This window comes from Phyllobates terribilis, unplaced genomic scaffold (genome assembly GCF_046119375.1).
Source record: "Phyllobates terribilis strain yellow unplaced genomic scaffold, ASM4611937v1 Scaffold_83__1_contigs__length_6671269, whole genome shotgun sequence".
Lineage (NCBI taxonomy): Eukaryota > Metazoa > Chordata > Amphibia > Anura > Dendrobatidae > Phyllobates > Phyllobates terribilis.
In genome coordinates, this window is record NW_027362843.1 from 5,772,698 (window position 1) to 6,061,055 (window position 288,358).

A 288,358-nucleotide genomic window follows, 5' to 3' on the forward strand; every position below is an offset into this window, starting at 1 on the left:
GTACTATCCAGTTTTGGGCCTTTGGTATCTAAAAAAAAAGCAGTTTGAGTGTGTCGCTCACTCTTCAGCCGCAAATATCTCTATTTAAAAAAGTGTGGTATACCCCAGTAAACAATAACTGTGGTTTTGCCATCCCACGGTAAAAAATCTCTATTATTCAGGTTTTGGTAGTGGTTTCCGTAAAGAAAAACATTAGTGTCTCCTGACTGTTGTGACACAAAAATATATCTGTTGAAAATAGTGTTGTGTAGGCCCGACACCCCAGTGTGGTTTCGCAGTTCCACGGGTCAAATCGCTGTACTATCCAGTTTTGGGCCTTTGGTATCTAAAAAAAAAGCAGTTTGAGTGTGTTGCTCACTGTTCAGCCGCAAACATCTCTATTTAAAAAAGTGTTGTATACCCCAGAAAACAATACCTGTGGTTTTGCCATCCCACGGTAAAAAATCTCTATTATTCAGGTTTTAGTAGTTTTTTCCGTAAAGAAAAACAGTAGTGTCTCCTGACTGTTGTGACACAAAAATATATCTGTTGAAAATAGTCTTGTGTAGGCCCGACATCCCAGTGTGGTTTCGCAGTTCCACGGGTCAAATCGATGTACTATCCAGTATTGGGCCTTTGGTATCTAAAAAAAAAAGCAGTTTGAGTGTGTCGCTCACTGTTCAGGCGCAAATATCTCTATTTAAAAAAGTGTGGTATACCCCAGTAAACAATAACTGTGGTTTTGCCATCCCATGGTAAAAAATCTCTATTATTCAGGTTTTGGTAGTTGTTTCCGTAAAGAAAAACAGTAGTGTCTCCTGACTGTTGTGACACAAAAATATATCTGTTGAAAATAGTCTTGTGTAGGCCCGACATCCCAGTGTGGTTTCGCAGTTCCACGGGTCAAATCGCTGTACTGTCCAGTTTTGGGCCTTTGGTATCTGAAAAAAAAGCAGTTTAAGTGTGTCGCTCACTGTTCAGCCGCAAATATCTCTACTTAAAAACTGTGGTATACCCCAGTAAACAATAACTGTGGTTTTGCCATCCCACGGTAAAAAATCTCTATTATTCAGGTTTTGGTAGTTTTTTCCGTAAAGAAAAACAGTAGTGTCTCCTGACTGTTGTGACACAAAAATATATCTGTTGAAAATAGTCTTGTGTAGGCCCGACATCCCAGTGTGGTTTCGCAGTTCCATGGGTCAAATCGCTGTACTAACCAGTTTTGGGCCTTTGGTATCTAAAAAAAAAGCAGTTTGAGAGTGTCGCTCACTGTTCAGCCGCAAATATCTCTATTTAAAAAAGTGTGGTATACCCCAGTAAACAATAACTGTGGTTTTGCCATGACACGGTAAAAAATCTCTATTATTCAGGTTTTGGTAGTTTTTTCCGTAAAGAAAAACAGTAGTGTCTCCTGACTGTTGTGACACAAAAATATATCTGTTGAAAATAGTCTTGTGTAGGCCCGACATCCCAGTGTGGTTTCGCAGTTCCACAGGTCAAATCGCTGTACTATCCAGTTTTGGGCCTTTGGTATCTAAAAAAAAAGCAGTTTGAGTGTGTCGCTCACTGCTCAGCCGCAAATATCTCTATTTAAAAAAGTGTGGTATACCCGAGTAAACAATAACTTTGGTTTTGCCATTCCACGGTAAAAAATCTCGATTATTCAGGTTTTGGTAGTTTTTTCCGTAAAGAAAAACAGTAGTGTCTCCTGACTGTTGTGACACAAAAATATATCTGTTGAAAATAGTCTTGTGTAGGCCCGACATCCCAGTGTGGTTTCGCAGTTCCACGGGTCAAATCGCTGTACTATCCAGTTTTGGGCCTTTGGTATCTAAAAAAAAAGCAGTTTAAGTGTGTCGCTCACTGTTCAGCCGCAAATATCTCTATTTAAAAAAGTATGGTATACCCCAGTAAACAATAACTGTGGTTTTGCCATCCCACGGTAAAAAATCTCTATTATTCAGGTTTTGGTAGTTTTTTCCGTAAAGATAAAAAGTAGTGTCTCCTGACTGTTGTGACACAGAAATATATCTGTTGAAAATAGTCTTGTGTAGGCCCGACATCCCAGTGTGGTTTCGCAGTTCCACGGGTCAAATCACTGTACTATCCAGTTTTGGGCCTTTGGTATCTAAAAAAAAAGCAGTTTGAGTGTGTCGCTCACTGTTCAGCCGCAAATATCTCTATTTAAAAAAGTGTGGTATAACCCAGTAAACAATAAATGTGCTTTTGCTATCCCACGGTAAAAAATCTCTATTATTCAGGTTTTGGTAGTTTTTTCCGTAAAGAAAAACAGTAGTGTCTCCTGACTGTTGTGACACAATAATATATCTGTTGAAAATAGTCTTGTGTAGGCCCGACATCCCAGTGTGGTTTCGCAGTTCCACGGGTCAAATCGCTGTACTATCCAGTTTTGGGCCTTTGGTATCTAAAAAAAAAGCAGTTTAAGTGTGTCGCTCACTGTTCAGCCGCAAATATCTCTATTTAAAAAAGTGTGGTATACCCCAGTAAACAATAACTGTGGTTTTTCCATCCCACGGTAAAAAATCTCTATTATTCAGCTTTTGGTAGTTTTTTCCGTAAAGAAAAACAGTAGTGTCTCCTGACTGTTGTGACAGAAAAATATATCTGTTGAAAATAGTCTTGTGTAGGCCCGACATCCCAGTGTGGTTTCGCAGTTCCACGGGTCAAATCGCTGTACTATCAAGTTATGGGCCTTTGGTATAAAAAAAAAAGCAGTTTGAGTGTGTCGCTCACTGTTCAGCCGCAAATATCTCTATTTAAAAAAGTGTGGTATACCCCAGTAAAAAATAACTGTGTTTTTGCCATTTCACGGTAAAAAAATCTCTATTATTCAGGTTTTGGTAGTTTTTTCCGTAAAGAAAAACAGTAATGTCTCCTGACTGTTGTGACACAAAAATATATCTGTTGAAAATAGTCTTGTGTAGGCCCGACATCCCAGTGTGGTTTCGCAGGTCCACGGGTCAAATCGCTGTACTACCCAGTTTTGGGCCTTTGGTATCTAAAAGAAAAGCAGTTTGAGTGTGTCGCTCACTGTTCAGCCGCAAATATCTCTATTTAAAAAAGTGTGGCATACCCCAGTAAACAATAACTGTGGTTTTGCCATCCCACGGTAAAAAATCTCTATTATTCAGGTTTTGGTAGTTTTTTCCGTAAAGAAAAACAGTAGTGTCTCCTGACTGTTGTCACACAAAAATATATCTGTTGAAAATAGTCTAGTGTAGGCCCGACATCCCAGTGTGGTTTCGCAGTTCCACGGGTCAAATCGCTGTACTATCCAGTTTTGGGCCTTTGGTATCAAAAAAAAAAGCAGTTTAAGTGTGTCGCTCACTGTTCAGCCGCAAATATCTCTATTTAAAAAAGTGTGGTATACCCCAGTAAACAATTATTGTGGTTTTGCCATCCCACGTTAAAAAATCTCTATTATTCAGGTTTTGGTAGTTTTTTCCGTAAAGAAAAACAGTAGTGTCTCCTGACTGTTGTGACACAAAAATATATCTGTTGAAAATAGTCTTGTGTAGGCCCGACATCCCAGTGTGGTTTCGCAGTTCCACGGGTCAAATCACTGTACTATCCAGTTTTGGGCCTTTGGTATCTAAAAAAAAAGCAGTTTGAGTGTGTCGCTCACTGTTCAGCCGCAAATATCTCTATTTAAAAAAGTGTGGTATACCCCAGTAAACAATAACTGTGGTTTTGCCATCCCACGGTAAAAAATCTCTATTATTCAGGTTTTGGTAGTTTTTTCCGTAAAGAAAAACAGTAGTGTCTCCTGACTGTTGTCACACAAAAATATATCTTTTGAAAATAATATTGTGTAGGCCCGACATCCCAGTGTGGTTTCGCAGTTCCACGGGTCAAATCGATGTACTATCCAGTTTTGGGCCTTTGGTATCTAAAAAAAAAGCAGTTTGAGTGTGTCGCTCACTCTTCAGCCGCAAATATCTCTATTTAAAAAAGTGTGGTATACCCCAGTAAACAATAACTGTGGTTTTGCAATCCCACGGTAAAAAATCTCTATTATTCAGGTTTTGGTAGTGGTTTCCGTAAAGAAAAACATTAGTGTCTCCTGACTGTTGTGACACAAAAATATATCTGTTGAAAATAGTGTTGTGTAGGCCCGACACCCCAGTGTGGTTTCGCAGTTCCACGGGTCAAATCGCTGTACTATCCAGTTTTGGGCCTTTGGTATCTAAAAAAAAAGCAGTTTGAGTGTGTCGCTCACTGTTCAGCCGCAAATATCTCTATTTAAAAAAGTGTTGTATACCCCAGAAAACAATACCTGTGGTTTTGCCATCCCACGGTAAAAAATCTCTATTATTCAGGTTTTAGTAGTTTTTTCCGTAAAGAAAAACAGTAGTGTCTCCTGACTGTTGTGACACAAAAATATATCTGTTGAAAATAGTCTTGTGTAGGCCCGACATCCCAGTGTGGTTTCGCAGTTCCACGGGTCAAATCGCTGTACTGTCCAGTTTTGGGCCTTTGGTATCTGAAAAAAAAGCAGTTTAAGTGTGTCGCTCACTGTTCAGCCGCAAATATCTCTACTTAAAAACTGTGGTATACCCCAGTAAACAATAACTGTGGTTTTGCCATCCCACGGTAAAAAATCTCTATTATTCAGGTTTTGGTAGTTTTTTCCGTAAAGAAAAACAGTAGTGTCTCCTGACTGTTGTGACACAAAAATATATCTGTTGAAAATAGTCTTGTGTAGGCCCGACATCCCAGTGTGGTTTCGCAGTTCCATGGGTCAAATCGCTGTACTAACCAGTTTTCGGCCTTTGGTATCTAAAAAAAAAGCAGTTTGAGAGTGTCGCTCACTGTTCAGCCGCAAATATCTCTATTTAAAAAAGTGTGGTATACCCCAGTAAACAATAACTGTGGTTTTGCCATGACACGGTAAAAAATCTCTATTATTCAGGTTTTGGTAGTTTTTTCCGTAAAGAAAAACAGTAGTGTCTCCTGACTGTTGTGACACAAAAATATATCTGTTGAAAATAGTCTTGTGTAGGCCCGACATCCCAGTGTGGTTTCGCAGTTCCACAGGTCAAATCGCTGTACTATCCAGTTTTGGGCCTTTGGTATCTAAAAAAAAAGCAGTTTAAGTGTGTCGCTCACTGTTCAGCCGCAAATATCTCTATTTAAAAAAGTATGGTATACCCCAGTAAACAATAACTGTGGTTTTGCCATCCCACGGTAAAAAATCTCTATTATTCAGGTTTTGGTAGTTTTTTCCGTAAAGATAAAAAGTAGTGTCTCCTGACTGTTGTGACACAGAAATATATCTGTTGAAAATAGTCTTGTGTAGGCCCGACATCCCAGTGTGGTTTCGCAGTTCCACGGGTCAAATCACTGTACTATCCAGTTTTGGGCCTTTGGTATCTAAAAAAAAAGCAGTTTGAGTGTGTCGCTCACTGTTCAGCCGCAAATATCTCTATTTAAATAAGTGTGGTATAACCCAGTAAACAATAAATGTGCTTTTGCTATCCCACGGTAAAAAATCTCTATTATTCAGGTTTTGGTAGTTTTTTCCGTAAAGAAAAACAGTAGTGTCTCCTGACTGTTGTGACACAAAAATATATCTGTTGAAAATAGTCTAGTGTAGGCCCGACATCCCAGTGTGGTTTCGCAGTTCCACGGGTCAAATCGCTGTACTATCCAGTTTTGGGCCTTTGGTATCTAAAAAAAAAGCAGTTTAAGTGTGTCGCTCACTGTTCAGCCGCAAATATCTCTATTTAAAAAAGTGTGGTATACCCCAGTAAACAATAACTGTGGTTTTTCCATCCCACGGTAAAAAATCTCTATTATTCAGCTTTTGGTAGTTTTTTCCGTAAAGAAAAACAGTAGTGTCTCCTGACTGTTGTGACAGAAAAATATATCTGTTGAAAATAGTCTTGTGTAGGCCCGACATCCCAGTGTGGTTTCGCAGTTCCACGGGTCAAATCGCTGTACTATCAAGTTTTGGGCCTTTGGTATAAAAAAAAAAGCAGTTTGAGTGTGTCGCTCACTGTTCAGCCGCAAATATCTCTATTTAAAAAAGTGTGGTATACCCCAGTAAAAAATAACTGTGTTTTTGCCATTTCACGGTAAAAAAATCTCTATTATTCAGGTTTTGGTAGTTTTTTCCGTAAAGAAAAACAGTAATGTCTCCTGACTGTTGTGACACAAAAATATATCTGTTGAAAATAGTCTTGTGTAGGCCCGACATCCCAGTGTGGTTTCGCAGGTCCACGGGTCAAATCGCTGTACTACCCAGTTTTGGGCCTTTGGTATCTAAAAGAAAAGCAGTTTGAGTGTGTCGCTCACTGTTCAGCCGCAAATATCTCTATTTAAAAAAGTGTGGCATACCCCAGTAAACAATAACTGTGGTTTTGCCATCCCACGGTAAAAAATCTCTATTATTCAGGTTTTGGTAGTTGTTTCCGTAAAGAAAAACAGTAGTGTCTCCTGACTGTTGTCACACAAAAATATATCTGTTGAAAATAGTCTAGTGTAGGCCCGACATCCCAGTGTGGTTTCGCAGTTCCACGGGTCAAATCGCTGTACTATCCAGTTTTGGGCCTTTGGTATAAAAAAAAAAAGCAGTTTAAGTGTGTCGCTCACTGTTCAGCCGCAAATATCTCTATTTAAAAAAGTGTGGTATACCCCAGTAAACAATTACTGTGGTTTTGCCATCCCACGTTAAAAAATCTCTATTATTCAGGTTTTGGTAGTTTTTTCCGTAAAGAAAAACAGTAGTGTCTCCTGACTGTTGTGACACAAAAATATATCTGTTGAAAATAGTCTTGTGTAGGCCCGACATCCCAGTGTGGTTTCGCAGTTCCACGGGTCAAATCACTGTACTATCCTGTTTAGGGGCTTTGGTATCTAAAAAAAAAGCAGTTTAAGTGTGTCGCTCACTGTTCAGCCGCAAATATCTCTATTTAAAAAAGTGTGGTATACCCCAGTAAACAATAACTGTGGTTTTGCCATCCCACGGTAAAAAATCTCTATTATTCAGGTTTTGGTAGTTTTTTCCGTAAAGAAAAACAGTAGTGTCTCCTGACTGTTGTGACACAAAAATATATCTGTTGAAAATAGTCTTGTGTAGGCCCGACATCCCAGTGTGGTTTCGCAGTTCCACGGGTCAAATCGCTGTACTATCCAGTTTTGGGCCTTTGGTATCTAAAAAAAAAGCTGTTTGAGTGTGTCGCTCACTGTTCAGCCGCAAATATCTCTATTTAAAAAAGTGTGGTATAACCCAGTAAACAATAAATGTGCTTTTGCTATCCCACGGTAAAAAATCTCTATTATTCAGGTTTTGGTAGTTTTTTCCGTAAAGAAAAACAGTAGTGTCTCCTGACTGTTGTGACACAAAAATATATCTGTTGAAAATAGTCTTGTGTAGGCCCGACATCCCAGTGTGGTTTCGCAGTTCCACAGGTCAAATCGCTGTACTATCCAGTTTTGGGCCTTTGGTATCTAAAAAAAAAGCAGTTTGAGTGTGTCGCTCACTGTTCAGCCGCAAATATCTCTATTTAAAAAAGTGTGGTATACCCGAGTAAACAATAACTGTGGTTTTGCCATCCCACGGTAAAAAATCTCTATTATTCAGGTTTTGGTAGTTTTTTCCGTAAAGAAAAACAGTAGTGTCTCCTGACTGTTGTGACACAAAAATATATCTGTTGAAAATAGTCTTGTGTAGGCCCGACATCCCAGTGTGGTTTCGCAGTTCCACGGGTCAAATCGCTGTACTATCAAGTTTTGGGCCTTTGGTATAAAAAAAAAAGCAGTTTGAGTGTGTCGCTCACTGTTCAGCCGCAAATATCTCTATTTAAAAAAGTGTGGTATACCCCAGTAAAAAATAACTGTGTTTTTGCCATTTCACGGTAAAAAAATCTCTATTATTCAGGTTTTGGTAGTTTTTTCCGTAAAGAAAAACAGTAATGTCTCCTGACTGTTGTGACACAAAAATATATCTGTTGAAAATAGTCTTGTGTAGGCCCGACATCCCAGTGTGGTTTCGCAGGTCCACGGGTCAAATCGCTGTACTACCCAGTTTTGGGCCTTTGGTATCTAAAAGAAAAGCAGTTTGAGTGTGTCGCTCACTGTTCAGCCGCAAATATCTCTATTTAAAAAAGTGTGGCATACCCCAGTAAACAATAACTGTGGTTTTGCCATCCCACGGTAAAAAATCTCTATTATTCAGGTTTTGGTAGTTGTTTCCGTAAAGAAAAACAGTAGTGTCTCCTGACTGTTGTCACACAAAAATATATCTGTTGAAAATAGTCTAGTGTAGGCCCGACATCCCAGTGTGGTTTCGCAGTTCCACGGGTCAAATCGCTGTACTATCCAGTTTTGGGCCTTTGGTATAAAAAAAAAAAGCAGTTTAAGTGTGTCGCTCACTGTTCAGCCGCAAATATCTCTATTTAAAAAAGTGTGGTATACCCCAGTAAACAATTACTGTGGTTTTGCCATCCCACGTTAAAAAATCTCTATTATTCAGGTTTTGGTAGTTTTTTCCGTAAAGAAAAACAGTAGTGTCTCCTGACTGTTGTGACACAAAAATATATCTGTTGAAAATAGTCTTGTGTAGGCCCGACATCCCAGTGTGGTTTCGCAGTTCCACGGGTCAAATCACTGTACTATCCTGTTTAGGGGCTTTGGTATCTAAAAAAAAAGCAGTTTAAGTGTGTCGCTCACTGTTCAGCCGCAAATATCTCTATTTAAAAAAGTGTGGTATACCCCAGTAAACAATAACTGTGGTTTTGCCATCCCACGGTAAAAAATCTCTATTATTCAGGTTTTGGTAGTTTTTTCCGTAAAGAAAAACAGTAGTGTCTCCTGACTGTTGTGACACAAAAATATATCTGTTGAAAATAGTCTTGTGTAGGCCCGACATCCCAGTGTGGTTTCGCAGTTCCACGGGTCAAATCGCTGTACTATCCAGTTTTGGGCCTTTGGTATCTAAAAAAAAAGCAGTTTAAGTGTGTCGCTCACTGTTCAGCCGCAAATATCTCTATTTAAAAAAGTATGGTATACCCCAGTAAACAATAACTGTGGTTTTGCCATCCCACGGTAAAAAATCTCTATTATTCAGGTTTTGGTAGTTTTTTCCGTAAAGATAAAAAGTAGTGTCTCCTGACTGTTGTGACACAGAAATATATCTGTTGAAAATAGTCTTGTGTAGGCCCGACATCCCAGTGTGGTTTTGCAGTTCCACGGGTCAAATCACTGTACTATCCAGTTTTGGGCCTTTGGTATCTAAAAAAAAAGCAGTTTGAGTGTGTCGCTCACTGTTCAGCCGCAAATATCTCTATTTAAAAAAGTGTGGTATAACCCAGTAAACAATAAATGTGCTTTTGCTATCCCACGGTAAAAAATCTCTATTATTCAGGTTTTGGTAGTTTTTTCCGTAAAGAAAAACAGTAGTGTCTCCTGACTGTTGTGACACAAAAATATATCTGTTGAAAATAGTCTTGTGTAGGCCCGACATCCCAGTGTGGTTTCGCAGTTCCACGGGTCAAATCGCTGTACTATCCAGTTTTGGGCCTTTGGTATCTAAAAAAAAAGCAGTTTAAGTGTGTCGCTCACTGTTCAGCCGCAAATATCTCTATTTAAAAAAGTGTGGTATACCCCAGTAAACAATAACTGTGGTTTTTCCATCCCACGGTAAAAAATCTCTATTATTCAGCTTTTGGTAGTTTTTTCCGTAAAGAAAAACAGTAGTGTCTCCTGACTGTTGTGACAGAAAAATATATCTGTTGAAAATAGTCTTGTGTAGGCCCGACATCCCAGTGTGGTTTCGCAGTTCCACGGGTCAAATCGCTGTACTATCAAGTTTTGGGCCTTTGGTATAAAAAAAAAAGCAGTTTGAGTGTGTCGCTCACTGTTCAGCCGCAAATATCTCTATTTAAAAAAGTGTGGTATACCCCAGTAAAAAATAACTGTGTTTTTGCCATTTCACGGTAAAAAAATCTCTATTATTCAGGTTTTGGTAGTTTTTTCCGTAAAGAAAAACAGTAATGTCTCCTGACTGTTGTGACACAAAAATATATCTGTTGAAAATAGTCTAGTGTAGGCCCGACATCCCAGTGTGGTTTCGCAGTTCCACGGGTCAAATCGCTGTACTATCCAGTTTTGGGCCTTTGGTATAAAAAAAAAAAGCAGTTTAAGTGTGTCGCTCACTGTTCAGCCACAAATATCTCTATTTAAAAAAGTGTGGTATACCCCAGTAAACAATTACTGTGGTTTTGCCATCCCACGTTAAAAAATCTCTATTATTCAGGTTTTGGTAGTTTTTTCCGTAAAGAAAAACAGTAGTGTCTCCTGACTGTTGTGACACAAAAATATATCTGTTGAAAATAGTCTTGTGTAGGCCCGACATCCCAGTGTGGTTTCGCAGTTCCACGGGTCAAATCACTGTACTATCCTGTTTAGGGGCTTTGGTATCTAAAAAAAAAGCAGTTTAAGTGTGTCGCTCACTGTTCAGCCGCAAATATCTCTATTTAAAAAAGTGTGGTATACCCCAGTAAACAATAACTGTGGTTTTGCCATCCCACGGTAAAAAATCTCTATTATTCAGGTTTTGGTAGTTTTTTCCGTAAAGAAAAACAGTAGTGTCTCCTGACTGTTGTGACACAAAAATATATCTGTTGAAAATAGTCTTGTGTAGGCCCGACATCCCAGTGTGGTTTCGCAGTTCCACGGGTCAAATCGCTGTACTATCCAGTTTTGGGCCTTTGGTATCTAAAAAAAAAGCTGTTTGAGTGTGTCGCTCACTGTTCAGCCGCAAATATCTCTATTTAAAAAAGTGTGGTATAACCCAGTAAACAATAAATGTGCTTTTGCTATCCCACGGTAAAAAATCTCTATTATTCAGGTTTTGGTAGTTTTTTCCGTAAAGAAAAACAGTAGTGTCTCCTGACTGTTGTGACACAAAAATATATCTGTTGAAAATAGTCTTGTGTAGGCCCGACATCCCAGTGTGGTTTCGCAGTTCCACGGGTCAAATCGCTGTACTATCCAGTTTTGGGCCTTTGGTATCTAAAAAAAAAGCAGTTTAAGTGTGTCGCTCACTGTTCAGCCGCAAATATCTCTATTTAAAAAAGTGTGGTATACCCCAGTAAACAATAACTGTGGTTTTTCCATCAAACGGTAAAAAATCTCTATTATTCAGCTTTTGGTAGTTTTTTCCGTAAAGAAAAACAGTAGTGTCTCCTGACTGTTGTGACAGAAAAATATATCTGTTGAAAATAGTCTTGTGTAGGCCCGACATCCCAGTGTGGTTTCGCAGTTCCACAGGTCAAATCGCTGTACTATCAAGTTTTGGGCCTTTGGTATAAAAAAAAAAGCAGTTTGAGTGTGTCGCTCACTGTTCAGCCGCAAATATCTCTATTTAAAAAAGTGTGGTATAGCCCAGTAAAAAATAACTGTGTTTTTGCCATTTCACGGTAAAAAAATCTCTATTATTCAGGTTTTGGTAGTTTTTTCCGTAAAGAAAAACAGTAATGTCTCCTGACTGTTGTGACACAAAAATATATCTGTTGAAAATAGTCTAGTGTAGGCCCGACATCCCAGTGTGGTTTCGCAGGTCCACGGGTCAAATCGCTGTACTACCCAGTTTTGGGCCTTTGGTATCTAAAAGAAAAGCAGTTTGAGTGTGTCGCTCACTGTTCAGCCGCAAATATCTCTATTTAAAAAAGTGTGGCATACCCCAATAAACAATAACTGTGTTTTGCCATCCCACGGTAAAAAATCTCTATTATTCAGATTTTGGTAGTTGTTTCCGTAAAGAAAAACAGTAGTGTCTCCTGACTGTTGTCACACAAAAATATATCTGTTGAAAATAGTCTAGTGTAGGCCCGACATCCCAGTGTGGTTTCGCAGTTCCACGTGTCAAATCGCTGTACTATCCAGTTTTGGGCCTTTGGTATCAAAAAAAAAAGCAGTTTAAGTGTGTCGCTCACTGTTCAGCCGCAAATATCTCTATTTAAAAAAGTGTGGTATACCCCAGTAAACAATTACTGTGGTTTTGCCATCCCACGTTAAAAAATCTCTATTATTCAGGTTTTGGTAGTTTTTTCCGTAAAGAAAAACAGTAGTGTCTCCTGACTGTTGTGACACAAAAATATATCTGTTGAAAATAGTCTTGTGTAGGCCGGACATCCCAGTGTGGTTTCACAGTTCCACGGGTCAAATCACTGTACTATCCAGTTTAGGGGCTTTGGTATCTAAAAAAAAAGCAGTTTAATTGTGTCGCTCACTGTTCAGCCGCAAATATCTCTATTTAAAAAAGTGTGGTATACCCCAGTAAACAATAACTGTGGTTTTGCCATCCCACGGTAAAAAATCTCTATTATTCAGGTTTTGGTAGTTTTTTCCGTAAAGAAAAACAGTAGTGTCTCCTGACTGTTGTGACACAAAAATATATCTGTTGAAAATAGTCTTGTGTAGGCCCGACATCCCAGTGTGGTTTCGCAGTTCCACGGGTCAAATCGCTGTACTATCCAGTTTTTGGCCTTTGGTATCTAAAAAAAAAGCAGTTTGAGTGTGTCGCTTACTGTTCAGCCGCAAATATCTCTATTTAAAAAAGTGTGGTATACCCCAGAAAACAATAACTGTGATTTTGCCATACCACGGTAAAAATTCTCTATTATTCAGCTTTTGGTAGTTTTTTCCGTAAAGAAAAACAGTAGTGTCTCCTGACTGTTGTGACAGAAAAATATATCTGTTGAAAATAGTCTTGTGTAGGCCCGACATCCCAGTGTGGTTTCGCAGTTCCACGGGTCAAATCGCTGTACTATCCAGTTTTGGGCCTTTGGTATCTAAAAAAAAAGCAGTTTAAGTGTGTCGCTCACTGTTCAGCCGCAAATTTCTCTATTTAAAAAAGTGTGGTATACCCCAGTAAACAATAACTGTGGTTTTTCCATCCCACGGTAAAAAATCTCTATTATTCAGCTTTTGGTAGTTTTTTCCGTAAAGAAAAACAGTAGTGTCTCCTGACTGTTGTGACAGAAAAATATATCTGTTGAAAATAGTCTTGTGTAGGCCCGACATCCCAGTGTGGTTTCGCAGTTCCACGGGTCAAATCGCTGTACTATCAAGTTTTGGGCCTTTGGTATAAAAAAAAAAGCAGTTTGAGTGTGTCGCTCACTGTTCAGCCGCAAATATCTCTATTTAAAAAAGTGTGGTATAACCCAGTAAAAAATAACTGTGTTTTTGCCATTTCACGGTAAAAAAATCTCTATTATTCAGGTTTTGGTAGTTTTTTCCGTAAAGAAAAACAGTAATGTCTCCTGACTGTTGTGACACAAAAATATATCTGTTGAAAATAGTCTTGTGTAGGCCCGACATCCCAGTGTGGTTTCGCAGGTCCACGGGTCAAATCGCTGTACTACCCAGTTTTGGGCCTTTGGTATCTAAAAGAAAAGCAGTTTGAGTGTGTCGCTCACTGTTCAGCCGCAAATATCTCTATTTAAAAAAGTGTGGCATACCCCAATAAACAATAACTGTGTTTTGCCATCCCACGGTAAAAAATCTCTATTATTCAGGTTTTGGTAGTTTTTTCCGTAAAGAAAAACAGTAGTGTCTCCTGACTGTTGTGACACAAAAATATATCTGTTGAAAATAGTCTTGTGTAGGCCCGACATCCCAGTGTGGTTTCGCAGTTCCACAGGTCAAATCGCTGTACTATCCAGTTTTGGGCCTTTGGTATCTAAAAAAAAAGCAGTTTGAGTGTGTCGCTCACTGTTCAGCCGCAAATATCTCTATTTAAAAAAGTGTGGTATACCCGAGTAAACAATAACTGTGGTTTTGCCATCCCACGGTAAAAAATCTCTATTATTCAGGTTTTGGTAGTTTTTTCCGTAAAGAAAAACAGTAGTGTCTCCTGACTGTTGTGACACAAAAATATATCTGTTGAGAATAGTCTTGTGTAGGCCCGACATCCCAGTGTGGTTTCGCAGTTCCACGGGTCAAATCGCTGTACTATCAAGTTTTGGGCCTTTGGTATAAAAAAAAAAGCAGTTTGAGTGTGTCGCTCACTGTTCAGCCGCAAATATCTCTATTTAAAAAAGTGTGGTATACCCCAGTAAAAAATAACTGTGTTTTTGCCATTTCACGGTAAAAAAATCTCTATTATTCAGGTTTTGGTAGTTTTTTCCGTAAAGAAAAACAGTAATGTCTCCTGACTGTTGTGACACAAAAATATATCTGTTGAAAATAGTCTTGTGTAGGCCCGACATCCCAGTGTGGTTTCGCAGGTCCACGGGTCAAATCGCTGTACTACCCAGTTTTGGGCCTTTGGTATCTAAAAGAAAAGCAGTTTGAGTGTGTCGCTCACTGTTCAGCCGCAAATATCTCTATTTAAAAAAGTGTGGCATACCCCAGTAAACAATAACTGTGGTTTTGCCATCCCACGGTAAAAAATCTCTATTATTCAGGTTTTGGTAGTTGTTTCCGTAAAGAAAAACAGTAGTGTCTCCTGACTGTTGTCACACAAAAATATATCTGTTGAAAATAGTCTAGTGTAGGCCCGACATCCCAGTGTGGTTTCGCAGTTCCACGGGTCAAATCGCTGTACTATCCAGTTTTGGGCCTTTGGTATAAAAAAAAAAAGCAGTTTAAGTGTGTCGCTCACTGTTCAGCCGCAAATATCTCTATTTAAAAAAGTGTGGTATACCCCAGTAAACAATTACTGTGGTTTTGCCATCCCACGTTAAAAAATCTCTATTATTCAGGTTTTGGTAGTTTTTTCCGTAAAGAAAAACAGTAGTGTCTCCTGACTGTTGTGACACAAAAATATATCTGTTGAAAATAGTCTTGTGTAGGCCCGACATCCCAGTGTGGTTTCGCAGTTCCACGGGTCAAATCACTGTACTATCCTGTTTAGGGGCTTTGGTATCTAAAAAAAAAGCAGTTTAAGTGTGTCGCTCACTGTTCAGCCGCAAATATCTCTATTTAAAAAAGTGTGGTATACCCCAGTAAACAATAACTGTGGTTTTGCCATCCCACGGTAAAAAATCTCTATTATTCAGGTTTTGGTAGTTTTTTCCGTAAAGAAAAACAGTAGTGTCTCCTGACTGTTGTGACACAAAAATATATCTGTTGAAAATAGTCTTGTGTAGGCCCGACATCCCAGTGTGGTTTCGCAGTTCCACGGGTCAAATCGCTGTACTATCCAGTTTTGGGCCTTTGGTATCTAAAAAAAAAGCAGTTTAAGTGTGTCGCTCACTGTTCAGCCGCAAATATCTCTATTTAAAAAAGTATGGTATACCCCAGTAAACAATAACTGTGGTTTTGCCATCCCACGGTAAAAAATCTCTATTATTCAGGTTTTGGTAGTTTTTTCCGTAAAGATAAAAAGTAGTGTCTCCTGACTGTTGTGACACAGAAATATATCTGTTGAAAATAGTCTTGTGTAGGCCCGACATCCCAGTGTGGTTTTGCAGTTCCACGGGTCAAATCATTGTACTATCCAGTTTTGGGCCTTTGGTATCTAAAAAAAAAGCAGTTTGAGTGTGTCGCTCACTGTTCAGCCGCAAATATCTCTATTTAAAAAAGTGTGGTATAACCCAGTAAACAATAAATGTGCTTTTGCTATCCCACGGTAAAAAATCTCTATTATTCAGGTTTTGGTAGTTTTTTCCGTAAAGAAAAACAGTAGTGTCTCCTGACTGTTGTGACACAAAAATATATCTGTTGAAAATAGTCTTGTGTAGGCCCGACATCCCAGTGTGGTTTCGCAGTTCCACGGGTCAAATCGCTGTACTATCCAGTTTTGGGCCTTTGGTATCTAAAAAAAAAGCAGTTTAAGTGTGTCGCTCACTGTTCAGCCGCAAATATCTCTATTTAAAAAAGTGTGGTATACCCCAGTAAACAATAACTGTGGTTTTTCCATCCCACGGTAAAAAATCTCTATTATTCAGCTTTTGGTAGTTTTTTCCGTAAAGAAAAACAGTAGTGTCTCCTGACTGTTGTGACAGAAAAATATATCTGTTGAAAATAGTCTTGTGTAGGCCCGACATCCCAGTGTGGTTTCGCAGTTCCACGGGTCAAATCGCTGTACTATCAAGTTTTGGGCCTTTGGTATAAAAAAAAAAGCAGTTTGAGTGTGTCGCTCACTGTTCAGCCGCAAATATCTCTATTTAAAAAAGTGTGGTATACCCCAGTAAAAAATAACTGTGTTTTTGCCATTTCACGGTAAAAAAATCTCTATTATTCAGGTTTTGGTAGTTTTTTCCGTAAAGAAAAACAGTAATGTCTCCTGACTGTTGTGACACAAAAATATATCTGTTGAAAATAGTCTAGTGTAGGCCCGACATCCCAGTGTGGTTTCGCAGTTCCACGGGTCAAATCGCTGTACTATCCAGTTTTGGGCCTTTGGTATAAAAAAAAAAAGCAGTTTAAGTGTGTCGCTCACTGTTCAGCCACAAATATCTCTATTTAAAAAAGTGTGGTATACCCCAGTAAACAATTACTGTGGTTTTGCCATCCCACGTTAAAAAATCTCTATTATTCAGGTTTTGGTAGTTTTTTCCGTAAAGAAAAACAGTAGTGTCTCCTGACTGTTGTGACACAAAAATATATCTGTTGAAAATAGTCTTGTGTAGGCCCGACATCCCAGTGTGGTTTCGCAGTTCCACGGGTCAAATCACTGTACTATCCTGTTTAGGGGCTTTGGTATCTAAAAAAAAAGCAGTTTAAGTGTGTCGCTCACTGTTCAGCCGCAAATATCTCTATTTAAAAAAGTGTGGTATACCCCAGTAAACAATAACTGTGGTTTTGCCATCCCACGGTAAAAAATCTCTATTATTCAGGTTTTGGTAGTTTTTTCCGTAAAGAAAAACAGTAGTGTCTCCTGACTGTTGTGACACAAAAATATATCTGTTGAAAATAGTCTTGTGTAGGCCCGACATCCCAGTGTGGTTTCGCAGTTCCACGGGTCAAATCGCTGTACTATCCAGTTTTGGGCCTTTGGTATCTAAAAAAAAAGCTGTTTGAGTGTGTCGCTCACTGTTCAGCCGCAAATATCTCTATTTAAAAAAGTGTGGTATAACCCAGTAAACAATAAATGTGCTTTTGCTATCCCACGGTAAAAAATCTCTATTATTCAGGTTTTGGTAGTTTTTTCCGTAAAGAAAAACAGTAGTGTCTCCTGACTGTTGTGACACAAAAATATATCTGTTGAAAATAGTCTTGTGTAGGCCCGACATCCCAGTGTGGTTTCGCAGTTCCACGGGTCAAATCGCTGTACTATCCAGTTTTGGGCCTTTGGTATCTAAAAAAAAAGCAGTTTAAGTGTGTCGCTCACTGTTCAGCCGCAAATATCTCTATTTAAAAAAGTGTGGTATACCCCAGTAAACAATAACTGTGGTTTTTCCATCAAACGGTAAAAAATCTCTATTATTCAGCTTTTGGTAGTTTTTTCCGTAAAGAAAAACAGTAGTGTCTCCTGACTGTTGTGACAGAAAAATATATCTGTTGAAAATAGTCTTGTGTAGGCCCGACATCCCAGTGTGGTTTCGCAGTTCCACAGGTCAAATCGCTGTACTATCAAGTTTTGGGCCTTTGGTATAAAAAAAAAAGCAGTTTGAGTGTGTCGCTCACTGTTCAGCCGCAAATATCTCTATTTAAAAAAGTGTGGTATAGCCCAGTAAAAAATAACTGTGTTTTTGCCATTTCACGGTAAAAAAATCTCTATTATTCAGGTTTTGGTAGTTTTTTCCGTAAAGAAAAACAGTAATGTCTCCTGACTGTTGTGACACAAAAATATATCTGTTGAAAATAGTCTTGTGTAGGCCCGACATCCCAGTGTGGTTTCGCAGGTCCACGGGTCAAATCGCTGTACTACCCAGTTTTGGGCCTTTGGTATCTAAAAGAAAAGCAGTTTGAGTGTGTCGCTCACTGTTCAGCCGCAAATATCTCTATTTAAAAAAGTGTGGCATACCCCAATAAACAATAACTGTGTTTTGCCATCCCACGGTAAAAAATCTCTATTATTCAGGTTTTGGTAGTTGTTTCCGTAAAGAAAAACAGTAGTGTCTCCTGACTGTTGTCACACAAAAATATATCTGTTGAAAATAGTCTAGTGTAGGCCCGACATCCCAGTGTGGTTTCGCAGTTCCACGTGTCAAATCGCTGTACTATCCAGTTTTGGGCCTTTGGTATCAAAAAAAAAAGCAGTTTAAGTGTGTCGCTCACTGTTCAGCCGCAAATATCTCTATTTAAAAAAGTGTGGCATACCCCAGTAAACAATTACTGTGGTTTTGCCATCCCACGTTAAAAAATCTCTATTATTCAGGTTTTGGTAGTTTTTTCCGTAAAGAAAAACAGTAGTGTCTCCTGACTGTTGTGACACAAAAATATATCTGTTGAAAATAGTCTTGTGTAGGCCGGACATCCCAGTGTGGTTTCACAGTTCCACGGGTCAAATCACTGTACTATCCAGTTTAGGGGCTTTGGTATCTAAAAAAAAAGCAGTTTAATTGTGTCGCTCACTGTTCAGCCGCAAATATCTCTATTTAAAAAAGTGTGGTATACCCCAGTAAACAATAACTGTGGTTTTGCCATCCCACGGTAAAAAATCTCTATTATTCAGGTTTTGGTAGTTTTTTCCGTAAAGAAAAACAGTAGTGTCTCCTGACTGTTGTGACACAAAAATATATCTGTTGAAAATAGTCTTGTGTAGGCCCGACATCCCAGTGTGGTTTCGCAGTTCCACGGGTCAAATCGCTGTACTATCCAGTTTTTGGCCTTTGGTATCTAAAAAAAAAGCAGTTTGAGTGTGTCGCTTACTGTTCAGCCGCAAATATCTCTATTTAAAAAAGTGTGGTATACCCCAGAAAACAATAACTGTGATTTTGCCATACCACGGTAAAAATTCTCTATTATTCAGCTTTTGGTAGTTTTTTCCGTAAAGAAAAACAGTAGTGTCTCCTGACTGTTGTGACAGAAAAATATATCTGTTGAAAATAGTCTTGTGTAGGCCCGACATCCCAGTGTGGTTTCGCAGTTCCACGGGTCAAATCGCTGTACTATCCAGTTTTGGGCCTTTGGTATCTAAAAAAAAAGCAGTTTAAGTGTGTCGCTCACTGTTCAGCCGCAAATTTCTCTATTTAAAAAAGTGTGGTATACCCCAGTAAACAATAACTGTGGTTTTTCCATCCCACGGTAAAAAATCTCTATTATTCAGCTTTTGGTAGTTTTTTCCGTAAAGAAAAACAGTAGTGTCTCCTGACTGTTGTGACAGAAAAATATATCTGTTGAAAATAGTCTTGTGTAGGCCCGACATCCCAGTGTGGTTTCGCAGTTCCACGGGTCAAATCGCTGTACTATCAAGTTTTGGGCCTTTGGTATAAAAAAAAAAGCAGTTTGAGTGTGTCGCTCACTGTTCAGCCGCAAATATCTCTATTTAAAAAAGTGTGGTATAACCCAGTAAAAAATAACTGTGTTTTTGCCATTTCACGGTAAAAAAATCTCTATTATTCAGGTTTTGGTAGTTTTTTCCGTAAAGAAAAACAGTAATGTCTCCTGACTGTTGTGACACAAAAATATATCTGTTGAAAATAGTCTTGTGTAGGCCCGACATCCCAGTGTGGTTTCGCAGGTCCACGGGTCAAATCGCTGTACTACCCAGTTTTGGGCCTTTGGTATCTAAAAGAAAAGCAGTTTGAGTGTGTCGCTCACTGTTCAGCCGCAAATATCTCTATTTAAAAAAGTGTGGCATACCCCAATAAACAATAACTGTGTTTTGCCATCCCACGGTAAAAAATCTCTATTATTCAGGTTTTGGTAGTTGTTTACGTAAAGAAAAACAGTAGTGTCTCCTGACTGTTGTCACACAAAAATATATCTGTTGAAAATAGTCTAGTGTAGGCCCGACATCCCAGTGTGGTTTCGCAGTTCCACGGGTCAAATCGCTGTACTATCCAGTTTTGGGCCTTTGGTATCAAAAAAAAAAGCAGTTTAAGTGTGTCGTTCACTGTTCAGCCGCAAATATCTCTATTTAAAAAAGTGTGGTATACCCCAGTAAACAATTACTGTGGTTTTGCCATCCCACGTTAAAAAATCTCTATTATTCAGGTTTTGGTAGTTTTTTCCGTAAAGAAAAACAGTAGTGTCTCCTGACTGTTGTGACACAAAAATATATCTGTTGAAAATAGTCTTGTGTAGGCCCGACATCCCAGTGTGGTTTCGCAGTTCCACGGGTCAAATCACTGTACTATCCAGTTTAGGGGCTTTGGTATCTAAAAAAAAAGCAGTTTAAGTGTGTCGCTCACTGTTCAGCCGCAAATATCTCTATTTAAAAAAGTGTGGTATACCCCAGTAAACAATAACTGTGGTTTTGCCATCCCACGGTAAAAAATCTCTATTATTCAGGTTTTGGTAGTTTTTTCCGTAAAGAAAAACAGTAGTGTCTCCTGACTGTTGTGACACAAAAATATATCTGTTGAAAATAGTCTTGTGTAGGCCCGACATCCCAGTGTGGTTTCGCAGTTCCACGGGTCAAATCGCTGTACTATCCAGTTTTTGGCCTTTGGTATCTAAAAAAAAAGCAGTTTGAGTGTGTCGCTTACTGTTCAGCCGCAAATATCTCTATTTAAAAAAGTGTGGTATACCCCAGAAAACAATAACTGTGATTTTGCCATACCACGGTAAAAATTCTCTATTATTCAGCTTTTGGTAGTTTTTTCCGTAAAGAAAAACAGTAGTGTCTCCTGACTGTTGTGACAGAAAAATATATCTGTTGAAAATAGTCTTGTGTAGGCCCGACATCCCAGTGTGGTTTCGCAGTTCCACGGGTCAAATCGCTGTACTATCAAGTTTTGGGCCTTTGGTATAAAAAAAAAAGCAGTTTGAGTGTGTCGCTCACTGTTCACCCTCAAATATCTCTATTTAAAAAAGTGTGGTATACCCCAGTAAAAAATAACTGTGTTTTTGCCATTTCACGGTAAAAAAATCTCTATTATTCAGGTTTTGGTAGTTTTTTCCGTAAAGAAAAACAGTAATGTCTCCTGACTGTTGTGACACAAAAATATATCTGTTGAAAATAGTCTTGTGTAGGCCCGACATCCCAGTGTGGTTTCGCAGGTCCACGGGTCAAATCGCTGTACTACCCAGTTTTGGGCCTTTGGTATCTAAAAGAAAAGCAGTTTGAGTGTGTCGCTCACTGTTCAGCCGCAAATATCTCTATTTAAAAAAGTGTGGCATACCCCAGTAAACAATAACTGTGGTTTTGCCATCCCACGGTAAAAAATCTCTATTATTCAGGTTTTGGTAGTTGTTTCCGTAAAGAAAAACAGTAGTGTCTCCTGACTGTTGTCACACAAAAATATATCTGTTGAAAATAGTCTAGTGTAGGCCCGACATCCCAGTGTGGTTTCGCAGTTCCACGGGTCAAATCACTGTACTATCCAGTTTAGGGGCTTTGGTATCTAAAAAAAAAGCAGTTTAAGTGTGTCGCTCACTGTTCAGCCGCAAATATCTCTATTTAAAAAAGTGTGGTATACCCCAGTAAACAATAACTGTGGTTTTGCCATCCCACGGTAAAAAATCTCTATTATTCAGGTTTTGGTAGTTTTTTCCGTAAAGAAAAACAGTAGTGTCTCCTGACTGTTGTGACACAAAAATATATCTGTTGAAAATAGTCTTGTGTAGGCCCGACATCCCAGTGTGGTTTCGCAGTTCCACGGGTCAAATCGCTGTACTATCCAGTTTTTGGCCTTTGGTATCTAAAAAAAAAGCAGTTTGAGTGTGTCGCTTACTGTTCAGCCGCAAATATCTCTATTTAAAAAAGTGTGGTATACCCCAGAAAACAATAACTGTGATTTTGCCATACCACGGTAAAAATTCTCTATTATTCAGCTTTTGGTAGTTTTTTCCGTAAAGAAAAACAGTAGTGTCTCCTGACTGTTGTGACACAAAAATATATCTGTTGAAAATAGTCTTGTGTATGCCCGACATCCCAGTGTGGTTTCGCAGTTCCACGGGTCAAATCACTGTACTATCCAGTTTTGGGCCTTTGGTATCTAAAAAAAAAGCAGTTTGAGTGTGTCGCTCACTGTTCAGCCGCAAATATCTTTATTTAAAAAAGTGTGGTATACCCCAGTAAACAATAACTGTGGTTTTGCCATCCCATGGTAAAAAATCTCTATTATTCAGGTTTTGGTAGTTTTTTCCGTAAAGAAAAACAGTAGTGTCTCCTGACTGTTGTCACACAAAAATATATCTTTTGAAAATAATATTGTGTAGGCCCGACATCCCAGTGTGGTTTCGCAGTTCCACGGGTCAAATCGATGTACTATCCAGTTTTGGGCCTTTGGTATCTAAAAAAAAAGCAGTTTGAGTGTGTCGCTCACTCTTCAGCCGCAAATATCTCTATTTAAAAAAGTGTGGTATACCCCAGTAAACAATAACTGTGGTTTTGCCATCCCACGGTAAAAAATCTCTATTATTCAGGTTTTGGTAGTGGTTTCCGTAAAGAAAAACATTATTGTCTCCTGACTGTTGTGACACAAAAATATATCTGTTGAAAATAGTGTTGTGTAGGCCCGACACCCCAGTGTGGTTTCGCAGTTCCACGGGTCAAATCGCTGTACTATCCAGTTTTGGGCCTTTGGTATCTAAAAAAAAAGCAGTTTAAGTGTGTCGCTCACTGTTCAGCCGCAAATATCTCTATTTAAAAAAGTGTGGTATACCCCAGTAAACAATAACTGTGGTTTTGCCATCCCACGGTAAAAAATCTCTATTATTCAGGTTTTGGTAGTTTTTTCCGTAAAGATAAAAAGTAGTGTCTCCTGACTGTTGTGACACAGAAATATATCTGTTGAAAATAGTCTTGTGTAGGCCCGACATCCCAGTGTGGTTTCGCAGTTCCACGGGTCAAATCGCTGTACTATCCAGTTTTGGGCCTTTGGTATCTAAAAAAAAAGCAGTTTGAGTGTGTCGCTCACTGTTCAGCCGCAAATATCTCTATTTAAAAAAGTGTGGTATACCCGAGTAAACAATAACTGTGGTTTTGCCATCCCACGGTAAAAAATCTCTATTATTCAGGTTTTGGTAGTTTTTTCCGTAAAGAAAAACAGTAGTGTCTCCTGACTGTTGTGACACAAAAATATATCTGTTGAAAATAGTCTTGTGTAGGCCCGACATCCCAGTGTGGTTTCGCAGTTCCACGGGTCAAATCGCTGTACTATCCAGTTTTGGGCCTTTGGTATCTAAAAAAAAAGCAGTTTAAGTGTGTCGCTCACTGTTCAGCCGCAAATATCTCTATTTAAAAAAGTGTGGTATACCCCAGTAAACAATAACTGTGGTTTTGCCATCCCACGGTAAAAAATCTCTATTATTCAGGTTTTGGTAGTTTTTTCCGTAAAGATAAAAAGTAGTGTCTCCTGACTGTTGTGACACAGAAATATATCTGTTGAAAATAGTCTTGTGTAGGCCCGACATCCCAGTGTGGTTTCGCAGTTCCACGGGTCAAATCACTGTACTATCCAGTTTTGGGCCTTTGGTATCTAAAAAAAAAGCAGTTTGAGTGTGTCGCTCACTGTTCAGCCGCAAATATCTCTATTTAAATAAGTGTGGTATACCCCAGTAAACAATAACTGTGGTTTTGCCATCCCACGGTAAAAAATCTCTATTATTCAGGTTTTGGTAGTTTTTTCCGTAAAGAAAAACAGTAGTGTCTCCTGACTGTTGTCACACAAAAATATATCTTTTGAAAATAATATTGTGTAGGCCCGACATCCCAGTGTGGTTTCGCAGTTCCACGTGTCAAATCGATGTACTATCCAGTTTTGGGCCTTTGGTATCTAAAAAAAAAGCAGTTTGAGTGTGTCGCTCACTCTTCAGCCGCAAATATCTCTATTTAAAAAAGTGTGGTATACCCCAGTAAACAATAACTGTGGTTTTGCCATCCCACGGTAAAAAATCTCTATTATTCAGGTTTTGGTAGTGGTTTCCGTAAAGAAAAACATTAGTGTCTCCTGACTGTTGTGGCACAAAAATATATCTGTTGAAAATAGTCTTGTGTAGGCCCGACACCCCAGTGTGGTTTCGCAGTTCCACGGGTCAAATCGCTGTACTATCCAGTTTTGGGCCTTTGGTATCTAAAAAAAAAGCAGTTTGAGTGTGTCGCTCACTGTTCAGCTGCAAATATCTCTATTTAAAAAAGTGTGGTATACCCCAGTAAAAAATAACTGTGGTTTTGCCATCCCACGGTAAAAAATCTCTATTATTCAGGTTTTGGTAGTTTTTTCCGTAAAGAAAAACAGTAGTGTCTCCTGACTGTTGTGACACAAAAATATATCTGTTTAAAATAGTCTTGTGTAGGCCCGACATCCCAGTGTGGTTTCGCAGTTCCACGGGTCAAATCGCTGTACTAACCAGTTTTGGGCCTTTGGTATCTAAAAAAAAAGCAGTTTTGAGAGTGTCGCTCACTGTTCAGCCGCAAATATCTCTATTTAAAAAAGTGTGGTATAGCCCAGTAAACAATAACTGTGGTTTTGCCATGACACGGTAAAAAATCTCTATTATTCAGGTTTTGGTAGTTTTTTCCGTAAAGAAAAACAGTAGTGTCTCCTGACTGTTGTGACACAAAAATATATCTGTTGAAAATAGTCTTGTGTAGGCCCGACATCCCAGTGTGGTTTCGCAGTTCCACGGGTCAAATCGCTCTACTATCCAGTTTTGGGCCTTTGGTATCTAAAAAAAAAGCAGTTTGAGTGTGTCGCTCACTGTTCAGCCGCAAATATCTCTATTTAAAAAAGTGTGGTATACCCGAGTAAACAATAACTGTGGTTTTGCCATCCCACGGTAAAAAATCTCTATTATTCAGGTTTTGGTAGTTTTTTCCGTAAAGAAAAACAGTAGTGTCTTCTGACTGTTGTGACACAAAAATATATCTGTTGAAAATAGTCTTGTGTAGGCCCGACATCCCAGTGTGGTTTCGCAGTTCCACGGGTCAAATCGCTGTACTATCCAGTTTTGGGCCTTTGGTATCTAAAAAAAAAGCAGTTTAAGTGTGTCGCTCACTGTTCAGCCGCAAATATCTCTATTTAAAAAAGTGTGGTATACCCCAGTAAACAATAACTGTGGTTTTGCCATCCCACGGTAAAAAATCTCTATTATTCAGGTTTTGGTAGTTTTTTCCGTAAAGATAAAAAGTAGTGTCTCCTGACTGTTGTGACACAAAAATATATCTGTTGAAAATAGTCTTGTGTAGGCCCGACATCCCAGTGTGGTTTCGCAGTTCCACGGGTCAAATCACTGTACTATCCAGTTTTGGGCCTTTGGTATCTAAAAAAAAAGCAGTTTGAGTGTGTCGCTCACTGTTCAGCCGCAAATATCTCTATTTAAAAAAGTGTGCTATACCCCAGTAAACAATAACTGTGGTTTTGCCATCCCACGGTAAAAAATCTCTATTATTCAGGTTTTGGTAGTTTTTTCCATAAAGAAAAACAGTAGTGTCTCCTGACTGTTGTCACACAAAAATATATCTTTTGAAAATAATATTGTGTAGGCCCGACATCCCAGTGTGGTTTCGCAGTTCCACGGGTCAAATCGATGTACTATCCAGTTTTGGGCCTTTGGTATCTAAAAAAAAAGCAGTTTGAGTGTGTCGCTCACTCTTCAGCCGCAAATATCTCTATTTAAAAAAGTGTGGTATACCCCAGTAAACAATAACTGTGGTTTTGCCATCCCACGGTAAAAAATCTCTATTATTCAGGTTTTGGTAGTGGTTTCCGTAAAGAAAAACATTAGTGTCTCCTGACTGTTGTGACACAAAAATATATCTGTTGAAAATAGTCTTGTGTAGGCCCGACACCCCAGTGTGGTTTCGCAGTTCCACGGGTCAAATCGCTGTACTATCCAGTTTTGGGCCTTTGGTATCTAAAAAAAAAGCAGTTTGAGTGTGTCGCTCACTGTTCAGCTGCAAATATCTCTATTTAAAAAAGTGTGGCATACCCCAGTAAAAAATAACTGTGGTTTTGCCATCCCACGGTAAAAAATCTCTATTATTCAGGTTTTGGTAGTTTTTTCCGTAAAGAAAAACAGTAGTGTCTCCTGACTGTTGTGACACAAAAATATATCTGTTTAAAATAGTCTTGTGTAGGCCCGACATCCCAGTGTGGTTTCGCAGTTCCACGGGTCAAATCGCTGTACTAACCAGTTTTGGGCCTTTGGTATCTAAAAAAAAAGCAGTTTTGAGAGTGTCGCTCACTGTTCAGCCGCAAATATCTCTATTTAAAAAAGTGTGGTATACCCCAGTAAACAATAACTGTGGTTTTGCCATGACACGGTAAAAAATCTCTATTATTCAGGTTTTGGTAGTTTTTTCCGTAAAGAAAAACAGTAGTGTCTCCTGACTGTTGTGACACAAAAATATATCTGTTGAAAATAGTCTTGTGTAGGCCCGACATCCCAGTGTGGTTTCGCAGTTCCACGGGTCAAATCGCTGTACTATCCAGTTTTGGGCCTTTGGTATCTAAAAAAAAAGCAGTTTAAGTGTGTCGCTCACTGTTCAGCCGCAAATATCTCTATTTAAAAAAGTGTGGTATACCCCAGTAAACAATAACTGTGGTTTTGCCATCCCACGGTAAAAAATCTCTATTATTCAGGTTTTGGTAGTTTTTTCCGTAAAGAAAAACATTAGTGTCTCCTGACTGTTGTGACACAAAAATATATCTGTTGAAAATAGTCTTGTGTAGGCCCGACATCCCAGTGTGGTTTCGCAGTTCCACGGGTCAAATCGCTGTACTATCCAGTTTTGGGCCTTTGGTATCTAAGAAAAAAGCAGTTTGAGTGTGTCGCTCACTGTTCAGCTGCAAATATCTCTATTTAAAAAAGTGTGGTATACCCCAGTAAAAAATAACTGTAGTTTTGCCATCCCACGGTAAAAAATCTCTATTATTCAGGTTTTGGTAGTTTTTTCCGTAAAGAAAAACAGTAGTGTCTCCTGACTGTTGTGACACAAAAATATATCTGTTGAAAATAGTCTTGTGTAGGCCCGACATCCCAGTGTGGTTTCGCAGTTCCACGGGTCAAATCGCTGTACTAACCAGTTTTGGGCCTTTGGTATCTAAAAAAAAAGCAGTTTGAGAGTGTCGCTCACTGTTCAGCCGCAAATATCTCTATTTAAAAAAGTGTGGTATACCCCAGTAAATAATAACTGTGGTTTTGCCATGACACGGTAAAAAATCTCTATTATTCAGGTTTTGGTAGTTTTTTCCGTAAAGAAAAACAGTAGTGTCTCCTGACTGTTGTCACACAAAAATATATCTGTTGAAAATAGTCTTGTGTAGGCCCGACATCCCAGTGTGGTTTCGCAGTTCCACGGGTCAAATCGCTGTACTATCCAGTTTTGGGCCTTTGTTATCTAAAAAAAAAGCAGTTTGAGTGTGTCGCTCACTGTTCAGCCGCAAATATCTCTATTTAAAAAAGTGTGGTATACCCGAGTAAACAATAACTGTGGTTTTGCCATCCCACGGTAAAAAATCTCTATTATTCAGGTTTTGGTAGTTTTTTCCGTAAAGAAAAACAGTAGTGTCTCCTGACTGTTGTGACACAAAAATATATCTGTTGAAAATAGTCTTGTGTAGGCCCGACATCCCAGTGTGGTTTCGCAGTTCCACGGGTCAAATCGCTGTACTATTCAGTTTTTGGCCTTTGGTATCTAAAAAAAAAGCAGTTTAAGTGTGTCGCTCACTGTTCAGCCGCAAATATCTCTATTTAAAAAAGTGTGGTATACCCCAGTAAACAATAACTGTGGTTTTGCCATCCCACGGTAAAAAATCTCTATTATTCAGGTTTTGGTAGTTTTTTCCGTAAAGAAAAACAGTAGTGTCTCCTGACTGTTGTGACAGAAAAATATATCTTTTGAAAATAGTCTTGTGTAGGCCCGACATCCCAGTGTGGTTTCGCAGTTCCACGGGTCAAATCGATGTACTATCCAGTTTTGGGCCTTTGGTATCTAAAATAATAGCAGTTTGAGTGTGTCGCTCACTGTTCAGCCGCAAATATCTCTATTTAAAAAAGTGTGGTATACCCCAGTAAACAATAACTGTGGTTTTGCCATCCCACGGTAAAAAATCTCTATTATTCAGGTTTTGGTAGTGGTTTCCGTAAAGAAAAACATTAGTGTCTCCTGACTGTTGTGACACAAAAATATATCTGTTGAAAATAGTCTTGTGTAGGCCCGACACCCCAGTGTGGTTTCGCAGTTCCACGGGTCAAATCGCTGTACTATCCAGTTTTGGGCCTTTGGTATCTAAAAAAAAAGCAGTTTGAGTGTGTCGCTCACTGTTCAGCTGCAAATATCTCTATTTAAAAAAGTGTGGTATACCCCAGTAAAAAATAACTGTGGTTTTGCCATCCCACGGTAAAAAATCTCTATTATTCAGGTTTTGGTAGTTTTTTCCGTAAAGAAAAACAGTAGTGTCTCCTGACTGTTGTGACACAAAAATATATCTGTTGAAAATAGTCTTGTGTAGGCCCGACATCCCAGTGTGGTTTCGCAGTTCCACGGGTCAAATCGCTGTACTAACCAGTTTTGGGCCTTTGGTATCTAAAAAAAAAGCAGTTTGAGAGTGTCGCTCACTGTTCAGCCGCAAATATCTCTATTTAAAAAAGTGTGGTATACCCCAGTAAATAATAACTGTGGTTTTGCCATGACACGGTAAAAAATCTCTATTATTCAGGTTTTGGTAGTTTTTTCCGTAAAGAAAAACAGTAGTGTCTCCTGACTGTTGTGACACAAAAATATATCTGTTGAAAATAGTCTTGTGTAGGCCCGACATCCCAGTGTGGTTTCGCAGTTCCACGGGTCAAATCGCTGTACTATCCAGTTTTGGGCCTTTGGTATCTAAAAAAAAAGCAGTTTGAGTGTGTCGCTCACTGTTCAGCCGCAAATATCTCTATTTAAAAAAGTGTGGTATACCCGAGTAAACAATAACTGTGGTTTTGCCATCCCACGGTAAAAAATCTCTATTATTCAGGTTTTGGTAGTTTTTTCCGTAAAGAAAAACAGTAGTGTCTCCTGACTGTTGTGACACAAAAATATATCTGTTGAAAATAGTCTTGTGTAGGCCCGACATCCCAGTGTGGTTTCGCAGTTCCACGGGTCAAATCGCTGTACTATTCAGTTTTGGGCCTTTGGTATCTAAAAAAAAAGCAGTTTAAGTGTGTCGCTCACTGTTCAGCCGCAAATATCTCTATTTAAAAAAGTGTGGTATACCCCAGTAAACAATAACTGTGGTTTTGCTATCCCACGGTAAAAAATCTCTATTATTCAGGTTTTGGTAGTTTTTTCCGTAAAGATAAAAAGTAGTGTCTCCTGACTGTTGTGACACAAAAATATATCTGTTGAAAATAGTCTTGTGTAGGCCCGACATCCCAGTGTGGTTTCGCAGTTCCACGGGTCAAATCACTGTACTATCCAGTTTTGGGCCTTTGGTATCTAAAAAAAAAGCAGTTTGAGTGTGTCGCTCACTGTTCAGCCGCAAATATCTCTATTTAAATAAGTGTGGTATACCCCAGTAAACAATAACTGTGGTTTTGCCATCCCACGGTAAAAAATCTCTATTATTCAGGTTTTGGTAGTTTTTTCCGTAAAGAAAAACAGTAGTGTCTCCTGACTGTTGTCACACAAAAATATATCTTTTGAAAATAATATTGTGTAGGCCCGACATCCCAGTGTGGTTTCGCAGTTCCACGGGTCAAATCGATGTACTATCCAGTTTTGGGCCTTTGGTATCTAAAAAAAAAGCAGTTTGAGTGTGTCGCTCACTGTTCAGCCGCAAATATCTCTATTTAAAAAAGTGTGGTATACCCCAGTAAACAATAACTGTGGTTTTGCCATCCCACGGTAAAAAATCTCTATTATTCAGGTTTTGGTAGTGGTTTCCGTAAAGAAAAACATTAGTGTCTCCTGACTGTTGTGACACAAAAATATATCTGTTGAAAATAGTCTTGTGTAGGCCCGACACCCCAGTGTGGTTTCGCAGTTCCACGGGTCAAATCGCTGTACTATCCAGTTTTGGGCCTTTGGTATCTAAAAAAAAAGCAGTTTGAGTGTGTCGCTCACTGTTCAGCCGCAAATATCTCTATTTAAAAAAGTGTGGTATACCCCAGAAAACAATACCTGTGGTTTTGCCATCCCACGGTAAAAAATCTCTATTATTCAGGTTTTAGTAGTTTTTTCCGTAAAGAAAAACAGTAGTGTCTCCTGACTGTTGTGACACAAAAATATATCTGTTGAAAATAGTCTTGTGTAGGCCCGACATCCCAGTGTGGTTTCGCAGTTCCACGGGTCAAATCGCTGTACTATCCAGTATTGGGCCTTTGGTATCTAAAAAAAAAGCAGTTTGAGTGTGTCGCTCACTGTTCAGGCGCAAATATCTCTATTTAAAAAAGTGTGGTATATCCCAGTAAACAATAACTGTGGTTTTGCCTTCCCACGGTAAAAAATCTCTATTATTCAGGTGTTGGTAGTTGTTTCCGTAAAGAAAAACAGTAGTGTCTCCTGACTGTTGTGACACAAAAATATATCTGTTGAAAATAGTCTTGTGTAGGCCCGACATCCCAGTGTGGTTTCGCAGTTCCACGGGTCAAATCGCTGTACTATCCAGTTTTGGGCCTTTGGTATCTAAAAAAAAAGCAGTTTGAGTGTGTCGCTCTCTGTTCAGCTGCAAATATCTCTATTTAAAAAAGTGTGGTATACCCCAGTAAAAAATAACTGTGGTTTTGCCATCCCACGGTAAAAAATCTCTATTATTCAGGTTTTGGTAGTTTTTTCCGTAAAGAAAAACAGTAGTGTCTCCTGACTGTTGTGACACAAAAATATATCTGTTTAAAATAGTCTTGTGTAGGCCCGACATCCCAGTGTGGTTTCGCAGTTCCACGGGTCAAATCGCTGTACTAACCAGTTTTGGGCCTTTGGTATCTAAAAAAAAAGCAGTTTGAGAGTGTCGCTCACTGTTCAGCCGCAAATATCTCTATTTAAAAAAGTGTGGTATACCCCAGTAAATAATAACTGTGGTTTTGCCATGACACGGTAAAAAATCTCTATTATTCAGGTTTTGGTAGTTTTTTCCGTAAAGAAAAACAGTAGTGTCTCCTGACTGTTGTGACACAAAAATATATCTGTTGAAAATAGTCTTGTGTAGGCCCGACATCCCAGTGTGGTTTCGCAGTTCCACGGGTCAAATCGCTGTACTATCCAGTTTTGGGCCTTTGGTATCTAAAAAAAAAGCAGTTTGAGTGTGTCGCTCACTGTTCAGCCGCAAATATCTCTATTTAAAAAAGTGTGGTATACCCGAGTAAACAATAACTGTGGTTTTGCCATCCCACGGTAAAAAATCTCTATTATTCAGGTTTTGGTAGTTTTTTCCGTAAAGAAAAACAGTAGTGTCTCCTGACTGTTGTGACACAAAAATATATCTGTTGAAAATAGTCTTGTGTAGGCCCGACATCCCAGTGTGGTTTCGCAGTTCCACGGGTCAAATCGCTGTACTATCCAGTTTTGGGCCTTTGGTATCTAAAAAAAAAGCAGTTTAAGTGTGTCGCTCACTGTTCAGCCGCAAATATCTCTATTTAAAAAAGTGTGGTATATCCCAGTAAACAATAACTGTGGTTTTGCCTTCCCACGGTAAAAAATCTCTATTATTCAGGTGTTGGTAGTTGTTTCCGTAAAGAAAAACAGTAGTGTCTCCTGACTGTTGTGACACAAAAATATATCTGTTGAAAATAGTCTTGTGTAGGCCCGACATCCCAGTGTGGTTTCGCAGTTCCACGGGTCAAATCGCTGTACTATCCAGTTTTGGGCCTTTGGTATCTAAAAAAAAAGCAGTTTGAGTGTGTCGCTCTCTGTTCAGCTGCAAATATCTCTATTTTAAAAAAGTGTGGTATACCCCAGTAAAAAATAACTGTGGTTTTGCCATCCCACGGTAAAAAATCTCTATTATTCAGGTTTTGGTAGTTTTTTCCGTAAAGAAAAACAGTAGTGTCTCCTGACTGTTGTGACACAAAAATATATCTGTTTAAAATAGTCTTGTGTAGGCCCGACATCCCAGTGTGGTTTCGCAGTTCCACGGGTCAAATCGCTGTACTAACCAGTTTTGGGCCTTTGGTATCTAAAAAAAAAGCAGTTTGAGAGTGTCGCTCACTGTTCAGCCGCAAATATCTCTATTTAAAAAAGTGTGGTATACCCCAGTAAATAATAACTGTGGTTTTGCCATGACACGGTAAAAAATCTCTATTATTCAGGTTTTGGTAGTTTTTTCCGTAAAGAAAAACAGTAGTGTCTCCTGACTGTTGTGACACAAAAATATATCTGTTGAAAATAGTCTTGTGTAGGCCCGACATCCCAGTGTGGTTTCGCAGTTCCACGGGTCAAATCGCTGTACTATCCAGTTTTGGGCCTTTGGTATCTAAAAAAAAAGCAGTTTGAGTGTGTCGCTCACTGTTCAGCCGCAAATATCTCTATTTAAAAAAGTGTGGTATACCCGAGTAAACAATAACTGTGGTTTTGCCATCCCACGGTAAAAAATCTCTATTATTCAGGTTTTGGTAGTTTTTTCCGTAAAGAAAAACAGTAGTGTCTCCTGACTGTTGTGACACAAAAATATATCTGTTGAAAATAGTCTTGTGTAGGCCCGACATCCCAGTGTGGTTTCGCAGTTCCACGGGTCAAATCGCTGTACTATCCAGTTTTGGGCCTTTGGTATCTAAAAAAAAAGCAGTTTAAGTGTGTCGCTCAATGTTCAGCCGCAAATATCTCTATTTAAAAAAGTGTGGTATACCCCAGTAAACAATAACTGTGGTTTTGCCATCCCACGGTAAAAAATCTCTATTATTCAGGTTTTGGTAGTTTTTTCCGTAAAGATAAAAAGTAGTGTCTCCTGACTGTTGTGACACAAAAATATATCTGTTGAAAATAGTCTTGTGTAGGCCCGACATCCCAGTGTGGTTTCGCAGTTCCACGGGTCAAATCGCTGTACTATCCAGTTTTGGGCCTTTGGTATCTAAAAAAAAAGCAGTTTGAGTGTGTCGCTCACTGTTCAGCCGCAAATATCTCTATTTAAATAAGTGTGGTATACCCCAGTAAACAATAACTGTGGTTTTGCCATCCCACGGTAAAAAATCTCTATTATTCAGGTTTTGGTAGTTTTTTCCGTAAAGAAAAACAGTAGTGTCTCCTGACTGTTGTCACACAAAAATATATCTTTTGAAAATAATATTGTGTAGGCCCGACATCCCAGTGTGGTTTCGCAGTTCCACGGGTCAAATCGATGTACTATCCAGTTTTGGGCCTTTGGTATCTAAAAAAAAGCAGTTTGAGTGTGTCGCTCACTCTTCAGCCGCAAATATCTCTATTTAAAAAAGTGTGGTATACCCCAGTAAACAATAACTGTGGTTTTGCCATCCCACGGTAAAAAATCTCTATTATTCAGGTTTTGGTAGTGGTTTCCGTAAAGAAAAACAGTAGTGTCTCCTGACTGTTGTGACACAAAAATATATCTGTTGAAAATAGTCTTGTGTAGGCCCGACACCCCAGTGTGGTTTCGCAGTTCCACGGGTCAAATCGCTGTACTATCCAGTTTTGGGCCTTTGGTATCTAAAAAAAAAGCAGTTTGAGTGTGTCGCTCACTGTTCAGCCGCAAATATCTCTATTTAAAAAAGTGTGGTATACCCCAGTAAAAAATAACTGTGGTTTTGCCATCCCACGGTAAAAAATCTCTATTATTCAGGTTTTGGTAGTTTTTTCGGTAAAGAAAAACAGTGGTGTCTCCTGACTGTTGTGACACAAAAATATATCTGTTTAAAATAGTCTTGTGTAGGCCCGACATCCCAGTGTGGTTTCGCAGTTCCACGGGTCAAATCGCTGTACTAACCAGTTTTGGGCCTTTGGTATCTAAAAAAAAAGCAGTTTGAGAGTGTCGCTCACTGTTCAGCCGCAAATATCTCTATTTAAAAAAGTGTGGTATACCCCAGTAAACAATAACTGTGGTTTTGCCATGACACGGTAAAAAATCTCTATTATTCAGGTTTTGGTAGATTTTTCCGTAAAGAAAAACAGTAGTGTCTCCTGACTGTTGTGACACAAAAATATATCTGTTGAAAATAGTCTTGTGTAGGCCCGACATCCCAGTGTGGTTTCGCAGTTCCACGGGTCAAATCGCTGTACTATCCAGTTTTGGGCCTTTGGTATCTAAAAAAAAAGCAGTTTGAGTGTGTCGCTCACTGTTCAGCCGCAAATATCTCTATTTAAAAAAGTGTGGTATACCCCAGTAAACAATAACTGTGGTTTTGCCATCCCACGGTAAAAAATCTCTATTATTCAGGTTTTGGTAGTTTTTTCCGTAAAGAAAAACAGTAGTGTCTCCTGACTGTTGTGACACAAAAATATATCTGTTGAAAATAGTCTTGTGTAGGCCCGACATCCCAGTGTGGTTTCGCAGTTCCATGGGTCAAATCGCTGTACTATCCAGTTTTGGGCCTTTGGTATCTAAAAAAAAAGCAGTTTGAGTGTGTCGATCACTGTTCAGCCGCAAATATCTCTATTTAAAAAAGTGTGGTATACCCCAGTAAACAATAACTGTGGTTTTGCCATCCCACGAGAAAAAATCTCTATTATTCAGGTTTTGGTAGTTGTTTCCGTAAAGAAAAACAGTAGTGTCTCCTGACTGTTGTCACACAAAAATATATCTTTTGAAAATAGTCTTGTGTAGGCCCGACATCCCAGTGTGGTTTCGCAGTTCCACGGGTCAAATCGCTGTACTATCTAGTTTTGGGCCTTTGGTATCTAAAAAAAAAGCAGTTTGAGTGTGTCGCTCACTGTTCAGCCGCAAATATCTCTATTTAAAAAAGTGTGGTATACCCCAGTAAACAATACCTGTGGTTTTGCTATCCCACGTTAAAAAATCTCTATTATTCAGGTTTTGGTAGTTTTTTCCGTAAAGAAAAACAGTAGTGTCTCCTGACTGTTGTGACACAAAAATATATCTGTTGAAAATAGTCTTGTGTAGGCCCGACATCCCAGTGTGGTTTCGCAGTTCCACGGGTCAAATCGCTGTACTACCCAGTTTTGGGCCTTTGGTATCTAAAAAAAAAGCAGTTTGAGTGTGTCGCTCACTGTTCAGCCGCAAATATCTCTATTTAAAAAAGTGTGGTATACCCCAGTAAACAATAACTGTGGTTTTGCCATCCCACGGTAAAAAATCTCTATTATTCAGGTTTTGGTAGTTGTTTCCGTAAAGAAAAACAGTAGTGTCTCCTGACTGTTGTGACACAAAAATATATCTGTTGAAAATAGTCTAGTGTAGGCCCGACATCCCAGTGTGGTTTCGCAGTTCCACGGGTCAAATCGTTGTACTATCCAGTTTTGGGCCTTCGGTATCTAAAAAAAAAGCAGTTTGAGTGTGTCGCTCACTGTTCAGCCGCAAATATCTCTATTTAAAAAAGTGTGGTATACCCCAATAAACAATAACTGTGGTTTGCCATCCCACGGTAAAAAATCTCTATTATTCAGGTTTTGGTAGTTGTTTCCGTAAAGAAAAACAGTAGTGTCTCCTGACTGTTGTGACACAAAAATATATCTGTTGAAAATAGTCTTGTGTAGGCCCGACATCCCAGTGTGGTTTCGCAGTTCCACGGGTCAAATCGCTGTACTATCCAGTTTTGGGCCTTTGGTATCTAAAAAAAAAGCAGTTTGAGTGTGTCGCTCACTGTTCAGCCGCAAATATCTCTATTTAAAAAAGTGTGGTATACCCCAGTAAAAAATAACTGTGGTTTTGCCATCCCACGGTAAAAAATCTCTATTATTCAGGTTTTGGTAGTTTTTTCGGTAAAGAAAAACAGTGGTGTCTCCTGACTGTTGTGACACAAAAATATATCTGTTTAAAATAGTCTTGTGTAGGCCCGACATCCCAGTGTGGTTTCGCAGTTCCACGGGTCAAATCGCTGTACTAACCAGTTTTGGGCCTTTGGTATCTAAAAAAAAAGCAGTTTGAGAGTGTCGCTCACTGTTCAGCCGCAAATATCTCTATTTAAAAAAGTGTGGTATACCCCAGTAAACAATAACTGTGGTTTTGCCATGACACGGTAAAAAATCTCTATTATTCAGGTTTTGGTAGATTTTTCCGAAAAGAAAAACAGTAGTGTCTCCTGACTGTTGTGACACAAAAATATATCTGTTGAAAATAGTCTTGTGTAGGCCCGACATCCCAGTGTGGTTTCGCAGTTCCACGGGTCAAATCGCTGTACTATCCAGTTTTGGGCCTTTGGTATCTAAAAAAAAAGCAGTTTGAGTGTGTCGCTCACTGTTCAGCCGCAAATATCTCTATTTAAAAAAGTGTGGTATACCCCAGTAAACAATAACTGTGGTTTTGCCATCCCACGGTAAAAAATCTCTATTATTCAGGTTTTGGTAGTTTTTTCCGTAAAGAAAAACAGTAGTGTCTCCTGACTGTTGTGACACAAAAATATATCTGTTGAAAATAGTCTTGTGTAGGCCCGACATCCCAGTGTGGTTTCGCAGTTCCATGGGTCAAATCGCTGTACTATCCAGTTTTGGGCCTTTGGTATCTAAAAAAAAAGCAGTTTGAGTGTGTCGATCACTGTTCAGCCGCAAATATCTCTATTTAAAAAAGTGTGGTATACCCCAGTAAACAATAACTGTGGTTTTGCCATCCCACGAGAAAAAATCTCTATTATTCAGGTTTTGGTAGTTGTTTCCGTAAAGAAAAACAGTAGTGTCTCCTGACTGTTGTCACACAAAAATATATCTTTTGAAAATAGTCTTGTGTAGGCCCGACATCCCAGTGTGGTTTCGCAGTTCCACGGGTCAAATCGCTGTACTATCTAGTTTTGGGCCTTTGGTATCTAAAAAAAAAGCAGTTTGAGTGTGTCGCTCACTGTTCAGCCGCAAATATCTCTATTTAAAAAAGTGTGGTATACCCCAGTAAACAATACCTGTGGTTTTGCTATCCCACGTTAAAAAATCTCTATTATTCAGGTTTTGGTAGTTTTTTCCGTAAAGAAAAACAGTAGTGTCTCCTGACTGTTGTGACACAAAAATATATCTGTTGAAAATAGTCTTGTGTAGGCCCGACATCCCAGTGTGGTTTCGCAGTTCCACGGGTCAAATCGCTGTACTACCCAGTTTTGGGCCTTTGGTATCTAAAAAAAAAGCAGTTTGAGTGTGTCGCTCACTGTTCAGCCGCAAATATCTCTATTTAAAAAAGTGTGGTATACCCCAGTAAACAATAACTGTGGTTTTGCCATCCCACGGTAAAAAATCTCTATTATTCAGGTTTTGGTAGTTGTTTCCGTAAAGAAAAACAGTAGTGTCTCCTGACTGTTGTGACACAAAAATATATCTGTTGAAAATAGTCTAGTGTAGGCCCGACATCCCAGTGTGGTTTCGCAGTTCCACGGGTCAAATCGTTGTACTATCCAGTTTTGGGCCTTCGGTATCTAAAAAAAAAGCAGTTTGAGTGTGTCGCTCACTGTTCAGCCGCAAATATCTCTATTTAAAAAAGTGTGGTATACCCCAATAAACAATAACTGTGGTTTGCCATCCCACGGTAAAAAATCTCTATTATTCAGGTTTTGGTAGTTGTTTCCGTAAAGAAAAACAGTAGTGTCTCCTGACTGTTGTGACACAAAAATATATCTGTTGAAAATAGTCTTGTGTAGGCCCGACATCCCAGTGTGGTTTCGCAGTTCCACGGGTCAAATCGCTGTACTATCCAGTTTTGGGCCTTTGGTATCTAAAAAAAAAGCAGTTTAAGTGTGTCGCTCACTGTTCAGCCGCAAATATCTCTATTTAAAAAAGTGTGGTATATCCCAGTAAACAATAACTGTGGTTTTGCCTTCCCACGGTAAAAAATCTCTATTATTCAGGTGTTGGTAGTTGTTTCCGTAAAGAAAAACAGTAGTGTCTCCTGACTGTTGTGACACAAAAATATATCTGTTGAAAATAGTCTTGTGTAGGCCCGACATCCCAGTGTGGTTTCGCAGTTCCACGGGTCAAATCGCTGTACTATCCAGTTTTGGGCCTTTGGTATCTAAAAAAAAAGCAGTTTGAGTGTGTCGCTCTCTGTTCAGCTGCAAATATCTCTATTTAAAAAAGTGTGGTACACCCCAGTAAAAAATAACTGTGGTTTTGCCATCCCACGGTAAAAAATCTCTATTATTCAGGTTTTGGTAGTTTTTTCCGTAAAGAAAAACAGTAGTGTCTCCTGACTGTTGTGACACAAAAATATATCTGTTTAAAATAGTCTTGTGTAGGCCCGACATCCCAGTGTGGTTTCGCAGTTCCACGGGTCAAATCGCTGTACTAACCAGTTTTGGGCCTTTGGTATCTAAAAAAAAAGCAGTTTGAGAGTGTCGCTCACTGTTCAGCCGCAAATATCTCTATTTAAAAAAGTGTGGTATACCCCAGTAAATAATAACTGTGGTTTTGCCATGACACGGTAAAAAATCTCTATTATTCAGGTTTTGGTAGTTTTTTCCGTAAAGAAAAACAGTAGTGTCTCCTGACTGTTGTGACACAAAAATATATCTGTTGAAAATAGTCTTGTGTAGGCCCGACATCCCAGTGTGGTTTCGCAGTTCCACGGGTCAAATCGCTGTACTATCCAGTTTTGGGCCTTTGGTATCTAAAAAAAAAGCAGTTTGAGTGTGTCGCTCACTGTTCAGCCGCAAATATCTCTATTTAAAAAAGTGTGGTATACCCGAGTAAACAATAACTGTGGTTTTGCCATCCCACGGTAAAAAATCTCTATTATTCAGGTTTTGGTAGTTTTTTCCGTAAAGAAAAACAGTAGTGTCTCCTGACTGTTGTGACACAAAAATATATCTGTTGAAAATAGTCTTGTGTAGGCCCGACATCCCAGTGTGGTTTCGCAGTTCCACGGGTCAAATCGCTGTACTATCCAGTTTTGGGCCTTTGGTATCTAAAAAAAAAGCAGTTTAAGTGTGTCGCTCACTGTTCAGCCGCAAATATCTCTATTTAAAAAAGTGTGGTATACCCCAGTAAACAATAACTGTGGTTTTGCCATCCCACGGTAAAAAATCTCTATTATTCAGGTTTTGGTAGTTTTTTCCGTAAAGATAAAAAGTAGTGTCTCCTGACTGTTGTGACACAAAAATATATCTGTTGAAAATAGTCTTGTGTAGGCCCGACATCCCAGTGTGGTTTCGCAGTTCCACGGGTCAAATCGCTGTACTATCCAGTTTTGGGCCTTTGGTATCTAAAAAAAAAGCAGTTTGAGTGTGTCGCTCACTGTTCAGCCGCAAATATCTCTATTTAAATAAGTGTGGTATACCCCAGTAAACAATAACTGTGGTTTTGCCATCCCACGGTAAAAAATCTCTATTATTCAGGTTTTGGTAGTTTTTTCCGTAAAGAAAAACAGTAGTGTCTCCTGACTGTTGTCACACAAAAATATATCTTTTGAAAATAATATTGTGTAGGCCCGACATCCCAGTGTGGTTTCGCAGTTCCACGGGTCAAATCGATGTACTATCCAGTTTTGGGCCTTTGGTATCTAAAAAAAAGCAGTTTGAGTGTGTCGCTCACTCTTCAGCCGCAAATATCTCTATTTAAAAAAGTGTGGTATACCCCAGTAAACAATAACTGTGGTTTTGCCATCCCACGGTAAAAAATCTCTATTATTCAGGTTTTGGTAGTGGTTTCCGTAAAGAAAAACAGTAGTGTCTCCTGACTGTTGTGACACAAAAATATATCTGTTGAAAATAGTCTTGTGTAGGCCCGACACCCCAGTGTGGTTTCGCAGTTCCACGGGTCAAATCGCTGTACTATCCAGTTTTGGGCCTTTGGTATCTAAAAAAAAAGCAGTTTGAGTGTGTCGCTCACTGTTCAGCCGCAAATATCTCTATTTAAAAAAGTGTGGTATACCCCAGTAAAAAATAACTGTGGTTTTGCCATCCCACGGTAAAAAATCTCTATTATTCAGGTTTTGGTAGTTTTTTCGGTAAAGAAAAACAGTGGTGTCTCCTGACTGTTGTGACACAAAAATATATCTGTTTAAAATAGTCTTGTGTAGGCCCGACATCCCAGTGTGGTTTCGCAGTTCCACGGGTCAAATCGCTGTACTAACCAGTTTTGGGCCTTTGGTATCTAAAAAAAAAGCAGTTTGAGAGTGTCGCTCACTGTTCAGCCGCAAATATCTCTATTTAAAAAAGTGTGGTATACCCCAGTAAACAATAACTGTGGTTTTGCCATGACACGGTAAAAAATCTCTATTATTCAGGTTTTGGTAGATTTTTCCGTAAAGAAAAACAGTAGTGTCTCCTGACTGTTGTGACACAAAAATATATCTGTTGAAAATAGTCTTGTGTAGGCCCGACATCCCAGTGTGGTTTCGCAGTTCCACGGGTCAAATCGCTGTACTATCCAGTTTTGGGCCTTTGGTATCTAAAAAAAAAGCAGTTTGAGTGTGTCGCTCACTGTTCAGCCGCAAATATCTCTATTTAAAAAAGTGTGGTATACCCCAGTAAACAATAACTGTGGTTTTGCCATCCCACGGTAAAAAATCTCTATTATTCAGGTTTTGGTAGTTTTTTCCGTAAAGAAAAACAGTAGTGTCTCCTGACTGTTGTGACACAAAAATATATCTGTTGAAAATAGTCTTGTGTAGGCCCGACATCCCAGTGTGGTTTCGCAGTTCCACGGGTCAAATCGCTGTACTATCCAGTTTTGGGCCTTTGGTATCTAAAAAAAAAGCAGTTTGAGTGTGTCGATCACTGTTCAGCCGCAAATATCTCTATTTAAAAAAGTGTGGTATACCCCAGTAAACAATAACTGTGGTTTTGCCATCCCACGGTAAAAAATCTCTATTATTCAGGTTTTGGTAGTTGTTTCCGTAAAGAAAAACAGTAGTGTCTCCTGACTGTTGTCACACAAAAATATATCTTTTGAAAATAGTCTTGTGTAGGCCCGACATCCCAGTGTGGTTTCGCAGTTCCACGGGTCAAATCGCTGTACTATCTAGTTTTGGGCCTTTGGTATCTAAAAAAAAAGCAGTTTGAGTGTGTCGCTCACTGTTCAGCCGCAAATATCTCTATTTAAAAAAGTGTGGTATACCCCAGTAAACAATACCTGTGGTTTTGCTATCCCACGTTAAAAAATCTCTATTATTCAGGTTTTGGTAGTTTTTTCCGTAAAGAAAAACAGTAGTGTCTCCTGACTGTTGTGACACAAAAATATATCTGTTGAAAATAGTCTTGTGTAGGCCCGACATCCCAGTGTGGTTTCGCAGTTCCACGGGTCAAATCGCTGTACTACCCAGTTTTGGGCCTTTGGTATCTAAAAAAAAAGCAGTTTGAGTGTGTCGCTCACTGTTCAGCCGCAAATATCTCTATTTAAAAAAGTGTGGTATACCCCAGTAAACAATAACTGTGGTTTTGCCATCCCACGGTAAAAAATCTCTATTATTCAGGTTTTGGTAGTTGTTTCCGTAAAGAAAAACAGTAGTGTCTCCTGACTGTTGTGACACAAAAATATATCTGTTGAAAATAGTCTAGTGTAGGCCCGACATCCCAGTGTGGTTTCGCAGTTCCACGGGTCAAATCGTTGTACTATCCAGTTTTGGGCCTTCGGTATCTAAAAAAAAAGCAGTTTGAGTGTGTCGCTCACTGTTCAGCCGCAAATATCTCTATTTAAAAAAGTGTGGTATACCCCAATAAACAATAACTGTGGTTTGCCATCCCACGGTAAAAAATCTCTATTATTCAGGTTTTGGTAGTTGTTTCCGTAAAGAAAAACAGTAGTGTCTCCTGACTGTTGTGACACAAAAATATATCTGTTTAAAATAGTCTTGTGTAGGCCCGACATCCCACTTTGGTTTCGCAGTTCCACGGGTCAAATCGCTGTACTATCCAGTTTTGGGCCTTTGGTATAAAAAAAAAAAGCAGTTTAAGTGTGTCGCTCACTGTTCAGCCGCAAATATCTCTATTTAAAAAAGTGTGGTATACCCCAGAAAACAATAACTGTGATTTTGCCATACCACGGTAAAAAATCTCTATTATTCAGCTTTTGGTAGTTTTTTCCGTAAAGAAAAACAGTAGTGTCTCCTGACTGTTGTGACACAAAAATATACCTGTTGAAAATAGTCTTGTGTAGTCCCGACATCCCAGTGTGGTTTCGCAGTTCCACGGGTCAAATCACTGTACTATCCAGTTTTGGGCCTTTGGTATCTAAAAAAAAAGCAGTTTGAGTGTGTCGCTCACTGTTCAGCCGCAAATATCTCTATTTAAAAAAGTGTGGTATACCCCAGTAAACAATAACTGTGGTTTTGCCATCCCACGGTAAAAAATCTCTATTATTCAGGTTTTGGTAGTTTTTTCCGTAAAGAAAAACAGTAGTGTCTCCTGACTGTTGTGACACAAAAATATATCTGTTTAAAATAGTCTTGTGTAGGCCCGACATCCCAGTGTGGTTTCGCAGTTCTACGGGTCAAATCGCTGTACTAACCAGTTTTGGGCTTTTGGCATCTAAAAAAAAAGCAGTTTGAGAGTGTCGCTCACTGTTCAGCCGCAAATATCTCTATTTAAAAAAGTGTGGTATACCCCAGTAAACAATAACTGTGGTTTTGCCATGACACGGTAAAAAATCTCTATTATTCAGGTTTTGGTAGTTTTTTCCGTAAAGAAAAACAGTAGTGTCTCCTGACTGTTGTGACACAAAAATATATCTGTTGAAAATAGTCTTGTGTAGGCCCGACATCCCAGTGTGGTTTCGCAGTTCCACGGGTCAAATCGCTGTACTATCCAGTTTTGGGCCTTTGGTATCTAAAAAAAAAGCAGTTTGAGTGTGTCGCTCACTGTTCAGCCGCAAATATCTCTATTTAAAAAAGTGTGGTATACCCGAGTAAACAATAACTGTGGTTTTGCCATCCCACGGTAAAAAATCTCTATTATTCAGGTTTTGGTAGTTTTTTCCGTAAAGAAAAACAGTAGTGTCTCCTGACTGTTGTGACACAAAAATATATCTGTTGAAAATAGTCTTGTGTAGGCCCGACATCCCACTTTGGTTTCGCAGTTCCACGGGTCAAATCGCTGTACTATCCAGTTTTGGGCCTTTGGTATAAAAAAAAAAAGCAGTTTAAGTGTGTCGCTCACTGTTCAGCCGCAAATATCTCTATTTAAAAAAGTGTGGTATACCCCAGAAAACAATAACTGTGATTTTGCCATACCACGGTAAAAAATCTCTATTATTCAGCTTTTGGTAGTTTTTTCCGTAAAGAAAAACAGTAGTGTCTCCTGACTGTTGTGACACAAAAATATACCTGTTGAAAATAGTCTTGTGTAGTCCCGACATCCCAGTGTGGTTTCGCAGTTCCACGGGTCAAATCACTGTACTATCCAGTTTTGGGCCTTTGGTATCTAAAAAAAAAGCAGTTTGAGTGTGTCGCTCACTGTTCAGCCGCAAATATCTCTATTTAAAAAAGTGTGGTATACCCCAGTAAACAATAACTGTGGTTTTGCCATCCCACGGTAAAAAATCTCTATTATTCAGGTTTTGGTAGTTTTTTCCGTAAAGAAAAACAGTAGTGTCTCCTGACTGTTGTGACACAAAAATATATCTGTTTAAAATAGTCTTGTGTAGGCCCGACATCCCAGTGTGGTTTCGCAGTTCTACGGGTCAAATCGCTGTACTAACCAGTTTTGGGCTTTTGGCATCTAAAAAAAAAGCAGTTTGAGAGTGTCGCTCACTGTTCAGCCGCAAATATCTCTATTTAAAAAAGTGTGGTATACCCCAGTAAACAATAACTGTGGTTTTGCCATGACACGGTAAAAAATCTCTATTATTCAGGTTTTGGTAGTTTTTTCCGTAAAGAAAAACAGTAGTGTCTCCTGACTGTTGTGACACAAAAATATATCTGTTGAAAATAGTCTTGTGTAGGCCCGACATCCCAGTGTGGTTTCGCAGTTCCACGGGTCAAATCGCTGTACTATCCAGTTTTGGGCCTTTGGTATCTAAAAAAAAAGCAGTTTGAGTGTGTCGCTCACTGTTCAGCCGCAAATATCTCTATTTAAAAAAGTGTGGTATACCCGAGTAAACAATAACTGTGGTTTTGCCATCCCACGGTAAAAAATCTCTATTATTCAGGTTTTGGTAGTTTTTTCCGTAAAGAAAAACAGTAGTGTCTCCTGACTGTTGTGACACAAAAATATATCTGTTGAAAATAGTCTTGCGTAGGCCCGACATCCCAGTGTGGTTTCGCAGTTCCACGGGTCAAATCGCTGTACTATCCAGTTTTGGGCCTTTGGTATCTAAAAAAAAAGCAGTTTGAGTGTGTCGCTCTCTGTTCAGCTGCAAATATCTCTATTTAAAAAAGTGTGGTATACCCCAGTAAAAAATAACTGTGGTTTTGCCATCCCACGGTAAAAAATCTCTATTATTCAGGTTTTGGTAGTTTTTTCCGTAAAGAAAAAAAGTAGTGTCTCCTGACTGTTGTGACACAAAAATATATCTGTTTAAAATAGTCTGGTGTAGGCCCGATATCCCAGTGTGGTTTCGCAGTTCCACGGGTCAAATCGCTGTACTAACCAGTTTTGGGCCTTTGGTATCTAAAAAAAAAGCAGTTCGAGAGTGTCGCTCACTGTTCAGCCGCAAATATCTCTATTTAAAAAAGTGTGGTATACCCCAGTAAACAATAACTGTGGTTTTGCCATGACAAGGTAAAAAATCTCTATTATTCAGGTTTTGGTAGATTTTTCCGTAAAGAAAAACAGTAGTGTCTCCTGACTGTTGTGACACAAAAATATATCTGTTGAAAATAGTCTTGTGTAGGCCCGACATCCCAGTGTGGTTTCGCAGTTCCACGGGTCAAATCGCTGTACTATCCAGTTTTGGGCCTTTGGTATCTAAAAAAAAAGCAGTTTGAGTGTGTCGCTCACTGTTCAGCCACAAATATCTCTATTTAAAAAAGTGTGGTATACCCGAGTAGACAATAACTGTGGTTTTGCCATCCCACGGTAAAAAATCTCTATTATTCAGGTTTTGGTAGTTTTTTCCGTAAAGAAAAACAGTAGTGTCTCCTGACTGTTGTGACACAAAAATATATCTGTTGAAAATAGTCTTGTGCAGGCCCGACATCCCAGTGTGGTTTCGCAGTTCTACGGGTCAAATCGCTGTACTAACCAGTTTTGGGCTTTTGGCATCTAAAAAAAAAGCAGTTTGAGAGTGTCGCTCACTGTTCAGCCGCAAATATCTCTATTTAAAAAAGTGTGGTATACCCCAGTAAACAATAACTGTGGTTTTGCAATGACACGGTAAAAAATCTCTATTATTCAGGTTTTGGTAGTTTTTTCCGTAAAGAAAAACAGTAGTGTCTCCTGACTGTTGTGACACAAAAATATATCTGTTGAAAATAGTCTTGTGTAGGCCCGACATCCCAGTGTGGTTTCGCAGTTCCACGGGTCAAATCGCTGTACTATCCAGTTTTGGGCCTTTGGTATCTAAAAAAAAAGCAGTTTGAGTGTGTCGCTCTCTGTTCAGCTGCAAATATCTCTATTTAAAAAAGTGTGGTATACCCCAGTAAAAAATAACTGTGGTTTTGCCATCCCACGGTAAAAAATCTCTATTATTCAGGTTTTGGTAGTTTTTTCCGTAAAGAAAAACAATAGTGTCTCCTGACTGTTGTGACACAAAAATATATCTGTTTAAAATAGTCTTGTGTAGGCCCGACATCCCAGTGTGGTTTCGCAGTTCCACGGGTCAAATCGCTCTACTAACCAGTTTTGGGCCTTTGGTATCTAAAAAAAAAGCAGTTTGAGAGTGTCGCTCACTGTTCAGCCGCAAATATCTCTATTTAAAAAAGTGTGGTATACCCCAGTAAACAATAACTGTGGTTTTGCCATGACAAGGTAAAAAATCTCTATTATTCAGGTTTTGGTCGATTTTTCCGTAAAGAAAAACAGTAGTGTCTCCTGACTGTTGTGACACAAAAATATATCTGTTGAAAATAGTCTTGTGTAGGCCCGACATCCCAGTGTGGTTTCGCAGTTCCACGGGTCAAATCGCTGTACTATCCAGTTTTGGGCCTTTGGTATCTAAAAAAAAAGCAGTTTGAGTGTGTCGCTCACTGTTCAGCCACAAATATCTCTATTTAAAAAAGTGTGGTATACCCGAGTAAACAATAACTGTGGTTTTGCCATCCCACGGTAAAAAATCTCTATTATTCAGGTTTCGGTAGTTTTTTCCGTAAAGAAAAACAGTAGTGTCTCCTGACTGTTGTGACACAAAAATATATCTGTTGAAAATAGTCTTGTGTAGGCCCGACATCCCAGTGTGGTTTCGCAGTTCCACGGGTCAAATCGCTGTACTATCCAGTTTTGGGCCTTTGGTATCTAAAAAAAAAGCAGTTTGAGTGTGTCGCTCACTGTTCAGCCGCAAATATCTCTATTTAAAAAAGTGTGGTATACCCGAGTAAACAATAACTGTGGTTTTGCCATCCCACGGTAAAAAATCTCTATTATTCAGGTTTTGGTAGTTTTTTCCGTAAAGAAAAACAGTAGTGTCTCCTGACTGTTGTGACACAAAAATATATCTGTTGAAAATAGTTTTGTGTAGGCCCGACATCCCAGTGTGGTTTCGCAGTTCTACGGGTCAAATCGCTGTACTAACCAGTTTTGGGCTTTTGGCATCTAAAAAAAAAGCAGTTTGAGAGTGTCGCTCACTGTTCAGCCGCAAATATCTCTATTTAAAAAAGTGTGGTATACCCCAGTAAACAATAACTGTGGTTTTGCCATGACACGGTAAAAAATCTCTATTATTCAGGTTTTGGTAGTTTTTTCCGTAAAGAAAAACAGTAGTGTCTCCTGACTGTTGTGACACAAAAATATATCTGTTGAAAATAGTCTTGTGTAGGCCCGACATCCCAGTGTGGTTTCGCAGTTCCACGGGTCAAATCGCTGTACTATCCAGTTTTGGGCCTTTGGTATCTAAAAAAAAAGCAGTTTGAGTGTGTCGCTCACTGTTCAGCCGCAAATATCTCTATTTAAAAAAGTGTGGTATACCCGAGTAAACAATAACTGTGGTTTTGCCATCCCACGGTAAAAAATCTCTATTATTCAGGTTTTGGTAGTTTTTTCCGTAAAGAAAAACAGTAGTGTCTCCTGACTGTTGTGACACAAAAATATATCTGTTGAAAATAGTCTTGCGTAGGCCCGACATCCCAGTGTGGTTTCGCAGTTCCACGGGTCAAATAGCTGTACTATCCAGTTTTGGGCCTTTGGTATCTAAAAAAAAAGCAGTTTGAGTGTGTCGCTCTCTGTTCAGCTTAAATATCTCTATTTAAAAAAGTGTGGTATACCCCAGTAAAAAATAACTGTGGTTTTGCCATCCCACGGTAAAAAATCTCTATTATTCAGGTTTTGGTAGTTTTTTCCGTAAAGAAAAACAGTAGTGTCTCCTGACTGTTGTGACACAAAAATATATCTGTTTAAAATAGTCTTGTGTAGGCCCGACATCCCAGTGTGGTTTCGCAGTTCCACGGGTCAAATCGCTGTACTAACCAGTTTTGGGCCTTTGGTATCTAAAAAAAAAGCAGTTTGAGAGTGTCGCTCACTGTTCAGCCGCAAATATCTCAATTTAAAAAAAGTGTGGTATACCCCAGTAAACAATAACTGTGGTTTTGCCATGACAAGGTAAAAAATCTCTATTATTCAGGTTTTGGTAGATTTTTCCGTAAAGAAAAACAGTAGTGTCTCCTGACTGTTGTGACACAAAAATATATCTGTTGAAAATAGTCTTGTGTAGGCCCGACATCCCAGTGTGGTTTCGCAGTTCCACGGGTCAAATCGCTGTACTATCCAGTTTTGGGCCTTTGGTATCTAAAAAAAAAGCAGTTTGAGTGTGTCGCTCACTGTTCAGCCGCAAATATCTCTATTTAAAAAAGTGTGGTATACCCCAGTAAACAATAACTGTGGTTTTGCCATGACACGGTAAAAAATCTCTATTATTCAGGTTTTGGTAGTTTTTTCCGTAAAGAAAAACAGTAGTGTCTCCTGACTGTTGTGACACAAAAATATATCTGTTGAAAATAGTCTTGTGTAGGCCCGACATCCCAGTGTGGTTTCGCAGTTCCACGGGTCAAATCGCTGTACTATCCAGTTTTGGGCCTTTGGTATCTAAAAAAAAAGCAGTTTGAGTGTGTCGCTCACTGTTCAGCCGCAAATATCTCTATTTAAAAAAGTGTGGTATACCCGAGTAAACAATAACTGTGGTTTTGCCATCCCACGGTAAAACATCTCTATTATTCAGGTTTTGGTAGTTTTTTCCGTAAAGAGAAACAGTAGTGTCTCCTGACTGTTGTGACACAAAAATATATCTGTTGAAAATAGTCTTGTGTAGGCCCGACATCCCAGTGTGGTTTCGCAGTTCCACGGGTCAAATCGCTGTACTATCCAGTTTTGGGCCTTTGGTATCTAAAAAAAAAGCAGTTTGAGTGTGTCGCTCTCTGTTCAGCTTAAATATCTCTATTTAAAAAAGTGTGGTATACCCCAGTAAAAAATAACTGTGGTTTTGCCATCCCACGGTAAAAAATCTCTATTATTCAGGTTTTAGTAGTTTTTTCCGTAAAGAAAAACAGTAGTGTCTCCTGACTGTTGTGACACAAAAATATATCTGTTTAAAATAGTCTTGTGTAGGCCCGACATCCCAGTGTGGTTTCGCAGTTCCACGGGTCAAATCGCTGTACTATCCAGTTTTGGGCCTTTGGTATCTAAAAAAAAAGCAGTTTGAGTGTGTCGCTCACTGTTCAGCCACAAATATCTCTATTTAAAAAAGTGTGGTATACCCCAATAAACAATAACTGTGGTTTGCCATCCCACGGTAAAAAATCTCTATTATTCAGGTTTTGGTAGTTGTTTCCGTAAAGAAAAACAGTAGTGTCTCCTGACTGTTGTGACACAAAAATATATCTGTTTAAAATAGTCTTGTGTAGGCCCGACATCCCACTTTGGTTTCGCAGTTCCACGGGTCAAATCGCTGTACTATCCAGTTTTGGGCCTTTGGTATAAAAAAAAAAGCAGTTTAAGTGTGTCGCTCGCTGTTCAGCCGCAAATATCTCTATTTAAAAAAGTGTGGTATACCCCAGAAAACAATAACTGTGATTTTGCCATACCACGGTAAAAAATCTCTATTATTCAGCTTTTGGTAGTTTTTTCCGTAAAGAAAAACAGTAGTGTCTCCTGACTGTTGTGACACAAAAATATACCTGTTGAAAATAGTCTTGTGTAGTCCCGACATCCCAGTGTGGTTTCGCAGTTCCACGGGTCAAATCACTGTACTATCCAGTTTTGGGCCTTTGGTATCTAAAAAAAAAGCAGTTTGAGTGTGTCGCTCACTGTTCAGCCGCAAATATCTCTATTTAAAAAAGTGTGGTATACCCCAGTAACCAATAACTGTGGTTTTGCCATCCCACGGTAAAAAATCTCTATTATTCAGGTTTTGGTAGTTTTTTCCGTAAAGAAAAACAGTAGTGTCTCCTGACTGTTGTGACACAAAAATATATCTGTTTAAAATAGTCTTGTGTAGGCCCGACATCCCAGTGTGGTTTCGCAGTTCTACGGGTCAAATCGCTGTACTAACCAGTTTTGGGCTTTTGGCATCTAAAAAAAAAGCAGTTTGAGAGTGTCGCTCACTGTTCAGCCGCAAATATCTCTATTTAAAAAAGTGTGGTATACCCCAGTAAACAATAACTGTGGTTTTGCCATGACACGGTAAAAAATCTCTATTATTCAGGTTTTGGTAGTTTTTTCCGTAAAGAAAAACAGTAGTGTCTCCTGACTGTTGTGACACAAAAATATATCTGTTGAAAATAGTCTTGTGTAGGCCCGACATCCCAGTGTGGTTTCGCAGTTCCACGGGTCAAATCGCTGTACTATCCAGTTTTGGGCCTTTGGTATCTAAAAAAAAAGCAGTTTGAGTGTGTCGCTCACTGTTCAGCCGCAAATATCTCTATTTAAAAAAGTGTGGTATACCCGAGTAAACAATAACTGTGGTTTTGCCATCCCACGGTAAAAAATCTCTATTATTCAGGTTTTGGTAGTTTTTTCCGTAAAGAAAAACAGTAGTGTCTCCTGACTGTTGTGACACAAAAATATATCTGTTGAAAATAGTCTTGCGTAGGCCCGACATCCCAGTGTGGTTTCGCAGTTCCACGGGTCAAATCGCTGTACTATCCAGTTTTGGGCCTTTGGTATCTAAAAAAAAGCAGTTTGAGTGTGTCGCTCTCTGTTCAGCTGCAAATATCTCTATTTAAAAAAGTGTGGTATACCCCAGTAAAAAATAACTGTGGTTTTGCCATCCCACGGTAAAAAATCTCTATTATTCAGGTTTTGGTAGTTTTTTCCGTAAAGAAAAAAAGTAGTGTCTCCTGACTGTTGTGACACAAAAATATATCTGTTTAAAATAGTCTGGTGTAGGCCCGATATCCCAGTGTGGTTTCGCAGTTCCACGGGTCAAATCGCTGTACTAACCAGTTTTGGGCCTTTGGTATCTAAAAAAAAAGCAGTTCGAGAGTGTCGCTCACTGTTCAGCCGCAAATATCTCTATTTAAAAAAGTGTGGTATACCCCAGTAAACAATAACTGTGGTTTTGCCATGACAAGGTAAAAAATCTCTATTATTCAGGTTTTGGTAGATTTTTCCGTAAAGAAAAACAGTAGTGTCTCCTGACTGTTGTGACACAAAAATATATCTGTTGAAAATAGTCTTGTGTAGGCCCGACATCCCAGTGTGGTTTCGCAGTTCCACGGGTCAAATCGCTGTACTATCCAGTTTTGGGCCTTTGGTATCTAAAAAAAAAGCAGTTTGAGTGTGTCGCTCACTGTTCAGCCACAAATATCTCTATTTAAAAAAGTGTGGTATACCCGAGTAGACAATAACTGTGGTTTTGCCATCCCACGGTAAAAAATCTCTATTATTCAGGTTTTGGTAGTTTTTTCCGTAAAGAAAAACAGTAGTGTCTCCTGACTGTTGTGACACAAAAATATATCTGTTGAAAATAGTCTTGTGCAGGCCCGACATCCCAGTGTGGTTTCGCAGTTCTACGGGTCAAATCGCTGTACTAACCAGTTTTGGGCTTTTGGCATCTAAAAAAAAAGCAGTTTGAGAGTGTCGCTCACTGTTCAGCCGCAAATATCTCTATTTAAAAAAGTGTGGTATACCCCAGTAAACAATAACTGTGGTTTTGCCATGACACGGTAAAAAATCTCTATTATTCAGGTTTTGGTAGTTTTTTCCGTAAAGAAAAACAGTAGTGTCTCCTGACTGTTGTGACACAAAAATATATCTGTTGAAAATAGTCTTGTGTAGGCCCGACATCCCAGTGTGGTTTCGCAGTTCCACGGGTCAAATCGCTGTACTATCCAGTTTTGGGCCTTTGGTATCTAAAAAAAAAGCAGTTTGAGTGTGTCGCTCTCTGTTCAGCTGCAAATATCTCTATTTAAAAAAGTGTGGTATACCCCAGTAAAAAATAACTGTGGTTTTGCCATCCCACGGTAAAAAATCTCTATTATTCAGGTTTTGGTAGTTTTTTCCGTAAAGAAAAACAATAGTGTCTCCTGACTGTTGTGACACAAAAATATATCTGTTTAAAATAGTCTTGTGTAGGCCCGACATCCCAGTGTGGTTTCGCAGTTCCACGGGTCAAATCGCTCTACTAACCAGTTTTGGGCCTTTGGTATCTAAAAAAAAAGCAGTTTGAGAGTGTCGCTCACTGTTCAGCCGCAAATATCTCTATTTAAAAAAGTGTGGTATACCCCAGTAAACAATAACTGTGGTTTTGCCATGACAAGGTAAAAAATCTCTATTATTCAGGTTTTGGTAGATTTTTCCGTAAAGAAAAACAGTAGTGTCTCCTGACTGTTGTGACACAAAAATATATCTGTTGAAAATAGTCTTGTGTAGGCCCGACATCCCAGTGTGGTTTCGCAGTTCCACGGGTCAAATCGCTGTACTATCCAGTTTTGGGCCTTTGGTATCTAAAAAAAAAGCAGTTTGAGTGTGTCGCTCACTGTTCAGCCACAAATATCTCTATTTAAAAAAGTGTGGTATACCCGAGTAAACAATAACTGTGGTTTTGCCATCCCACGGTAAAAAATCTCTATTATTCAGGTTTCGGTAGTTTTTTCCGTAAAGAAAAACAGTAGTGTCTCCTGACTGTTGTGACACAAAAATATATCTGTTGAAAATAGTTTTGTGTAGGCCCGACATCCCAGTGTGGTTTCGCAGTTCTACGGGTCAAATCGCTGTACTAACCAGTTTTGGGCTTTTGGCATCTAAAAAAAAAGCAGTTTGAGAGTGTCGCTCACTGTTCAGCCGCAAATATCTCTATTTAAAAAAGTGTGGTATACCCCAGTAAACAATAACTGTGGTTTTGCCATGACACGGTAAAAAATCTCTATTATTCAGGTTTTGGTAGTTTTTTCCGTAAAGAAAAACAGTAGTGTCTCCTGACTGTTGTGACACAAAAATATATCTGTTGAAAATAGTCTTGTGTAGGCCCGACATCCCAGTGTGGTTTCGCAGTTCCACGGGTCAAATCGCTGTACTATCCAGTTTTGGGCCTTTGGTATCTAAAAAAAAAGCAGTTTGAGTGTGTCGCTCACTGTTCAGCCGCAAATATCTCTATTTAAAAAAGTGTGGTATACCCGAGTAAACAATAACTGTGGTTTTGCCATCCCACGGTAAAAAATCTCTATTATTCAGGTTTTGGTAGTTTTTTCCGTAAAGAAAAACAGTAGTGTCTCCTGACTGTTGTGACACAAAAATATATCTGTTGAAAATAGTCTTGTGTAGGCCCGACATCCCAGTGTGGTTTCGCAGTTCCACGGGTCAAATAGCTGTACTATCCAGTTTTGGGCCTTTGGTATCTAAAAAAAAAGCAGTTTGAGTGTGTCGCTCTCTGTTCAGCTTAAATATCTCTATTTAAAAAAGTGTGGTATACCCCAGTAAAAAATAACTGTGGTTTTGCCATCCCACGGTAAAAAATCTCTATTATTCAGGTTTTGGTAGTTTTTTCCGTAAAGAAAAACAGTAGTGTCTCCTGACTGTTGTGACACAAAAATATATCTGTTTAAAATAGTCTTGTGTAGGCCCGACATCCCAGTGTGGTTTCGCAGTTCCACGGGTCAAATCGCTGTACTAACCAGTTTTGGGCCTTTGGTATCTAAAAAAAAAGCAGTTTGAGAGTGTCGCTCACTGTTCAGCCGCAAATATCTCAATTTAAAAAAAGTGTGGTATACCCCAGTAAACAATAACTGTGGTTTTGCCATGACAAGGTAAAAAATCTCTATTATTCAGGTTTTGGTAGATTTTTCCGTAAAGAAAAACAGTAGTGTCTCCTGACTGTTGTGACACAAAAATATATCTGTTTAAAATAGTCTTGTGTAGGCCCGACATCCCAGTGTGGTTTCGCAGTTCCACGGGTCAAATCGCTGTACTATCCAGTTTTGGGCCTTTGGTATCTAAAAAAAAAGCAGTTTGAGTGTGTCGCTCACTGTTCAGCCACAAATATCTCTATTTAAAAAAGTGTGGTATACCCCAATAAACAATAACTGTGGTTTGCCATCCCACGGTAAAAAATCTCTATTATTCAGGTTTTGGTAGTTGTTTCCGTAAAGAAAAACAGTAGTGTCTCCTGACTGTTGTGACACAAAAATATATCTGTTTAAAATAGTCTTGTGTAGGCCCGACATCCCACTTTGGTTTCGCAGTTCCACGGGTCAAATCGCTGTACTATCCAGTTTTGGGCCTTTGGTATAAAAAAAAAAAGCAGTTTAAGTGTGTCGCTCACTGTTCAGCCGCAAATATCTCTATTTAAAAAAGTGTGGTATACCCCAGAAAACAATAACTGTGATTTTGCCATACCACGGTAAAAAATCTCTATTATTCAGCTTTTGGTAGTTTTTTCCGTAAAGAAAAACAGTAGTGTCTCCTGACTGTTGTGACACAAAAATATACCTGTTGAAAATAGTCTTGTGTAGTCCCGACATCCCAGTGTGGTTTCGCAGTTCCACGGGTCAAATCACTGTACTATCCAGTTTTGGGCCTTTGGTATCTAAAAAAAAAGCAGTTTGAGTGTGTCGCTCACTGTTCAGCCGCAAATATCTCTATTTAAAAAAGTGTGGTATACCCCAGTAAACAATAACTGTGGTTTTGCCATCCCACGGTAAAAAATCTCTATTATTCAGGTTTTGGTAGTTTTTTCCGTAAAGAAAAACAGTAGTGTCTCCTGACTGTTGTGACACAAAAATATATCTGTTTAAAATAGTCTTGTGTAGGCCCGACATCCCAGTGTGGTTTCGCAGTTCTACGGGTCAAATCGCTGTACTAACCAGTTTTGGGCTTTTGGCATCTAAAAAAAAAGCAGTTTGAGAGTGTCGCTCACTGTTCAGCCGCAAATATCTCTATTTAAAAAAGTGTGGTATACCCCAGTAAACAATAACTATGGTTTTGCCATGACACGGTAAAAAATCTCTATTATTCAGGTTTTGGTAGTTTTTTCCGTAAAGAAAAACAGTAGTGTCTCCTGACTGTTGTGACACAAAAATATATCTGTTGAAAATAGTCTTGTGTAGGCCCGACATCCCAGTGTGGTTTCGCAGTTCCACGGGTCAAATCGCTGTACTATCCAGTTTTGGGCCTTTGGTATCTAAAAAAAAAGCAGTTTGAGTGTGTCGCTCACTGTTCAGCCGCAAATATCTCTATTTAAAAAAGTGTGGTATACCCGAGTAAACAATAACTGTGGTTTTGCCATCCCACGGTAAAAAATCTCTATTATTCAGGTTTTGGTAGTTTTTTCCGTAAAGAAAAACAGTAGTGTCTCCTGACTGTTGTGACACAAAAATATATCTGTTGAAAATAGTCTTGCGTAGGCCCGACATCCCAGTGTGGTTTCGCAGTTCCACGGGTCAAATCGCTGTACTATCCAGTTTTGGGCCTTTGGTATCTAAAAAAAAAGCAGTTTGAGTGTGTCGCTCTCTGTTCAGCTGCAAATATCTCTATTTAAAAAAGTGTGGTATACCCCAGTAAAAAATAACTGTGGTTTTGCCATCCCACGGTAAAAAATCTCTATTATTCAGGTTTTGGTAGTTTTTTCCGTAAAGAAAAAAAGTAGTGTCTCCTGACTGTTGTGACACAAAAATATATCTGTTTAAAATAGTCTGGTGTAGGCCCGATATCCCAGTGTGGTTTCGCAGTTCCACGGGTCAAATCGCTGTACTAACCAGTTTTGGGCCTTTGGTATCTAAAAAAAAAGCAGTTCGAGAGTGTCGCTCACTGTTCAGCCGCAAATATCTCTATTTAAAAAAGTGTGGTATACCCCAGTAAACAATAACTGTGGTTTTGCCATGACAAGGTAAAAAATCTCTATTATTCAGGTTTTGGTAGATTTTTCCGTAAAGAAAAACAGTAGTGTCTCCTGACTGTTGTGACACAAAAATATATCTGTTGAAAATAGTCTTGTGTAGGCCCGACATCCCAGTGTGGTTTCGCAGTTCCACGGGTCAAATCGCTGTACTATCCAGTTTTGGGCCTTTGGTATCTAAAAAAAAAGCAGTTTGAGTGTGTCGCTCACTGTTCAGCCACAAATATCTCTATTTAAAAAAGTGTGGTATACCCGAGTAGACAATAACTGTGGTTTTGCCATCCCACGGTAAAAAATCTCTATTATTCAGGTTTTGGTAGTTTTTTCCGTAAAGAAAAACAGTAGTGTCTCCTGACTGTTGTGACACAAAAATATATCTGTTGAAAATAGTCTTGTGCAGGCCCGACATCCCAGTGTGGTTTCGCAGTTCTACGGGTCAAATCGCTGTACTAACCAGTTTCGGGCTTTTGGCATGTTAAAAAAAAGCAGTTTGAGAGTGTCGCTCACTGTTCAGCCGCAAATATCTCTATTTAAAAAAGTGTGGTATACCCCAGTAAACAATAACTGTGGTTTTGCCATGACACGGTAAAAAATCTCTATTATTCAGGTTTTGGTAGTTTTTTCCGTAAAGAAAAACAGTAGTGTCTCCTGACTGTTGTGACACAAAAATATATCTGTTGAAAATAGTCTTGTGTAGGCCCGACATCCCAGTGTGGTTTCGCAGTTCCACGGGTCAAATCGCTGTACTATCCAGTTTTGGGCCTTTGGTATCTAAAAAAAAAGCAGTTTGAGTGTGTCGCTCTCTGTTCAGCTGCAAATATCTCTATTTAAAAAAGTGTGGTATACCCCAGTAAAAAATAACTGTGGTTTTGCCATCCCACGGTAAAAAATCTCTATTATTCAGGTTTTGGTAGTTTTTTCCGTAAAGAAAAACAATAGTGTCTCCTGACTGTTGTGACACAAAAATATATCTGTTTAAAATAGTCTTGTGTAGGCCCGACATCCCAGTGTGGTTTCGCAGTTCCACGGGTCAAATCGCTCTACTAACCAGTTTTGGGCCTTTGGTATCTAAAAAAAAAGCAGTTTGAGAGTGTCGCTCACTGTTCAGCCGCAAATATCTCTATTTAAAAAAGTGTGGTATACCCCAGTAAACAATAACTGTGGTTTTGCCATGACAAGGTAAAAAATCTCTATTATTCAGGTTTTGGTAGATTTTTCCGTAAAGAAAAACAGTAGTGTCTCCTGACTGTTGTGACACAAAAATATATCTGTTGAAAATAGTCTTGTGTAGGCCCGACATCCCAGTGTGGTTTCGCAGTTCCACGGGTCAAATCGCTGTACTATCCAGTTTTGGGCCTTTGGTATCTAAAAAAAAAGCAGTTTGAGTGTGTCGCTCACTGTTCAGCCACAAATATCTCTATTTAAAAAAGTGTGGTATACCCGAGTAAACAATAACTGTGGTTTTGCCATCCCACGGTAAAAAATCTCTATTATTCAGGTTTCGGTAGTTTTTTCCGTAAAGAAAAACAGTAGTGTCTCCTGACTGTTGTGACACAAAAATATATCTGTTGAAAATAGTTTTGTGTAGGCCCGACATCCCAGTGTGGTTTCGCAGTTCTACGGGTCAAATCGCTGTACTAACCAGTTTTGGGCTTTTGGCATCTAAAAAAAAAGCAGTTTGAGAGTGTCGCTCACTGTTCAGCCGCAAATATCTCTATTTAAAAAAGTGTGGTATACCCCAGTAAACAATAACTGTGGTTTTGCCATGACACGGTAAAAAATCTCTATTATTCAGGTTTTGGTAGTTTTTTCCGTAAAGAAAAACAGTAGTGTCTCCTGACTGTTGTGACACAAAAATATATCTGTTGAAAATAGTCTTGTGTAGGCCCGACATCCCAGTGTGGTTTCGCAGTTCCACGGGTCAAATCGCTGTACTATCCAGTTTTGGGCCTTTGGTATCTAAAAAAAAAGCAGTTTGAGTGTGTCGCTCACTGTTCAGCCGCAAATATCTCTATTTAAAAAAGTGTGGTATACCCGAGTAAACAATAACTGTGGTTTTGCCATCCCACGGTAAAAAATCTCTATTATTCAGGTTTTGGTAGTTTTTTCCGTAAAGAAAAACAGTAGTGTCTCCTGACTGTTGTGACACAAAAATATATCTGTTGAAAATAGTCTTGTGTAGGCCCGACATCCCAGTGTGGTTTCGCAGTTCCACGGGTCAAATAGCTGTACTATCCAGTTTTGGGCCTTTGGTATCTAAAAAAAAAGCAGTTTGAGTGTGTCGCTCTCTGTTCAGCTTAAATATCTCTATTTAAAAAAGTGTGGTATACCCCAGTAAAAAATAACTGTGGTTTTGCCATCCCACGGTAAAAAATCTCTATTATTCAGGTTTTGGTAGTTTTTTCCGTAAAGAAAAACAGTAGTGTCTCCTGACTGTTGTGACACAAAAATATATCTGTTTAAAATAGTCTTGTGTAGGCCCGACATCCCAGTGTGGTTTCGCAGTTCCACGGGTCAAATCGCTGTACTAACCAGTTTTGGGCCTTTGGTATCTAAAAAAAAAGCAGTTTGAGAGTGTCGCTCACTGTTCAGCCGCAAATATCTCAATTTAAAAAAAGTGTGGTATACCCCAGTAAACAATACCTGTGGTTTTGCCATGACAAGGTAAAAAATCTCTATTATTCAGGTTTTGGTAGATTTTTCCGTAAAGAAAAACAGTAGTGTCTCCTGACTGTTGTGACACAAAAATATATCTGTTGAAAATAGTCTTGTGTAGGCCCGACATCCCAGTGTGGTTTCGCAGTTCCACGGGTCAAATCGCTGTACTATCCAGTTTTGGGCCTTTGGTATCTAAAAAAAAAGCAGTTTGAGTGTGTCGCTCACTGTTCAGCCGCAAATATCTCTATTTAAAAAAGTGTGGTATACCCCAGTAAACAATAACTGTGGTTTTGCCATGACACGGTAAAAAATCTCTATTATTCAGGTTTTGGTAGTTTTTTCCGTAAAGAAAAACAGTAGTGTCTCCTGACTGTTGTGACACAAAAATATATCTGTTGAAAATAGTCTTGTGTAGGCCCGACATCCCAGTGTGGTTTCGCAGTTCCACGGGTCAAATCGCTGTACTATCCAGTTTTGGGCCTTTGGTATCTAAAAAAAAAGCAGTTTGAGTGTGTCGCTCACTGTTCAGCCGCAAATATCTCTATTTAAAAAAGTGTGGTATACCCGAGTAAACAATAACTGTGGTTTTGCCATCCCACGGTAAAACATCTCTATTATTCAGGTTTTGGTAGTTTTTTCCGTAAAGAGAAACAGTAGTGTCTCCTGACTGTTGTGACACAAAAATATATCTGTTGAAAATAGTCTTGTGTAGGCCCGACATCCCAGTGTGGTTTCGCAGTTCCACGGGTCAAATCGCTGTACTATCCAGTTTTGGGCCTTTGGTATCTAAAAAAAAAGCAGTTTGAGTGTGTCGCTCTCTGTTCAGCTTAAATATCTCTATTTAAAAAAGTGTGGTATACCCCAGTAAAAAATAACTGTGGTTTTGCCATCCCACGGTAAAAAATCTCTATTATTCAGGTTTTGGTAGTTTTTTCCGTAAAGAAAAACAGTAGTGTCTCCTGACTGTTGTGACACAAAAATATATCTGTTTAAAATAGTCTTGTGTAGGCCCGACATCCCAGTGTGGTTTCGCAGTTCCACGGGTCAAATCGCTGTACTATCCAGTTTTGGGCCTTTGGTATCTAAAAAAAAAGCAGTTTGAGTGTGTCGCTCACTGTTCAGCCACAAATATCTCTATTTAAAAAAGTGTGGTATACCCGAGTAAACAATAACTGTGGTTTTGCCATCCCACGGTAAAAAATCTCTATTATTCAGGTTTTGGTAGTTTTTTCCGTAAAGAAAAACAGTAGTGTCTCCTGACTGTTGTGACACAAAAATATATCTGTTGAAAATAGTCTTGTGTAGGCCCGACATCCCAGTGTGGTTTCGCAGTTCCACGGGTCAAATCGCTGTACTATCCAGTTTTGGGCCTTTGGTATCTAAAAAAAAAGCAGTTTAAGTGTGTCGCTCACTGTTCAGCCGCAAATATCTCTATTTAAAAAAGTGTGGTATACCCCAGTAAACAATAACTGTGGTTTTGCCATCCCACGGTAAAAAAACACTATTATTCAGGTTTTGGTAGTTTTTTCCGTAAAGATAAAAAGTAGTGTCTCCTGACTGTTTTGACACAAAAATATATCTGTTGAAAATAATCTTGTGTAGGCCCGACATCCCAGTGTGGTTTCGCATTTCCACGGGTCAAATCTCTGTACTATCCAGTTTTAGGCCTTTGGTATCTAAAAAAAAAGCAGTTTGAGTGTGTCGATCACTGTTCAGCCGCAAATATCTCTATTTAAAAAAGTGTGGTATACCCCAGTAAAAAATAACTGTGGTTTTGCCATCCCACGGTAAAAAATCTCTATTATTCAGGTTTTGGTAGTTTTTTCCGTAGAGAAAAACAGTAGTGTCTCCTGACTGTTGTGACACAAAAATATATCTGTTGAAAATAGTCTTGTGTAGGCCCGACATCCCAGTGTGGTTTCGCAGTTCCACGGGTCAAATCGCTGTACTACCCAGTTTTGGGCCTTTGGTATCTAAAAAAAAAGCAGTTTGAGTGTGTCGCTCACTGTTCAGCCACAAATATCTCTATTTAAAAAAGTGTGGTATACCCCAGAAAACAATAACTGTGATTTTGCCATCCCACGGTAAAAAATCTCTTTTATTCAGGTTTTGGTCGTTTTTTCCATAAAGAAAAACAGTAGTGTCTCCTGACTGTTGTGACACAAAAATATATCTGTTTAAAATAGTCTTGTGTAGGCCCGACATCCCAGTGTGGTTTTGCAGTTCCACGGGACAAATCGCTGTACTAACTAGTTTTGGGCCTTTGGTATCTAAAAAAAAAGCAGTTTGAGAGTGTCGCTCACTGTTCAGCCGCAAATATCTCTATTTAAAAAAGTGTGGTATACCCCAGTAAACAATAACTGTGGTTTTGCCATGACACGGTAAAAAATCTCTATTATTCAGGTTTTGGTAGATTTTTCCGTAAAGAAAAACAGTAGTGTCTCCTGACTGTTGTGACACAAAAATATATCTGTTGAAAATAGTCTTGTGTAGGCCCGACATCCCAGTGTGATTTCGCAGTTCCACGGGTCAAATCGCTGTACTATCCAGTTTTGGGCCTTTGGTATCTAAAAAAAAAGCAGTTTGAGTGTGTCGCTCACTGTTCAGCCGCAAATATCTCTATTTAAAAAAGTGTGGTATACCCGAGTAAACAATAACTGTGGTTTTGCCATCCCACGGTAAAAAATCTCTATTATTCAGGTTTTGTTAGTTTTTTCCGTAAAGAAAAACAGTAGTGTCTCCTGACTGTTGTGACACAAAAATATATCTGTTGAAAATAGTCTTGTGTAGGCCCGACATCCCAGTGTGGTTTCGCAGTTCCACGGGTCAAATCGCTGTACTATCCAGTTTTGGGCGTTTGGTATCTAAAAAAAAAGCAGTTTAAGTGTGTCGCTCACTGTTCAGCCGCAAATATCTCTATTTAAAAAAGTGTGGTATACCCCAGTAAACAATAACTGTGGTTTTGCCATCCCACGGTAAAAAATCTCTATTATTCAGGTTTTGGTAGTTTTTTCCGTAAAGATAAAAAGTAGTGTCTCCTGACTGTTGTGACACAAAAATATATCTGTTGAAAATAATCTTGTGTAGGCCCGACATCCCAGTGTGGTTTCGCAGTTCCACGGGTCAAATCTCTGTACTATCCAGTTTTAGGCCTTTTTTATCTAAAAAAAAAGCAGTTTGAGTGTGTCGATCACTGTTCAGCCGCAAATATCTCTATTTAAAAAAGTGTGGTATACCCCAGTAAAAAATAACTGTGGTTTTGCCATCCCACGGTAAAAAATCTCTATTATTCAGGTTTTGGTAGTTTTTTCCGTAGAGAAAACAGTAGTGTCTCCTGACTGTTGTGACACAAAAATATATCTGTTGAAAATAGTCTTGTGTAGGCCCGACATCCCAGTGTGGTTTCGCAGTTCCACGGGTCAAATCGCTGTACTACCCAGTTTTGGGCCTTTGGTATCTAAAAAAAAAGCAGTTTGAGTGTGTCGCTCACTGTTCAGCCGCAAATATCTCTATTTAAAAAAGTGTGGTATACCCCAGAAAACAATAACTGTGATTTTGCCATCCCACGGTAAAAAATCTCTTTTATTCAGGTTTTGGTCGTTTTTTCCGTAAAGAAAAACAGTAGTGTCTCCTGACTGTTGTGACACAAAAATATATCTGTTTAAAATAGTCTTGTGTAGGCCCGACATCCCAGTGTGGTTTCGCAGTTCCACGGGTCAAATCGCTGTACTAACTAGTTTTGGGCCTTTGGTATCTAAAAAAAAAGCAGTTTGAGAGTGTCGCTCACTGTTCAGCCGCAAATATCTCTATTTAAAAAAGTGTGGTATACCCCAGTAAACAATAACTGTGGTTTTGCCATGACACGGTAAAAAATCTCTATTATTCAGGTTTTGGTAGATTTTTCCGTAAAGAAAAACAGTAGTGTCTCCTGACTGTTGTGACACAAAAATATATCTGTTGAAAATAGTCTTGTGTAGGCCCGACATCCCATTGTGATTTCGCAGTTCCACGGGTCAAATCGCTGTACTATCCAGTTTTGGGCCTTTGGTATCTAAAAAAAAAGCAGTTTGAGTGTGTCGCTCACTGTTCAGCCGCAAATATCTCTATTTAAAAAAGTGTGGTATACCCGAGTAAACAATAACTGTGGTTTTGCCATCCCACGGTAAAAAATCTCTATTATTCAGGTTTTGTTAGTTTTTTCCGTAAAGAAAAACAGTAGTGTCTCCTGACTGTTGTGACACAAAAATATATCTGTTGAAAATAGTCTTGTGTAGGCCCGACATCCCAGTGTGGTTTCGCAGTTCCACGGGTCAAATCGCTGTACTATCCAGCTTTGGGCGTTTTGTATCTAAAAAAAAAGCAGTTTAAGTGTGTCGCTCACTGTTCAGCCGCAAATATCTCTATTTAAAAAAGTGTGGTATACCCCAGTAAACAATAACTGTGGTTTTGCCATCCCACGGTAAAAAATCTCTATTATTCAGGTTTTGGTAGTTTTTTCCGTAAAGATAAAAAGTAGTGTCTCCTGACTGTTGTGACACAAAAATATATCTGTTGAAAATAGTCTTGTGTAGGCCCGACATCCCAGTGTGGTTTCGCAGTTCCACGGGTCAAATCTCTGTACTATCCAGTTTTAGGCCTTTGGTATCTAAAAAAAAAGCAGTTTGAGTGTGTCGCTCACTGTTCAGCCGCAAATATCTCTATTTAAAAAAGTGTGGTATACCCCAGAAAACAATAACTGTGATTTTGCCATCCCACGGTAAAAAATCTCTTTTATTCAGGTTTTGGTAGTTTTTTCCGTAAAGAAAAACAGTAGTGTCTCCTGACTGTTGTGACACAAAAATATATCTGTTGAAAATAGTCTTGTGTAGGCCCGACATCCCAGTGTGGTTTCGCAGTTCCACGGGTCAAATCGCTGTACTATCCAGTTTTGGGCCTTTGGTATCTAAAAAAAAAGCAGTTTGAGTGTGTCGCTCACTGTTCAGCCGCAAATATCTCTATTTAAAAAAGTGTGGTATACCCCAGTAAACAATAACTGTGGTTTTGCCATCCCATGGTAAAAAATCTCTATTATTCAGGTTTTGGCAGTTTTTTCTGGAAAGAAAAACAGTAGTGTCTCCTGACTGTTGTGACACAAAAATATATCTGTTGAAAATAGTCTTGTGTAGGCCCGACATCCCAGTGTGGTTTCGCAGTTCCACGGGTCAAATCTCTGTACTATCCAGTTTTAGGCCTTTGGTATCTAAAAAAAAAGCAGTTTGAGTGTGTCGATCACTGTTCAGCCGCAAATATCTCTATTTAAAAAAGTGTGGTATACCCCAGTAAAAAATAACTGTGGTTTTGCCATCCCACGGTAAAAAATCTCTATTATTCAGGTTGTGGTAGTTTTTTCCGTAAAGAAAAACAGTAGTGTCTCCTGACTGTTGTGACACAAAAATATATCTGTTGAAAATAGTCTTGTGTAGGCCCGACATCCCAGTGTGGTTTCGCAGTTCCACGGGTCAAATCGCTGTACTACCCAGTTTTGGGCCTTTGGTATCTAAAAAAAAAGCAGTTTGAGTGTGTCGCTCACTGTTCAGCCGCAAATATCTCTATTTAAAAAAGTGTGGTATACCCCAGAAAACAATAACTGTGACTTTGCCATCCCACGGTAAAAAATCTCTTTTATTCAGGTTTTGGTAGTTTTTTCCGTAAAGAAAAACAGTAGTGTCTCCTGACTGTTGTGACACAAAAATATATCTGTTGAAAATAGTCTTGTGTAGGCCCGACATCCCAGTGTGGTTTCGCAGTTCCACGGGTCAAATCGCTGTACTATCCAGTTTTGGGCCTTTGGTATCTAAAAAAAAAGCAGTTTGAGTGTGTCGCTCACTGTTCAGCCGCAAATATCTCTATTTAAAAAAGTGTGGTATACCCCAGTAAACAATAACTGTGGTTTTGCCATCCCATGGTAAAAAATCTCTATTATTCAGGTTTTGGCAGTTTTTTCTGGAAAGAAAAACAGTAGTGTCTCCTGACTGTTGTGACACAAAAATATATCTGTTGAAAATAGTCTTGTGTAGGCCCGACATCCCAGTGTGGTTTCGCAGTTCCACGGGTCAAATCGCTGTACTATCCAGTTTTGGGCCTTTGGTATCTAAAAAAAAAGCAGTTTGAGTGTGTCGATCACTGTTCAGCCGCAAATATCTCTATTTAAAAAAGTGTGGTATACCCCAGTAAACAATAACTGTGGTTTTGCCATCCCACGGTAAAAAATCTCTATTATTCAGGTTTTGGTAGTTGTTTCCGTAAAGAAAAACAGTAGTGTCTCCTGACTGTTGTCACACAAAAATATATCTTTTCAAAATAGTCTTGTGTAGGCCCGACACCCCAGTGTGGTTTCGCAGTTCCACGGGTCAAATCGCTGTACTATCCAGTTTTGGTCCTTTGGTATCTAAAAAAAAGGCAGTTTGAGTCTGTCGCTCACTGTTCAGCTGCAAATATCTCTATTTAAAAAAGTGTGGTATACCCCAGTAAACAATAACTGTGGTTTTGACATCCCATGGTAAAAAATCTTTATTATTCAGGTTTTGGTAGTTGTATCCGTAAAGAAAAACAGTAGTGTCTCCTGACTGTTGTGACACAAAAATATATCTGTTGAAAATAGTCTTGTGTAGGCCCGACATCCCAGTGTGGTTTCGCAGTTCCACGGGTCAAATCGCTGTACTACCCAGTTTTGGGCCTTTGGTATCTAAAAAAAAAGCAGTTTGAGTGTGTCGCTCACTGTTCAGCCGCAAATATCTCTATTTAAAAAAGTGTGGTATACCCCAGAAAACAATAACTGTGACTTTGCCATCCCACGGTAAAAAATCTCTTTTATTCAGGTTTTTATTAGTTTTTTCCGTAAAGAAAAACAGTAGTGTCTCCTAACTGTTGTGACACAAAAATATATCTGTTGAAAATAGTCTTGTGTAGGCCCGACATCCCAGTGTGGTTTCGCAGTTCCACGGGTCAAATCGCTGTACTATCCAGTTTTGGGCCTTTGGTATCTAAAAAAAAAGCAGTTTGAGTGTGTCGCTCACTGTTCAGCCGCAAATATCTCTATTTAAAAAAGTGTGGTATACCCCAGTAAACAATAACTGTGGTTTTGCCATCCCATGGTAAAAAATCTCTATTATTCAGGTTTTGGCAGTTTTTTCTGGAAAGAAAAACAGTAGTGTCTCCTGACTGTTGTGACACAAAAATATATCTGTTGAAAATAGTCTTGTGTAGGCCCGACATCCCAGTGTGGTTTCGCAGTTCCACGGGTCAAATCGCTGTACTATCCAGTTTTGGGCCTTTGGTATCTAAAAAAAAAGCAGTTTGAGTGTGTCGATCACTGTTCAGCCGCAAATATCTCTATTTAAAAAAGTGTGGTATACCCCAGTAAACAATAACTGTGGTTTTGCCATCCCACGGTAAAAAATCTCTATTATTCAGGTTTTGGTAGTTGTTTCCGTAAAGAAAAACAGTAGTGTCTCCTGACTGTTGTCACACAAAAATATATCTTTTGAAAATAGTCTTGTGTAGGCCCGACACCCCAGTGTGGTTTCGCAGTTCCACGGGTCAAATCGCTGTACTATCCAGTTTTGGTCCTTTGGTATCTAAAAAAAAGGCAGTTTGAGTCTGTCGCTCACTGTTCAGCTGCAAATATCTCTATTTAAAAAAGTGTGGTATACCCCAGTAAACAATAACTGTGGTTTTGACATCCCATGGTAAAAAATCTTTATTATTCAGGTTTTGGTAGTTGTATCCGTAAAGAAAAACAGTAGTGTCTCCTGACTGTTGTGACACAAAAATATATCTGTTGAAAATAGTCTTGTGTAGGCCCGACATCCCAGTGTGGTTTCGCAGTTCCACGGGTCAAATCGCTGTACTATCTAGTTTTGGGCCTTTGGTATCTAAAAAAAAAGCAGTTTGAGTGTGTCGCTCACTGTTCAGCCGCAAATATCTCTATTTAAAAAAGTGTGGTATACCCCAGTAAACAATACCTGTGGTTTTGCTATCCCACGGTAAAAAATCTCTATTATTCAGGTTTTGGTAGTTTTTTCCGTAAAAAAAAACAGTAGTGTCTCCTGACTGTTGTGACACAAAAATATATCTGTTGAAAATAGTCTTGTGTAGGCCCGACATCCCAGTGTGGTTTCGCAGTTCCACGGGTCAAATCGCTGTACTATCCAGTTTTGGGCGTTTGGTATCTAAAAAAAAAGCAGTTTAAGTGTGTCGCTCACTGTTCAGCCGCAAATATCTCTATTTAAAAAAGTGTGGTATACCCCAGTAAAAAATAACTGTGGTTTTGCCATCCCACGGTAAAAAATCTCTATTATTCAGGTTGTGGTAGTTTTTTCCGTAAAGAAAAACAGTAGTGTCTCCTGACTGTTGTGACACAAAAATATATCTGTTGAAAATAGTCTTGTGTAGGCCCGACATCCCAGTGTGGTTTCGCAGTTCCACGGGTCAAATCGCTGTACTACCCAGTTTTGGGCCTTTGGTATCTAAAAAAAAAGCAGTTTGAGTGTGTCGCTCACTGTTCAGCCGCAAATATCTCTATTTAAAAAAGTGTGGTATACCCCAGAAAACAATAACTGTGACTTTGCCATCCCACGGTAAAAAATCTCTTTTATTCAGGTTTTGGTAGTTTTTCCCGTAAAGAAAAACAGTAGTGTCTCCTGACTGTTGTGACACAAAAATATATCTGTTGAAAATAGTCTTGTGTAGGCCCGACATCCCAGTGTGGTTTCGCAGTTCCACGGGTCAAATCGCTGTACTATCCAGTTTTGGGCCTTTGGTATCTAAAAAAAAAGCAGTTTGAGTGTGTCGCTCACTGTTCAGCCGCAAATATCTCTATTTAAAAAAGTGTGGTATACCCCAGTAAACAATAACTGTGGTTTTGCCATCCCATGGTAAAAAATCTCTATTATTCAGGTTTTGGCAGTTTTTTCTGGAAAGAAAAACAGTAGTGTCTCCTGACTGTTGTGACACAAAAATATATCTGTTGAAAATAGTCTTGTGTAGGCCCGACATCCCAGTGTGGTTTCGCAGTTCCACGGGTCAAATCGCTGTACTATCCAGTTTTGGGCCTTTGGTATCTAAAAAAAAGGCAGTTTGAGTCTGTCGCTCACTGTTCAGCTGCAAATATCTCTATTTAAAAAAGTGTGGTATACCCCAGTAAACAATAACTGTGGTTTTGACATCCCATGGTAAAAAATCTTTATTATTCAGGTTTTGGTAGTTTTTTCCGTAAAAAAAAACAGTAGTGTCTCCTGACTGTTGTGACACAAAAATATATCTGTTGAAAATAGTCTTGTGTAGGCCCGACATCCCAGTGTGGTTTCGCAGTTCCACGGGTCAAATCGCAGTACTATCCAGTTTTGGGCGTTTGGTATCTAAAAAAAAAGCAGTTTAAGTGTGTCGCTCACTGTTCAGCCGCAAATATCTCTATTTAAAAAAGTGTGGTATACCCCAGTAAACAATAACTGTGGTTTTGCCATCCCACGGTAAAAAATCTCTATTATTCAGGTTTTGGTAGTTTTTTCCGTAAAGATAAAAAGTAGTGTCTCCTGACTGTTGTGACACAAAAATATATCTGTTGAAAATAGTCTTGTGTAGGCCCGACATCCCAGTGTGATTTCGCAGTTCCACGGGTCAAATCGCTGTACTATCCAGTTTTGGGCCTTTGGTATCTAAAAAAAAAGCAGTTTGAGTGTGTCGCTCACTGTTCAGCCGCAAATATCTCTATTTAAAAAAGTGTGGTATACCCGAGTAAACAATAACTGTGGTTTTGCCATCCCACGGTAAAAAATCTCTATTATTCAGGTTTTGTTAGTTTTTTCCGTAAAGAAAAACAGTAGTGTCTCCTGACTGTTGTGACACAAAAATATATCTGTTGAAAATAGTCTTGTGTAGGCCCTACATCCCAATGTGGTTTCGCAGTTCCACGGGTCAAATCGCTGTACTATCCAGTTTTGGGCGTTTGGTATCTAAAAAAAAAGCAGTTTAAGTGTGTCGCTCACTGTTCAGCCGCAAATATCTCTATTTAAAAAAGTGTGGTATACCCCAGTAAACAATAACTGTGGTTTTGCCATCCCACGGTAAAAAATCTCTGTTATTCAGGTTTTGGTAGTTTTTTCCGTAAAGATAAAAAGTAGTGTCTCCTGACTGTTGTGACACAAAAATATATCTGTTGAAAATAGTCTTGTGTAGGCCCGACATCCCAGTGTGGTTTCGCAGTTCCACGGGTCAAATCTCTGTACTATCCAGTTTTAGGCCTTTGGTATCTAAAAAAAAAGCAGTTTGAGTGTGTCGATCACTGTTCAGCCGCAAATATCTCTATTTAAAAAAGTGTGGTATACCCCAGTAAAAAATAACTGTGGTTTTGCCATCCCACGGTAAAAAATCTCTATTATTCAGGTTGTGGTAGTTTTTTCCGTAAAGAAAAACAGTAGTGTCTCCTGACTGTTGTGACACAAAAATATATCTGTTGAAAATAGTCTTGTGTAGGCCCGACATCCCAGTGTGGTTTCGCAGTTCCACGGGTCAAATCGCTGTACTACACAGTTTTGGGCCTTTGGTATCTAAAAAAAAAGCAGTTTGAGTGTGTCGCTCACTGTTCAGCCGCAAATATCTCTATTTAAAAAAGTGTGGTATACCCCAGAAAACAATAACTGTGATTTTGCCATCCCACGGTAAAAAATCTCTTTTATTCAGGTTTTTATTAGTTTTTTCCGTAAAGAAAAACAGTAGTGTCTCCTAACTGTTGTGACACAAAAATATATCTGTTGAAAATAGTCTTGTGTAGGCCCGACATCCCAGTGTGGTTTCGCAGTTCCACGGGTCAAATCGCTGTACTATCCAGTTTTGGGCCTTTGGTATCTAAAAAAAAAGCAGTTTGAGTGTGTCGCTCACTGTTCAGCCGCAAATATCTCTATTTAAAAAAGTGTGGTATACCCCAGTAAACAATAACTGTGGTTTTGCCATCCCATGGTAAAAAATCTCTATTATTCAGGTTTTGGCAGTTTTTTCTGGAAAGAAAAACAGTAGTGTCTCCTGACTGTTGTGACACAAAAATATATCTGTTGAAAATAGTCTTGTGTAGGCCCGACATCCCAGTGTGGTTTCGCAGTTCCACGGGTCAAATCGCTGTACTATCCAGTTTTGGGCCTTTGGTATCTAAAAAAAAAGCAGTTTGAGTGTGTCGATCACTGTTCAGCCGCAAATATCTCTATTTAAAAAAGTGTGGTATACCCCAGTAAACAATAACTGTGGTTTTGCCATCCCACGGTAAAAAATCTCTATTATTCAGGTTTTGGTAGTTGTTTCCGTAAAGAAAAACAGTAGTGTCTCCTGACTGTTGTCACACAAAAATATATCTTTTGAAAATAGTCTTGTGTAGGCCCGACACCCCAGTGTGGTTTCGCAGTTCCACGGGTCAAATCGCTGTACTATCCAGTTTTGGTCCTTTGGTATCTAAAAAAAAGGCAGTTTGAGTCTGTCGCTCACTGTTCAGCTGCAAATATCTCTATTTAAAAAAGTGTGGTATACCCCAGTAAACAATAACTGTGGTTTTGACATCCCATGGTAAAAAATCTTTATTATTCAGGTTTTGGTAGTTGTATCCGTAAAGAAAAACAGTAGTGTCTCCTGACTGTTGTGACACAAAAATATATCTGTTGAAAATAGTCTTGTGTAGGCCCGACATCCCAGTGTGGTTTCGCAGTTCCACGGGTCAAATCGCTGTACTATCTAGTTTTGGGCCTTTGGTATCTAAAAAAAAAGCAGTTTGAGTGTGTCGCTCACTGTTCAGCCGCAAATATCTCTATTTAAAAAAGTGTGGTATACCCCAGTAAACAATACCTGTGGTTTTGCTATCCCACGGTAAAAAATCTCTATTATTCAGGTTTTGGTAGTTTTTTCCGTAAAAAAAAACAGTAGTGTCTCCTGACTGTTGTGACACAAAAATATATCTGTTGAAAATAGTCTTGTGTAGGCCCGACATCCCAGTGTGGTTTCGCAGTTCCACGGGTCAAATCGCTGTACTATCCAGTTTTGGGCGTTTGGTATCTAAAAAAAAAGCAGTTTAAGTGTGTCGCTCACTGTTCAGCCGCAAATATCTCTATTTAAAAAAGTGTGGTATACCCCAGTAAAAAATAACTGTGGTTTTGCCATCCCACGGTAAAAAATCTCTATTATTCAGGTTGTGGTAGTTTTTTCCGTAAAGAAAAACAGTAGTGTCTCCTGACTGTTGTGACACAAAAATATATCTGTTGAAAATAGTCTTGTGTAGGCCCGACATCCCAGTGTGGTTTCGCAGTTCCACGGGTCAAATCGCTGTACTACCCAGTTTTGGGCCTTTGGTATCTAAAAAAAAAGCAGTTTGAGTGTGTCGCTCACTGTTCAGCCGCAAATATCTCTATTTAAAAAAGTGTGGTATACCCCAGAAAACAATAACTGTGACTTTGCCATCCCACGGTAAAAAATCTCTTTTATTCAGGTTTTGGTAGTTTTTCCCGTAAAGAAAAACAGTAGTGTCTCCTGACTGTTGTGACACAAAAATATATCTGTTGAAAATAGTCTTGTGTAGGCCCGACATCCCAGTGTGGTTTCGCAGTTCCACGGGTCAAATCGCTGTACTATCCAGTTTTGGGCCTTTGGTATCTAAAAAAAAAGCAGTTTGAGTGTGTCGCTCACTGTTCAGCCGCAAATATCTCTATTTAAAAAAGTGTGGTATACCCCAGTAAACAATAACTGTGGTTTTGCCATCCCATGGTAAAAAATCTCTATTATTCAGGTTTTGGCAGTTTTTTCTGGAAAGAAAAACAGTAGTGTCTCCTGACTGTTGTGACACAAAAATATATCTGTTGAAAATAGTCTTGTGTAGGCCCGACATCCCAGTGTGGTTTCGCAGTTCCACGGGTCAAATCGCTGTACTATCCAGTTTTGGGCCTTTGGTATCTAAAAAAAAGGCAGTTTGAGTCTGTCGCTCACTGTTCAGCTGCAAATATCTCTATTTAAAAAAGTGTGGTATACCCCAGTAAACAATAACTGTGGTTTTGACATCCCATGGTAAAAAATCTTTATTATTCAGGTTTTGGTAGTTTTTTCCGTAAAAAAAAACAGTAGTGTCTCCTGACTGTTGTGACACAAAAATATATCTGTTGAAAATAGTCTTGTGTAGGCCCGACATCCCAGTGTGGTTTCGCAGTTCCACGGGTCAAATCGCAGTACTATCCAGTTTTGGGCGTTTGGTATCTAAAAAAAAAGCAGTTTAAGTGTGTCGCTCACTGTTCAGCCGCAAATATCTCTATTTAAAAAAGTGTGGTATACCCCAGTAAACAATAACTGTGGTTTTGCCATCCCACGGTAAAAAATCTCTATTATTCAGGTTTTGGTAGTTTTTTCCGTAAAGATAAAAAGTAGTGTCTCCTGACTGTTGTGACACAAAAATATATCTGTTGAAAATAGTCTTGTGTAGGCCCGACATCCCAGTGTGATTTCGCAGTTCCACGGGTCAAATCGCTGTACTATCCAGTTTTGGGCCTTTGGTATCTAAAAAAAAAGCAGTTTGAGTGTGTCGCTCACTGTTCAGCCGCAAATATCTCTATTTAAAAAAGTGTGGTATACCCGAGTAAACAATAACTGTGGTTTTGCCATCCCACGGTAAAAAATCTCTATTATTCAGGTTTTGTTAGTTTTTTCCGTAAAGAAAAACAGTAGTGTCTCCTGACTGTTGTGACACAAAAATATATCTGTTGAAAATAGTCTTGTGTAGGCCCTACATCCCAATGTGGTTTCGCAGTTCCACGGGTCAAATCGCTGTACTATCCAGTTTTGGGCGTTTGGTATCTAAAAAAAAAGCAGTTTAAGTGTGTCGCTCACTGTTCAGCCGCAAATATCTCTATTTAAAAAAGTGTGGTATACCCCAGTAAACAATAACTGTGGTTTTGCCATCCCACGGTAAAAAATCTCTGTTATTCAGGTTTTGGTAGTTTTTTCCGTAAAGATAAAAAGTAGTGTCTCCTGACTGTTGTGACACAAAAATATATCTGTTGAAAATAGTCTTGTGTAGGCCCGACATCCCAGTGTGGTTTCGCAGTTCCACGGGTCAAATCTCTGTACTATCCAGTTTTAGGCCTTTGGTATCTAAAAAAAAAGCAGTTTGAGTGTGTCGATCACTGTTCAGCCGCAAATATCTCTATTTAAAAAAGTGTGGTATACCCCAGTAAAAAATAACTGTGGTTTTGCCATCCCACGGTAAAAAATCTCTATTATTCAGGTTGTGGTAGTTTTTTCCGTAAAGAAAAACAGTAGTGTCTCCTGACTGTTGTGACACAAAAATATATCTGTTGAAAATAGTCTTGTGTAGGCCCGACATCCCAGTGTGGTTTCGCAGTTCCACGGGTCAAATCGCTGTACTACACAGTTTTGGGCCTTTGGTATCTAAAAAAAAAGCAGTTTGAGTGTGTCGCTCACTGTTCAGCCGCAAATATCTCTATTTAAAAAAGTGTGGTATACCCCAGAAAACAATAACTGTGATTTTGCCATCCCACGGTAAAAAATCTCTTTTATTCAGGTTTTGGTAGTTTTTTCCGTAAAGAAAAACAGTAGTGTCTCCTGACTGTTGTGACACAAAAATATATCTGTTGAAAATAGTCTTGTGTAGGCCCGACATCCCAGTGTGGTTTCGCAGTTCCACGGGTCAAATCGCTGTACTATCCAGTTTTGGGCCTTTGGTATCTAAAAAAAAAGCAGTTTGAGTGTGTCGCTCACTGTTCAGCCGCAAATATCTCTATTTAAAAAAGTGTGGTATACCCAAGTAAACAATAACTGTGGTTTTGCCATCCCATGGTAAAAAATCTCTATTATTCAGGTTTTGGCAGTTTTTTCTGGAAAGAAAAACAGTAGTGTCTCCTGACTGTTGTGACACAAAAATATATCTGTTGAAAATAGTCTTGTGTAGGCCCGACATCCCAGTGTGGTTTCGCAGTTCCACGGGTCAAATCGCTGTACTATCCAGTTTTGGGCCTTTGGTATCTAAAAAAAAAGCAGTTTGAATGTGTCGATCACTGTTCAGCCGCAAATATCTCTATTTAAAAAAGTGTGGTATACCCCAGTAAACAATAACTGTGGTTTTGCCATCCCACGGTAAAAAATCTCTATTATTCAGGTTTTGGTAGTTGTTTCCGTAAAGAAAAACAGTAGTGTCTCCTGACTGTTGTCACACAAAAATATATCTTTTGAAAATAGTCTTGTGTAGGCCCGACACCCCAGTGTGGTTTCGCAGTTCCACGGGTCAAATCGCTGTACTATCCAGTTTTGGTCCTTTGGTATCTAAAAAAAAGGCAGTTTGAGTCTGTCGCTCACTGTTCAGCTGCAAATATCTCTATTTAAAAAAGTGTGGTATACCCCAGTAAACAATAACTGTGGTTTTGACATCCCATGGTAAAAAATCTTTATTATTCAGGTTTTGGTAGTTGTATCCGTAAAGAAAAACAGTAGTGTCTCCTGACTGTTGTGACACAAAAATATATCTGTTGAAAATAGTCTTGTGTAGGCCCGACATCCCAGTGTGGTTTCGCAGTTCCACGGGTCAAATCGCTGTACTATCCAGTTTTGGGCGTTTGGTATCTAAAAAAAAAGCAGTTTAAGTGTGTCGCTCACTGTTCAGCCGCAAATATCTCTATTTAAAAAAGTGTGGTATACCCCAGTAAACAATAACTGTGGTTTTGCCATCCCACGGTAAAAAATCTCTATTATTCAGGTTTTGGTAGTTTTTTCCGTAAAGATAAAAAGTAGTGTCTCCTGACTGTTGTGACACAAAAATATATCTGTTGAAAATAGTCTTGTGTAGGCCCGACATCCCAGTGTGATTTCGCAGTTCCACGGGTCAAATCGCTGTACTATCCAGTTTTGGGCCTTTGGTATCTAAAAAAAAAGCAGTTTGAGTGTGTCGCTCACTGTTCAGCCGCAAATATCTCTATTTAAAAAAGTGTGGTATACCCGAGTAAACAATAACTGTGGTTTTGCCATCCCACGGTAAAAAATCTCTATTATTCAGGTTTTGTTAGTTTTTTCCGTAAAGAAAAACAGTAGTGTCTCCTGACTGTTGTGACACAAAAATATATCTGTTGAAAATAGTCTTGTGTAGGCCCTACATCCCAATGTGGTTTCGCAGTTCCACGGGTCAAATCGCTGTACTATCCAGTTTTGGGCGTTTGGTATCTAAAAAAAAAGCAGTTTAAGTGTGTCGCTCACTGTTCAGCCGCAAATATCTCTATTTAAAAAAGTGTGGTATACCCCAGTAAACAATAACTGTGGTTTTGCCATCCCACGGTAAAAAATCTCTGTTATTCAGGTTTTGGTAGTTTTTTCCGTAAAGATAAAAAGTAGTGTCTCCTGACTGTTGTGACACAAAAATATATCTGTTGAAAATAGTCTTGTGTAGGCCCGACATCCCAGTGTGGTTTCGCAGTTCCACGGGTCAAATCTCTGTACTATCCAGTTTTAGGCCTTTGGTATCTAAAAAAAAAGCAGTTTGAGTGTGTCGATCACTGTTCAGCCGCAAATATCTCTATTTAAAAAGTGTGGTATACCCCAGTAAAAAATAACTGTGGTTTTGCCATCCCACGGTAAAAAATCTCTATTATTCAGGTTGTGGTAGTTTTTTCCGTAAAGAAAAACAGTAGTGTCTCCTGACTGTTGTGACACAAAAATATATCTGTTGAAAATAGTCTTGTGTAGGCCCGACATCCCAGTGTGGTTTCGCAGTTCCACGGGTCAAATCGCTGTACTACCCAGTTTTGGGCCTTTGGTATCTAAAAAAAAAGCAGTTTGAGTGTGTCGCTCACTGTTCAGCCGCAAATATCTCTATTTAAAAAAGTGTGGTATACCCCAGAAAACAATAACTGTGATTTTGCCATCCCACGGTAAAAAATCTCTTTTAATCAGGTTTTGGTAGTTTTTTCCGTAAAGAAAAACAGTAGTGTCTCCTGACTGTTGTGACACAAAAATATATCTGTTGAAAATAGTCTTGTGTAGGCCCGACATCCCAGTGTGGTTTCGCAGTTCCACGGGTCAAATCGCTGTACTATCCAGTTTTGGGCCTTTGGTATCTAAAAAAAAAGCAGTTTGAGTGTGTCGCTCACTGTTCAGCCGCAAATATCTCTATTTAAAAAAGTGTGGTATACCCCAGTAAACAATAACTGTGGTTTTGCCATCCCATGGTAAAAAATCTCTATTATTCAGGTTTTGGCAGTTTTTTCTGGAAAGAAAAACAGTAGTGTCTCCTGACTGTTGTGACACAAAAATATATCTGTTGAAAATAGTCTTGTGTAGGCCCGACATCCCAGTGTGGTTTCGCAGTTCCACGGGTCAAATCGCTGTACTATCCAGTTTTGGGCCTTTGGTATCTAAAAAAAAAGCAGTTTGAGTGTGTCGATCACTGTTCAGCCGCAAATATCTCTATTTAAAAAAGTGTGGTATACCCCAGTAAACAATAACTGTGGTTTTGCCATCCCACGGTAAAAAATCTCTATTATTCAGGTTTTGGTAGTTGTTTCCGTAAAGAAAAACAGTAGTGTCTCCTGACTGTTGTCACACAAAAATATATCTTTTGAAAATAGTCTTGTGTAGGCCCGACACCCCAGTGTGGTTTCGCAGTTCCACGGGTCAAATCGCTGTACTATCCAGTTTTGGTCCTTTGGTATCTAAAAAAAAGGCAGTTTGAGTCTGTCGCTCACTGTTCAGCTGCAAATATCTCTATTTAAAAAAGTGTGGTATACCCCAGTAAACAATAACTGTGGTTTTGACATCCCATGGTAAAAAATCTTTATTATTCAGGTTTTGGTAGTTGTATCCGTAAAGAAAAACAGTAGTGTCTCCTGACTGTTGTGACACAAAAATATATCTGTTGAAAATAGTCTTGTGTAGGCCCGACATCCCAGTGTGGTTTCGCAGTTCCACGGGTCAAATCGCTGTACTATCTAGTTTTGGGCCTTTGGTATCTAAAAAAAAAGCAGTTTGAGTGTGTCGCTCACTGTTCAGCCGCAAATATCTCTATTTAAAAAAGTGTGGTATACCCCAGTAAACAATACCTGTGGTTTTGCTATCCCACGGTAAAAAATCTCTATTATTCAGGTTTTGGTAGTTTTTTCCGTAAAAAAAAACAGTAGTGTCTCCTGACTGTTGTGACACAAAAATATATCTGTTGAAAATAGTCTTGTGTAGGCCCGACATCCCAGTGTGGTTTCGCAGTTCCACGGGTCAAATCGCTGTACTATCCAGTTTTGGGCGTTTGGTATCTAAAAAAAAAGCAGTTTAAGTGTGTCGCTCACTGTTCAGCCGCAAATATCTCTATTTAAAAAAGTGTGGTATACCCCAGTAAACAATACCTGTGGTTTTGCCATCCCACGGTAAAAAATCTCTATTATTCAGGTTTTGGTAGTTTTTTCCGTAAAGATAAAAAGTAGTGTCTCCTGACTGTTGTGACACAAAAATATATCTGTTGAAAATAGTCTTGTGTAGGCCCGACATCCCAGTGTGGTTTCGCAGTTCCACGGGTCAAATCTCTGTACTATCCAGTTTTAGGCCTTTGGTATCTAAAAAAAAAGCAGTTTGAGTGTGTCGATCAATGTTCAGCCGCAAATATCTCTATTTAAAAAAGTGTGGTATACCCCAGTAAAAAATAACTGTGGTTTTGCCATCCCACGGTAAAAAATCTCTATTATTCAGGTTGTGGTAGTTTTTTCCGTAAAGAAAAACAGTAGTGTCTCCTGACTGTTGTGACACAAAAATATATCTGTTGAAAATAGTCTTGTGTAGGCCCGACATCCCAGTGTGGTTTCGCAGTTCCACGGGTCAAATCGCTGTACTACCCAGTTTTGGGCCTTTGGTATCTAAAAAAAAAGCAGTTTGAGTGTGTCGCTCACTGTTCAGCCGCAAATATCTCTATTTAAAAAAGTGTGGTATACCCCAGAAAACAATAACTGTGATTTTGCCATCCCACGGTAAAAAATCTCTTTTATTCAGGTTTTGGTAGTTTTTTCCGTAAAGAAAAACAGTAGTGTCTCCTGACTGTTGTGACACAAAAATATATCTGTTGAAAATAGTCTTGTGTAGGCCCGACATCCCAGTGTGGTTTTGCAGTTCCTCGGGTCAAATCGCTGTACTATCCAGTTTTGGGCCTTTGGTATCTAAAAAAAAAGCAGTTTGAGTGTGTCGCTCACTGTTCAGCCGCAAATATCTCTATTTAAAAAAGTGTGGTATACCCCAGTAAACAATAACTGTGGTTTTGCCATCCCATGGTAAAAAATCTCTATTATTCAGGTTTTGGCAGTTTTTTCTGGAAAGAAAAACAGTAGTGTCTCCTGACTGTTGTGACACAAAAATATATCTGTTGAAAATAGTCTTGTGTAGGCCCGACATCCCAGTGTGGTTTCGCAGTTCCACGGGTCAAATCGCTGTACTATCCAGTTTTGGGCCTTTGGTATCTAAAAAAAAAGCAGTTTGAGTGTGTCGATCACTGTTCAGCCGCAAATATCTCTATTTAAAAAAGTGTGGTATACCCCAGTAAACAATAACTGTGGTTTTGCCATCCCACGGTAAAAAATCTCTATTATTCAGGTTTTGGTAGTTTTTTCCGTAAAGATAAAAAGTAGTGTCTCCTGACTGTTGTGACACAAAAATATATCTGTTGAAAATAGTCTTGTGTAGGCCCGACATCCCAGTGTGATTTCGCAGTTCCACGGGTCAAATCGCTGTACTATCCAGTTTTGGGCCTTTGGTATCTAAAAAAAAAGCAGTTTGAGTGTGTCGCTCACTGTTCAGCCGCAAATATCTCTATTTAAAAAAGTGTGGTATACCCGAGTAAACAATAACTGTGGTTTTGCCATCCCACGGTAAAAAATCTCTATTATTCAGGTTTTGTTAGTTTTTTCCGTAAAGAAAAACAGTAGTGTCTCCTGACTGTTGTGACACAAAAATATATCTGTTGAAAATAGTCTTGTGTAGGCCCTACATCCCAATGTGGTTTCGCAGTTCCACGGGTCAAATCGCTGTACTATCCAGTTTTGGGCGTTTGGTATCTAAAAAAAAAGCAGTTTAAGTGTGTCGCTCACTGTTCAGCCGCAAATATCTCTATTTAAAAAAGTGTGGTATACCCCAGTAAACAATAACTGTGGTTTTGCCATCCCATGGTAAAAAATCTCTATTATTCAGGTTGTGGTAGTTTTTTCCGTAAAGAAAAACAGTAGTGTCTCCTGACTGTTGTGACACAAAAATATATCTGTTGAAAATAGTCTTGTGTAGGCCCGACATCCCAGTGTGGTTTCGCAGTTCCACGGGTCAAATCGCTGTACTACCCAGTTTTGGGCCTTTGGTATCTAAAAAAAAAGCAGTTTGAGTGTGTCGCTCACTGTTCAGCCGCAAATATCTCTATTTAAAAAAGTGTGGTATACCCCAGAAAACAATAACTGTGATTTTGCCATCCCACGGTAAAAAATCTCTTTTAATCAGGTTTTGGTAGTTTTTTCCGTAAAGAAAAACAGTAGTGTCTCCTGACTGTTGTGACACAAAAATATATCTGTTGAAAATAGTCTTGTGTAGGCCCGACATCCCAGTGTGGTTTCGCAGTTCCACGGGTCAAATCGCTGTACTATCCAGTTTTGGGCCTTTGGTATCTAAAAAAAAAGCAGTTTGAGTGTGTCGCTCACTGTTCAGCCGCAAATATCTCTATTTAAAAAAGTGTGGTATACCCCAGTAAACAATAACTGTGGTTTTGCCATCCCATGGTAAAAAATCTCTATTATTCAGGTTTTGGCAGTTTTTTCTGGAAAGAAAAACAGTAGTGTCTCCTGACTGTTGTGACACAAAAATATATCTGTTGAAAATAGTCTTGTGTAGGCCCGACATCCCAGTGTGGTTTCGCAGTTCCACGGGTCAAATCGCTGTACTATCCAGTTTTGGGCCTTTGGTATCTAAAAAAAAAGCAGTTTGAGTGTGTCGATCACTGTTCAGCCGCAAATATCTCTATTTAAAAAAGTGTGGTATACCCCAGTAAACAATAACTGTGGTTTTGCCATCCCACGGTAAAAAATCTCTATTATTCAGGTTTTGGTAGTTGTTTCCGTAAAGAAAAACAGTAGTGTCTCCTGACTGTTGTCACACAAAAATATATCTTTTGAAAATAGTCTTGTGTAGGCCCGACACCCCAGTGTGGTTTCGCAGTTCCACGGGTCAAATCGCTGTACTATCCAGTTTTGGTCCTTTGGTATCTAAAAAAAAGGCAGTTTGAGTCTGTCGCTCACTGTTCAGCTGCAAATATCTCTATTTAAAAAAGTGTGGTATACCCCAGTAAACAATAACTGTGGTTTTGACATCCCATGGTAAAAAATCTTTATTATTCAGGTTTTGGTAGTTGTATCCGTAAAGAAAAACAGTAGTGTCTCCTGACTGTTGTGACACAAAAATATATCTGTTGAAAATAGTCTTGTGTAGGCCCGACATCCCAGTGTGGTTTCGCAGTTCCACGGGTCAAATCGCTGTACTATCTAGTTTTGGGCCTTTGGTATCTAAAAAAAAAGCAGTTTGAGTGTGTCGCTCACTGTTCAGCCGCAAATATCTCTATTTAAAAAAGTGTGGTATACCCCAGTAAACAATACCTGTGGTTTTGCTATCCCACGGTAAAAAATCTCTATTATTCAGGTTTTGGTAGTTTTTTCCGTAAAAAAAAACAGTAGTGTCTCCTGACTGTTGTGACACAAAAATATATCTGTTGAAAATAGTCTTGTGTAGGCCAGACATCCCAGTGTGGTTTCGCAGTTCCACGGGTCAAATCGCTGTACTATCCAGTTTTGGGCGTTTGGTATCTAAAAAAAAAGCAGTTTAAGTGTGTCGCTCACTGTTCAGCCGCAAATATCTCTATTTAAAAAAGTGTGGTATACCCCAGTAAACAATACCTGTGGTTTTGCCATCCCACGGTAAAAAATCTCTATTATTCAGGTTTTGGTAGTTTTTTCCGTAAAGATAAAAAGTAGTGTCTCCTGACTGTTGTGACACAAAAATATATCTGTTGAAAATAGTCTTGTGTAGGCCCGACATCCCAGTGTGGTTTCGCAGTTCCACGGGTCAAATCTCTGTACTATCCAGTTTTAGGCCTTTGGTATCTAAAAAAAAAGCAGTTTGAGTGTGTCGATCAATGTTCAGCCGCAAATATCTCTATTTAAAAAAGTGTGGTATACCCCAGTAAAAAATAACTGTGGTTTTGCCATCCCACGGTAAAAAATCTCTATTATTCAGGTTGTGGTAGTTTTTTCCGTAAAGAAAAACAGTAGTGTCTCCTGACTGTTGTGACACAAAAATATATCTGTTGAAAATAGTCTTGTGTAGGCCCGACATCCCAGTGTGGTTTCGCAGTTCCACGGGTCAAATCGCTGTACTACCCAGTTTTGGGCCTTTGGTATCTAAAAAAAAAGCAGTTTGAGTGTGTCGCTCACTGTTCAGCCGCAAATATCTCTATTTAAAAAAGTGTGGTATACCCCAGAAAACAATAACTGTGATTTTGCCATCCCACGGTAAAAAATCTCTTTTATTCAGGTTTTGGTAGTTTTTTCCGTAAAGAAAAACAGTAGTGTCTCCTGACTGTTGTGACACAAAAATATATCTGTTGAAAATAGTCTTGTGTAGGCCCGACATCCCAGTGTGGTTTTGCAGTTCCTCGGGTCAAATCGCTGTACTATCCAGTTTTGGGCCTTTGGTATCTAAAAAAAAAGCAGTTTGAGTGTGTCGCTCACTGTTCAGCCGCAAATATCTCTATTTAAAAAAGTGTGGTATACCCCAGTAAACAATAACTGTGGTTTTGCCATCCCATGGTAAAAAATCTCTATTATTCAGGTTTTGGCAGTTTTTTCTGGAAAGAAAAACAGTAGTGTCTCCTGACTGTTGTGACACAAAAATATATCTGTTGAAAATAGTCTTGTGTAGGCCCGACATCCCAGTGTGGTTTCGCAGTTCCACGGGTCAAATCGCTGTACTATCCAGTTTTGGGCCTTTGGTATCTAAAAAAAAAGCAGTTTGAGTGTGTCGATCACTGTTCAGCCGCAAATATCTCTATTTAAAAAAGTGTGGTATACCCCAGTAAACAATAACTGTGGTTTTGCCATCCCACGGTAAAAAATCTCTATTATTCAGGTTTTGGTAGTTGTTTCCGTAAAGAAAAACAGTAGTGTCTCCTGACTGTTGTCACACAAAAATATATCTTTTGAAAAAAGTCTTGTGTAGGCCCGACACCCCAGTGTGGTTTCGCAGTTCCACGGGTCAAATCGCTGTACTATCCAGTTTTGGTCCTTTGGTATCTAAAAAAAAGGCAGTTTGAGTCTGTCGCTCACTGTTCAGCTGCAAATATCTCTATTTAAAAAAGTGTGGTATACCCCAGTAAACAATAACTGTGGTTTTGACATCCCATGGTAAAAAATCTTTATTATTCAGGTTTTGGTAGTTGTATCCGTAAAGAAAAACAGTAGTGTCTCCTGACTGTTGTGACACAAAAATATATCTGTTGAAAATAGTCTTGTGTAGGCCCGACATCCCAGTGTGGTTTCGCAGTTCCACGGGTCAAATCGCTGTACTATCTAGTTTTGGGCCGTTGGTATCTAAAAAAAAAGCAGTTTGAGTGTGTCGCTCACTGTTCAGCCGCAAATATCTCTATTTAAAAAAGTGTGGTATACCCCAGTAAACAATACCTGTGGTTTTGCTATCCCACGGTAAAAAATCTCTATTATTCAGGTTTTGGTAGTTTTTTCCGTAAAAAAAAACAGTAGTGTCTCCTGACCGTTGTGACACAAAAATATATCTGTTGAAAATAGTCTTGTGTAGGCCCGACATCCCAGTGTGGTTTCGCAGTTCCACGGGTCAAATCGCTGTACTACCCAGTTTTGGGCCTTTGGTATCTAAAAAAAAAGCAGTTTGAGTGTGTCGCTCACTGTTCAGCCGCAAATATCTCTATTTAAAAAAGTGTGGTATACCCCAGTAAACAATAACTGTGGTTTTGCCATCCCACGGTAAAAAATCTCTATTATTCAGGTTTTGGTAGTTGTTTCCGTAAAGAAAAACAGTAGTGTCTCCTGACTGTTGTGACACAAAAATATATCTGTTGAAAATAGTCTAGTGTAGGCCCAACATCCCAGTGTGGTTTCGCAGTTCCACGGGTCAAATCGCTGTACTATCCAGTTTTGGGCGTTTGGTATCTAAAAAAAAAGCAGTTTAAGTGTGTCGCTCACTGTTCAGCCGCAAATATTTCTATTTAAAAAAGTGTGGTATACCCCAGTAAACAATAACTGTGGTTTTGCCATCCCATGGTAAAAAATCTCTATTATTCAGGTTTTGGCAGTTTTTTCTGGAAAGAAAAACAGTAGTGTCTCCTGACTGTTGTGACACAAAAATATATCTGTTGAAAATAGTCTTGTGTAGGCCCGACATCCCAGTGTGGTTTCGCAGTTCCACGGGTCAAATCGCTGTACTATCCAGTTTTGGGCCTTTGGTATCTAAAAAAAAAGCAGTTTGAGTGTGTCGATCACTGTTCAGCCGCAAATATCTCTATTTAAAAAAGTGTGGTATACCCCAGTAAACAATAACTGTGGTTTTGCCATCCCACGGTAAAAAATCTCTATTATTCAGGTTTTGGTAGTTGTTTCCGTAAAGAAAAACAGTAGTGTCTCCTGACTATTGTCACACAAAAATATATCTTTTGAAAATAGTCTTGTGTAGGCCCGACACCCAAGTGTGGTTTCGCAGTTCCACGGGTCAAATCGCTGTACTATCCAGTTTTGGTCCTTTGGTATCTAAAAAAAAGGCAGTTTGAGTCTGTCGCTCACTGTTCAGCTGCAAATATCTCTATTTAAAAAAGTGTGGTATACCCCAGTAAACAATAACTGTGGTTTTGACATCCCATGGTAAAAAATCTTTATTATTCAGGTTTTGGTAGTTGTATCCGTAAAGAAAAACAGTAGTGTCTCCTGACTGTTGTGACACAAAAATATATCTGTTGAAAATAGTCTTGTGTAGGCCCGACATCCCAGTGTGGTTTCGCAGTTCCACGGGTCAAATCGCTGTACTATCTAGTTTTGGGCCTTTGGTATCTAAAAAAAAAGCAGTTTGAGTGTGTCGCTCACTGTTCAGCCGCAAATATCTCTATTTAAAAAAGTGTGGTATACCCCAGTAAACAATACCTGTGGTTTTGCTATCCCACGGTAAAAAATCTCTATTATTCAGGCTTTGGTAGTTTTTTCCGTAAAAAAAAACAGTAGTGTCTCCTGACTGTTGTGACACAAAAATATATCTGTTGAAAATAGTCTTGTGTAGGCCCGACATCCCAGTGTGGTTTCGCAGTTCCACGGGTCAAATCGCTGTACTATCCAGTTTTGGGCGTTTGGTATCTAAAAAAAAAGCAGTTTAAGTGTGTCGCTCACTGTTCAGCCGCAAATATCTCTATTTAAAAAAGTGTGGTATACCCCAGTAAACAATAACTGTGGTTTTGCCATCCCACGGTAAAAAATCTCTATTATTCAGGTTTTGGTAGTTTTTTCCATAAAGATAAAAAGTAGTGTCTCCTGACTGTTGTGACACAAAAATATATCTGTTGAAAATAGTCTTGTGTAGGCCCGACATCCCAGTGTGGTTTCGCAGTTCCACGGGTCAAATCTCTGTACTATCCAGTTTTAGGCCTTTGGTATCTAAAAAAAAAGCAGTTTGAGTGTGTCGATCACTGTTCAGCCGCAAATATCTCTATTTAAAAAAGTGTGGTATACCCCAGTAAAAAATAACTGTGGTTTTGCCATCCCACGGTAAAAAATCTCTATTATTCAGGTTGTGGTAGTTTTTTCCGTAAAGAAAAACAGTAGTGTCTCCTGACTGTTGTGACACAAAAATATATCTGTTGAAAATAGTCTTGCGTAGGCCCGACATCCCAGTGTGGTTTCGCAGTTCCACGGGTCAAATCGCTGTACTACCCAGTTTTGGGCCTTTGGTATCTAAAAAAAAAGCAGTTTGAGTGTGTCGCTCACTGTTCAGCCGCAAATATCTCTATTTAAAAAAGTGTGGTATACCCCAGAAAACAATAACTGTGATTTTGCCATCCCACGGTAAAAAATCTCTTTTATTCAGGTTTTGGTAGTTTTTTCCGTAAAGAAAAACAGTAGTGTCTCCTGACTGTTGTGACACAAAAATATATCTGTTGAAAATAGTCTTGTGTAGGCCCGACATCCCAGTGTGGTTTCGCAGTTCCACGGGTCAAATCGCTGTACTATCCAGTTTTGGGCCTTTGGTATCTAAAAAAAAAGCAGTTTGAGTGTGTCGATCACTGTTCAGCCGCAAATATCTCTATTTAAAAAAGTGTGGTATACCCCAGTAAACAATAACTGTGGTTTTGCCATCCCACGGTAAAAAATCTCTATTATTCAGGTTTTGGTAGTTGTTTCCGTAAAGAAAAACAGTAGTGTCTCCTGACTGTTGTCACACAAAAATATATCTTTTGAAAATAGTCTTGTGTAGGCCCGACACCCCAGTGTGGTTTCGCAGTTCCACGGGTCAAATCGCTGTACTATCCAGTTTTGGTCCTTTGGTATCTAAAAAAAAGGCAGTTTGAGTCTGTCGCTCACTGTTCAGCTGCAAATATCTCTATTTAAAAAAGTGTGGTATACCCCAGTAAACAATAATTGTGGTTTTGACATCCCATGGTAAAAAATCTTTATTATTCAGGTTTTGGTAGTTGTATCCGTAAAGAAAAACAGTAGTGTCTCCTGACTTTTGTGACACAAAAATATATCTGTTGAAAATAGTCTTGTGTAGGCCCGACATCCCAGTGTGGTTTCGCAGTTCCACGGGTCAAATCGCTGTACTATCTAGTTTTGGGCCTTTGGTATCTAAAAAAAAAGCAGTTTGATTGTGTCGCTCACTGTTCAGCCGCAAATATCTCTATTTAAAAAAGTGTGGTATACCCCAGTAAACAATACCTGTGGTTTTGCTATCCCACGGTAAAAAATCTCTATTATTCAGGTTTTGGTAGTTTTTTCCGTAAAAAAAAACAGTAGTGTCTCCTGACTGTTGTGACACAAAAATATATCTGTTGAAAATAGTCTTGTGTAGGCCCGACATCCCAGTGTGGTTTCGCAGTTCCACGGGTCAAATCGCTGTACTATCCAGTTTTGGGCGTTTGGTATCTAAAAAAAAAGCAGTTTAAGTGTGTCGCTCACTGTTCAGCCGCAAATATCTCTATTTAAAAAAGTGTGGTATACCCCAGTAAACAATAACTGTGGTTTTGCCATCCCACGGTAAAAAATCTCTATTATTCAGGTTTTGGTAGTTTTTTCCATAAAGATAAAAAGTAGTGTCTCCTGACTGTTGTGACACAAAAATATATCTGTTGAAAATAGTCTTGTGTAGGCCCGACATCCCAGTGTGGTTTCGCAGTTCCACGGGTCAAATCTCTGTACTATCCAGTTTTAGGCCTTTGGTATCTAAAAAAAAAGCAGTTTGAGTGTGTCGATCACTGTTCAGCCGCAAATATCTCTATTTAAAAAAGTGTGGTATACCCCAGTAAAAAATAACTGTGGTTTTGCCATCCCACGGTAAAAAATCTCTATTATTCAGGTTGTGGTAGTTTTTTCCGTAAATAAAAACAGTAGTGTCTCCTGACTGTTGTGACACAAAAATATATCTGTTGAAAATAGTCTTGTGTAGGCCCGACATCCCAGTGTGGTTTCGCAGTTCCACGGGTCAAATCGCTGTACTACCCAGTTTTGGGCCTTTGGTATCTAAAAAAAAAGCAGTTTGAGTGTGTCGCTCACTGTTCAGCCGCAAATATCTCTATTTAAAAAAGTGTGGTATACCCCAGAAAACAATAACTGTGATTTTGCCATCCCACGGTAAAAAATCTCTTTTATTCAGGTTTTGGTAGTTTTTTCCGTAAAGAAAAACAGTAGTGTCTCCTGACTGTTGTGACACAAAAATATATCTGTTGAAAATAGTCTTGTGTAGGCCCGACATCCCAGTGTGGTTTTGCAGTTCCACGGGTCAAATCGCTGTACTATCCAGTTTTGGGCCTTTGGTATCTAAAAAAAAAGCAGTTTGAGTGTGTCGCTCACTGTTCAGCCGCAAATATCTCTATTTAAAAAAGTGTGGTATACCCCAGTAAACAATAACTGTGGTTTTGCCATCCCACGGTAAAAAATCTCTATTATTCAGGTTTTGGTAGTTTTTTCCGTAAAGAAAAACAGTAGTGTCTCCTGACTGTTGTGACACAAAAATATATCTGTTTAAAATAGTCTTGTGTAGGCCCGACATCCCAGTGTGGTTTCGCAGTTCCACGGGTCAAATCGCTGTACTATCCAGTTTTGGGCCTTTGGTATCTAAAAAAAAAGCAGTTTGAGTGTGTCGATCACTGTTCAGCCGCAAATATCTCTATTTAAAAAAGTGTGGTATACCCCAGTAAACAATAACTGTGGTTTTGCCATCCCACGGTAAAAAATCTCTATTATTCAGGTTTTGGTAGTTGTTTCCGTAAAGAAAAACAGTAGTGTCTCCTGACTGTTGTCACACAAAAATATATCTTTTGAAAATAGTCTTGTGTAGGCCCGACACCCCAGTGTGGTTTCGCAGTTCCACGGGTCAAATCGCTGTACTATCCAGTTTTGGTCCTTTGGTATCTAAAAAAAAGGCAGTTTGAGTCTGTCGCTCACTGTTCAGCTGCAAATATCTCTATTTAAAAAAGTGTGGTATACCCCAGTAAACAATACCTGTGGTTTTGCTATCCCACGGTAAAAAATCTCTATTATTCAGGTTTTGGTAGTTTTTTCCGTAAAAAAAAACAGTAGTGTCTCCTGACTGTTGTGACACAAAAATATATCTGTTGAAAATAGTCTTGTGTAGGCCCGACATCCCAGTGTGGTTTCGCAGTTCCACGGGTCAAATCGCTGTACTATCCAGTTTTGGGCGTTTGGTATCTAAAAAAAAAGCAGTTTAAGTGTGTCGCTCACTGTTCAGCCGCAAATATCTCTATTTAAAAAAGTGTGGTATACCCCAGTAAACAATAACTGTGGTTTTGCCATCCCACGGTAAAAAATCTCTATTATTCAGGTTTTGGTAGTTTTTTCCATAAAGATAAAAAGTAGTGTCTCCTGACTGTTGTGACACAAAAATATATTTGTTGAAAATAGTCTTGTGTAGGCCCGACATCCCAGTGTGGTTTCGCAGTTCCACGGGTCAAATCTCTGTACTATCCAGTTTTAGGCCTTTGGTATCTAAAAAAAAAGCAGTTTGAGTGTGTCTATCACTGTTCAGCCGCAAATATCTCTATTTAAAAAAGTGTGGTATATCCCAGTAAAAAATAACTGTGGTTTTGCCATCCCACGGTAAAAAATCTCTATTATTCAGGTTGTGGTAGTTTTTTCCGTAAAGAAAAACAGTAGTGTCTCCTGACTGTTGTGACACAAAAATATATCTGTTGAAAATAGTCTTGTGTAGGCCCGACATCCCAGTGTGGTTTCGCAGTTCCACGGGTCAAATCGCTGTACTACCCAGTTTTGGGCCTTTGGTATCTAAAAAAAAAGCAGTTTGAGTGTGTCGCTCACTGTTCAGCCGCAAATATCTCTATTTAAAAAAGTGTGGTATACCCCAGAAAACAATAACTGTGATTTTGCCATCCCACGGTAAAAAATCTCTTTTATTCAGGTTTTGGTAGTTTTTTCCGTAAAGAAAAACAGTAGTGTCTCCTGACTGTTGTGACACAAAAATATATCTGTTGAAAATAGTCTTCTGTAGGCCCGACATCCCAGTGTGGTTTTGCAGTTCCACGGGTCAAATCGCTGTACTATCCAGTTTTGGGCCTTTGGTATCTAAAAAAAAAGCAGTTTGAGTGTGTCGCTCACTGTTCAGCCGCAAATATCTCTATTTAAAAAAGTGTGGTATACCCCAGTAAACAATAACTGTGGTTTTGCCATCCCACGGTAAAAAATCTCTATTATTCAGGTTTTGGTAGTTTTTTCCGTAAAGAAAAACAGTAGTGTCTCCTGACTGTTGTGACACAAAAATATATCTGTTTAAAATAGTCTTGTGTAGGCCCGACATCCCAGTGTGGTTTCGCAGTTCCACGGGTCAAATCGCTGTACTAACCAGTTTTGGGCCTTTGGTATCTAAAAAAAAAGCAGTTTGAGAGTGTCGCTCACTGTTCAGCCGCAAATATCTCTATTTAAAAAAGTGTGGTATACCCCAGTAAACAATAACTGTGGTTTTGCCATGACACGGTAAAAAATCTCTATTATTCAGGTTTTGGTAGTTTTTTCCGTAAAGAAAAACAGTAGTGTCTCCTGACTGTTGTGACACAAAAATATATCTGCTGAAAATAGTCTTGTGTAGGCCCGACATCCCAGTGTGGTTTCGCAGTTCCACGGGTCAAATCGCTGTACTATCCAGTTTTGGGCCTTTGGTATCTAAAAAAAAAGCAGTTTGAGTGTGTCGCTCACTGTTCAGCCGCAAATATCTCTATTTAAAAAAGTGTGGTATTCCCGAGTAAACAATAACTGTGGTTTTGCCATCCCACGGTAAAAAATCTCTATTACTCAGGTTTTGGTAGTTTTTTCTGTAAAGAAAAACAGTAGTGTCTCCTGACTGTTGTGACACAAAAATATATCTGTTGAAAATAGTCTTGTGTAGGCCCGACATCCCAGTGTGGTTTCGCAGTTCCACGGGTCAAATCGCTGTACTATCCAGTTTTGGGCCTTTGGTATCTAAAAAAAAAGCAGTTTAAGTGTGTCGCTCACTGTTCAGCCGCAAATATCTCTATTTAAAAAAGTGTGGTATACCCCAGTAAACAATAACTGTGGTTTTGCCATCCCACGGTAAAAAATCTCTATTATTCAGGTTTTGGTAGTTTTTTCCGTAAAGATAAAAAGTAGTGTCTCCTGACTGTTGTGACACAAAAATATATCTGTTGAAAATAGTCTTGTGTAGGCCCGACATCCCAGTGTGGTTTCGCAGTTCCACGGGTCAAATCACTGTACTATCCAGTTTTGGGCCTTTGGTATCTAAAAAAAAAGCAGTTTGAGTGTGTCGCTCACTGTTCAGCCGCAAATATCTCTATTTAAATAAGTGTGGTATACCCCAGTAAACAATAACTGTGGTTTTGCCATCCCACGGTAAAAAATCTCTATTATTCAGGTTTTGGTAGTTTTTTCCGTAAAGAAAAACAGTAGTGTCTCCTGACTGTTGTCACACAAAAATATATCTTTTGAAAATAATATTGTGTAGGCCCGACATCCCAGTGTGGTTTCGCAGTTCCACGGGTCAAATCGATGTACTATCCAGTTTTGGGCCTTTGGTATCTAAAAAAAAAGCAGTTTGAGTGTGTCGCTCACTCTTCAGCCGCAAATATCTCTATTTAAAAAAGTGTGGTATACCCCAGTAAACAATAACTGTGGTTTTGCCATCCCACGGTAAAAAATCTCTATTATTCAGGTTTTGGTTGTGGTTTCCGTAAAGAAAAACATTAGTGTCTCCTGACTGTTGTGACACAAAAATATATCTGTTGAAAATAGTCTTGTGTAGGCCCGACACCCCAGTGTGGTTTCGCAGTTCCACCGGTCAAATCGCTGTACTATCCAGTTTTGGGCCTTTGGTATTTAAAAAAAAAGCAGTTTGAGTGTGTCGCTCACTGTTCAGCCGCAAATATCTCTATTTAAAAAAGTGTGGTATACCCCAGAAAACAATACCTGTGGTTTTGCCATCCCACGGTAAAAAATCTCTATTATTCAGGTTTTGGTACTTGTTTCCGTAAAGAAAAACAGTAGTGTCTCCTGACTGTTGTGACACAAAAATATATCTGTTGAAAATAGTCTTGTGTAGGCCCGACATCCCAGTGTGGTTTTGCAGTTCCACGGGTCAAATCGCTGTACTATCCAGTTTTGGGCCTTTGGTATCTAAAAAAAAAGCAGTTTGAGTGTGTCGCTCACTGTTCAGCCGCAAATATCTCTATTTAAAAAAGTGTGGTATACCCCAGTAAACAATAACTGTGGTTTTGCCATCCCACGGTAAAAAATCTCTATTATTCAGGTTTTGGTACTTTTTTCCGTAAAGAAAAACAGTAGTGTCCCCTGACTGTTGTGACACAAAAATATATCTGTTTAAAATAGTCTTGTGTAGGCCCGACATCCCAGTGTGGTTTCGCAGTTCCACGGGTCAAATCGCTGTACTAACCAGTTTTGGGCCTTTGGTATCTAAAAAAAAAGCAGTTTGAGAGTGTCGCTCACTGTTCAGATGCAAATATCTCTATTTAAAAAAGTGTGGTATACCCCAGTAAACAATAACTGTGGTTTTGCCATGACACGGTAAAAAATCTCTATTATTCAGGTTTTGGTAGTTTTTTCCGTAAAGAAAAACAGTAGTGTCTCCTGACTGTTGTGACACAAAAATATATCTGCTGAAAATAGTCTTGTGTAGGCCCGACATCCCAGTGTGGTTTCGCAGTTCCACGGGTCAAATCGCTGTACTATCCAGTTTTGGGCCTTTGGTATCTAAAAAAAAAGCAGTTTGAGTGTGTCGCTCACTGTTCAGCCGCAAATATCTCTATTTAAAAAAGTGTGGTATTCCCGAGTAAACAATAACTGTGGTTTTGCCATCCCACGGTAAAAAATCTCTATTATTCAGGTTTTGGTAGTTTTTTCCGTAAAGAAAAACAGTAGTGTCTCCTGACTGTTGTGACACAAAAATATATCTGTTGAAAATAGTCTTGTGTAGGCCCGACATCCCAGTGTGGTTTCGCAGTTCCACGGGTCAAATCGCTGTACTATCCAGTTTTGGGCCTTTGGTATCTAAAAAAAAAGCAGTTTAAGTGTGTCGCTCACTGTTCAGCCGCAAATATCTCTATTTAAAAAAGTGTGGTATACCCCAGTAAACAATAACTGTGGTTTTGCCATCCCACGGTAAAAAATCTCTATTATTCAGGTTTTGGTAGTTTTTTCCGTAAAGATAAAAAGTAGTGTCTCCTGACTGTTGTGACACAAAAATATATCTGTTGAAAATAGTCTTGTGTAGGCCCGACATCCCAGTGTGGTTTCGCAGTTCCACGGGTCAAATCACTGTACTATCCAGTTTTGGGCCTTTGGTATCTAAAAAAAAAGCAGTTTGAGTGTGTCGCTCACTGTTTAGCCGCAAATATCTCTATTTAAATAAGTGTGGTATACCCCAGTAAACAATAACTGTGGTTTTGCCATCCCACGGTAAAAAATCTCTATTATTCAGGTTTTGGTAGTTTTTTCCGTAAAGAAAAACAGTAGTGTCTCCTGACTGTTGTCACACAAAAATATATCTTTTGAAAATAATATTGTGTAGGCCCGACATCCCAGTGTGGTTTCGCAGTTCCACGGGTCAAATCGATGTACTATCCAGTATTGGGCCTTTGGTATCTAAAAAAAAAGCAGTTTGTGTGTGTCGCTCACTCTTCAGCCGCAAATATCTCTATTTAAAAAAGTGTGGTATACCCCAGTAAACAATAACTGTGGTTTTGCCATCCCACGGTAAAAAATCTCTATTATTCAGGTTTTGGTTGTGGTTTCCGTAAAGAAAAACATTAGTGTCTCCTGACTGTTGTGACACAAAAATATATCTGTTGAAAATAGTCTTGTGTAGGCCCGACACCCCAGTGTGGTTTCGCAGTTCCACGGGTCAAATCGCTGTACTATCCAGTTTTGGGCCTTTGGTATTTAAAAAAAAAGCAGTTTGAGTGTGTCGCTCACTGTTCAGCCGCAAATATCTCTATTTAAAAAAGTGTGGTATACCCCAGAAATCAATACCTGTGGTTTTGCCATCCCACGGTAAAAAATCTCTATTATTCAGGTTTTGGTAGTTGTTTCCGTAAAGAAAAACAGTAGTGTCTCCTGACTGTTGTGACACAAAAATATATCTGTTGAAAATAGTCTTGTGTAGGCCCGACATCCCAGTGTGGTTTCGCAGTTCCACGGGTCAAATCGCTGTACTATCCAGTATTGGGCCTTTGGTATCTAAAAAAAAAGCAGTTTGAGTGTGTCGCTCACTGTTCAGGCGCAAATATCTCTATTTAAAAAAGTGTGGTATACCCCAGTAAACAATAACTGTGGTTTTGCCATCCCACGGTAAAAAATCTCTATTATTCAGGTTTTGGTAGTTTTTTCCGTAAAGAAAAACAGTAGTGTCTCCTGACTGTTGTGACACAAAAATATATCTGTTTAAAATAGTCTTGTGTAGGCCCGACATCCCAGTGTGGTTTCGCAGTTCCACGGGTCAAATCGCTGTACTAACCAGTTTTGGGCCTTTGGTATCTAAAAAAAAAGCAGTTTGAGAGTGTCGCTCACTGTTCAGCCGCAAATATCTCTATTTAAAAAAGTGTGGTATACCCCAGTAAACAATAACTGTGGTTTTGCCATGACACGGTAAAAAATCTCTATTATTCAGGTTTTGGTAGTTTTTTCCGTAAAGAAAAACAGTAGTGTCTCCTGACTGTTGTGACACAAAAATATATCTGCTGAAAATAGTCTTGTGTAGGCCCGACATCCCAGTGTGGTTTCGCAGTTCCACGGGTCAAATCGCTGTACTATCCAGTTTTGGGCCTTTGGTATCTAAAAAAAAAGCAGTTTGAGTGTGTCGCTCACTGTTCAGCCGCAAATATCTCTATTTAAAAAAGTGTGGTATTCCCGAGTAAACAATAACTGTGGTTTTGCCATCCCACGGTAAAAAATCTCTATTATTCAGGTTTTGGTAGTTTTTTCCGTAAAGAAAAACAGTAGTGTCTCCTGACTGTTGTGACACAAAAATATATCTGTTGAAAATAGTCTTGTGTAGGCCCGACATCCCAGTGTGGTTTCGCAGTTCCACGGGTCAAATCACTGTACTATCCAGTTTTGGGCCTTTGGTATCTAAAAAAAAAGCAGTTTGAGTGTGTCACTCACTGTTCAGCCGCAAATATCTCTATTTAAATAAGTGTGGTATACCCCAGTAAACAATAACTGTGGTTTTGCCATCCCACGGTAAAAAATCTCTATTATTCAGGTTTTGGTAGTTTTTTCCGTAAAGAAAAACAGTAGTGTCTCCTGACTGTTGTCACACAAAAATATATCTTTTGAAAATAATATTGTGTAGGCCCGACATCCCAGTGTGGTTTCGCAGTTCCACGGGTCAAATCGATGTACTATCCAGTTTTGGGCCTTTGGTATCTAAAAAAAAAGCAGTTTGAGTGTGTCGCTCACTCTTCAGCCGCAAATATCTCTATTTAAAAAAGTGTGGTATACCCCAGTAAACAATAACTGTGGTTTTGCCATCCCACGGTAAAAAATCTCTATTATTCAGGTTTTGGTTGTGGTTTCCGTAAAGAAAAACATTAGTGTCTCCTGACTGTTGTGACACAAAAATATATCTGTTGAAAATAGTCTTGTGTAGGCCCGACACCCCAGTGTGGTTTCGCAGTTCCACGGGTCAAATCGCTGTACTATCCAGTTTTGGGCCTTTGGTATTTAAAAAAAAAGCAGTTTGAGTGTGTCGCTCACTGTTCAGCCGCAAATATCTCTATTTAAAAAAGTGTGGTATACCCCAGAAATCAATACCTGTGGTTTTGCCATCCCACGGTAAAAAATCTCTATTATTCAGGTTTTGGTAGTTGTTTCCGTAAAGAAAAACAGTAGTGTCTCCTGACTGTTGTGACACAAAAATATATCTGTTGAAAATAGTCTTGTGTAGGCCCGACATCCCAGTGTGGTTTCGCAGTTCCACGGGTCAAATCGCTGTACTATCCAGTATTGGGCCTTTGGTATCTAAAAAAAAAGCAGTTTGAGTGTGTCGCTCACTGTTCAGGCGCAAATATCTCTATTTAAAAAAGTGTGGTATACCCCAGTAAACAATAACTGTGGTTTTGCCATCCCACGGTAAAAAATCTCTATTATTCAGGTTTTGGTAGTTTTTTCCGTAAAGAAAAACAGTAGTGTCTCCTGACTGTTGTGACACAAAAATATATCTGTTTAAAATAGTCTTGTGTAGGCCCGACATCCCAGTGTGGTTTCGCAGTTCCACGGGTCAAATCGCTGTACTAACCAGTTTTGGGCCTTTGGTATCTAAAAAAAAAGCAGTTTGAGAGTGTCGCTCACTGTTCAGCCGCAAATATCTCTATTTAAAAAAGTGTGGTATACCCCAGTAAACAATAACTGTGGTTTTGCCATGACACGGTAAAAAATCTCTATTATTCAGGTTTTGGTAGTTTTTTCCGTAAAGAAAAACAGTAGTGTCTCCTGACTGTTGTGACACAAAAATATATCTGCTGAAAATAGTCTTGTGTAGGCCCGACATCCCAGTGTGGTTTCGCAGTTCCACGGGTCAAATCGCTGTACTATCCAGTTTTGGGCCTTTGGTATCTAAAAAAAAAGCAGTTTGAGTGTGTCGCTCACTGTTCAGCCGCAAATATCTCTATTTAAAAAAGTGTGGTATTCCCGAGTAAACAATAACTGTGGTTTTGCCATCCCACGGTAAAAAATCTCTATTATTCAGGTTTTGGTAGTTTTTTCCGTAAAGAAAAACAGTAGTGTCTCCTGACTGTTGTGACACAAAAATATATCTGTTGAAAATAGTCTTGTGTAGGCCCGACATCCCAGTGTGGTTTCGCAGTTCCACGGGTCAAATCACTGTACTATCCAGTTTTGGGCCTTTGGTATCTAAAAAAAAAGCAGTTTGAGTGTGTCACTCACTGTTCAGCCGCAAATATCTCTATTTAAATAAGTGTGGTATACCCCAGTAAACAATAACTGTGGTTTTGCCATCCCACGGTAAAAAATCTCTATTATTCAGGTTTTGGTAGTTTTTTCCGTAAAGAAAAACAGTAGTGTCTCCTGACTGTTGTCACACAAAAATATATCTTTTGAAAATAATATTGTGTAGGCCCGACATCCCAGTGTGGTTTCGCAGTTCCACGGGTCAAATCGATGTACTATCCAGTTTTGGGCCTTTGGTATCTAAAAAAAAAGCAGTTTGAGTGTGTCGCTCACTCTTCAGCCGCAAATATCTCTATTTAAAAAAGTGTGGTATACCCCAGTAAACAATAACTGTGGTTTTGCCATCCCACGGTAAAAAATCTCTATTATTCAGGTTTTGGTTGTGGTTTCCGTAAAGAAAAACATTAGTGTCTCCTGACTGTTGTGACACAAAAATATATCTGTTGAAAATAGTCTTGTGTAGGCCCGACACCCCAGTGTGGTTTCGCAGTTCCACGGGTCAAATCGCTGTACTATCCAGTTTTGGGCCTTTGGTATTTAAAAAAAAAGCAGTTTGAGTGTGTCGCTCACTGTTCAGCCGCAAATATCTCTATTTAAAAAAGTGTGGTATACCCCAGAAAACAATACCTGTGGTTTTGCCATCCCACGGTAAAAAATCTCTATTATTCAGGTTTTGGTACTTGTTTCCGTAAAGAAAAACAGTAGTGTCTCCTGACTGTTGTGACACAAAAATATATCTGTTGAAAATAGTCTTGTGTAGGCCCGACATCCCAGTGTGGTTTTGCAGTTCCACGGGTCAAATCGCTGTACTATCCAGTTTTGGGCCTTTGGTATCTAAAAAAAAAGCAGTTTGAGTGTGTCGCTCACTGTTCAGCCGCAAATATCTCTATTTAAAAAAGTGTGGTATACCCCAGTAAACAATAACTGTGGTTTTGCCATCCCACGGTAAAAAATCTCTATTATTCAGGTTTTGGTAGTTTTTTCCGTAAAGAAAAACAGTAGTGTCTCCTGACTGTTGTGACACAAAAATATATCTGTTTAAAATAGTCTTGTGTAGGCCCAACATCCCAGTGTGGTTTCGCAGTTCCACGGGTCAAATCGCTGTACTAACCAGTTTTGGGCCTTTGGTATCTAAAAAAAAAGCAGTTTGAGAGTGTCGCTCACTGTTCAGCCGCAAATATCTCTATTTAAAAAAGTGTGGTATACCCCAGTAAACAATAACTGTGGTTTTGCCATGACACGGTAAAAAATCTCTATTATTCAGGTTTTGGTAGTTTTTTCCGTAAAGAAAAACAGTAGTGTCTCCTGACTGTTGTGACACAAAAATATATCTGCTGAAAATAGTCTTGTGTAGGCCCGACATCCCAGTGTGGTTTCGCAGTTCCACGGGTCAAATCGCTGTACTATCCAGTTTTGGGCCTTTGGTATCTAAAAAAAAGCAGTTTGAGTGTGTCGCTCACTGTTCAGCCGCAAATATCTCTATTTAAAAAAGTGTGGTATTCCCGAGTAAACAATAACTGTGGTTTTGCCATCCCACGGTAAAAAATCTCTATTATTCAGGTTTTGGTAATTTTTTCCGTAAAGAAAAACAGTAGTGTCTCCTGACTGTTGTGACACAAAAATATATCTGTTGAAAATAGTCTTGTGTAGGCCCGACATCCCAGTGTGGTTTCGCAGTTCCACGGGTCAAATCGCTGTACTATCCAGTTTTGGGCCTTCGGTATCTAAAAAAAAAGCAGTTTAAGTGTGTCGCTCACTGTTCAGCCGCAAATATCTCTATTTAAAAAAGTGTGGTATACCCCAGTAAACAATAACTGTGGTTTTGCCATCCCACGGTAAAAAATCTCTATTATTCAGGTTTTGGTAGTTTTTTCCGTAAAGATAAAAAGTAGTGTCTCCTGACTGTTGTGACACAAAAATATATCTGTTGAAAATAGTCTTGTGTAGGCCCGACATCCCAGTGTGGTTTCGCAGTTCCACGGGTCAAATAACTGTACTATCCAGTTTTGGGCCTTTGGTATCTAAAAAAAAAGCAGTTTGAGTGTGTCGCTCACTGTTCAGCCGCAAATATCTCTATTTAAATAAGTGTGGTATACCCCAGTAAACAATAACTGTGGTTTTGCCATCCCACGGTAAAAAATCTCTATTATTCAGGTTTTGGTAGTTTTTTCCGTAAAGAAAAACAGTAGTGTCTCCTGACTGTTGTGACACAAAAATATATCTGTTGAAAATAGTCTTGTGTAGGCCCGACACCCCAGTGTGGTTTCGCAGTTCCACGGGTCAAATCGCTGTACTATCCAGTTTTGGGCCTTTGGTATTTAAAAAAAAAGCAGTTTGAGAGTGTCGCTCACTGTTCAGCCGCAAATATCTCTATTTAAAAAAGTGTGGTATACCCCAGAAAACAATACCTGTGGTTTTGCCATCCCACGGTAAAAAATCTCTATTATTCAGGTTTTGGTAGTTGTTTCCGTAAAGAAAAACAGTAGTGTCTCCTGACTGTTGTGACACAAAAATATATCTGTTGAAAATAGTCTTGTGTAGGCCCGACATCCCAGTGTGGTTTCGCAGTTCCACGGGTCAAATCGCTGTACTATCCAGTATTGGGCCTTTGGTATCTAAAAAAAAAGCAGTTTGAGTGTGTCGCTCACTGTTCAGGCGCAAATATCTCTATTTAAAAAAGTGTGGTATACCCCAGTAAACAATAACTGTGGTTTTGCCATCCCACGGTAAAACATCTCTATTATTCAGGTTTTGGTAGTTGTTTCCGTAAAGAAAAACAGTAGTGTCTCCTGACTGTTGTGACACAAAAATATATCTGTTGAAAATAGTCTTGTGTAGGCCCGACATCCCAGTGTGGTTTCGCAGTTCCACGGGTCAAATCGCTGTACTATCCAGTTTTGGGCCTTTGGTATCTAAAAAAAAAGCAGTTTGAGTGTGTCGCTCACTGTTCAGCTGCAAATATCTCTATTTAAAAAAGTGTGGTATACCCCAGTAAAAAATAACTGTGGTTTTGCCATCCCACGGTAAAAAATCTCTATTATTCAGGTTTTGGTAGTTTTTTCCGTAAAGAAAAACAGTAGTGTCTCCTGACTGTTGTGACACAAAAATATATCTGTTTAAAATAGTCTTGTGTAGGCCCGACATCCCAGTGTGGTTTCGCAGTTCCACGGGTCAAATCGCTGTACTAACCAGTTTTGGGCCTTTGGTATCTAAAAAAAAAGCAGTTTGAGTGTGTCGCTCACTGTTCAGCTGCAAATATCTCTATTTAAAAAAGTGTGGTATACCCAGTAAACAATAACTGTGGTTTTGCCATGACACGGTAAAAAATCTCTATTATTCAGGTTTTTGGTAGTTTTTTCCGTAAAGAAAAACAGTAGTGTCTCCTGACTGTTGTGACACAAAAATATATCTGTTGAAAATAGTCTTGTGTAGGCCCGACATCCCAGTGTGGTTTCGCAGTTCCACGGGTCAAATCGCTGTACTATCCAGTTTTGGGCCTTTGGTATCTAAACAAAAAGCAGTTTGAGTGTGTCGCTCACTGTTCAGCCGCAAATATCTCTATTTAAAAAAGTGTGGTATACCCGAGTAAACAATAACTGTGGTTTTGCCATCCCACGGTAAAAAATCTCTATTATTCAGGTTTTGGTAGTTTTTTCCGTAAAGAAAAACAGTAGTGTCTCCTGACTGTTGTGACACAAAAATATATCTGTTGAAAATAGTCTTGTGTAGGCCCGACATCCCAGTGTGGTTTCGCAGTTCCACGGGTCAAATCGCTGTACTATCCAGTTTTGGGCCTTTGGTATCTAAAAAAAAAGCAGTTTAAGTGTGTCGCTCACTGTTCAGCCGCAAATATCTCTATTTAAAAAAGTGTGGTATACCCCAGTAAACAATAACTGTGGTTTTGCCATCCCACGGTAAAAAATCTCTATTATTCAGGTTTTGGTAGTTTTTTCCGTAAAGATAAAAAGTAGTGTCTCCTGACTGTTGTGACACAAAAATATATCTGTTGAAAATAGTCTTGTGTAGGCCCGACATCCCAGTGTGGTTTCGCAGTTCCACGGGTCAAATCACTGTACTATCCAGTTTTGGGCCTTTGGTATCTAAAAAAAAAGCAGTTTGAGTGTGTCGCTCACTGTTCAGCCGCAAATATCTCTATTTAAATAAGTGTGGTATACCCCAGTAAACAATAACTGTGGTTTTGCCATCCCACGGTAAAAAATCTCTATTATTCAGGTTTTGGTAGTTTTTTCCGTAAAGAAAAACAGTAGTGTCTCCTGACTGTTGTCACACAAAAATATATCTTTTGAAAATAATATTGTGTAGGCCCGACATCCCAGTGTGGTTTCGCAGTTCCACGGGTCAAATCGATGTACTATCCAGTTTTGGGCCTTTGGTATCTAAAAAAAAAGCAGTTTGAGTGTGTCGCTCACTCTTCAGCCGCAAATATCTCTATTTAAAAAAGTGTGATATACCCCAGTAAACAATAACTGTGGTTTTGCCATCCCACGGTAAAAAATCTCTATTATTCAGGTTTTGGTAGTGGTTTCCGTAAAGAAAAACATTAGTGTCTCCTGACTGTTGTGACACAAAAGTATATCTGTTGAAAATAGTCTTGTGTAGGCCCGACACCCCAGTGTGGTTTCGCAGTTCAACGGGTCAAATCGCTGTACTATCCAGTTTTGGGCCTTTGGTATCTAAAAAAAAAGCAGTTTGAGTGTGTCGCTCACTGTTCAGCCGCAAATATCTCTATTTAAAAAAGTGTGGTATACCCCAGAAAACAATACCTGTGGTTTAGCCATCCCACGGTAAAAAATCTCTATTATTCAGGTTTTAGTAGTTTTTTCCGTAAAGAAAAACAGTAGTGTCTCCTGACTGTTGTGACACAAAAATATATCTGTTGAAAATAGTCTTGTGTAGGCCCGACATCCCAGTGTGGTTTCGCAGTTCCACGGGTCAAATCGCTGTACTATCCAGTTTTGGGCCTTTGGTATCTAAAAAAAAAGCAGTTTAAGTGTGTCGCTCACTGTTCAGCCGCAAATATCTCTATTTAAAAAAGTGTGGTATACCCCAGTAAACAATAACTGTGGTTTTGCCATCCCATGGTAAAAAATCTCTATTATTCAGGTTTTGGTAGTTTTTTCCGTAAAGATAAAAAGTAGTGTCTCCTGACTGTTGTGACACAAAAATATATCTGTTTAAAATAGTCTTGTGTAGGCCCGACATCCCAGTGTGGTTTCGCAGTTCCACGGGTCAAATCGCTGTACTAACCTGTTTTGGGCCTTTGGTATCTAAAAAAAAAGCAGTTTGAGTGTGTCGCTCACTGTTCAGCTGCAAATATCTCTATTTAAAAAAGTGTGGTATACCCCAGTAAACAATAACTGTGGTTTTGCCATGACACGGTAAAAAATCTCTATTATTCAGGTTTTGGTAGTTTTTTCCGTAAAGAAAAACAGTAGTGTCTCCTGACTGTTGTGACACAAAAATATATCTGTTGAAAATAGTCTTGTGTAGGCCCGACATCCCAGTGTGGTTTCGCAGTTCCACGGGTCAAATCGCTGTACTATCCAGTTTTGGGCCTTTGGTATCTAAAAAAAAAGCAGTTTGAGTGTGTCGCTCACTGTTCAGCCGCAAATATCTCTATTTAAAAAAGTGTGGTATACCCGAGTAAACAATAACTGTGGTTTTGCCATCCCACGGTAAAAAATCTCTATTATTCAGGTTTTGGTAGTTTTTTCCGTAAAGAAAAACAGTAGTGTCTCCTGACTGTTGTGACACAAAAATATATCTGTTGAAAATAGTCTTGTGTAGGCCCGACATCCCAGTGTGGTTTCGCAGTTCCACGGGTCAAATCGCTGTACTATCCAGTTTTGGGCCTTTGGTATCTAAAAAAAAAGCAGTTTAAGTGTGTCGCTCACTGTTCAGCCGCAAATATCTCTATTTAAAAAAGTGTGGTATACCCCAGTAAACAATAACTGTGGTTGTGCCATCCCACGGTAAAAAATCTCTATTATTCAGGTTTTGGTAGTTTTTTCCGTAAAGATAAAAAGTAGTGTCTCCTGACTGTTGTGACACAAAAATATATCTGTTGAAAATAGTCTTGTGTAGGCCCGACATCCCAGTGTGGTTTCGCAGTTCCACGGGTCAAATCACTGTACTATCCAGTTTTGGGCCTTTGGTATCTAAAAAAAAAGCAGTTTGAGTGTGTCGCTCACTGTTCAGCCGCAAATATCTCTATTTAAATAAGTGTGGTATACCCCAGTAAACAATTACTGTGGTTTTGCCATCCCACGGTAAAAAATCTCTATTATTCAGGTTTTGGTAGTTTTTTCCGTAAAGAAAAACAGTAGTGTCTCCTGACTGTTGTCACACAAAAATATATCTTTTGAAAATAATATTGTGTAGGCCCGACATCCCAGTGTGGTTTCGCAGTTCCACGGGTCAAATCGATGTACTATCCAGTTTTGGGCCTTTGGTATCTAAAAAAAAAGCAGTTTGAGTGTGTCGCTCACTCTTCAGCCGCAAATATCTCTATTTAAAAAAGTGTGGTATACCCCAGTAAACAATAACTGTGGTTTTGCCATCCCACGGTAAAAAATCTCTATTATTCAGGTTTTGGTAGTGGTTTCCGTAAAGAAAAACATTAGTGTCTCCTGACTGTTGTGACACAAAAATATATCTGTTGAAAATAGTCTTGTGTAGGCCCGACACCCCAGTGTGGTTTCGCAGTTCCACGGGTCAAATCGCTGTACTATCCAGTTTTGGGCCTTTGGTATCTAAAAAAAAAGCAGTTTGAGTGTGTCGCTCACTGTTCAGCCGCAAATAACTCTATTTAAAAAAGTGTGGTATACCCCAGAAAGCAATACCTGTGGTTTTGCCATCCCACGGTAAAAAATCTCTATTATTCAGGTTTTAGTAGTTTTTTCCGTAAAGAAAAACAGTAGTGTCTCCTGACTGTTGTGACACAAAAATATATCTGTTGAAAATAGTCTTGTGTAGGCCTGACATCCCAGTGTGGTTTCGCAGTTCCACGGGTCAAATCGCTGTACTATCCAGTATTGGGCCTTTGGTATCTAAAAAAAAAGCAGTTTGAGTGTGTCGCTCACTGTTCAGGCGCAAATATCTCTATTTAAAAAAGTGTGGTATACCCCAGTAAACAATAACTGTGGTTTTGCCATCCCACGGTAAAAAATCTCTATTATTCAGGTTTTGGTAGTTGTTTCCGTAAAGAAAAACAGTAGTGTCTCCTGACTGTTGTGACACAAAAATATATCTGTTGAAAATAGTCTTGTGTAGGCCCGACATCCCAGTGTGGTTTCGCAGTTCCACGGGTCAAATCGCTGTACTATCCAGTTTTGGGCCTTTGGTATCTAAAAAAAAAGCAGTTTGAGTGTGTCGCTCACTGTTCAGCTGCAAATATCTCTATTTAAAAAAGTGTGGTATACCCCAGTAAAAAATAACTGTGGTTTTGCCATCCCACGGTAAAAAATCTCTATTATTCAGGTTTTGGTAGTTTTTTCCGTAAAGAAAAACAGTAGTGTCTCCTGACTGTTGTGACACAAAAATATATCTGTTTAAAATAGTCCTGTGTAGGCCCGACATCCCAGTGTGGTTTCGCAGTTCCACGGGTCAAATCGCTGTACTAACCAGTTTTGGGCCTTTGGTATCTAAAAAAAAAGCAGTTTGAGAGTGTCGCTCACTGTTCAGCCGCAAATATCTCTATTTAAAAAAGTGTGGTATACCCCAGTAAACAATAACTGTGGTTTTGCCATCCCACGGTAAAAAATCTCTATTATTCAGGTTTTAGTAGTTTTTTCCGTAAAGAAAAACAGTAGTGTCTCCTGACTGTTGTGACACAAAAATATATCTGTTGAAAATAGTCTTGTGTAGGCCCGACATCCCAGTGTGGTTTCGCAGTTCCACGGGTCAAATCGCTGTACTATCCAGTATTGGGCCTTTGGTATCTAAAAAAAAAGCAGTTTGAGTGTGTCGCTCACTGTTCAGCTGCAAATATCTCTATTTAAAAAAGTGTGGTATACACCAGTAAAAAATAACTGTGGTTTTGCAATCCCACGGTAAAAAATCTCTATTATTCAGGTTTTGGTAGTTTTTTCCGTAAAGAAAAACAGTAGTGTCTCCTGACTGTTGTGACACAAAAATATATCTGTTTAAAATAGTCTTGTGTAGGCCCGACATCCCAGTGTGGTTTCGCAGTTCCACGGGTCAAATCCCTGTACTAACCAGTTTTGGGCCTTTGGTAACTAAAAAAAAAGCAGTTTGAGAGTGTCGCTCACTGTTCAGCCGCAAATATCTCTATTTAAAAAAGTGTGGTATACCCCAGTAAACAATAACTGTGGTTTTGCCATGACACGGTAAAAAATCTCTATTATTCAGGTTTTGGTAGTTTTTTCCGTAAATATAAAAAGTAGTGTCTCCTGACTGTTGTGACACAAAAATATATCTGTTGAAAATAGTCTTGTGTAGGCCCGACATCCCAGTGTGGTTTCGCAGTTCCACGGGTCAAATCACTGTACTATCCAGTTTTGGGCCTTTGGTATCTAAAAAAAAAGCAGTTTGAGTGTGTCGCTCACTGTTCAGCCGCAAATATCTCTATTTAAATAAGTGTGGTATACCCCAGTAAACAATTACTGTGGTTTTGCCATCCCACGGTAAAAAATCTCTATTATTCAGGTTTTGGTAGTTTTTTCCGTAAAGAAAAACAGTAGTGTCTCCTGACTGTTGTCACACAAAAATATATCTTTTGAAAATAATATTGTGTAGGCCCGACATCCCAGTGTGGTTTCGCAGTTCCACGGGTCAAATCGATGTACTATCCAGTTTTGGGCCTTTGGTATCTAAAAAAAAAGCAGTTTGAGTGTGTCGCTCACTCTTCAGCCGCAAATATCTCTATTTAAAAAAGTGTGGTATACCCCAGTAAACAATAACTGTGGTTTTGCCATCCCACGGTAAAAAATCTCTATTATTCAGGTTTTGGTAGTGGTTTCCGTAAAGAAAAACATTAGTGTCTCCTGACTGTTGTGACACAAAAATATATCTGTTGAAAATCGTCTTGTGTAGGCCCGACACCCCAGTGTGGTTTCGCAGTTCCACGGGTCAAATCGCTGTACTATCCAGTTTTGGGCCTTTGGTATCTAAAAAAAAAGCAGTTTGAGTGTGTCGCTCACTGTTCAGCCGCAAATATCTCTATTTAAAAAAGTGTGGTATACCCCAGAAAGCAATACCTGTGGTTTTGCCATCCCACGGTAAAAAATCTCTATTATTCAGGTTTTAGTAGTTTTTTCCGTAAAGAAAAACAGTAGTGTCTCCTGACTGTTGTGACACAAAAATATATCTGTTGAAAATAGTCTTGTGTAGGCCTGACATCCCAGTGTGGTTTCGCAGTTCCACGGGTCAAATCGCTGTACTATCCAGTATTGGGCCTTTGGTATCTAAAAAAAAAGCAGTTTGAGTGTGTCGCTCACTGTTCAGGCGCAAATATCTCTATTTAAAAAAGTGTGGTATACCCCAGTAAACAATAACTGTGGTTTTGCCATCCCACGGTAAAAAATCTCTATTATTCAGGTTTTGGTAGTTGTTTCCGTAAAGAAAAACACTAGTGTCTTCTGACTGTTGTGACACAAAAATATATCTGTTGAAAATAGTCTTGTGTAGGCCCGACATCCCAGTGTGGTTTCGCAGTTCCACGGGTCAAATCGCTGTACTATCCAGTATTGGGCCTTTGGTATCTAAAAAAAAAGCAGTTTGAGTGTGTCGCTCACTGTTCAGCTGCAAATATCTCTATTTAAAAAAGTGTGGTATACACCAGTAAAAAATAACTGTGGTTTTGCAATCCCACGGTAAAAAATCTCTATTATTCAGGTTTTGGTAGTTTTTTCCGTAAAGAAAAACAGTAGTGTCTCCTGACTGTTGTGACACAAAAATATATCTGTTTAAAATAGTCTTGTGTAGGCCCGACATCCCAGTGTGGTTTCGCAGTTCCACGGGTCAAATCCCTGTACTAACCAGTTTTGGGCCTTTGGTAACTAAAAAAAAAGCAGTTTGAGAGTGTCGCTCACTGTTCAGCCGCAAATATCTCTATTTAAAAAAGTGTGGTATACCCCAGTAAACAATAACTGTGGTTTTGCCATGACACGGTAAAAAATCTCTATTATTCAGGTTTTGGTAGTTTTTTCCGTAAATATAAAAAGTAGTGTCTCCTGACTGTTGTGACACAAAAATATATCTGTTGAAAATAGTCTTGTGTAGGCCCGACATCCCAGTGTGGTTTCGCAGTTCCACGGGTCAAATCACTGTACTATCCAGTTTTGGGCCTTTGGTATCTAAAAAAAAAGCAGTTTGAGTGTGTCGCTCACTGTTCAGCCGCAAATATCTCTATTTAAATAAGTGTGGTATACCCCAGTAAACAATTACTGTGGTTTTGCCATCCCACGGTAAAAAATCTCTATTATTCAGGTTTTGGTAGTTTTTTCCGTAAAGAAAAACAGTAGTGTCTCCTGACTGTTGTCACACAAAAATATATCTTTTGAAAATAATATTGTGTAGGCCCGACATCCCAGTGTGGTTTCGCAGTTCCACGGGTCAAATCGATGTACTATCCAGTTTTGGGCCTTTGGTATCTAAAAAAAAAGCAGTTTGAGTGTGTCGCTCACTCTTCAGCCGCAAATATCTCTATTTAAAAAAGTGTGGTATACCCCAGTAAACAATAACTGTGGTTTTGCCATCCCACGGTAAAAAATCTCTATTATTCAGGTTTTGGTAGTGGTTTCCGTAAAGAAAAACATTAGTGTCTCCTGACTGTTGTGACACAAAAATATATCTGTTGAAAATCGTCTTGTGTAGGCCCGACACCCCAGTGTGGTTTCGCAGTTCCACGGGTCAAATCGCTGTACTATCCAGTTTTGGGCCTTTGGTATCTAAAAAAAAAGCAGTTTGAGTGTGTCGCTCACTGTTCAGCCGCAAATATCTCTATTTAAAAAAGTGTGGTATACCCCAGAAAGCAATACCTGTGGTTTTGCCATCCCACGGTAAAAAATCTCTATTATTCAGGTTTTAGTAGTTTTTTCCGTAAAGAAAAACAGTAGTGTCTCCTGACTGTTGTGACACAAAAATATATCTGTTGAAAATAGTCTTGTGTAGGCCTGACATCCCAGTGTGGTTTCGCAGTTCCACGGGTCAAATCGCTGTACTATCCAGTATTGGGCCTTTGGTATCTAAAAAAAAAGCAGTTTGAGTGTGTCGCTCACTGTTCAGGCGCAAATATCTCTATTTAAAAAAGTGTGGTATACCCCAGTAAACAATAACTGTGGTTTTGCCATCCCACGGTAAAAAATCTCTATTATTCAGGTTTTGGTAGTTGTTTCCGTAAAGAAAAACAGTAGTGTCTCCTGACTGTTGTGACACAAAAATATATCTGTTGAAAATAGTCTTGTGTAGGCCCGACATCCCAGTGTGGTTTCGCAGTTCCACGGGTCAAATCGCTGTACTATCCAGTATTGGGCCTTTGGTATCTAAAAAAAAAGCAGTTTGAGTGTGTCGCTCACTGTTCAGCTGCAAATATCTCTATTTAAAAAAGTGTGGTATACACCAGTAAAAAATAACTGTGGTTTTGCAATCCCACGGTAAAAAATCTCTATTATTCAGGTTTTGGTAGTTTTTTCCGTAAAGAAAAACAGTAGTGTCTCCTGACTGTTGTGACACAAAAATATATCTGTTTAAAATAGTCTTGTGTAGGCCCGACATCCCAGTGTGGTTTCGCAGTTCCACGGGTCAAATCCCTGTACTAACCAGTTTTGGGCCTTTGGTAACTAAAAAAAAAGCAGTTTGAGAGTGTCGCTCACTGTTCAGCCGCAAATATCTCTATTTAAAAAAGTGTGGTATACCCCAGTAAACAATAACTGTGGTTTTGCCATGACACGGTAAAAAATCTCTATTATTCAGGTTTTGGTAGTTTTTTCCGTAAATATAAAAAGTAGTGTCTCCTGACTGTTGTGACACAAAAATATATCTGTTGAAAATAGTCTTGTGTAGGCCCGACATCCCAGTGTGGTTATGCAGTTCCACGGGTCAAATCACTGTACTATCCAGTTTTGGCCCTTTGGTATCTAAAAAAAAAGCAGTTTGAGTGTGTCGCTCACTGTTCAGCCGCAAATATCTCTATTTAAAAAAGTGTGGTATACCCCAGTAAACAATAACTGTGGTTTTGCCATCCCACGGTAAAAAATCTCTATTATTCAGGTTTTGGTAGTTTTTTCCGTAAAGAAAAACAGTAGTGTCTCCTGACTGTTGTCACACAAAAATATATCTTTTGAAAATAATATTGTGTAGGCCCGACATCCCAGTGTGGTTTCGCAGTTCCACGGGTCAAATCGATGTACTATCCAGTTTTGGGCCTTTGGTATCTAAAAAAAAAGCAGTTTGAGTGTGTCGCTCACTCTTCAGCCGCAAATATCTCTATTTAAAAAAGTGTGGTATACCCCAGTAAACAATAACTGTGGTTTTGCCATCCCACGGTAAAAAATCTCTATTATTCAGGTTTTGGTAGTGGTTTCCGTAAAGAAAAACATTAGTGTCTCCTGACTGTTGTGACACAAAAATATATCTGTTGAAAATAGTCTTGTGTAGGCCCGACACCCCAGTGTGGTTTCGCAGTTCCACGGGTCAAATCGCTGTACTATCCAGTTTTGGGCCTTTGGTATCTAAAAAAAAAGCTGTTTGAGTGTGTCGCTCACTGTTCAGCCGCAAATATCTCTATTTAAAAAAGTGTGGTATACCCCAGAAAACAATACCTGTGGTTTTGCCATCCCACGGTAAAAAATCTCTATTATTCAGGTTTTAGTAGTTTTTTCCGTAAAGAAAAACAGTAGTGTCTCCTGACTGTTGTGACACAAAAATATATGTGTTGAAAATAGTCTTGTGTAGGCCCGACATCCCAGTGTGGTTTCGCAGTTCCACGGGTCAAATCGCTGTACTATCCAGTATTGGGCCTTTGGTATCTAAAAAAAAAGCAGTTTGAGTGTGTCGCTCACTGTTCAGCTGCAAATATCTCTATTTAAAAAAGTGTGGTATACACCAGTAAAAAATAACTGTGGTTTTGCAATCCCACGGTAAAAAATCTCTATTATTCAGGTTTTGGTAGTTTTTTCCGTAAGAAAAACAGTAGTGTCTCCTGACTGTTGTGACACAAAAATATATCTGTTTAAAATAGTCTTGTGTAGGCCCGACATCCCAGTGTGGTTTCGCAGTTCCACGGGTCAAATCCCTGTACTAACCAGTTTTGGGCCTTTGGTAACTAAAAAAAAAGCAGTTTGAGAGTGTCGCTCACTGTTCAGCTGAAAATATCTCTATTTAAAAAAGTGTGGTATACCCCAGTAAACAATAACTGTGGTTTTGCCATGACACGGTAAAAAATCTCTATTATTCAGGTTTTGGTAGATTTTTCCGTAAAGAAAAACAGTAGTGTCTCCTGACTGTTGTGACACAAAAATATATCTGTTGAAAATAGTCTTGTGTAGGCCCGACATCCCAGTGTGGTTTCGCAGTTCCACGGGTCAAATCGCTGTACTATCCAGTTTTGGGCCTTTGGTATCTAAAAAAAAAGCAGTTTGAGTGTGTCGCTCACTGTTCAGCCGCAAATATCTCTATTTAAAAAAGTGTGGTATACCCGAGTAAACAATAACTGTGGTTTTGCCATCCCACGGTAAAAAATCTCTATTATTCAGGTTTTGGTAGTTTTTTCCGTAAAGAAAAACAGTAGTGTCTCCTGACTGTTGTGACACAAAAATATATCTGTTGAAAATAGTCTTGTGTAGGCCCGACATCCCAGTGTGGTTTCGCAGTTCCACGGGTCAAATCGCTGTACTATCCAGTTTTGGGCCTTTGGTATCTAAAAAAAAAGCAGTTTAAGTGTGTCGCTCACTGTTCAGCCGCAAATATCTCTATTTAAAAAAGTGTGGTATACCCCAGTAAACAATAACTGTGGTTTTGCCATCCCACGGTAAAAAATCTCTATTATTCAGGTTTTGGTAGTTTTTTCCGTAAAGATAAAAAGTAGTGTCTCCTGACTGTTGTGACACAAAAATATGTCTGTTGAAAATTGTCTTGTGTAGGCCCGACATCCCAGTGTGGTTTCGCAGTTCCACGGGTCAAATCTCTGTACTATCCAGTTTTAGGCCTTTGGTATCTAAAAAAAAGCAGTTTGAGTGTGTCGCTCACTGTTCAGCCGCAAATATCTCTATTTAAAAAAGTGTGGTATACCCCAGTAAAAAATAACTGTGGTTTTGCCATCCCACGGTAAAAAATCTCTATTATTCAGGTTTTGGTAGTTTTTTCCGTAAAGAAAAACAGTAGTGTCTCCTGACTGTTGTGACACAAAAATATATCTGTTGAAAATAGTCTTGTGTAGGCCCGACATCCCAGTGTGGTTTCGCAGTTCCACGGGTCAAATCGCTGTACTACCCAGTTTTGGGCCTTTGGTATCTAAAAAAAAAGCAGTTTGAGTGTGTCGCTCACTGTTCAGCCGCAAATATCTCTATTTAAAAAAGTGTGGTATACCCCAGAAAACAATAACTGTGATTTTGTCATCCCACGGTAAAAAATCTCTTTTATTCAGGTTTTGGTAGTTTTTTCCGTAAAGAAAAACAGTAGTGTCTCCTGACTGTTGTGACACAAAAATATATCTGTTGAAAATAGTATTGTGTAGGCCCGACATCCCAGTGTGGTTTCGCAGTTCCACGGGTCAAATCGCTGTACTATCCAGTTTTGGGCCTTTGGTATCTAAAAAAAAACCAGTTTGAGTGTGTCGCTCACTGTTCAGCCGCAAATATCTCTATTTAAAAAAGTGTGGTATACCCCAGTAAACAATAACTGTGGTTTTGCCATCCCACGGTAAAAAATCTCTATTATTCAGGTTTTGGTAGTTGTTTCCATAAAGAAAAACAGTAGTGTCTCCTGACTGTTGTGACACAAAAATATATCTGTTGAAAATAGTCTAGTGTAGGCCCGACATCCCAGTGTGGTTTCGCAGTTCCACGGGTCAAATCGCTGTACTATCCAGTTTTGGGCCTTTGGTATCTAAAAAAAAAGCAGTTTGAGTGTGTCGCTCACTGTTCAGCCGCAAATATCTCTATTTAAAAAAGTGTGGTATACCCCAGTAAACAATAACTGTGGTTTTGCCATCCCACGGTAAAAAATCTCTATTATTCAGGTTTTGGTAGTTTTTTCCGTAAAGAAAAACAGTAGTGTCTCCTGACTGTTGTGACACAAAAATATATCTGTTGAAAATAGTCTTGTGTAGGCCCGACATCCCAGTGTGGTTTCGCAGTTCCACGGGTCAAATCGCTGTACTATCCAGTTTTGGGCCTTTGGTATCTAAAAAAAAAGCAGTTTAAGTGTGTCGCTCACTGTTCAGCCGCAAATATCTCTATTTAAAAAAGTGTGGTATACCCCAGTAAACAATAACTGTGGTTTTGCCATCCCACGGTAAAAAATCTCTATTATTCAGGTTTTGGTAGTTTTTTCCGTAAAGATAAAAAGTAGTGTCTCCTGACTGTTGTGACACAAAAATATGTCTGTTGAAAATAGTCTTGTGTAGGCCCGACATCCCAGTGTGGTTTCGCAGTTCCACGGGTCAAATCTCTGTACTATCCAGTTTTAGGCCTTTGGTATCTAAAAAAAAAGCAGTTTGAGTGTGTCGCTCACTGTTCAGCCGCAAATATCTCTATTTAAAAAAGTGTGGTATACCCCAGTAAAAAATAACTGTGGTTTTGCCATCCCACGGTAAAAAATCTCTATTATTCAGGTTTTGGTAGTTTTTTCCGTAAAGAAAAACAGTAGTGTCTCCTGACTGTTGTGACACAAAAATATATCTGTTGAAAATAGTCTTGTGTAGGCCCGACATCCCAGTGTGGTTTCGCAGTTCCACGGGTCAAATCGCTGTACTACCCAGTTTTGGGCCTTTGGTATCTAAAAAAAAAGCAGTTTGAGTGTGTCGCTCACTGTTCAGCCGCAAATATCTCTATTTAAAAAAGTGTGGTATACCCCAGTAAACAATAACTGTGGTTTTGCCATCCCACGGTAAAAAATCTCTATTATTCAGGTTTTGGTAGTTGTTTCCGTAAAGAAAAACATTAGTGTCTCCTGACTGTTGTGAAACAAAAATATATCTGTTGAAAATAGTCTTGTGTAGGCCCGACATCCCAGTGTGGTTTCGCAGTTCCACGGGTCAAATCGCTGTACTATCCAGCTTTGGGCCTTTGGTATCTAAAAAAAAAGCAGTTTGAGTGTGTCGCTCACTGTTCAGCCGCAAATATCTCTATTTAAAAAAGTGTGGTATACCCCAGTAAACAATACCTGTGGTTTTGCCATCCCACGGTAAAAAATGTCTATTATTCAGGTTTTAGTAGTTTTTTCCGTAAAGAAAAACAGTAGTGTCTCCTGACTGTTGTGACACAAAAATATATCTGTTGAAAATAGTCTTGTGTAGACCCGACATCCCAGTGTGGTTTCGCAGTTCCACGGGTCAAATCGCTGTACTATCCAGTTTTGGGCCTTTGGTATCTAAAAAAAAAGCAGTTTGAGTGTGTCGCTCACTGTTCAGCCGCAAATATCTCTATTTAAAAAAGTGTGGTATACCCCAGTAAACAATAACTGTGGTTTTGCCATCCCACGGTAAAAAATCTCTATTATTCATGTTTTGGTAGTTGTTTCCGTAAAGAAAAACATTAGTGTCTCCTGACTGTTGTGAAACAAAAATATATCTGTTGAAAATAGTCTTGTGTAGGCCCGACATCCCAGTGTGGTTTCGCAGTTCCACGGGTCAAATCGCTGTACTACCCAGTTTTGGGCCTTTGGTATCTAAAAAAAAAGCAGTTTGAGTGTGTCGCTCACTGTTCAGCTGCAAATATCTCTATTTAAAAAAGTGTGGTATACCCCAGTAAAAAATAACTGTGGTTTTGCCATCCCACGGTAAAAAATCTCTATTATTCAGGTTTTGGTAGATTTTTCCGTAAAGAAAAACAGTTGTGTCTCCTGACTGTTGTGACACAAAAATATATCTGTTTAAAATAGTCTTGTGTAGGCCCGACATCCCAGTGTGGTTTCGCAGTTCCACGGGTCAAATCGCTGTACTAACCAGTTTTGGGCCTTTGGTATCTAAAAAAAAAGCAGTTTGAGAGTGTCGCTCACTGTTCAGCCGCAAATATCTCTATTTAAAAAAGTGTGGTATACCCCAGTAAACAATAACTGTGGTTTTGCCATGACACGGTAAAAAATCTCTATTATTCAGGTTTTGGTAGATTTTTCCGTAAAGAAAAACAGTAGTGTCTCCTGACTATTGTGACACAAAAATATATCTGTTGAAAATAGTCTTGTGTAGGCCCGACATCCCAGTGTGGTTTCGCAGTTACACGGGTCAAATCGCTGTACTATCCAGTTTTGGGCCTTTGGTATCTAAAAAAAAAGCAGTTTGAGTGTGTCGCTCACTGTTCAGCCGCAAATATCTCTATTTAAAAAAGTGTGGTATACCCGAGTAAACAATAACTGTGGTTTTGCCATCCCACGGTAAAAAATCTCTATTATTCAGGTTTTGGTAGTTTTTTCCGTAAAGAAAAACAGTAGTGCCTCCTGACTGTTGTGACACAAAAATATATCTGTTGAAAATAGTCTTGTGTAGGCCCGACATCCCAGTGTGGTTTCGCAGTTCCACGGGTCAAATCGCTGTACTGTCCAGTTTTGGGCCTTTGGTATCTAAAAAAAAAGCAGTTTAAGTGTGTCGCTCACTGTTCAGCCGCAAATATCTCTATTTAAAAAAGTGTGGTATACCCCAGTAAACAATAACTGTGGTTTTGCCATCCCACGGTAAAAAATCTCTATTATTCAGGTTTTGGTAGTTGTTTCCGTAAAGAAAAACAGTAGTGTCTCCTGACTGTTGTGACACAAAAATATATCTGTTGAAAATAGTCTTGTGTAGGCCCGACATCCCACTGTGGTTTCGCAGTTCCACGGGTCAAATCGCTGTACTATCCAGTTTTGGGCCTTTGGTATCAAAAAAAAAAGCAGTTTAAGTGTGTCGCTCACTGTTCAGCCGCAAATATCTCTATTTAAAAAAGTGTGGTATACCCCAGAAAACAATAACTGTGATTTTGCCATACCACGGTAAAAAATCTCTATTATTCAGCTTTTGGTAGTTTTTTCCGTAAAGAAAAACAGTAGTGTCTCCTGACTGTTGTGACACAAAAATATACCTGTTGAAAATAGTCTTGTGTAGTCCCGACATCCCAGTGTAGTTTCGCAGTTCCACGGGTCAAATCACTGTACTATCCAGTTTTGGGCCTTTGGTATCTAAAAAAAAAGCAGTTTGAGTGTGTCGCTCACTGTTCAGCCGCAAATATCTCTATTTAAAAAAGTGTGGTATACCCCAGTAAACAATAACTGTGGTTTTGCCTTTCCATGGTAAAAAATCTCTATTATTCAGGTTTTGGTAGTTTTTTCCGTAAAGAAAAACAGTAGTGTCTCCTGACTGTTGTCACACAAAAATATATCTTTTGAAAATAGTATTGTGTAGGCCCGACATCCCAGTGTGGTTTCGCAGTTCCACGGGTCAAATCGATGTACTATCCAGTTTTGGGCCTTTGGTATCTAAAAAAAAAGCAGTTTGAGTGTGTCGCTCACTGTTCAGCCGCAAATATCTCTATTTAAAAAAGTGTGGTATACCCCAGTAAACAATAACTGTGGTTTTGCCATCCCACGGTAAAAAATCTCTATTATTCAGGTTTTGGTAGTTGTTTCCGTAAAGAAAAACATTAGTGTCTCCTGACTGTTGTGAAACAAAAATATATCTGTTGAAAATAGTCTTGTGTAGGCCCGACATCCCAGTGTGGTTTCGCAGTTCCACGGGTCAATTCACTGTACTATCCAGCTTTGGGCCTTTGGTATCTAAAAAAAAAGCAGTTTGAGTGTGTCGCTCACTGTTCAGCCGCAAATATCTCTATTTAAAAAAGTGTGGTATACCCCAGTAAACAATACCTGTGGTTTTGCCATCCCACGGTAAAAAATGTCTATTATTCAGGTTTTAGTAGTTTTTTCCGTAAAGAAAAACAGTAGTGTCTCCTGACTGTTGTGACACAAAAATATATCTGTTGAAAATAGTCTTGTGTAGACCCGACATCCCAGTGTGGTTTCGCAGTTCCACGGGTCAAATCGCTGTACTATCCAGTTTTGGGCCTTTGGTATCTAAAAAAAAAGCAGTTTGAGTGTGTCGCTCACTGTTCAGCCGCAAATATCTCTATTTAAAAAAGTGTGGTATACCCCAGTAAACAATAACTGTGGTTTTGCCATCCCACGGTAAAAAATCTCTATTATTCAGGTTTTGGTAGTTGTTTCCGTAAAGAAAAACATTAGTGTCTCCTGACTGTTGTGAAACAAAAATATATCTGTTGAAAATAGTCTTGTGTAGGCCCGACATCCCAGTGTGGTTTCGCAGTTCCACGGGTCAAATCGCTGTACTACCCAGTTTTGGGCCTTTGGTATCTAAAAAAAAAGCAGTTTGAGTGTGTCGCTCACTGTTCAGCTGCAAATATCTCTATTTAAAAAAGTGTGGTATACCCCAGTAAAAAATAACTGTGGTTTTGCCATCCCACGGTAAAAAATCTCTTTTATTCAGGTTTTGGTAGATTTTTCCGTAAAGAAAAACAGTTGTGTCTAATGACTGTTGTGACACAAAAATATATCTGTTTAAAATAGTCTTGTGTAGGCCCGACATCCCAGTGTGGTTTCGCAGTTCCACGGGTCAAATCGCTGTACTAACCAGTTTTGGGCCTTTGGTATCTAAAAAAAAAGCAGTTTGAGAGTGTCGCTCACTGTTCAGCCGCAAATATCTCTATTTAAAAAAGTGTGGTATACCCCAGTAAACAATAACTGTGGTTTTGCCATGACACGGTAAAAAATCTCTATTATTCAGGTTTTGGTAGATTTTTCCGTAAAGAAAAACAGTAGTGTCTCCTGACTATTGCGACACAAAAATATATCTGTTGAAAATAGTCTTGTGTAGGCCCGACATCCCAGTGTGGTTTCGCAGTTCCACGGGTCAAATCGCTGTACTATCCAGTTTTGGGCCTTTGGTATCTAAAAAAAAAGCAGTTTGAGTGTGTCGCTCACTGTTCAGCCGCAAATATCTCTATTTAAAAAAGTGTGGTATACCCGAGTAAACAATAACTGTGGTTTTGCCATCCCACGGTAAAAAATCTCTATTATTCAGGTTTTGGTAGTTTTTTCCGTAAAGAAAAACAGTAGTGTCTCCTGACTGTTGTGACACAAAAATATATCTGTTGAAAATAGTCTTGTGTAGGCCCGACATCCCAGTGTGGTTTCGCAGTTCCACGGGTCAAATCGCTGTACTATCCAGTTTTGGGCCTTTGGTATCTAAAAAAAAAGCAGTTTAAGTGTGTCGCTCACTGTTCAGCCGCAAATATCTCTATTTAAAAAAGTGTGGTATACCCCAGTAAACAATAACTGTGGTTTTGCCATCCCACGGTAAAAAATCTCTATTATTCAGGTTTTGGTAGTTTTTTCCGTAAAGATAAAAAGTAATGTCTCCTGACTGTTGTGACACAAAAATATATCTGTTGAAAATAGTCTTGTGTAGGCCCGACATCCCAGTGTGGTTTCGCAGTTCCACGGGTCAAATCTCTGTACTATCCAGTTTTAGGCCTTTGGTATCTAAAAAAAAAGCAGTTTGAGTGTGTCGATCACTGTTCAGCCGCAAATATCTCTATTTAAAAAAGTGTGGTATACCCCAGTAAAAAATAACTGTGGTTTTGCCATCCCACGGTAAAAAATCTCTATTATTCAGGTTTTGGTAGTTTTTTCCGTAAAGAAAAACAGTAGTGTCTCCTGACTGTTGTGACACAAAAATATATCTGTTGAAAATAGTCTTGTGTAGGCCCGACATCCCAGTGTGGTTTCGCAGTTCCACGGGTCAAATCGCTGTACTACCCAGTTTTGGGCCTTTGGTATCTAAAAAAAAAGCAGTGTGAGTGTGTCGCTCACTGTTCAGCCGCAAATATCTCAATTTAAAAAAGTGTGGTATACCCCAGAAAACAATAACTGTGATTTTGCCATCCCACGGTAAAAAATCTCTTTTATTCAGGTTTTGGTAGTTTTTTCCGTAAAGAAAAACAGTAGTGTCTCCTGACTGTTGTGACACAAAAATATATCTGTTGAAAATAGTCTTGTGTAGGCCCGACATCTCAGTGTGGTTTCGCAGTTCCACGGGTCAAATCGCTGTACTATCCAGTTTTGGGCCTTTGGTATCTAAAAAAAAAGCAGTTTGAGTGTGTCACTCACTGTTCAGCCGCAAATATCTCTATTTAAAAAAGTGTGGTATACCCCAGTAAACAATAACTGTGGTTTTGCCATCCCACGGTAAAAAATCTCTATTATTCAGGTTTTGGCAGTTTTTTCTGGAAAGAAAAACAGTAGTGTCTCCTGACTGTTGTGACACAAAAATATATCTGTTGAAAATAGTCTTGTGTAGGCCCGACATCCCAGTGTGGTTTCGCAGTTCCACGAGTCAAATCGCTGTACTACCCAGTTTTGGGCCTTTGGTATCTAAAAAAAAAGCAGTTTGAGTGTGTCGCTCACTGTTCAGCCGCAAATATCTCTATTTAAAAAAGTGTGGTATACCCCAGTAAACAATAACTGTGGTTTTGCCATCCCACGGTAAAAAATCTCTATTATTCAGGTTTTGGTAGTTGTTTCCGTAAAGAAAAACAGTAGTGTCTCCTGACTGTTGTGACACAAAAATATATCTGTTGAAAATAGTCTAGTGTAGGCCCGACATCCCAGTGTGGTTTCGCAGTTCCACGGGTCAAATCGCTGTACTATCCAGTTTTGGGCCTTTGGTATCTAAAAAAAAAGCAGTTTGAGTGTGTCGCTCACTGTTCAGCCGCAAATATCTCTATTTAAAAAAGTGTGGTATACCCCAGTAAACAATAACTGTGGTTTTGCCATCCCACGGTAAAAAATCTCTATTATTCAGGTTTTGGTAGTTGTTTCCGTAAAGAAAAACATTAGTGTCTCCTGATTGTTGTGAAACAAAAATATATCTGTTGAAAATAGTCTTGTGTAGGCCCGACATCCCAGTGTGGTTTCGCAGTTCCACGGGTCAAATCGCTGTACTACCCAGTTTTGGGCCTTTGGCATCTAAAAAAAAAGCAGTTTGAGTGTGTCGCTCACTGTTCAGCTGCAAATATCTCTATTTAAAAAAGTGTGGTATACCCCAGTAAAAAATAACTGTGGTTTTGCCATACCACGGTAAAAAATCTCTTTTATTCAGGTTTTGGTAGTTTTTTCCGTAAAGAAAAACAGTAGTGTCTCCTGACTGTTGTGACACAAAAATATATCTGTTTAAAATAGTCTTGTGTAGGCCCGACATCCCAGTGTGGTTTCGCAGTTCCACGGGTCAAATCGCTGTACTAACCAGTTTTGGGCCTTTGGTATCTAAAAAAAAAGCAGTTTGAGAGTGTCGCTCACTGTTCAGCCGCAAATATCTCTATTTAAAAAAGTGTGGTATACCCCAGTAAACAATAACTGTGGTTTTGCCATGACACGGTAAAAAATCTCTATTATTCAGGTTTTGGTAGATTTTTCCGTAAAGAAAAACAGTAGTGTCTCCTGACTATTGTGACACAAAAATATATCTGTTGAAAATAGTCTTGTGTAGGCCCGACATCCCAGTGTGGTTTCGCAGTTCCACGGGTCAAATCGCTGTACTATCCAGTTTTGGGCCTTTGGTATCTAAAAAAAAGCAGTTTGAGTGTGTCGCTCACTGTTCAGCCGCAAATATCCCTATTTAAAAAAGTGTGGTATACCCGAGTTTACAATAACTGTGATTTTGCCATCCCACGGTAAAAAATCTCTATTATTCAGGTTTTGGTAGTTTTTTCCGTAAAGAAAAACAGTAGTGTCTCCTGACTGTTGTGACACAAAAATATATCTGTTGAAAATAGTCTTGTGTAGGCCCGACATCCCAGTGTGGTTTCGCAGTTCCACGGGTCAAATCGCTGTACTATCCAGTTTTGGGCCTTTGGTATCTAAAAAAAAAGCAGTTTAAGTGTGTCGCTCACTGTTCAGCCGCAAATATCTCTATTTAAAAAAGTGTGGTATACCCCAGTAAACAATAACTGTGGTTTTGCCATCCCACGGTAAAAAATCTCAATTATTCAGGTTTTGGTAGTTTTTTCCGTAAAGATAAAAAGTAGTGTCTCCTGACTGTTGTGACACAAAAATATATCTGTTGAAATTAGTCTTGTGTAGGCCCGACATCCCAGTGTGGTTTCGCAGTTCCACGGGTCAAATCTCTGTACTATCCAGTTTTAGGCCTTTGGTATCTAAAAAAAAAGCAGTTTGAGTGTGTCGATCACTGTTCAGCCGCAAATATCTCTATTTAAAAAAGTGTGGTATACCCCAGTAAAAAATAACTGTGGTTTTGCCATCCCACGGTAAAAAATCTCTATTATTCAGGTTTTGGTAGTTTTTTCCGTAAAGAAAAACAGTAGTGTCTCCTGACTGTTGTGACACAAAAATATATCTGTTGAAAATAGTCTTGTGTAGGCCCGACATCCCAGTGTGGTTTCGCAGTTCCACGGGTCAAATCGCTGTACTACCCAGTTTTGGGCCTTTGGTATCTAAAAAAAAAGCAGTTTGAGTGTGTCGCTCACTGTTCAGCCGAAAATATCTCTATTTAAAAAAGTGTGGTATACCCCAGAAAACAATAACTGTGATTTTGCCATCCCACGGTAAAAAATCTCTTTTATTCAGGTTTTGGTAGTTTTTTCCGTAAAGAAAAACAGTAGTGTCTCCTGACTGTTGTGACACAAAAATATATCTGTTGAAAATAGTCTTGTGTAGGCCCGACATCCCAGTGTGGTTTCGCAGTTCCACGAGTCAAATCGATGTACTACCCAGTTTTGGGCCTTTGGTATCTAAAAAAAAAGCAGTTTGAGTGTGTCGCTCACTGTTCAGCTGCAAATATCTCTATTTAAAAAAGTGTGGTATACCCCAGTAAACAATAACTGTGGTTTTGCCATCCCACGGTAAAAAATCTCTATTATTCAGGTTTTGGTAGTTGTTTCCGTAAAGAAAAACAGTAGTGTCTCCTGACTGTTGTGACACAAAAATATATCTGTTGAAAATAGTCTAGTGTAGGCCCGACATCCCAGTGTGGTTTCGCAGTTCCACGGGTCAAATCGCTATACTATCCAGTTTTGGGCCTTTGGTATCTAAAAAAAAAGCAGTTTGAGTGTGTCGCTCACTGTTCAGCCGCAAATATCTCTATTTAAAAAAGTGTGGTATACCCCAGTAAACAATAACTGTGGTTTTGCCATCCCACGGTAAAACATCTCTATTATTCAGGTTTTGGTAGTTGTTTCTGTAAAGAAAAACAGTAGTGTCTCCTGACTGTTGTGACACAAAAATATATCTGTTGAAAATAGTCTTGTGTAGGCCCGACATCCCACTGTGGTTTCACAGTTCCACGGGTCAAATCGCTGTACTATCCAGTTTTGGGCCTTTGGTATCAAAAAAAAAAGCAGTTTAAGTGTGTCGCTCACTGTTCAGCCGCAAATATCTCTATTTAAAAAAGTGTGGTATACCCCAGAAAACAATAACTGTGATTTTGCCATACCACGGTAAAAAATCTCTATTATTCAGCTTTTGGTAGTTTTTTCCGTAAAGAAAAACAGTAGTGTCTCCTGACTGTTGTGACACAAAAATATACCTGTTGAAAATAGTCTTGTGTAGTCCCGACATCCCAGTGTGGTTTCGCAGTTCCACTGGTCAAATCACTGTACTATCCAGTTTTGGGCCTTTGGTATCTAAAAAAAAAGCAGTTTGAGTGTGTCGCTCACTGTTCAGCCGCAAATATCTCTTTAAAAAAGTGTGGTATACCCCAGTAAACAATAACTGTGGTTTTGCCATCCCACGGTAAAAAATCTCTATTATTCAGGTTTTGGTAGTTTTTTCCGTAAAGAAAAACAGTAGTGTCTCCTGACTGTTGTCACACAAAAATATATCTTTTGAAAATAGTATTGTGTAGGCGCGACATCCCAGTGTGGTTTCGCAGTTCCACGGGTCAAATCGATGTACTATCCAGTTTTGGGCCTTTGGTATCTAAAAAAAAAGCAGTTTGAGTGTGTCGCTCACTGTTCAGCCGCAAATATCTCTATTTTAAAAAGTGTGGTATACCCCAGTAAACAATAACTGTGGTTTTGCCATCCCACGGTAAAAAATCTCTATTATTCAGGTTTTGGTAGTTGTTTCCGTAAAGAAAAACATTAGTGTCTCCTGACTGTTGTGAAACAAAAATATATCTGTTGAAAATAGTCTTGTGTAGGCCCGACATCCCAGTGTGGTTTCGCAGTTCCACGGGTCAAATCGCTGTACTACCCAGTTTTGGGCCTTTGGTATCTAAAAAAAAAGCAGTTTGAGTGTGTCGCTCACTGTTCAGCCGCAAATATCTCTATTTAAAAAAGTGTGGTATACCCCAGTAAACAATAACTGTGGTTTTGCCATCCCACGGTAAAAAATCTCTATTATTCAGGTTTTGGTAGTTGTTTCCGTAAAGAAAAACAGTAGTGTCTCCTGACTGTTGTGACACAAAAATATATCTGTTGAAAATAGTCTTGTGTAGGCCCGACATCCCACTGTGAATTCGCAGTTCCACGGGTCAAATCGCTGTACTATCCAGTTTTGGGCCTTTGGTATCAAAAAAAAAAGCAGTTTAAGTGTGTCGCTCACTGTTCAGCCGCAAATATCTCTATTTAAAAAAGTGTGGTATACCCCAGAAAACAATAACTGTGATTTTGCCATACCACGGTAAAAAATCTCTATTATTCAGCTTTTGGTAGTTTTTTCCGTAAAGAAAAACAGTAGTGTCTCCTGACTGTTGTGACACAAAAATATACCTGTTGAAAATAGTCTTGTGTAGTCCCGACATCCCAGTGTGGTTTCGCAGTTCCACGGGTCAAATCACTGTACTATCCAGTTTTGGGCCTTTGGTATCTAAAAAAAAAAGCAGTTTGAGTGTGTCGCTCACTGTTCAGCCGCAAATATCTCTATTTAAAAAAGTGTGGTATACCCCAGTAAACAATAACTGTGGTTTTGCCATCCCACGGTAAAAAATCTCTATTATTTAGGTTTTGGTAGTTTTTTCCGTAAAGAAAAACAGTAGTGTCTCCTGACTGTTGTCACACAAAAATATATCTTTTGAAAATAGTATTGTGTAGGCCCGACATCCCAGTGTGGTTTCGCAGTTCCACGGGTCAAATCGATGTACTATCCAGTTTTGGGCCTTTGGTATCTAAAAAAAAAGCAGTTTGAGTGTGTCGCTCACTGTTCAGCCGCAAATATCTCTATTTAAAAAAGTGTGGTATACCCCAGTAAACAATAACTGTGGTTTTGCCATCCCACGGTAAAAAATCTCTATTATTCAGGTTTTGGTAGTTTTTTCCGTAAAGAAAAACAGTAGTGTCTCCTGACTGTTGTGACACAAAAATATATCTGTTGAAAATAGTCTTGTGTAAGCCCGACATCCCAGTGTGGTTTCGCAGTTCCACGGGTCAAATCGCTGTACTCTCCAGTTTTGGGCCTTTGGAATCAAAAAAAAAAAGCAGTTTGAGTGTGTCGCTCACTGTTCAGCCGCAAATATCTCTATTTAAAAAAGTGTGGTATACCCCAGAAAACAATAACTGTGATTTTGCCATCCCACGGTAAAAAATCTCTATTATTCAGGTTTTAGTAGTTTTTTCCGTAAAGAAAAACAGTAGTGTCTCCTGACTGTTGTGACACAAAAATATATCTGTTGAAAATAGTCTTGTGTAGGCCCGACATCCCAGTGTGGTTTCGCAGTTCCACGGGTCAAATCGATGTACTATCCAGTTTTGGGCCTTTGGTATCTAAAAAAAAAGCAGTTTGAGTGTGTCGCTCACTGTTCAGCCGCAAATATCTCTATTTAAAAAAGTGTGGTATACCCCAGTATACAATAACTGTGGTTTTGCCATCCCACGGTAAAAAATCTCTATTATTCAGGTTTTGTTAGCTGTTTCCGTAAAGAAAAACATTAGTGTCTCCTGACTGTTGTGAAACAAAAATATATCTGTTGAAAATAGTCTTGTGTAGGCCCGACATCCCAGTGTGGTTTCGCAGTTCCACGGGTCAAATCGCTGTACTACCCAGTTTTGGGCCTTTGGTATCTAAAAAAAAGCAGTTTGAGTGTGTCGCTCACTGTTCAGCCGCAAATATCTCTATTTAAAAAAGTGTGGTATACCCCAGTAAACAATAACTGTGGTTTTGCCATCCCATGGTAAAAAATCTCTATTATTCAGGTTTTGGTAGTTGTTTCCGTAAAGAAAAACAGTAGTGTCTCCTGACTGTTGTGACACAAAAATATATCTGTTGAAAATAGTCTAGTGTAGGCCCGACATCCCAGTGTGGTTTCGCAGTTCCACGGGTCAAATCGCTGTACTATCCAGTTTTGGGCCTTTGGTATCTAAAAAAAAAGCAGTTTGAGTGTGTCGCTCACTGTTCAGCCGCAAATATCTCTATTTAAAAAAGTGTGGTATACCCCAGTAAACAATAACTGTGGTTTTGCCATCCCACGGTAAAAAATCTCTATTATTCAGGTTTTGGTAGTTGTTTCCGTAAAGAAAAACAGTAGTGTCTCCTGACTGTTGTGACACAAAAATATATCTGTTGAAAATAGTCTTGTGTAGGCCCGACATCCCACTGTGGTTTCGCAGTTCCACGGGTCAAATCGCTGTACTATCCAGTTTTGGGCCTTTGGTATCAAAAAAAAAAGCAGTTTAAGTGTGTCGCTCACTGTTCAGCCGCAAATATCTCTATTTAAAAAAGGGTGGTATACCCCAGAAAACAATAACTGTGATTTTGCCATACCACGGTAAAAAATCTCTATTATTCAGCTTTTGGTAGTTTTTTCCGTAAAGAAAAACAGTAGTGTCTCTTGACTGTTGTGACACAAAAATATACCTGTTGAAAATAGTCTTGTGTAGTCCCGACATCCCAGTGTGGTTTCGCAGTTCCACGGGTCAAATCACTGTACTATCCAGTTTTGGGCCTTTGGTATCTAAAAAAAAAGCAGTTTGAGTGTGTCGCTCACTGTTCAGCCGCAAATATCTCTATTTAAAAAAGTGTGGTATACCCCAGTAAACAATAACTGTGGTTTTGCCATCCCACGGTAAAAAATCTCTATTATTCAGGTTTTGGTAGTTTTTTCCGTAAAGAAAAACAGTAGTGTCTCCTGACTGTTGTCACACAAAAATATATCTTTTGAATATAGTATTGTGTAGGCCCGACATCCCAGTGTGGTTTCGCAGTTCCACGGGTCAAATCGATGTACTATCCAGTTTTGGGCCTTTGGTATCTAAAAAAAAAGCAGTTTGAGTGTGTCGCTCACTGTTCAGCCGCAAATATCTCTATTTAAAAAAGTGTGGTATACCCCAGTAAACAATAACTGTGGTTTTGCCATCCCACGGTAAAAAATCTCTATTATTCAGGTTTTGGTAGTTGTTTCCGTAAAGAAAAACATTAGTGTCTCCTGACTGTTGTGAAACAAAAATATATCTGTTGAAAACAGTCTTGTGTAGGCCCGACATCCCAGTGTGGTTTCGCAGTTCCACGGGTCAAATCGCTGTACTATCCAGCTTTGGGCCTTTGGTATCTAAAAAAAAAGCAGTTTGAGTGTGTCGCTCACTGTTCAGCCGCAAATATCTCTATTTAAAAAAGTGTGGTATACCCCAGTAAACAATACCTGTGGTTTTGCCATCCCACAGTAAAAAATCTCTATTATTCAGGTTTTAGTAGTTTTTTCCGTAAAGAAAAACAGTAGTGTCTCCTGACTGTTGTGACACAAAAATATATCTGTTGAAAATAGTCTTGTGTAGGCCCGACATCCCAGTGTGGTTTCGCAGTTCCACGGGTCAAATCGCTGTACTATCCAGCTTTGGGCCTTTGGTATCTAAAAAAAAGCAGTTTGAGTGTGTCGCTCACTGTTCGGCCGCAAATATCTCTATTTAAAAAAGTGTGGTATACCCCAGAAAACAATAACTGTGATTTTGCCATCCCACGGTAAAAAATCTCTATTATTCAGGTTTTGGTAGTTTTTTCCGTAAAGAAAAACAGTAGTGTCTCCTGACTGTTGTGACACAAAAATATATCTGTTGAAAATAGTCTGGTGTAGGCCCGACATCCCAGTGTGGTTTCGCAGTTCCACGGGTCAAATCGCTGTACTATCCAGCTTTGGGCCTTTGGTATCTAAAAAAAAAGCAGTTTGAGTGTGTCGCTCACTGTTCAGCCGCAAATATCTCTATTTAAAAAAGTGTGGTATACCCCAGTAAACAATACCTGTGGTTTTGCCATCCCACGGTAAAAAATCTCTATTATTCTGGTTTTAGTAGTTTTTTCCGTAATATAAACAGTAGTGTCTCCTGACTGTTGTGACACAAAAATATATCTGTTGAAAATAGTTTTGTGTAAGCCCGACATCCCAGTGTGGTTTCGCAGTTCCACGGGTCAAATCGCTGTACTCTCCAGTTTTGGGCCTTTGGTATCTAAAAAAAAAGCAGTTTGAGTGTGTCGCTCACTGTTCAGCCGCAAATATCTCTATTTAAAAAAGTGTGGTATACCCCAGAAAACAATAACTATGATTTTGCCATCCCACGGTAAAAAATCTCTATTATTCAGGTTTTGGTAGTTTTTTCCGTAAAGAAAAACAGTAGTGTCTCCTGACTGTTGTGACACAAAAATATATCTGTTGAAAATAGTCTTGTGTAGGCCCGACATCCCAGTGTGGTTTCGCAGTTCCACGGGTCAAATCGCTGTACTATCCAGTTTTGGGCCTTTGGTATCTAAAAAAAAAGCAGTTTGAGTGTGTCGCTCACTGTTCAGCCGCAAATATCTCTATTTAAAAAAGTGTGGTATACCCCAGTAAACAATAACTGTGGTTTTGCCATCCCACGGTAAAAAATCTCTATTATTCAGGTTTTGGCAGTTTTTTCTGGAAAGAAAAACAGTAGTGTCTCCTGACTGTTGTGACACAAAAATATATCTGTTGAAAATAGTCTTGTGTAGGCCCGACATCCCAGTGTGGTTTCGCAGTTCCACGGGTCAAATCGCTGTACTATCCAGTTTTGGGCCTTTGGTATCTAAAAAAAAAGCAGTTTGAGTGTGTCGATCACTGTTCAACCGCAAATATCTCTATTTAAAAAAGTGTGGTATACCCCAGTAAACAATAACTGTGGTTTTGCCATCCCACGGTAAAAAATCTCTATTATTCAGGTTTTGGTAGTTGTTTCCGTAAAGAAAAACAGTAGTGTCTCCTGACTGTTGTCACACAAAAATATATCTTTTGAAAATAGTCTTGTGTAGGCCCGACACCCCAGTGTGGTTTCGCAGTTCCACGGGTCAAATCGCTGTACTATCCAGTTTTGGGCCTTTGGTATCTAAAAAAAAGGCAGTTTGAGTCTGTCGCTCACTGTTCAGCTACAAATATCTCTATTTAAAAAAGTGTGGTATACCCCAGTAAACAATAACTGTGATTTTGACATCCCATGGTAAAAAATCTTTATTATTCAGGTTTTGGTAGTTCTATCCGTAAAGAAAAACAGTAGTGTCTCCTGACTGTTGTGACACAAAAATATATCTTTTGAAAATAGTATTGTGTAGGCCCGACATCCCAGTGTGGTTTCGCAGTTCCACGGGTGAAATCGATGTACTATCCAGTTTTGGGCCTTTGGTAACTAAAAAAAAAGCAGTTTGAGTGTGTCGCTCACTGTTCAGCCGCAAATATCTCTATTTAAAAAAGTGTGGTATACCCCAGTAAACAATACCTGTGATTTTGCTATCCCACGGTAAAAAATCTCTATTATTCAGGTTTTGGTAGTTTTTTCCGTAAAGAAAAACAGTAGTGTCTCCTGACTGTTGTGACACGAAAATATATCTGTTGAAAATAGTCTTGTGTAGGCCCGACATCCCAGTGTGGTTTCGCAGTTCCACGGGTCAAATCGCTGTACTACCCAGTTTTGGGCCTTTGGTATCTAAAAAAAAAGCAGTTTGAGTGTGTCGCTCACTGTTCAGCCGCAAATATCTCTATTTAAAAAAGTGTGGTATACCCCAGTAAACAATAACTGTGGTTTTGCCATCCCACGGTAAAAAATCTCTATTATTCAGGTTTTGGTAGTTGTTTCCGTAAAGAAAAACAGTAGTGTCTCCTGACTGTTGTGACACAAAAATATATCTGTTGAAAATAGTCTAGTGTAGGCCCGACATCCCAGTGTGGTTTCGTAGTTCCACGTGTCAAATCGCTGTACTATCCAGTTTTGGGCCTTTGGTATCTAAAAAAAAAAGCAGTTTGAGTGTGTCGCTCACTGTTCAGCCGAAAATATCTCTATTTAAAAAAGTGTGGTATACCCCAGTAAACAATAACTGTGGTTTTGCCATCCCACGGTAAAAAATCTCTATTATTCAGGTTTTGGTAGTTGTTTCCGTAAAGAAAAACAGTAGTGTCTCCTGACTGTTGTGACACAAAAATATATCTGTTGAAAATAGTCTTGTGTAGGCCCGACATCCCACTGTGGTTTCGCAGTTCCACGGGTCAAATCACTGTACTATCCAGTTTTGGGCCTTTGGTATCTAAAAAAAAAGCAGTTTGAGTGTGTCGCTCACTGTTCAGCCGCAAATATCTCTATTTAAAAAAGTGTGGTATACCCCAGTAAACAATAACTGTGGTTTTGCCATCCCACGGTAAAAAATCTCTATTATTCAGGTTTTGGTAGTTGTTTCCGTAAAGAAAAACAGTAGTGTCTCCTGACTGTTGTGACACAAAAATATATCTGTTGAAAATAGTATTGTGTAGGCCCGACATCCCAGTGTGGTTTCGCAGTTCCACGGGTCAAATCGCTGTCCTATCCAGTTTTGGGCCTTTGGTATCAAAAAAAAAGCAGTTTGAGTGTGTCGCTCACTGTTCAGCCGCAAATATTTCTATTTAAAAAAGTGTGGTATACCCCAGAAAACAATGACTGTGATTTTGCCATACCACGGTAAAAAATCTCTAATATTCAGCTTTTGGTAGTTTTTTCCGTAAAGAAAAACAGTAGTGTCTCCTGACTGTTGTGACACAAAAATATACCTGTTGAAAATAGTCTTGTGTAGTCCCGACATCCCAGTGTGGTTTCGCAGTTCCACGGGTCAAATCACTGTACTATCCAGTTTTGGGCCTTTGGTATCTAAAAAAAAAGCAGTTTGAGTGAGTCGCTCACTGTTCAGCCGCAAATATCTCTATTTAAAAAAGTGTGGTATACCCCAGTAAACAATAACTGTGGTTTTGCCATCCCACGGTAAAAAATCTCTATTATTCAGGTTTTGGTAGTTTTTTCCGTAAAGAAAAACAGTAGTGTCTCCTGACTGTTGTCACACAAAAATATATCTTTTGAAAATAGTATTGTGTAGGCCCGACATCCCAGTGTGGTTTCGCAGTTCCACGGGTCAAATCGATGTACTATTCAGTTTTGGGCCTTTGGTATCTAAAAAAAAAGCAGTTTGAGTGTGTCGCTCACTGTTCAGCCGCAAATATCTCTATTTAAAAAAGTGTGGTATACCCCAGTAAACAATAACTGTGGTTTTGCCATCCCACGGTAAAAAATCTCTATTATTCAGGTTTTGGTAGTTGTTTCCGTAAAGAAAAACATTAGTGTCTCCTGACTGTTGTGAAACAAAAATATATCTGTTGAAAATAGTCTTGTGTAGGCCCGACATCCCAGTGTGGTTTCGCAGTTCCACGGGTCAAATCGCTGTACTATCCAGCTTTGGGACTTTGGTATCTAAAAAAAAAGCAGTTTGAGTGTGTCGCTCACTGTTCAGCCGCAAATATCTCTATTTAAAAAAGTGTGGTATACCCCAGTAAACAATACCTGTGGTTTTGCCATCCCACGGTAAAAAATCTCTATTATTCAGGTTTTAGTAGTTTTTTCCGTAAAGAAAAACAGTAGTGTCTCCTGACTGTTGTGACACAAAAATATATCTGTTGAAAATAGTCTTGTGTAGGCCCGACATCCCAGTGTGGTTTCGCAGTTCCACGGGTCAAATCGCTGTACTATCCAGCTTTGGGCCTTTGGTATCTAAAAAAAAAGCAGTTTGAGTGTGTCGCTCACTGTTCAGCCGCAAATATCTCTATTTAAAAAGTGTGGTATACCCCAGTAAACAATACCTGTGGTTTTGCCATCCCACGGTAAAAAATCTCTATTATTCAGGTTTTAGTAGTTTTTTCCGTAAAGAAAAACAGTAGTGTCTCCTGACTGTTGTGACACAAAAATATATCTGGTGAAAATAGTCTTGTGTAGGCCCAACATCCCAGTGTGGTTTCGCAGTTCCACGGGTCAAATCGCTGTACTATCCAGTTTTGGGCCTTTGGTATCTAAAAAAAAAGCAGTTTGAGTGTGTCGCTCACTGTTCAGCCGCAAATATCTCTATTTAAAAAAGTGTGGTATACCCCAGTAAACAATAACTGTGGTTTTGCCATCCCACGGTAAAAAATCTCTATTATTCAGGTTTTGGTAGTTTTTTCCGTTAAGAAAAACAGTAGTGTCTCCTGACTGTTGTGACACAAAAATATATCTGTTGAAAATAGTCGTGTGTAAGCCCGACATCCCAGTGTGGTTTCGCAGTTCCACGGGTCAAATCGCTGTACTCTCCAGTTTTGGGCCTTTGGTATAAAAAAAAAAAGCAGTTTGAGTGTGTCGCTCACTGTTCAGCCGCAAATATCTCTATTTAAAAAAGTGTGGTATACCCCAGTAAAAAATAACTGTGGTTTTGCCATCTCACGGTAAAAAATCTCTATTATTCAGGTTTTGGTAGTTTTTTCCGTAAAGAAAAACAGTAGTGTCTCCTGACTGTTGTGACACAAAAATATATCTGATGAAAATAGTCTTGTGTAGGCCCGACATCCCAGTGTGGTTTCGCAGTTCCATGGGTCAAATCGCTGTACTATCCAGTTTTGGGCCTTTGGTATAAAAAAAAAGCAGTTTAAGTGTGTCGCTCACTGTTCAGCCGCAAATATCTCTATTTAAAAAAGTGTGGTATACCCCAGTAAACAATTACTGTGGTTTTGCCATCCCACGGTAAAAAATCTCTATTATTCAGGTTTTGGTAGTTTTTTCCGTAAAGAAAAACAGTAGTGTCTCCTGACTGTTGTGACACAAAAATATATCTGTTGAAAATAGTCTAGTGTAGGCCCGACATCCCAGTGTGGTTTCGCAGTTCCACGGGTCAAATCGCTGTACTATCCAGTTTTGGGCCTTTGGTATCTAAAAAAAAAGCAGTTTGAGTGTGTCGCTCACTGTTCAGCCGCAAATATCTCTATTTAAAAAAGTGTGGTATACCCCAGTAAACAATAACTGTGGTTTTGCCATCCCACGGTAAAAAATCTCTATTATTCAGGTTTTGATAGTTGTTTCCGTAAAGAAAAACAGTAGTGTCTCCTGACTGTTGTGACACAAAAATATATCTGTTGAAAATAGTCTTGTGTAGGCCCGACATCCCAGTGTGGTTTCGCAGTTCCACGGGTCAAATCGCTGTACTATCCAGTTTTGGGCATTTGGTATCTAAAAAAAAAGCAGTTTGAGTGTGTCGCTCACTGTTCAGTCGCAAATATCTCTATTTAAAAAAGTGTGGTATACCCCAGTAAACAATACCTGTGGTTTTGCTATCCCACGGTAAAAAATCTCTATTATTCAGGTTTTGGTAGTTTTTTCCGTAAAGAAAAACAGTAGTGTCTCCTGACTGTTGTGACACAAAAATATATCTGTTGAAAATAGTCTAGTGTAGGCCCGACATCCCAGTGTGGTTTCGCAGTTCCACGTGTCAAATCGCTGTACTATCCAGTTTTGGGCCTTTGGTATCTAAAAAAAAAAGCAGTTTAAGTATCTCGCTCACTGTTCAGCCGCAAATATCTCTATTTAAAAAAGAGTGGTATACCCCAGTAAACAATAACTGTGGTTTTTCCATCCCACGGTAAAAAATCTCTATTATTCAGCTTTTGGTAGTTTTTTCCGTAAAGAAAAACAGTAGTGTCTCCTGACTGTTGTGACACAAAAATATATCTGATGAAAATAGTCTTGTGTAGGCCCGACATCCCAGTGTGGTTTCGCAGTTCCACGGGTCAAATCGCTGTACTATCCAGTTTTGGGCCTTTGGTATAAAAAAAAAAAGCAGTTTAAGTGTGTCGCTCACTGTTCAGCCGCAAATATCTCTATTTAAAAAAGTGTGGTATACCCCAGTAAACAATTACTGTGGTTTTGCCATCCCACGGTAAAAAATCTCTATTATTCAGGTTTTGGTAGTTTTTTCCGTAAAGAAAAACAGTAGTGTCTCCTGACTGTTGTGACACAAAAATATATCTGTTGAAAATAGTCTAGTGTAGGCCCGACATCCCAGTGTGGTTTCGCAGTTCCACGGGTCAAATCGCTGTACTATCCAGTTTTTGAGCCTTTGGTATCTAAAAAAAAAGCAGTTTGAGTGTGTCGCTCACTGTTCAGCCGCAAATATCTCTATTTAAAAAAGTGTGGTATACCCCAGTAAAAAATAACTGTGGTTTTGCCATCCCACGGTAAAAAATCTCTATTATTCAGGTTTTGATAGTTGTTTCCGTAAAGAAAAACAGTAGTGTCTCCTGACTGTTGTGACACAAAAATATATCTGTTGAAAATAGTCTTGTGTAGGCCCGACATCCCAGTGTGGTTTCGCAGTTCCACGGGTCAAATCGCTGTACTATCCAGTTTTGGGCCTTTGGTATAAAAAAAAAAAGCAGTTTAAGTGTGTCGCTCACTGTTCAGCCGCAAATATCTCTATTTAAAAAAGTGTGGTATACCCCAGTAAACAATTACTGTGGTTTTGCCATCCCACGGTAAAAAATCTCTATTATTCAGGTTTTGGTAGTTTTTTTCGTAAAGAAAAACAGTAGTGTCTCCTGACGGTTGTGACACAAAAATATATCTGTTGAAAATAGTCTTGTGTAGGCCCGACATCCCAGTGTGATTTCGCAGTTCCACGGGTCAAATCGCTGTACTATCCAGTTTTGGGCCTTTGGTATCTAAAAAAAAAGCAGTTTGAGTGTGTCACTCACTGTTCAGCCGCAAATATCTCTATTTAAAAAAGTGTGGTATACCCCAGTAAACAATAACTGTGGTTTTGCCATCCCACGGTAAAAAATCTCTATTATTCAGGTTTTGGCAGTTTTTTCTGGAAAGAAAAACAGTAGTGTCTCCTGACTGTTGTGACACAAAAATATATCTGTTGAAAACAGTCTTGTGTAGGCCCGACATCCCAGTGTGGTTTCGCAGTTCCACGGGTCAAATCGATGTACTACCCAGTTTTGGGCCTTTGGTATCTAAAAAAAAAGCAGTTTGAGTGTGTCACTCACTGTTCAGCCGCAAATATCTCTATTTAAAAAAGTGTGGTATACCCCAGTAAACAATAACTGTGGTTTTCCCATCCCACGGTAAAAAATCTCTATTATTCAGGTTTTGGTAGTTGTTTCCGTAAAGAAAAACAGTAGTGTCTCCTGACTGTTGTGACACAAAAATATATCTGTTGAAAATAGTCTAGTGTAGGCCCGACATACCAGTGTGGTTTCGCAGTTCCACGGGTCAAATCGCTGTACTATCCAGTTTTGGGCCTTTGGTATCTAAAAAAAAAGCAGTTTGAGTGTGTCGCTCACTGTTCAGCCGCAAATATCTCTATTTAAAAAAGTGTGGTATACCCCAGTAAACAATAACTGTGGTTTTGCCATCCCACGGTAAAAAATCTCTATTATTCAGGTTTTGGTAGTTGTTTCCGTAAAGAAAAACAGTAGTGTCTCCTGACTGTTGTGACACAAAAATATATCTGTTGAAAATAGTCTTGTGTAGGCCCGACATCCCACTGTGGTTTCACAGTTCCACGGGTCAAATCGCTGTACTATCCAGTTTTGGGCCTTTGGTATAAAAAAAAAAAGCAGTTTAAGTGTGTCGCTCACTGTTCAGCCGCAAATATCTCTATTTAAAAAAGTGTGGTATACCCCAGAAAACAATAACTGTGATTTTGCAATACCACGGTAAAAAATCTCTATTATTCAGCTTTTGGTAGTTTTTTCCGTAAAGAAAAACAGTAGTGTCTCCTGACTGTTGTGACACAAAAATATACCTGTTGAAAATAGTCTTCTGTAGTCCCGACATCCCAGTGTGGTTTCTCAGTTCCACGGGTCAAATCACTGTACTATCCAGTTTTGGGCCTTTGGTATCTAAAAAAAAAGCAGTTTGAGTGTGTCGCTCACTGTTCAGCCGCAAATATCTCTATTTAAAAAAGTGTGGTATACCCCAGTAAACAATAACTGTGGTTTTGCCATCCCACGGTAAAAAATCTCTATTATTCAGGTTTTGGTAGTTTTTTCCGTAAAGAAAAACAGTAGTGTCTCCTGACTGTTGTCACACAAAAATATATCTTTTGAAAATAGTATTGTGTAGGCCCGACATCCCAGTGTGGTTTCGCAGTTCCACGGGTCAAATCGATGTACTATCCAGTTTTGGGCCTTTGGTATCTAAAAAAAAAGCAGTTTAAGTGTGTCGCTCACTGTTCAGCCGCAAATATCTCTATTTAAAAAAGTGTGGTATACCCCAGAAAACAATAACTGTGATTTTGCCATACCACGGTAAAAAATCTCTATTATTCAGCTTTTGGTAGTTTTTTCCGTAAAGAAAAACAGTAGTGTCTCCTGACTGTTGTGACACAAAAATATACCTGTTGAAAATAGTCTTGTGTAGTCCCGACATCCCAGTGTGGTTTCTCAGTTCCACGGGTCAAATCACTGTACTATCCAGTTTTGGGCCTTTGGTATCTAAAAAAAAAGCAGTTTGAGTGTGTCGCTCACTGTTCAGCCGCAAATATCTCTATTTAAAAAAGTGTGGTATACCCCAGTAAACAATAACTGTGGTTTTGCCATCCCAGGGTAAAAAATCTCTATTATTCAGGTTTTGGTAGTTTTTTCCGTAAAGAAAAACAGTAGTGTCTCCGGACTGTTGTCACACAAAAATATATCATTTGAAAATAGTATTGTGTAGGCCCGACATCCCAGTGTGGTTTCGCAGTTCCACGGGTCAAATCGATGTACTATCCAGTTTTGGGCCTTTGGTATCTAAAAAAAAAGCAGTTTGAGTGTGTCGCTCACTGTTCAGCCGCAAATATCTCTATTTAAAAAAGTGTAGTATACCCCAGTAAACAATAACTGTGGTTTTGCCATCCCACGGTAAAAAATCTCTATTATTCAGGTTTTGGTAGTTGTTTCCGTAAAGAAAAACATTAGTGTCTCCTGACTGTTGTGAAACAAAAATATATCTGTTGAAAATAGTCTTGTGTAGGCCCGACATCCCAGTGTGGTTTCGCAGTTCCACGGGTCAAATCGCTGTACTACCCAGTTTTGGGCCTTTGGTATCTAAAAAAAAAGCAGTTTGAGTGTGTCGCTCACTGTTCAGCCGCAAATATCTCTATTTAAAAAAGTGTGGTATACCCCAGTAAACAATAACTGTGGTTTTGCCATCCCACGGTAAAAAATCTCTATTATTCAGGTTTTGGTAGTTGTTTCCGTAAAGAAAAACAGTAGTGTCTCCTGACTGTTGTGACACAAAAATATATCTGTTGAAAATAGTCTAGTGTAGGCCCGACATACCAGTGTGGTTTCGCAGTTCCACGGGTCAAATCGCTGTACTATCCAGTTTTGGGCCTTTGGTATCTAAAAAAAAAGCAGTTTGAGTGTGTCGCTCACTGTTCAGCCGCAAATATCTCTATTTAAAAAAGTGTGGTATAACCCAGTAAACAATAACTGTGGTTTTGCCATCCCACGGTAAAAAATCTCTATTATTCAGGTTTTGGTAGTTGTTTCCGTAAAGAAAAAAAGTAGTGTCTCCTGACTGTTGTGACACAAAAATATATCTGTTGAAAATAGTCTTGTGTAGGCCCGACATCCCACTGTGGTTTCGCAGTTCCACGGGTCAAATCGCTGTACTATCCAGTTTTTGGGCCTTTGGTATCAAAAAAAAAGCAGTTTAAGTGTGTCGCTCACTGTTCAGCCGCAAATATCTCTATTTAAAAAAGTGTGGTATACCCCAGAAAACAATAACTGTGATTTTGCCATACCACGGTAAAAAATCTCTATTATTCAGCTTTTGGTAGTTTTTTCCGTAAAGAAAAACAGTAGTGTCTCCTGACTGTTGTGACACAAAAATATATCTGTTGAAAATAGTCTTGTGTAGTCCCGACATCCCAGTGTGGTTTCGCAGTTCCACGGGTCAAATCACTGTACTATCCAGTTTTGGGCCTTTGGTATCTAAAAAAAAAGCAGTTTGAGTGTGTCGCTCACTGTTCAGCCGCAAATATCTCTATTTAAAAAAGTGTGGTATACCCCAGTAAACAATAACTCTGGTTTTGCCATCCCACGGTAAAAAATCTCTATTATTCAGGTTTTGGTAGTTTTTTCCGTAAAGAAAAACAGTAGTGTCTCCTGACTGTTGTCACACAAAAATATATCTTTTGAAAATAGTATTGTGTAGGCCCGACATCCCAGTGTGGTTTCGCAGTTCCACGGGTCAAATCGATGTACTATCCAGTTTTGGGCCTTTGATATCTAAAAAAAAAGCAGTTTGAGTGTGTCGCTCAATGTTCAGCCGCAAATATCTCTATTTAAAAAAGTGTGTTATACCCCAGTAAACAATAACTGTGGTTTTGCCATCCCACGGTAAAAAATCTCTATTATTCAGGTTTTGATAGTTGTTTCCGTAAAGAAAAACAGTAGTGTCTCCTGACTGTTGTGACACAAAAATATGTCTGTTGAAAATAGTCTTGTGTAGGCCCGACATCCCAGTGTGGTTTCGCAGTTCCACGGGTCAAATTGCTGTACTATCCAGTTTTGGGCCTTTGGTATAAAAAAAAAAGCAGTTTAAGTGTGTCGCTCACTGTTCAGCCGCAAATATCTCTATTTAAAAAAGTGTGGTAAACCCCAGTAAACAATTACTGTGGTTTTGCCATCCCACGGTAAAAAATCTCTATTATTCAGGTTTTGGTAGTTTTTTTCGTAAAGAAAAACAGTAGTGTCTCCTGACGTTTGTGACACAAAAATATATCTGTTGAAAATAGTCTTGTGTAGGCTGACATCCCAGTGTGGTTTCGCAGTTCCATGGGTCAAATCACTGTACTATCCAGTTTTGGGCCTTTGGTATCTAAAAAAAAAGCAGTTTAAGTGTGTCGCTCACTGTTCAGCCGCAAATATCTCTATTTAAAAAAGTGTGGTATACACCAGAAAACAATAACTGTGATTTTGCCATACCACGGTAAAAAATCTCTATTATTCAGCTTTTGGTAGTTTTTTCCGTAAAGAAAAACAGTAGTGTCTCCTGACTGTTGTGACACAAAAATATATCTGTTGAAAATAGTCTTGTGTAGGCCCGACATCCCAGTGTGGTTTCGCAGTTCCACGGGTCAAATTGCTGTACTATCCAGTTTTGGGCCTTTGGTATAAAAAAAAAAGCAGTTTAAGTGTGTCGCTCACTGTTCAGCCGCAAATATCTCTATTTAAAAAAGTGTGGTATACCCCAGTAAACAATTACTGTGGTTTTGCCATCCCACGGTAAAAAATCTCTATTATTCAGGTTTTGGTAGTTTTTTCCGTAAAGAAAAACAGTAGTGTCTCCTGACTGTTGTGACACAAAAATATATCTGTTGAAAATAGTCTTGTGTAGGCCCGACATCCCAGTGTGGTTTCGCAGTTCCATGGGTCAAATCACTGTACTATCCAGTTTTGGGCCTTTGGTATCTAAAAAAAAAGCAGTTTAAGTGTGTCGCTCACTGTTCAGCCGCAAATATTTGTATTTAAAAAAGTGTGGTATACCCCAGAAAACAATAACTGTGATTTTGCCATACCACGGTAAAAAATCTCTATTATTCAGCTTTTGGTAGTTTTTTCCGTAAAGAAAAACAGTAGTGTCTCCTGACTGTTGTGACACAAAAATATACCTGTTGAAAATAGTCTTGTGTAGGCCCGACATCCCAGTGTGGTTTCGCAGTTCCACGGGTCAAATCACTGTACTATCCAGTTTTGGGCCTTTGGTATCTAAAAAAAAAGCAGTTTGAGTGTGTCGCTCACTGTTCAGCCGCAAATATCTCTATTTAAAAAAGTGTGGTATACCCCAGAAAACAATAACTGTGGTTTTGCCATCCCACGGTAAAAAATCTCTATTATTCAGGTTTTGGTAGTTTTTTCCATAAAGAAAAACAGTAGTGTCTCCTGACTGTTGTCACACAAAAATATATCTTTTGAAGATAGTATTGTGTAGGCCCGACATCCCAGTGTGGTTTCGCAGTTCCACGGGTCAAATCGATGTACTATCCAGTTTTGGGCCTTTGGTATCTAAAAAAAAAGCAGTTTGAGTGTGTCGCTCACTGTTCAGCCGCAAATATCTCTATTTAAAAAAGTGTGGTATACCCCAGTAAACAATAACTGTGGTTTTGCCATCCCACGGTAAAAAATCTCTATTATTCAGGTTTTGGTAGTTGTTTCCGTAAAGAAAAACAGTAGTGTCTCCTGACTGTTGTGACACAAAAATATATCTGTTGAAAATAGTCTAGTGTAGGCCCGACATCCCAGTGTGGTTTCGCAGTTCCACGGGTCAAATCGCTGTACTATCCAGTTTTGAGCCTTTGGTATCTAAAAAAAAAGCAGTTTGAGTGTGTCGCTCACTGTTCAGCCGCAAATATCTCTATTTAAAAAAGTGTGGTATACCCCAGTAAACAATAACTGTGGTTTTGCCATCCCACGGTAAAAAATCTCTATTATTCAGGTTTTGATAGTTGTTTCCGTAAAGAAAAACAGTAGTGTCTCCTGACTGTTGTGACACAAAAATATATCTGTTGAAAATAGTCTTGTGTAGGCCCGACATCCCAGTGTGGTTTCGCAGTTCCACGGGTCAAATCGCTGTACAATCCAGTTTTGGGCCTTTGGTATAAAAAAAAAAAGCAGTTTAAGTGTGTCGCTCACTGTTCAGCCGCAAATATCTCTATTTAAAAAAGTGTGGTATACCCCAGAAAACAATAACTGTGATTTTGCAATACCACGGTAAAAAATCTCTATTATTCAGCTTTTGGTAGTTTTTTCCGTAAAGAAAAACAGTAGTGTCTCCTGACTGTTGTGACACAAAAATATACCTGTTGAAAATAGTCTTCTGTAGTCCCGACATCCCAGTGTGGTTTCTCAGTTCCACGGGTCAAATCACTGTACTATCCAGTTTTGGGCCTTTGGTATCTAAAAAAAAAGCAGTTTGAGTGTGTCGCTCACTGTTCAGCCGCAAATATCTCTATTTAAAAAAGTGTGGTATACCCCAGTAAACAATAACTGTGGTTTTGCCATCCCACGGTAAAAAATCTCTATTATTCAGGTTTTGGTAGTTTTTTCCGTAAAGAAAAACAGTAGTGTCTCCTGACTGTTGTCACACAAAAATATATCTTTTGAAAATAGTATTGTGTAGGCCCGACATCCCAGTGTGGTTTCGCAGTTCCACGGGTCAAATCGATGTACTATCCAGTTTTGGGCCTTTGGTATCTAAAAAAAAAGCAGTTTAAGTGTGTCGCTCACTGTTCAGCCGCAAATATCTCTATTTAAAAAAGTGTGGTATACCCCAGAAAACAATAACTGTGATTTTGCCATACCACGGTAAAAAATCTCTATTATTCAGCTTTTGGTAGTTTTTTCCGTAAAGAAAAACAGTAGTGTCTCCTGACTGTTGTGACACAAAAATATACCTGTTGAAAATAGTCTTGTGTAGTCCCGACATCCCAGTGTGGTTTCTCAGTTCCACGGGTCAAATCACTGTACTATCCAGTTTTGGGCCTTTGGTATCTAAAAAAAAAGCAGTTTGAGTGTGTCGCTCACTGTTCAGCCGCAAATATCTCTATTTAAAAAAGTGTGGTATACCCCAGTAAACAATAACTGTGGTTTTGCCATCCCAGGGTAAAAAATCTCTATTATTCAGGTTTTGGTAGTTTTTTCCGTAAAGAAAAACAGTAGTGTCTCCGGACTGTTGTCACACAAAAATATATCATTTGAAAATAGTATTGTGTAGGCCCGACATCCCAGTGTGGTTTCGCAGTTCCACGGGTCAAATCGATGTACTATCCAGTTTTGGGCCTTTGGTATCTAAAAAAAAAGCAGTTTGAGTGTGTCGCTCACTGTTCAGCCGCAAATATCTCTATTTAAAAAAGTGTAGTATACCCCAGTAAACAATAACTGTGGTTTTGCCATCCCACGGTAAAAAATCTCTATTATTCAGGTTTTGGTAGTTGTTTCCGTAAAGAAAAACATTAGTGTCTCCTGACTGTTGTGAAACAAAAATATATCTGTTGAAAATAGTCTTGTGTAGGCCCGACATCCCAGTGTGGTTTCGCAGTTCCACGGGTCAAATCGCTGTACTACCCAGTTTTGGGCCTTTGGTATCTAAAAAAAAAGCAGTTTGAGTGTGTCGCTCACTGTTCAGCCGCAAATATCTCTATTTAAAAAAGTGTGGTATACCCCAGTAAACAATAACTGTGGTTTTGCCATCCCACGGTAAAAAATCTCTATTATTCAGGTTTTGGTAGTTGTTTCCGTAAAGAAAAACAGTAGTGTCTCCTGACTGTTGTGACACAAAAATATATCTGTTGAAAATAGTCTAGTGTAGGCCCGACATACCAGTGTGGTTTCGCAGTTCCACGGGTCAAATCGCTGTACTATCCAGTTTTGGGCCTTTGGTATCTAAAAAAAAAGCAGTTTGAGTGTGTCGCTCACTGTTCAGCCGCAAATATCTCTATTTAAAAAAGTGTGGTATAACCCAGTAAACAATAACTGTGGTTTTGCCATCCCACGGTAAAAAATCTCTATTATTCAGGTTTTGGTAGTTGTTTCCGTAAAGAAAAAAAGTAGTGTCTCCTGACTGTTGTGACACAAAAATATATCTGTTGAAAATAGTCTTGTGTAGGCCCGACATCCCACTGTGGTTTCGCAGTTCCACGGGTCAAATCGCTGTACTATCCAGTTTTTGGGCCTTTGGTATCAAAAAAAAAGCAGTTTAAGTGTGTCGCTCACTGTTCAGCCGCAAATATCTCTATTTAAAAAAGTGTGGTATACCCCAGAAAACAATAACTGTGATTTTGCCATACCACGGTAAAAAATCTCTATTATTCAGCTTTTGGTAGTTTTTTCCGTAAAGAAAAACAGTAGTGTCTCCTGACTGTTGTGACACAAAAATATATCTGTTGAAAATAGTCTTGTGTAGTCCCGACATCCCAGTGTGGTTTCGCAGTTCCACGGGTCAAATCACTGTACTATCCAGTTTTGGGCCTTTGGTATCTAAAAAAAAAGCAGTTTGAGTGTGTCGCTCACTGTTCAGCCGCAAATATCTCTATTTAAAAAAGTGTGGTATACCCCAGTAAACAATAACTCTGGTTTTGCCATCCCACGGTAAAAAATCTCTATTATTCAGGTTTTGGTAGTTTTTTCCGTAAAGAAAAACAGTAGTGTCTCCTGACTGTTGTCACACAAAAATATATCTTTTGAAAATAGTATTGTGTAGGCCCGACATCCCAGTGTGGTTTCGCAGTTCCACGGGTCAAATCGATGTACTATCCAGTTTTGGGCCTTTGATATCTAAAAAAAAAGCAGTTTGAGTGTGTCGCTCAATGTTCAGCCGCAAATATCTCTATTTAAAAAAGTGTGTTATACCCCAGTAAACAATAACTGTGGTTTTGCCATCCCACGGTAAAAAATCTCTATTATTCAGGTTTTGATAGTTGTTTCCGTAAAGAAAAACAGTAGTGTCTCCTGACTGTTGTGACACAAAAATATGTCTGTTGAAAATAGTCTTGTGTAGGCCCGACATCCCAGTGTGGTTTCGCAGTTCCACGGGTCAAATTGCTGTACTATCCAGTTTTGGGCCTTTGGTATAAAAAAAAAAGCAGTTTAAGTGTGTCGCTCACTGTTCAGCCGCAAATATCTCTATTTAAAAAAGTGTGGTAAACCCCAGTAAACAATTACTGTGGTTTTGCCATCCCACGGTAAAAAATCTCTATTATTCAGGTTTTGGTAGTTTTTTTCGTAAAGAAAAACAGTAGTGTCTCCTGACGTTTGTGACACAAAAATATATCTGTTGAAAATAGTCTTGTGTAGGCTGACATCCCAGTGTGGTTTCGCAGTTCCATGGGTCAAATCACTGTACTATCCAGTTTTGGGCCTTTGGTATCTAAAAAAAAAGCAGTTTAAGTGTGTCGCTCACTGTTCAGCCGCAAATATCTCTATTTAAAAAAGTGTGGTATACACCAGAAAACAATAACTGTGATTTTGCCATACCACGGTAAAAAATCTCTATTATTCAGCTTTTGGTAGTTTTTTCCGTAAAGAAAAACAGTAGTGTCTCCTGACTGTTGTGACACAAAAATATATCTGTTGAAAATAGTCTTGTGTAGGCCCGACATCCCAGTGTGGTTTCGCAGTTCCACGGGTCAAATTGCTGTACTATCCAGTTTTGGGCCTTTGGTATAAAAAAAAAAGCAGTTTAAGTGTGTCGCTCACTGTTCAGCCGCAAATATCTCTATTTAAAAAAGTGTGGTATACCCCAGTAAACAATTACTGTGGTTTTGCCATCCCACGGTAAAAAATCTCTATTATTCAGGTTTTGGTAGTTTTTTCCGTAAAGAAAAACAGTAGTGTCTCCTGACTGTTGTGACACAAAAATATATCTGTTGAAAATAGTCTTGTGTAGGCCCGACATCCCAGTGTGGTTTCGCAGTTCCATGGGTCAAATCACTGTACTATCCAGTTTTGGGCCTTTGGTATCTAAAAAAAAAGCAGTTTAAGTGTGTCGCTCACTGTTCAGCCGCAAATATTTGTATTTAAAAAAGTGTGGTATACCCCAGAAAACAATAACTGTGATTTTGCCATACCACGGTAAAAAATCTCTATTATTCAGCTTTTGGTAGTTTTTTCCGTAAAGAAAAACAGTAGTGTCTCCTGACTGTTGTGACACAAAAATATACCTGTTGAAAATAGTCTTGTGTAGGCCCGACATCCCAGTGTGGTTTCGCAGTTCCACGGGTCAAATCACTGTACTATCCAGTTTTGGGCCTTTGGTATCTAAAAAAAAAGCAGTTTGAGTGTGTCGCTCACTGTTCAGCCGCAAATATCTCTATTTAAAAAAGTGTGGTATACCCCAGAAAACAATAACTGTGGTTTTGCCATCCCACGGTAAAAAATCTCTATTATTCAGGTTTTGGTAGTTTTTTCCATAAAGAAAAACAGTAGTGTCTCCTGACTGTTGTCACACAAAAATATATCTTTTGAAGATAGTATTGTGTAGGCCCGACATCCCAGTGTGGTTTCGCAGTTCCACGGGTCAAATCGATGTACTATCCAGTTTTGGGCCTTTGGTATCTAAAAAAAAAGCAGTTTGAGTGTGTCGCTCACTGTTCAGCCGCAAATATCTCTATTTAAAAAAGTGTGGTATACCCCAGTAAACAATAACTGTGGTTTTGCCATCCCACGGTAAAAAATCTCTATTATTCAGGTTTTGGTAGTTGTTTCCGTAAAGAAAAACAGTAGTGTCTCCTGACTGTTGTGACACAAAAATATATCTGTTGAAAATAGTCTAGTGTAGGCCCGACATCCCAGTGTGGTTTCGCAGTTCCACGGGTCAAATCGCTGTACTATCCAGTTTTGAGCCTTTGGTATCTAAAAAAAAAGCAGTTTGAGTGTGTCGCTCACTGTTCAGCCGCAAATATCTCTATTTAAAAAAGTGTGGTATACCCCAGTAAACAATAACTGTGGTTTTGCCATCCCACGGTAAAAAATCTCTATTATTCAGGTTTTGATAGTTGTTTCCGTAAAGAAAAACAGTAGTGTCTCCTGACTGTTGTGACACAAAAATATATCTGTTGAAAATAGTCTTGTGTAGGCCCGACATCCCAGTGTGGTTTCGCAGTTCCACGGGTCAAATCGCTGTACAATCCAGTTTTGGGCCTTTGGTATAAAAAAAAAAGCAGTTTAAGTGTGTCGCTCACTGTTCAGCCGCAAATATCTCTATTTAAAAAAGTGTGGTAAACCCCAGTAAACAATTACTGTGGTTTTGCCATCCCACGGTAAAAAATCTCTATTATTCAGGTTTTGGTAGTTTTTTTCGTAAAGAAAAACAGTAGTGTCTCCTGACGTTTGTGACACAAAAATATATCTGTTGAAAATAGTCTTGTGTAGGCCGACATCCCAGTGTGGTTTCGCAGTTCCATGGGTCAAATCACTGTACTATCCAGTTTTGGGCCTTTGGTATCTAAAAAAAAAGCAGTTTAAGTGTGTCGCTCACTGTTCAGCCGCAAATATCTCTATTTAAAAAAGTGTGGTATACCCCAGTAAACAATAACTGTGGTTTTGCCATCCCACGGTAAAAAATCTCTATTATTCAGGTTTTGGTAGTTGTTTCCGTAAAGAAAAACATTAGTGTCTCCTGACTGTTGTGACACAAAAATATATCTGTTGAAAATAGTCTTGTGTAGGCCCGACATCCCAGTGTGGTTTCGCAGTTCCACGGGTCAAATCGCTGTACTATCCAGTTTTGGGCCTTTGGTATAAAAAAAAAAGCAGTTTAAGTGTGTCGCTCACTGTTCAGCCGCAAATATCTCTATTTAAAAAAGTGTGGTATACCCCAGTAAACAATTACTGTGGTTTTGCCATCCCACGGTAAAAAATCTCTATTATTCAGGTTTTGGTAGTTTTTTTCGTAAAGAAAAACAGTAGTGTCTCCTGACGGTTGTGACACAAAAATATATCTGTTGAAAATAGTCTTGTGTAGGCCCGACATCCCAGTGTGGTTTCGCAGTTCCACGGGTCAAATCGCTGTACTATCCAGTTTTGGGCCTTTGGTATCTAAAAAAAAAGCAGTTTAAGTGTGTCGCTCACTGTTCAGCCGCAAATATCTGTATTTAAAAAAGTGTGGTATACCCCAGAAAACAATAACTGTGATTTTGCCATACCACGGTAAAAAATCTCTATTATTCAGCTTTTGGTAGTTTTTTCCGTAAAGAAAAACAGTAGTGTCTCCTGACTGTTGTGACACAAAAATATACCTGTTGAAAATAGTCTTGTTTAGGCCCGACATCCCAGTGTGGTTTCCAGTTCCACGGGTCAAATCACTGTACTATCCAGTTTTGGGCCTTTGGTATCTAAAAAAAAAGCAGTTTGAGTGTGTCGCTCACTGTTCAGCCGCAAATATCTCTATTTAAAAAAGTGTGGTATACCCCAGAAAACAATAACTGTGGTTTTGCCATCCCACGGTAAAAAATCTCTATTATTCAGGTTTTGGTAGCTTTTTCCGTAAAGAAAAACAGTAGTGTCTCCTGACTGTTGTCACACAAAAATATATCTTTTGAAAATAGTATTGTGTAGGCCCGACATCCCAGTGTGGTTTCGCAGTTCCACGGGTCAAATCGATGTACTATCCAGTTTTGGGCCTTTGGTATCTAAAAAAAAAGCAGTTTGAGTGTGTCGCTCACTGTTCAGCCGCAAATATCTCTATTTAAAAAAGTGTGGTATACAACAGTAAACAATAACTGTGGTTTTGCCATCACACGGTAAAAAATCTCTTTTATTCAGGTTTTGGTAGTTTTTTCCGTAAAGAAAAACAGTAGTGTCTCCTGACTGTTGTGACACAAAAATATATCTGTTGAAAATAGTCTTGTGCTGGCTCGACATCCCAGTGTGGTTTCGCAGTTCCAAGGGTCAAATCGCTGTACTATCCAGTTTTGGGCCTTTGGTATCTAAAAAAAAAGCAGTTTAAGTGTGTCGCTCACTGTTCAGCCGCAAATATCTCTATTTAAAAAAGTGTGGTATACCCCAGTGAACAATAACTGTGGTTTTGCCATCCCACGGTAAAAAATCTCTATTATTCAGGTTTTGGTAGTTTTTTCCGTAAAGAAAAAAAGTAGTGTCTCCTGACTGTTGTGACACAAAAATATATCTGTTGAAAATAGTCTTGTGTAGGCCCGACATCCCAGTGTGGTTTCGCAGTTCCACGGGTCAAATCGCTGTACTACCCAGTTTTGGGCCTTTGGTATCTAAAAAAAAAGCAGTTTAAGTGTGTCGCTCACTGTTCAGCCGCAAATATCTGTATTTAAAAAAGTGTGGTATACCCCAGAAAACAAAAACTGTGATTTTGCCATACCACGGTAAAAAATCTCTATTATTCAGCTTTTGGTAGTTTTTTCCGTAAAGAAAAACAGTAGTGTCTCCTGACTGTTGTGACACAAAAATATACCTGTTGAAAATAGTCTTGTGTAGGCCCGACATGCCAGTGTGGTTTCGCAGTTCCACGGGTCAAATCACTGTACTATCCAGTTTTGGGCCTTTGGTATCTAAAAAAAAAGCAGTTTGAGTGTGTCGCTCACTGTTCAGCCGCAAATATCTCTATTTAAAAAAGTGTGGTATACCCCAGAAAACAATAACTGTGGTTTTGCCATCCCACGGTAAAAAATCTCTATTATTCAGGTTTTGGTAGTTTTTTCCATAAAGAAAAACAGTAGTGTCTCCTGACTGTTGTCACACAAAAATATATCTTTTGAAAATAGTATTGTGTAGGCCCGACATCCCAGTGTGGTTTCGCAGTTCCACGGGTCAAATAGATGTACTATCCAGTTTTGGGCCTTTGGTATCGAAAAAAAAAGCAGTTTGAGTGTGTCGCTCACTGTTCAGCCGCAAATATCTCTATTTAAAAAAGTGTGGTATACCCCAGTAAACAATAACTGTGGTTTTGCCATCCCACGGTAAAAAATCTCTTTTATTCAGGTTTTGGTAGTTTTTTCCGTAAAGAAAAACAGTAGTGTCTCCTGACTGTTGTGACACAAAAATATATCTGTTGAAAATAGTCTTGTGTTGGCCCGACATCCCAGTGTGGTTTCGCAGTTCCACGGGTCAAATCGCTGTACTATCCAGTTTTGGGCCTTTGGTATCTAAAAAAAAAGCAGTTTAAGTGTGTCGCTCACTGTTCAGCCGCAAATATCTCTATTTAAAAAAGTGTGGTATACCCCAGTAAACAATAACTGTGGTTTTGCCATCCCACGGTAAAAAATCTCTATTATTCAGGTTTTGGTTGTTTTTTCCGTAAAGAAAAAAAGTAGTGTCTCCTGACTGTTGTGACACAAAAATATATCTGTTGAAAATAGTCTTGTGTAGGCCCGACATCCCAGTGTGGTTTCGCAGTTCCACGGGTCAAATCGCTGTACTACCCAGTTTTGGGCCTTTGGTATCTAAAAAAAAAGCAGTTTGAGTGTGTCGCTCACTGTTCAGCCGCAAATATCTCTATTTAAAAAAGTGTGGTATACCCCAGAAAACAATAACTGTGGTTTTGCCATCCCACGGTAAAAAATCTCTATTATTCAGGTTTTGGTAGTTTTTTCCGTAAAGAAAAACAGTAGTGTCTCCTGACTGTTGTGACACAAAAATATATCTGTTGAAAATAGTCTTGTGTAGGCCCGACATCCCAGTGTGGTTTCGCAGTTCCACTGGTCAAATCGCTGTACTATACAATTTTGGGCCTTTGTTATCTAAAAAAAAAGCAGTTTGAGTGTGTCGCTCACTGTTCAGCCGCAAATATCTCTATTTAATAAAGTGTGGTATACCCCAGTAAACAATAACTGTGGTTTTGCCATCCCACGGTAAAAAATCTCTATTATTCAGGTTTTGGTAGTTTTTTCCGTAAAGAAAAACAGTAGTGTCTCCTGACTGTTGTGACTCAAAAATATATCTGTTGAAAATAGTCTTGTGTAGGCCCGACATCCCAGTGTGGTTTCGCAGTTCCACGGGTCAAATCGCTGTACTATACAATTTTGGGCCTTTGTTATCTAAAAAAAAAGCAGTTTGAGTGTGTCGCTCACTGTTCAGCCGCAAATATCTCTATTTAATAAAGTGTGGTATACCCCAGTAAACAATAACTGTGGTTTTGCCATCCCACGGTAAAAAATCTCTATTATTCAGGTTTTGGTAGTTTTTTCCGGAAAGAAAAACAGTAGTGTCTCCTGACTGTTGTGACACAAAAATATATCTGTTGAAAATAGTCTTGTGTAGGCCCGACATCCCAGTGTGGTTTCGCAGTTCCACGGGTCAAATCGCTGTACTCCCCAGTTTTGGGCCTTTGGTATCTAAAAAAAAAGCAGTTTAAGTGTGTCGCTCACTGTTCAGCCGCAAATATCTGTATTTAAAAAAGTGTGGTATACCCCAGAAAACAATAACTGTGATTTTGCCATACCACGGAAAAAAATCTCTATTATTCAGCTTTTGGTAGTTTTTTCCGTAAAGAAAAACAGTAGTGTCTCCTGACTGTTGTGACACAAAAATATACCTGTTGAAAATAGTCTTGTGTAGGCCCGACATTCCAGTGTGGTTTCGCAGTTCCACGGGTCAAATCACTGTACTATCCAGTTTTGGGCCTTTGGTATCTAAAAAAAAAGCAGTTTGAGTGTGTCGCTCACTGTTCAGCCGCAAATATCTCTATTTAAAAAAGTGTGGTATACCCCAGAAAACAATAACTGTGGTTTTGCCATCCCACAGTAAAAAATCTCTATTATTCAGGTTTTGGTAGTTTTTTCCATAAAGAAAAACAGTAGTGTCTCCTGACTGTTGTCACACAAAAATATATCTTTTGAAAATAGTATTGTGTAGGCCCGACATCCCAGTGTGGTTTCGCAGTTCCACGGGTCAAATAGATGTACTATCCAGTTTTGGGCCTTTGGTATCGAAAAAAAAAGCAGTTTGAGTGTGTCGCTCACTGTTCAGCCGCAAATATCTCTATTTAAAAAAGTGTGGTATACCCCAGTAAACAATAACTGTGGTTTTGCAATCCCACGGTAAAAAATCTCTATTATTCAGGTTTTGGTAGTTTTTTCTGGAAAGAAAAACAGTAGTGTCTCCTGACTGTTGTGACACAAAAATGTATCTGTTGAAAATAGTCTTGTGTTGGCCCGACATCCCAGTGTGGTTTCGCAGTTCCACGGGTCAAATCACTGTACTATCCAGTTTTGGGCCTTTGGTATCTAAAAAAAAAGCAGTTTAAGTGTGTCGCTCACTGTTCAGCCGCAAATATCTCTATTTAAAAAAGTGTGGTATACCCCAGTAAACAATAACTGTGGTTTTGCCATCCCACGGTAAAAAATCTCTATTATTCAGGTTTTGGTAGTTTTTTCCGTAAAGAAAAAAAGTAGTGTCTCCTGACTGTTGTGACACAAAAATATATCTGTTGAAAATAGTCTTGTGTAGGCCCGACATCCCAGTGTGGTTTCGCAGTTCCACGGGTCAAATCGCTGTACTACCCAGTTTTGGGCCTTTGGTATCTAAAAAAAAAGCAGTTTGAGTGTGTCGCTCACTGTTCAGCCGCAAATATCTCTATTTTAAAAAGTGTGGTATACCCCAGAAAACAATAACTGTGGTTTTGCCATCCCACGGTAAAAAATCTCTATTATTCAGGTTTTGGTAGTTTTTTCCGTAAAGAAAAACAGTAGTGTCTCCTGACTGTTGTGACACAAAAATATATCTGTTGAAAATAGTCTTGTGTAGGCCCGACATCCCAGTGTGGTTTCGCAGTTCCACGGGTCAAATCGCTGTACTACACAATTTTGGGCCTTTGTTATCTAAAAAAAAAGCAGTTTGAGTGTGTCGCTCACTGTTCAGCCGCAAATATCTCTATTTAAAAAAGTGTGGTATACCCCAGTAAACAATAACTGTGGTTTTGCCATCCCACGGTAAAAAATCTCTATTATTCAGGTTTTGGTAGTTTTTTCCGGAAAGAAAAACAGTAGTGTCTCCTGACTGTTGTGACACAAAAATATATCTGTTGAAAATAGTCTTGTGTAGGCCCGACATCCCAGTGTGGTTTCGCAGTTCCACGGGTCAAATCGCTGTACTACCCAGTTTTGGGCCTTTGGTATCTAAAAAAAAAGCAGTTTAAGTGTGTCGCTCACTGTTCAGCCGCAAATATCTGTATTTAAAAAAGTGTGGTATACCCCAGAAAACAATAACTGTGATTTTGCCATACCACGGTAAAAAATCTCTATTATTCAGCTTTTGGTAGTTTTTTCCGTAAAGAAAAACAGTAGTGTCTCCTGACTGTTGTGACACAAAAATATACCTGTTGAAAATAGTCTTGTGTAGGCCCGACATCCCAGTGTGGTTTCGCAGTTCCACGGGTCAAATCACTGTACTATCCAGTTTTGGGCCTTTGGTATCTAAAAAAAAAGCAGTTTGAGTGTGTCGCTCACTGTTCAGCCGCAAATATCTCTATTTAAAAAAGTGTGGTATACCCCAGTAAACAATACCTGTGCTTTTGCTATCCCACGGTAAAAAATCTCTATTATTCAGGTTTTGGTAGTTTTTTCCGTAAAGAAAAACAGTAGTGTCTCCTGACTGTTGTGACACAAAAATATATCTGTTGAAAATAGTCTTGTGTAGGCCCGACATCCCAGTGTGGTTTCGCAGTTAAACGGGTCAAATCGCTGTACTATCCAGTTTTGGGCCTTTGGTATCTAAAAAAAAAGCAGTTTAAGTGTGTCGCTCACTGTTCAGCCGCAAATATCTCTATTTAAAAAAGTGTGGTATACCCCAGTAAACAATAACTGTGGTTTTTCCATCCCACGGTAAAAAATCTCTATTATTCAGCTTTTGGTAGTTTTTTCCGTAAAGAAAAACAGTAGTGTCTCCTGACTGTTGTGACAGAAAAATATATCTGTTGAAAATAGTCTTGTGTAGGCCCAACATCCCAGTGTGGTTTCGCAGTTCCACGGGTCAAATCGCTGTACTATCAAGTTTTGGGCCTTTGGTATAAAAAAAAAAGCAGTTTGAGTGTGTCGCTCACTGTTCAGCCACAAATATCTCTATTTAAAAAAGTGTGGTATACCCCAGTAAAAAATAACTGTGGTTTTGCCATCTCACGGTAAAAATTCTCTATTATTCAGGTTTTGGTAGTTTTTTCCGTAAAGAAAAACAGTAATGTCTCCTGACTGTTGTGACACAAAAATATATCTGTTGAAAATAGTCTTGTGTAGGCCCGACATCCCAGTGTGGTTTCGCAGGTCCACGGGTCAAATCGCTGTACTACCCAGTTTTGGGCCTTTGGTATCTAAAAAAAAAGCAGTTTGAGTGTGTCGCTCACTGTTCAGCCGCAAATATCTCTATTTAAAAAAGTGTGGTATACCCCAGTAAACAATAACTGTGGTTTTGCCATCCCACGGTAAAAAATCTCTATTATTCAGGTTTTGGTAGTTTTTTCCGTAAAGAAAAACAGTAGTGTCTCCTGACTGTTGTGACACAAAAATATATCTGTTGAAAATAGTCTTGTGTAGGCCCGACATCCCAGTGTGGTTTCGCAGTTCCACGGGTCAAATCGCTGTACTATCAAGTTTTGGGCCTTCGGTATAAAAAAAAAGCAGTTTGAGTGTGTCGCTCACTGTTCAACCGCAAATATCTCTATTTAAAAAAGTGTGGTATACCCCAGTAAAAAATAACTGTGGTTTTGCCATCTCACGGTAAAAAATCTCTATTATTCAGGTTTTGGTAGTTTTTTCCGTAAAGAAAAACAGTAATGTCTCCTGACTGTTGTGACACAAAAATATATCTGTTGAAAATAGTCTTGTGTAGGCCCGACATCCCAGTGTGGTTTTGCAGGTCCACGGGTCAAATCGCTGTACTACCCAGTTTTGGGCCTTTGGTATCTAAAAAAAAAGCAGTTTGAGTGTGTCGCTCACTGTTCAGCCACAAATATCTCTATTTAAAAAAGTGTGGTATACCCCAGTAAACAATAACTGTGGTTTTGCCATCCTGCGGTAAAAAATCTCTATTATTCAGGTTTTGGTAGTTGTTTCCGTAAAGAAAAACAGTAGTGTCTCCTGACTGTTGTGACACAAAAATATATCTGTTGAAAATAGTCTAGTGTAGGCCCGACATCCCAGTGTGGTTTCGCAGTTCCACGGGTCAAATCGCTGTACTATCCAGTTTTTGGCCTTTGGTATCTAAAAAAAAAGCAGTTTGAGTGTGTCGCTTACTGTTCAGCCGCAAATATCTCTATTTAAAAAAGTGTGGTATACCCCAGAAAACAATAACTGTGATTTTGCCATACCACGGTAAAAAATCTCTATTATTCAGCTTTTGGTAGTTTTTTCCGTAAAGAAAAACAGTAGTGTCTCCTGACTGTTGTGACACAAAAATACATCTGTTGAAAATAGTCTTGTGTAGGCCCGACATCCCAGTGTGGTTTCGCAGTTCCACGGGTCAAATCACTGTACTATCCAGTTTTGGGCCTTTGGTATCTAAAAAAAAAGCAGTTTGAGTGTGTCGCTCACTGTTCAGCCGCAAATATCTCTATTTAAAAAAGTGTGGTATACCCCAGTAAACAATAACTGTGGTTTTGCCATCCCACGGTAAAAAATCTCTATTATTCAGGTTTTGGTAGTTTTTACCGTAAAGAAAAACAGTAGTGTCTCCTGACTGTTGTCACACAAAAATATATCTTTTGAAAATAGTATTGTGTAGGCCCGACATCCCAGTGTGGTTTCGCAGTTCCACGGGTCAAATCGATGTACTATCCAGTTTTGGGCCTTTGGTATCTAAAAAAAAAGCAGTTTGAGTGTGTCGCTCACTCTTCAGCCGCAAATATCTCTATTTAAAAAAGTGTGGTATACCCCAGTAAACAATAACTGTGGTTTTGCCATGCCATGGTAAAAAATCTCTATTATTCAGGTTTTGGTAGTTGTTTCCGTAAAGAAAAACAGTAGTGTCTCCTGACTGTTGTGACACAAAAATATATCTGTTGAAAATAGTCTTGTGTAGGCCCGACACCCCAGTGTGGTTTCGCAGTTCCACGGGTCAAATCGCTGTACTATCCAGTTTTATGCCTTTGGTATCTAAAAAAAAAGCAGTTTGAGTATGTCGCTCACTGTTCAGCCGCAAATATCTCTATTTAAAAAAGTGTGGTATACCCCAGTAAACAATACCTGTGGTTTTGCCATCCCACGGTAAAAAATCTCTATTATTCAGGTTTTAGTAGTTTTTTCCGTAAAGAAAAACAGTAGTATCTCCTGACTGTTGTGACACAAAAATATATTTGTTGAAAATAGTCTTGTGTGGGCCCGACATCCCAGTGTGGTTTCGCAGTTCCACGGGTCAAATCGCTGTACTATCCAGTATTGGGCCTTTGGTATCTAAAAAAAAAGCAGTTTGAGTGTATCGCTCACTGTTCAGGCGCAAATATCTCTATTTAAAAAAGTGTGGTATACCCCAGTAAACAATAACTGTGGTTTTGCCATCCCACGGTAAAAAATCTCTATTATTCAGGTTTTAGTAGTTTTTTCCGTAAAGAAAAACAGTAGTGTCTCCTGACTGTTGTGACACAAAAATATATCTGTTGAAAATAGTCTTGTGTAGGCCCGACATCCCAGTGTGGTTTCGCAGTTCCACGGGTCAAATCGCTGTACTGTCCAGTTTTGGGCCTTTGGTATCTGAAAAAAAAGCAGTTTAAGTGTGTCGCTCACTGTTCAGCCGCAAATATCTCTACTTAAAAACTGTGGTATACCCCAGTAAACAATAACTGTGGTTTTGCCATCCCACGGTAAAAAATCTCTATTATTCAGGTTTTGGTAGTTTTTTCCATAAAGAAAAACAGTAGTGTCTCCTGACTGTTGTGACACAAAAATATATCTGTTGAAAATAGTCTTGTGTAGGCCCGACATCCCAGTGTGGTTTCGCAGTTCCACGGGTCAAATCGCTGTACTATCCAGTTTTGGGCCTTTGGTATCTAAAAAAAAAGCAGTTTCAGTGTGTCGCTCACTGTTCAGCTGCAAATATCTCTATTTAAAAAAGTGTGGTATACCCCAGTAAAAAATAACTGTGGTTTTGCCATCCCACGGTAAAAAATCTCTATTATTCAGGTTTTGGTAGTTTTTTCCGTAAAGAAAAACAGTAGTGTCTCCTGACTGTTGTGACACAAAAATATATCTGTTGAAAATAGTCTTGTGTAGGCCCGACATCCCAGTGTGGTTTCGCAGTTCCACGGGTCAAATCGCTGTACTATCTAGTTTTGGGCCTTTGGTATCTAAAAAAAAAGCAGTTTGAGTGTGTCGCTCACTGTTCAGCCGCAAATATCTCTATTTAAAAAAGTGTGGTATACCCCAGTAAACAATACCTGTGCTTTTGCTATCCCACGGTAAAAAATCTCTATTATTCAGGTTTTGGTAGTTTTTTCCGTAAAGAAAAACAGTAGTGTCTCCTGACTGTTGTGACACAAAAATATATCTGTTGAAAATAGTCTTGTGTAGGCCCGACATCCCAGTGTGGTTTCGCAGTTCCACGGGTCAAATCACTGTACTATCCAGTTTTGGGCCTTTGGTATCTAAAAAAAAAGCAGTTTAAGTGTGTCGCTCACTGTTCAGCCCCAAATATCTCTATTTAAAAAAGTGTGGTATACCCCAGTAAACAATAACTGTGGTTTTTCCATCCCACGGTAAAAAATCTCTATTATTCAGCTTTTGGTAGTTTTTTCCGTAAAGAAAAACAGTAGTGTCTCCTGACTGTTGTGACAGAAAAATATATCTGTTGAAAATAGTCTTGTGTAGGCCCGACATCCCAGTGTGGTTTCGCAGTTCCACGGGTCAAATCGCTGTACTATCAAGTTTTGGGCCTTCGGTATAAAAAAAAAAGCAGTTTGAGTGTGTCGCTCACTGTTCAACCGCAAATATCTCTATTTAAAAAAGTGTGGTATACCCCAGTAAACAATAACTGTGGTTTTGCCATCCCACGGTAAAAAATCTCTATTATTCAGGTTTTGGTAGTTGTTTCCGTAAAGAAAAACAGTAGTGTCTCCTGACTGTTGTGACACAAAAATATATCTGTTGAAAATAGTCTAGTGTAGGCCCGACATCCCAGTGTGGTTTCGCAGTTCCACGGGTCAAATCGCTGTACTATCCAGTTTTTGGCCTTTGGTATCTAAAAAAAAAGCAGTTTGAGTGTGTCGCTTACTGTTCAGCCGCAAATATCTCTATTTAAAAAAGTGTGGTATACCCCAGAAAACAATAACTGTGATTTTGCCATACCACGGTAAAAAATCTCTATTATTCAGCTTTTGGTAGTTTTTTCCGTAAAGAAAAACAGTAGTGTCTCCTGACTGTTGTGACACAAAAATACATCTGTTTAAAATAGTCTTGTGTAGGCCCGACATCCCAGTGTGGTTTCGCAGTTCCACGGGTCAAATCACTGTACTATCCAGTTTTGGGCCTTTGGTATCTAAAAAAAAAGCAGTTTGAGTGTGTCGCTCACTGTTCAGCCGCAAATATCTCTATTTAAAAAAGTGTGGTATACCCCAGTAAACAATAACTGTGGTTTTGCCATCCCACGATAAAAAATCTCTATTATTCAGGTTTTGGTAGTTTTTTCCGTAAAGAAAAACAGTAGTGTCTCCTGACTGTTGTCACACAAAAATATATCTTTTGAAAATAGTATTGTGTAGGCCCGACATCCCAGTGTGGTTTCGCAGTTCCACGGGTCAAATCGATGTACTATCCAGTTTTGGGCCTTTGGTATCTAAAAAAAAAGCAGTTTGAGTGTGTCGCTCACTCTTCAGCCGCAAATATCTCTATTTAAAAAAGTGTGGTATACCCCAGTAAACAATAACTGTGGTTTTGCCATGCCACGGTAAAAAATCTCTATTATTCAGGTTTTGGTAGTTGTTTCCGTAAAGAAAAACAGTAGTGTCTCCTGACTGTTGTGACACAAAAATATATCTGTTGAAAATAGTCTTGTGTAGGCCCGACACCCCAGTGTGGTTTCGCAGTTCCACGGGTCAAATCGCTGTACTATCCAGTTTTATGCCTTTGGTATCTAAAAAAAAAGCAGTTTGAGTGTGTCGCTCACTGTTCAGCCGCAAATATCTCTATTTAAAAAAGTGTGGTATACCCCAGTAAACAATAACTGTGGTTTTGCCATCCCACGGTAAAAAATCTCTATTATTCAGGTTTTAGTAGTTTTTTCCGTAAAGAAAAACAGTAGTATCTCCTGACTGTTGTGACACAAAAATATATTTGTTGAAAATAGTCTTGTGTAGGCCCGACATCCCAGTGTGGTTTCGCAGTTCCAGGGGTCAAATCGCTGTACTATCCAGTATTGGGCCTTTGGTATCTAAAAAAAAAGCAGTTTGAGTGTATCGCTCACTGTTCAGGCGCAAATATCTCTATTTAAAAAAGTGTGGTATACCCCAGTAAACAATAACTGTGGTTTTGCCATCCCACGGTAAAAAATCTCTATTATTCAGGTTTTGGTAGTTGTTTCCGTAAAGAAAAACAGTAGTGTCTCCTGACTGTTGTGACACAAAAATATATCTGTTGAAAATAGTCTTGTGTAGGCCCGACATCCCAGTGTGGTTTCGCAGTTCCACGGGTCAAATCGCTGTACTGTCCAGTTTTGGGACTTTGGTATCTGAAAAAAAAGCAGTTTAAGTGTGTCGCTCACTGTTCAGCCGCAAATATCTCTACTTAAAAACTGTGGTATACCCCAGTAAACAATAACTGTGGTTTTGCCATCCTACGGTAAAAAATCTCTATTATTCAGGTTTTGGTAGTTTTTTCCGTAAAGAAAAACAGTAGTGTCTCCTGATTGTTGTGACACAAAAATATATCTGTTGAAAATAGTCTTGTGTAGGCCCGACATCCCAGTGTGGTTTCGCAGTTCCACGGGTCAAATCGCTGTACTATCCAGTTTTGGGCCTTTGGTATCTAAAAAAAAGCAGTTTAAGTGTGTCGCTCACTGTTCAGCCCCAAATATCTCTATTTAAAAAAGTGTGGTATACCCCAGTAAACAATAACTGTGGTTTTTCCATCCCACGGTAAAAAATCTCTATTATTCAGCTTTTGGTAGTTTTTTCCGTAAAGAAAAACAGTAGTGTCTCCTGACTGTTGTGACAGAAAAATATATCTGTTGAAAATAGTCTTGTGTAGGCCCGACATCCCAGTGTGGTTTCGCAGTTCCACGGGTCAAATCGCTGTACTATCAAGTTTTGGGCCTTCGGTATAAAAAAAAAAGCAGTTTGAGTGTGTCGCTCACTGTTCAACCGCAAATATCTCTATTTAAAAAAGTGTGGTATACCCCAGTAAAAAATAACTGTGGTTTTGCCATCTCACGGTAAAAAATCTCTATTATTCAGGTTTTAGTAGTTTTTTCCGTAAAGAAAAACAGTAATGTCTCCTGACTGTTGTGACACAAAAATATATCTGTTGAAAATAGTCTTGTGTAGGCCCGACATCCCAGTGTGGTTTCGCAGGTCCACGGGTCAAATCGCTGTACTACCCAGTTTTGGGCTTTTGGTATCTAAAAAAAAAGCAGTTTGAGTGTGTCGCTCACTGTTCAGCCGCAAATATCTCTATTTAAAAAAGTGTGGTATACCCCAGTAAACAATAACTGTGGTTTTGCCATCCCACGGTAAAAAATCTCTATTATTCAGGTTTTGGTAGTTTTTTCAGTAAAGAAAAACAGTAGTGTCTCCTGACTGTTGTCACACAAAAATATATCTTTTGAAAATAGTATTGTGCAGGCCCGACATCCCAGTGTGGTTTCGCAGTTCCACGGGTCAAATCGATGTACTATCCAGTTTTGGGCCTTTGGTATCTAAAAAAAAAGCAGTTTGAGTGTGTCGCTCACTCTTCAGCCGCAAATATCTCTATTTAAAAAAGTGTGGTATACCCCAGTAAACAATAACTGTGGTTTTGCCATGCCACGGTAAAAAATCTCTATTATTCAGGTTTTGGTAGTTGTTTCCGTAAAGAAAAACAGTAGTGTCTCCTGACTGTTGTGACACAAAAATATATCTGTTGAAAATAGTCTAGTGTAGGCCCGACATCCCAGTGTGGTTTCGCAGTTCCACGGGTCAAATCGCTGTACTATCCAGTTTTTGGCCTTTGGTATCTAAAAAAAAAGCAGTTTGAGTGTGTCGCTTACTGTTCAGCCGCAAATATCTCTATTTAAAAAAGTGTGGTATACCCCAGAAAACAATAACTGTGATTTTGCCATACCACGGTAAAAAATCTCTATTATTCAGCTTTTGGTAGTTTTTTCCGTAAAGAAAAACAGTAGTGTCTCCTGACTGTTGTGACACAAAAATACATCTGTTGAAAATAGTCTTGTGTAGGCCCGACATCCCAGTGTGGTTTCGCAGTTCCACGGGTCAAATCACTGTACTATCCAGTTTTGGGCCTTTGGTATCTAAAAAAAAAGCAGTTTGAGGGTGTCGCTCACTGTTCAGCCGCAAATATCTCTATTTAAAAAAGTGTGGTATACCCCAGTAAACAATAACTGTGGTTTTGCCATCCCACGGTAAAAAATCTCTATTATTCAGGTTTTGGTAGTTTTTTCCGTAAAGAAAAACAGTAGTGTCTCCTGACTGTTGTCACACAAAAATATATCTTTTGAAAATAGTATTGTGTAGGCCCGACATCCCAGTGTGGTTTCGCAGTTCCACGGGTCAAATCGATGTACTATCCAGTTTTGGGCCTTTGGTATCTAAAAAAAAAGCAGTTTGAGTGTGTCGCTCACTCTTCAGCCGCAAATATCTCTATTTAAAAAAGTGTGGTATACCCCAGTAAACAATAACTGTGGTTTTGCCATGCCACGGTAAAAAATCTCTATTATTCAGGTTTTGGTAGTTGTTTCCGTAAAGAAAAACAGTAGTGTCTCCTGACTGTTGTGACACAAAAATATATCTGTTGAAAATAGTCTAGTGTAGGCCCGACATCCCAGTGTGGTTTCGCAGTTCCACGGGTCAAATCGCTGTACTATCCAGTTTTTGGCCTTTGGTATCTAAAAAAAAAGCAGTTTGAGTGTGTCGCTTACTGTTCAGCCGCAAATATCTCTATTTAAAAAAGTGTGGTATACCCCAGAAAACAATAACTGTGATTTTGCCATACCACGGTAAAAAATCTCTATTATTCAGCTTTTACTAGTTTTTTCCGTAAAGAAAAACAGTAGTGTCTCCTGACTGTTGTGACACAAAAATACATCTGTTGAAAATAGTCTTGTGTAGGCCCGACATCCCAGTGTGGTTTCGCAGTTCCACGGGTCAAATCACTGTACTATCCAGTTTTGGGCCTTTGGTATCTAAAAAAAAAGCAGTTTGAGTGTGTCGCTCACTGTTCAGCCGCAAATATCTCTATTTAAAAAAGTGTGGTATACCCCAGTAAACAATAACTGTGGTTTTGCCATCCCACGGTAAAAAATCTCTATTATTCAGGTTTTGGTAGTTTTTACCGTAAAGAAAAACAGTAGTGTCTCCTGACTGTTGTCACACAAAAATATATCTTTTGAAAATAGTATTGTGTAGGCCCGACATCCCAGTGTGGTTTCGCAGTTCCACGGGTCAAATCGATGTACTATCCAGTTTTGGGCCTTTGGTATCTAAAAAAAAAGCAGTTTGAGTGTGTCGCTCACTCTTCAGCCGCAAATATCTCTATTTAAAAAAGTGTGGTATACCCCAGTAAACAATAACTGTGGTTTTGCCATGCCACGGTAAAAAATCTCTATTATTCAGGTTTTGGTAGTTGTTTCCGTAAAGAAAAACAGTAGTGTCTCCTGACTGTTGTGACACAAAAATATATCTGTTGAAAATAGTCTTGTGTAGGCCCGACACCCCAGTGTGGTTTCGCAGTTCCACGGGTCAAATCGATGTACTATCCAGTTTTGGGCCTTTGGTATCTAAAAAAAAAGCAGTTTGAGTGTGTCGCTCACTCTTCAGCCGCAAATATCTCTATTTAAAAAAGTGTGGTATACCCCAGTAAACAATAACTGTGGTTTTGCCATGCCACGGTAAAAAATCTCTATTATTCAGGTTTTGGTAGTTGTTTCCGTAAAGAAAAACAGTAGTGTCTCCTGACTGTTGTGACACAAAAATATATCTGTTGAAAATAGTCTTGTGTAGGCCCGACACCCCAGTGTGGTTTCGCAGTTCCACGGGTCAAATCGCTGTACTATCCAGTTTTATGCCTTTGGTATCTAAAAAAAAAGCAGTTTGAGTATGTCGCTCACTGTTCAGCCGCAAATATCTCTATTTAAAAAAGTGTGGTATACCCCAGTAAACAATACCTGTGGTTTTGCCATCCCACGGTAAAAAATCTCTATTATTCAGGTTTTAGTAGTTTTTTCCGTAAAGAAAAACAGTAGTATCTCCTGACTGTTGTGACACAAAAATATATTTGTTGAAAATAGTCTTGTGTGGGCCCGACATCCCAGTGTGGTTTCGCAGTTCCACGGGTCAAATCGCTGTACTATCCAGTATTGGGCCTTTGGTATCTAAAAAAAAAGCAGTTTGAGTGTATCGCTCACTGTTCAGGCGCAAATATCTCTATTTAAAAAAGTGTGGTATACCCCAGTAAACAATAACTGTGGTTTTGCCATCCCACGGTAAAAAATCTCTATTATTCAGGTTTTAGTAGTTTTTTCCGTAAAGAAAAACAGTAGTGTCTCCTGACTGTTGTGACACAAAAATATATCTGTTGAAAATAGTCTTGTGTAGGCCCGACATCCCAGTGTGGTTTCGCAGTTCCACGGGTCAAATCGCTGTACTGTCCAGTTTTGGGCCTTTGGTATCTGAAAAAAAAGCAGTTTAAGTGTGTCGCTCACTGTTCAGCCGCAAATATCTCTACTTAAAAACTGTGGTATACCCCAGTAAACAATAACTGTGGTTTTGCCATCCCACGGTAAAAAATCTCTATTATTCAGGTTTTGGTAGTTTTTTCCGTAAAGAAAAACAGTAGTGTCTCCTGACTGTTGTGACACAAAAATATATCTGTTGAAAATAGTCTTGTGTAGGCCCGACATCCCAGTGTGGTTTCGCAGTTCCACGGGTCAAATCGCTGTACTATCCAGTTTTGGGCCTTTGGTATCTAAAAAAAAAGCAGTTTGAGTGTGTCGCTCACTGTTCAGCTGCAAATATCTCTATTTAAAAAAGTGTGGTATACCCCAGTAAAAAATAACTGTGGTTTTGCCATCCCACGGTAAAAAATCTCTATTATTCAGGTTTTGGTAGTTTTTTCCGTAAAGAAAAACAGTAGTGTCTCCTGACTGTTGTGACACAAAAATATATCTGTTGAAAATAGTCTTGTGTAGGCCCGACATCCCAGTGTGGTTTCGCAGTTCCACGGGTCAAATCGCTGTACTATCTAGTTTTGGGCCTTTGGTATCTAAAAAAAAAGCAGTTTGAGTGTGTCGCTCACTGTTCAGCCGCAAATATCTCTATTTAAAAAAGTGTGGTATACCCCAGTAAACAATACCTGTGCTTTTGCTATCCCACGGTAAAAAATCTCTATTATTCAGGTTTTGGTAGTTTTTTCCGTAAAGAAAAACAGTAGTGTCTCCTGACTGTTGTGACACAAAAATATATCTGTTGAAAATAGTCTTGTGTAGGCCCGACATCCCAGTGTGGTTTCGCAGTTCCACGGGTCAAATCACTGTACTATCCAGTTTTGGGCCTTTGGTATCTAAAAAAAAAGCAGTTTGAGGGTGTCGCTCACTGTTCAGCCGCAAATATCTCTATTTAAAAAAGTGTGGTATACCCCAGTAAACAATAACTGTGGTTTTGCCATCCCACGGTAAAAAATCTCTATTATTCAGGTTTTGGTAGTTTTTTCCGTAAAGAAAAACAGTAGTGTCTCCTGACTGTTGTCACACAAAAATATATCTTTTGAAAATAGTATTGTGTAGGCCCGACATCCCAGTGTGGTTTCGCAGTTCCACGGGTCAAATCGATGTACTATCCAGTTTTGGGCCTTTGGTATCTAAAAAAAAAGCAGTTTGAGTGTGTCGCTCACTCTTCAGCCGCAAATATCTCTATTTAAAAAAGTGTGGTATAACCCAGTAAACAATAACTGTGGTTTTGCCATGCCACGGTAAAAAATCTCTATTATTCAGGTTTTGGTAGTTGTTTCCGTAAAGAAAAACAGTAGTGTCTCCTGACTGTTGTGACACAAAAATATATCTGTTGAAAATAGTCTAGTGTAGGCCCGACATCCCAGTGTGGTTTCGCAGTTCCACGGGTCAAATCGCTGTACTATCCAGTTTTTGGCCTTTGGTATCTAAAAAAAAAGCAGTTTCAGTGTGTCGCTTACTGTTCAGCCGCAAATATCTCTATTTAAAAAAGTGTGGTATACCCCAGAAAACAATAACTGTGATTTTGCCATACCACGGTAAAAAATCTCTATTATTCAGCTTTTACTAGTTTTTTCCGTAAAGAAAAACAGTAGTGTCTCCTGACTGTTGTGACACAAAAATACATCTGTTGAAAATAGTCTTGTGTAGGCCCGACATCCCAGTGTGGTTTCGCAGTTCCATGGGTCAAATCACTGTACTATCCAGTTTTGGGCCTTTGGTATCTAAAAAAAAAGCAGTTTGAGTGTGTCGCTCACTGTTCAGCCGCAAATATCTCTATTTAAAAAAGTGTGGTATACCCCAGTAAACAATAACTGTGGTTTTGCCATCCCACGGTAAAAAATCTCTATTATTCAGGTTTTGGTAGTTTTTACCGTAAAGAAAAACAGTAGTGTCTCCTGACTGTTGTCACACAAAAATATATCTTTTGAAAATAGTATTGTGTAGGCCCGACATCCCAGTGTGGTTTCGCAGTTCCACGGGTCAAATCGATGTACTATCCAGTTTTGGGCCTTTGGTATCTAAAAAAAAAGCAGTTTGAGTGTGTCGCTCACTCTTCAGCCGCAAATATCTCTATTTAAAAAAGTGTGGTATACCCCAGTAAACAATAACTGTGGTTTTGCCATGCCACGGTAAAAAATCTCTATTTTTCAGGTTTTGGTAGTTGTTTCCGTAAAGAAAAACAGTAGTGTCTCCTGACTGTTGTGACACAAAAATATATCTGTTGAAAATAGTCTTGTGTAGGCCCGACACCCCAGTGTGGTTTCGCAGTTCCACGGGTCAAATCGCTGTACTATCCAGTTTTATGCCTTTGGTATCTAAAAAAAAAGCAGTTTGAGTGTGTCGCTCACTGTTCAGCCGCAAATATCTCTATTTAAAAAAGTGTGGTATACCCCAGTAAACAATAACTGTGGTTTTGCCATCCCACGGTAAAAAATCTCTATTATTCAGGTTTTAGTAGTTTTTTCCGTAAAGAAAAACAGTAGTATCTCCTGACTGTTGTGACACAAAAATATATTTGTTGAAAATAGTCTTGTGTAGGCCCGACATCCCAGTGTGGTTTCGCAGTTCCAGGGGTCAAATCGCTGTACTATCCAGTATTGGGCCTTTGGTATCTAAAAAAAAAGCAGTTTGAGTGTATCGCTCACTGTTCAGGCGCAAATATCTCTATTTAAAAAAGTGTGGTATACCCCAGTAAACAATAACTGTGGTTTTGCCATCCCACGGTAAAAAATCTCTATTATTCAGGTTTTGGTAGTTGTTTCCGTAAAGAAAAACAGTAGTGTCTCCTGACTGTTGTGACACAAAAATATATCTGTTGAAAATAGTCTTGTGTAGGCCCGACATCCCAGTGTGGTTTCGCAGTTCCACGGGTCAAATCGCTGTACTACCCAGTTTTGGGCCTTTGGTATCTAAAAAAAAAGCAGTTTGAGTGAGTCGCTCACTGTTCAGCAGCAAATATCTCTATTTAAAAAAGTGTGGTATACCCCAGAAAACAATAACTGTGGTTTTGCCATCCCACGGTAAAAAATCTCTTTTATTCAGGTTTTGGTAGTTTTTTCCGTAAAGAAAAACAGTAGTGTCTCCTGACTGTTGTGACACAAAAATATATCTGTTGAAAATAGTCTTGTGTAGGCCCGACATCCCAGTGTGGTTTCGCAGTTCCACGTGTCAAATCGCTGTACTATCCAGTTTTGGGCCTTTGGTATCTAAAAAAAAAGCAGTTTGAGTGTGTCGCTCACTGTTCAGCCGCAAATATCTCTATTTAATAAAGTGTGGTATACCCCAGTAAACAATAACTGTGGTTTTGCCATCCCACGGTAAAAAATCTCTATTATTCAGGTTTTGGCAGTTTTTTCTGGAAAGAAAAACAGTAGTGTCTCCTGACTGTTGTGACACAAAAATATATCTGTTGAAAATAGTCTTTTGTAGGCCCGACATCCCAGTGTGGTTTCGCAGTTCCACGGGTCAAATCGCTGTACTATCCAGTTTTGGGCCTTTGGTATCTTAAAAAAAAGCAGTTTGAGTGTGTGGCTCACTGTTCAGCCGCAAATATCTCTATTTAAAAAAGGGAGGTATACCCCAGTAAACAATAACTGTGGTTTTGCCATCCCACGGTAAAAAATCTCTTTTATTCAGGTTTTGGTAGTTGTTTCCGTAAAGAAAAACAGTAGTGTCTCCTGACTGTTGTCACACAAAAATATATCTTTTGAAAATAGTATTGTGTAGGCCCGACATCCCAGTGTGGTTTCGCAGTTCCACGGGTCAAATCGATGTACTATCCAGTTTTGGGCCTTTGGTATCTAAAAAAAAAGCAGTTTGAGTGTGTCGCTCACTCTTCAGCCGCAAATATCTCTATTTAAAAAAGTGTGGTATACCCCAGTAAACAATAACTGTGGTTTTGCCATGCCACGGTAAAAAATCTCTATTATTCAGGTTTTGGTAGTTGTTTCCGTAAAGAAAAACATTAGTGTCTCCTGACTGTTGTGACACAAAAATATATCTGTTGAAAATAGTCTTGTGTAGGCCCGACACCCCAGTGTGGTTTCGCAGTTCCACGGGTCAAATCGCTGTACTATCCAGTTTTGGGCCTTTGGTATCTAAAAAAAAAGCAGTTTGAGTGTGTCGCTCACTGTTCAGCCGCAAATATCTCTATTTAAAAAAGTGTGGTATACCCCAGTAAACAATAACTGTGGTTTTGCCATCCCACGGTAAAAAATCTCTATTATTCAGGTTTTAGTAGTTTTTTCCGTAAAGAAAAACAGTAGTATCTCCTGACTGTTGTGACACAAAAATATATCTGTTGAAAATAGTCTTGTGTAGGCCCGACATCCCAGTGTGGTTTCGCAGTTCCACGGGTCAAATCGCTGTACTATCCAGTATTGGGCCTTTGGTATCTAAAAAAAAAGCAGTTTGAGTGTGTCGCTCACTGTTCAGGCGCAAATATCTCTATTTAAAAAAGTGTGGTATACGCCAGTAAACAATACCTGTGGTTTTGCCATCCCACGGTAAAAAATCTCTATTATTCAGGTTTTGGTAGTTGTTTCCGTAAAGAAAAACAGTAGTGTCTCCTGACTGTTGTGACACAAAAATATATCTGTTGAAAATAGTCTTGTGTAGGCCCGACATCCCAGTGTGGTTTCGCAGTTCCACGGGTCAAATCGCTGTACTATCCAGTATTGGGCCTTTGGTATCTAAAAAAAAAGCAGTTTGAGTGTGTCGCTCACTGTTCAGCCGCAAATATCTCTATTTAAAAAAGTGTGGTATACGCCAGTAAACAATAACTGTGGTTTTGCCATCCCACGGTAAAAAATCTCTATTATTCAGGTTTTGATAGTTGTTTCCGTAAAGAAAAACAGTAGTGTCTCCTGACTGTTGTGACACAAAAATATATCTGTTGAAAATAGTCTTGTGTAGGCCCGACATCCCAGTGTGGTTTCGCAGTTCCACGGGTCAAATCGCTGTACTATCCAGTTTTGGGCCTTTGGCATCTAAAAAAAAAGCAGTTTGAGTGTGTCGCTCACTGTTCAGCCGCAAATATCTCTATTTAAAAAAGTGTGGTATACCCCAGTAAACAATAACTGTGGTTTTGCCATCCCACAGTAAAAAATCTCTATTATTCAGGTTTTGGTAGTTTTTTCCGTAAAGATAAAAAGTAGTGTCTCCTGACTGTTGTGACACAAAAATATATCTGTTGAAAATAGTCTTGTGTAGGCCCGACATCCCAGTGTGGTTTCGCAGTTCCACGGGTCAAATCTCTGTACTATCCAGTTTTAGGCCTTTGGTATCTAAAAAAAAAGCAGTTTGAGTGTGTCGATCACTGTTCAGCCGCAAATATCTCTATTTAAAAAAGTGTGGTATACCCCAGTAAAAAATAACTGTGGTTTTGCCATCCCACGGTAAAAAATCTCTATTATTCAGGTTTTGGTAGTTTTTTCCGTAAAGAAAAACAGTAGTGTCTCCTGACTGTTGTGACACAAAAATATATCTGTTGAAAATAGTCTTGTGTAGGCCCGACATCCCAGTGTGGTTTCGCAGTTCCACGGGTCAAATCGCTGTACTACCCAGTTTTGGGCCTTTGGTATCTAAAAAAAAAGCAGTTTGAGTGAGTCGCTCACTGTTCAGCAGCAAATATCTCTATTTAAAAAAGTGTGGTATACCCCAGAAAACAATAACTGTGGTTTTGCCATCCCACGGTAAAAAATCTCTTTTATTCAGGTTTTGGTAGTTTTTTCCGTAAAGAAAAACAGTAGTGTCTCCTGACTGTTGTGACACAAAAATATATCTGTTGAAAATAGTCTTGTGTAGGCCCGACATCCCAGTGTGGTTTCGCAGTTCCACGTGTCAAATCGCTGTACTATCCAGTTTTGGGCCTTTGGTATCTAAAAAAAAAGCAGTTTGAGTGTGTCGCTCACTGTTCAGCCGCAAATATCTCTATTTAATAAAGTGTGGTATACCCCAGTAAACAATAACTGTGGTTTTGCCATCCCACGGTAAAAAATCTCTATTATTCAGGTTTTGGCAGCTTTTTCTGGAAAGAAAAACAGTAGTGTCTCCTGACTGTTGTGACACAAAAATATATCTGTTGAAAATAGTCTTTTGTAGGCCCGACATCCCAGTGTGGTTTCGCAGTTCCACGGGTCAAATCGCTGTACTATCCAGTTTTGGGCCTTTGGTATCTTAAAAAAAAGCAGTTTGAGTGTGTCGCTCACTGTTCAGCTGCAAATATCTCTATTTAAAAAATTGTGGAATACCCCAGTAAACAATAACTGTGGTTTTGACATCCCATGGTAAAAAATCTTTATTATTCAGGTTTTAGTAGTTGTATCCGTAAAGAAAAACAGTAGTGTCTCCTGACTGTTGTGACACAAAAATATATCTGTTGAAAATAGTCTTGTGTAGGCCCGACATCCCAGTGTGGTTTCGCAGTTCCACGGGTCAAATCGCTGTACTATCCAGTTTTGGGCCTTTGGTATCTAAAAAAAAGGCAGTTTGAGTGTGTCGCTCACTGTTCAGCTGCAAATATCTCTATTTAAAAAAGTGTGGAATACACCAGTAAACAATAACTGTGGTTTTGACATCCCATGGTAAAAAATCTTTATTATTCAGGTTTTGGTAGTTGTATCCGTAAAGAAAAACAGTAGTGTCTCCTGACTGTTGTGACACAAAAATATATCTGTTGAAAATAGTCTTGTGTAGGCCCGACATCCCAGTGTGGTTTCGCAGTTCCACGGGTCAAATCGTTGTACTATCCAGTTTTGGGCCTTTGGTATAAAAAAAAAAGCAGTTTAAGTGTGTCGCTCACTGTTCAGCCGCAAATATCTCTATTTAAAAAAGTGTGGTATACCCCAGTAAACAATTACTGTGGTTTTGCCATCCCACGGTAAAAAATCTCTATTATTCAGGTTTTGGTAGTTTTTTCCGTAAAGAAAAACAGTAGTGTCTCCTGACTGTTGTGACAGAAAAATATATCTGTTGAAAATAGTCTTGTGTAGGCCCGACATCCCAGTGTGGTTTCGCAGTTCCACGGGTCAAATCGCTGTACTACCCAGTTTTGGGCCTTTGGTATCTAAAAAAAAAGCAGTTTGAGTGTGTCGCTCACTGTTCAGCAGCAAATATCTCTATTTAAAAAAGTGTGGTATACCCCAGAAAACAATAACTGTGGTTTTGCCATCCCACGGTAAAAAATCTCTTTTATTCAGGTTTTGGTAGTTTTTTCCGTAAAGAAAAACAGTAGTGTCTCCTGACTGTTGTGACACAAAAATATATCTGTTGAAAATAGTCTTGTGTAGGCCCGACATCCCAGTGTGGTTTCGCAGTTCCACGAGTCAAATCGCTGTACTATCCAGTTTTGGGCCTTTGGTATCTAAAAAAAAAGCAGTTTGAGTGTGTCGCTCACTGTTCAGCCGCAAATATCTCTATTTAATAAAGTGTGGTATACCCCAGTAAACAATAACTGTGGTTTTGCCATCCCACGGTAAAAAATCTCTATTATTCAGGTTTTGGCAGTTTTTTCTGGAAAGAAAAACAGTAGTGTCTCCTGACTGTTGTGACACAAAAATATATCTGTTGAAAATAGTCTTTTGTAGGCCCGACATCCCAGTGTGGTTTCGCAGTTCCACGGGTCAAATCGCTGTACTATCCAGTTTTGGGCCTTTGGTATCTTAAAAAAAAGCAGTTTGAGTGTGTCGCTCACTGTTCAGCCGCAAATATCTCTATTTAAAAAAGGGAGGTATACCCCAGTAAACAATAACTGTGGTTTTGCCATCCCACGATAAAAAATCTCTTTTATTCAGGTTTTGGTAGTTGTTTCCGTAAAGAAAAACAGTAGTGTCTCCTGACTGTTGTCACAAAAAAATATATCTTTTGAAAATAGTCTTGTGTAGGCCCGACACCCCAGTGTGGTTTCGCAGTTCCACGGGTCAAATCGCTGTACTATCCAGTTTTGGGCCTTTGGTATCTAAAAAAAAGGCAGTTTGAGTGTGTCGCTCACTGTTCAGCTGCAAATATCTCTATTTAAAAAATTGTGGAATACCCCAGTAAACAATAACTGTGGTTTTGACATCCCATGGTAAAAAATCTTTATTATTCAGGTTTTAGTAGTTGTATCCGTAAAGAAAAACAGTAGTGTCTCCTGACTGTTGTGACACAAAAATATATCTGTTGAAAATAGTCTTGTGTAGGCCCGACATCCCAGTGTGGTTTCGCAGTTCCACGGGTCAAATCGCTGTACTATCCAGTTTTGGGCCTTTGGTATAAAAAAAAAAGCAGTTTAAGTGTGTCGCTCACTGTTCAGCCGCAAATATCTCTATTTAAAAAAGTGTGGTATACCCCAGTAAACAATTACTGTGGTTTTGCCATCCCACGGTAAAAAATCTCTATTATTCAGGTTTTGGTAGTATTTTCCATAAAGAAAAACAGTAGTGTCTCCTGACTGTTGTGACACAAAAATATATCTGTTGAAAATAGTCTTGTGTAGGCCCGACATCCCAGTGTGGTTTCGCAGTTCCATGGGTCAAATCACTGTACTATCCAGTTTTGGGCCTTTGGTATCTAAAAAAAAAGCAGTTTGAGTGTGTCGCTCACTGTTCAGCCGCAAATATCTCTATTTAAAAAAGTGTGGTATACCCCAGTAAACAATACCTGTGGTTTTGCCATCCCACGGTAAAAAATCTCTATTATTCAGGTTTTAGTAGTTTTTTCCGTAAAGAAAAACAGTAGTGTCTCCTGACTGTTGTGACACAAAAATATATCTGTTGAAAATAGTCTTGTGTAGGCCCGACATCCCAGTGTGGTTTCGCAGTTCCACGGGTCAAATCGCTGTACTATCCAGTTTTGGGCCTTTGGTATCTAAAAAAAAAGCAGTTTGAGTGTGTCGCTCACTGTTCAGCCGCAAATATCTCTATTTAAAAAAGTGTGGTATACCCGAGTAAACAATAACTGTGGTTTTGCCATCCCACAGTAAAAAATCTCTATTATTCAGGTTTTGGTAGTTTTTTCCGTAAAGATAAAAAGTAGTGTCTCCTGACTGTTGTGACACAAAAATATATCTGTTGAAAATAGTCTTATGTAGGCCCGACATCCCAGTGTGGTTTCGCAGTTCCACGGGTCAAATCTCTGTACTATCCAGTTTTAGGCCTTTGGTATCTAAAAAAAAAGCAGTTTGAGTGTGTCGATCACTGTTCGGCCGCAAATATCTCTATTTAAAAAAGTGTGGTATACCCCAATAAAAAATAACTGTGGTTTTGCCATCCCACGGTAAAAAATCTCTATTATTCAGGTTTTGGTAGTTTTTTCCGTAAAGAAAAACAGTAGTGTCTCCTGACTGTTGTGACACAAAAATATATCTGTTGAAAATAGTCTTGTGTAGGCCCGACATCCCAGTGTGGTTTCGCAGTTCCACGGGTCAAATCGCTGTACTACCCAGTTTTGGGCCTTTGGTATCTAAAAAAAAAGCAGTTTGAGTGAGTCGCTCACTGTTCAGCAGCAAATATCTCTATTTAAAAAAGTGTGGTATACCCCAGAAAACAATAACTGTGGTTTTGCCATCCCACGGTAAAAAATCTCTTTTATTCAGGTTTTGGTAGTTTTTTCCGTAAAGAAAAACAGTAGTGTCTCCTGACTGTTGTGACACAAAAATATATCTGTTGAAAATAGTCTTGTGTAGGCCCGACATCCCAGTGTGGTTTCGCAGTTCCACGTGTCAAATCGCTGTACTATCCAGTTTTGGGCCTTTGGTATCTAAAAAAAAAGCAGTTTGAGTGTGTCGCTCACTGTTCAGCCGCAAATATCTCTATTTAATAAAGTGTGGTATACCCCAGTAAACAATAACTGTGGTTTTGCCATCCCACGGTAAAAAATCTCTATTATTCAGGTTTTGGCAGTTTTTTCTGGAAAGAAAAACAGTAGTGTCTCCTGACTGTTGTGACACAAAAATATATCTGTTGAAAATAGTCTTTTGTAGGCCCGACATCCCAGTGTGGTTTCGCAGTTCCACGGGTCAAATCGCTGTACTATCCAGTTTTGGGCCTTTGGTATCTTAAAAAAAAGCAGTTTGAGTGTGTGGCTCACTGTTCAGCCGCAAATATCTCTATTTAAAAAAGGGAGGTATACCCCAGTAAACAATAACTGTGGTTTTGCCATCCCACGGTAAAAAATCTCTTTTATTCAGGTTTTGGTAGTTGTTTCCGTAAAGAAAAACAGTAGTGTCTCCTGACTGTTGTGACACAAAAATATATCTGTTGAAAATAGTCTTGTGTAGGCCCGACACCCCAGTGTGGTTTCGCAGTTCCACGGGTCAAATCGCTGTACTATCCAGTTTTGGGCCTTTGGTATCTAAAAAAAAAGCAGTTTGAGTGTGTCGCTCACTGTTCAGCCGCAAATATCTCTATTTAAAAAAGTGTGGTATACCCCAGTAAACAATAACTGTGGTTTTGCCATCCCACGGTAAAAAATCTCTATTATTCAGGTTTTAGTAGTTTTTTCCGTAAAGAAAAACAGTAGTATCTCCTGACTGTTGTGACACAAAAATATATCTGTTGAAAATAGTCTTGTGTAGGCCCGACATCCCAGTGTGGTTTCGCAGTTCCACGGGTCAAATCGCTGTACTATCCAGTATTGGGCCTTTGGTATCTAAAAAAAAAGCAGTTTGAGTGTGTCGCTCACTGTTCAGGCGCAAATATCTCTATTTAAAAAAGTGTGGTATACGCCAGTAAACAATACCTGTGGTTTTGCCATCCGACGGTAAAAAATCTCTATTATTCAGGTTTTGGTAGTTGTTTCCGTAAAGAAAAACAGTAGTGTCTCCTGACTGTTGTGACACAAAAATATATCTGTTGAAAATAGTCTTGTGTAGGCCCGACATCCCAGTGTGGTTTCGCAGTTCCACGGGTCAAATCGCTGTACTATCCAGTATTGGGCCTTTGGTATCTAAAAAAAAAGCAGTTTGAGTGTGTCGCTCACTGTTCAGCCGCAAATATCTCTATTTAAAAAAGTGTGGTATACGCCAGTAAACAATAACTGTGGTTTTGCCATCCCACGGTAAAAAATCTCTATTATTCAGGTTTTGGTAGTTGTTTCCGTAAAGAAAAACAGTAGTGTCTCCTGACTGTTGTGACACAAAAATATATCTGTTGAAAATAGTCTTGTGTAGGCCCGACATCCCAGTGTGGTTTCGCAGTTCCACGGGTCAAATCGCTGTACTATCCAGTTTTGGGCCTTTGGTATCTAAAAAAAAAGCAGTTTGAGTGTGTCGCTCACTGTTCAGCCGCAAATATCTCTATTTAAAAAAGTGTGGTATACCCGAGTAAACAATAACTGTGGTTTTGACATCCCACAGTAAAAAATCTCTATTATTCAGGTTTTGGTAGTTTTTTCCGTAAAGATAAAAAGTAGTGTCTCCTGACTGTTGTGACACAAAAATATATCTGTTGAAAATAGTCTTGTGTAGGCCCGACATCCCAGTGTGGTTTCGCAGTTCCACGGGTCAAATCTCTGTACTATCCAGTTTTAGGCCTTTGGTATCTAAAAAAAAAGCAGTTTGAGTGTGTCGATCACTGTTCAGCCGCAAATATCTCTATTTAAAAAAGTGTGGTATACCCCAGTAAAAAATAACTGTGGTTTTGCCATCCCACGGTAAAAAATCTCTATTATTCAGGTTTTGGTAGTTTTTTCCGTAAAGAAAAACAGTAGTGTTTCCTGACTGTTGTGACACAAAAATATATCTGTTGAAAATAGTCTTGTGTAGGCCCGACATCCCAGTGTGGTTTCGCAGTTCCACGGGTCAAATCGCTGTACTACCCAGTTTTGGGCCTTTGGTATCTAAAAAAAAAGCAGTTTGAGTGAGTCGCTCACTGTTCAGCAGCAAATATCTCTATTTAAAAAAGTGTGGTATACCCCAGAAAACAATAACTGTGGTTTTGCCATCCCACGGTAAAAAATCTCTTTTATTCAGGTTTTGGTAGTTTTTTCCTTAAAGAAAAACAGTAGTGTCTCCTGACTGTTGTGACACAAAAATATATCTGTTGAAAATAGTCTTGTGTAGGCCCGACATCCCAGTGTGGTTTCGCAGTTCCACGTGTCAAATCGCTGTACTATCCAGTTTTGGGCCTTTGGTATCTAAAAAAAAAGCAGTTTGAGTGTGTCGCTCACTGTTCAGCCGCAAATATCTCTATTTAATAAAGTGTGGTATACCCCAGTAAACAATAACTGTGGTTTTGCCATCCCACGGTAAAAAATCTCTATTATTCAGGTTTTGGCAGCTTTTTCTGGAAAGAAAAACAGTAGTGTCTCCTGACTGTTGTGACACAAAAATATATCTGTTGAAAATAGTCTTTTGTAGGCCCGACATCCCAGTGTGGTTTCGCAGTTCCACGGGTCAAATCGCTGTACTATCCAGTTTTGGGCCTTTGGTATCTTAAAAAAAAGCAGTTTGAGTGTGTCGCTCACTGTTCAGCTGCAAATATCTCTATTTAAAAAATTGTGGAATACCCCAGTAAACAATAACTGTGGTTTTGACATCCCATGGTAAAAACTCTTTATTATTCAGGTTTTAGTAGTTGTATCCGTAAAGAAAAACAGTAGTGTCTCCTGACTGTTGTGACACAAAAATATATCTGTTGAAAATAGTCTTGTGTAGGCCCGACATCCCAGTGTGGTTTCGCAGTTCCACGGGTCAAATCGCTGTACTATCCAGTTTTGGGCCTTTGGTATCTAAAAAAAAGGCAGTTTGAGTGTGTCGTTCACTGTTCAGCTGCAAATATCTCTATTTAAAAAAGTGTGGAATACACCAGTAAACAATAACTGTGGTTTTGACATCCCATGGTAAAAAATCTTTATTATTCAGGTTTTGGTAGTTGTATCCGTAAAGAAAAACAGTAGTGTCTCCTGACTGTTGTGACACAAAAATATATCTGTTGAAAATAGTCTTGTGTAGGCCCGACATCCCAGTGTGGTTTCGCAGTTCCACGGGTCAAATCGTTGTACTATCCAGTTTTGGGCCTTTGGTATAAAAAAAAAAAGCAGTTTAAGTGTGTCGCTCACTGTTCAGCCGCAAATATCTCTATTTAAAAAAGTGTGGTATACCCTAGTAAACAATTACTGTGGTTTTGCCATCCCACGGTAAAAAATCTCTATTATTCAGGTTTTGGTAGTTTTTTCCGTAAAGAAAAACAGTAGTGTCTCCTGACTGTTGTGACAGAAAAATATATCTGTTGAAAATAGTCTTGTGTAGGCCCGACATCCCAGTGTGGTTTCGCAGTTCCACGGGTCAAATCGCTGTACTACCCAGTTTTGGGCCTTTGGTATCTAAAAAAAAAGCAGTTTGAGTGAGTCGCTCACTGTTCAGCAGCAAATATCTCTATTTAAAAAAGTGTGGTATACCCCAGAAAACAATAACTGTGGTTTTGCCATCCCACGGTAAAAAATCTCTTTTATTCAGGTTTTGGTAGTTTTTTCCGTAAAGAAAAACAGTAGTGTCTCCTGACTGTTGTGACACAAAAATATATCTGTTGAAAATAGTCTTGTGTAAGCCCGACATCCCAGTGTGGTTTCGCAGTTCCACGGGTCAAATCGCTGTACTATCCAGTTTTGGGCCTTTGGTATCTTAAAAAAAAGCAGTTTGAGTGTGTCGATCACTGTTCAGCCGCAAATATCTCTATTTAAAAAAGTGTGGTATACCCCAGTAAAAAATAACTGTGGTTTTGCCATCCCACGGTAAAAAATCTCTATTATTCAGATTTTGGTAGTTTTTTCCGTAAAGAAAAACAGTAGTGTCTCCTGACTGTTGTGACACAAAAATATATCTGTTGAAAATAGTCTTGTGTAGGCCCGACATCCCAGTGTGGTTTCGCAGTTCCACGGGTCAAATCGCTGTACTACCCAGTTTTGGGCCTTTGGTATCTAAAAAAAAAGCAGTTTGAGTGTGTCGCTCACTGTTCAGCCGCAAATATCTCTATTTAATAAAGTGTGGTATACCCCAGTAAACAATAACTGTGGTTTTGCCATCCCACGGTAAAAAATCTCTATTATTCAGGTTTTGGCAGTTTTTTCTGGAAAGAAAAACAGTAGTGTCTCCTGACTGTTGTGACACAAAAATATATCTGTTGAAAATAGTCTTTTGTAGGCCCGACATCCCAGTGTGGTTTCGCAGTTCCACGGGTCAAATCGCTGTACTATCCAGTTTTGGGCCTTTGGTATCTTAAAAAAAAGCAGTTTGAGTGTGTCGCTCACTGTTCAGCCGCAAATATCTCTATTTAAAAAAGGGAGGTATACCCCAGTAAACAATAACTGTGGTTTTGCCATCCCACGGTAAAAAATCTCTTTTATTCAGGTTTTGGTAGTTGTTTCCGTAAAGAAAAACAGTAGTGTCTCCTGACTGTTGTCACAAAAAAATATATCTTTTGAAAATAGTCTTGTGTAGGCCCGACACCCCAGTGTGGTTTCGCAGTTCCACGGGTCAAATCGCTGTACTATCCAGTTTTGGGCCTTTGGTATCTAAAAAAAAGGCAGTTTGAGTGTGTCGCTCACTGTTCAGCTGCAAATATCTCTATTTACAAAATTGTGGAATACCCCAATAAACAATAACTGTGGTTTTGACATCCCATGGTAAAAAATCTTTATTATTCAGGTTTTAGTAGTTGTATCCGTAAAGAAAAACAGTAGTGTCTCCTGACTGTTGTGACACAAAAATATATCTGTTGAAAATAGTCTTGTGTAGGCCCGACATCCCAGTGTGGTTTCGCAGTTCCACGGGTCAAATCGCTGTACTATCCAGTTTTGGGCCTTTGGTATAAAAAAAAAAAGCAGTTTAAGTGTGTCGCTCACTGTTCAGCCGCAAATATCTCTATTTAAAAAAGTGTGGTATACCCCAGTAAACAATTACTGTGGTTTTGCCATCCCACGGTAAAAAATCTCTATTATTCAGGTTTTGGTAGTATTTTCCATAAAGAAAAACAGTAGTGTCTCCTGACTGTTGTGACACAAAAATATATCTGTTGAAAATAGTCTTGTGTAGGCCCGACATCCCAGTGTGGTTTCGCAGTTCCATGGGTCAAATCACTGTACTATCCAGTTTTGGGCCTTTGGTATCTAAAAAAAAAGCAGTTTGAGTGTGTCGCTCACTGTTCAGCCGCAAATATCTCTATTTAAAAAAGTGTGGTATACCCCAGTAAACAATACCTGTGGTTTTGCCATCCCACGGTAAAAAATCTCTATTATTCAGGTTTTAGTAGTTTTTTCCGTAAAGAAAAACAGTAGTGTCTCCTGACTGTTGTGACACAAAAATATATCTGTTGAAAATAGTCTTGTGTAAGCCCGACATCCCAGTGTGGTTTCGCAGTTCCACGGGTCAAATCGCTGTACTATCCAGTTTTGGGCCTTTGGTATCTTAAAAAAAAGCAGTTTGAGTGTGTCGATCACTGTTCAGCCGCAAATATCTCTATTTAAAAAAGTGTGGTATACCCCAGTAAAAAATAACTGTGGTTTTGCCATCCCACGGTAAAAAATCTCTATTATTCAGGTTTTGGTAGTTTTTTCCGTAAAGAAAAACAGTAGTGTCTCCTGACTGTTGTGACACAAAAATATATCTGTTGAAAATAGTCTTGTGTAGGCCCGACATCCCAGTGTGGTTTCGCAGTTCGACGGGTCAAATCGCTGTACTACCCAGTTTTGGGCCTTTGGTATCTAAAAAAAAAGCAGTTTGAGTGAGTCGCTCACTGTTCAGCAGCAAATATCTCTATTTAAAAAAGTGTGGTATACCCCAGAAAACAATAACTGTGGTTTTGCCATCCCACGGTAAAAAATCTCTTTTATTCAGGTTTTGGTAGTTTTTTCCGTAAAGAAAAACAGTAGTGTCTCCTGACTGTTGTGACACAAAAATATATCTGTTGAAAATAGTCTTGTGTAGGCCCGACATCCCAGTGTGGTTTCGCAGTTCCACGGGTCAAATCGCTGTACTATCCAGTTTTGGGCCTTTGGTATCTTAAAAAAAAGCAGTTTGAGTGTGTCGCTCACTGTTCAGCCGCAAATATCTCTATTTAAAAAAGGGTGGTATACCCCAGTAAACAATAACTGTGGTTTTGCCATCCCATGGTAAAAAATCTCTATTATTCAGGTTTTGGTAGTTGTTTCCATAAAGAAAAACAGTAGTGTCTCCTGACTGTTGTCACACAAAAATATATCTTTTGAAAATAGTCTTGTGTAGGCCCGACACCCCAGTGTGGTTTCGCAGTTCCACGGGTCAAATCGCTGTACTATCCAGTTTTGGGCCTTTGGTATCTAAAAAAAAGGCAGTTTGAGTGTGTCGCTCACTGTTCAGCTGCAAATATCTCTATTTAAAAAGTGTGGAATACCCCAGTAAACAATAACTGTGGTTTTGACATCCCATGGTAAAAAATCTTTATTATTCAGGTTTTGGTAGTTGTATCCGTAAAGAAAAACAGTAGTGTCTCCTGACTGTTGTGACACAAAAATATATCTGTTGAAAATAGTCTTGTGTAGGCCCGACATCCCAGTGTGGTTTCGCAGTTCCACGGGTCAAATCGTTGTACTATCCAGTTTTGGGCCTTTGGTATAAAAAAAAAAAGCAGTTAAGTGTGTCGCTCACTGTTCAGCCGCAAATATCTCTATTTAAAAAAGTGTGGTATACCCCAGAAAACAACTGTGATTTTGCCATACCACGGTAAAAAATCTCTATTATTCAGCTTTTGGTAGTTTTTTCCATAAAGAAAAACAGCAGTGTCTCCTGACTGTTGTGACACAAAAATATACCTGTTGAAAATAGTCTTGTGTAGGCCCGACATCCCAGTGTGGTTTCGCAGTTCCACGGGTCAAATCACTGTACTATCCAGTTTTGGGCCTTTGGTATCTAAAAAAAAAGCAGTTTGAGTGTGTCGCTCACTGTTCAGCCGCAAATATCTCTATTTAAAAAAGTGTGGTATACCCCAGTAAACAATAACTGTGGTTTTGCCATCCCACGGTAAAAAATCTCTATTATTCAGGTTTTGGTAGTTGTTTCCGTAAAGAAAAACATTAGTGTCTCCTGACTGTTGTGAAACAAAAATATATCTGTTGAAAATAGTCTTGTGTAGGCCCGACATCCCAGTGTGGTTTCGCAGTTCCATGGGTCAAATCGCTGTACTATCCAGTTTTGGGCCTTTGGTATCTAAAAAAAAAGCAGTTTGAGTGTGTCGCTCACTGTTCAGCCGCAAATATCTCTATTTAAAAGAGTGTGGTATACCCCAGCAAACAATACCTGTGGTTTTGCAATCCCACGGTAAAAAATCTCTATTATTCAGGTTTTAGTAGTTTTTTCCGTAAAGAAAAACAGTAGTGTCTCCTGACTGTTGTGACACAAAAATATATCTGTTGAAAATAGTCTTGTGTAGGCCCGACATCCCAGTGTGGTTTCGCAGTTCCACGGGTCAAATCGCTGTACTATCCAGTTTTGGGCCTTTGGTATCTTAAAAAAAAGCAGTTTGAGTGTGTCGCTCACTGTTCAGCCGCAAATATCTCTATTTAAAAAAGGGTGGTATACCCCAGTAAACAATAACTGTGGTTTTGCCATCCCACGGTAAAAAATCTCTATTTTTCAGGTTTTGGTAGTTGTTTCCATAAAGAAAAACAGTAGTGTCTCCTGACTGTTGTCACACAAAAATATATCTTTTGAAAATAGTCTTGTGTAGGCCCGACACCCCAGTGTGGTTTCGCAGTTCCACGGGTCAAATCGCTGTACTATCCAGTTTTGGGCCTTTGGTATCTAAAAAAAAGGCAGTTTGAGTGTGTCGCTCACTGTTCAGCTGCAAATATCTCTATTTAAAAAAGTGTGGAATACCCCAGTAAACAATAACTGTGGTTTTGACATCCCATGGTAAAAAATCTTTATTATTCAGGTTTTGGTAGTTGTATCCGTAAAGAAAAACAGTAGTGTCTCCTGACTGTTGTGACACAAAAATATATCTGTTGAAAATAGTCTTGTGTAGGCCCGACATCCCAGTGTGGTTTCACAGTTCCACGGGTCAAATCGCTGTACTATCCAGTTTTGGGCCTTTGGTATAAAAAAAAAAAGCAGTTTAAGTGTGTCGCTCACTGTTCAGCCGCAAATATCTCTATTTAAAAAAGTGTGGTATACCCCAGTAAACAATTACTGTGGTTTTGCCATCCCACGGTAAAAAATCTCTATTATTCAGGTTTTGGTAGTATTTTCCGTAAAGAAAAACAGTAGTGTCTCCTGACTGTTGTGACACAAAAATATATCTGTTGAAAATAGTCTTGTGTAGGCCCGACATCCCAGTGTGGTTTCGCAGTTCCATGGGTCAAATCACTGTACTATCCAGTTTTGGGCCTTTGGTATCTAAAAAAAAAGCAGTTTAAGTGTGTCGCTCACTGTTCAGCCGCAAATATCTCTATTTAAAAAAGTGTGGTATACCCCAGAAAACAATAACTGTGATTTTGCCATACCACGGTAAAAAATCTCTATTATTCAGGTTTTGGTAGTTTTTTCCGTAAAGAAAAACAGTAGTGTCTCCTGACTGTTGTGACACAAAAATATACCTGTTGAAAATAGTCTTGTGTAGGCCCGACATCCCAGTGTGGTTTCGCAGTTCCACGGGTCAAATCACTGTACTATCCAGTTTTGGGCCTTTGGTATCTAAAAAAAAAGCAGTTTGAGTGTGTCGCTCACTGTTCAGCCGCAAATATCTCTATTTAAAAAAGTGTGGTATACCCCAGTAAACAATACCTGTGGTTTTGCCATCCCACGGTAAAAAATCTCTATTATTCAGGTTTTGGTAGTTTTTTCCGTAAAGAAAAACAGTAGTGTCTCCTGACTGTTGTCACACAAAAATATATCTTTTGAAAATAGTATTGTGTAGGCCCGACATCCCAGTGTGGTTTCGCAGTTCCACGGGTCAAATCGCTGTACTATCCAGTTTTGGGCCTTTGGTATCTAAAAAAAAGGCAGTTTGAGTGTGTCGCTCACTGTTCAGCTGCAAATATCTCTATTTAAAAAAGTGTGGAATACCCCAGTAAACAATAACTGTGGTTTTGACATCCCATGGTAAAAAATCTTTATTATTCAGGTTTTGGTAGTTGTATCCGTAAAGAAAAACAGTAGTGTCTCCTGACTGTTGTGACACAAAAATATATCTGTTGAAAATAGTCTTGTGTAGGCCCGACATCCCAGTGTGGTTTCGCAGTTTCACGGGTCAAATCGTTGTACTATCCAGTTTTGGGCCTTTGGTATAAAAAAAAAAAGCAGTTTAAGTGTGTCGCTCACTGTTCAGCCGCAAATATCTCTATTTAAAAAAGTGTGGTATACCCCAGTAAACAATTACTGTGGTTTTGCCATCCCACGGTAAAAAATCTCTATTATTCAGGTTTTGGTAGTTTTTTCCGTAAAGAAAAACAGTAGTGTCTCCTGACTGTTGTGACAGAAAAATATATCTGTTGAAAATAGTCTTGTGTAGGCCCGACATCCCAGTGTGGTTTCGCAGTTCCATGGGTCAAATCACTGTACTATCCAGTTTTGGGCCTTTGGTATCTAAAAAAAAAGCAGTTTAAGTGTGTCGCTCACTGTTCAGCCGCAAATATCTCTATTTAAAAAAGTGTGGTATACCCCAGTAAACAATAACTGTGGTTTTGCCATCCCACGGTAAAAAATCTCTATTATTCAGGTTTTGGTAGTTTTTTCCGTAAAGAAAAACAGTAGTGTCTCCTGACTGTTGTCACACAAAAATATATCTTTTGAAAATAGTATTGTGTAGGCCCGACATCCCAGTGTGGTTTCGCAGTTCCACGGGTCAAATCGATGTACTTTCCAGTTTTGGGCCTTTGGTATCTAAAAAAAAAAGCAGTTTGAGTGTGTCGCTCACTGTTCAGCCGCAAATATCTCTATTTAAAAAAGTGTGGTATACCCCAGTAAACAATAACTGTGGTTTTGCCATCCCACGGTAAAAAATCTCTATTATTCAGGTTTTGGTAGTTGTTTCCGTAAAGAAAAACATTAGTGTCTCCTGACTGTTGTGAAACAAAAATATGTCTGTTGAAAATAGTCTTGTGTAGGCCCGACATCCCAGTGTGGTTTCGCAGTTCCACGGGTCAAATCGCTGTACTATCCAGTTTTGGGCCTTTGGTATCTAAAAAAAAAGTAGTTTGAGTGTGTCGCTCACTGTTCAGCCGCAAATATCTCTATTTAAAAGAGTGTGGTATACCCCAGTAAACAATACCTGTGGTTTTGCCATCCCACGGTAAAAAATCTCTATTATTCAGGTTTTGGCAGTTTTTTCTGGAAAGAAAAACAGTAGTGTCTCCTGACTGTTGTGACACAAAAATATATCTGTTGAAAATAGTCTTTTGTAGGCCCGACATCCCAGTGTGGTTTCGCAGTTCCACGGGTCAAATCGCTGTACTATCCAGTTTTGGGCCTTTGGTATCTTAAAAAAAAGCAGTTTGAGTGTGTCGCTCACTGTTCAGCCGCAAATATCTCTATTTAAAAAAGGGAGGTATACCCCAGTAAACAATAACTGTGGTTTTGCCATCCCACGGTAAAAAATCTCTTTTATTCAGGTTTTGGTAGTTGTTTCCGTAAAGAAAAACAGTAGTGTCTCCTGACTGTTGTCACAAAAAAATATATCTTTTGAAAATAGTCTTGTGTATGCCCGACACCCCAGTGTGGTTTCGCAGTTCCACGGGTCAAATCACTGTACTATCCAGTTTTGGGCCTTTGGTATCTAAAAAAAAGGCAGTTTGAGTGTGTCGCTCACTGTTCAGCTGCAAATATCTCTATTTAAAAAATTGTGGAATACCCCAGTAAACAATAACTGTGGTTTTGACATCCCATGGTAAAAAATCTTTATTATTCAGGTTTTAGTAGTTGTATCCGTAAAGAAAAACAGTAGTGTCTCCTGACTGTTGTGACACAAAAATATATCTGTTGAAAATAGTCTTGTGTAGGCCCGACATCCCAGTGTGGTTTCGCAGTTCCACGGGTCAAATCGCTGTACTATCCAGTTTTGGGCCTTTGGTATAAAAAAAAAAAGCAGTTTGAGTGTGTCGCTCACTGTTCAGCCGCAAATATCTCTATTTAAAAAAGGGAGGTATACCCCAGTAAACAATAACTGTGGTTTTGCCATCCCACGGTAAAAAATCTCTTTTATTCAGGTTTTGGTAGTTGTTTCCGTAAAGAAAAACAGTAGTGTCTCCTGACTGTTGTCACAAAAAAATATATCTTTTGAAAATAGTCTTGTGTATGCCCGACACCCCAGTGTGGTTTCGCAGTTCCACGGGTCAAATCGCTGTACTATCCAGTTTTTGGCCTTTGGTATCTAAAAAAAAGGCAGTTTGAGTGTGTCGCTCACTGTTCAGCTGCAAATATCTCTATTTAAAAAATTGTGGAATACCCCAGTAAACAATAACTGTGGTTTTGACATCCCATGGTAAAAAATCTTTATTATTCAGGTTTTAGTAGTTGTATCCGTAAAGAAAAACAGTAGTGTCTCCTGACTGTTGTGACACAAAAATATATCTGTTGAAAATAGTCTTGTGTAGGCCCGACATCCCAGTGTGGTTTCGCAGTTCCACGGGTCAAATCGCTGTACTATCCAGTTTTGGGCCTTTGGTATAAAAAAAAAAAGCAGTTTAAGTGTGTCGCTCACTGTTCAGCCGCAAATATCTCTATTTAAAAAAGTGTGGTATACCCCAGTAAACAATTACTGTGGTTTTGCCATCCCACGGTAAAAAATCTCTATTATTCAGGTTTTGGTAGTATTTTCCGTAAAGAAAAACAGTAGTGTCTCCTGACTGTTGTGACACAAAAATATATCTGTTGAAAATAGTCTTGTGTAGGCCCGACATCCCAGTGTGGTTTCGCAGTTCCATGGGTCAAATCACTGTACTATCCAGTTTTGGGCCTTTGGTATCTAAAAAAAAAGCAGTTTAAGTGTGTCGCTCACTGTTCAGCCGCAAATATCTCTATTTAAAAAAGTGTGGTATACCCCAGAAAACAATAACTGTGATTTTGCCATACCACGGTAAAAAATCTCTATTATTCAGGTTTTGGTAGTTTTTTCCGTAAAGAAAAACAGTAGTGTCTCCTGACTGTTGTGACACAAAAATATACCTGTTGAAAATAGTCTTGTGTAGGCCCGACATCCCAGTGTGGTTTCGCAGTTCCACGGGTCAAATCACTGTACTATCCAGTTTTGGGCCTTTGGTATCTAAAAAAAAAGCAGTTTGAGTGTGTCGCTCACTGTTCAGCCGCAAATATCTCTATTTAAAAAAGTGTGGTATACCCCAGTAAACAATACCTGTGGTTTTGCCATCCCACGGTAAAAAATCTCTATTATTCAGGTTTTGGTAGTTTTTTCCGTAAAGAAAAACAGTAGTGTCTCCTGACTGTTGTCACACAAAAATATATCTTTTGAAAATAGTATTGTGTAGGCCCGACATCCCAGTGTGGTTTCGCAGTTCCACGGGTCAAATCGCTGTACTATCCAGTTTTGGGCCTTTGGTATCTAAAAAAAAGGCAGTTTGAGTGTGTCGCTCACTGTTCAGCTGCAAATATCTCTATTTAAAAAAGTGTGGAATACCCCAGTAAACAATAACTGTGGTTTTGACATCCCATGGTAAAAAATCTTTATTATTCAGGTTTTGGTAGTTGTATCCGTAAAGAAAAACAGTAGTGTCTCCTGACTGTTGTGACACAAAAATATGTCTGTTGAAAATAGTCTTGTGTAGGCCCGACATCCCAGTGTGGTTTCGCAGTTTCACGGGTCAAATCGTTGTACTATCCAGTTTTGGGCCTTTGGTATAAAAAAAAAAAGCAGTTTAAGTGTGTCGCTCACTGTTCAGCCGCAAATATCTCTATTTAAAAAAGTGTGGTATACCCCAGTAAACAATTACTGTGGTTTTGCCATCCCACGGTAAAAAATCTCTATTATTCAGGTTTTGGTAGTTTTTTCCGTAAAGAAAAACAGTAGTGTCTCCTGACTGTTGTGACAGAAAAATATATCTGTTGAAAATAGTCTTGTGTAGGCCCGACATCCCAGTGTGGTTTCGCAGTTCCATGGGTCAAATCACTGTACTATCCAGTTTTGGGCCTTTGGTATCTAAAAAAAAAGCAGTTTAAGTGTGTCGCTCACTGTTCAGCCGCAAATATCTCTATTTAAAAAAGTGTGGTATACCCCAGTAAACAATAACTGTGGTTTTGCCATCCCACGGTAAAAAATCTCTATTATTCAGGTTTTGGTAGTTTTTTCCGTAAAGAAAAACAGTAGTGTCTCCTGACTGTTGTCACACAAAAATATATCTTTTGAAAATAGTATTGTGTAGGCCCGACATCCCAGTGTGGTTTCGCAGTTCCACGGGTCAAATCGATGTACTTTCCAGTTTTGGGCCTTTGGTATCTAAAAAAAAAAGCAGTTTGAGTGTGTCGCTCACTGTTCAGCCGCAAATATCTCTATTTAAAAAAGTGTGGTATACCCCAGTAAACAATAACTGTGGTTTTGCCATCCCACGGTAAAAAATCTCTATTATTCAGGTTTTGGTAGTTGTTTCCGTAAAGAAAAACATTAGTGTCTCCTGACTGTTGTGAAACAAAAATATGTCTGTTGAAAATAGTCTTGTGTAGGCCCGACATCCCAGTGTGGTTTCGCAGTTCCACGGGTCAAATCGCTGTACTATCCAGTTTTGGGCCTTTGGTATCTAAAAAAAAAGTAGTTTGAGTGTGTCGCTCACTGTTCAGCCGCAAATATCTCTATTTAAAAGAGTGTGGTATACCCCAGTAAACAATACCTGTGGTTTTGCCATCCCACGGTAAAAAATCTCTATTATTCAGGTTTTGGCAGTTTTTTCTGGAAAGAAAAACAGTAGTGTCTCCTGACTGTTGTGACACAAAAATATATCTGTTGAAAATAGTCTTTTGTAGGCCCGACATCCCAGTGTGGTTTCGCAGTTCCACGGGTCAAATCGCTGTACTATCCAGTTTTGGGCCTTTGGTATCTTAAAAAAAAGCAGTTTGAGTGTGTCGCTCACTGTTCAGCCGCAAATATCTCTATTTAAAAAAGGGAGGTATACCCCAGTAAACAATAACTGTGGTTTTGCCATCCCACGGTAAAAAATCTCTTTTATTCAGGTTTTGGTAGTTGTTTCCGTAAAGAAAAACAGTAGTGTCTCCTGACTGTTGTCACAAAAAAATATATCTTTTGAAAATAGTCTTGTGTATGCCCGACACCCCAGTGTGGTTTCGCAGTTCCACGGGTCAAATCACTGTACTATCCAGTTTTGGGCCTTTGGTATCTAAAAAAAAGGCAGTTTGAGTGTGTCGCTCACTGTTCAGCTGCAAATATCTCTATTTAAAAAATTGTGGAATACCCCAGTAAACAATAACTGTGGTTTTGACATCCCATGGTAAAAAATCTTTATTATTCAGGTTTTAGTAGTTGTATCCGTAAAGAAAAACAGTAGTGTCTCCTGACTGTTGTGACACAAAAATATATCTGTTGAAAATAGTCTTGTGTAGGCCCGACATCCCAGTGTGGTTTCGCAGTTCCACGGGTCAAATCGCTGTACTATCCAGTTTTGGGCCTTTGGTATAAAAAAAAAAAGCAGTTTGAGTGTGTCGCTCACTGTTCAGCCGCAAATATCTCTATTTAAAAAAGGGAGGTATACCCCAGTAAACAATAACTGTGGTTTTGCCATCCCACGGTAAAAAATCTCTTTTATTCAGGTTTTGGTAGTTGTTTCCGTAAAGAAAAACAGTAGTGTCTCCTGACTGTTGTCACAAAAAAATATATCTTTTGAAAATAGTCTTGTGTATGCCCGACACCCCAGTGTGGTTTCGCAGTTCCACGGGTCAAATCGCTGTACTATCCAGTTTTTGGCCTTTGGTATCTAAAAAAAAGGCAGTTTGAGTGTGTCGCTCACTGTTCAGCTGCAAATATCTCTATTTAAAAAATTGTGGAATACCCCAGTAAACAATAACTGTGGTTTTGACATCCCATGGTAAAAAATCTTTATTATTCAGGTTTTAGTAGTTGTATCCGTAAAGAAAAACAGTAGTGTCTCCTGACTGTTGTGACACAAAAATATATCTGTTGAAAATAGTCTTGTGTAGGCCCGACATCCCAGTGTGGTTTCGCAGTTCCACGGGTCAAATCGCTGTACTATCCAGTTTTGGGCCTTTGGTATAAAAAAAAAAAGCAGTTTAAGTGTGTCGCTCACTGTTCAGCCGCAAATATCTCTATTTAAAAAAGTGTGGTATACCCCAGTAAACAATTACTGTGGTTTTGCCATCCCACGGTAAAAAATCTCTATTATTCAGGTTTTGGTAGTATTTTCCGTAAAGAAAAACAGTAGTGTCTCCTGACTGTTGTGACACAAAAATATATCTGTTGAAAATAGTCTTGTGTAGGCCCGACATCCCAGTGTGGTTTCGCAGTTCCATGGGTCAAATCACTGTACTATCCAGTTTTGGGCCTTTGGTATCTAAAAAAAAAGCAGTTTAAGTGTGTCGCTCACTGTTCAGCCGCAAATATCTCTATTTAAAAAAGTGTGGTATACCCCAGAAAACAATAACTGTGATTTTGCCATACCACGGTAAAAAATCTCTATTATTCAGGTTTTGGTAGTTTTTTCCGTAAAGAAAAACAGTAGTGTCTCCTGACTGTTGTGACACAAAAATATACCTGTTGAAAATAGTCTTGTGTAGGCCCGACATCCCAGTGTGGTTTCGCAGTTCCACGGGTCAAATCACTGTACTATCCAGTTTTGGGCCTTTGGTATCTAAAAAAAAAGCAGTTTGAGTGTGTCGCTCACTGTTCAGCCGCAAATATCTCTATTTAAAAAAGTGTGGTATACCCCAGTAAACAATACCTGTGGTTTTGCCATCCCACGGTAAAAAATCTCTATTATTCAGGTTTTGGTAGTTTTTTCCGTAAAGAAAAACAGTAGTGTCTCCTGACTGTTGTCACACAAAAATATATCTTTTGAAAATAGTATTGTGTAGGCCCGACATCCCAGTGTGGTTTCGCAGTTCCACGGGTCAAATCGCTGTACTATCCAGTTTTGGGCCTTTGGTATCTAAAAAAAAGGCAGTTTGAGTGTGTCGCTCACTGTTCAGCTGCAAATATCTCTATTTAAAAAAGTGTGGAATACCCCAGTAAACAATAACTGTGGTTTTGACATCCCATGGTAAAAAATCTTTATTATTCAGGTTTTGGTAGTTGTATCCGTAAAGAAAAACAGTAGTGTCTCCTGACTGTTGTGACACAAAAATATGTCTGTTGAAAATAGTCTTGTGTAGGCCCGACATCCCAGTGTGGTTTCGCAGTTTCACGGGTCAAATCGTTGTACTATCCAGTTTTGGGCCTTTGGTATAAAAAAAAAAAGCAGTTTAAGTGTGTCGCTCACTGTTCAGCCGCAAATATCTCTATTTAAAAAAGTGTGGTATACCCCAGTAAACAATTACTGTGGTTTTGCCATCCCACGGTAAAAAATCTCTATTATTCAGGTTTTGGTAGTTTTTTCCGTAAAGAAAAACAGTAGTGTCTCCTGACTGTTGTGACAGAAAAATATATCTGTTGAAAATAGTCTTGTGTAGGCCCGACATCCCAGTGTGGTTTCGCAGTTCCATGGGTCAAATCACTGTACTATCCAGTTTTGGGCCTTTGGTATCTAAAAAAAAAGCAGTTTAAGTGTGTCGCTCACTGTTCAGCCGCAAATATCTCTATTTAAAAAAGTGTGGTATACCCCAGTAAACAATAACTGTGGTTTTGCCATCCCACGGTAAAAAATCTCTATTATTCAGGTTTTGGTAGTTTTTTCCGTAAAGAAAAACAGTAGTGTCTCCTGACTGTTGTCACACAAAAATATATCTTTTGAAAATAGTATTGTGTAGGCCCGACATCCCAGTGTGGTTTCGCAGTTCCACGGGTCAAATCGATGTACTTTCCAGTTTTGGGCCTTTGGTATCTAAAAAAAAAAGCAGTTTGAGTGTGTCGCTCACTGTTCAGCCGCAAATATCTCTATTTAAAAAAGTGTGGTATACCCCAGTAAACAATAACTGTGGTTTTGCCATCCCACGGTAAAAAATCTCTATTATTCAGGTTTTGGTAGTTGTTTCCGTAAAGAAAAACATTAGTGTCTCCTGACTGTTGTGAAACAAAAATATGTCTGTTGAAAATAGTCTTGTGTAGGCCCGACATCCCAGTGTGGTTTCGCAGTTCCACGGGTCAAATCGCTGTACTATCCAGTTTTGGGCCTTTGGTATCTAAAAAAAAAGTAGTTTGAGTGTGTCGCTCACTGTTCAGCCGCAAATATCTCTATTTAAAAGAGTGTGGTATACCCCAGTAAACAATACCTGTGGTTTTGCCATCCCACGGTAAAAAATCTCTATTATTCAGGTTTTGGCAGTTTTTTCTGGAAAGAAAAACAGTAGTGTCTCCTGACTGTTGTGACACAAAAATATATCTGTTGAAAATAGTCTTTTGTAGGCCCGACATCCCAGTGTGGTTTCGCAGTTCCACGGGTCAAATCGCTGTACTATCCAGTTTTGGGCCTTTGGTATCTTAAAAAAAAGCAGTTTGAGTGTGTCGCTCACTGTTCAGCCGCAAATATCTCTATTTAAAAAAGTGTGGTATACCCCAGTAAACAATAACTGTGGTTTTGCCATCCCACGGTAAAAAATCTCTATTATTCAGGTTTTGGTAGTTTTTTCCGTAAAGAAAAACAGTAGTGTCTCCTGACTGTTGTCACACAAAAATATATCTTTTGAAAATAGTATTGTGTAGGCCCGACATCCCAGTGTGGTTTCGCAGTTCCACGGGTCAAATCGATGTACTTTCCAGTTTTGGGCCTTTGGTATCTAAAAAAAAAAGCAGTTTGAGTGTGTCGCTCACTGTTCAGCCGCAAATATCTCTATTTAAAAAAGTGTGGTATACCCCAGTAAACAATAACTGTGGTTTTGCCATCCCACGGTAAAAAATCTCTATTATTCAGGTTTTGGTAGTTGTTTCCGTAAAGAAAAACATTAGTGTCTCCTGACTGTTGTGAAACAAAAATATGTCTGTTGAAAATAGTCTTGTGTAGGCCCGACATCCCAGTGTGGTTTCGCAGTTCCACGGGTCAAATCGCTGTACTATCCAGTTTTGGGCCTTTGGTATCTAAAAAAAAAGTAGTTTGAGTGTGTCGCTCACTGTTCAGCCGCAAATATCTCTATTTAAAAGAGTGTGGTATACCCCAGTAAACAATACCTGTGGTTTTGCCATCCCACGGTAAAAAATCTCTATTATTCAGGTTTTGGCAGTTTTTTCTGGAAAGAAAAACAGTAGTGTCTCCTGACTGTTGTGACACAAAAATATATCTGTTGAAAATAGTCTTTTGTAGGCCCGACATCCCAGTGTGGTTTCGCAGTTCCACGGGTCAAATCGCTGTACTATCCAGTTTTGGGCCTTTGGTATCTTAAAAAAAAGCAGTTTGAGTGTGTCGCTCACTGTTCAGCCGCAAATATCTCTATTTAAAAAAGGGAGGTATACCCCAGTAAACAATAACTGTGGTTTTGCCATCCCACGGTAAAAAATCTCTTTTATTCAGGTTTTGGTAGTTGTTTCCGTAAAGAAAAACAGTAGTGTCTCCTGACTGTTGTCACAAAAAAATATATCTTTTGAAAATAGTCTTGTGTATGCCCGACACCCCAGTGTGGTTTCGCAGTTCCACGGGTCAAATCACTGTACTATCCAGTTTTGGGCCTTTGGTATCTAAAAAAAAGGCAGTTTGAGTGTGTCGCTCACTGTTCAGCTGCAAATATCTCTATTTAAAAAATTGTGGAATACCCCAGTAAACAATAACTGTGGTTTTGACATCCCATGGTAAAAAATCTTTATTATTCAGGTTTTAGTAGTTGTATCCGTAAAGAAAAACAGTAGTGTCTCCTGACTGTTGTGACACAAAAATATATCTGTTGAAAATAGTCTTGTGTAGGCCCGACATCCCAGTGTGGTTTCGCAGTTCCACGGGTCAAATCGCTGTACTATCCAGTTTTGGGCCTTTGGTATAAAAAAAAAAAGCAGTTTGAGTGTGTCGCTCACTGTTCAGCCGCAAATATCTCTATTTAAAAAAGGGAGGTATACCCCAGTAAACAATAACTGTGGTTTTGCCATCCCACGGTAAAAAATCTCTTTTATTCAGGTTTTGGTAGTTGTTTCCGTAAAGAAAAACAGTAGTGTCTCCTGACTGTTGTCACAAAAAAATATATCTTTTGAAAATAGTCTTGTGTATGCCCGACACCCCAGTGTGGTTTCGCAGTTCCACGGGTCAAATCGCTGTACTATCCAGTTTTGGGCCTTTGGTATCTAAAAAAAAGGCAGTTTGAGTGTGTCGCTCACTGTTCAGCTGCAAATATCTCTATTTAAAAAATTGTGGAATACCCCAGTAAACAATAACTGTGGTTTTGACATCCCATGGTAAAAAATCTTTATTATTCAGGTTTTAGTAGTTGTATCCGTAAAGAAAAACAGTAGTGTCTCCTGACTGTTGTGACACAAAAATATATCTGTTGAAAATAGTCTTGTGTAGGCCCGACATCCCAGTGTGGTTTCGCAGTTCCACGGGTCAAATCGCTGTACTATCCAGTTTTGGGCCTTTGGTATAAAAAAAAAAGCAGTTTAAGTGTGTCGCTCACTGTTCAGCCGCAAATATCTCTATTTAAAAAAGTGTGGTATACCCCAGTAAACAATTACTGTGGTTTTGCCATCCCACGGTAAAAAATCTCTATTATTCAGGTTTTGGTAGTATTTTCCGTAAAGAAAAACAGTAGTGTCTCCTGACTGTTGTGACACAAAAATATATCTGTTGAAAATAGTCTTGTGTAGGCCCGACATCCCAGTGTGGTTTCGCAGTTCCATGGGTCAAATCACTGTACTATCCAGTTTTGGGCCTTTGGTATCTAAAAAAAAAGCAGTTTAAGTGTGTCGCTCACTGTTCAGCCGCAAATATCTCTATTTAAAAAAGTGTGGTATACCCCAGAAAACAATAACTGTGATTTTGCCATACCACGGTAAAAAATCTCTATTATTCAGGTTTTGGTAGTTTTTTCCGTAAAGAAAAACAGTAGTGTCTCCTGACTGTTGTGACACAAAAATATACCTGTTGAAAATAGTCTTGTGTAGGCCCGACATCCCAGTGTGGTTTCGCAGTTCCACGGGTCAAATCACTGTACTATCCAGTTTTGGGCCTTTGGTATCTAAAAAAAAAGCAGTTTGAGTGTGTCGCTCACTGTTCAGCCGCAAATATCTCTATTTAAAAAAGTGTGGTATACCCCAGTAAACAATACCTGTGGTTTTGCCATCCCACGGTAAAAAATCTCTATTATTCAGGTTTTGGTAGTTTTTTCCGTAAAGAAAAACAGTAGTGTCTCCTGACTGTTGTCACACAAAAATATATCTTTTGAAAATAGTATTGTGTAGGCCCGACATCCCAGTGTGGTTTCGCAGTTCCACGGGTCAAATCGCTGTACTATCCAGTTTTGGGCCTTTGGTATCTAAAAAAAAGGCAGTTTGAGTGTGTCGCTCACTGTTCAGCTGCAAATATCTCTATTTAAAAAAGTGTGGAATACCCCAGTAAACAATAACTGTGGTTTTGACATCCCATGGTAAAAAATCTTTATTATTCAGGTTTTGGTAGTTGTATCCGTAAAGAAAAACAGTAGTGTCTCCTGACTGTTGTGACACAAAAATATATCTGTTGAAAATAGTCTTGTGTAGGCCCGACATCCCAGTGTGGTTTCGCAGTTTCACGGGTCAAATCGTTGTACTATCCAGTTTTGGGCCTTTGGTATAAAAAAAAAAAGCAGTTTAAGTGTGTCGCTCACTGTTCAGCCGCAAATATCTCTATTTAAAAAAGTGTGGTATACCCCAGTAAACAATTACTGTGGTTTTGCCATCCCACGGTAAAAAATCTCTATTATTCAGGTTTTGGTAGTTTTTTCCGTAAAGAATAACAGTAGTGTCTCCTGACTGTTGTGACAGAAAAATATATCTGTTGAAAATAGTCTTGTGTAGGCCCGACATCCCAGTGTGGTTTCGCAGTTCCATGGGTCAAATCACTGTACTATCCAGTTTTGGGCCTTTGGTATCTAAAAAAAAAGCAGTTTAAGTGTGTCGCTCACTGTTCAGCCGCAAATATCTCTATTTAAAAAAGTGTGGTATACCCCAGTAAACAATAACTGTGGTTTTGCCATCCCACGGTAAAAAATCTCTATTATTCAGGTTTTGGTAGTTTTTTCCGTAAAGAAAAACAGTAGTGTCTCCTGACTGTTGTCACACAAAAATATATCTTTTGAAAATAGTATTGTGTAGGCCCGACATCCCAGTGTGGTTTCGCAGTTCCACGGGTCAAATCGATGTACTTTCCAGTTTTGGGCCTTTGGTATCTAAAAAAAAAAGCAGTTTGAGTGTGTCGCTCACTGTTCAGCCGCAAATATCTCTATTTAAAAAAGTGTGGTATACCCCAGTAAACAATAACTGTGGTTTTGCCATCCCACGGTAAAAAATCTCTATTATTCAGGTTTTGGTAGTTGTTTCCGTAAAGAAAAACATTAGTGTCTCCTGACTGTTGTGAAACAAAAATATGTCTGTTGAAAATAGTCTTGTGTAGGCCCGACATCCCAGTGTGGTTTCGCAGTTCCACGGGTCAAATCGCTGTACTATCCAGTTTTGGGCCTTTGGTATCTAAAAAAAAAGTAGTTTGAGTGTGTCGCTCACTGTTCAGCCGCAAATATCTCTATTTAAAAGAGTGTGGTATACCCCAGTAAACAATTACTGTGGTTTTGCCATCCCACGGTAAAAAATCTCTATTATTCAGGTTTTGGTAGTTTTTTCCGTAAAGAATAACAGTAGTGTCTCCTGACTGTTGTGACAGAAAAATATATCTGTTGAAAATAGTCTTGTGTAGGCCCGACATCCCAGTGTGGTTTCGCAGTTCCATGGGTCAAATCACTGTACTATCCAGTTTTGGGCCTTTGGTATCTAAAAAAAAAGCAGTTTAAGTGTGTCGCTCACTGTTCAGCCGCAAATATCTCTATTTAAAAAAGTGTGGTATACCCCAGTAAACAATAACTGTGGTTTTGCCATCCCACGGTAAAAAATCTCTATTATTCAGGTTTTGGTAGTTTTTTCCGTAAAGAAAAACAGTAGTGTCTCCTGACTGTTGTCACACAAAAATATATCTTTTGAAAATAGTATTGTGTAGGCCCGACATCCCAGTGTGGTTTCGCAGTTCCACGGGTCAAATCGATGTACTTTCCAGTTTTGGGCCTTTGGTATCTAAAAAAAAAAGCAGTTTGAGTGTGTCGCTCACTGTTCAGCCGCAAATATCTCTATTTAAAAAAGTGTGGTATACCCCAGTAAACAATAACTGTGGTTTTGCCATCCCACGGTAAAAAATCTCTATTATTCAGGTTTTGGTAGTTGTTTCCGTAAAGAAAAACATTAGTGTCTCCTGACTGTTGTGAAACAAAAATATGTCTGTTGAAAATAGTCTTGTGTAGGCCCGACATCCCAGTGTGGTTTCGCAGTTCCACGGGTCAAATCGCTGTACTATCCAGTTTTGGGCCTTTGGTATCTAAAAAAAAAGTAGTTTGAGTGTGTCGCTCACTGTTCAGCCGCAAATATCTCTATTTAAAAGAGTGTGGTATACCCCAGTAAACAATACCTGTGGTTTTGCCATCCCACGGTAAAAAATCTCTATTATTCAGGTTTTGGCAGTTTTTTCTGGAAAGAAAAACAGTAGTGTCTCCTGACTGTTGTGACACAAAAATATATCTGTTGAAAATAGTCTTTTGTAGGCCCGACATCCCAGTGTGGTTTCGCAGTTCCACGGGTCAAATCGCTGTACTATCCAGTTTTGGGCCTTTGGTATCTTAAAAAAAAGCAGTTTGAGTGTGTCGCTCACTGTTCAGCCGCAAATATCTCTATTTAAAAAAGGGAGGTATACCCCAGTAAACAATAACTGTGGTTTTGCCATCCCACGGTAAAAAATCTCTTTTATTCAGGTTTTGGTAGTTGTTTCCGTAAAGAAAAACAGTAGTGTCTCCTGACTGTTGTCACAAAAAAATATATCTTTTGAAAATAGTCTTGTGTATGCCCGACACCCCAGTGTGGTTTCGCAGTTCCACGGGTCAAATCACTGTACTATCCAGTTTTGGGCCTTTGGTATCTAAAAAAAAGGCAGTTTGAGTGTGTCACTCACTGTTCAGCTGCAAATATCTCTATTTAAAAAATTGTGGAATACCCCAGTAAACAATAACTGTGGTTTTGACATCCCATGGTAAAAAATCTTTATTATTCAGGTTTTAGTAGTTGTATCCGTAAAGAAAAACAGTAGTGTCTCCTGACTGTTGTGACACAAAAATATATCTGTTGAAAATAGTCTTGTGTAGGCCCGACATCCCAGTGTGGTTTCGCAGTTCCACGGGTCAAATCGCTGTACTATCCAGTTTTGGGCCTTTGGTATAAAAAAAAAAAGCAGTTTAAGTGTGTCGCTCACTGTTCAGCCGCAAATATCTCTATTTAAAAAAGTGTGGTATACCCCAGTAAACAATTACTGTGGTTTTGCCATCCCACGGTAAAAAATCTCTATTATTCAGGTTTTGGTAGTATTTTCCGTAAAGAAAAACAGTAGTGTCTCCTGACTGTTGTGACACAAAAATATATCTGTTGAAAATAGTCTTGTGTAGGCCCGACATCCCAGTGTGGTTTCGCAGTTCCATGGGTCAAATCACTGTACTATCCAGTTTTGGGCCTTTGGTATCTAAAAAAAAAGCAGTTTAAGTGTGTCGCTCACTGTTCAGCCGCAAATATCTCTATTTAAAAAAGTGTGGTATACCCCAGAAAACAATAACTGTGATTTTGCCATACCACGGTAAAAAATCTCTATTATTCAGGTTTTGGTAGTTTTTTCCGTAAAGAAAAACAGTAGTGTCTCCTGACTGTTGTCACACAAAAATATATCTTTTGAAAATAGTATTGTGTAGGCCCGACATCCCAGTGTGGTTTCGCAGTTCCACGGGTCAAATCGATGTACTTTCCAGTTTTGGGCCTTTGGTATCTAAAAAAAAAAGCAGTTTGAGTGTGTCGCTCACTGTTCAGCCGCAAATATCTCTATTTAAAAAAGTGTGGTATACCCCAGTAAACAATAACTGTGGTTTTGCCATCCCACGGTAAAAAATCTCTATTATTCAGGTTTTGGTAGTTGTTTCCGTAAAGAAAAACATTAGTGTCTCCTGACTGTTGTGAAACAAAAATATGTCTGTTGAAAATAGTCTTGTGTAGGCCCGACATCCCAGTGTGGTTTCGCAGTTCCACGGGTCAAATCGCTGTACTATCCAGTTTTGGGCCTTTGGTATCTAAAAAAAAAGTAGTTTGAGTGTGTCGCTCACTGTTCAGCCGCAAATATCTCTATTTAAAAGAGTGTGGTATACCCCAGTAAACAATACCTGTGGTTTTGCCATCCCACGGTAAAAAATCTCTTTTATTCAGGTTTTGGTAGTTGTTTCCGTAAAGAAAAACAGTAGTGTCTCCTGACTGTTGTCACAAAAAAATATATCTTTTGAAAATAGTCTTGTGTATGCCCGACACCCCAGTGTGGTTTCGCAGTTCCACGGGTCAAATCACTGTACTATCCAGTTTTGGGCCTTTGGTATCTAAAAAAAAGGCAGTTTGATTGTGTCGCTCACTGTTCACCTGCAAATATCTCTATTTAAAAAATTGTGGAATACCCCAGTAAACAATAACTGTGGTTTTGACATCCCATGGTAAAAAATCTTTATTATTCAGGTTTTAGTAGTTGTATCCGTAAAGAAAAACAGTAGTGTCTCCTGACTGTTGTGACACAAAAATATATCTGTTGAAAATAGTCTTGTGTAGGCCCGACATCCCAGTGTGGTTTCGCAGTTCCACGGGTCAAATCGCTGTACTATCCAGTTTTGGGCCTTTGGTATAAAAAAAAAAAGCAGTTTGAGTGTGTCGCTCACTGTTCAGCCGCAAATATCTCTATTTAAAAAAGGGAGGTATACCCCAGTAAACAATAACTGTGGTTTTGCCATCCCACGGTAAAAAATCTCTTTTATTCAGGTTTTGGTAGTTGTTTCCGTAAAGAAAAACAGTAGTGTCTCCTGACTGTTGTCACAAAAAAATATATCTTTTGAAAATAGTCTTGTGTATGCCCGACACCCCAGTGTGGTTTCGCAGTTCCACGGGTCAAATCGCTGTACTATCCAGTTTTGGGCCTTTGGTATCTAAAAAAAAGGCAGTTTGAGTGTGTCGCTCACTGTTCAGCTGCAAATATCTCTATTTAAAAAATTGTGGAATACCCCAGTAAACAATAACTGTGGTTTTGACATCCCATGGTAAAAAATCTTTATTATTCAGGTTTTAGTAGTTGTATCCGTAAAGAAAAACAGTAGTGTCTCCTGACTGTTGTGACACAAAAATATATCTGTTGAAAATAGTCTTGTGTAGGCCCGACATCCCAGTGTGGTTTCGCAGTTCCACGGGTCAAATCGCTGTACTATCCAGTTTTGGGCCTTTGGTATAAAAAAAAAAGCAGTTTAAGTGTGTCGCTCACTGTTCAGCCGCAAATATCTCTATTTAAAAAAGTGTGGTATACCCCAGTAAACAATTACTGTGGTTTTGCCATCCCACGGTAAAAAATCTCTATTATTCAGGTTTTGGTAGTATTTTCCGTAAAGAAAAACAGTAGTGTCTCCTGACTGTTGTGACACAAAAATATATCTGTTGAAAATAGTCTTGTGTAGGCCCGACATCCCAGTGTGGTTTCGCAGTTCCATGGGTCAAATCACTGTACTATCCAGTTTTGGGCCTTTGGTATCTAAAAAAAAAGCAGTTTAAGTGTGTCGCTCACTGTTCAGCCGCAAATATCTCTATTTAAAAAAGTGTGGTATACCCCAGAAAACAATAACTGTGATTTTGCCATACCACGGTAAAAAATCTCTATTATTCAGGTTTTGGTAGTTTTTTCCGTAAAGAAAAACAGTAGTGTCTCCTGACTGTTGTGACACAAAAATATACCTGTTGAAAATAGTCTTGTGTAGGCCCGACATCCCAGTGTGGTTTCGCAGTTCCACGGGTCAAATCACTGTACTATCCAGTTTTGGGCCTTTGGTATCTAAAAAAAAAGCAGTTTGAGTGTGTCGCTCACTGTTCAGCCGCAAATATCTCTATTTAAAAAAGTGTGGTATACCCCAGTAAACAATACCTGTGGTTTTGCCATCCCACGGTAAAAAATCTCTATTATTCAGGTTTTGGTAGTTTTTTCCGTAAAGAAAAACAGTAGTGTCTCCTGACTGTTGTCACACAAAAATATATCTTTTGAAAATAGTATTGTGTAGGCCCGACATCCCAGTGTGGTTTCGCAGTTCCACGGGTCAAATCGCTGTACTATCCAGTTTTGGGCCTTTGGTATCTAAAAAAAAGGCAGTTTGAGTGTGTCGCTCACTGTTCAGCTGCAAATATCTCTATTTAAAAAAGTGTGGAATACCCCAGTAAACAATAACTGTGGTTTTGACATCCCATGGTAAAAAATCTTTATTATTCAGGTTTTGGTAGTTGTATCCGTAAAGAAAAACAGTAGTGTCTCCTGACTGTTGTGACACAAAAATATATCTGTTGAAAATAGTCTTGTGTAGGCCCGACATCCCAGTGTGGTTTCGCAGTTTCACGGGTCAAATCGTTGTACTATCCAGTTTTGGGCCTTTGGTATAAAAAAAAAAAGCAGTTTAAGTGTGTCGCTCACTGTTCAGCCGCAAATATCTCTATTTAAAAAAGTGTGGTATACCCCAGTAAACAATTACTGTGGTTTTGCCATCCCACGGTAAAAAATCTCTATTATTCAGGTTTTGGTAGTTTTTTCCGTAAAGAATAACAGTAGTGTCTCCTGACTGTTGTGACAGAAAAATATATCTGTTGAAAATAGTCTTGTGTAGGCCCGACATCCCAGTGTGGTTTCGCAGTTCCATGGGTCAAATCACTGTACTATCCAGTTTTGGGCCTTTGGTATCTAAAAAAAAAGCAGTTTAAGTGTGTCGCTCACTGTTCAGCCGCAAATATCTCTATTTAAAAAAGTGTGGTATACCCCAGTAAACAATAACTGTGGTTTTGCCATCCCACGGTAAAAAATCTCTATTATTCAGGTTTTGGTAGTTTTTTCCGTAAAGAAAAACAGTAGTGTCTCCTGACTGTTGTCACACAAAAATATATCTTTTGAAAATAGTATTGTGTAGGCCCGACATCCCAGTGTGGTTTCGCAGTTCCACGGGTCAAATCGATGTACTTTCCAGTTTTGGGCCTTTGGTATCTAAAAAAAAAAGCAGTTTGAGTGTGTCGCTCACTGTTCAGCCGCAAATATCTCTATTTAAAAAAGTGTGGTATACCCCAGTAAACAATAACTGTGGTTTTGCCATCCCACGGTAAAAAATCTCTATTATTCAGGTTTTGGTAGTTGTTTCCGTAAAGAAAAACATTAGTGTCTCCTGACTGTTGTGAAACAAAAATATGTCTGTTGAAAATAGTCTTGTGTAGGCCCGACATCCCAGTGTGGTTTCGCAGTTCCACGGGTCAAATCGCTGTACTATCCAGTTTTGGGCCTTTGGTATCTAAAAAAAAAGTAGTTTGAGTGTGTCGCTCACTGTTCAGCCGCAAATATCTCTATTTAAAAGAGTGTGGTATACCCCAGTAAACAATACCTGTGGTTTTGCCATCCCACGGTAAAAAATCTCTATTATTCAGGTTTTGGCAGTTTTTTCTGGAAAGAAAAACAGTAGTGTCTCCTGACTGTTGTGACACAAAAATATATCTGTTGAAAATAGTCTTTTGTAGGCCCGACATCCCAGTGTGGTTTCGCAGTTCCACGGGTCAAATCGCTGTACTATCCAGTTTTGGGCCTTTGGTATCTTAAAAAAAAGCAGTTTGAGTGTGTCGCTCACTGTTCAGCCGCAAATATCTCTATTTAAAAAAGGGAGGTATACCCCAGTAAACAATAACTGTGGTTTTGCCATCCCACGGTAAAAAATCTCTTTTATTCAGGTTTTGGTAGTTGTTTCCGTAAAGAAAAACAGTAGTGTCTCCTGACTGTTGTCACAAAAAAATATATCTTTTGAAAATAGTCTTGTGTATGCCCGACACCCCAGTGTGGTTTCGCAGTTCCACGGGTCAAATCACTGTACTATCCAGTTTTGGGCCTTTGGTATCTAAAAAAAAGGCAGTTTGAGTGTGTCACTCACTGTTCAGCTGCAAATATCTCTATTTAAAAAATTGTGGAATACCCCAGTAAACAATAACTGTGGTTTTGACATCCCATGGTAAAAAATCTTTATTATTCAGGTTTTAGTAGTTGTATCCGTAAAGAAAAACAGTAGTGTCTCCTGACTGTTGTGACACAAAAATATATCTGTTGAAAATAGTCTTGTGTAGGCCCGACATCCCAGTGTGGTTTCGCAGTTCCACGGGTCAAATCGCTGTACTATCCAGTTTTGGGCCTTTGGTATAAAAAAAAAAAGCAGTTTAAGTGTGTCGCTCACTGTTCAGCCGCAAATATCTCTATTTAAAAAAGTGTGGTATACCCCAGTAAACAATTACTGTGGTTTTGCCATCCCACGGTAAAAAATCTCTATTATTCAGGTTTTGGTAGTATTTTCCGTAAAGAAAAACAGTAGTGTCTCCTGACTGTTGTGACACAAAAATATATCTGTTGAAAATAGTCTTGTGTAGGCCCGACATCCCAGTGTGGTTTCGCAGTTCCATGGGTCAAATCACTGTACTATCCAGTTTTGGGCCTTTGGTATCTAAAAAAAAAGCAGTTTAAGTGTGTCGCTCACTGTTCAGCCGCAAATATCTCTATTTAAAAAAGTGTGGTATACCCCAGAAAACAATAACTGTGATTTTGCCATACCACGGTAAAAAATCTCTATTATTCAGGTTTTGGTAGTTTTTTCCGTAAAGAAAAACAGTAGTGTCTCCTGACTGTTGTGACACAAAAATATACCTGTTGAAAATAGTCTTGTGTAGGCCCGACATCCCAGTGTGGTTTCGCAGTTCCACGGGTCAAATCACTGTACTATCCAGTTTTGGGCCTTTGGTATCTAAAAAAAAAGCAGTTTGAGTGTGTCGCTCACTGTTCAGCCGCAAATATCTCTATTTAAAAAAGTGTGGTATACCCCAGTAAACAATACCTGTGGTTTTGCCATCCCACGGTAAAAAATCTCTATTATTCAGGTTTTGGTAGTTTTTTCCGTAAAGAAAAACAGTAGTGTCTCCTGACTGTTGTCACACAAAAATATATCTTTTGAAAATAGTATTGTGTAGGCCCGACATCCCAGTGTGGTTTCGCAGTTCCACGGGTCAAATCGCTGTACTATCCAGTTTTGGGCCTTTGGTATCTAAAAAAAAGGCAGTTTGAGTGTGTCGCTCACTGTTCAGCTGCAAATATCTCTATTTAAAAAAGTGTGGAATACCCCAGTAAACAATAACTGTGGTTTTGACATCCCATGGTAAAAAATCTTTATTATTCAGGTTTTGGTAGTTTTTTCCGTAAAGAAAAACAGTAGTGTCTCCTGACTGTTGTGACACAAAAATATATCTGTTGAAAATAGTCTTGTGTAGGCCCGACATCCCAGTGTGGTTTCGCAGTTCCATGGGTCAAATCACTGTACTATCCAGTTTTGGGCCTTTGGTATCTAAAAAAAAAGCAGTTTAAGTGTGTCGCTCACTGTTCAGCCGCAAATATCTCTATTTAAAAAAGTGTGGTATACCCCAGAAAACAATAACTGTGATTTTGCCATACCACGGTAAAAAATCTCTATTATTCAGGTTTTGGTAGTTTTTTCCGTAAAGAAAAACAGTAGTGTCTCCTGACTGTTGTGACACAAAAATATACCTGTTGAAAATAGTCTTGTGTAGGCCCGACATCCCAGTGTGGTTTCGCAGTTCCACGGGTCAAATCACTGTACTATCCAGTTTTTGGCCTTTGGTATCTAAAAAAAAAGCAGTTTGAGTGTGTCGCTCACTGTTCAGCCGCAAATATCTCTATTTAAAAAAGTGTGGTATACCCCAGTAAACAATACCTGTGGTTTTGCCATCCCACGGTAAAAAATCTCTATTATTCAGGTTTTGGTAGTTTTTTCCGTAAAGAAAAACAGTAGTGTCTCCTGACTGTTGTCACACAAAAATATATCTTTTGAAAATAGTATTGTGTAGGCCCGACATCCCAGTGTGGTTTCGCAGTTCCACGGGTCAAATCGCTGTACTATCCAGTTTTGGGCCTTTGGTATCTAAAAAAAAGGCAGTTTGAGTGTGTCGCTCACTGTTCAGCTGCAAATATCTCTATTTAAAAAAGTGTGGAATACCCCAGTAAACAATAACTGTGGTTTTGACATCCCATGGTAAAAAATCTTTATTATTCAGGTTTTGGTAGTTGTATCCGTAAAGAAAAACAGTAGTGTCTCCTGACTGTTGTGACACAAAAATATATCTGTTGAAAATAGTCTTGTGTAGGCCCGACATCCCAGTGTGGTTTCGCAGTTTCACGGGTCAAATCGTTGTACTATCCAGTTTTGGGCCTTTGGTATAAAAAAAAAAGCAGTTTAAGTGTGTCGCTCACTGTTCAGCCGCAAATATCTCTATTTAAAAAAGTGTGGTATACCCCAGTAAACAATTACTGTGGTTTTGCCATCCCACGGTAAAAAATCTCTATTATTCAGGTTTTGGTAGTTTTTTCCGTAAAGAATAACAGTAGTGTCTCCTGACTGTTGTGACAGAAAAATATATCTGTTGAAAATAGTCTTGTGTAGGCCCGACATCCCAGTGTGGTTTCGCAGTTCCACGGGTCAAATCGATGTACTTTCCAGTTTTGGGCCTTTGGTATCTAAAAAAAAAAGCAGTTTGAGTGTGTCGCTCACTGTTCAGCCGCAAATATCTCTATTTAAAAAAGTGTGGTATACCCCAGTAAACAATAACTGTGGTTTTGCCATCCCACGGTAAAAAATCTCTATTATTCAGGTTTTGGTAGTTGTTTCCGTAAAGAAAAACATTAGTGTCTCCTGACTGTTGTGAAACAAAAATATGTCTGTTGAAAATAGTCTTGTGTAGGCCCGACATCCCAGTGTGGTTTCGCAGTTCCACGGGTCAAATCGCTGTACTATCCAGTTTTGGGCCTTTGGTATCTAAAAAAAAAGTAGTTTGAGTGTGTCGCTCACTGTTCAGCCGCAAATATCTCTATTTAAAAGAGTGTGGTATACCCCAGTAAACAATACCTGTGGTTTTGCCATCCCACGGTAAAAAATCTCTATTATTCAGGTTTTGGCAGTTTTTTCTGGAAAGAAAAACAGTAGTGTCTCCTGACTGTTGTGACACAAAAATATATCTGTTGAAAATAGTCTTTTGTAGGCCCGACATCCCAGTGTGGTTTCGCAGTTCCACGGGTCAAATCGCTGTACTATCCAGTTTTGGGCCTTTGGTATCTTAAAAAAAAGCAGTTTGAGTGTGTCGCTCACTGTTCAGCCGCAAATATCTCTATTTAAAAAAGGGAGGTATACCCCAGTAAACAATAACTGTGGTTTTGCCATCCCACGGTAAAAAATCTCTTTTATTCAGGTTTTGGTAGTTGTTTCCGTAAAGAAAAACAGTAGTGTCTCCTGACTGTTGTCACAAAAAAATATATCTTTTGAAAATAGTCTTGTGTATGCCCGACACCCCAGTGTGGTTTCGCAGTTCCACGGGTCAAATCACTGTACTATCCAGTTTTGGGCCTTTGGTATCTAAAAAAAAGGCAGTTTGAGTGTGTCACTCACTGTTCAGCTGCAAATATCTCTATTTAAAAAATTGTGGAATACCCCAGTAAACAATAACTGTGGTTTTGACATCCCATGGTAAAAAATCTTTATTATTCAGGTTTTAGTAGTTGTATCCGTAAAGAAAAACAGTAGTGTCTCCTGACTGTTGTGACACAAAAATATATCTGTTGAAAATAGTCTTGTGTAGGCCCGACATCCCAGTGTGGTTTCGCAGTTCCACGGGTCAAATCGCTGTACTATCCAGTTTTGGGCCTTTGGTATAAAAAAAAAAAGCAGTTTAAGTGTGTCGCTCACTGTTCAGCCGCAAATATCTCTATTTAAAAAAGTGTGGTATACCCCAGTAAACAATTACTGTGGTTTTGCCATCCCACGGTAAAAAATCTCTATTATTCAGGTTTTGGTAGTATTTTCCGTAAAGAAAAACAGTAGTGTCTCCTGACTGTTGTGACACAAAAATATATCTGTTGAAAATAGTCTTGTGTAGGCCCGACATCCCAGTGTGGTTTCGCAGTTCCATGGGTCAAATCACTGTACTATCCAGTTTTGGGCCTTTGGTATCTAAAAAAAAAGCAGTTTAAGTGTGTCGCTCACTGTTCAGCCGCAAATATCTCTATTTAAAAAAGTGTGGTATACCCCAGAAAACAATAACTGTGATTTTGCCATACCACGGTAAAAAATCTCTATTATTCAGGTTTTGGTAGTTTTTTCCGTAAAGAAAAACAGTAGTGTCTCCTGACTGTTGTGACACAAAAATATACCTGTTGAAAATAGTCTTGTGTAGGCCCGACATCCCAGTGTGGTTTCGCAGTTCCACGGGTCAAATCACTGTACTATCCAGTTTTGGGCCTTTGGTATCTAAAAAAAAAGCAGTTTGAGTGTGTCGCTCACTGTTCAGCCGCAAATATCTCTATTTAAAAAAGTGTGGTATACCCCAGTAAACAATAACTGTGGTTTTGCCATCCCACGGTAAAAAATCTCTATTATTCAGGTTTTGGTAGTTTTTTCCGTAAAGAAAAACAGTAGTGTCTCCTGACTGTTGTCACACAAAAATATATCTTTTGAAAATAGTATTGTGTAGGCCCGACATCCCAGTGTGGTTTCGCAGTTCCACGGGTCAAATCGATGTACTATCCAGTTTTGGGCCTTTGGTATCTAAAAAAAAAGCAGTTTGAGTGTGTCGCTCACTGTTCAGCCTCAAATATCTCTATTTAAAAAAGTGTGGTATACCCCAGTAAACAATAACTGTGGTTTTGCCATCCCACGGCAAAAAATCTCTATTATTCAGGTTTTGGTAGTTGTTTCCGTAAAGAAAAACATTAGTGTCTCCTGACTGTTGTGAAACAAAAATATATCTGTTGAAAATAGTCTTGTGTAGGCCCGACATCCCAGTGTGGTTTCGCAGTTCCACGGGTCAAATCGCTGTACTATCCAGTTTTGGGCCTTTGGTATCTAAAAAAAAAGCAGTTTGAGTGTGTCGCTCACTGTTCAGCCGCAAATATCTCTATTTAAAAAAGTGTGGTATACCCCAGTAAACAATACCTGTGGTTTTGCCATCCCATGGTAAAAAATCTCTATTATTCAGGTTTTAGTAGTTTTTTCCGTAAAGAAAAACAGTAGTGTCTCCTGACTGTTGTGACACAAAAATATATCTGTTGAAAATAGTCTTGTGTAAGCCCGACATCCCAGTGTGGTTTCGCAGTTCCACGGGTCAAATCGCTGTACTATCCAGTTTTGGGCCTTTGGTATCTTAAAAAAAAGCAGTTTGAGTGTGTCGCTCACTGTTCAGCCGCAAATATCTCTATTTAAAAAAGTGTGGAATACCCCAGTAAACAATAACTGTGGTTTTGACATCCCATGGTAAAAAATCTTTATTATTCAGGTTTTGGTAGTTGTATCCGTAAAGAAAAACAGTAGTGTCTCCTGACTGTTGTGACACAAAAATATATCTGTTGAAAATAGTCTTGTGTAGGCCCGACATCCCAGTGTGGTTTCGCAGTTCCACGGGTCAAATCGCTGTACTATCCAGTTTTGGGCCTTTGGTATCTAAAAAAAAAGCAGTTTGAGTGTGTCGCTCACTGTTCAGCCGCAAATATCTCTATTTAAAAGAGTGTGGTATACCCCAGTAAACAATACCTGTGGTTTTGCAATCCCACGGTAAAAAATCTCTATTATTCAGGTTTTAGTAGTTTTTTCCGTAAAGAAAAACAGTAGTGTCTCCTGACTGTTGTGGCACAAAAATATATCTGTTGAAAATAGTCTTGTGTAGGCCCGACATCCCAGTGTGGTTTCGCAGTTCCACGGGTCAAATCGCTGTACTATCCAGTTTTGGGCCTTTGGTATCTAAAAAAAAAGCAGTTTGAGTGTGTCGCTCACTGTTCAGCCGCAAATATCTCTATTTAAAAAAGTGTGGTATACCCCAGTAAACAATAACTGTGGTTTTGCCATCCCACGGTAAAAAATCTCTATTATTCAGGTTTTGGTAGTTTTTTCCGTAAAGAAAAACAGTAGTGTCTCCTGACTGTTGTGACACAAAAATATATCTGTTGAAAATAGTCTTGTGTAAGCCCGACATCCCAGTGTGGTTTCGCAGTTCCACGGGTCAAATCGCTGTACTATCCAGTTTTGGGCCTTTGGTATCTTAAAAAAAAGCAGTTTGAGTGTGTCGCTCACTGTTCAGCCGCAAATATCTCTATTTAAAAAAGGGTGGTATACCCCAGTAAACAATAACTGTGGTTTTGCCATCCCACGGTAAAAAATCTCTATTATTCAGGTTTTGGTAGTTGTTTCCATAAAGAAAAACAGTAGTGTCTCCTGACTGTTGTCACACAAAAATATATCTTTTGAAAATAGTCTTGTGTAGGCCCGACACCCCAGTGTGGTTTCGCAGTTCCACGGGTCAAATCGCTGTACTATCCAGTTTTGGGCCTTTGGTATCTAAAAAAAAAGCAGTTTGAGTGTGTCGCTCACTGTTCAGCTGCAAATATCTCTATTTAAAAAAGTGTGGAATACCCCAGTAAACAATTACTGTGGTTTTGCCATCCCACGGTAAAAAATCTCTATTATTCAGGTTTTGGTAGTTTTTTCCGTAAAGAAAAACAGTAGTGTCTCCTGACTGTTGTGACAGAAAAATATATCTGTTGAAAATAGTCTTGTGTAGGCCCGACATCCCAGTGTGGTTTCGCAGTTCCATGGGTCAAATCACTGTACTATCCAGTTTTGGGCCTTTGGTATCTAAAAAAAAAGCAGTTTAAGTGTGTCGCTCACTGTTCAGCCGCAAATATCTCTATTTAAAAAAGTGTGGTATACCCCAGTAAACAATAACTGTGGTTTTGCCATCCCACGGTAAAAAATCTCTATTATTCAGGTTTTGGTAGTTTTTTCCGTAAAGAAAAACAGTAGTGTCTCCTGACTGTTGTCACACAAAAATATATCTTTTGAAAATAGTATTGTGTAGGCCCGACATCCCAGTGTGGTTTCGCAGTTCCACGGGTCAAATCGATGTACTTTCCAGTTTTGGGCCTTTGGTATCTAAAAAAAAAAGCAGTTTGAGTGTGTCGCTCACTGTTCAGCCGCAAATATCTCTATTTAAAAAAGTGTGGTATACCCCAGTAAACAATAACTGTGGTTTTGCCATCCCACGGTAAAAAATCTCTATTATTCAGGTTTTGGTAGTTGTTTCCGTAAAGAAAAACATTAGTGTCTCCTGACTGTTGTGAAACAAAAATATATCTGTTGAAAATAGTCTTGTGTAGGCCCGACATCCTAGTGTGGTTTCGCAGTTCCACGGGTCAAATCGCTGTACTATCCAGTTTTGGGCCTTTGGTATCTAAAAAAAAAGTAGTTTGAGTGTGTCGCTCACTGTTCAGCCGCAAATATCTCTATTTAAAAGAGTGTGGTATACCCCAGTAAACAATACCTGTGGTTTTGCCATCCCACGGTAAAAAATCTCTATTATTCAGGTTTTGGCAGTTTTTTCTGGAAAGAAAAACAGTAGTGTCTCCTGACTGTTGTGACACAAAAATATATCTGTTGAAAATAGTCTTTTGTAGGCCCGACATCCCAGTGTGGTTTCGCAGTTCCACGGGTCAAATCGCTGTACTATCCAGTTTTGGGCCTTTGGTATCTTAAAAAAAAGCAGTTTGAGTGTGTCGCTCACTGTTCAGCCTCAAATATCTCTATTTAAAAAAGTGTGGTATACCCCAGTAAACAATAACTGTGGTTTTGCCATCCCACGGCAAAAAATCTCTATTATTCAGGTTTTGGTAGTTGTTTCCGTAAAGAAAAACATTAGTGTCTCCTGACTGTTGTGAAACAAAAATATATCTGTTGAAAATAGTCTTGTGTAGGCCCGACATCCCAGTGTGGTTTCGCACTTCCACGGGTCAAATCGCTGTACTATCCAGTTTTGGGCCTTTGGTATCTAAAAAAAAAGCAGTTTGAGTGTGTCGCTCACTGTTCAGCCGCAAATATCTCTATTTAAAAAAGTGTGGTATACCCCAGTAAACAATACCTGTGGTTTTGCCATCCCACGGTAAAAAATCTCTATTATTCAGGTTTTAGTAGTTTTTTCCGTAAAGAAAAACAGTAGTGTCTCCTGACTGTTGTGACACAAAAATATATCTGTTGAAAATAGTCTTGTGTAAGCCCGACATCCCAGTGTGGTTTCGCAGTTCCACGGGTCAAATCGCTGTACTATCCAGTTTTGGGCCTTTGGTATCTTAAAAAAAAGCAGTTTGAGTGTGTCGCTCACTGTTCAGCCGCAAATATCTCTATTTAAAAAAGTGTGGAATACCCCAGTAAACAATAACTGTGGTTTTGACATCCCATGGTAAAAAATCTTTATTATTCAGGTTTTGGTAGTTGTATCCGTAAAGAAAAACAGTAGTGTCTCCTGACTGTTGTGACACAAAAATATATCTGTTGAAAATAGTCTTGTGTAGGCCCGACATCCCAGTGTGGTTTCGCAGTTCCACGGGTCAAATCGCTGTACTATCCAGTTTTGGGCCTTTGGTATCTAAAAAAAAAGCAGTTTGAGTGTGTCGCTCACTGTTCAGCCGCAAATATCTCTATTTAAAAGAGTGTGGTATACCCCAGTAAACAATACCTGTGGTTTTGCAATCCCACGGTAAAAAATCTCTATTATTCAGGTTTTAGTAGTTTTTTCCGTAAAGAAAAACAGTAGTGTCTCCTGACTGTTGTGGCACAAAAATATATCTGTTGAAAATAGTCTTGTGTAAGCCCGACATCCCAGTGTGGTTTCGCAGTTCCACGGGTGAAATCGCTGTACTATCCAGTTTTGGGCCTTTGGTATCTTAAAAAAAAGCAGTTTGAGTGTGTCGCTCACTGTTCAGCCGCAAATATCTCTATTTAAAAAAGGGTGGTATACCCCAGTAAACAATAACTGTGGTTTTGCCATCCCACGGTAAAAAATCTCTATTATTCAGGTTTTGGTAGTTGTTTCCATAAAGAAAAACAGTAGTGTCTCCTGACTGTTGTCACACAAAAATATATCTTTTGAAAATAGTCTTGTGTAGGCCCGACACCCCAGTGTGGTTTCGCAGTTCCACGGGTCAAATCGCTGTACTATCCAGTTTTGGGCCTTTGGTATCTAAAAAAAAAGGCAGTTTGAGTGTGTCGCTCACTGTTCAGCTGCAAATATCTCTATTTAAAAAAGTGTGGAATACCCCAGTAAACAATAACTGTGGTTTTGACATCCCATGGTAAAAAATCTTTATTATTCAGGTTTTGGTAGTTGTATCCGTAAAGAAAAACAGTAGTGTCTCCTGACTGTTGTGACACAAAAATATATCTGTTGAAAATAGTCTTGTGTAGGCCCGACATCCCAGTGTGGTTTCGCAGTTCCACGGGTCAAATCGTTGTACTATCCAGTTTTGGGCCTTTGGTATAAAAAAAAAAAGCAGTTTAAGTGTGTCGCTCACTGTTCAGCCGCAAATATCTCTATTTAAAAAAGTGTGGTATACCCCAGTAAACAATTACTGTGGTTTTGCCATCCCACGGTAAAAAATCTCTATTATTCAGGTTTTGGTAGTTGTTTCCGTAAAGAAAAACAGTAGTGTCTCCTGACTGTTGTGACAGAAAAATATATCTGTTGAAAATAGTCTTGTGTAGGCCCGACATCCCAGTGTGGTTTCGCAGTTCCATGGGTCAAATCACTGTACTATCCAGTTTTGGGCCTTTGGTATCTAAAAAAAAAGCAGTTTAAGTGTGTCGCTCACTGTTCAGCCGCAAATATCTCTATTTAAAAAAGTGTGGTATACCCCAGTAAACAATAACTGTGGTTTTGCCATCCCACGGTAAAAAATCTTTATTATTCAGGTTTTGGTAGTTTTTTCCGTAAAGAAAAACAGTAGTGTCTCCTGACTGTTGTGACACAAAAATATATCTGTTGAAAATAGTCTTGTGTAGGCCCGACATCCCAGTGTGGTTTCGCAGTTCCACGGGTCAAATCGCTGTACTATCCAGTTTTGGGCCTTTGGTATAAAAAAAAAAAGCAGTTTAAGTGTGTCGCTCACTGTTCAGCCGCAAATATCTCTATTTAAAAAAGTGTGGTATACCCCAGTAAACAATTACTGTGGTTTTGCCATCCCACGGTAAAAAATCTCTATTATTCAGGTTTTGGTAGTATTTTCCGTAAAGAAAAACAGTAGTGTCTCCTGACTGTTGTGAAACAAAAATATATCTGTTGAAAATAGTCTTGTGTAGGCCCGACATCCCAGTGTGGTTTCGCAGTTCCATGGGTCAAATCACTGTACTATCCAGTTTTGGGCCTTTGGTATCTAAAAAAAAAGCAGTTTAAGTGTGTCGCTCACTGTTCAGCCGCAAATATCTCTATTTAAAAAAGTGTGGTATACCCCAGAAAACAATAACTGTGATTTTGCCATACCACGGTAAAAAATCTCTATTATTCAGGTTTTGGTAGTTTTTTCCGTAAAGAAAAACAGTAGTGTCTCCTGACTGTTGTGACACAAAAATATACCTGTTGAAAATAGTCTTGTGTAGGCCCGACATCCCAGTGTGGTTTCGCAGTTCCACGGGTCAAATCACTGTACTATCCAGTTTTGGGCCTTTGGTATCTAAAAAAAAAGCAGTTTGAGTGTGTCGCTCACTGTTCAGCCGCAAATATCTCTATTTAAAAAAGTGTGGTATACCCCAGTAAACAATAACTGTGGTTTTGCCATCCCACGGTAAAAAATCTCTATTATTCAGGTTTTGGTAGTTTTTTCCGTAAAGAAAAACAGTAGTGTCTCCTGACTGTTGTCACACAAAAATATATCTTTTGAAAATAGTATTGTGTAGGCCCGACATCCCAGTGTGGTTTCGCAGTTCCACGGGTCAAATCGCTGTACTATCCAGTTTTGGGCCTTTGGTATCTAAAAAAAAGGCAGTTTGAGTGTGTCGCTCACTGTTCAGCTGCAAATATCTCTATTTAAAAAAGTGTGGAATACCCCAGTAAACAATAACTGTGGTTTTGACATCCCATGGTAAAAAATCTTTATTATTCAGGTTTTGGTAGTTGTATCCGTAAAGAAAAACAGTAGTGTCTCCTGACTGTTGTGACACAAAAATATATCTGTTGAAAATAGTCTTGTGTAGGCCCGACATCCCAGTGTGGTTTCGCAGTTTCACGGGTCAAATCGTTGTACTATCCAGTTTTGGGCCTTTGGTATAAAAAAAAAAAGCAGTTTAAGTGTGTCGCTCACTGTTCAGCCGCAAATATCTCTATTTAAAAAAGTGTGGTATACCCCAGTAAACAATTACTGTGGTTTTGCCATCCCACGGTAAAAAATCTCTATTATTCAGGTTTTGGTAGTTTTTTCCGTAAAGAAAAACAGTAGTGTCTCCTGACTGTTGTGACAGAAAAATATATCTGTTGAAAATAGTCTTGTGTAGGCCCGACATCCCAGTGTGGTTTCGCAGTTCCATGGGTCAAATCACTGTACTATCCAGTTTTGGGCCTTTGGTATCTAAAAAAAAAGCAGTTTAAGTGTGTCGCTCACTGTTCAGCCGCAAATATCTCTATTTAAAAAAGTGTGGTATACCCCAGTAAACAATAACTGTGGTTTTGCCATCCCACGGTAAAAAATCTCTATTATTCAGGTTTTGGTAGTTTTTTCCGTAAAGAAAAACAGTAGTGTCTCCTGACTGTTGTCACACAAAAATATATCTTTTGAAAATAGTATTGTGTAGGCCCGACATCCCAGTGTGGTTTCGCAGTTCCATGGGTCAAATCGATGTACTTTCCAGTTTTGGGCCTTTGGTATCTAAAAAAAAAAGCAGTTTGAGTGTGTCGCTCACTGTTCAGCCGCAAATATCTCTATTTAAAAAAGTGTGGTATACCCCAGTAAACAATAACTGTGGTTTTGCCATCCCACGGTAAAAAATCTCTATTATTCAGGTTTTGGTAGTTGTTTCCGTAAAGAAAAACATTAGTGTCTCCTGACTGTTGTGAAACAAAAATATGTCTGTTGAAAATAGTCTTGTGTAGGCCCGACATCCCAGTGTGGTTTCGCAGTTCCACGGGTCAAATCGCTGTACTATCCAGTTTTGGGCCTTTGGTATCTAAAAAAAAAGTAGTTTGAGTGTGTCGCTCACTGTTCAGCTGCAAATATCTCTATTTAAAAGAGTGTGGTATACCCCAGTAAACAATACCTGTGGTTTTGCCATCCCACGGTAAAAAATCTCTATTATTCAGGTTTTGGCAGTTTTTTCTGGAAAGAAAAACAGTAGTGTCTCCTGACTGTTGTGACACAAAAATATATCTGTTGAAAATAGTCTTTTGTAGGCCCGACATCCCAGTGTGGTTTCGCAGTTCCACGGGTCAAATCGCTGTACTATCCAGTTTTGGGCCTTTGGTATCTTAAAAAAAAGCAGTTTGAGTGTGTCGCTCACTGTTCAGCCGCAAATATCTCTATTTAAAAAAGGGAGGTATACCCCAGTAAACAATAACTGTGGTTTTGCCATCCCACGGTAAAAAATCTCTTTTATTCAGGTTTTGGTAGTTGTTTCCGTAAAGAAAAACAGTAGTGTCTCCTGTCTGTTGTCACAAAAAAATATATCTTTTGAAAATAGTCTTGTGTATGCCCGACACCCCAGTGTGGTTTCGCAGTTCCACGGGTCAAATCGCTGTACTATCCAGTTTTGGGCCTTTGGTATCTAAAAAAAAGGCAGTTTGAGTGTGTCGCTCACTGTTCAGCTGCAAATATCTCTATTTAAAAAATTGTGGAATACCCCAGTAAACAATAACTGTGGTTTTGACATCCCATGGTAAAAAATCTTTATTATTCAGGTTTTAGTAGTTGTATCCGTAAAGAAAAACAGTAGTGTCTCCTGACTGTTGTGACACAAAAATATATCTGTTGAAAATAGTCTTGTGTAGGCCCGACATCCCAGTGTGGTTTCGCAGTTCCACGGGTCAAATCGCTGTACTATCCAGTTTTGGGCCTTTGGTATAAAAAAAAAAAGCAGTTTAAGTGTGTCGCTCACTGTTCAGCCTCAAATATCTCTATTTAAAAAAGTGTGGTATACCCCAGTAAACAATAACTGTGGTTTTGCCATCCCACGGCAAAAAATCTCTATTATTCAGGTTTTGGTAGTTGTTTCCGTAAAGAAAAACATTAGTGTCTCCTGACTGTTGTGAAACAAAAATATATCTGTTGAAAATAGTCTTGTGTAGGCCCGACATCCCAGTGTGGTTTCGCAGTTCCACGGGTCAAATCGCTGTACTATCCAGTTTTGGGCCTTTGGTATCTAAAAAAAAAGCAGTTTGAGTGTGTCGCTCACTGTTCAGCCGCAAATATCTCTATTTAAAAAAGTGTGGTATACCCCAGTAAACAATACCTGTGGTTTTGCCATCCCACGGTAAAAAATCTCTATTATTCAGGTTTTAGTAGTTTTTTCCGTAAAGAAAAACAGTAGTGTCTCCTGACTGTTGTGACACAAAAATATATCTGTTGAAAATAGTCTTGTGTAAGCCCGACATCCCAGTGTGGTTTCGCAGTTCCACGGGTCAAATCGCTGTACTATCCAGTTTTGGGCCTTTGGTATCTTAAAAAAAAGCAGTTTGAGTGTGTCGCTCACTGTTCAGCCGCAAATATCTCTATTTAAAAAAGTGTGGAATACCCCAGTAAACAATAACTGTGGTTTTGACATCCCATGGTAAAAAATCTTTATTATTCAGGTTTTGGTAGTTGTATCCGTAAAGAAAAACAGTAGTGTCTCCTGACTGTTGTGACACAAAAATATATCTGTTGAAAATAGTCTTGTGTAGGCCCGACATCCCAGTGTGGTTTCGCAGTTCCACGGGTCAAATCGCTGTACTATCCAGTTTTGGGCCTTTGGTATCTAAAAAAAAAGCAGTTTGAGTGTGTCGCTCACTGTTCAGCCGCAAATATCTCTATTTAAAAGAGTGTGGTATACCCCAGTAAACAATACCTGTGGTTTTGCAATCCCACGGTAAAAAATCTCTATTATTCAGGTTTTAGTAGTTTTTTCCGTAAAGAAAAACAGTAGTGTCTCCTGACTGTTGTGGCACAAAAATATATCTGTTGAAAATAGTCTTGTGTTGGCCCGACATCCCAGTGTGGTTTCGCAGTTCCACGGGTCAAATCGCTGTACTATCCAGTTTTGGGCCTTTGGTATCTAAAAAAAAAGCAGTTTGAGTGTGTCGCTCACTGTTCAGCCGCAAATATCTCTATTTAAAAAAGTGTGGTATACCCCAGTAAACAATAACTGTGGTTTTGCCATCCCACGGTAAAAAATCTCTATTATTCAGGTTTTGGTAGTTTTTTCCGTAAAGAAAAACAGTAGTGTCTCCTGACTGTTGTGACACAAAAATATATCTGTTGAAAATAGTCTTGTGTAAGCCCGACATCCCAGTGTGGTTTCGCAGTTCCACGGGTCAAATCGCTGTACTATCCAGTTTTGGGCCTTTGGTATCTTAAAAAAAAGCAGTTTGAGTGTGTCGCTCACTGTTCAGCCGCAAATATCTCTATTTAAAAAAGGGTGGTATACCCCAGTAAACAATAACTGTGGTTTTGCCATCCCACGGTAAAAAATCTCTATTATTCAGGTTTTGGTAGTTGTTTCCATAAAGAAAAACAGTAGTGTCTCCTGACTGTTGTCACACAAAAATATATCTTTTGAAAATAGTCTTGTGTAGGCCCGACACCCCAGTGTGGTTTCGCAGTTCCACGGGTCAAATCGCTGTACTATCCAGTTTTGGGCCTTTGGTATCTAAAAAAAAAGGCAGTTTGAGTGTGTCGCTCACTGTTCAGCTGCAAATATCTCTATTTAAAAAAGTGTGGAATACCCCAGTAAACAATAACTGTGGTTTTGACATCCCATGGTAAAAAATCTTTATTATTCAGGTTTTGGTAGTTGTATCCGTAAAGAAAAACAGTAGTGTCTCCTGACTGTTGTGACACAAAAATATATCTGTTGAAAATAGTCTTGTGTAGGCCCGACATCCCAGTGTGGTTTCTTCGCAGTTCCACGGGTCAAATCGTTGTACTATCCAGTTTTGGGCCTTTGGTATAAAAAAAAAAAGCAGTTTAAGTGTGTCGCTCACTGTTCAGCCGCAAATATCTCTATTTAAAAAAGTGTGGTATACCCCAGTAAACAATAACTGTGGTTTTGCCATCCCACGGTAAAAAATCTCTATTATTCAGGTTTTGGTAGTTTTTTCCGTAAAGAAAAACAGTAGTGTCTCCTGACTGTTGTCACACAAAAATATATCTTTTGAAAATAGTATTGTGTAGGCACGACATCCCAGTGTGGTTTCGCAGTTCCACGGGTCAAATCGATGTACTATCCAGTTTTGGGCCTTTGGTATCTAAAAAAAAAGCAGTTTGAGTGTGTCGCTCACTGTTCAGCCGCAAATATCTCTATTTAAAAAAGTGTGGTATACCCCAGTAAACAATAACTGTGGTTTTGCCATCCCACGGTAAAAAATCTCTATTATTCAGGTTTTGGTAGTTGTTTCCGTAAAGAAAAACATTAGTGTCTCCTGACTGTTGTGAAACAAAAATATATCTGTTGAAAATAGCCTTGTGTAGGCCCGACATCCCAGTGTGGTTTCGCAGTTCCACGGGTCAAATCGCTGTACTATCCAGTTTTGGGCCTTTGGTATCTAAAAAAAAAGTAGTTTGAGTGTGTCGCTCACTGTTCAGCCGCAAATATCTCTATTTAAAAGAGTGTGGTATACCCCAGTAAACAATACCTGTGGTTTTGCCATCCCACGGTAAAAAATCTCTATTATTCAGGTTTTGGCAGTTTTTTCTGGAAAGAAAAACAGTAGTGTCTCCTGACTGTTGTGACACAAAAATATATCTGTTGAAAATAGTCTTTTGTAGGCCCGACATCCCAGTGTGGTTTCGCAGTTCCACGGGTCAAATCGCTGTACTATCCAGTTTTGGGCCTTTGGTATCTTAAAAAAAAGCAGTTTGAGTGTGTCGCTCACTGTTCAGCCGCAAATATCTCTATTTAAAAAAGGGAGGTATACCCCAGTAAACAATAACTGTGGTTTTGCCATCCCACGGTAAAAAATCTCTTTTATTCAGGTTTTGGTAGTTGTTTCCGTAAAGAAAAACAGTAGTGTCTCCTGACTGTTGTCACAAAAAAATATATCTTTTGAAAATAGTCTTGTGTATGCCCGACACCCCAGTGTGGTTTCGCAGTTCCACGGGTCAAATCGCTGTACTATCCAGTTTTGGGCCTTTGGTATCTAAAAAAAAGGCAGTTTGAGTGTGTCGCTCACTGTTCAGCTGCAAATATCTCTATTTAAAAAATTGTGGAATACCCCAGTAAACAATAACTGTGGTTTTGACATCCCATGGTAAAAAATCTTTATTATTCAGGTTTTAGTAGTTGTATCCGTAAAGAAAAACAGTAGTGTCTCCTGACTGTTGTGACACAAAAATATATCTGTTGAAAATAGTCTTGTGTAGGCCCGACATCCCAGTGTGGTTTCGCAGTTCCACGGGTCAAATCGCTGTACTATCCAGTTTTGGGCCTTTGGTATAAAAAAAAAAGCAGTTTAAGTGTGTCGCTCACTGTTCAGCCGCAAATATCTCTATTTAAAAAAGTGTGGTATACCCCAGTAAACAATTACTGTGGTTTTGCCATCCCACGGTAAAAAATCTCTATTATTCAGGTTTTGGTAGTATTTTCCGTAAAGAAAAACAGTAGTGTCTCCTGACTGTTGTGACACAAAAATATATCTGTTGAAAATAGTCTTGTGTAGGCCCGACATCCCAGTGTGGTTTCGCAGTTCCATGGGTCAAATCACTGTACTATCCAGTTTTGGGCCTTTGGTATCTAAAAAAAAAGCAGTTTAAGTGTGTCGCTCACTGTTCAGCCGCAAATATCTCTATTTAAAAAAGTGTGGTATACCCCAGAAAACAATAACTGTGATTTTGCCATACCACGGTAAAAAATCTCTATTATTCAGGTTTTGGTAGTTTTTTCCGTAAAGAAAAACAGTAGTGTCTCCTGACTGTTGTGACACAAAAATATACCTGTTGAAAATAGTCTTGTGTAGGCCCGACATCCCAGTGTGGTTTCGCAGTTCCACGGGTCAAATCACTGTACTATCCAGTTTTGGGCCTTTGGTATCTAAAAAAAAAGCAGTTTGAGTGTGTCGCTCACTGTTCAGCCGCAAATATCTCTATTTAAAAAAGTGTGGTATACCCCAGTAAACAATAACTGTGGTTTTGCCATCCCACGGTAAAAAATCTCTATTATTCAGGTTTTGGTAGTTTTTTCCGTAAAGAAAAACAGTAGTGTCTCCTGACTGTTGTCACACAAAAATATATCTTTTGAAAATAGTATTGTGTAGGCCCGACATCCCAGTGTGGTTTCGCAGTTCCACGGGTCAAATCGATGTACTATCCAGTTTTGGGCCTTTGGTATCTAAAAAAAAAGCAGTTTGAGTGTGTCGCTCACTGTTCAGCCTCAAATATCTCTATTTAAAAAAGTGTGGTATACCCCAGTAAACAATAACTGTGGTTTTGCCATCCCACGTCAAAAAATCTCTATTATTCAGGTTTTGGTAGTTGTTTCCGTAAAGAAAAACATTAGTGTCTCCTGACTGTTGTGAAACAAAAATATATCTGTTGAAAATAGTCTTGTGTAGGCCCGACATCCCATTCTGGTTTCGCAGTTCCACAGGTCAAATCGCTGTAATATCCAGTTTTGGGCCTTTGGTATCTTAAAAAAAAGCAGTTTGAGTGTGTCGCTCACTGTTCAGCCGCAAATATCTCTATTTAAAAAAGTGTGGAATACCCCAGTAAACAATAACTGTGGTTTTGACATCCCATGGTAAAAAATCTTTATTATTCAGGTTTTGGTAGTTGTATCCGTAAAGAAAAACAGTAGTGTCTCCTGACTGTTGTGACACAAAAATATATCTGCTGAAAATAGTCTTGTGTAGGCCCGACATCCCAGTGTGGTTTCGCAGTTCCACGGGTCAAATTGTTGTACTATCCAGTTTTGGGCCTTTGGTATAAAAAAAAAAAGCAGTTTAAGTGTGTCGCTCACTGTTCAGCCGCAAATATCTCTATTTAAAAAAGTGTGGTATACCCCAGTAAACAATTACTGTGGTTTTGCCATCCCACGGTAAAAAATCTCTATTATTCAGGTTTTGGTAGTTTTTTCCGTAAAGAAAAACAGTAGTGTCTCCTGACTGTTGTGACAGAAAAATATATCTGTTGAAAATAGTCTTGTGTAGGCCCGACATCCCAGTGTGGTTTCGCAGTTCCATGGGTCAAATCACTGTACTATCCAGTTTTGGGCCTTTGGTATCTAAAAAAAAAGCAGTTTAAGTGTGTCGCTCACTGTTCAGCCGCAAATATCTCTATTTAAAAAAGTGTGGTATACCCCAGAAAACAATAACTGTGATATTGCCATACCACGGTAAAAAATCTCTATTATTCAGCTTTTGGTAGTTTTTTCCGTAAAGAAAAACAGTAGTGTCTCCTGACTGTTGTGACACAAAAATATACCTGTTGAAAATAGTCTTGTGTAGGCCCGACATCCCAGTGTGGTTTCGCAGTTCCACGGGTCAAATCACTGTACTATCCAGTTTTGGGCCTTTGGTATCTAAAAAAAAAGCAGTTTGAGTGTGTCGCTCACTGTTCAGCCGCAAATATCTCTATTTAAAAAAGGGAGGTATACCCCAGTAAACAATAACTGTGGTTTTGCCATCCCACGGTAAAAAATCTCTATTATTCAGGTTTTGGTAGTTTTTTCCGTAAAGAAAAACAGTAGTGTCTCCTGACTGTTGTCACACAAAAATATATCTTTTGAAAATAGTATTGTGTAGGCCCGACATCCCAGTGTGGTTTCGCAGTTCCACGGGTCAAATCGATGTACTATCCAGTTTTGGGCCTTTGGTATCTAAAAAAAAAGCAGTTTGAGTGTGTCGCTCACTGTTCAGCCGCAAATATCTCTATTTAAAAAAGTGTGGTATACCCCAGTAAACAATAACTGTGGTTTTGCCATCCCACGGTAAAAAATCTCTATTATTCAGGTTTTGGTAGTTGTTTCCGTAAAGAAAAACATTAGTGTCTCCTGACTGTTGTGAAACAAAAATATATCTGTTGAAAATAGTCTTGTGTAGGCCCGACATCCCAGTGTGGTTTCGCAGTTCCACGGGTCAAATCGCTGTACTATCCAGTTTTGGGCCTTTGGTATCTAAAAAAAAAGCAGTTTGAGTGTGTCGCTCACTGTTCAGCCGCAAATATCTCTATTTAAAAGAGTGTGGTATACCCCAGTAAACAATACCTGTGGTTTTGCAATCCCACGGTAAAAAATCTCTATTATTCAGGTTTTAGTAGTTTTTTCCGTAAAGAAAAACAGTAGTGTCTCCTGACTGTTGTGACACAAAAATATATCTGTTGAAAATAGTCTTGTGTAGGCCCGACATCCCAGTGTGGTTTCGCAGTTCCACGGGTCAAATCGCTGTACTATCCAGTTTTGGGCCTTTGGTATCTAAAAAAAAAGCAGTTTGAGTGTGTCGCTCACTGTTCAGCCGCAAATATCTCTATTTAAAAAAGTGTGGTATACCCCAGTAAACAATAACTGTGGTTTTGCCATCCCACGGTAAAAAATCTCTATTATTCAGGTTTTGTTAGTTTTTTCCGTAAAGAAAAACAGTAGTGTCTCCTGACTGTTGTGACACAAAAATATATCTGTTGAAAATAGTCTTGTGTAAGCCCGACATCCCAGTGTGGTTTCGCAGTTCCACGGGTCAAATCGCTGTACTATCCAGTTTTGGGCCTTTGGTATCTTAAAAAAAAGCAGTTTGAGTGTGTCGCTCACTGTTCAGCCGCAAATATCTCTATTTAAAAAAGTGTGGTATACCCCAGTAAACAATAACTGTGGTTTTGCCATCCCACGGTAAAAAATCTCTATTATTCAGGTTTTGGTAGTTGTTTCCGTAAAGAAAAACATTAGTGTCTCCTGACTGTTGTGAAACAAAAATATATCTGTTGAAAATAGTCTTGTGTAGGCCCGACATCCCAGTGTGGTTTCGCAGTTCCACGGGTCAAATCGCTGTACTATCCAGTTTTGGGCCTTTGGTATCTAAAAAAAAAAGTAGTTTGAGTGTGTCGCTCACTGTTCAGCCGCAAATATCTCTATTTAAAAGAGTGTGGTATACCCCAGTAAACAATACCTGTGGTTTTGCCATCCCACGGTAAAAAATCTCTATTATTCAGGTTTTGGCAGTTTTTTCTGGAAAGAAAAACAGTAGTGTCTCCTGACTGTTGTGACACAAAAATATATCTGTTGAAAATATTCTTTTGTAGGCCCGACATCCCAGTGTGGTTTCGCAGTTCCACGGGTCAAATCGCTGTACTATCCAGTTTTGGGCCTTTGGTATCTTAAAAAAAAGCAGTTTGAGTGTGTCGCTCACTGTTCAGCCGCAAATATCTCTATTTAAAAAAGGGAGGTATACCCCAGTAAACAATAACTGTGGTTTTGCCATCCCACGGTAAAAAATCTCTTTTATTCAGGTTTTGGTAGTTGTTTCCGTAAAGAAAAACAGTAGTGTCTCCTGACTGTTGTCACAAAAAAATATATCTTTTGAAAATAGTCTTGTGTATGCCCGACACCCCAGTGTGGTTTCGCAGTTCCACGGGTCAAATCGCTGTACTATCCAGTTTTGGGCCTTTGGTATCTAAAAAAAAGGCAGTTTGAGTGTGTCGCTCACTGTTCAGCTGCAAATATCTCTATTTAAAAAATTGTGGAATACCCCAGTAAACAATAACTGTGGTTTTGACATCCCATGGTAAAAAATCTTTATTATTCAGGTTTAGTAGTTGTATCCGTAAAGAAAAACAGTAGTGTCTCCTGACTGTTGTGAAACAAAAATATATCTGTTGAAAATAGCCTTGTGTAGGCCCGACATCCCAGTGTGGTTTCGCAGTTCCACGGGTCAAATCGCTGTACTATCCAGTTTTGGGCCTTTGGTATCTAAAAAAAAAGTAGTTTGAGTGTGTCGCTCACTGTTCAGCCGCAAATATCTCTATTTAAAAGAGTGTGGTATACCCCAGTAAACAATACCTGTGGTTTTGCCATCCCACGGTAAAAAATCTCTATTATTCAGGTTTTGGCAGTTTTTTCTGGAAAGAAAAACAGTAGTGTCTCCTGACTGTTGTGACACAAAAATATATCTGTTGAAAATAGTCTTTTGTAGGCCCGACATCCCAGTGTGGTTTCGCAGTTCCACGGGTCAAATCGCTGTACTATCCAGTTTTGGGCCTTTGGTATCTTAAAAAAAAGCAGTTTGAGTGTGTCGCTCACTGTTCAGCCGCAAATATCTCTATTTAAAAAAGGGAGGTATACCCCAGTAAACAATAACTGTGGTTTTGCCATCCCACGGTAAAAAATCTCTTTTATTCAGGTTTTGGTAGTTGTTTCCGTAAAGAAAAACAGTAGTGTCTCCTGACTGTTGTCACAAAAAAATATATCTTTTGAAAATAGTCTTGTGTATGCCCGACACCCCAGTGTGGTTTCGCAGTTCCACGGGTCAAATCGCTGTACTATCCAGTTTTGGGCCTTTGGTATCTAAAAAAAAGGCAGTTTGAGTGTGTCGCTCACTGTTCAGCTGCAAATATCTCTATTTAAAAAATTGTGGAATACCCCAGTAAACAATAACTGTGGTTTTGACATCCCATGGTAAAAAATCTTTATTATTCAGGTTTTAGTAGTTGTATCCGTAAAGAAAAACAGTAGTGTCTCCTGACTGTTGTGACACAAAAATATATCTGTTGAAAATAGTCTTGTGTAGGCCCGACATCCCAGTGTGGTTTCGCAGTTCCACGGGTCAAATCGCTGTACTATCCAGTTTTGGGCCTTTGGTATAAAAAAAAAAGCAGTTTAAGTGTGTCGCTCACTGTTCAGCCGCAAATATCTCTATTTAAAAAAGTGTGGTATACCCCAGTAAACAATTACTGTGGTTTTGCCATCCCACGGTAAAAAATCTCTATTATTCAGGTTTTGGTAGTATTTTCCGTAAAGAAAAACAGTAGTGTCTCCTGACTGTTGTGACACAAAAATATATCTGTTGAAAATAGTCTTGTGTAGGCCCGACATCCCAGTGTGGTTTCGCAGTTCCATGGGTCAAATCACTGTACTATCCAGTTTTGGGCCTTTGGTATCTAAAAAAAAAGCAGTTTAAGTGTGTCGCTCACTGTTCAGCCGCAAATATCTCTATTTAAAAAAGTGTGGTATACCCCAGAAAACAATAACTGTGATTTTGCCATACCACGGTAAAAAATCTCTATTATTCAGGTTTTGGTAGTTTTTTCCGTAAAGAAAAACAGTAGTGTCTCCTGACTGTTGTGACACAAAAATATACCTGTTGAAAATAGTCTTGTGTAGGCCCGACATCCCAGTGTGGTTTCGCAGTTCCACGGGTCAAATCACTGTACTATCCAGTTTTGGGCCTTTGGTATCTAAAAAAAAAGCAGTTTGAGTGTGTCGCTCACTGTTCAGCCGCAAATATCTCTATTTAAAAAAGTGTGGTATACCCCAGTAAACAATAACTGTGGTTTTGCCATCCCACGGTAAAAAATCTCTATTATTCAGGTTTTGGTAGTTTTTTCCGTAAAGAAAAACAGTAGTGTCTCCTGACTGTTGTCACACAAAAATATATCTTTTGAAAATAGTATTGTGTAGGCCCGACATCCCAGTGTGGTTTCGCAGTTCCACGGGTCAAATCGATGTACTATCCAGTTTTGGGCCTTTGGTATCTAAAAAAAAAGCAGTTTGAGTGTGTCGCTCACTGTTCAGCCTCAAATATCTCTATTTAAAAAAGTGTGGTATACCCCAGTAAACAATAACTGTGGTTTTGCCATCCCACGTCAAAAAATCTCTATTATTCAGGTTTTGGTAGTTGTTTCCGTAAAGAAAAACATTAGTGTCTCCTGACTGTTGTGAAACAAAAATATATCTGTTGAAAATAGTCTTGTGTAGGCCCGACATCCCATTCTGGTTTCGCAGTTCCACAGGTCAAATCGCTGTAATATCCAGTTTTGGGCCTTTGGTATCTTAAAAAAAAGCAGTTTGAGTGTGTCGCTCACTGTTCAGCCGCAAATATCTCTATTTAAAAAAGTGTGGAATACCCCAGTAAACAATAACTGTGGTTTTGACATCCCATGGTAAAAAATCTTTATTATTCAGGTTTTGGTAGTTGTATCCGTAAAGAAAAACAGTAGTGTCTCCTGACTGTTGTGACACAAAAATATATCTGCTGAAAATAGTCTTGTGTAGGCCCGACATCCCAGTGTGGTTTCGCAGTTCCACGGGTCAAATTGTTGTACTATCCAGTTTTGGGCCTTTGGTATAAAAAAAAAAAGCAGTTTAAGTGTGTCGCTCACTGTTCAGCCGCAAATATCTCTATTTAAAAAAGTGTGGTATACCCCAGTAAACAATTACTGTGGTTTTGCCATCCCACGGTAAAAAATCTCTATTATTCAGGTTTTGGTAGTTTTTTCCGTAAAGAAAAACAGTAGTGTCTCCTGACTGTTGTGACAGAAAAATATATCTGTTGAAAATAGTCTTGTGTAGGCCCGACATCCCAGTGTGGTTTCGCAGTTCCATGGGTCAAATCACTGTACTATCCAGTTTTGGGCCTTTGGTATCTAAAAAAAAAGCAGTTTAAGTGTGTCGCTCACTGTTCAGCCGCAAATATCTCTATTTAAAAAAGTGTGGTATACCCCAGAAAACAATAACTGTGATATTGCCATACCACGGTAAAAAATCTCTATTATTCAGCTTTTGGTAGTTTTTTCCGTAAAGAAAAACAGTAGTGTCTCCTGACTGTTGTGACACAAAAATATACCTGTTGAAAATAGTCTTGTGTAGGCCCGACATCCCAGTGTGGTTTCGCAGTTCCACGGGTCAAATCACTGTACTATCCAGTTTTGGGCCTTTGGTATCTAAAAAAAAAGCAGTTTGAGTGTGTCGCTCACTGTTCAGCCGCAAATATCTCTATTTAAAAAAGGGAGGTATACCCCAGTAAACAATAACTGTGGTTTTGCCATCCCACGGTAAAAAATCTCTATTATTCAGGTTTTGGTAGTTTTTTCCGTAAAGAAAAACAGTAGTGTCTCCTGACTGTTGTCACACAAAAATATATCTTTTGAAAATAGTATTGTGTAGGCCCGACATCCCAGTGTGGTTTCGCAGTTCCACGGGTCAAATCGATGTACTATCCAGTTTTGGGCCTTTGGTATCTAAAAAAAAAGCAGTTTGAGTGTGTCGCTCACTGTTCAGCCGCAAATATCTCTATTTAAAAAAGTGTGGTATACCCCAGTAAACAATAACTGTGGTTTTGCCATCCCACGGTAAAAAATCTCTATTATTCAGGTTTTGGTAGTTGTTTCCGTAAAGAAAAACATTAGTGTCTCCTGACTGTTGTGAAACAAAAATATATCTGTTGAAAATAGTCTTGTGTAGGCCCGACATCCCAGTGTGGTTTCGCAGTTCCACGGGTCAAATCGCTGTACTATCCAGTTTTGGGCCTTTGGTATCTAAAAAAAAAGCAGTTTGAGTGTGTCGCTCACTGTTCAGCCGCAAATATCTCTATTTAAAAGAGTGTGGTATACCCCAGTAAACAATACCTGTGGTTTTGCAATCCCACGGTAAAAAATCTCTATTATTCAGGTTTTAGTAGTTTTTTCCGTAAAGAAAAACAGTAGTGTCTCCTGACTGTTGTGACACAAAAATATATCTGTTGAAAATAGTCTTGTGTAGGCCCGACATCCCAGTGTGGTTTCGCAGTTCCACGGGTCAAATCGCTGTACTATCCAGTTTTGGGCCTTTGGTATCTAAAAAAAAAGCAGTTTGAGTGTGTCGCTCACTGTTCAGCCGCAAATATCTCTATTTAAAAAAGTGTGGTATACCCCAGTAAACAATAACTGTGGTTTTGCCATCCCACGGTAAAAAATCTCTATTATTCAGGTTTTGTTAGTTTTTTCCGTAAAGAAAAACAGTAGTGTCTCCTGACTGTTGTGACACAAAAATATATCTGTTGAAAATAGTCTTGTGTAAGCCCGACATCCCAGTGTGGTTTCGCAGTTCCACGGGTCAAATCGCTGTACTATCCAGTTTTGGGCCTTTGGTATCTTAAAAAAAAGCAGTTTGAGTGTGTCGCTCACTGTTCAGCCGCAAATATCTCTATTTAAAAAAGTGTGGTATACCCCAGTAAACAATAACTGTGGTTTTGCCATCCCACGGTAAAAAATCTCTATTATTCAGGTTTTGGTAGTTGTTTCCGTAAAGAAAAACATTAGTGTCTCCTGACTGTTGTGAAACAAAAATATATCTGTTGAAAATAGTCTTGTGTAGGCCCGACATCCCAGTGTGGTTTCGCAGTTCCACGGGTCAAATCGCTGTACTATCCAGTTTTGGGCCTTTGGTATCTAAAAAAAAAAGTAGTTTGAGTGTGTCGCTCACTGTTCAGCCGCAAATATCTCTATTTAAAAGAGTGTGGTATACCCCAGTAAACAATACCTGTGGTTTTGCCATCCCACGGTAAAAAATCTCTATTATTCAGGTTTTGGCAGTTTTTTCTGGAAAGAAAAACAGTAGTGTCTCCTGACTGTTGTGACACAAAAATATATCTGTTGAAAATATTCTTTTGTAGGCCCGACATCCCAGTGTGGTTTCGCAGTTCCACGGGTCAAATCGCTGTACTATCCAGTTTTGGGCCTTTGGTATCTTAAAAAAAAGCAGTTTGAGTGTGTCGCTCACTGTTCAGCCGCAAATATCTCTATTTAAAAAAGGGAGGTATACCCCAGTAAACAATAACTGTGGTTTTGCCATCCCACGGTAAAAAATCTCTTTTATTCAGGTTTTGGTAGTTGTTTCCGTAAAGAAAAACAGTAGTGTCTCCTGACTGTTGTCACAAAAAAATATATCTTTTGAAAATAGTCTTGTGTATGCCCGACACCCCAGTGTGGTTTCGCAGTTCCACGGGTCAAATCGCTGTACTATCCAGTTTTGGGCCTTTGGTATCTAAAAAAAAGGCAGTTTGAGTGTGTCGCTCACTGTTCAGCTGCAAATATCTCTATTTAAAAAATTGTGGAATACCCCAGTAAACAATAACTGTGGTTTTGACATCCCATGGTAAAAAATCTTTATTATTCAGGTTTAGTAGTTGTATCCGTAAAGAAAAACAGTAGTGTCTCCTGACTGTTGTGACACAAAAATATATCTGTTGAAAATAGTCTTGTGTAGGCCCGACATCCCAGTGTGGTTTCGCAGTTCCACGGGTCAAATCGCTGTACTATCCAGTTTTGGGCCTTTGGTATAAAAAAAAAAGCAGTTTAAGTGTGTCGCTCACTGTTCAGCCGCAAATATCTCTATTTAAAAAAGTGTGGTATACCCCAGTAAACAATTACTGTGGTTTTGCCATCCCACGGTAAAAAATCTCTATTATTCAGGTTTTGGTAGTATTTTCCGTAAAGAAAAACAGTAGTGTCTCCTGACTGTTGTGACACAAAAATATATCTGTTGAAAATAGTCTTGTGTAGGCCCGACATCCCAGTGTGGTTTCGCAGTTCCATGGGTCAAATCACTGTACTATCCAGTTTTGGGCCTTTGGTATCTAAAAAAAAAGCAGTTTAAGTGTGTCGCTCACTGTTCAGCCGCAAATATCTCTATTTAAAAAAGTGTGGTATACCCCAGAAAACAATAACTGTGATTTTGCCATACCACGGTAAAAAATCTCTATTATTCAGGTTTTGGTAGTTTTTTCCGTAAAGAAAAACAGTAGTGTCTCCTGACTGTTGTGACACAAAAATATACCTGTTGAAAATAGTCTTGTGTAGGCCCGACATCCCAGTGTGGTTTCGCAGTTCCACGGGTCAAATCACTGTACTATCCAGTTTTGGGCCTTTGGTATCTAAAAAAAAAGCAGTTTGAGTGTGTCGCTCACTGTTCAGCCGCAAATATCTCTATTTAAAAAAGTGTGGTATACCCCAGTAAACAATAACTGTGGTTTTGCCATCCCACGGTAAAAAATCTCTATTATTCAGGTTTTGGTAGTTTTTTCCGTAAAGAAAAACAGTAGTGTCTCCTGACTGTTGTGACACAAAAATATACCTGTTGAAAATAGTCTTGTGTAGGCCCGACATCCCAGTGTGGTTTCGCAGTTCCACGGGTCAAATCGCTGTACTATCCAGTTTTGGGCCTTTGGTATCTAAAAAAAAAGCAGTTTGAGTGTGTCGCTCACTGTTCAGCCGCAAATATCTCTATTTAAAAAAGTGTGGTATACCCCAGTAAACAATAACTGTGGTTTTGCCATCCCACGGTAAAAAATCTCTATTATTCAGGTTTTGTTAGTTTTTTCCGTAAAGAAAAACAGTAGTGTCTCCTGACTGTTGTGACACAAAAATATATCTGTTGAAAATAGTCTTGTGTAAGCCCGACATCCCAGTGTGGTTTCGCAGTTCCACGGGTCAAATCGCTGTACTATCCAGTTTTGGGCCTTTGGTATCTTAAAAAAAAGCAGTTTGAGTGTGTCGCTCACTGTTCAGCCGCAAATATCTCTATTTAAAAAAGTGTGGTATACCCCAGTAAACAATAACTGTGGTTTTGCCATCCCACGGTAAAAAATCTCTATTATTCAGGTTTTGGTAGTTGTTTCCGTAAAGAAAAACATTAGTGTCTCCTGACTGTTGTGAAACAAAAATATATCTGTTGAAAATAGTCTTGTGTAGGCCCGACATCCCAGTGTGGTTTCGCAGTTCCACGGGTCAAATCGCTGTACTATCCAGTTTTGGGCCTTTGGTATCTAAAAAAAAAAGTAGTTTGAGTGTGTCGCTCACTGTTCAGCCGCAAATATCTCTATTTAAAAGAGTGTGGTATACCCCAGTAAACAATACCTGTGGTTTTGCCATCCCACGGTAAAAAATCTCTATTATTCAGGTTTTGGCAGTTTTTTCTGGAAAGAAAAACAGTAGTGTCTCCTGACTGTTGTGACACAAAAATATATCTGTTGAAAATATTCTTTTGTAGGCCCGACATCCCAGTGTGGTTTCGCAGTTCCACGGGTCAAATCGCTGTACTATCCAGTTTTGGGCCTTTGGTATCTTAAAAAAAAGCAGTTTGAGTGTGTCGCTCACTGTTCAGCCGCAAATATCTCTATTTAAAAAAGGGAGGTATACCCCAGTAAACAATAACTGTGGTTTTGCCATCCCACGGTAAAAAATCTCTTTTATTCAGGTTTTGGTAGTTGTTTCCGTAAAGAAAAACAGTAGTGTCTCCTGACTGTTGTCACAAAAAAATATATCTTTTGAAAATAGTCTTGTGTATGCCCGACACCCCAGTGTGGTTTCGCAGTTCCACGGGTCAAATCGCTGTACTATCCAGTTTTGGGCCTTTGGTATCTAAAAAAAAGGCAGTTTGAGTGTGTCGCTCACTGTTCAGCTGCAAATATCTCTATTTAAAAAATTGTGGAATACCCCAGTAAACAATAACTGTGGTTTTGACATCCCATGGTAAAAAATCTTTATTATTCAGGTTTAGTAGTTGTATCCGTAAAGAAAAACAGTAGTGTCTCCTGACTGTTGTGACACAAAAATATATCTGTTGAAAATAGTCTTGTGTAGGCCCGACATCCCAGTGTGGTTTCGCAGTTCCACGGGTCAAATCGCTGTACTATCCAGTTTTGGGCCTTTGGTATAAAAAAAAAAGCAGTTTAAGTGTGTCGCTCACTGTTCAGCCGCAAATATCTCTATTTAAAAAAGTGTGGTATACCCCAGTAAACAATTACTGTGGTTTTGCCATCCCACGGTAAAAAATCTCTATTATTCAGGTTTTGGTAGTATTTTCCGTAAAGAAAAACAGTAGTGTCTCCTGACTGTTGTGACACAAAAATATATCTGTTGAAAATAGTCTTGTGTAGGCCCGACATCCCAGTGTGGTTTCGCAGTTCCATGGGTCAAATCACTGTACTATCCAGTTTTGGGCCTTTGGTATCTAAAAAAAAAGCAGTTTAAGTGTGTCGCTCACTGTTCAGCCGCAAATATCTCTATTTAAAAAAGTGTGGTATACCCCAGAAAACAATAACTGTGATTTTGCCATACCACGGTAAAAAATCTCTATTATTCAGGTTTTGGTAGTTTTTTCCGTAAAGAAAAACAGTAGTGTCTCCTGACTGTTGTGACACAAAAATATACCTGTTGAAAATAGTCTTGTGTAGGCCCGACATCCCAGTGTGGTTTCGCAGTTCCACGGGTCAAATCACTGTACTATCCAGTTTTGGGCCTTTGGTATCTAAAAAAAAAGCAGTTTGAGTGTGTCGCTCACTGTTCAGCCGCAAATATCTCTATTTAAAAAAGTGTGGTATACCCCAGTAAACAATAACTGTGGTTTTGCCATCCCACGGTAAAAAATCTCTATTATTCAGGTTTTGGTAGTTTTTTCCATAAAGAATAACAGTAGTGTCTCCTGACTGTTGTCACACAAAAATATATCTTTTGAAAATAGTATTGTGTAGGCCCGACATCCCAGTGTGGTTTCGCAGTTCCACGGGTCAAATCGATGTACTATCCAGTTTTGGGCCTTTGGTATCTAAAAAAAAAGCAGTTTGAGTGTGTCGCTCACTGTTCAGCCGCAAATATCTCTATTTAAAAAAGTGTGGTATACCCCAGTAAACAATAACTGTGGTTTTGCCATCCCACGGTAAAAAATCTCTATTATTCAGGTTTTGGTAGTTGTTTCCGTAAAGAAAAACATTAGTGTCTCCTGACTGTTGTGAAACAAAAATATATCTGTTGAAAATAGTCTTGTGTAGGCCCGACATCCCAGTGTGGTTTCGCAGTTCCACGGGTCAAATCGCTGTACTATCCAGTTTTGGGCCTTTGGTATCTAAAAAAAAAGCAGTTTGAGTGTGTCGCTCACTGTTCAGCCGCAAATATCTCAATTTAAAAGAGTGTGGTATACCCCAGTAAACAATACCTGTGGTTTTGCAATCCCACGGTAAAAAATCTCTATTATTCAGGTTTTAGTAGTTTTTTCCGTAAAGAAAAACAGTAGTGTCTCCTGACTGTTGTGACACAAAAATATATCTGTTGAAAATAGTCTTGTGTAGGCCCGACATCCCAGTGTGGTTTCGCAGTTCCACGGGTCAAATCGCTGTACTATCCAGTTTTGGGCCTTTGGTATCTAAAAAAAAAGCAGTTTGAGTGTGTCGCTCACTGTTCAGCCGCAAATATCTCTATTTAAAAAAGTGTGGTATACCCCAGTAAACAATAACTGTGGTTTTGCCATCCCACGGTAAAAAATCTCTATTATTCAGGTTTTGTTAGTTTTTTCCGTAAAGAAAAACAGTAGTGTCTCCTGACTGTTGTGACACAAAAATATATCTGTTGAAAATAGTCTTGTGTAAGCCCGACATCCCAGTGTGGTTTCGCAGTTCCACGGGTCAAATCGCTGTACTATCCAGTTTTGGGCCTTTGGTATCTTAAAAAAAAGCAGTTTGAGTGTGTCGCTCACTGTTCAGCCGCAAATATCTCTATTTAAAAAAGGGTGGTATACCCCAGTAAACAATAACTGTGGTTTTGCCATCCCACGGTAAAAAATCTCTATTATTCAGGTTTTGGCAGTTTTTTCTGGAAAGAAAAACAGTAGTGTCTCCTGACTGTTGTGACACAAAAATATATCTGTTGAAAATAGTCTTGTGTAGGCCCGACATCCCAGTGTGGTTTCGCAGTTCCACGGGTCAAATCGCTGTACTATCCAGTTTTGGGCCTTTGGTATCTTAAAAAAAAGCAGTTTGAGTGTGTCGCTCACTGTTCAGCCGCAAATATCTCTATTTAAAAAAGGGAGGTATACCCCAGTAAACAATAACTGTGGTTTTGCCATCCCACGGTAAAAAATCTCTTTTATTCAGGTTTTGGTAGTTGTTTCCGTAAAGAAAAACAGTAGTGTCTCCTGACTGTTGTCACAAAAAAATATATCTTTTGAAAATAGTCTTGTGTATGCCCGACACCCCAGTGTGGTTTCGCAGTTCCACGGGTCAAATCGCTGTACTATCCAGTTTTGGGCCTTTGGTATCTAAAAAAAAGGCAGTTTGAGTGTGTCGCTCACTGTTCAGCTGCAAATATCTCTATTTAAAAAATTGTGGAATACCCCAGTAAACAATAACTGTGGTTTTGACATCCCATGGTAAAAAATCTTTATTATTCAGGTTTTAGTAGTTGTATCCGTAAAGAAAAACAGTAGTGTCTCCTGACTGTTGTGACACAAAAATATATCTGTTGAAAATAGTCTTGTGTAGGCCCGACATCCCAGTGTGGTTTCGCAGTTCCACGGGTCAAATCGCTGTACTATCCAGTTTTGGGCCTTTGGTATAAAAAAAAAAGCAGTTTAAGTGTGTCGCTCACTGTTCAGCCGCAAATATCTCTATTTAAAAAAGTGTGGTATACCCCAGTAAACAATTACTGTGGTTTTGCCATCCCACGGTAAAAAATCTCTATTATTCAGGTTTTGGTAGTATTTTCCGTAAAGAAAAACAGTAGTGTCTCCTGACTGTTGTGACACAAAAATATATCTGTTGAAAATAGTCTTGTGTAGGCCCGACATCCCAGTGTGGTTTCGCAGTTCCATGGGTCAAATCACTGTACTATCCAGTTTTGGGCCTTTGGTATCTAAAAAAAAAGCAGTTTAAGTGTGTCGCTCATTGTTCAGCCGCAAATATCTCTATTTAAAAAAGTGTGGTATACCCCAGAAAACAATAACTGTGATTTTGCCATACCACGGTAAAAAATCTCTATTATTCAGGTTTTGGTAGTTTTTTCCGTAAAGAAAAACAGTAGTGTCTCCTGACTGTTGTGACACAAAAATATACCTGTTGAAAATAGTCTTGTGTAGGCCCGACATCCCAGTGTGGTTTCGCAGTTCCACGGGTCAAATCACTGTACTATCCAGTTTTGGGCCTTTGGTATCTAAAAAAAAAGCAGTTTGAGTGTGTCGCTCACTGTTCAGCCGCAAATATCTCTATTTAAAAAAGTGTGGTATACCCCAGTAAACAATAACTGTGGTTTTGCCATCCCACGGTAAAAAATCTCTATTATTCAGGTTTTGGTAGTTTTTTCCGTAAAGAAAAACAGTAGTGTCTCCTGACTGTTGTCACACAAAAATATATCTTTTGAAAATAGTATTGTGTAGGCCCGACATCCCAGTGTGGTTTCGCAGTTCCACGGGTCAAATCGATGTACTATCCAGTTTTGGGCCTTTGGTATCTAAAAAAAAAGCAGTTTGAGTGTGTCGCTCACTGTTCAGCCTCAAATATCTCTATTTAAAAAAGTGTGGTATACCCCAGTAAACAATAACTGTGGTTTTGCCATCCCACGGCAAAAAATCTCTATTATTCAGGTTTTGGTAGTTGTTTCCGTAAAGAAAAACATTAGTGTCTCCTGACTGTTGTGAAACAAAAATATATCTGTTGAAAATAGTCTTGTGTAGGCCCGACATCCCAGTGTGGTTTCGCAGTTCCACGGGTCAAATCGCTGTACTATCCAGTTTTGGGCCTTTGGTATCTTAAAAAAAAGCAGTTTGAGTGTGTCGCTCACTGTTCAGCCGCAAATATCTCTATTTAAAAAAGTGTGGAATACCCCAGTAAACAATAACTGTGGTTTTGACATCCCATGGTAAAAAATCTTTATTATTCAGGTTTTGGTAGTTGTATCCGTAAAGAAAAACAGTAGTGTCTCCTGACTGTTGTGACACAAAAATATATCTGTTGAAAATAGTCTTGTGTAGGCCCGACATCCCAGTGTGGTTTCGCAGTTCCACGGGTCAAATCGTTGTACTATCCAGTTTTGGGCCTTTGGTATAAAAAAAAAAAGCAGTTTAAGTGTGTCGCTCACTGTTCAGCCGCAAATATCTCTATTTAAAAAAGTGTGGTATACCCCAGTAAACAATTACTGTGGTTTTGCCATCCCACGGTAAAAAATCTCTATTATTCAGGTTTTGGTAGTTTTTTCCGTAAAGAAAAACAGTAGTGTCTCCTGACTGTTGTGACAGAAAAATATATCTGTTGAAAATAGTCTTGTGTAGGCCCGACATCCCAGTGTGGTTTCGCAGTTCCATGGGTCAAATCACTGTACTATCCAGTTTTGGGCCTTTGGTATCTAAAAAAAAAGCAGTTTAAGTGTGTCGCTCACTGTTCAGCCGCAAATATCTCTATTTAAAAAAGTGTGGTATACCCCAGAAAACAATAACTGTGATTTTGCCATACCACGGTAAAAAATCTCTATTATTCAGCTTTTGGTAGTTTTTTCCGTAAAGAAAAACAGTAGTGTCTCCTGACTGTTGTGACACAAAAATATACCTGTTGAAAATAGTCTTGTGTAGGCCCGACATCCCAGTGTGGTTTCGCAGTTCCACGGGTCAAATCACTGTACTATCCAGTTTTGGGCCTTTGGTATCTAAAAAAAAAGCAGTTTGAGTGTGTCGCTCACTGTTCAGCCGCAAATATCTCTATTTAAAAAAGTGTGGTATACCCCAGTAAACAATAACTGTGGTTTTGCCATCCCACGGTAAAAAATCTCTATTATTCAGGTTTTGGTAGTTTTTTCCGTAAAGAAAAACAGTAGTGTCTCCTGACTGTTGTCACACAAAAATATATCTTTTGAAAATAGTATTGTGTAGGCCCGACATCCCAGTGTGGTTTCGCAGTTCCACGGGTCAAATCGATGTACTATCCAGTTTTGGGCCTTTGGTATCTAAAAAAAAAGCAGTTTGAGTGTGTCGCTCACTGTTCAGCCGCAAATATCTCTATTTAAAAAAGTGTGGTATACCCCAGTAAACAATAACTGTGGTTTTGCCATCCCACGGTAAAAAATCTCTATTATTCAGGTTTTGGTAGTTGTTTCCGTAAAGAAAAACATTAGTGTCTCCTGACTGTTGTGAAACAAAAATATATCTGTTGAAAATAGTCTTGTGTAGGCCCGACATCCCAGTGTGGTTTCGCAGTTCCACGGGTCAAATCGCTGTACTATCCAGTTTTGGGCCTTTGGTATCTAAAAAAAAAGCAGTTTGAGTGTGTCGCTCACTGTTCAGCCGCAAATATCTCTATTTAAAAGAGTGTGGTATACCCCAGTAAACAATACCTGTGGTTTTGCAATCCCACGGTAAAAAATCTCTATTATTCAGGTTTTAGTAGTTTTTTCCGTAAAGAAAAACAGTAGTGTCTCCTGACTGTTGTGACACAAAAATATATCTGTTGAAAATAGTCTTGTGTAGGCCCGACATCCCAGTGTGGTTTCGCAGTTCCACGGGTCAAATCGCTGTACTATCCAGTTTTGGGCCTTTGGTATCTAAAAAAAAAGCAGTTTGAGTGTGTCGCTCACTGTTCAGCCGCAAATATCTCTATTTAAAAAAGTGTGGTATACCCCAGTAAACAATAACTGTGGTTTTGCCATCCCACGGTAAAAAATCTCTATTATTCAGGTTTTGGTAGTTTTTTCCGTAAAGAAAAACAGTAGTGTCTCCTGACTGTTGTGACACAAAAATATATCTGTTGAAAATAGTCTTGTGTAAGCCCGACATCCCAGTGTGGTTTCGCAGTTCCACGGGTCAAATCGCTGTACTATCCAGTTTTGGGCCTTTGGTATCTTAAAAAAAAGCAGTTTGAGTGTGTCGCTCACTGTTCAGCCGCAAATATCTCTATTTAAAAAAGGGTTGTATACCCCAGTAAACAATAACTGTGGTTTTGCCATCCCACGGTAAAAAATCTCTATTATTCAGGTTTTGGTAATTGTTTCCATAAAGAAAAACAGTAGTGTGTCCTGACTGTTGCGACACAAAAATATATCTTTTGAAAATAGTCTTGTGCAGGCCCGACACCCCAGTGTGGTTTCGCAGTTCCACGGGTCAAATCGCTGTACTATCCAGTTTTGGGCCTTTGGTATCTAAAAAAAAGGCAGTTTGAGTGTGTCGCTCACTGTTCAGCTGCAAATATCTCTATTTAAAAAAGTGTGGAATACCCCAGTAAACAATAACTGTGGTTTTGACATCCCATGGTAAAAAATCTTTATTATTCAGGTTTTGGTAGTTGTATCCGTAAAGAAAAACAGTAGTGTCTCCTGACTGTTGTGACACAAAAATATATCTGTTGAAAATAGTCTTGTGTAGGCCCGACATCCCAGTGTGGTTTCGCAGTTCCACGGGTCAAATCGTTGTACTATCCAGTTTTGGGCCTTTGGTATAAAAAAAAAAAGCAGTTTAAGTGTGTCGCTCACTGTTCAGCCGCAAATATCTCTATTTAAAAAAGTGTGGTATACCCCAGTAAACAATTACTGTGGTTTTGCCATCCCACGTTAAAAAATCTCTATTATTCAGGTTTTGGTAGTTTTTTCCGTAAAGAAAAACAGTAGTGTCTCCTGACTGTTGTGACAGAAAAATATATCTGTTGAAAATAGTCTTGTGTAGGCCCGACATCCCAGTGTGGTTTCGCAGTTCCATGGGTCAAATCACTGTACTATCCAGTTTTGGGCCTTTGGTATCTAAAAAAAAAGCAGTTTAAGTGTGTCGCTCACTGTTCAGCCGCAAATATCTCTATTTAAAAAAGTGTGGTATACCCCAGTAAACAATAACTGTGGTTTTGCCATCCCTCGGTAAAAAATCTCTATTATTCAGGTTTTGGTAGTTTTTTCCGTAAAGAAAAACAGTAGTGTCTCCTGACTGTTGTCACACAAAAATATATCTTTTGAAAATAGTATTGTGTAGGCCCGACATCCCAGTGTGGTTTCGCAGTTCCACGGGTCAAATCGATGTACTATCCAGTTTTGGGCCTTTGGTATCTAAAAAAAAAGCAGTTTGAGTGTGTCGCTCACTGTTCAGCCGCAAATATCTCTATTTAAAAAAGTGTGGTATACCCCAGTAAACAATAACTGTGGTTTTGCCATCCCACGGTAAAAAATCTCTATTATTCAGGTTTTGGTAGTTGTTTCCGTAAAGAAAAACATTAGTGTCTCCTGACTGTTGTGAAACAAAAATATATCTGTTGAAAATAGTCTTGTGTAGGCCCGACATCCCAGTGTGGTTTCGCAGTTCCACGGGTCAAATCGCTGTACTATCCAGTTTTGGGCCTTTGGTATCTAAAAAAAAAGTAGTTTGAGTGTGTCGCTCACTGTTCAGCCGCAAATATCTCTATTTAAAAGAGTGTGGTATACCCCAGTAAACAATACCTGTGGTTTTGCAATCCCACGGTAAAAAATCTCTATTATTCAGGTTTTAGTAGTTTTTTCCGTAAAGAAAAACAGTAGTGTCTCCTGACTGTTGTGACACAAAAATATATCTGTTGAAAATAGTCTTGTGTAGGCCCGACATCCCAGTGTGGTTTCGCAGTTCCACGGGTCAAATCGCTGTACTATCCAGTTTTGGGCCTTTGGTATCTAAAAAAAAAGCAGTTTGAGTGTGTCGCTCACTGTTCAGCCGCAAATATCTCTATTTAAAAAAGTGTGGTATACCCCAGTAAACAATAACTGTGGTTTTGCCATCCCACGGTAAAAAATCTCTATTATTCAGGTTTTGGTAGTTTTTTCCGTAAAGAAAAACGGTAGTGTCTCCTGACTGTTGTGACACAAAAATATATCTGTTGAAAATAGTCTTGTGTAAGCCCGACATCCCAGTGTGGTTTCGCAGTTCCACGGGTCAAATCGCTGTACTATCCAGTTTTGGGCCTTTGGTATCAAGAAAAAAAAGCAGTTTGAGTGTGTCGCTCACTGTTCAGCCGCAAATATCTCTATTTAAAAAAGTGTGGTATACCCCAGTAAAAAATAACTGTGGTTTTGCCATCTCACGGTAAAAAATCTCTATTATTCAGGTTTTGGTAGTTTTTTCCGTAAAGAAAAACAGTAGTGTCTCCTGACTGTTGTGACACAAAAATATATCTGTTGAAAATAGTCTTGTGTAGGCCCGACATCCCAGTGTGGTTTCGCATTTCCACGGGTCAAATCGCTGTACTACCCAGTTTTGGGCCTTTGGTATCTAAAAAAAAGCAGTTTGAGTATGTCGCTCACTGTTCAGCCGCAAATATCTCTATTTAAAAAAGTGTGATATACCCCAGTAAACAATAACTGTGGTTTTGCCATCCCACGGTAAAAAATCTCTATTATTCAGGTTTTGGTAGTTGTTTCCGTAAAGAAAAACAGTAGTGTCTCCTGACTGTTGTGACACAAAAATATATCTGTTGAAAATAGTCTTGTGTAGGCCCGACATCCCAGTGTGGTTTCGCAGTTCCACGGGTCAAATCGCTGTACTATCCAGTTTTGGGCCTTTGGTATCTAAAAAAAAAGCAGTTTGAGTGTGTCGCTCACTGTTCAGCCGCAAATATCTCTATTTAAAAAAGTGTGGTATACTCCAGTAAACAATACCTGTGGTTTTGCTATCCCACGGTAAAAAATCTCTATTATTCAGGTTTTGGTAGTTTTTTCCGTAAAGAAAAACAGTAGTGTCTCCTGACTGTTGTGACACAAAAATATATCTGTTGAAAGTAGTCTTGTGTAGGCCCGACATCCCAGTGTGGTTTTGCAGTTCCCCGGGTCAAATCGCTGTACTATCCAGTTTTGGGCCTTTGGTATCTAAAAAAAAAGCAGTTTAAGTGTGTCGCTCACTGTTCAGCCGCAAATATCTCTATTTAAAAAAGTGTGGTATACCCCAGTAAACAATAACTGTGGTTTTTCCATCCCACGGTAAAAAATCTCTATTATTCAGCTTTTGGTAGTTTTTTCCGTAAAGAAAAACAGTAGTGTCTCCTGACTGTTGTGACAGAAAAATATATCTGTTGAAAATAGTCTTGTGTATTCCCGACATCCCAGTGTGGTTTCGCAGTTCCACGGGTCAAATCGCTGTACTACCCAGTTTTGGGCCTTTGGAATCTAAAAAAAAAGCAGTTTGAGTGTGTCGCTCACTGTTCAGCCGCAAATATCTCTATTTAAAAAAGTGTGGTATACCCCAGTAAACAATAACTGTGGTTTTGCCATCCCACGGTAAAAAATCTCTATTATTCAGGTTTTGGCAGTTGTTTCCGTAAAGAAAAACAGTAGTGTCTCCAGACTGTTGTGACACAAAAATATATCTGTTGAAAATAGTGTAGTGTAGGCCCTACATAACAGTGTGGTTTCGCAGTTCCACGGGTCAAATCGCTGTACTATCCAGTTTTGGGCCTTTGGTATCTAAAAAAAAAGCAGTTTGAGTGTGTCGCTCACTGTTCAGCCGCAAATATCTCTATTTAAAAAAATGTGGTATACCCCAGTAAACAATAACTGTGGTTTTGCCATCCCACGGTAAAAAATCTCTATTATTCAGGTTTTGGTACTTGTTTCCGTAAAGAAAAACAGTAGTGTCTCCTGACTGTTGTGACACAAAAATCTATCTGTTGAAAATAGTCTTGTGTAGGCCCGACATCCCAGTGTGGTTTCGCAGTTCCACGGGTCAAATCGCTGTACTATCCAGTTTTGAGCCTTTGGTATCAAAAAAAAAAGCAGTTTAAGTGTGTCGCTCACTGTTCAGCCGCAAATATCTCTATTTAAAAAAGTGTGGTATACACCAGAAAACAATAACTGTGATTTTGCCATACCACGGTAAAAAATCTCTATTATTCAGCTTTTGGTAGTTTTTTCCGTAAAGAAAAACAGTAGTGTCTCCTGACTGTTGTGACACAAAAATATATCTGTTGAAAATAGTCTTGTGTAGGCCCGACATCCCAGTGTGGTTTCGCAGTTCCATGGGTCAAATCACTGTACTATCCAGTTTTGGGCCTTTGGTATCTAAAAAAAAAGCAGTTTAAGTGTGTCGCTCACTGTTCAGCCGCAAATATCTCTTTTTAAAAAAGTGTGGTATACCCCAGAAAACAATAACTGTGATTTTGCCATACCACGGTAAAAAATCTCTATTATTCAGCTTTTGGTAGTTTTTTCCGTAAAGAAAAACAGTAGTGTCTCCTGACTGTTGTGACACAAAAATATACCTGTTGAAAATAGTCTTGTGTAGGCCCGACATCCCAGTGTGGTTTCGCAGTTCCACGGGTCAAATCTCTGTACTATCCAGTTTTGGGCCTTTGGTATCTAAAAAAAAAGCAGTTTGAGTGTGTCGCTCACTGTTCAGCCGCAAACATCTCTATTTAAAAAAGTGTGGTATACCCCAGTAAACAATAACTGTGGTTTTGCCATCCCACGGTAAAAAATCTCTATTATTCAGGTTTTGGTAGTTTTTTCCGTAAAGAAAAACAGTAGTGTCTCCTGACTGTTGTCACACAAAAATATATCTGTTGAAAATAGTCTTGTGTAAGCCCGACATCCCAGTGTGGTTTCGCAGTTCCACGGGTCAAATCGCTGTACTATCCAGTTTTGGGCCTTTGGTATCAAAATAAAAAAGCAGTTTGAGTGTGTCGCTCACTGTTCAGCCGCAAATATCTCTATTTAAAAAAGTGTGGTATACCCCAGTAAAAAATAACTGTGGTTTTGCCATCTCACGGTAAAAAATCTCTATTATTCAGGTTTTGGTAGTTTTTTCCGTAAAGAAAAACAGTAGTGTCTCCTGACTGTTGTGACACAAAAATATATCTGTTGAAAATAGTCTTGTGTAGGCCCGACATCCCAGTGTGGTTTCGCAGTTCCACGGGTCAAATCGCTGTACTACACAGTTTTGGGCCTTTTTTATCTGAAAAAAAAGCAGTTTGAGTGTGTCGCTCACTGTTCAGCCGCAAATATCTCTATTTAAAAAAGTGTGGTATACCCCAGTAAACAATAACTGTGGTTTTGCCATCCCACAGTAAAAAATCTCTATTATTCAGGTTTTGGTAGTTGTTTCCGTAAAGAAAAACAGTAGTGTCTCCTGACTGTTGTGACACAAAAATATATCTGTTGAAAATAGTCTTGTGTAGGCCCGACATCCCAGTGTGGTTTGGCAGTTCCACGGGTCAAATCGCTGTACTATCCAGTTTTGGGCCTTTGGTATCTAAAAAAAAAGCAGTTTGAGTGTGTTGCTCACTGTTCAGCCGCAAATATCTCTATTTAAAAAAGTGTGGTATACCCCAGAAAACAATAACTGTGATTTTGCCATACCACGGTAAAAAATCTCTATTATTCAGCTTTTGGTAGTTTTTTCCGTAAAGAAAAACAGTAGTGTCTCCTGACTGTTGTGACACAAAAATATATCTGTTGAAAATAGTCTTGTGTAGGCCCGACATCCCAGTGTGGTTTCGCAGTTCCATGGGTCAAATCGCTGTACTATCCAGTTTTGGGCCTTTGGTATCTAAAAAAAAAGCAGTTTGAGTGTGTCGCTCACTGTTCAGCTGCAAATATCTCTGTTTAAAAAAGTGTGGTATACCCCAGTAAACAATAACTGTGGTTTTGCCATCCCATGGTAAAAAATCTCTATTATTCAGGTTTTGGTAGTTTTTTCCGTAAAGAAAAACAGTAGTGTCTCCTGACTGTTGTGACACAAATATATATCTGTTGAAAATAGACTTGTGTAGGCCCGACATCCCAGTGTGGTTTCGCAGTTCCACGGGTCAAATCGCTGTACTATCCAATTTTGGGCCTTTTGTATCTATAAAAAAAGCAGTTTGAGTGTGTCGCTTACTGTTCAGCTGCAAATATCTCTATTTAAAAAAGTGTGGTATACCCCAGAAAACAATAACTGTGATTTTGCCATACCACGGTAAAAAATCTCTATTATTCAGCTTTTGGTAGTTTTTTCCGTAAAGAAAAACAGTACTGTCTCCTGACTAGTGTTGAGCATTCCGATACTGTAATATCGGGTATCGGCCGATATTCGCGGTATCGGAATTCCGATACTTAATTCCGATACTTTTACAATATCGGATACCGGAATCGGAAGTTCCCATAATGCCTGCGCTCTGCAGTGTCTGTGAAGGATGACAAGTTGGATGGCAGCGCGATCCAGCCTGTCATCAGAATGCCATCCCAGCGGGGGAGAATTCTCCTGATTGTTTAAAAGCCGGCGGGCGGTATAAAGCCGCCGGCTTTTAAACAATCACACAGCCCCATACTGCTTCCCCGCAGCCTCCCACCCCGATCCTCCGCTCCCCTCGCCACCTCCCATCCCGATCGTAAGTTAGGACCGGGCGGGGAGCGCAGCTCCAAGGAGCGGGGAGTGAAGGACCCGGGCGGGGAAGCCGGCAGTGAAAAGACTTCACCGCCGGCTTTCGCGTTCTGTGCTGCGCTTTCCCGCCGGTTATTTCAAATGAACAGCTGAGGTATCAGCTGATGCCGATCAGCTGTTCATTTGAAGTCGCCGCGTTGCCCTCAGAGGGTTCATGTGAGTTCATGCTTGACTGCATGAACTCACATGAACTTTCCCACGGCCGCACAGGTCAGCCTCACCTCCCAGACGATCAGACCGTCATGATTAGTGTGTGTGCGGTGTGTGTGTGCGGGGTGTGTGCGCGATGTTTGTGCGGGTGTGCGCGGTGTCTGTGCGATGTGTGCGGGTGTGTGCGGTCTGTGTGCGGGTGTGTGCGTGCAGGCAGACATAGGCCGATGTGACACTACTACTCCCATCGGCCTATATCTGTCCCCCGTCCACTCCTGCCAGCAGGATCAGCTCGATGGGAGCAGTAGTTCCCATCAGCCTGATCCTGCTATATAAATTGCCCTACTGTGTCCCCAATAAATGTTAAATACATGTCATTGGTGGCCAGTGGTTACCTAAAAGAAATTAGTTCATACATTACCTGTCCCCGCCGATCGCCACCTAAAATAAAGTAAAAAATAAAAAACTACACCTATACTCACCAAGACACCTAATTCCCCGAAGCCATCGATCTCCTGTAATAAAATATAAAATAATAAACCACAATCTTATCCTTACCCCTCCGTAGCAGTCCACGAGTGTCCCACGAAGATCTCCAGTTCAGAGCAGCCACATAGAATGTGACCGCTCTGAACCGCTGCCGCCGCTAGAATGACGGGGCCGTAAGGGTTCATCGGAGTTCAGGCAGCGCTGCTCCGGTTAGCTCCTTTACGGCCCTGCTGTATCGTGAGAAATTCCCACGGTACAGCAGTGCCGTAAAGGAGGTCTCCGGAGCTGCGCTGCCTGAATGCACTCCGGTGACCTCAGTCAGTGGCTCCCGCTGCCGGGAGCGGACGTGTTCCCGGCAGCGTGAGCTTACAGCAGCCATGCACAGCTGTCACCTTCTCCAGATGTGACAGCTGTGCATGGGAGATCAGCGCAGGAACGTGGACAGGTAACTATTATTTTTAGTAAACTAAGAATTAAATAAAATTGTGTGTTTTATTTCAAATAAATTATTTTTTTCTGGGTGTAGTGTGTTTTTTCTTTTTAACACTTTGTAGGTTAGTAATGGGGGTGTCTTATAGACGCCCATCATTACTAACCTGGGCTTCATGGCAGCTGGCGCTGACATGAACCCCACCACTATTACCCCCTGCCACCGCACCAGGGCAGCGTGGAAGAGCGAGGCTAAGTGCCAGAGTTGGCGCATCCTATGGATGCGCCATTTCTGGGGCGGCTGACGACTGGTGTTTCTAGCCTGGGAGGGGGCCAGTATTCATGGCACCCTTCCTGGGCTATTAATATCAGCCCCCAGCTGTCTGCCTAGCCTTTGCTAGCTATTAAAATAGGGGGGACCCCACGTCATTTTTTTTGGGGGGGGTCCTCCATTTTAATAGCTAGTAAAGGCTAGGTATTCAGCTGGGGGCTGTTATTAGTAGCCTGGGAAGCTCCGTGGGTTTTACCCCCTTCCCAGGCTTCAAACATCTGCCCCAGCCGTCTGCTTAACCTCCGCTAGAGACTAAAATTATGGGGGATCCCACGCCATTTTTTTTTAAAATAAATCCATTATTTTAACACTAAATGACATTTGAGGAGTTAATAAAGGTGCAGTTCCTAAATTATTATTTATTTTTTAATTAATTTTTCCCAAAACTTTTGACGTGGGCTTCGCCATATTTTTGTATGCCAGCCAGGTACAGCATCCAGCTTCTATGAACGCGCCATTTTCCGGGGCGGCTGCGGACTGCAATTTTCAGCGGGGGGCAGAAAGCTTGGGCCTCCCTGCGCTGCAAATTCCATCCCCCAGCTGCCTAGTTGTACCTGGCTGGACACAAAAATAGGGAGAAGCTCCACGTTTTTTTTTTTTAATTATTTCATGAAATTCATGGAATAATTAAGAAAAAAAGGGCTTCCCTATATTGTTGTGTCCAACCAGGTACAAATAGGCAGCTGGTGGTTGGGGGCAGCCCGTTCCTGCCTGCTGTACCTGGCTGGACCCAAATATAGTGCAAAGCCCCACGTCAATTTTTTTTTAATTATTTCAGGAAATTCATGAAATAATAAAAAAAAAATTATGTGGGGCTTCGCCCTATATTTGTGTCCAGACAGGTACAGCAGGCAGGAACGGGCTGCCCCCAACCACCAGCTGCCTATTTGTACCTAGCCGGACACAACAATATAGGGAAGCCCTTTTTTTCTTAATTATTCCATGAATTTCATGAAATAATTTAAAAAAAAAATACGTGGGGCTTCGCCCTATTTTTGTGTCCAGCCAGGTACAACAAGGCAGCTGGGGGCTGGAATCCGCAGCGCAGGGAGGCCCAAGCTTTCTGGGCCCCACCCGCTGCAAATTGCAGTCCGCAGCCGCCCCGGAAAATGGCACGTTCATAGAAGCGCCATCTTCTGGCGCTGTACCCAACTCATCCAGGGCCCTGGTGCGGTGGCTCACTGGGTAATAAAGGGGTTAAGGCCAGCTTGGCATTATCAGCTGGCCCTAAGCCCGAAATTCATGGGGTCACGCCAATATTAGACATGACCACCATGAATTTCTAGTAAAGTATTTAAAAAAAACACAAACACCCAGAAAAAAGTCCTTTAATTGAAATAAACACACAATTCTTTATTGTTCTAAATTAAACCATACTTACAGTCACGCCCATTCCAGCTTAAGCCAACGATCTCCTGCAATAAAAGTAAAATAATAAAGCAACCTCATCCTTACCTTTCCATGGTTCCCAGGACAGCTTCAGCTCTGCTACATCGAGATGACAGGCTGGACCGCAGCAGAACGCTGCCATCCAGCCTATCATCCTGCAGACACTGAGAAGCGTAGGCATGCTTGCGCTCCTCAGTGTCTCGCTGTGACAGCATCCAGATGAGCCGAGGTCATGTCCAATGAACTCAGCTCACCTCATGCACGTCACTGACAGCGTGGGAAAATTCTCCTGCACTCAGCGCTTCAGCGTGAGAATTTTCCCACGCTGTCAGTGACGTGCATGAGGTGCACCGAGTTCATTGGACATGACCTCACCTAATGCACGTCACTGACTGCGTGGGAAAATTCTCACGCTGAAGCGCTGAGTGCAGGAGAATTCTCCCACGCTGTCAGTGATGTACATGAGGTGAGCCGAGTTCATTGTCGGCTCATCTGGATGCCGTCACAGCCAGACACTGAGGAGTGGAAGTATGCCTGCGCTTCTCAGTGTCTGCGGGATGACAGGCTGGATGGCAGCGTTCTGCTGCGGTCCAGCCTGTCATCTCGATGTAGCAGAGCTGGAGCCGTCGTGGGAGCCATGGAAAGGTAAGGATGAGGTTGCTTTATTATTTTTCTTTTATTGCAGGAGATCGTTGGCTTCAGCTGGAATGGGCGTGATGGTAAGTATGGTTTAATTTAGAACAATAAAGAATTGTGTGTTTATTTCAATTAAAGGACTTTTTTCTGGGTGTTTGTGTTTTTTTTAAATACTTTACTAGAAATTCATGGTGGTCATGTCTAATATTGGCGTGACCCCATGAATTTCGGGCTTAGGGCCAGCTGATAATGCCAAGCTGGCCTTAACCCCTTTATTACCCAGTGAGCCACCGCACCAGGGCCCTGGATGAGTTGGGTACAGCGCCAGAAGATGGCGCTTCTATGAACGCGCCATTCTCCGGGGCGGCTGCGGACTGCAATTTGCAGCGGGTGGGGCCCAGAAAGCTTGGGCCTCCCTGCGCTGCAGATTCCAGCCCCCAGCTGCCTAGTTGTACCTGGCTGGACACAAAAATAGGGCGAAGCTCCACGTTTTTTTTTTTTAAATTCATGAAATTCATGGAATAATTAAGAAAAAAGGGCTTCCCTATATTGTTGTGTCCGGCTAGGTACAAATAGGCAGCTGGTGGTTGGGGGCAGCCCGTTCCTGCCTGCTGTACCTGACTGGACACAAATATAGGGCGAAGCCCCACATCAATTTTTTTTAATTATTTCATGAATTTCCTGAAATGATTTAAAAAAAATTGACGTGGGGCTTTCCACTATATTTGTGTCCAGCCAGGTACAGCAGACAGGAACGGGCTGCCCCCAACCACCAGCTGCCTATTTGTACCTGGTTGGACAGAACAATATAGGGAAGCCCTTTTTTTCTTAATTATTTCATGAATTTCATGAAATAATTAAAAAAAAAAAATACGTGAAGCTTCTCCCTATTTTTGTGTCCAGCCAGGTACAACTAGGCAGCTGGGGGATGGAATCTGCAGCGCAGGGAGGCCCAAGCTTTCTGCCCCCCCCCCCGCTGAAAATTGCAGTCCGCAGCCACCCCGGAAAATGGCGCGTTCATAGAAGCTGGATGCTGTACCTGGCTGGCATACAAAAATATGGCGAAGCCCACGTCAAAAGTTTTGGGAAAAATTAATTAAAAAATAAATAATAATTTAGGGACTGCATCTTTATTAACTCCTCAAATGTCATTTAGTGTTAAAATAAAGGATTTATTTTAAAAAAAATTGACGTGGGGCTTCGCCCTATATTTGTGTCCAGCCAGGTACAGCAGGCAGGAACAGGCTGCCGCCAACCACCAGCTGCCTATTTGTACCTGGCCGGACACAACAATATAGGGAAGCCCTTTTTTAAAAAAATTATTTCATGAAATAATTAAAAAAAAATTGACGTGGGGCTTCGCACTATATTTGTGTCCAGCCAGGTACAGCAGGCAGGAATGGGCTGCCCCCAACCACCAGCTGCCTATTTGTACCTGGTTGGACACAACAATATAGGGAAGCCCTTTTTTTCTTAATTATTCCATGAATATCATGAAATAATTAAAAAAAAAAATGCGTGGGGCTTCGCCCTATTTTTGTGCCCAGCCAGATACAACTAGGCAGCTGGGGGCTTTAATCCGCAGCGCAGGGAGACCCAAGTTTTCTGGGCCACCCCCGCTGCAAATTGCAGTCCGCAGCCGCCCCAGAAAATGGCGCGTTCATAGAAGCGCCATCTTCTGGCGCTGTACCCAACTCATCCAGGGCCCTGGTGCGGTGGCTCACTGGGTAATAAAGGGGTTAAGGCCAGCTTGGCATTATCAGCTGGCCCTAAGCCCGAAATTCATGGGGTCACGCCAATATTAGACATGACCACCATGAATTTCTAGTAAAGTATTTAAAAAAAACACAAACACCCAGAAAAAAGTCCTTTAATTGAAATAAACACACAATTCTTTATTGTTCTAAATTAAACCATACTTACAGTCACGCCCATTCCAGCTTAAGCCAACGATCTCCTGCAATAAAAGTAAAATAATAAAGCAACCTCATCCTTACCTTTCCATGGTTCCCAGGACAGCTTCAGCTCTGCTACATCGAGATGACAGGCTGGACCGCAGCAGAACGCTGCCATCCAGCCTATCATCCTGCAGACACTGAGAAGCGTAGGCATGCTTGCGCTCCTCAGTGTCTCGCTGTGACGGCATCCAGATGAGCCGAGGTCATGTCCAATGAACTCAGCTCACCTCATGCACGTCACTGACAGCGTGGGAAAATTCTCCTGCACTCAGCGCTTCAGCGTGAGAATTTTCCCACGCTGTCAGTGACGTGCATGAGGTGCACCGAGTTCATTGGACATGACCTCACCTAATGCACGTCACTAACAGCGTGGGAAAATTCTCACGCTGAAGCGCTGAGTGCAGGAGAATTCTCCCACGCTGTCAGTGACGTACATGAGGTGAGCCGAGTTCATTGTCGGCTCATCTGGATGCCGTCACAGCCAGACACTGAGGAGTGGAAGTATGCCTGCGCTTCTCAGTGTCTGCGGGATGACAGGCTGGATGGCAGCGTTCTGCTGCGGTCCAGCCTGTCATCTCGATGTAGCAGAGCTGGAGCCGTCGTGGGAGCCATGGAAAGGTAAGGATGAGGTTGCTTTATTATTTTTCTTTTATTGCAGGAGATCGTTGGCTTCAGCTGGAATGGGCGTGATGGTAAGTATGGTTTAATTTAGAACAATAAAGAATTGTGTGTTTATTTCAATTAAAGGACTTTTTTCTGGGTGTTTGTGTTTTTTTTAAATACTTTACTAGAAATTCATGGTGGTCATGTCTAATATTGGCGTGACCCCATGAATTTCGGGCTTAGGGCCAGCTGATAATGCCAAGCTGGCCTTAACCCCTTTATTACCCAGTGAGCCACCGCACCAGGGCCCTGGATGAGTTGGGTACAGCGCCAGAAGATGGCGCTTCTATGAACGCGCCATTCTCCGGGGCGGCTGCGGACTGCAATTTGCAGCGGGTGGGGCCCAGAAAGCTTGGGCCTCCCTGCGCTGCAGATTCCAGCCCCCAGCTGCCTAGTTGTACCTGGCTGGACACAAAAATAGGGCGAAGCTCCACGTTTTTTTTTTTTAAATTCATGAAATTCATGGAATAATTAAGAAAAAAGGGCTTCCCTATATTGTTGTGTCCGGCTAGGTACAAATAGGCAGCTGGTGGTTGGGGGCAGCCCGTTCCTGCCTGCTGTACCTGACTGGACACAAATATAGGGCGAAGCCCCACATCAATTTTTTTTAATTATTTCATGAATTTCCTGAAATGATTTAAAAAAAATTGACGTGGGGCTTTCCACTATATTTGTGTCCAGCCAGGTACAGCAGACAGGAACGGGCTGCCCCCAACCACCAGCTGCCTATTTGTACCTGGTTGGACAGAACAATATAGGGAAGCCCTTTTTTTCTTAATTATTTCATGAATTTCATGAAATAATTAAAAAAAAAAAATACGTGAAGCTTCTCCCTATTTTTGTGTCCAGCCAGGTACAACTAGGCAGCTGGGGGATGGAATCTGCAGCGCAGGGAGGCCCAAGCTTTCTGCCCCCCCCCCCGCTGAAAATTGCAGTCCGCAGCCACCCCGGAAAATGGCGCGTTCATAGAAGCTGGATGCTGTACCTGGCTGGCATACAAAAATATGGCGAAGCCCACGTCAAAAGTTTTGGGAAAAATTAATTAAAAAATAAATAATAATTTAGGGACTGCATCTTTATTAACTCCTCAAATGTCATTTAGTGTTAAAATAAAGGATTTATTTTAAAAAAAATTGACGTGGGGCTTCGCCCTATATTTGTGTCCAGCCAGGTACAGCAGGCAGGAACAGGCTGCCGCCAACCACCAGCTGCCTATTTGTACCTGGCCGGACACAACAATATAGGGAAGCCCTTTTTAAAAAAAATTATTTCATGAAATAATTAAAAAAAAATTGACGTGGGGCTTCGCACTATATTTGTGTCCAGCCAGGTACAGCAGGCAGGAATGGGCTGCCCCCAACCAACAGCTACCTATTTGTACCTGGTTGGACACAACAATATAGGGAAGCCCTTTTTTTCTTAATTATTCCATGAATATCATGAAATAATTAAAAAAAAAAATGCGTGGGGCTTCGCCCTATTTTTGTACCCAGCCAGATACAACTAGGCAGCTGGGGGCTGGAATCCGCAGCGCAGGGAGACCCAAGCTTTCTGGGCCACCCCCGCTGCAAATTGCAGTCCGCAGCCGCCCCAGAAAATGGCGCGTTCATAGAAGCGCCATCTTCTGGCGCTGTACCCAACTCATCCAGGGCCCTGGTGCGGTGGCTCACTGGGTAATAAAGGGGTTAAGGCCAGCTTGGCATTATCAGCTGGCCCTAAGCCCGAAATTCATGGGGTCACGCCAATATTAGACATGACCACCATGAATTTCTAGTAAAGTATTTAAAAAAACACAACACCCAGAAAAAAGTCCTTTAATTGAAATAAACACACAATTCTTTATTGTTCTAAATTAAACCATACTTACCATCACGCCCATTCCAGCTGAAGCCAACGATCTCCTGCAATAAAAGTAAAATAATAAAGCAACATCATCCTTACCTTTCCATGGCTCCCACGACAGCTTCAGCTCTGCTACATCGAGATGACAGGCTGGACCGCAGCAGAACGCTGCCATCCATCCTGTCATCCCGCAGACACTGAGAAGCGCAGGCAAACTTCCACTCCTCAGTGTCTGGCTGTGACGGCATAAAGATGAGCTGAGGTCATGTCCAATGAACTCAGCTCACCTCATGTACGTCACTGACAGCATGGGAAAATTCTCCTGCACTCAGCACTTCAGCGTGAGAACTTTCCCACGCTGTCAGTGACGTGCATGAGGTGAGCTGAGTTCATTGGACATGACCTCACCTCATGTATGTCACTGACAGCGTGGGAAAATTCTCACGCTGAAGCGCTGAGTGCAGGAGAATTTTCCCACGCTGTCAGTGACGTGCATGAGGTGAGCTGAGTTCATTGGACATGAACTCGGCTCATCTGGATGACGTCACAGAGAGACACTGAGGAGCGCAAGCATGCCTGCGCTTCTCAGTGTCTGCGGGATGACAGACTGGATGGCAGCGTTCTGCTGCGGTCCAGCCTGTCATCTCGATGTAGCAGAGCTGAAGCTGTCGTGGGAACCATGGAAAGGTAAGGATGAGGTTGCTTTATTATTTTACTTTTATTGCAGGAGATCGTTGGCTTCAGCTGGAATGGGCGTGATGGTAAGTATGGTTTAATTTAGAACAATAAAGAATTGTGTCTTTATTTCAATTAAAGGACTTTATTCTGGGTGTTTGTGTTTTCTTTTAACTTTGACTATGGGGTTAGTAATGGGGGTGTCTTATAGACGCCTCTCCATTAATAACCTGGGCTTGATGTCAGCTGGCATTATAAGCTGACATCAACCCCAACCCTATTACCCCCTGCCACCGCACCAGGGCAGCGTGGAAGAGCGAGGCTAAGTGCCAGAATTGGCGCATCCTATGGATGCGCCATTTCTGGGGCGGCTGACGGCTGGTGTTTCTAGCCTGGGAGGGGGCCAATATTCATGGCACCCTTCCTGGGCTATTAATATCAGCCCCCAACTGTCTGCCTAGCCTGTGCTAGCTATTAAATTAGGGGGGACCCCACGTTATTTTTTTTGGGGGGTTCCCCCATTTTAATAGCTAGTAAAGGCTAGGTATTCAGCTGGGGGCTGATATTAGTAGCCTGGGAAGCTCCGTGGGTATTACCCCCTTCCCAGGCTTCAAACATTTGCCCCAGCTGTCTGCTTAACCTCCGCTAGAGCCTAAAATTAAGGGGAACCCCACGCCAATTTTTTTTAAAATAAATCCTTTATTTTAACACTAAATGACAAGTACAGTAATCAACACTGTCACTGTACTTCATATATATGTGACTGACATGTTTCTATCTATCTAATCTATGTGTGATGCTCTATTCTTTCTATTATAAATTGTCGGGTACAGATGCTGAATTGCCGGCCGGCTTTCTTAAAGAGACGGTGCATGAAAACACTATTATTTTTTTAAATAAATCCTTTACACTAAATGACAAGTACAGTAAGCAACACTGTCACTGTACTTCTTATATATGTGGCTGACATGTTTCTATCTATCTAATCTATGTGTGAAGCTCTATTCTGTCTGTTATAAATTGTCGGGTACCGCTGCTGAATTGCCGGCCGGCTTTTTTAAAGAGACGGTGCACGAAAACACTAATATTTTTTTTAATAAATCCTTTACACTAAATGACAAGTACAGTAATCAACACTGTCACTGTACTTCATATATATGTGACTGACATGTTTCTATCTATCTAATCTATGTGTGAAGCTCTATTCTTTCTGTTGTAAATTGTCGGGTACCGGTGTATGCCGCTGCTGAATTGCCGGCTTTTCATGTCATTCTACATTATTCTTAGTTGTTTTACTTCATGTAGAATTAACCTACAAGGAAAGAAAGGGTTTATTTTCATTCCGATATTTGTGTCCCATTGACTTGCATTGGTTTCCGGTATCGGAATCGGCGATATCCGATACTTTTTGGGTATCGGCCCGATCCAATCCGATACGATATTTCCTGATATCGGAAGGTATCGCTCAACACTACTCCTGACTGTTGTGACACAAAAATATATCTATTGAAAATAGTCTTGTGTAGACCCGACATCCCAGTGTGGTTTCGCAGTTCCACAGGTTAAATCGCTGTACTATCCAGTTTTGGGCCTTTGGTATCTAAAAAAAAAGCAGTTTGAGTGTGTCGCTCACTGTTCAGCTGCAAATATCTCTATTTAAAAAAGTGTGGTATACCCCAGTAAACAATAACTGTGGTTTTGCCATCCCAAGGTAAAAAATCTCTATTATTCAGGTTTTGGTAGTTTTTTCCGTAAAGAAAAACAGTAGTGTCTCCTGACTGTTGTGACACAAAAATATATCTGTTGAAAATAGTCTTGTGTAGGCCCGACATCCCAGTGTGGTTTCGCAGTTCCATGGGTCAAATCGCTGTACTATCCAATTTTGGGCCTTTTGAATCTAAAAAAAAAGCAGTTTGAGTGTGTCGCTTACTGTTCAGCTGCAAATATCTCTATTTAAAAAAGTGTGGTATACCCCAGAAAACAATAACTGTGATTTTGCCATACCACGGTAAAAAATCTCTATTATTCAGCTTTTGGTAGTTTTTCCGTAAAGAAAAACAGTAGTGTCTCCTGACTGTTGTGACACAAAAATATATCTGTTGAAAATAGTGTTGTGTAAGCCCGACATCCCAGTGTGGTTTCGCAGTTCCACGGGTCAAATCGCTGTACTATCCAGTTTTGGTCCTTTGGTATCTAAAAAAAAAGCAGTTTGAGTGTGTCGCTCACTGTTCAGCCGCAAATATCTCTATTTAAAAAAGTGTGGTATACCCCAGTAAACAATAACTGTGGTTTTGCCATCCCACGGTAAAAAATCTCTATTATTCAGATTTTGGTAGTTGTTTCCGTAAAGAAAAACAGTAGTGTCTCCTCACTGTTGTGACACAAAAATATATCTGTTGAAAATAGTCTTGTGTAGGCCCGACATCCCAGTGTGGTTTCGCAGTTCCACGGGTCAAATCGCTGTACTATCCAGTTTTGGGCCTTTGGTATCTAAAAAAAAAGCAGTTTGAGTGTGTTGCTCACTGTTCAGCTGCAAATATCTCTATTTAAAAAAGTGTGGTATACCCCAGTAAACAATAACTGTGGTTTTGCCATCCCATGGTAAAAAATCTCTATTATTCAGGTTTTGGTAGTTTTTTCCGTAAAGAAAAACAGTAGTGTCTCCTGACTGTTGTGACACAAAAATATATCTGTTGAAAATAGTCTTGTGTAGGCCCGACATCCCAGTGTGGTTTCGCAGTTCCACGGGTCAAATTGCTGTACTATCCAATTTTGGGCCTTTTGAATCTAAAAAAAAGCAGTTTGAGTGTGTCGCTTACTGTTCAGCTGCAAATATCTCTATTTAAAAAAGTGTGGTATACCCCAGAAAACAATAACTGTGATTTTGCCATACCACGGTAAAAAATCTCTATTATTCAGTTTTTGGTAGTTTTTTCCGTAAAGAAAAACAGTAGTGTCTCCTGACTGTTGTGACACAAAAATATATCTGTTGAAAATAGTGTTGTGTAGGCCCGACATCCCAGTGTGGTTTCGCAGTTCCACGGGTCAAATCGCTGTACTATCCAGTTTTGGGCCTTTGGTATCTAAAAAAAAAGCAGTTTGAGTGTGTCGCTCACTGTTCAGCTGCAAATATCTCTATTTAAAAAAGTGTGGTAAACCCCAGTAAACAATAACTGTGGTTTTGCCATCCCATGGTAAAAAATCTCTATTATTCAGGTTTTGGTAGTTTTTTCCGTAAAGAAAAACAGTAGTGTCTCCTGACTGTTGTGACACAAAAATATATCTGTTGAAAATAGTCTTGTGTAGGCCCGACATCCCAGTGTGGTTTCGCAGTTCCATGGGTCAAATCGCTGTACTATCCAATTTTGGGCCTTTTGTATCTAAAAAAAAAGCAGTTTGAGTGTGTCGCTTACTGTTCAGCTGCAAATATCTCTATTTAAAAAAGTGTGGTATACCCCAGAAAACAATAACTGTGATTTTGCCATACCACGGTAAAAAATCTCTATTATTCAGCTTTTGGTAGTTTTTTCCGTAAAGAAAAACAGTAGTGTTTCCTGACTGTTGTGACACAAAAATATATCTGTTGAAAATAGTCTTGTGTAGGCCCGACATCCCAGTGTGGTTTCGCAGTTCCACGGGTCAAATCGCTGTACTATACAGTTTTGGGCCTTTGGTATCTAAAAAAAAAGCAGTTTGAGTGTGTCGCTCACTGTTCAGCCGCAAATATCTCTATTTAAAAAAGTGTGGTATACCCCAGTAAACAATAACTGTGGTTTTGCCATCCCACGGTAAAAAATCTCTATTACTCAGGTTTTGGTAGTTTTTTCCGTAAAGAAAAACAGTAGTGTCTCCTAACTGTTGTGACACAAAAATATATCTGTTGAAAATAGTCTTGTGTAGGCCCAACATCCCAGCGTGGTTTCGCAGTTCCACGGGTCAAATCGCTGTACTATCCAATTTTGGGCCTTTTGTATCTATAAAAAAAGCAGTTTGAGTGTGTCGCTTACTGTTCAGCTGCAAATATCTCTATTTAAAAAAGTGTGGTATACCCCAGAAAACAATAACTGTGATTTTGCCATACCACGGTAAAAAATCTCTATTATTCAGCTTTTGGTAGTTTTTCCGTAAAGAAAAACAGTAGTGTCTCCTGACTGTTGTGACACAAAAATATATCTGTTGAAAATAGTCTTGTGTAGGCCCGACATCCCAGTGTGGTTTCGCAGTTCCACGGGTCAAATCGCTGTACTACCCAGTTTTGGGCCTTTGGTAACTAAAAAAAAGCAGTTTGAGTGTGTCGCTCACTGTTCAGCCGCAAATATCTCTATTTAAAAAAGTGTGGTATACCCCAGTAAACAATAACTGTGGTTTTGCCATCCCACGGTAAAAAATCTCTATTATTCAGGTTTTGGTAGTTGTTTCCGTAAAGAAAAACAGTAGTGTCTCCTGACTGTTGTGACACAAAAATATATCTGTTGAAAATAGTCTTGTGTAGGCCCGACATCCCAGTGTGGTTTCGCAGTTCCACGGGTCAAATCGCTGTACTATCCAGTTTTGGGCCTTTGGTATCTAAAAAAAAGCAGTTTGAGTGTGTCGCTCACTGTTCAGCCGCAAATATCTCTATTTAAAAAAGTGTGGTATACCCCAGTAAACAATAACTGTGGTTTTGCCATCCCACGGTAAAAAATCTCTATTACTCAGGTTTTGGTAGTTGTTTCCGTAAAGAAAAACAGTAGTGTCTCCTGACTGTTGTGACACAAAAATATATCTGTTGAAAATAGTCTTGTGTAGGCCCGACATCCCAGTGTGGTTTCGCAGTTCCACGGGTCAAATCGCTGTACTATCCAGTTTTGGGCCTTTGGTATCTAAAAAAAAAAGCAGTTTGAGTGTGTCGCTCACTGTTCAGCTGCAAATATCTCTATTTAAAAAAGTGTGGTATACCCCAGTAAACAATAACTGTGGTTTTGCCATCCCACGGTAAATAATCTCTATTATTAAGGTTTTGGTAGTTTTTTCCGTAAAGAAAAACAGTAGTGTCTCCTGACTGTTGTGACACAAAAATATATCTGTTGAAAATAGTCTTGTGTAGGCCCGACATCCCAGTGTGGTTTCGCAGTTCCACGGGTCAAATCGCTGTACTATCCAATTTTGGGCCTTTTGTATCTAAAAAAAAAGCAGTTTGAGTGTGTCGCTTACTGTTCAGCTGCAAATATCTCTATTTAAAAAAGTGTGGTATACCCCAGAAAACAATAACTGTGATTTTGGCATACCACGGTAAAAAATCTCTATTATTCAGCTTTTGGTATTTTTTTCCGTAAAGAAAAACAGTAGTGTCTCCTGACTGTTGTGACACAAAAATATATCTGTTGAAAATAGTCTTGTGTAGGCCCGACATCCCAGTGTGGTTTCGCATTTCCACGGGTCAAATCGCTGTACTACCCAGTTTTGGGCCTTTGGTATCTAAAAAAAAGCAGTTTGAGTATGTCGCTCACTGTTCAGCCGCAAATATCTCTATTTAAAAAAGTGTGGTATACCCCAGTAAACAATAACTGTGGTTTTGCCATCCCACGGTAAAAAATCTCTATTATTCAGGTTTTAGTAGTTTTTTCCGTAAAGAAAAACAGTAGTGTCTCCTGACTGTTGTGACACAAAAATATATCTGTTGAAATTAGTGTTGTGTAAGCCCGACATCCCAGTGTGGTTTCGCAGTTCCACGGGTCAAATCGCTGTACTATCCAGTTTTGGTCCTTTGGTATCAAAAAAAAAAAAGCAGTTTGAGTGTGTCGCTCACTGTTCAGCCGAAAATATCTCTATTTAAAAAAGTGTGGTATACCCCAGTAAACAATACCTGTGGTTTTGCCATCCCACGGTAAAAAATCTCTATTATTCAGGTTTTAGTAGTTTTTTCCGTAAAGAAAAACAGTAGTGTCTCCTGACTGTTGTGACACAAAAATATATCTGTTGAAAATAGTCTTGCGTAGGCCCGACATCCCAGTGTGGTTTCGCAGTTCCACGGGTCAAATCGCTGTACTATCCAGTTTTGGGCCTTTGGTATCTAAAAAAAAAGCAGTTTGAGTGTGTCGCTCACTGTTCAGCCGCAAATATCTCTATTTAAAAAAGTGTGGTATACCCCAGTAAACAATAACTGTGGTTTTGCCATCCCACGGTAAAAAATCTCTATTATTCAGGTTTTGGTAGTTGTTTCCGTAAAGAAAAACAGTAGTGTCTCCTGACTGTTGTGACACAAAAATATATCTGTTGAAAATAGTCTTGTGTAGGCCCGACATCCCAGTGTGGTTTCGCAGTTCCATGGGTCAAATCGCTGTACTATCCAGTTTTGGGCCTTTGGTATCTAAAAAAAAAGCAGTTTGAGTGTGTCGCTCACTGTTCAGCTGCAAATATCTCTATTTAAAAATATGTGGTATACCCCAGTAAACAATAACTGTGGTTTTGCCATCCCAAGGTAAAAAATCTCTATTATTCAGGTTTTGGTAGTTTTTTCCGTAAAGAAAAACAGTAGTGTCTCCTGACTGTTGTGACACAAAAATATATCTGTTGAAAATAGTCTTGTGTAGGCCCGACATCCCAGTGTGGTTTCGCAGTTCCATGGGTCAAATCGCTGTACTATCCAATTTTGGGCCTTTTGTATCTAAAAAAAAAGCAGTTTGAGTGTGTCTCTTACTGTTCAGCTGCAAATATCTCTATTTAAAAAAGTGTGGTATACCCCAGAAAACAATAACTGTGATTTTGCCATACCACGGTAAAAAATCTCTATTATTCAGCTTTTGGTAGTTTTTTCCGTAAAGAAAAACAGTAGTGTCTCCTGACTGTTGTGACACAAAAATATATCTGTTGAAAATAGTCTTGTGTAGGCCCGACATCCCAGTGTGGTTTCGCAGTTCCACGGGTCAAATCGCTGTACTATACAGTTTTGGGCCTTTGGTATCTAAAAAAAAAGCAGTTTGAGTGTGTCGCTCACTGTTCAGCCGCAAATATCTCTATTTAAAAAAGTGTGGTATACCCCAGTAAACAATAACTGTGGTTTTGCCATCCCACGGTAAAAAATCTCTATTACTCAGGTTTTGGTAGTTTTTTCCGTAAAGAAAAACAGTAGTGTCTCCTAACTGTTGTGACACAAAAATATATCTGTTGAAAATAGTCTTGTGTAGGCCCAACATCCCAGCGTGGTTTCGCAGTTCCACGGGTCAAATCGCTGTACTATCCAATTTTGGGCCTTTTGTATCTATAAAAAAAGCAGTTTGAGTGTGTCGCTTACTGTTCAGCTGCAAATATCTCTATTTAAAAAAGTGTGGTATACCCCAGAAAACAATAACTGTGATTTTGCCATACCACGGTAAAAAATCTCTATTATTCAGCTTTTGGTAGTTTTTCCGTAAAGAAAAACAGTAGTGTCTCCTGACTGTTGTGACACAAAAATATATCTGTTGAAAATAGTCTTGTGTAGACCCGACATCCCAGTGTGGTTTCGCAGTTCCACGGGTTAAATCGCTCTACTATCCAGTTTTGGGCCTTTGGTATCTAAAAAAAAAGCAGTTTGAGTGTGTCGCTCACTGTTCAGCTGCAAATATCTCTATTTAAAAAAGTGTGGTATACCCCAGTAAACAATAACTGTGGTTTTGCCATCCCACGGTAAAAAATCTCTATTATTCAGGTTTTGGTAGTTTTTTCCGTAAAGAAAAACAGTAGTGTCTCCTGACTGTTGTGACACAAAAATATATCTGTTGAAAATAGTGTTGTGTAAGCCCGACATCCCAGTGTGGTTTCGAAGTTCCACGGGTCAAATCGCTGTACTGTCCAGTTTTGGTCCTTTGTTATCTAAAAAAAAAGCAGTTTGAGTGTGTCGCTCACTGTTCAGCCGCAAATATCTCTATTTAAAAAGTGTGGTATACCCCAGTAAACAATAACTGTGGTTTTGCCATCCCACGGTAAAAAATCTCTATTATTCAGGTTTTAGTAGTTTTTTCCGTAAAGAAAAACAGTAGTGTCTCCTGACTGTTGTGACACAAAAATATATCTGTTGAAAATAGTCTTGTGTAGGCCCGACATCCCAGTGTGGTTTCGCAGTTCCACGGGTCAAATCGCTGTACTATCCAGTTTTGGGCCTTTGGCATCTAAAAAAAAAGCAGTTTGAGTGTGTCGCTCACTGTTCAGCCGCAAATATCTCTATTTAAAAAAGTGTGGTATACCCCAGTAAACAATAACTGTGGTTTTGCCATCCCACGGTAAAAAATCTCTATTATTCAGATTTTGGTAGTTGTTTCCGTAAAGAAAAACAGTAGTGTCTCCTCACTGTTGTGACACAATAATATATCTGTTGAAAATAGTCTTGTGTAGGCCCGACATCCCAGTGTGGTTTTGCTGTTCCACGGGTCAAATCGCTGTACTATCCAGTTTTGGGCCTTTGGTATCTAAAAAAAAAGCAGTTTGAGTGTGTTGCTCACTGTTCAGCTGCAAATATCTCTATTTAAAAAAGTGTGGTATACCCCAGTAAACAATAACTGTGGTTTTGCCATCCCATGGTAAAAAATCTCTATTATTCAGGTTTTGGTAGTTTTTTCCGTATAGAAAAACAGTAGTGTCTCCTGACTGTTGTGACACAAAAATATATCTGTTGAAAATAGTCTTGTGTAGGCCCGACATCCCAGTGTGGTTTCGCAGTTCCACGTGTCAAATCGCTGTACTATCCAATTTTGGGCCTTTTGAATCTAAAAAAAAGCAGTTTGAGTGTGTCGCTTACTGTTCAGCTGCAAATATCTCTATTTAAAAAAGTGTGGTATACCCCAGAAAACAATAACTGTGATTTTGCCATACCACGGTAAAAAATCTCTATTATTCAGCTTTTGGTAGTTTTTTCCTTAAAGAAAAACAGTAGTGTCTCCTGACTGTTGTGACACAAAAATATATCTGTTGAAAATAGTCTTGTGTAGGCCCGACATCCCAGTGTGGTTTCGCAGTTCCACGGGTCAAATCGCTGTACTATCCAGTTTTGGGCCTTTGGTATCTAAAAAAAAAGCAGTTTGAGTGTGTCGCTCACTGTTCAGCTGCAAATATCTCTATTTAAAAAAGTGTGGTAAACCCCAGTAAACAATAACTGTGGTTTTGCCATCCCATGGTAAAAAATCTCTATTATTCAGGTTTTGGTAGTTTTTTCCGTAAAGAAAAACAGTAGTGTCTCCTGACTGTTGTGACACAAAAATATATCTGTTGAAAATAGTCTTGTGTAGGCCCGACATCCCAGTGTGGTTTCGCAGTTTCACGGGTCAAATCGCTGTACTATCCAATTTTGGGACTTTTGTATCTAAAAAAAAAGCAGTTTGAGTGTGTCGCTTACTGTTCAGCTGCAAATATCTCTATTTAAAAAAGTGTGGTATACCCCAGAAAACAATAACTGTGATTTTGCCATACCACGGTAAAAAATCTCTATTATTCAGCTTTTGGTAGTTTTTTCCGTAAAGAAAAACAGTAGTGTCTCCTGACTGTTGTGACACGAAAATATATCTGTTGAAAATAGTGTTGTGTAAGCCCGACATCCCAGTGTGGTTTCGCAGTTCCAAGGGTCAAATCGCTGTACTATCCAGTTTTGGTCCTTTGGTATCTAAAAAAAGCAGTTTGAGTGTGTCGCTCACTGTTCAGCCGCAAATATCTCTATTTAAAAAAGTGTGGTATACCCCAGTAAACAATACCTGTGGTTTTGCCATCCCACGGTAAAAAATCTCTATTATTCAGGTTTTAGTCGTTTTTTCCGTAAAGAAAAACAGTAGTGTCTCCTGACTGTTGTGACACAAAAATATATCTGTTGAAAATAGTCTTGTGTAGGCCCGACATCCCAGTGTGGTTTCGCAGTTCCACGGGTCAAATCGCTGTACTATCAAGTTTTGGGCCTTTGGTATCTAAAAAAAAAGCAGTTTGAGTGTGTCGCTCACTGTTCAGCCGCAAATATCTATATTTAAAAAAGTGTGGTATACCCCAGTAAACAATAACTGTGGTTTTGCCATCCCACGGTAAAAAATCTCTATTATTCAGGTTTTGGTAGTTTTTTCCGTAAAGAAAAACAGTAGTGTCTCCTGACTGTTGTGACACAAAAATATATCTGTTGAAAATAGTCTTGTGTAGGCCCGACATCCCAGTGTGGTTTCGCAGTTCCACGGGTCAAATCGCTGTACTATCCAGTTTTGGGCCTTTGGTATCAAAAAAAAAAAGCAGATTGAGTGTGTCGCTCACTGTTCAGCCGCAAATATCTCTATTTAAAAAAGTGTGGTATACCCCAGTAAAAAATAACTGTGGTTTTGCCATCTCACGGTAAAAAATCTCTATTATTCAGGTTTTGGTAGTTTTTTCCGTAAAGAAAAACAGTAGTGTATCCTGACTGTTGTGACACAAAAATATATCTGTTGAAAATAGTCTTGTGTAGGCCCGACATCCCAGTGTGGTTTCGCAGTTCCACGGGTCAAATCGCTGTACTATCCAATTTTGGGCTTTTTGTATCTAAAAAAAAAGCAGTTTGAGTGTGTCGCTTACTGTTCAGCTGCAAATATCTCTATTTAAAAAAGTGTGGTATACCCCAGTAAACAATAACTGTGGTTTTGCCATCCCACGGTAAAAAATCTCTATTATTGAGGTTTTGGTAGTTTTTTCCGTAAAGAAAAACAGTAGTGTCTCCTGACTGTTGTGACACAAAAATATATCTGTTGAAAATAGTCTTGTGTAGGCCCGACATCCCAGTGTGGTTTCGCAGTTCCACGGGTCAAATCGCTGTACTATCCAGTTTTGGGCCTTTGGTATCAAAAAAAAAAAGCAGATTGAGTGTGTCGCTCACTGTTCAGCTGCAAATATCTCTATTTAAAAAAGTGTGGTATACCCCAGAAAACAATAACTGTGATTTTGGCATACCACGGTAAAAAATCTCTATTATTCAGCTTTTGGTAGTTTTTTCCGTAAAGAAAAACAGTAGTGTCTCCTGACTGTTGTGACAGAAAAATGTATCTGTTGAAAATAGTCTTGTGTAGGCCCGACATCCCAGTGTGGTTTCGCAGTTCCACGGGTCAAATCACTGTACTACCCAGTTTTGGGCCTTTGGAATCTAAAAAAAAAGCAGCTTGAGTGTGTCGCTCACTGTTCAGCCGCAAATATCTCTATTTAAAAAAGTGTGGTATACCCCAGTAAACAATAACTGTGGTTTTGCCATCCCACGGTAAAAAATCTCTATTATTCAGGTTTTGGTAGTTGTTTCCGTAAAGAAAAACAGTAGTGTCTCCAGACTGTTGTGACACAAAAATATATCTGTTGAAAATAGTCTAGTGTAGGCCCTACATCCCAGTGTGGTTTCGCAGTTCCACGGGTCAAATCGCTGTACTATCCAGTTTTGGGCCTTTGGTATCTAAAAAAAAAGCAGTTTGAGTGTGTCGCTCACTGTTCAGCCGCAAATATCTCTATTTAAAAAAGTGTGGTATACCCCAGTAAACAATAACTGTGGTTTTGCCATCCCACGGTAAAAAATCTCTATTATTCAGGTTTTGGTAGTTGTTTCCGTAAAGAAAAACAGTAGTGTCTCCTGACTGTTGTGACACAAAATCTATCTGTTGAAAATAGTCTTGTGTAGGCCCGACATCCCAGTGTGGTTTCGCAGTTCCACGGGTCAAATCGCTGTACTATCCAGTTTTGAGCCTTTGGTATCAAAAAAAAAAGCAGTTTAAGTGTGTCGCTCACTGTTCAGCCGCAAATATCTCTATTTAAAAAAGTGTGGTATACCCCAGTAAACAATTACTGTGGTTTTGCCATCCCACAGTAAAAAATCTCTATTATTCAGGTTTTGGTAGTTTTTTCCGTAAAGAAAAACAGTAGTGTCTCCTGACGGTTGTGACACAAAAATATATCTGTTGAAAATAGTCTTGTGTAGGCCCGACATCCCAGTGTGGTTTCGCAGTTCCATGGGTCAAATCACTGTACTATCCAGTTTTGGGCCTTTGGTATCTAAAAAAAAAGCAGTTTAAGTGTGTCGCTCACTGTTCAGCCGCAAATATCTCTATTTAAAAAAGTGTGGTATACACCAGAAAACAATAACTGTGATTTTGCCATACCACGGTAAAAAATCTCTATTATTCAGCTTTTGGTAGTTTTTTCCGTAAAGAAAAACAGTAGTGTCTCCTGACTGTTGTGACACAAAAATATATCTGTTGAAAATAGTCTTGTGTAGGCCCGACATCCCAGTGTGGTTTCGCAGTTCCATGGGTCAAATCACTGTACTTTCCAGTTTTGGGCCTTTGGTATCTAAAAAAAAAGCAGTTTAAGTGTGTCGCTCACTGTTCAGAAGCAAATATCTCTATTTAAAAAAGTGTGGTATACCCCAGAAAACAATAACTGTGATTTTGCCATACCACGGTAAAAAATCTCTATTATTCAGCTTTTGGTAGTTTTTTCCGTAAAGAAAAACAGTAGTGTCTCCTGACTGTTGTGACACAAAAATATACCTGTTGAAAATAGTCTTGTGTAGGCCCGACATCCCAGTGTGGTTTCGCAGTTCCACGGGTCAAATCACTGTACTATCCAGTTTTGGGCCTTTGGTATCTAAAAAAAAAGCAGTTTGAGTGTGTCGCTCACTGTTCAGCCGCAAACATCTCTATTTAAAAAAGTGTGTTATACCCCAGTAAACAATAACTGTGGTTTTGCCATCCCACGGTAAAAAATCTCTATTATTCAGGTTTTGGTAGTTTTTTCCGTAAAGAAAAACAGTAGTGTCTCCTGACTGTTGTCACACAAAAATATATCTTTTGAAAATAGTATTGTGTAGGCCCGACATCCCAGTGTGGTTTCACAGTTCCACGGGTTAAATCGCTGTACTATCCAGTTTTGGGCCTTTGATATCTAAAAAAAAAGCAGTTTGAGTGTGTCGCTCACTGTTCAGCCGCAAATATCTCTATTTAAAAAAGTGTGGTATACCCCAGTAAACAATAACTGTGGTTTTGCCATCCCACGGTAAAAAATCTCTATTATTCAGGTTTTGGTAGTTTTTTTCCGTAAAGAAAAACAGTAGTGTCTCCTGACTGTTGTGACACAAAAATATATCTGTTGAAAATAGTCTTGTGTAAGCCCGACATCCCAGTGTGGTTTCGCAGTTCCACGGGTCAAATCGCTGTACTATCCAGTTTTGGGCCTTTGGTATCAAAATAAAAAAGCAGTTTGAGTGTGTCGCTCACTGTTCAGCCGCAAATATCTCTATTTAAAAAAGTGTGGTATACCCCAGTAAAAAATAACTGTGGTTTTGCCATCTCACGGTAAAAAATCTCTATTATTCAGGTTTTGGTAGTTTTTTCCGTAAAGAAAAACAGTAGTGTCTCCTGACTGTTGTGACACAAAAATATATCTGTTGAAAATAGTCTTGTGTAGGCCCGACATCCCAGTGTGGTTTCACAGTTCCACGGGTCAAATCGCTGTACTATCCAGTTTTGGGCCTTTGGTATCTAAAAAAAAAGCAGTTTAAGTGTGTCGCTCACTGTTCAGCCGCAAATATCTCTATTTAAAAAAGTGTGGTATACCCCAGTAAACAATAAATGTGGTTTTTCCATTCCACGGTAAAAAATCTCTATTATTCAGCTTTTGGTAGTTTTTTCCGTAAAGAAAAACAGTAGTGTCTCCGGACTGTTGTGACAGAAAAATGTATCTGTTGAAAATAGTCTTGTGTAGGCCCGACATCCCAGTGTGGTTTCGCAGTTCCACGGGTCAAATCGCTGTACTACCCAGTTTTGGGCCTTTGGAATCTAAAAAAAAAGCAGTTTGAGTGTGTCGCTCACTGTTCAGCCGCAAATATCTCTATTTAAAAAAGTGTGGTATACCCCAGTAAACAATAACTGTGGTTTTGCCATCCCACGGTAAAAAATCTCTATTATTCAGGTTTTGGTAGTTGTTTCCGTAAAGAAAAACAGTAGTGTCTCCAGACTGTTGTGACACAAAAATATATCTGTTGAAAATAGTCTAGTGTAGGCCCTACATCCCAGTGTGGTTTCGCAGTTCCACGGGTCAAATCGCTGTACTATCCAGTTTTGGGCCTTTGGTATCTAAAAAAAAAGCAGTTTGAGTGTGTCGCTCACTGTTCAGCCGCAAATATCTCTATTTAAAAAAGTGTGGTATACCCCAGTAAACAATAACTGTGGTTTTGCCATCCCACGGTAAAAAATCTCTATTATTCAGGTTTTGGTAGTTGTTTCCGTAAAGAAAAACAGTAGTGTCTCCTGACTGTTGTGACACAAAAATCTATCTGTTGAAAGTAGTCTTGTGTAGGCCCGACATCCCAGTGTGGTTTCGCAGTTCCACGGGTCAAATCGCTGTACTATCCAGTTTTGAGCCTTTGGTATCAAAAAAAAAAGCAGTTTAAGTGTGTCGCTCACTGTTCAGCCGCAAATATCTCTATTTAAAAAAGTGTGGTATACCCCAGTAAACAATTACTGTGGTTTTGCCATCCCACAGTAAAAAATCTCTATTATTCAGGTTTTGGTAGTTTTTTCCGTAAAGAAAAACAGTAGTGTCTCCTGACGGTTGTGACACAAAAATATATCTGTTGAAAATAGTCTTGTGTAGGCCCGACATCCCAGTGTGGTTTCGCAGTTCCATGGGTCAAATCACTGTACTATCCAGTTTTGGGCCTTTGGTATCTAAAAAAAAAGCAGTTTAAGTGTGTCGCTCACTGTTCAGCCGCAAATATCTCTATTTAAAAAAGTGTGGTATACACCAGAAAACAATAACTGTGATTTTGCCATACCACGGTAAAAAATCTCTATTATTCAGCTTTTGGTAGTTTTTTCCGTAAAGAAAAACAGTAGTGTCTCCTGACTGTTGTGACACAAAAATATATCTGTTGAAAATAGTCTTGTGTAGGCCCGACATCCCAGTGTGGTTTCGCAGTTCCATGGGTCAAATCACTGTACTATCCAGTTTTGGGCCTTTGGTATCTAAAAAAAAAGCAGTTTAAGTGTGTCGCTCACTGTTCAGAAGCAAATATCTCTATTTAAAAAAGTGTGGTATACCCCAGAAAACAATAACTGTGATTTTGCCATACCACGGTAAAAAAATCTCTATTATTCAGCTTTTGGTAGTTTTTTCCGTAAAGAAAAACAGTAGTGTCTCCTGACTGTTGTGACACAAAAATATACCTGTTGAAAATAGTCTTGTGTAGGCCCGACATCCCAGTGTGGTTTCGCAGTTCCACGGGTCAAATCACTGTACTATCCAGTTTTGGGCCTTTGGTATCTAAAAAAAAAGCAGTTTGAGTGTGTCGCTCACTGTTCAGCCGCAAACATCTCTATTTAAAAAAGTGTGGTATACCCCAGTAAACAATAACTGTGGTTTTGCCATCCCACGGTAAAAAATCTCTATTATTCAGGTTTTGGTAGTTTTTTCCGTAAAGAAAAACAGTAGTGTCTCCTGACTGTTGTCACACAAAAATATATCTTTTGAAAATAGTATTGTGTAGGCCCGACATCCCAGTGTGGTTTCACAGTTCCACGGGTTAAATCGCTGTACTATCCAGTTTTGGGCCTTTGATATCTAAAAAAAAAGCAGTTTGAGTGTGTTGCTCACTGTTCAGCCGCAAATATCTCTATTTAAAAAAGTGTGGTATACCCCAGTAAACAATAACTGTGGTTTTGCCATCCCACGGTAAAAAATCTCTATTATTCAGGTTTTGGTAGTTTTTTTCCGTAAAGAAAAACAGTAGTGTCTCCTGACTGTTGTGACACAAAAATATATCTGTTGAAAATAGTCTTGTGTAAGCCCGACATCCCAGTGTGGTTTCGCAGTTCCACGGGTCAAATCGCTGTACTATCCAGTTTTGGGCCTTTGGTATCAAAATAAAAAAGCAGTTTGAGTGTGTCGCTCACTGTTCAGCCGCAAATATCTCTATTTAAAAAAGTGTGGTATACCCCAGTAAAAAATAACTGTGGTTTTGCCATCTCACGGTAAAAAATCTCTATTATTCAGGTTTTGGTAGTTTTTTCCGTAAAGAAAAACAGTAGTGTCTCCTGACTGTTGTGACACAAAAATATATCTGTTGAAAATAGTCTTGTGTAGGCCCGACATCCCAGTGTGGTTTCGCAGTTCCACGGGTCAAATCGCTGTACTACCCAGTTTTGGGCCTTTGGTATCTGAAAAAAAAGCAGTTTGAGTGTGTCGCTCACTGTTCAGCCGCAAATATCTCTATTTAAAAAAGTGTGGTATACCCCAGTAAACAATAACTGTGGTTTTGCCATCCCACGGTAAAAAATCTCTATCATTCAGGTTTTGGTAGTTGTTTCCGTAAAGAAAAACAGTAGTGTCTCCTGACTGTTGTGACACAAAAATATATCTGTTGAAAATAGTCTTGTGTAGGCCCGACATCCCAGTGTGGTTTGGCAGTTCCACGGGTCAAATCGCTGTACTATCCAGTTTTGGGCCTTTGGTATCTAAAAAAAAAGCAGTTTGAGTGTGTTGCTCACTGTTCAGCCGCAAATATCTCTATTTAAAAAAGTGTGGTATACTCCAGAAAACAATTATTGTGATTTTGCCATACCACGTTAAAAAATCTCTATTATTCAGGTTTTGGTAGTTTTTTCCGTAAAGAAAAACAGTAGTGTCTCCTGACTGTTGTGAAACAAAAATATATCTTTTGAAAATAGTCTGGTGTAGGCCCGACATCCCAGTGTGGTTTCGCAGTTCCACGGGTCAAATCGCTGTACTACCCAGTTTTGGGCCTTTGGTATCTAAAAAAAAAGCAGTTTGAGTGTGTTGCTCACTGTTCAGCTGCAAATATCTCTATTTAAAAAAGTGTGGTATACCCCAGTAAACAATAACTGTGGTTTTGCCATCCCACGGTAAAAAATCTCTATTATTCAGGCTTTGGTAGTTGTTTCCGTAAAGAAAAACAGTAGTGTCTCCTGACTGTTGTGACACAAAAATATATCTGTTGAAAATAGTCTTGTGTAGGCCCGACATCCCAGTGTGGTTTCGCAGTTCCACGGGTCAAATCGCTGTACTATCCAGTTTTGGGCCTTTGGTATCTAAAAAAAAAGCAGTTTGAGTGTGTCGCTCACTGTTCAGCCGCAAATATCTCTATTTAAAAAAGTGTGGTATACCCCAGTAAAAAATAACTGTATTTTTGCCATCTCACGGTAAAAAATCTCTATTATTCAGGTTTTCGTAGTTTTTTCCGTGGTATTTATGTTATTTTATTCTATGCTTTATTAAATTGTATTTATGTTGTTTCATCCTATGCTTTATTAAATTGTATTTATGTGGTTTTAACATATGCTTTATTAAATTGTATTTATGTTGTTTTATCCTATGCTTTATTAAATTGTATTTATGTGGTTTTATCCTATGCTTTATTAAATAGTATTTATGTTGTTTTATCCTATGCTTTATTAAATTGTATTTATGTTGTTTTATCCTATGCTTTATTACATTGTATTTATGTTGTTTTAACCTATGCTTTATTAAATTGTATTTATGTTGTTTTATCCTATGCTTTATTTAATTGTATTTATGTTGTTTTAACGTATGCTTTATTAAATTGTATTTATGTTGTTTTATCCTATGCTTTATTAAATTGTATTTATGTTGTTTTATCCTATGCTTTATTAAATTGTATTTATGTTGTTTTATCCTATGCTTTATAAATTGTATTTATGTTGTTTTATCCTATGCTTTATTAAATTGTATTTATGTTGTTTTGTCCTATGCTTTATTAAATTGTATTTATGTTGTTTTAACCTATGCTTTATTAAATTGTATGTATGTTGTTTTATCCTATGCTTTATTAAAATGTATTTATGTAGTTTTATCATATGCTTTCTAAAATTGTATTTATGTTGTTTTAACCTATGCTTTATTAAATTGTATTCATGTTGTTTTATCTTATGCTTTACTAAATTATATTCATGTTGTTTTATTTTATGCTTTATTAAATTGTATTTATGTTGTTTTAACATATGCTTTATTAAATGGTATTTATGTTGTTTTGTCCTATGCTTTATTAAATTGTATTTGTGTTGTTTTATCCTATGCTTTATTAAATTGTATTTATGTTGTTTTATCCTATGCTTTATTAAATTGTATTTATGTTGTTTTATCCTATGCTTTATTAAATTGAATTTATGTTGTTTTATGCTATGCTTTATTAAATTTTATTTATGTTGTTTTATCCTATGCTTTATAAATTGTATTTATGTTGTTTTATTCTATGCTCTATTAAATTGTATTTATGTTGGTTTATCCTATGCTTTATTAAATTGTATTTATGTTGTTTTATCCTATGCTTTATTAAATTGTATTTATGTTGTTTTATCCTATGCTTTATTAAATTGTATTTATGTTGTTTTATCCTATGCTTTATTAAATTGTATTTATATTGTTTTAACCTATGCTTTATTAAATTGTATTTATGTTGCTTTAACATATGCTTTATTAAATTGTATTTATGTTGTTTTGTAATATGCTTTATTAAATTGTATTTATGTTGTTTTAAACTATGCTTTATTAAATTGTATTTATGTTGTTTTATCCTATGCTTTATTAAATTGTATTTATGTTGTTTTATCCTATGCTTTATTAAATTGTATTTATGTTGTTTTATCCTATGCTCTATTAAATTGTATTTATGTTGTTTTATCCTATGCTTTATTAAATTGTATTTATGTTGTTTTATCCTATGCTTTATTAAATTGTATTTATGTTGTTTTATCCTATGCTTTATTAAATTGTATTTATGTTGTTTTATCCTATGCTTTATTAAATTGTATTTATATTGTTTTAACCTATGCTTTATTAAATTGTATTTATGTTGCTTTAACATATGCTTTATTAAATTGTATTTATGTTGTTTTGTCCTATGCTTTATTAAATTGTATTTATGTTGTTTTAAACTATGCTTTATTAAATTGTATTTATGTTGTTTTATCCTATGCTTTATTAAATTGTATTTATGTTGTTTTATCCTATGCTTTATTAAATTGTATTTATGTTGTTTTAACCTATGCTTTATTAAATTGTACTTATGTTGTTTATTCTTATGCTTTATTAAATTGTATTTATGTTGTTTTATCCTATGCTTTATTAAATTGTATTTATGTTGTTTTATCCTATGCTTTATTAAATTGAATTTATGTTGTTTTATCCTATGCTTTATTAAATTGTATTTAATTTGTTTTATCCTATGCTTTATCAAATTGTATTTATGTAGTTTTAGCCTATGCTTTATTAAATTGTATTTATGTTGTTTTATCCTATGCTTTATTAAATTGTATTTATGTTGTTTTATCCTATGCTTTATTAAATTGTATTTATGTTGTTTTATCCTATGCTTTATAAATTGTATTTATGTTGTTTTATCCTATGCTTTATTAAATTGTATTTATGTTGTTTTGTCCTATGCTTTATTAAATTGTATTTATGTTGTTTTAACCTATGCTTTATTAAATTGTATTTATGTTGTTTTATCCTGTGCTTTATTAAATTGTATTTATGTGGTTTTATCCTATGCTTTATTAAATAGTATTTATGTTGTTTAATCCTATGCTTTATTAAATTGTATTTATGTTGTTTTATCCTATGCTTTATTAACTTGTATTTATGTTGTTTTATCCTATGCTTTATTAAATTGTATTTATGTTGTTTTATCCTATGCTTTATAAATTGTATTTATGTTGTTTTATCCTATGCTCTATTAAATTGTATTTATGTTGTTTTATCCTATGCTTTATTAAATTGTATTTATGTTGTTTTATCCTATGCTTTATTAAATTGTATTTATGTTGTTTTATCCTATGCTTTATTAAATTGTATTTATGTTGTTTTAACCGATGCTTTATTAAATTGTATTTATGTTGCTTTAACATATGCTTTATTAAATTGTATTTATGTTGTTTTGTCCTATGCTTTATTAAATTGTATTTATGTTGTTTTATCCTATGCTTTATTAAATTGTATTTATGTTGTTTTAACCTATGCTTTATTAAATTGTATTTATGTTGTTTTATCCTATGCTTTATTAAATTATAATTATGTTGTTTTAACCTATGCTTTATTAAATGGTATTCATGTTGTTTTATCTTATGCTTTATTAAATTGTATTTATGTTGTTTTATCCTATGCTTTATTACATTGTATTTATGTTGTTTTATCCTATGCTTTATTAAATTGAATTTATGTTGTTTTATCCTATGCTTTATTCAATTGTATTTAATTTGTTTTATCCTATGCTTTATTAAATTGTATTTATGTAGTTTTAGCCTATGCTTTATTAAATTGTATTTATGTTGTTTTATCCTATGCTTTATTAAATTGTATTTATGTTGTTTTATCCAATGCTTTATTAAATTGTATTTATGTTGTTTTATCCTATGCTTTATTAAATTGTATTTATGTTATTTTGACCTATGCTTTACTAAATTGTATTTATGTTGTTGTATCCTATGCTTTATTAAATTGTATTTATGTTGTTTTATCCTGTGCTTTATTAAATTGTATTTATGTGGTTTTATCCTATGCTTTATTAAATTGTATTTATGTTGTTTTATCTTATGCTTTATTAAATTGTATTTATGTTGTTTTATCCTATGCTTTATAAATTGTATTTATGTTGTTTTGTCCTATGCTCTATTAAATTGTATTTATGTTGTTTTATCCTATGCTTTATTAAATTGTATTTATGTTGTTTTATCCTATGCTTTATTAAATTGTATTTATGTTGTTTTATCCTATGCTTTATTAAATTGTATTTATGTTGTTTTAACCGATGCTTTATTAAATTGTATTTATGTTGCTTTAACATATGCTTTATTAAATTGTATTTATGTTGTTTTGTCCTATGCTTTATTAAATTGTATTTATGTTGTTCTATCCTATGCTTTATTAAATTGTATTTATGTTGTTTTAACCTATGCTTTATTAAATTGTATTTATGTTGTTTTATCCTATGCTTTATTAAATTATATTTATGTTGTTTTAACCTAAGCTTTATTAAATGGTATTCATGTTGTTTTATCTTATGCTTTATTAAATTGTATTTATGTTGTTTTATCCTATGCTTTATTACATTGTATTTATGTTGTTTTATCCTATGCTTTATTAAATTGAATTTATGTTGTTTTATCCTATGCTTTATTAAATTGTATTTAATTTGTTTTATCCTATGCTTTATTAAATTGTATTTATGTAGTTTTAGCCTATGCTTTATTAAATTGTATTTATGTTGTTTTATCCTATGCTTTATTAAATTGTATTTATGTTGTTTTATCCTATGCTTTATTAAATTGTATTTATGTTGTTTTATCCTATGCTTTATAAATTGTATTTATGTTGTTTTATCCTATGCTTTATTAAATTGTATTTATGTTGTTTTGTCCTATGCTTTATTAAATTGTATTTATGTTGTTTTAACCTATGCTTTATTAAATTGTGTTTATGTTGTTTTATCCTATGCTTTATTAAAATGTATTTATGTAGTTTTATCCTATGCTTTCTTAAATTGTATTTATGTTGTTTAAACCTATGCTTTATTAAATTGTATTCATGTTGTTTTATCTTATGCTTTACTAAATTATATTCATGTTGTTTTATCTTATGCTTTATTAAATTGTGTTTATGTTGTTTTAACATATGCTTTATTAAATTGTATTTATGTTGTTTTGTCCTATGCTTTATTAAATTGTATTTATGTTGTTTATCCTATGTTTCATTAAATTGTATTTATGTTGTTTTATCCTATGCTTTATTAAATTGTATTTATGTTGTTTTGTCCTATGCTTTATTAAATTGTATTTATGTAGTTTTATCCTATGCTTTATTAAATTGTATTTCGGTGGTTTTATCCTATGCTTTATTAAATTGTATTTATGTTGTTTTAAACTATGCTTTATTAAATTGTATTTATGTTGTTTTGTCCTATGCTTTATTAAATTGTATTTATGTTGTTTTAACCTATGTTTTATTAAATTTTATTTATGTTGTTTTATCCTATGCTTTATTAAATTGTATTTATGTTGTTTTATCCTATGCTTTATTAAATTGTATTTATGTTGTTTTATCTTATGCTTTATTAAATTGTATTTATGTTGTTTTATCCTATGCTTTATTAAATTGTATTTATGTTGTTTTATCCTATGCTTTATTAAATTTTATTTATGTTGTTTTATCCTATGCTTTATTAAATTATATTTATGTTGTTTTATCCTATGCTTTATTAAATTGTATTTATGTTGTTTTATCCTATGCTTTATTAAATTGTATTTTTGTTGTTTTATCCTATGCTTTATTAAATTTTGTTTATGTTGTTTTATCCTATGCTTTATTAAATTTTATTTATGTTGTTTTATCCTGTGCTTTATTAAATTGTATTTATGTTGTTTTATCCTATGCTTTATTAAATTGAATTTATGTTGTTTTATCCTATGCTTTATTAAATTGTATTTATGTTGTTTTAACCTATGCTTTATTAAATCGTATTTATGTTGTTTTATCCTATGCTTTATTAAATTGTATTTATGTTGTTTTATCCTATGCTTTATTAAATTGTATTTATGTTGTTTTATCCTATGCTTTATTAACTTGTATTTATGTTGTTTTAACCGATGCTTTATTAAATTGTATTTATGTTGTTTTGTCCTATGCTTTATTAAATTGTATTTATGTTGTTTTAACCTATGCTTTATTAAATTGTATTTATGTTGTTTTATCCTATGCTTTATTAAATTGTATTTATGTTGTTTTATCCTATGCTTTATTAAATTGTATTTATGTTGTTTTATCCTATGCTTTATTAACTTTTATTTATGTTGTTTTAACCTATGCTTTATTAAATTGTATTTATGTTGTTTTGTCCTATGCTTTATTAAATTGTATTTATGTTGTTTTAACCTATGCTTTATTAAATTGTATTTATGTTGTTTTATCCTATGCTTTATTAAATTGTATTCATGTTGTTTTATCTTATGCTTTATTAAATTGTATTTATGTTGTTTTATCCTATGCTTTATTAAATTGAATTTATGTTGTTTTATGCTATGCTTTATTAAATTTTATTTATGTTGTTTTATCCTATGCTTTATTAAATTGTATTTATGTTGTTTTATCCTATGCTTTATTAAATTGTATTTATGTTGTTTATCCTATGTTTCATTAAATTGTATTTATGTTGTTTTATCCTATGCTTTATTAAATTGTATTTATGTTGTTTTGTCCTATGCTTTATTAAATTGTATTTATGTTGTTTTATCCTATGCTTTATTAAATTGTATTTCTGTGGTTTTATCCTATGCTTTATTAAATTGTATTTATGTTGTTTTAACCTATGCTTTATTAAATTGTATTTATGTTGTTTTATCCTATGCTTTATTAAATTGTATTTATGTTGTTTTATCCTATGCTTTATTAAATTTTATTTATGTTGTTTTATCCTATGCTTTATTAAATTATATTTATGTTGTTTTATCCTATGCTTTATTAAATTTTATTTATGTTGTTTTATCCTATGCTTTATTAAATTGTATTTTTGTTGTTTTATCCTATGCTTTATTAAATTTTGTTTATGTTGTTTTATCCTATGCTTTATTAAATTTTATTTATGTTGTTTTATCCTGTGCTTTATTAAATTGTATTTATGTTGTTTTATCCTATGCTTTATTAAATTGAATTTATGTTGTTTTATCCTATGCTTTATTAAATTGTATTTATGTTGTTTTAACCTATGCTTTATTAAATCGTATTTATGTTGTTTTATCCTATGCTTTATTAAATTGTATTTATGTTGTTTTATCCTATGCTTTATTAAATTGTATTTATGTTGTTTTATCCTATGCTTTATTAACTTGTATTTATGTTGTTTTAACCGATGCTTTATTAAATTGTATTTATGTTGTTTTGTCCTATGCTTTATTAAATTGTATTTATGTTGTTTTAACCTATGCTTTATTAAATTGTATTTATGTTGTTTTATCCTATGCTTTATTAATTTGTATTTATGTTGTTTTATCCTATGCTTTATTAAATTGTATTTATGTTGTTTTATCCTATGCTTTATTAACTTTTATTTATGTTGTTTTAACCTATGCTTTATTAAATTGTATTTATGTTGTTTTGTCCTATGCTTTATTAAATTGTATTTATGTTGTTTTAACCTATGCTTTATTAAATTGTATTTATGTTGTTTTATCCTATGCTTTATTAAATTGTATTCATGTTGTTTTATCCTATGCTTTATTAAATTGTATTTATGTTGTTTTATCCTATGCTTTATTAAATTGAATTTATGTTGTTTTATGCTATGCTTTATTAAATTTTATTTATGTTGTTTTATCCTATGCTTTATTAAATTGTATTTATGTTGTTTTATCCTATGCTTTATTAAATTGTATTTATGTTGTTTATCCTATGTTTCATTAAATTGTATTTATGTTGTTTTATCCTATGCTTTATTAAATTGTATTTATGTTGTTTTGTCCTATGCTTTATTAAATTGTATTTATGTTGTTTTATCCTATGCTTTATTAAATTGTATTTCTGTGGTTTTATCCTATGCTTTATTAAATTGTATTTATGTTGTTTTAACCTATGCTTTATTAAATTGTATTTATGTTGTTTTATCCTATGCTTTATTAAATTGTATTTATGTTGTTTTATCCTATGCTTTATTAAATTTTATTTATGTTGTTTTATCCTATGCTTTATTAAATTATATTTATGTTGTTTTATCCTATGCTTTATTAAATTTTATTTATGTTGTTTTATCCTATGCTTTATTAAATTGTATTTTTGTTGTTTTATCCTATGCTTTATTAAATTTTGTTTATGTTGTTTTATCCTATGCTTTATTAAATTTTATTTATGTTGTTTTATCCTGTGCTTTATTAAATTGTATTTATGTTGTTTTATCCTATGCTTTATTAAATTGAATTTATGTTGTTTTATCCTATGCTTTATTAAATTGTATTTATGTTGTTTTAACCTATGCTTTATTAAATTGTATTTATGTTGTTTTATCCTATGCTTTATTAAATTGTATTTATGTTGTTTTATCCTATGCTTTATTAAATTGTATTTATGTTGTTTTATCCTATGCTTTATTAACTTGTATTTATGTTGTTTTAACCGATGCTTTATTAAATTGTATTTATGTTGTTTTGTCCTATGCTTTATTAAATTGTATTTATGTTGTTTTAACCTATGCTTTATTAAATTGTATTTATGTTGTTTTATCCTATGCTTTATTAAATTGTATTTATGTTGTTTTAACCTATGCTTTATTAAATCGTATTTATGTTGTTTTATCCTATGCTTTATTAAATTGTATTTATGTTGTTTTATCCTATGCTTTATTAAATTGTATTTATGTTGTTTTATCCTATGCTTTATTAACTTGTATTTATGTTGTTTTAACCGATGCTTTATTAAATTGTATTTATGTTGTTTTGTCCTATGCTTTATTAAATTGTATTTATGTTGTTTTAACCTATGCTTTATTAAATTGTATTTATGTTGTTTTATCCTATGCTTTATTAATTTGTATTTATGTTGTTTTATCCTATGCTTTATTAAATTGTATTTATGTTGTTTTATCCTATGCTTTATTAACTTTTATTTATGTTGTTTTAACCTATGCTTTATTAAATTGTATTCATGTTGTTTTGTCCTATGCTTTATTAAATTGTATTTATGTTGTTTTAACCTATGCTTTATTAAATTGTATTTATGTTGTTTTATCCTATGCTTTATTAAATTGTATTCATGTTGTTTTATCCTATGCTTTATTAAATTGTATTTATGTTGTTTTATCCTATGCTTTATTAAATTGAATTTATGTTGTTTTATGCTATGCTTTATTAAATTTTATTTATGTTGTTTTATCCTATGCTTTATTAAATTGTATTTATGTTGTTTTATCCTATGCTTTATTAAATTGTATTTATGTTGTTTATCCTATGTTTCATTAAATTGTATTTATGTTGTTTTATCCTATGCTTTATTAAATTGTATTTATGTTGTTTTGTCCTATGCTTTATTAAATTGTATTTATGTTGTTTTATCCTATGCTTTATTAAATTGTATTTCTGTGGTTTTATCCTATGCTTTATTAAATTGTATTTATGTTGTTTTAACCTATGCTTTATTAAATTGTATTTATGTTGTTTTATCCTATGCTTTATTAAATTGTATTTATGTTGTTTTATCCTATGCTTTATTAAATTTTATTTATGTTGTTTTATCCTATGCTTTATTAAATTATATTTATGTTGTTTTATCCTATGCTTTATTAAATTTTATTTATGTTGTTTTATCCTATGCTTTATTAAATTGTATTTTTGTTGTTTTATCCTATGCTTTATTAAATTTTGTTTATGTTGTTTTATCCTATGCTTTATTAAATTTTATTTATGTTGTTTTATCCTGTGCTTTATTAAATTGTATTTATGTTGTTTTATCCTATGCTTTATTAAATTGAATTTATGTTGTTTTATCCTATGCTTTATTAAATTGTATTTATGTTGTTTTAACCTATGCTTTATTAAATTGTATTTATGTTGTTTTATCCTATGCTTTATTAAATTGTATTTATGTTGTTTTATCCTATGCTTTATTAAATTGTATTTATGTTGTTTTATCCTATGCTTTATTAACTTGTATTTATGTTGTTTTAACCGATGCTTTATTAAATTGTATTTATGTTGTTTTGTCCTATGCTTTATTAAATTGTATTTATGTTGTTTTAACCTATGCTTTATTAAATTGTATTTATGTTGTTTTATCCTATGCTTTATTAAATTGTATTTATGTTGTTTTAACCTATGCTTTATTAAATTGTATTTATGTTGTTTTATCCTATGCTTTATTAAATTGTATTTATGTTGTTTTATCCTATGCTTTATTAAATTTTATTTATGTTGTTTTATCCTATGCTTTATTAAATTGTATTCATGTTGTTTTATCCTATGCTTTATTAAATTGTATTTATGTTGTTTTATCCTATGCTTTATTAAATTGAATTTATGTTGTTTTATCCTATGCTTTATTAAATTGTATTTATGTTGTTTATCCTATGTTTCATTAAATTGTATTTATGTTGTTTTATCCTATGCTTTATTAAATTGTATTCATGTTGTTTTGCCCTATGCTTTATTAAATTGTATTTATGTTGTTTTATCCTATGCTTTATTAACTTTTATTTATGTTGTTTTAACCTATGCTTTATTAAATTGTATTTATGTTGTTTTGTCCTATGCTTTATTAAATTGTATTTATGTTGTTTTAACCTATGCTTTATTAAATTGTATTTATGTTGTTTTATCCTATGCTTTATTAAATTGTATTCATGTTGTTTTATCCTATGCTTTATTAAATTGTATTTATGTTGTTTTATCCTATGCTTTATTAAATTGAATTTATGTTGTTTTATGCTATGCTTTATTAAATTTTATTTATGTTGTTTTATCCTATGCTTTATTAAATTGTATTTATGTTGTTTTATAAAAAGCTTTATTAAATTGTATTTATGTTGTTTATCCTATGTTTCATTAAATTGTATTTATGTTGTTTTATCCTATGCTTTATTAAATTGTATTTATGTTGTTTTGTCCTATGCTTTATTAAATTGTATTTATGTTGTTTTATCCTATGCTTTATTAAATTGTATTTCTGTGGTTTTATCCTATGCTTTATTAAATTGTATTTATGTTGTTTTAACCTATGCTTTATTAAATTGTATTTATGTTGTTTTATCCTATGCTTTATTAAATTGTATTTATGTTGTTTTATCCTATGCTTTATTAAATTTTATTTATGTTGTTTTATCCTATGCTTTATTAAATTATATTTATGTTGTTTTATCCTATGCTTTATTAAATTTTATTTATGTTGTTTTATCCTATGCTTTATTAAATTGTATTTTTGTTGTTTTATCCTATGCTTTATTAAATTTTGTTTATGTTGTTTTATCCTATGCTTTATTAAATTTTATTTATGTTGTTTTATCCTGTGCTTTATTAAATTGTATTTATGTTGTTTTATCCTATGCTTTATTAAATTGAATTTATGTTGTTTTATCCTATGCTTTATTAAATTGTATTTATGTTGTTTTAACCTATGCTTTATTAAATTGTATTTATGTTGTTTTATCCTATGCTTTATTAAATTGTATTTATGTTGTTTTATCCTATGCTTTATTAAATTGTATTTATGTTGTTTTATCCTATGCTTTATTAACTTGTATTTATGTTGTTTTAACCGATGCTTTATTAAATTGTATTTATGTTGTTTTGTCCTATGCTTTATTAAATTGTATTTATGTTGTTTTAACCTATGCTTTATTAAATTGTATTTATGTTGTTTTATCCTATGCTTTATTAAATTGTATTTATGTTGTTTTAACCTATGCTTTATTAAATTGTATTTATGTTGTTTTATCCTATGCTTTATTAAATTGTATTTATGTTGTTTTATCCTATGCTTTATTAAATTTTTTTTAAGTTGTTTTATCCTATGCTTTATTAAATTTTGTTTATGTTGTTTTATCCTATGCTTTATTAAATTTTATTTATGTTGTTTTATCCTGTGCTTTATTAAATTGTATTTATGTTGTTTTATCGTATGCTTTATTAAATTGAATTTATGTTGTTTTATCCTATGCTTTATTAAATTGTATTTATGTTGTTTTAACCTATGCTTTATTAAATCGTATTTATGTTGTTTTATCCTATGCTTTATTAAATTGTATTTATGTTGTTTTATCCTATGCTTTATTAAATTGTATTTATGTTGTTTTATCCTATGCTTTATTAACTTGTATTTATGTTGTTTTAACCGATGCTTTATTAAATTGTATTTATGTTGTTTTGTCCTATGCTTTATTAAATTGTATTTATGTTGTTTTAACCTATGCTTTATTAAATTGTATTTATGTTGTTTTATCCTATGCTTTATTAAATTGTATTTATGTTGTTTTATCCTATGCTTTATTAAATTGTATTTATGTTGTTTTATCCTATGCTTTATTAACTTTTATTTATGTTGTTTTAACCTATGCTTTATTAAATTGTATTTATGTTGTTTTGTCCTATGCTTTATTAAATTGTACTTAGGTTGTTTTAACCTATGCTTTATTAAATTGTATTTATGTTGTTTTATCCTATGCTTTATTAAATTGTATTCATGTTGTTTTATCCTATGCTTTATTAAATTGTATTTATGTTGTTTTATCCTATGCTTTATTAAATTGAATTTATGTTGTTTTATGCTATGCTTTATTAAATTTTATTTATGTTGTTTTATCCTATGCTTTATTAAATTGTATTTATGTTGTTTTATCCTATGCTTTATTAAATTGTATTTATGTTGTTTATCCTATGTTTCATTAAATTGTATTTATGTTGTTTTATCCTATGCTTTATTAAATTGTATTTATGTTGTTTTGTCCTATGCTTTATTAAATTGTATTTATGTTGTTTTATCCTATGCTTTATTAAATTGTATTTCTGTGGTTTTATCCTATGCTTTATTAAATTGTATTTATGTTGTTTTAACCTATGCTTTATTAAATTGTATTTATGTTGTTTTATCCTATGCTTTATTAAATTGTATTTATGTTGTTTTATCCTATGCTTTATTAAATTTTATTTATGTTGTTTTATCCTATGCTTTATTAAATTATATTTATGTTGTTTTATCCTATGCTTTATTAAATTTTATTTATGTTGTTTTATCCTATGCTTTACTAAATTGTATTTTTGTTGTTTTATCCTATGCTTTATTAAATTTTGTTTATGTTGTTTTATCCTATGCTTTATTAAATTTTATTTATGTTGTTTTATCCTGTGCTTTATTAAAATGTATTTATGTTGTTTTATCCTATGCTTTATTAAATTGAATTTATGTTGTTTTATCCTATGCTTTATTAAATTGTATTTATGTTGTTTTAACCTATGCTTTATTAAATTGTATTTATGTTGTTTTATCCTATGCTTTATTAAATTGTATTTATGTTGTTTTATCCTATGCTTTATTAAATTGTATTTATGTTGTTTTATCCTATGCTTTATTAAATTGTATTTATGTTGTTTTATCTTATGCTTTATTAAATTGTATTTATGTTGTTTTATCCTATGCTTTATAAATTGTATTTATGTTGTTTTATCCTATGCTCTATTAAATTGTATTTATGTTGTTTTATCCTATGCTTTATTAAATTGTATTTATGTTGTTTTATCCTATGCTTTATTAAATTGTATTTATGTTGTTTTATCCTATGCTTTATTAAATTGTATTTATGTTGTTTTAACCGATGCTTTATTAAATTGTATTTATGTTGCTTTAACATATGCTTTATTAAATTGTATTTATGTTTTGTCCTATGCTTTATTAAATTGTATTTATGTTGTTCTATCCTATGCTTTATTAAATTGTATTTATGTTGTTTTAACCTATGCTTTATTAAATTGTATTTATGTTGTTTTATCCTATGCTTTATTAAATTATATTTATGTTGTTTTAACCTAAGCTTTATTAAATGGTATTCATGTTGTTTTATCTTATGCTTTATTAAATTGTATTTATGTTGTTTTATCCTATGCTTTATTACATTGTATTTATGTTGTTTTATCCTATGCTTTATTAAATTGAATTTATGTTGTTTTATCCTATGCTTTATTAAATTGTATTTAATTTGTTTTATCCTATGCTTTATTAAATTGTATTTATGTAGTTTTAGCCTATGCTTTATTAAATTGTATTTATGTTGTTTTATCCTATGCTTTATTAAATTGTATTTATGTTGTTTTATCCTATGCTTTATTAAATTGTATTTATGTTGTTTTATCCTATGCTTTATAAATTGTATTTATGTTGTTTTATCCTATGCTTTATTAAATTGTATTTATGTTGTTTTGTCCTATGCTTTATTAAATTGTATTTATGTTGTTTTAACCTATGCTTTATTAAATTGTATTCATGTTGTTTTATCTTATGCTTTACTAAATTATATTCATGTTGTTTTATCTTATGCTTTATTAAATTGTGTTTATGTTGTTTTAACATATGCTTTATTAAATTGTATTTATGTTGTTTTGTCCTATGCTTTATTAAATTGTATTTATGTTGTTTTTCCTATGTTTCATTAAATTGTATTTATGTTGTTTTATCCTATGCTTTATTAAATTGTATTTATGTTGTTTTGTCCTATGCTTTATTAAATTGTATTTATGTAGTTTTATCCTATGCTTTATTAAATTGTATTTCTGTGGTTTTATCCTATGCTTTATTAAATTGTATTTATGTTGTTTTAAACTATGCTTTATTAAATTGTATTTATGTTGTTTTGTCCTATGCTTTATTAAATTGTATTTATGTTGTTTTAACCTATGTTTTATTAAATTTTATTTATGTTGTTTTATCCTATGCTTTATTAAATTGTATTTATGTTGTTTTATCCTATGCTTTATTAAATTGTATTTATGTTGTTTTATCCTATGCTTTATTAAATTGTATTTATGTTGTTTTATCCTATGCTTTATTAAATTGTATTTATGTTGTTTTATCCTATGCTTTATTAAATTTTATTTATGTTGTTTTATCCTATGCTTTATTAAATTATATTTATGTTGTTTTATCCTATGCTTTATTAAATTGTATTTATGTTGTTTTATCCTATGCTTTATTAAATTGTATTTTTGTTGTTTTATCCTATGCTTTATTAAATTTTGTTTATGTTGTTTTATCCTATGCTTTATTAAATTTTATTTATGTTGTTTTATCCTGTGCTTTATTAAATTGTATTTATGTTGTTTTATCCTATGCTTTATTAAATTGAATTTATGTTGTTTTATCCTATGCTTTATTAAATTGTATTTATGTTGTTTTAACCTATGCTTTATTAAATCGTATTTATGTTGTTTTATCCTATGCTTTATTAAATTGTATTTATATTGTTTTATCCTATGCTTTATTAAATTGTATTTATGTTGTTTTATCCTATGCTTTATTAACTTGTATTTATGTTGTTTTAACCGATGCTTTATTAAATTGTATTTATGTTGTTTTGTCCTATGCTTTATTAAATTGTATTTATGTTGTTTTAACCTATGCTTTATTAAATTGTATTTATGTTGTTTTATCCTATGCTTTATTAAATTGTATTTATGTTGTTTTATCCTATGCTTTATTAAATTGTATTTATGTTGTTTTATCCTATGCTTTATTAACTTTTATTTATGTTGTTTTAACCTATGCTTTATTAAATTGTATTTATGTTGTTTTGTCCTATGCCTTATTAAATTGTATTTATGTTGTTTTAACCTATGCTTTATTAAATTGTATTTATGTTGTTTTATCCTATGCTTTATTAAATTGTATTCATGTTGTTTTATCCTATGCTTTATTAAATTGTATTTATGTTGTTTTATCCTATGCTTTATTAAATTGAATTTATGTTGTTTTATGCTATGCTTTATTAAATTTTATTTATGTTGTTTTATCCTATGCTTTATTAAATTGTATTTATGTTGTTTTATCCTATGCTTTATTAAATTGTATTTATGTTGTTTATCCTATGTTTCATTAAATTGTATTTATGTTGTTTTATCCTATGCTTTATTAAATTGTATTTATGTTGTTTTGTCCTATGCTTTATTAAATTGTATTTATGTTGTTTTATCCTATGCTTTATTAAATTGTATTTCTGTGGTTTTATCCTATGCTTTATTAAATTGTATTTATGTTGTTTTAACCTATGCTTTATTAAATTGTATTTATGTTGTTTTATCCTATGCTTTATTAAATTGTATTTATGTTGTTTTATCCTATGCTTTATTAAATTTTATTTATGTTGTTTTATCCTATGCTTTATTAAATTATATTTATGTTGTTTTATCCTATGCTTTATTAAATTTTATTTATGTTGTTTTATCCTATGCTTTATTAAATTGTATTTTTGTTGTTTTATCCTATGCTTTATTAAATTTTGTTTATGTTGTTTTATCCTATGCTTTATTAAATTTTATTTATGTTGTTTTATCCTGTGCTTTATTAAATTGTATTTATGTTGTTTTATCCTATGCTTTATTAAATTGAATTTATGTTGTTTTATCCTATGCTTTATTAAATTGTATTTCTGTGGTTTTATCCTATGCTTTATTAAATTGTATTTATGTTGTTTTAACCTATGCTTTATTAAATTGTATTTATGTTGTTTTATCCTATGCTTTATTAAATTGTATTTATGTTGTTTTATCCTATGCTTTATTAAATTTTATTTATGTTGTTTTATCCTATGCTTTATTAAATTATATTTATGTTGTTTTATCCTATGCTTTATTAAATTTTATTTATGTTGTTTTATCCTATGCTTTATTAAATTGTATTTTTGTTGTTTTATCCTATGCTTTATTAAATTTTGTTTATGTTGTTTTATCCTATGCTTTATTAAATTTTATTTATGTTGTTTTATCCTGTGCTTTATTAAATTGTATTTATGTTGTTTTATCCTATGCTTTATTAAATTGAATTTATGTTGTTTTATCCTATGCTTTATTAAATTGTATTTATGTTGTTTTAACCTATGCTTTATTAAATTGTATTTATGTTGTTTTATCCTATGCTTTATTAAATTGTATTTATGTTGTTTTATCCTATGCTTTATTAAATTGTATTTATGTTGTTTTATCCTATGCTTTATTAACTTGTATTTATGTTGTTTTAACCGATGCTTTATTAAATTGTATTTATGTTGTTTTGTCCTATGCTTTATTAAATTGTATTTATGTTGTTTTAACCTATGCTTTATTAAATTGTATTTATGTTGTTTTATCCTATGCTTTATTAAATTGTATTTATGTTGTTTTAACCTATGCTTTATTAAATTGTATTTATGTTGTTTTATCCTATGCTTTATTAAATTGTATTTATGTTGTTTTATCCTATGCTTTATTAAATTTTATTTATGTTGTTTTATCCTATGCTTTATTAAATTGTATTCATGTTGTTTTATCCTATGCTTTATTAAATTGTATTTATGTTGTTTTATCCTATGCTTTATTAAATTGAATTTATGTTGTTTTATCCTATGCTTTATTAAATTGTATTTATGTTGTTTATCCTATGTTTCATTAAATTGTATTTATGTTGTTTTATCCTATGCTTTATTAAATTGTATTCATGTTGTTTTGTCCTATGCTTTATTAAATTGTATTTATGTTGTTTTATCCTATGCTTTATTAACTTTTATTTATGTTGTTTTAACCTATGCTTTATTAAATTGTATTTATGTTGTTTTGTCCTATGCTTTATTAAATTGTATTTATGTTGTTTTAACCTATGCTTTATTAAATTGTATTTATGTTGTTTTATCCTATGCTTTATTAAATTGTATTCATGTTGTTTTATCCTATGCTTTATTAAATTGTATTTATGTTGTTTTATCCTATGCTTTATTAAATTGAATTTATGTTGTTTTATGCTATGCTTTATTAAATTTTATTTATGTTGTTTTATCCTATGCTTTATTAAATTGTATTTATGTTGTTTTATCCTATGCTTTATTAAATTGTATTTATGTTGTTTATCCTATGTTTCATTAAATTGTATTTATGTTGTTTTATCCTATGCTTTATTAAATTGTATTTATGTTGTTTTGTCCTATGCTTTATTAAATTGTATTTATGTTGTTTTATCCTATGCTTTATTAAATTGTATTTCTGTGGTTTTATCCTATGCTTTATTAAATTGTATTTATGTTGTTTTAACCTATGCTTTATTAAATTGTATTTATGTTGTTTTATCCTATGCTTTATTAAATTGTATTTATGTTGTTTTATCCTATGCTTTATTAAATTTTATTTATGTTGTTTTATGCTATGCTTTATTAAATTATATTTATGTTGTTTTATCCTATGCTTTATTAAATTTTATTTATGTTGTTTTATCCTATGCTTTATTAAATTGTATTTTTGTTGTTTTATCCTATGCTTTATTAAATTTTGTTTATGTTGTTTTATCCTATGCTTTATTAAATTTTATTTATGTTGTTTTATCCTGTGCTTTATTAAATTGTATTTATGTTGTTTTATCCTATGCTTTATTAAATTGTATTTATGTTGTTTTATCCTATGCTTTATTAAATTTTATTTATGTTGTTTTATCCTATGCTTTATTAAATTATATTTATGTTGTTTTATCCTATGCTTTATTAAATTTTATTTATGTTGTTTTATCCTATGCTTTATTAAATTGTATTTTTGTTGTTTTATCCTATGCTTTATTAAATTTTGTTTATGTTGTTTTATCCTATGCTTTATTAAATTTTATTTATGTTGTTTTATCCTGTGCTTTATTAAATTGTATTTATGTTGTTTTATCCTATGCTTTATTAAATTGAATTTATGTTGTTTTATCCTATGCTTTATTAAATTGTATTTATGTTGTTTTAACCTATGCTTTATTAAATTGTATTTATGTTGTTTTATCCTATGCTTTATTAAATTGTATTTATGTTGTTTTATCCTATGCTTTATTAAATTGTATTTATGTTGTTTTATCCTATGCTTTATTAACTTGTATTTATGTTGTTTTAACCGATGCTTTATTAAATTGTATTTATGTTGTTTTGTCCTATGCTTTATTAAATTGTATTTATGTTGTTTTAACCTATGCTTTATTAAATTGTATTTATGTTGTTTTATCCTATGCTTTATTAAATTGTATTTATGTTGTTTTAACCTATGCTTTATTAAATTGTATTTATGTTGTTTTATCCTATGCTTTATTAAATTGTATTTATGTTGTTTTATCCTATGCTTTATTAAATTTTATTTATGTTGTTTTATCCTATGCTTTATTAAATTGTATTCATGTTGTTTTATCCTATGCTTTATTAAATTGTATTTATGTTGTTTTATCCTATGCTTTATTAAATTGAATTTATGTTGTTTTATCCTATGCTTTATTAAATTGTATTTATGTTGTTTATCCTATGTTTCATTAAATTGTATTTATGTTGTTTTATCCTATGCTTTATTAAATTGTATTCATGTTGTTTTGTCCTATGCTTTATTAAATTGTATTTATGTTGTTTTATCCTATGCTTTATTAACTTTTATTTATGTTGTTTTAACCTATGCTTTATTAAATTGTATTTATGTTGTTTTGTCCTATGCTTTATTAAATTGTATTTATGTTGTTTTAACCTATGCTTTATTAAATTGTATTTATGTTGTTTTATCCTATGCTTTATTAAATTGTATTCATGTTGTTTTATCCTATGCTTTATTAAATTGTATTTATGTTGTTTTATCCTATGCTTTATTAAATTGAATTTATGTTGTTTTATGCTATGCTTTATTAAATTTTATTTATGTTGTTTTATCCTATGCTTTATTAAATTGTATTTATGTTGTTTTATCCTATGCTTTATTAAATTGTATTTATGTTGTTTATCCTATGTTTCATTAAATTGTATTTATGTTGTTTTATCCTATGCTTTATTAAATTGTATTTATGTTGTTTTGTCCTATGCTTTATTAAATTGTATTTATGTTGTTTTATCCTATGCTTTATTAAATTGTATTTCTGTGGTTTTATCCTATGCTTTATTAAATTGTATTTATGTTGTTTTAACCTATGCTTTATTAAATTGTATTTATGTTGTTTTATCCTATGCTTTATTAAATTGTATTTATGTTGTTTTATCCTATGCTTTATTAAATTTTATTTATGTTGTTTTATGCTATGCTTTATTAAATTATATTTATGTTGTTTTATCCTATGCTTTATTAAATTTTATTTATGTTGTTTTATCCTATGCTTTATTAAATTGTATTTTTGTTGTTTTATCCTATGCTTTATTAAATTTTGTTTATGTTGTTTTATCCTATGCTTTATTAAATTTTATTTATGTTGTTTTATCCTGTGCTTTATTAAATTGTATTTATGTTGTTTTATCCTATGCTTTATTAAATTGAATTTATGTTGTTTTATCCTATGCTTTATTAAATTGTATTTATGTTGTTTTAACCTATGCTTTATTAAATTGTATTTATGTTGTTTTATCCTATGCTTTATTAAATTGTATTTATGTTGTTTTATCCTATGCTTTATTAAATTGTATTTATGTTGTTTTATCCTATGCTTTATTAACTTGTATTTATGTTGTTTTAACCGATGCTTTATTAAATTGTATTTATGTTGTTTTGTCCTATGCTTTATTAAATTGTATTTATGTTGTTTTAACCTATGCTTTATTAAATTGTATTTATGTTGTTTTATCCTATGCTTTATTAAATTGTATTTATGTTGTTTTATCCTATGCTTTATTAAATTGTATTTATGTTGTTTTATCCTATGCTTTATAAATTGTATTTATGTTGTTTTATCCTATGCTTTATTAAATTGTATTTATGTTGTTTTGTCCTATGCTTTATTAAATTGTATTTATGTTGTTTTAACCTATGCTTTATTAAATTGTATTTATGTTGTTTTGTCCTATGCTTTATTAAATTGTATTTATGTAGTTTTATCCTATGCTTTATTAAATTGTATTTCTGTGGTTTTATCCTATGCTTTATTAAATTGTATTTATGTTGTTTTAAACTATGCTTTATTAAATTGTATTTATGTTGTTTTGTCCTATGCTTTATTAAATTGTATTTATGTTGTTTTAACCTATGTTTTATTAAATTTTATTTATGTTGTTTTATCCTATGCTTTATTAAATTGTATTTATGTTGTTTTATCCTATGCTTTATTAAATTATATTTATGTTGTTTTATCCTATGCTTTATTAAATTTTATTTATGTTGTTTTATCCTATGCTTTATTAAATTGTATTTTTGTTGTTTTATCCTATGCTTTATTAAATTTTGTATATGTTGTTTTATCCTATGCTTTATTAAATTTTATTTATGTTGTTTTATCCTGTGCTTTATTAAATTGTATTTATGTTGTTTTATCCTATGCTTTATTAAATTGAATTTATGTTGTTTTATCCTATGCTTTATTAAATTGTATTTATGTTGTTTTAACCTATGCTTTATTAAATTGTATTTATGTTGTTTTATCCTATGCTTTATTAAATTGTATTTATGTTGTTTTATCCTATGCTTTATTAAATTGTATTTATGTTGTTTTATCCTATGCTTTATTAACTTGTATTTATGTTGTTTTAACCGATGCTTTATTAAATTGTATTTATGTTGTTTTGTCCTATGCTTTATTAAATTGTATTTATGTTGTTTTAACCTATGCTTTATTAAATTGTATTTATGTTGTTTTATCCTATGCTTTATTAAATTGTATTTATGTTGTTTTAACCTATGCTTTATTAAATTGTATTTATGTTGTTTTATCCTATGCTTTATTAAATTGTATTTATGTTGTTTTATCCTATGCTTTATTAAATTTTATTTATGTTGTTTTATCCTATGCTTTATTAAATTGTATTCATGTTGTTTTATCCTATGCTTTATTAAATTGTATTTATGTTGTTTTATCCTATGCTTTATTAAATTGAATTTATGTTGTTTTATCCTATGCTTTATTAAATTGTATTTATGTTGTTTATCCTATGTTTCATTAAATTGTATTTATGTTGTTTTATCCTATGCTTTATTAAATTGTATTCATGTTGTTTTGTCCTATGCTTTATTAAATTGTATTTATGTTGTTTTATCCTATGCTTTATTAACTTTTATTTATGTTGTTTTAACCTATGCTTTATTAAATTGTATTTATGTTGTTTTGTCCTATGCTTTATTAAATTGTATTTATGTTGTTTTAACCTATGCTTTATTAAATTGTATTTATGTTGTTTTATCCTATGCTTTATTAAATTGTATTCATGTTGTTTTATCCTATGCTTTATTAAATTGTATTTATGTTGTTTTATCCTATGCTTTATTAAATTGAATTTATGTTGTTTTATGCTATGCTTTATTAAATTTTATTTATGTTGTTTTATCCTATGCTTTATTAAATTGTATTTATGTTGTTTTATCCTATGCTTTATTAAATTGTATTTATGTTGTTTATCCTATGTTTCATTAAATTGTATTTATGTTGTTTTATCCTATGCTTTATTAAATTGTATTTATGTTGTTTTGTCCTATGCTTTATTAAATTGTATTTATGTTGTTTTATCCTATGCTTTATTAAATTGTATTTCTGTGGTTTTATCCTATGCTTTATTAAATTGTATTTATGTTGTTTTAACCTATGCTTTATTAAATTGTATTTATGTTGTTTTATCCTATGCTTTATTAAATTGTATTTATGTTGTTTTATCCTATGCTTTATTAAATTTTATTTATGTTGTTTTATGCTATGCTTTATTAAATTATATTTATGTTGTTTTATCCTATGCTTTATTAAATTTTATTTATGTTGTTTTATCCTATGCTTTATTAAATTGTATTTTTGTTGTTTTATCCTATGCTTTATTAAATTTTGTTTATGTTGTTTTATCCTATGCTTTATTAAATTTTATTTATGTTGTTTTATCCTGTGCTTTATTAAATTGTATTTATGTTGTTTTATCCTATGCTTTATTAAATTGTATTTATGTTGTTTTATCCTATGCTTTATTAAATTTTATTTATGTTGTTTTATCCTATGCTTTATTAAATTATATTTATGTTGTTTTATCCTATGCTTTATTAAATTTTATTTATGTTGTTTTATCCTATACTTTATTAAATTGTATTTTTGTTGTTTTATCCTATGCTTTATTAAATTTTGTTTATGTTGTTTTATCCTATGCTTTATTAAATTTTATTTATGTTGTTTTATCCTGTGCTTTATTAAATTGTATTTATGTTGTTTTATCCTATGCTTTATTAAATTGAATTTATGTTGTTTTATCCTATGCTTTATTAAATTGTATTTATGTTGTTTTAACCTATGCTTTATTAAATTGTATTTATGTTGTTTTATCCTATGCTTTATTAAATTGTATTTATGTTGTTTTATCCTATGCTTTATTAAATTGTATTTATGTTGTTTTATCCTATGCTTTATTAACTTGTATTTATGTTGTTTTAACCGATGCTTTATTAAATTGTATTTATGTTGTTTTGTCCTATGCTTTATTAAATTGTATTTATGTTGTTTTAACCTATGCTTTATTAAATTGTATTTATGTTGTTTTATCCTATGCTTTATTAAATTGTATTTATGTTGTTTTAACCTATGCTTTATTAAATTGTATTTATGTTGTTTTATCCTATGCTTTATTAAATTGTATTTATGTTGTTTTATCCTATGCTTTATTAAATTTTATTTATGTTGTTTTATCCTATGCTTTATTAAATTGTATTCATGTTGTTTTATCCTATGCTTTATTAAATTGTATTTATGTTGTTTTATCCTATGCTTTATTAAATTGAATTTATGTTGTTTTATCCTATGCTTTATTAAATTGTATTTATGTTGTTTATCCTATGTTTCATTAAATTGTATTTATGTTGTTTTATCCTATGCTTTATTAAATTGTATTCATGTTGTTTTGTCCTATGCTTTATTAAATTGTATTTATGTTGTTTTATCCTATGCTTTATTAACTTTTATTTATGTTGTTTTAACCTATGCTTTATTAAATTGTATTTATGTTGTTTTGTCCTATGCTTTATTAAATTGTATTTATGTTGTTTTAACCTATGCTTTATTAAATTGTATTTATGTTGTTTTATCCTATGCTTTATTAAATTGTATTCATGTTGTTTTATCCTATGCTTTATTAAATTGTATTTATGTTGTTTTATCCTATGCTTTATTAAATTGAATTTATGTTGTTTTATGCTATGCTTTATTAAATTTTATTTATGTTGTTTTATCCTATGCTTTATTAAATTGTATTTATGTTGTTTTATCCTATGCTTTATTAAATTGTATTTATGTTGTTTATCCTATGTTTCATTAAATTGTATTTATGTTGTTTTATCCTATGCTTTATTAAATTGTATTTATGTTGTTTTGTCCTATGCTTTATTAAATTGTATTTATGTTGTTTTATCCTATGCTTTATTAAATTGTATTTCTGTGGTTTTATCCTATGCTTTATTAAATTGTATTTATGTTGTTTTAACCTATGCTTTATTAAATTGTATTTATGTTGTTTTATCCTATGCTTTATTAAATTGTATTTATGTTGTTTTATCCTATGCTTTATTAAATTTTATTTATGTTGTTTTATGCTATGCTTTATTAAATTATATTTATGTTGTTTTATCCTATGCTTTATTAAATTTTATTTATGTTGTTTTATCCTATGCTTTATTAAATTGTATTTTTGTTGTTTTATCCTATGCTTTATTAAATTTTGTTTATGTTGTTTTATCCTATGCTTTATTAAATTTTATTTATGTTGTTTTATCCTGTGCTTTATTAAATTGTATTTATGTTGTTTTATCCTATGCTTTATTAAATTGAATTTATGTTGTTTTATCCTATGCTTTATTAAATTGTATTTATGTTGTTTTAACCTATGCTTTATTAAATTGTATTTATGTTGTTTTATCCTATGCTTTATTAAATTGTATTTATGTTGTTTTATCCTATGCTTTATTAAATTGTATTTATGTTGTTTTATCCTATGCTTTATTAACTTGTATTTATGTTGTTTTAAC